This window comes from Schistocerca nitens, chromosome 3 (genome assembly GCF_023898315.1).
Source record: "Schistocerca nitens isolate TAMUIC-IGC-003100 chromosome 3, iqSchNite1.1, whole genome shotgun sequence".
Classification (NCBI taxonomy): Eukaryota; Metazoa; Arthropoda; class Insecta; order Orthoptera; family Acrididae; genus Schistocerca; species Schistocerca nitens.
The window spans coordinates 668,500,374-668,788,731 of NC_064616.1; positions in this window are offsets into that span (position 1 = coordinate 668,500,374).

Here is a 288,358-nt window from a genome sequence, read left to right on the forward strand (position 1 = left end):
TGATAAGGATGAAAACGCTAAGCCTGGAGCGTCAGAGCTGTTTGGACATTTTCTAAAAAATAGTTCAAATGGCTCTGAGCACTATGGGACTTAACATCTGTGGTCATCAGTCCCCTAGAACTTAGAACTACTTAAACCTAACCAACCTAAGGACATCACACACATCCATGCCCGAGGCAGGATTCGAACCTGCGACCGTAGCGGTCACGCGGTTCCAAACTGAAGCGCCTAGAACCGCACGGCCACAGACATTTTCTACTCAACGAATATCTGCCGTCACGTTTTTTTAAAGAGAGGAGCGATTTCGCTAGCGGGTATGATTTTTCAGACACTCCTTGGCTGCCTCGGTAAGGGGCAGACGTGTATTTCAGAGCCGTGCTATCTGGTCTTGGGAGAAACATGTGAGATTGCGTTAATTTTGTAATTTATCTAATTCGGTTCGTTTTAATTTAGTGTAAATATAACAAGAAATTATCTGATGTTGTTTATACCTTTTTACGATATTCTGACGTGCTTACGAAGTTGTAATGAATAGAAATTTGATCTCCACCGTAGTCAGTAATGAGTGGGTAACTCACTTACAGTTGATAATTGTTCTGCTAAAATTGAGCAGCCTAGCTTGTTAAAAGGCTTAGATTTATTTCCTTTCAGTGGATTTGTTGTTTTTCGTGTAACGAGTTCATGTGTTGGTGACAGAAAGCGGTGTATGTTGCCGATTCCCATGCTACTAGTTATTGTCAGGATGCAGTACATGAAACTGTGGATATGAAAGAGAACGAGTACGCACATGCTGGGAGGACTTCGCTCAGTGGTTTTCATAAGTTTTAAGAGGTAGCCAGGGGTTTTAAAAGCGCTACTTCCGGGGCGGGGAGATGCGCCGGTCCAGATTAACGACGAAAGTCGATGTGCCAGCCGCCGTGTATGTGGTTCTTAGGTGCTTTCTCACATGCAGCTACGTGAAAACTGGGTTGGTACCCAAGTCCTGCCTCAATTACATGACTCGCAAACATTTAGAAAATTTTCGCCAAATTTCACATGAACAACACTACACATAGACAATTGGGGTACACAATTTCCGTTCGTGTGAGATTATGGAGTAGCGACAGGAATGGCATCAGGTCATCCCCTAAATTATCCTTGCCAAATCCGATAACAACAATGTCGACCCTACGAAAGTGCGGGATAAGTGCATAAAGAAAAGGAAAAAATGGTCCGAATGTTTTATGCGCTGTGTTAGGTCACCTTCCACCACCTACGTCCGTTTTTCCTTTGTGCGAAATTAGATTAACGTTTGTTGGGCTGCGTTTAGTTGTGAGGTCATCCTAATAACTAATGCAACAAGCAATGAAAGTGGCGTGAGGGAGAAAAGCAAGAGTTGTTGAGTAATGGACGGAAAAGCTTTCAAAGTGCTGTTTCGGGCGAAGAGAAAAACACAAACGAACACAACTGAGGTTTCCGGTCCAGAAATCGACTACAGTTGTATGATTTACAGCGTAGAGTACCCGAAAATATTCGTAGATTGACCTCGAATGGTTCTTTCGGATCATTTCCAGTTACTGCAAATGGAATGAGAATAATCGATTCTTCATTATATCCTTACTGATAGCAGTGAGACGTAGAACAATGACGAAAATGGAATGTGCTACAACATGAAGCACCATCGTTTTATTTATCAATTTTTTAGATTATGTTCACCAGGTAACGGATATTAAACGATTGAAACTCCGTTTCATTTGGAATTGATGTCCAACATGAACATAACTATGACGTGTGACCGCTAAGGGCTCGAATACACTCTTGTATCTGTAGTGGTATGGAAACGAACTAATGCCATCTTGAGGCAATTCTTGCCATAGCTGAAAGACACGCAGCGTCAGTTCAACATGACTGCTAGCAAATGACTGAGAAGAAAGTGTCTGTCTTCCCAAGGTATCCTAGACATGCTCGATGGGTGTCAAATCAGGGGACTGTGCTAACCAGTGGAGGATCGGCTGATTCTCAAAGTGTTCGTGTTGTGAACTGAAACGTCGAAGCTTGCATTATCCTGCTGCCAGGTGCCATTAGGTACCCTGGTCATGAAGGGTACGACAACAGGGTTAGCCAATCTTGCCACACACTGGCGAGCCTTCAGTATACCGTCAACAATTACAAAATCGCCGGCATGAGTGGCCGTGCGGTTCTGGGCGCTACAGTCTGGAGCCGAGCGACCGCTACGGTCGCAGGTTCGAATCCTGCCTCGGGCATGGATGTGTGTGATGTCCTTAGGTTAGTTAGGTTTAATTAGTTCTAAGTTCTAGGCGACTCATGACCTCAGAAGTTAAGTCGCATAGTGATCAGAGCCATTGGAACCAATTACAAAATCAGTCCTGTTGTCATACCCCACAGCTGTCCATGCCAGGTTTCCAGCAATGGAGGTATGGATCTCGACAAGCTCTGCTTTCTGTGACCTTTCACCAGGTCGTCTACGGTCACGTTGGCGTCGATCCTACCGCCACAAATAGAAGCGAGAATCATCACTGAACACCACAGCATGCTTTCCAATGTCCCAATTGACTCTGACTTTACACCATACAAAACTCTGTTGCCTGTCGTAAGGTGTCAGCTGTAAGGTAAGCATGGAAACATTACATCTCAACCCAGCTTCCCGTAATGTCTTCGCAGCGGTTCATGGCGACACTATGACTGTGTAACCTCTGGCCGGATTTTATTTGTTGTCACCTGTTTATACATCAGAGCTTCTCGAAAATTTCTGTAATCTTCTCGTGGTACCGTCATTTTGAAGAACCCGTGCCTACGCGCATGGGCAGAATTTTGTCCTGAGTCCATCTCGACACTACTCGTTCTGCAGTCATTTCACTACTGTAAACTGTCTGTGCGTTCCGTCCCTCGTGCCAATGATTTGATCTCTCTCAGTGTCCGAAGGACGACGAGTTGCAACTGTACGTCCTCCGGGCATGAAATGTTGCGATATGCACCTGACAATTTTGAGTAACGTTAGAAACAGATATTAGACGTAATACACTAAAACCGTTCTTTATTTATAGGAGTGGCTATTTTATATACTGAAAATAAGCTTGCATAAGGATGAAATTTTAATCAACATATCCTGCAAATATGGAAACACTGGTCTGTTAGTTTGGTAGTCTTTGGTCGAAGTGCTCATAGTGTAACACTTTCAAATGGCTCTGAGCACTATGGGACTTAACATCTGAGGTCATCAGTCCCCTAGAACTTAGAACTAAGTAAACCTAGCTAACCTAAGGACATCACACGCATCCATGCCCGAGGCAGGATTCGAACCTGCGACCGTAGCGGTCGCGCGGTTCCAGACTGATGCGCCTAGAACCGCTCGGCCACCTCGGCCGGCTGTAACACTTTCATTTCCGTTAATGCATAATGTTGGCAGATATTGCAGAGCAGCTTGTCAGTTTAGGTTAATAAGTTGTACAGGGTAGACAGAAACGGTGCGAAAGGAAGAGTGTTGTAGCGTAGGCCGTGTTGAGAAATAACTGCTAAGAAAAAATGTCATACTTTACGCCGTTTCCGCCTTAATTAGCATTGAAGGTAGTCAATCATGCTGTTGTGTGTGCAAATTCAAGCGCCCCCCTCCCTCCCCCCGCCCCTCTCAGAGAAGATGTTGGCAAATATTTTGTTCGTTTTGTTCCCTAAAGCCGGACAAGACAGATATTCTAAAATTGAGTTGGGACGGCAGTAAGGATCGAATCCGAGCCAATGGCTGAGCAACCTCGTGCGCTACCACCTACACTATGAGAACAAGTGACATTAATTGCATCTGGCGGGCCGCTAGAATTTGCGCGGCTAACGGCCTAATTGGCTAACTTCAATGATAAAAAACTCGGAAATAGCGCAACATATAGAAATTTTTTCATTATAATTATTTCTCATCATAACCTACCGTGCAACTATATTACAAGCTTTTGAGACTCTTTCTGACCATCCTGTATAAAAAGGAAGTTATACATCCGACGGGTCATCCATTTGGCTTGTCCATTCTACGATGGTTTTGCACACATTGAGATAAAACGTGCCGATCTAATACAATGCTCTTCTCAGGCATTTTTGAGAAATCTGTGTTAAAAGTTTTCTTAGCCTCTGAAAAATCATTCGAAAGTGGTAGCAGTTGAGGCGGCAAACTAGAAACCTTCTCATACTGCGTCGTTTTTCTAATCTTCCATAAAAAACTTGGATCGTTACAACGAAATGGATTTCCTCGAAAAGGAATAGTAGTAATAATACTTATAACTAATATGGGTGAGACAGTCGTGGCGAAATGGTTTAATGTCTTCAAATGTTACAGTGTCATCATACACTGAGATGACAAAGGTCATGGTGTAGCTCCCAATATCGTGTATGACCTCGTTTTGCCTGACGCAGTGCAGCATCATGATGTGACGTGGACATTACTCGTCTTTGGAAGTCCCCTGTATAAATATTGAACCATGCTGCCTCTATTACCAACCGAAATCGGAAGTCATCTGTCTTGGCTACCGTTCTCCAGTCGTCTCGGATCTAACTGATATAGTCATAAGTTGAGGAGATGCGCGGTTGGCGCTGTTGTGCTTTTAACAAAGGCACTCGCGTCGGTTGTCTGCTGCCATAGCCCATTTACGATGAATTTCCACCCACTGGCCTAACAGATACGTTAGTTGTACGTCTCACATTGATTTCCGCTGTTGTCCCCATGGTATCATTACTATTTCTAATACCAGAAACGGCTGACTCAGATGAACCACACGCTGCACTATTTTCGCTAATGGTCACCACATTATTACACTCTGACGTTTCTAGACTCGAGCTCCGGCCGGAACTAGCAGGCCGTATTTGATTTTTAAATATCACACTTATTTTCGCACTCTTCCTCACAATTTCATTTTCATTTATTGCCTTATCTTTACAGTTTCAGATAAAACCGAAATGTCAGCCAAGCGGCCGGCTGTAGGAATAACTGGCGGTATTTGAAGTTTGAGCATTGTTGAGTGTCGCTACTGGCTATTCTCCTGACAGTGTTGGCAGCATCTCCCACCACAAAGTTTAATTGCGAGCAACAAGATTTGCCTTCCTAAAGCATACCACACGAGAAAGCACAACACTATATAAAGTGAATAATGGTGACATTATCACGACGTGAGTAAAAAAAAAAAATCTTTCCTTTTGCCATTGCCTGACCAGATTATTTCATAAATCTGAGGAGATTGTTGCCAATGTTACTCATATCCATTTTCTTGTGAGTTAATTTCACGTTCGTTTTTCAAGAGTTGTGAATGCAATGTTTTAAAAAGCAGTAAAAGCTCATACGCCACTACTAAAAATCTGCCACTCTAAAATCCGCCGCCCTTGGCAGCTGCGCTTGGTAGTATGGAATCAGCGCAGAAAGATGGGGAGTCGTGACAGAACAGCAGAAAGGAGCTAACCTGCTTTTAAGTTGCAGTCACCACATCGTGATTGAACTTACCTGTTGTATCAACGTGGAGTGTCAAAGGTGTCTAAAGGAATGATGAACCACTCGCAACCATATTAACACGGCATAAGAACAATGTTACTGATAAGACGAGAGCCGACAGGGAACGAAGTCAAGTGTCACATCTTGTCAATGACAATAGGTTTCCAACCCTACGGAAATTGCTGCTGACAGTGAATGCAGGTCCAAGTCACCGAGCGAACATTGTACGGTGGACATTTGTAGTCCGATATCTCGTAAAAGGCCATCGCTTTCCAGCGGTACATAAAACTGCACGCGTTCAATGTGCCAAACAACACACAAAAACTGGACGGTAGGTGAAGAGAGGCGTGTAGTGTGGTCCGAAGAGTCGTGAACTGGCCTCTCTTCAAGTGCTACTATGCACTCAGTGCTCCACCGGCCTTATGACGTATTTAACTCGTAGTGCGAATAGACTGTAGCTCAGGCCAGATGTTGTTCTGTGGTACTTTGAGGGCGATTTTCATACGATAACTTGCACTCGATTTACTTTTAGTTTTGAAGAACATTTAGAAACTCTATCGTACTTCGACTTGCCCGATAAATCAGCTAATCTCGATACAACAGAAAATGTCTGAGGCTGCAACAATCATCAGTACCGGACCGGGACTCGAACCCGGATTTTTCGCTTTCTTGGTTGCTTTAACCGCTTTGTCAATCCGTTAGCGACTCACTGCCAGACCCAACCTCCACATGTCGTCGTTCCTGCGTCGCAATCTGTACTCGTACACACATTGTGTAATTCAAGTAAAAGGGAGGACATTTTAATTGAATGACACTGACTCATGTCGGCAGATAAAGAAGATACCGAAGTGCTCGTGTTGTTAACAAGAACGATGCAATGTTTCTTCGGAGAAGCTTGGATGTGTACGGGTATTACATAATGCGTACAGGAGTACAGGTTGTGACGCAGGAACAACGACGTATGGAAGTTTGGGTCTGATCGTGAGTCGTGTATTTCATAACGCCTGTCTTCACCTTCTGCATCTCCGAAGGATCACTGCTCCGTTCCTCTTAATAACACCGGCACTGACGATCGTATCGATGATGATGATGATGTGTGGTTTTGTGGTGCGCTCAACTGCGCGGTTATCAGCGCCCGTACAAATTCCCAACCTTTGCTCAGTCCAAACTCGCCCCATTCATGAATGATGATGAAATGATGAGGACAAGACAACACCCAGTCATCTCGAGGCAGGTGAAAATCCCTGACCCCGCCGGGAATCGAACACGGGGCCCGTGTTCTGGAAGCGAGAACGCGACAGCGAGACCACGACCTGCAGATGATCGTATCGAGTCGTATTGCATGTAGCGTACTTGAAGAAGCTTGTGGACTCAATTCCTCGCTGAATTATGGCCATTGTCAAGGCTACTACTGGTGTGCCTATGATAGAGAATTGGGAAACAGATTATTTCCCACCTCTGTTTACATAGGAGGTGGAATTTATTAGAACTGGTCAATCCATAGAAATAGATCCTAAGTTCCTGAGCCTGCATCACCTGTTAACACAAGTCTTATTCTGTAGGACGGTATCTATACTATTATGTCTGACTGTATCTTGTTCTTTTTTCTACCTTTTCGTTGTAGAAGTATGGCCGAAGCGGAATTCCCCTGCTTCACTGCGCCATTTTTTGTGTGTGGAGACTTTCTACGTATTCACCAATACCACGTTTGAATGAACTTGCAGTTTCGTGTCCTGGTCGGGAATGAAACCAAGAGCGGTTGCTGCTCCTGCTTATGGTAATAACAAGGATACTCTGCCAGAATCCGAGGTGGGAAAGTGTAGACACCACTAGTTCCTGCAATCTTCGACGACAACAGCGAAGGCACCGAGCAGCTACCGGGCGCAAACATGTAGCTAGTTCTGGCTGTCCACGACTACAGTAGTGACACAAGGCGTTTGCCTGCTTGTAGACGATATTTTCTAGTTATAAGTTGTTCCTTTTCAATCGATGAACTGTTTTTGCAACAAATCTCAATTATATTCTCGACAAGGACTTGGCTCTGTGACACATTATGCCACCGTAACGGCAGTAGTTCCCTACGACCAGTTCCTTTCTCTCTCAATGGAAGTTATTAAGCCCACGCTATATCGCCTGGAAAAACAGTGCATTCTGGAGCAAGTGAGAGAAAGCGGACGGCGCACGCTAATAGTGATTATAGTTAAATCTAACGGATCTCTTTCGTCTCTGGCGCGATACTAAAGAGATAATTAATGACGAAGAGTGATAGATATCTATCTAGTTCTGCACCCGGAAGAAATGGTAGCCAAATTTTCCGTCAGTGAACGCTTTCCAAAATTGATTTTTTGGTACTTACATGAAATTCCGTCGTAAGGAGAATCACAGGAAGTAGCGACGATTATCAGTCCTTTCGGCCTCTGTCGCTACAGCCGCTTAACGTTCGGTATTTTCGCACTCCCGCGGTATTTCGATGTTAAACAACTGAAAATACTGTTTTGCAGGAGAAGTAATAGTTGTTATAAAAGATACTGTGGAAGATTACCACCCGAACGAATGGGTCTCATTGTGTTTTAACAATTAAACTAGCAAATGGGGTGGTGAGGCAGTATTCATGGAATAGGGACGTTGCAGCTACCTGCACGAATGTTTGGAGTAACTGAACACTCAACGAGCCGTGTTCGATTTCTTGTATGAACGCTGGTATGGTCAGTTCAGCGCCCTACCTTTAGAACCCAACTTAAACTGCAATATTAAATTAAATACTAAGTCACCTGTCTACACCTTTTAAAATGATAAGAATAAGTGGTATCCAATAGCTACTATCTGTCAAAGACAATAGTGTAGTAACTATCAGATTGTGGGTCATCGTTACACAAATGATGAACTTTTGCTTTCAATCATCTAATTCACTAATCCTTAAGGACCAAACTGACTTTCACTACAACAGTAGGTACCAAATTCCGAAAACCATGCTTCACTGAAGAGCTTTAAATTCTTGGTGCATGTGAATTATGAAGTTTCTGAACGATGGTTACTATTTGCCTCATAAAATAATCAGTTGTCACTTATCAGCAGCTGTACAAGTCCCTTATACTATAATGACACCAGTTTAATGAATACCTTCTAACACCGGAGAGATAAACAACCGTAAGCTTCCTAGACAAGATATACAATATACTCTGTAATATTCTATATAGCATGATCACATTGACAGTGATAATTTGTTAACGATTCCAAACACATAATTTACAAATTGTGAAAACTGGGCGACGAGCGCTTCAGTGCAACGGACAGTTGCTGTCATTGGCATCCCGATAATACGTAAATACATCCCATGAATAAAGAAGTGAAGCACTCAGGAGACGTTGTAACATCGAACATGTAAACACATCGGCGGGTGTGCAAATTGTTAGAACTGACAGACACAACGGCCGGCAGAGGGCATCGGTGTTGTTGGTGTTTAGTGCTGTTATCAGGCCTGAATGGATTTATAACGTGTAGGAAAAGCACCAGATGTTAAATGACCAATGCGAAGGACACTGAGATGCCGAATACTCTGTGAGATAACGATGGCAGCATCTGACAGAGTTGGAAGGCGGACTCATTGTGGGTCTCCATTTGGACAGCTGGTCGAATCGTTCAGTATTAAGATTGATGGAGCAGTCGTCCGTTGTAGGACTGAGAACGTGTGAGCGGATATACTCGTCCTCAAGGTTCCAATCATCTGCGTCTGAGAATCACAAGGGAGGATCCCCGTATTTTGCAGAAAGCACGTTTTAACCCCTTCATATCTAAGCTTGCCATCCGAGAACAAGTAATGGTCTCAATGCAACAGTGTTTCTCATCCTGCACCATTGCTCGGAGACTAGCAGGAGACACAGTAATGTTACTCCAGGCTTTCTGTTTTCACGAGCCATCCGGTATACCTTCAGGCAAGGGCTGGTAGCGACAGAAGGCACTCTGATGGTACAGCGGTATGTTACGCACATTCTGACTCATGTGCTACCGCTCTTAAGCGACAGTATCGTGGTGTAATTTTTCAGCAGATCGTTCACACACGGCATCTCTCTATGAACTGCCTGCGTGACGTTGAGGTACACCTCGGCCAGCTAGATCTCCAGATCTGTCCTCGGTTGAATATGAGTGGGACGTCACCTCCGTCCCCGTGCCAGAATCCAGGATATCAACACCACTTACTAAAGTTTTGGGCCATCTTGTTCCAGGAGAGGACACAACGGCTTTATGACACATTTTCGCCGGCCAGAGTGGCCGTGCGGTTCTAGGCGCTGCAGTCTGGAACTGAGCGACCGCTACGGTCGCAGGTTCGAATCCTGCTTCGGGCATGGATGTGTGTGATGTCCTTAGGTTAGTTAGGTTTAATTAGTTCTAAGTTCTAGACGACTGATGACCTCAGAAGTTAAGTCGCATAGTGCTCAGAGCCATTTGAACCATTTGACACATTTTCCAACCGAATCAGTGCATACGTCGGACCTAGAGGGGTTCAATGTCATAACGATGAGTGGGTTTATACCGCCCAGTTCTTTCTAACGGTTTTGTAATCACTGAAATAATATCACATACCCGTAAAGTCCCATTTCCTTTCCCCTTCTGGGCGCTTCACTATTTTTTTTTTCAGGAAGTGTTGTTATGGAAAACATAAAAAAATGTCATAGGTTTCTTTGAAAAAGAGTGTCACGTAGTGACAACTGATTCCGTTTGTAGAACTTAGCAGAAACGGTAAACATTTTTTACTGTCCACATTTGTTTTTCCAGACTTTATCTGTTTCAATGATGAAGAGTGAACCATGTTATTTAATACCATAGACAGCACAAAATAAATTGACTTATAAACAGTCACGTCGGTTTACTGAAAACATGCACCAGTACCACTGTCAATGGTGTAGATTGTGACCATCTATGAAAAAGCTTTATTCTTAATGTTTCAACGGTGACTATGATTCTTCGTGTAATCTCTATTCCACCGTTACCTGTACGCTTGCAGGTATTTAATTTCTACCACGTAATTCGTCTTTTCAAATTCATAGGCAACAGATTTACTTTCTTATTTTCTGCACGGAAGTTCTAGACTTGATATGCCGTTTATCAAAGTTTGTGGCAGGAGCTGGTTGTTACAACTGGGTGGTTGATAATGTAAAGAGTTGGTGCTGAGCGACGCTAAGGAGAAGAGGCATATTTTTACCCTGCCGCGCAAGCGTAGAGGATGGTTTATGAGGGATCTCAGCATTTAACGTAACAAGAAGCCTTGAGAAAGAGTCTGTGCTTGTCGGTGTGAACTACACCCAGGAGATGATGGATGAATTTCCCACGATGAATCGAGAGTATGCCTACCTCGCATGCTTTAAAGAGTATCTTAGCATTTATCCTGACAAGCAAGGCTCCGGGGAGTGCCTATGCTCGTCGGCGCGCACTACAAGCCAGAGACGAGAGATGAATTTACTGTGATGAAGGCAGAGCGTACCGGCGGGGCTTGCTTCGTGGCATATCTCCGCTTTTGCCCTGACAACCAAGCCTCTGGAGAATGACGGTGCTTGTCAGTGTAAACTACATGCAGCAGAGGAGGGATGAACTTCCCGTGACGAATCGCGAGCGTATCCGTCAGGCAAGAAGGAAACAGATGTGTTCTTTTAAGCGAAGGTTGGAAAAATTCATGACCCTGAGCGCCAGCGCATCAGAGTCTGGAAAGGGTGTAAACCACCCGTCCGCTATATTTTAATTTGCAGTTCACAGAGAAGGAGCTACGCTGCTAAAAGGTGACCGTACTGCCTTATGTGAGAACGTGTCTCATTACTTCGCGAATATTAAACGCGGAATATTGGAACTGACGCGGCTTGGAAACCGAGAAGATTTTATCCAGTCATGCCACCGCGAAAGACTCTGAGGACGAATATTAAAGTTCCTTAAATTTAGCTGTAAAAATATTGCTCTGATATCAGTACAGAAACGACCTTAAAATGAGAGGGCTGGCAGCGTGGGTCATAACAAGTATATTTTACGTATGAACCCACGTCTGTACCCCTTAGCGTACGGCACTAGGGAACAGTGTCCCGCGCCGCCAATAAGGTAGGCATAAAACATGCTATCCGAGCCGCCATTAGGTTTGCAGGGCAACGATTGCAATGTATTTGTGACATCAAGGTAAAAACAGACCTCGGGTTGAAGTTTAACGACCTTTATTTTCAAACGCAGTAGTCGATACACACTCATGCTCATAAATTAAGGATAATTGCAGAATGTGGTGCCATACAACGTGGCACTACACAAAACTAGCGCTAATACCATAGGCACATAGGGAACACACACGACACAGATCTGCAAGTCCACGGTATTGGTTATAAGTTGAGAAAACCGTCCCAAAACACATGTGCTACAAAACGCCACTGTTTCCTGTGCATGTACCGCGACATCGATATGGGATATGATCACCATGAACACGTACACGGGCCGCACATGGGGTTGGCATACTCTGTATCAGGTGGTCGAGCAGCTGCTGGAGTATAGCCTCCCATTCTTGCACCAGTGTCTGTCGGAGCTCCTGAAGTGTCATAGAGGTCTGAAGACGTCAGCGATACGTCGACCGAGAGCATCCCAGACGTGCTCGATGGGGTTTAGGTCTGGAGAACAGGCAGGCCACTCCATTCGCCTGATATCTTCTGTTTCAAGGTACTCCTCTATGATGGCAGCTCGGTGAGGCCGTGTGTTATCATCTGTCAGTAGGAAGATGGAACCCGCTGCACTCCTGAACAGGCGGACATACTGGTGCAAAATGACGTCCAGATACACCTGACGTGTTACAGTTCCCCTGTAAAGACATGCAGGGGTGTACGTGCACCAATCATAATCCCACCCCACACCATCAAACCACGACCTCCATACAAGACCCTTTCAAGGACGTTAAGGGGTTGGTATCTGGTTCTTGGTTCACGCCAGATGAAAACCCGGCGAGAATCACTGTTCAGACTATACCTGAACTCGTCCGTGAACATAACCTGGGACCACTGTTCCAATGACCGTGTACTGTGTTCTTGACTCCAGGCTTTACGAGCTCTCCTGTGACCAGGGGTCAGTGGAATGCACCTTATAGGTCTCCGGGCGAATAAACCATGTTTTTTCAGTCGTCTGTAGACTGTGTGTCTGGAGACAACTGTTCCAGTGGCTGCGGTAAGATCCCGAGCGAGCTTACCTGCAGTACTCTGTGGCACTGATGGTGAGGTATCGGTCTTCTTGTGGTGTTTTACACTGTGGACGTCCCGTACTGTAGCGCCTGGACACGCTTCCTGTCTGCTGGAATCGTTGCCATAATCTTGAGATCACACTTTGTGGTACACGGAGTGCCCGTGCTACGACCTGCTGCGTTTGACCAGCCTCCAGTCTCCCTAGTATTCTACCCCTCATAACGTCATCAATGTGTTCATTGAGCCATTTTCAACACTCAGTCATCATTAGTACGTCTGAAAACGTCTGCACACTTACTCACTGCACCGTACTGTTACACGCACAAAAACACCTCTGTGTAAATGGACTGCTGCCAGCGCCACCGTGTGCCGGCCGCAGGTCAAATGCACCGCATGGTCATACCCCGAGGTAATTTACACCCTAAAACCGTCCACCAGAGCGTTGTTTCACCATGTATCAGCATTATCCTTAATTTATGAGCATGAGTGTAGTTATGGATATTCCAGGCGGGACAACTCTATAGGTTTTCCACCTCTTACTGGGTCGTGAAAGTGCTGCCTTTGGCTGTGCAAATGCCAGATTGATAGGTGTTGCATATAGGGCAGCATCTGTCTGTTCACCCCGCGTTAGTTTGTCATCAAAATGATGCACTCTTGTGTTTGTTATTGTGTGTAGCGGACGGGAAATGGAGCGCTATTCATGGGAGGAAAGGGCAGATATGCACTCTGCTTACGGGGCGGGGGATGGAAACGCTCACGCTGCTCAACATTTGTACGTTCAGTGGTTTCCGAATCTTCAAGTGCCAGGTCCACGGACATTTAGTGTCACCTACAGGGTCCTATGAGAAACGGGTTCACTTGAGGTATGTTTTCCACTGACATGTTTTTGTAGTAGTACATGTGCATTTAAAGCCTACTTCGAAAGCCGGTGAATTCATTTTGCGTTACAGGTGCTAAATCCTGAAGTGCGCGGTCGTCAACGCACAGTGCGCACACCAGGGCTTGGAGAGGAGGCGTTAGCACTGCTGGAAAACACACCCTCGACAAGCTCGCGGCGTGTGGCTTCGGGGTGTAGGCCATTCCACAATTTGGCGTGTGTCGCACGAACATTATATGTATAGTTAATCCCTTAACCCAGATGGTTTCCCACGTCGTACTGAATTCAGTCAGTGGTTTTTGCAAAGGTGTCCCATTCAACCTGACTTTCTGAACTGTGTACTTTTTACGCTGATGCATCCTTCACACAAGAGAGTAACAACAGCCTCAATCAACACGTGTGGACCCGGGAAAATACACACGCTACCTTTGTTCGTGGTCACCAAGATAGCATTGCTGTCAACATTCGGGCCGGCTTCGTAGGCGATAATCTAGTCGATCAGTACGTGTTCCCCCGGCTACTGAATGCTAACAAATACTCAATCTTTTTACGAGAAACTCTGCTAGAGTTCTTGTAACATGTTGTACACAACGTGCGACAGCAAATGTGGTACAAACACGTTGGTACATCTGCGCACTTCCCACATGCAATGGGAATGCGGGAATGCATTTGGATGAAACCTTTGGTGGCATGGCCTGGACGTTCCCCCGACTGGACGCCCATTCGTTTATTTTTTTTATTTTTTATTTATATGCCCACCTGAATTCTGTTGTGTATGAAACACACTGTGCCGGGTTCCCGGGTTCAATTCCCGGCGGGGTCAGGGATTTTTTCTGCCGCGTGATGGCTGGGTGTTGTGTGATGTCCTTAGGTTAGTTAGGTTTAAGTAGTTCTAAGTTCTAGGGGACTGATGACCATAGATGTTAAGTCCCATAGTGCTCAGAGCTAAACACACTGTGAGAGTGATGAACAACTGACAGTGTGCATTATGACAGCCTTCGATGCAATTTACACTTTGCTATGAGTGTGTTTGAAAGAGTGCGACAATTACTCCAGCGTTGTTGCACGGGGTGCATTTAAGCATGAAGGCGTTATTTCGAGCACTTTTTGTAACCGTTTTTAAATATAGGTTATAAAGCTTCACCCCGACTTCTCATTTAACTTGATGCCGCAAATACATTGAAAACGATGTCCTGCAGTCCTGGTACCATCACGGCTCGGGTGGCATATTTTGGGCCTAACCTCTTGGCGGCACGCGACGCTGTTCAACGGCACCTAGCAACACTTCCTAACAATGTCTCAATTCAACCGTGCTCTGATTAACACTTAAATGTATTCCACTTTTCTAACAAAGTTTGCCATTGCTGTACTAGTTTTCTGAATTAATCTTTCAGATCATAACGGTTCACGGTACCATTTCTGGCTCTCTAAGCACTATGGGACTTAGTGCTACTTGAACCTAACTTACACTAAGGACAGCACATACATCCATGCCCGAGGCAGGATTCGAACCTGTGACCGAAGCAGCAGCGCGGTTCCGGATTGAAGCGCCTAGAACCGCTCGGCCACAGCGGCCAGCTACCATTTCTGCCAACTACAGCCATCGTCTAACGATGATACTGTTTCATCCACTTCTTACATGTATAGTTAATTACGCGCACCTTTAGCGAGCATCATGGCTCACCATAATCCTACCAATCGATGTCACACTTCCAAACTCATAATTAATCACTTTAGAAAGCTATTCAAATAATTTTGTTGCGAGATATGGACGCGCGACCGTTCCGCGCGCCACACCAACACAACTATCTATTCGCATACTGGCGTGTGACCGATGGTGCTTGCGCATTATTCAACGTAATATTAAGATAATGCACCTCCTGGGAAAAGCTGTGCCGAGCTCTGAAAGTTCCAGAGAACTGGTGAGGCATAAGGTCACGATTTACTAAGTCAGACTACTATAGTAGTACGCATTACAAGGAATAGGAGTACGAACTCTGACTATAACGAGCATAAGATGTTAACGTTAATAGAATTTTGCTGGACGAAAGATTTAGACAAATATGATTAACATATTTTAGTGGCAGGCATGAGAAGTCGCCTGGCACAGTGTTACGCAACAACGAACGTTAAATAGGTGGAACCAAAGATGCAAGCTGATGTGCTATAACGAGATCAATATGACGTCTCCTGGAAAGCTGTTGAAAGTACAGAAACTCATACACGATATGGACTTCAAGGCTTCCAGGAGCGAAATTTTGGACGTCAGAAGCTTCAAGTCCCTTTCACTTAACCAACGTCTGCCGCACACCCGTGTCCTGGAGCCTACACCCATCGCCACTCCTGCTTATCAAATGCTAATCATACTGCTAGGAACAGGAATTGCCTTGCAATGTTCTTAAAGTGTGCTGCAAAACAAAGCCCATTCTAAGTACATAATGTAGCATTATTGTTTGCTTTCGTTACGCTGCTATGCGTTTTTATGACACGATGAAACCAAAAGTTCAGGATAAGTTATAGATGAAATGGCTAGAAGGTTTACTGAATGCACTACCTAACAGCCGAAGTATACCTCTATAATACTTAGTCCCAAACATATACGCCTAAACCGTTAAATACTAATTAACAGGTGGCAACTGCCTGTGAGAGAGTTTCATCTTATTAATTCCGTGTACTGAAGAGTATTTTAGGAGAAAAATATGAACTATTTAGAACTGTTGTAGTCGATACTAATGGAGGTGGCGCACTAGTTAAGATATTGGAGTCGTGTAGCCCGCTTTATGTTATTAGTACCTTTTTCGTTCCTTTCCTATCTCGTTTCAGTTGAGCTATTACTGCGTCTCTATTATTATCTAGACACGGACTACATTATACACTCTTACCTTTCTTCCATCATTTTTTCACTACAACTAATTCCCCTTATGTTCCATTCAGGGCCTTACTGAGAGAAATTGTCTAAAACCACGAGCATTAAACAAATTCTTAAAATTTAAATCTTCTGCTCACAGGGGAAAATTAATTGACGTCCATTATCAGATCTGATTATTTTCCTCGGGACGCACGCATTCCTAAAATCTAAATCTCCCGCTCCCCGGGAAACATTATGACTCGCAGGCAAAAGTGTGTCACGTAGTGTTGTTTATTCTCGATGCTATTAGCAAATGCAAGGAACAGTTCGATATAGTGATGTTAATTAGTTCTTTTTCGTTCATGCATGTTTACCAGCGCGGTTGTTCAGCTTTGTTAATAAGGTCTTAACAAAAGATACTCATGTGCATCTTTTCTTCTTCAGAAACAAAGCAACATATTTTTGAAACTTTCTAGGCGTATTTTATTATCGGAATTCGTTTTTCTTCGAACTGAATGATGAATTAAAGTACCAGGTTTTTGGTTCAAATGGCTCTGAGCACTATGGGACTTAACTTCTGAGGTCATCAGTCCCCTAGAACTTAGAACTACTTAAACCTAACTAACCTAAGAACATCACACACATCCATGCCCGAGGCAGGATTCGAACCTGCGTCCGTATCAGCAGCGCGGTTCCGGAGTGAAGCGCCTAGAAGCGCCCGGCCACAGCGGCCGGCAACAGGTTTTTGATAACTGTTTTACATCACACATGCGCCGACAGTAGCAGAGAGTTGCAGATGCACTCTGTGTGATTTTCATGCGGATGACTGAACTAAGTTTGCTTTACTTTGTTAAATGAAATGGCAAGAGCCTCCAAATATTATTACTCCTCTGTCGTTAATGGATGCGGTTTAGAGATAGTTTGATATTCACTAAAGAGAGTGCCAGGAAGATGGTGACTAACTGGGGTTCGGAAAGAAAGTAAACAGGTTAGAAGAAGAATTGAAGAATGTTCAGCACATTGACGTTTTTATAAAATCTACGAAAAATTCAGGTACAGAGGAAAAACTTTTCCCAAGTGAAATTGTAGAAGATAGATGAAGACAAAAACACTTCCACGAAATGAATGCGAAAACGGATCACCCATCGCTGTTGAGGACCTTTAATTGTGTAGTCTATTTGAATGTTAAACTTCCTGGCAGATTAAAACAGTGTGCCGGACCGAGACTCGAACTCGGAACCTTTGCCTATTTGAATGTTGACATTTCCAAAGCTACGTCTCTGACGTATGGAACGAAACTGATTCATTCTCTCTTCAGAAATGTGCAAGATAATAAATGGTAGCAGCTCAAAGAATATTTACCGATATCTTCAAATGTTATTGAGCGCTCCTGCTTCCAATTGCTCAGCAGAAAGGTCATTTTCTTACACAAGATGCATGCATAATTATTTTGTAACTATTTGAAACATAACAAAAAAAACGTCGTCTTGGTCACCTTGGTGTCCTTGCTATTGAAACAGACTCGACAGTGAAATGGGACTATGAAGGAATCATAACCTTGTTTTCAAATAAAGGAGCAAGAAAAAAGCTCTTTGTTATTTAATTTATCAGTGTTTTGTCTCGTGGTATCTTTCTTAATGTAATGTAATTTGTTGTATTGTTTCTTTTTAATGTTAATAAAAGCACAATTATAGCGTTTGTATTTACAGTTATTATTCGTAAGGTTTACATTGTAGTTTATTAATACTTATTGTGTGACACATTCTTAGTTTTTTATACTTTTAATCTTTATAGAAGCTCGGTTTAAAATTATCAAATAATTATCAATTAATATTTAAACATTACACAGACAAAAAAACCACATGTTAGGCAAACTTTAATAAATATCAGCATTTCAAGTCTAGAGACGTGGCAACAGAGATTTTTTGTCGGTTGCGTCACGAGTCCAAAATTCGGGCGTGTTTCTAGTTGACTTCAAGTGCTTTACATTTTATCTGTCACGCTAAGAGTATCTAAATATGAAATTCAGTTGGTATTTTTCCGACATACAATTATCGTACAGAGATATTGGAAATATATGTTGTAAATATGTGTTGTTTTTTATTCGTCATTTGTTTAATTTGGGATTGTGCAAGAATCAGTACTTGCAACATGCCTGACACTTAATTTGTAAGGGGATAGGTCAGGAGGCTGTAATTTCATGTTAGATTCTCGTATACTGAGAAGACTTTTGTGGGGGATGGTGGGACGAACAGGAGTGACAGAATTTTTAGGTTGGGTAATATGAGAAATACAGTGGGCTGGCCACACGTGGGTGCTTGAATTCGCGCAAAATATGCGCTCTTCACAGATGCAGTATGTCCTCTGCGAATGAGTAAAATTTAGAAACCTGTGTAGGATACGTATGAGAGAGTTTTTCACTAGTATAAGTTAATGAAGGACAATTGAAAAATATTTCAGGGAACGGCTTATGGGTGTAGGTACATTACATGGAAGAGTTCCATCAGTGAAACTCATGTTAGTTTTCGGCAACTGAAATGAACAAATTGAGGTGTCTTCAACAAACATTACGTAGCACTAGATATGATACTATTACTTGCTGAATTAATGGTACCCATCATCATAGCTTTCGTTTCTGTAAACAGATATCTGTATTGCACTTTGCAGACGCTCTGAGATACCGCCCTTAGAATCATAATGACCCACGTACCCACAGGCCGTGCTTACGTCGCCGTGACTTTTATCCGGCGGACAAGCACGGCAGGGTTGTTATCATGGGAAGCACGCATCCGTGCGTGTAGCCAGTGAGTTGAAATTAAGTGGGCGCCACTGTTCACCACGATAACATCCTCCCATGTTGTCCCTGCAGATTCATGTACTAATCGGTGTTCAACAGAGAGTTAGCAGTGAATTATGAAGTGGGTTTCACTGCCACAGCAAAGTCCGTTTCACCTCACGGAAAACTTAGTAGTTACTAACAAATAATCTCTAGTCCGTAGTACTATACAGAAATCACATTTCTGACGTTAAAATTAACACTGACTCTTCTAAAATTTAACATGGCGATGTAGCATGTACTCGATTTTAGAGCCGCCTGACTACTCGACAAACGGAAAATATTGAGCTTACAACAGCACGTGCTAAGAAGGCTTTAACGGGCATTTGGTTATGAGATAGCGTATATGGCTACTCTTTCATAAATCATAAGTCTACGGCAATCGCAATATACCATAATGTTAGCAATTTGACATTAAGTTTTCCCTTACGTGCTCGTGGTCGAATGCTATCGCTTTTTCTCAGTCTTACATTACAACACTCATATAACATGGGGCAAAAAATGTGAACTATTTGTTTTTACGTCTGCAGCTGCTGATAAATGAGTGCTACGTATCTATTGATGTGTTTGTCGTACATATAAACATTTTTGGTTTGATGAAAAACCAGTTTGAAGTGAATTTATAGAATAATTAATTCTTGTTGAGATAGTTAGTGGTTAAACGTTTCAGTTACGTCCCTCAGATTTATCGATTTGCGTGACTAAGCTAAATAGGTAAAGGGAAATTCCAGGATAGGTCTTTTGAAATGGACACTTCCGATTGCCTACCGTATCCTAGCCCATTTGAGTTCTTCTTCCATCGATTTGTCACTGTCAAGGTATTAAAAGTGCGCTATCCTCTTTTCTTTATTGGCTCTGAGCAGTATGGGACTTAACACATTCTTTATTATTCTGCTACTTACGCAGTTTTGAAATTTTCCCCCACCTTCTTGACATAGGGCAATGGGTTTCTTAATATTTATCGCCTATTTAACCTAAAATCATTGACGCATCTTTACTGCATTTCCCGCTAACGTTTGAATTCTCCTCTTCTTTCCCCCTAAGAGAACTTGCTCATTACATCTTCTGATATATTTTCGTCATTTCAGCTTCGCATAAATCCTCTGTTTCTGCCATATTAGGGCGTTTTCAGCCATTTTTTGTTTGCGCAAGTCAGCTATATCCATTATCTAATATTCTTTCCCGCCAATATTAATAAGCACAAGCAGGTTGTTTCAAATATTTTGGACTTTTACAACTATAAATCTATCATCATAATATGGGAAGGCCGGCCCTTTGGGCCGAGCGGTTCTAGGCGCTTCAGTCGCAGGTTCGAATGCTGCCTCGGGTATGGATGTGTGTGATGTCCTTATGTTAGGCTTAAGTAGTTCTAATAGGGGACTGATTACCTCAGATGTTAAGTCCCATAGTGCTCAGAGCCATTTGATATGGGAAGATGGGAGTGTAAACTTGGTAAAAAAAATACAGATTGAGTGCTCAGTCACACTATCTCAATACTAATTAAAATCTTCATTCTGGTTTTGCTTTTCTGGCGAGTTTGTAAGTTTGAAGATGACAGTATATGAGAAATAGGAAGTCACATCCGATTTACAAGGTTATTCGTTGTGGGATGGGCAACATCCTGTGACAACAGCATGAAATCTGCTGGATAGCCTATTCCATTTGAAATGGTAGGTCAGTTGGAGGAGTCGAGGGTTTCATGCTTTGTTGACGCCTACCAGGACTCAAACGAGAACTGTGCATGTATAATACCTCTCTTGCGAGCGCTAATCCGATGCGCGAAGGGAACACGGTAGGAGAAAGTCACACCTCACGATCTGGTTGATGTAGCACTAGGAATGGGCAGTTACTTCAAGATTACAAAGGACAGTGGTTGGTTTGATCGCTTTTGGCAACTACATCTGCAGCCTCGCTATCCTACTACTAATACCTGTTAACTAACTCAGTGAAGCTGACAGGTTAGAAGACACTTGTTCATCTGTTGATATAAGACTCTCCAATGATGTCGTAAGCCTGCTGGCATTGTAAAATGTAAGAACTAAAATGTTACAGAAACGTTTGCAGTGGATAATGAGAGGTGCTGAAGAACAACCCACAGATAATATTAAGATGCAACATTCATACTGAGAAGAACAATAAAACAGTGGTTGGTTGGTTGGTTGTTTGGGGAAGGAGACCAGACAGCGTGGTCATCGGTCTCATCGGATTAGGGATGGGGAAGGACGTCGGCCGTGCCCTTTCAGAGGAACCATCCCGGCATTTGCCTGGAGTGATTTAGGGAAATCACGGAAAACCCAAATCAGGATGGCCGGACGCGGGATAATAAAACGGTGATAGATTCTTAGCAAGTAAAACAAAGACTAGTAATGGTCACCATGCTAGAAACCATTGAATATAGAACGGAGAAATCAGTGATCTTCTGTAATAAATAAAGTATTTTCATATCTCAAGTTATATAATTTAATTAATTAATTAATTAATGTCATTTGACTCCAAGCTTAGTACAAGCTATTGGACTTCGAAATTTAATAACAGTGTGTAAGTCTCACACACCTTTATTATTGTACCATGATTATTCATACCACGCTTGTGTTTTACAAAATCTACAAACAAGTAAAAAATTTGAAGCTCTTAAAAACAATCCTTAAAAATGAAACTAGCAATCAGAATTTTGCACCCGTCGTTTGAGTGGGACGAATGAATTGTTTACTAAATCAAAGCTCTTAGTCGCTGCTATGCAGACGTTACAGAATGGCACGTGTACAGTTCATTGTGACATCTCTGATTACATCGCCCGTAGAAAGATGAGTTTTGCTACGGTTATGCTACTATTACCATACAGACAGAGGGGCCCAACCACAAAGAACCATTTCTTGTAAGAAAGGATGATGTAATTAGTTAGCATGAGAAATGTGGCCAGTTATGATATGTCTTGCGCCAGTCGAGCTGCAGTGAGAACACGCCCAGATAAACAATGTAGAACAGTTTCATTTTAAATGCAACAACCAAAAGCTTCTCTTGGGAGAGAAGTTAATCACTGCTACAGGTAAAGAAATTCATGATTAGTCCGAACTTAGGCTGAATACCGTAATGATGAAACAATCAAGTCCGATATATACTTGGTCACAAAACAAGATACAGTTTCAGCTTCACTTGAAAGTCTCTGTTATGATGGCGACAGGAACTTGTGGCTCCGTTAGTAGGCGGTTTCTGGTGAAGGGCAAGGAATTGTATGTACCGAAGATTCTGAAAGAGACTCTGATTAAAGGACTACGGCTGCTGGCCCAGAGCTCGATGGGAGACTAACTTGGAGCTGCATTCCGCCGCCGTCAATACCCAGACCATGTAGAGATCTAGAGGAATTATTTGTGATCAAATGAGCCCTGGAAGCAAACTTGTCCGCCACGCCAATGTCCTGTAGGACCTGCTGGCCTAGTCAGCGTGCATGGTTGAAGTTCTGTCGTCTGCCGATGTCCTCCAGATTCGACAGTTCGAATACCACAGGTGTGAAAGTGGCTGTATGTCTGCAAGAGGGTGGTCCATTCACAACATCACTCCTCCCCCATGAAAGACATTAGTACCGGGGCTGGGAGCGGTGTATCGTAGGTCTCTAGAAGAGCGTAGCGTTCCAAAGGATTGGAAAAGGACACAGGTCATCCCCGTTTTCAAGAAGGGACGTCGAACAGATGTGCAGAACTATAGACCTATATCTCTAACATAGATCAGTTGTAGAATTTTTGAACACTTATTATGTTCGAGTATAATGACTTTTCTGGAGACTAAAAATCTACTCTGTAGGAATCAGCATGGGTTTCGAAAAAGACGATCGTGTGAAACCCAGCTCGCGCTTTTCGTCCACGACACTCAGAGGACCACAGACACGGGTTCCGAGGTAGATGCCGTGTTTCTTGACTTCCGCAAGGCGTTCGATACAGTTCCCCACAGTCGTTTAATGAACAAAGTAAGAGCAAATGGACTATCAGACCAATTGTGTGATTGGATTGAAGAGTTCCTAGATAACAGAAAGCAGCATGTCATTCTCAATGGAGAGAAGTCTTCCCAAGTAAGAGTGATTTCAGGTGTGCCATAGGGGAGTGTCATAGGACCGTTGCTATTCACAATATAAATAAATGACCTTGTGGATGACATCGGAAGTTCATTGAGGCTTTTTTGCGGATGATGCTGTAGTACATCGAGAGGTTGTAACAATGGAAAATTATTCTGAATTGCAGGAGGATCTGCAACGGATTGACGCATGGTGTAGGGAATGGCAATTGAATCTCAATGTAGACAAGTGTAATGTGGTGCGAATACATAGAAAGAAAGATCCTTTATCATTTAGCTACAATATAGCAGGTCAGCAACTGGGAGCAGTTAATTCCATAAATTATCTGGGAGTAGGCGTTAGGAGTGATTTAAAATGGAATGATCATATAAAGTTGATCGTTGGTAAAGCAGATGCCAGACTGAGATCCATTGGAAGAATCCTAAGGAAATGCAATCCGAAAACAAAGGAAGTAGGTTACAGTACGCTTGTTCGCCCACTGCTTGAATATTGCTCACCAGTGTGGGCTCCGTACCAGATAGGGTTGATAGAAGACATAGAGAAGATCCAACGGAGAGCAGCGCGCTTCGTTACAGGATCGATCATCTAGCAATCGCGAAAGCGTTACGGAGATGATAGATAAACTCCAGTGGAAGACTCTGCAGGAGAGACGCTCAGTAGCTCGGTGCGGGCTTTTGTTGAGGTTCCGAGAACATGCCTTCACCGAGGAGTCAAGCAGTATATTGCTCCCTCCTACGTATATCTCGCGAAGAGACCATGAGGATAAAATTAGAGAGATTAGAGCGCAAACAGAGGTATACCGACAATCTTTCTTTCCAAGAACAATACGAGACTGAAATAGAAGGGAGAACCGATAGAGGTACTGAAAGTAGTGGTGGTGGTGGTGGTTAGTGTTTAACGTCCCGTCGACAACGAGGTCATTAGAGACGGAGCGCAAGCTCGGGTTAGGGAAGGATTGGGAAGGAAATCGGCCGTGCCCTTGCAAAGGAACCATCCCGGCATTTGCCTGAAACGATTTAGGGAAATCACGGAAAACCTAAATCAGGATGGCCGGAGACGGGATTGAACCGTCGTCCTCCCGAATGCGAGTCCAGTGTGCTAACCACTGCGCCACCACTGAAAGTACCCTCCGCCACACACCGTCAGGTGGCTTGCGGAGTATGGATGTAGATGTAGATGGCCTGACAACCCTGAAAGCTAGGGGCCGCAATCCTTCTGAGGCGGTATCTTGTTAGCATTGTCCCTAGCATCAGGAGGAAGTAAGTCCGAGTCTGAAAGAAAAGTTCATTAAAACCCTCTGGTAAGAAGGGATCGCTGTTTGCCTGGGATACACTTGGTGGGTCTCGTTGGAGGCACGTGGATCTGGTAAGCAGTGTCACTTTTATCATGGCCAGATCCAATACCAGGGTGACTACAGCTGGCGTCCAGCTTCAGCAATGTCGGGAAACCGAGGCATCCGTGATGTCCACCCACCATTGCCCTAGGCTAGGGTCCTGGTCCCCATCTTGAGACTGGCGTAGGCGGAACTCTGCGTGGCTGGGAAGACTGACAGCAATGGAGGAGCAAGCGATCTGGAGCGAGTCTATAGGGAGACCAAACATAGGAATAAACATATGGGAAGTACGTGGCTGAATGTAGTGCAGAAGCACTCTGAAAAGAATTTGGAAAAATTGTACCCAGACCGTGGATGTGAGTGTGGGAGCGCTAGGAAAGGAACGTTGCAGAGCTCGAAGGGTATAAGTGAGTGCAGCGCACGTGCAAAGTAAATCTTTTGGGCCTGGGGGGCATAAGTAAGTGTGGAACCAAGGGCAGCTGAAATTGTGATATTGGGAGGATAGAAGAAGGGACAATAGCACTTGGAATGTAAGCTCTTTAAGCCTGGAGGACAGAAGAGTGTGACAGGAGGGCAGAGATGGATGTGGAAGCACTGGAAATTGAAGTGTGTAGGGAACATATGTCGGTGCTGGAACCCTTAGGAGAGAAAACGATTGTGCCTGGAGAGCATAGTTGGCTATCAAAGCACTGGAAAAATAGAACGAGTGCAGTGATTGTGTCTGGAAAGGAAAATCAAAAAAGGTGCGCTAAGGTTAGGCAGAGAATCAGATATTTTGGTCGTGGATGACGCGTAGGATGGGCCAGGTGGGAGGAAATGGGCGCAGCTATGGGGTACGCTGGTAATAGATGGTATGAGGACGATGTGTGAGAGCAGATGCAAATTCAGGATCATGTGATGTAAAAGGAAGTGTTTTTTAACCCGAAGGACGTCAGGGATGGCAGCAGGGGTCGTTTGGAGATGTGACGATACTGGAAAATGTTTCTGGTTCGCCAGCCAACTGTTTCATAAGGGATCTCTAAATATGCCGTGTGTGCTGTATGTTGAAGAGCAAAGACAGGGTCTGACGCATGTTTTCGATGTTAGGACGAACAACTGGGGACTAGAGGTGTTGGTGGAAAATCACTACCCAAGTTGTAGCGATGTGGTAGTTACAGGCACACACACTATGGTTCAAATGGCTCTGAGCCTTATGGGACTTAACATCCTAGGTCATCAGTCCCCTAGAACTTAGAACTACTTAAACCTAACTAACCTAAGGACATATCACACGTCCATGCCCTAGGCAGGATTCGAACCTGCGACCGTATCCGTCGCGTGGTTCCGGACTGAAGCGCCTAGAAGCGCTCGGTCACAGTGGCCGACTAACACACTATGTACGTGGGGTGAAGAATATGCGTGAAAGGTTACGTTCGTAGAAAAATAACTCGTCTCCACTTGTTGTGGGACGAAACTTGTCACTGGAGTCAATGGAGACATTGGAGGCTGAAAAATACTCGTCTTCAACTGATATTGGTCATAACTTGGAGGTGGCACTGGAGCCAATGGAGGTGCAGGGGCGCAAAAAAATCCTCGTCATCAAGTCATTTCTTGTCCCGGTTGAGTTATAATGAGAACACCGCCCAGGAAAACAATGTACAACAGGTTAATTAATAAATGAATCAATAAAAATCACCTGTTGGGATAAAATTTAATCATTTCAGTAGTTTGTGAATGCCCGTGATTAGCACTGAATTTACAAATGTCCAAATTTAGAGTGAAGGCCGTAAAGATGAAACAGTCACGTCCGATATTCCGTTGACCGCAAAACAAAATATATTCTAAAGTTGACTTCGTAGAAAAGCGACGTATGAAGTTAATGTCGACAGTTGATATTCAAGTCCTCGTTATTTCAAATCCAGTGGCCAAGTCCTGGTGATGGTGATGACAGACATGCCGACTCCTTTAATTCAGCAGTGGCAGACCAAAGGCAATGCGTCGTAAGTAGTGAAGATTCCAAACGAGATTCAAGTTGAAAAACTGAAGGTGCAATCAGCGCCTAGCCCAGAGTTCGATGGAAGAATGGCTTGGAGCGACGTAGCCCCGCCCTAAACACCCAGGCTGCTAGAAACACTAGAAGATCTATTTGCGATCACGTGGCACGTGGAAGCAGACTGATCTGTGTGGCCGGCTACCTCTAGTGACAGTCGTGCTGCTTCTCGCTGTCCTAGTCATCGAGTGTGATTGAAGTTCTGTCCTCTGCCGATGTAACTCCTTCCGTGCCAGGCCGCTTGCAAATCAGAGGAGTGAGAGAGGTTGCAGGTCTCCCGAGAGAGCGGCTCGTACACCACAAGTTTCCAGGAATATAATACAGGATGTTACAGTTCTGCATTAACACGCCAGGTTAGCCGAGAGCGCTAATGCGCTGCTTCCTGGACTCGGGTGGGAGCACCGGCCCCAGTTCGAATCCGCCCGGCGGATTACCGACGTTGGTCGGTGTGGCGGCCAGTCTGGATATGGTTTTTAGGCGGTTTTCCACATCCCGATAGGTGAATACCGGGCTGGTCCCCACGTTCCGCCTCAGTTACACGACTCTCAGACCTCTGAACGCATTCGCACTATTCCATGAATTACACTAGTCGCAGACAGTAGGTGTACACTAATTCCGTCCCGGGGGGGTACGGGGTGGCGGCAGGAAGGACATCCAGCCACCCCCTTTCCACTAACCTTGCCAAATCCGTTCCTAATAATGCCGACCCTGCGTCAGCGCGGGACATGGCACCAGTGAAAGAAAGAAAGAAAGAAAGTTATAGTTCTGTATTCCCACGTTAGAAATATGTTACACAGGTGGTAAATGTAGGACATAAGTGATACAATATGCAGGAGTTTCTGTTTAGCCATGACATGAATCTATATATAAAGTGGGCACTGCACACAATTCAGCCCGCCACGGCAGTTTGTACAAACTAAAGATCACAGTAGAAAAAAAAAAAAATGAGGACGGTGCCTTCGCATATCCCTCTGAAACGTAGGCTGTCTACATAAGGCTGGATGCTTAGGTCTCTCCAGAATCAGTCAGGCAGGGTGGACCAAATGCACCAAAGATGCTGCTAAAAAGTAATGGTAGCGTATTTCTGCGGGAATGCGTTTGGTGGATGAACAAAGTTGGCATCAGGAAAAACTAATTGAAAGTAACATCTTTGTAACATCACCCTCCACTTTCTGGGCAAAGTACAACGTACAAGAGCAAGGACAAAATAAAACTATGCCACACAAGATTGTTGTGTTGAACTCCTGGGTGAATCAAGATTTCCGACTCTCTGCTGCTGATTTGAAGTAATAGTCTGGCCAATACTGCCCACTACTGCCTTGTCCAGCCATCTCAGATGGCTGAGGGCTCTAGGTTCCATCGTCGCTATTGCTGAGCTTCACCTGGTCTTATAAGAATGTGCTGCTACAACCTCTGCACAGCCACGAACTGGTACAGCCCTTCCTTTTTATACACCAGAACTTGTAGCCTTATATAATCAGTATCTCTTACGTTTCATACTGTAGAAGAATTTTTCTCTCGCCGAAAAGGAAGAAACGGCTCTTAACATCACGTAGACATCGAGATCACTAGCGACAGAGAACAAGTCATGAATGTTTCAAGGAAGGAGAAGGAAATCTGCCGTGCCTTTTCAAATGAACCATCCCGGAATTTTCCTGGAGTGATTTACGGAAATCTCAGAAAACCTAAATTTGGATAGCCGAAAGCGGATTTGAACTATAACCTTCTCGAATGGGAGTCCTGTGTGCTAAGCACTGCGCCACCTCGCTCATGAATTTTGCTCTCTTAGCAGGCGGTCAACATTTACCTGTGCTTAGTCAGTCACTCATCCCATATTTCTGAATCAGTTTTGTGATATTTTGTCAGTAAGAATTGAAGGCGTTTCCATCACTCCTTCTTCTGCAAGAGACTACGCATCGATCAGGTAGTAAGCACGACGGTTGTTATTTTCTTCAAGGCTGAAATTGCTCACACTATCGCGTTGTCGTGCATCATGGCAGTCTAATGTATGATAAATGCTTCAGGTAGACACGTTCCTTAACTCCCTATCTCCCTCCCTTCCTTTCTCCCTCACCTCTCTCTCTCTCTCTCTCCCTCTCTCTCTCTCCCCTTCTTTCTCTCGCTCTCCTTCTTTCTCTCTCTCTCCTTTCCATCTCTCTCTCTCTCTCTCTCTCTCTCTTTCTCTCTCTCTCATTCAGATATTGAAACGTCCCCTTTGAACAATAATACAAGACTGTGCTTTAAACTGACACACAATATTTTTAGCGCAACGCAATCTGACTTTCAATAATCCCTACAAAAGAATGGCCCTGACTAACATTAACCTATACCTTTCACAAATCACTTACCTCACAAAAAACTTCGTTACTCGAACTACTGCAATACAGCGAGCGCCGCTACTGCCAGCTAAATAAAAGATTCAAACTACGGAAGACACTAACTACTGATAGGCATAGTTAGCAAATGAAAGATTTTAATAGAGAACAAACAATGTATTTACCCTAATAGTGTTGAAAAATCATTATATACGTACATAGCAGTTCATGACATCCAGTCTTACAAATTTCAAAACTCCGCCATCTCTCTCCCCACATCCACCACTGCTGGCGGCTCACCTCCAACTGTGCAACGCTATGCGCTGTTCACATCCAGCTGCCCAACACTACAATGGCCAACAACAATGCAAACCAGCCACAGACTGCACACAGCACAGCCAGTGATTTTCATACAGAGCGCTACGTGGCGTTGCCAATAAGAAAACATAAACAGCCTACTTACAATATAATACAATGTTTCCCATTTATCTTGACCACCTCAGATACCTTCTTGATGTATCAAGCTTATGTTCTTTAGTAACCAGGGTGACAGATATATATACCAAGGGAGTGGCAATGCAGCAGCACATAACAAATTAACACAAACAGCAATGACAAAAAAATGGAAATTGGCAAAGCAACTGCAATATTACAACTAATATATGGCAATGTGCAGCAAACAAGAAAAATAAATCAGTAGTAAAACTGGCTTAACCGAGTAATACAAAGTGAAATTCAGTAGCACTATTCCTGGCAAACAGCAGCAGTAAATGCATTAACTTATATCTAAACATGACAAAGCTCAAGCAGAAAAATATTACAGTAAAGACAACAATGCAGGTAAGGGAAATGCCTATTCACATCTTAATATCTATGTCATTAAAGTGGTGCACCACAAAAACTTATTCTATGAAATAAATTACCAAATACTTGAAAAGAAAATTATGTATGCGGTTCCTGTGAAGGGAAATGTCTTTTTCTGCTCCCTCATTTTTTTTGGAAGTATCACAAAATTATTATTTACTGGATCTGTAGACAGAAAATATCTATATTAGTACATCTATAAAATTTTATTTTAACCAATGCTGCAGTGCAGCTAGAAATTAGATATTAAACAAAATGAGCAAATATGTACAAAGGAAGGCATGAAACATCATTCATTAGCCATAGGGCATTTCATAAGGTAGTAAAAAATCTCTCAACTAGAAAGACAGTAGTCATAATCAGGTGTATAGACATAAAATCTTTCTCGTCATTTCATTAGGCATTTCAGTAAATATCATAAATTAAGAGCCCCACAGTGTTATTATATGTTTTCAAGTTTGAGCGTGTCGTATTTGCGATGCTTTCTACAAAGGAATGTCAATAGCGAGGATAATGGCCCCTTTTTTTCTCCACCTGTGCCTCTGAAAGGCACACAGTAATGGCTTTTTCCAGGAGTCTGTCGCGCAGCTGGGTGCCCGCGACGCATTACATGAAGGTGGTAACTTAACTTTCTTACCGAAATATTTACGGCACCGGTTTGCACTACAGTGACAGTATCATAAAAAAAATTTCACAGGTCGAGAATTTGCGTTGCAAATGTGTAGAAACAAAATCCTATCAATATAACAGTGTCCAAAACCTTTTCGCCGGCATTGTGATACATTCACGCATGGACACACAAATCATAACTCTTAAAGTACGATTCTTGGTTTCCAACATCCTTTTTCACAAACCAGAGTCCCTAACTTCTATTCATTATTCATATACATATAAACACGTAATCACATTCCTCATATAGCATCAGTTTATTGATCATAAACATACCTCAACAGCATAATACACATTGTCATCGTAATAATAACATCATAAAAACTCAGTCAAATCGTAAAATCGTCGTAGCTTTCTGCAATAATTTCAAACCATAAAAAATATTCTCTGTTCATTTCAATAGTGTCATCTACCTCAAACGTACTTTAAAAATCATGATCTCATACCAAATACATCATTCAAAGCCCTCATAGTATCACAATGGTTCTGAAAAAATATGAACAGTTCACAAAGTACAGACAAAATACAATTTCATAAGTGTGAAATTATCCAACTGTGTTATTGCGTAAACATGTGTCACTGACATAGTAAAAAAATTTTTGTTTCTCTGTTAAATAATCAGATAGCTGTGTAATTCAGTGTTTGAGAAATATGGTACCGATGTGTAAAGTTGTATAAGCAAATACCATATTAGCTAGGGGTCCTTGTGCTTGCCAAATACATGGTACACAAAGTAGGCGTGTACCCCCCTGAGGATTAATGTAATTATACCCTCAGGTGTTACAGATTACAGCAATGGAATGAAATGTATCACGGAAAACTTTCTTTGTAATTCTAAAATCTTGAAAAATAAATGGTTCAAGTACAAAATTAATCACTCAAATGCGTGTCCTGTAGCGCTAAATGTGTGTCTTGCTGTAGGATAATCTCTGTTGAACTGTCGTAGTTATCGTCCTCTGTAAGCAAAGTTCTGCTGAAGTCAATGTACTTACCTCATCATAAACGAAAGTGAAATGCTTTGCGTATATATATCGTAGTTATTACATACCTTACCATGATCAAGAAAGTACTATAATGTGACGTATTGTTGTGCTACGAAAAAGGCTGTCTCATTGTAGCTATACCACAAAAGTTACTACTAAAACGTGTTTTACTTTCCAGAATAATACAGAAAAACAGTTCAGATATAAAACAGATACACCGCAATAGCAACAATGTAAATTGTGTCACATATTAATAGCGTTGTGATATAATCGTGTAGCTATCAAAGAAACCAAATGCTAAGTCATCTTTAATCTCACCGAATGTACTTCAAATAAAAAGTATCTTTTCAAGTAAACCAAAATGTTACATTAAAATCTCATTAGCAGTATTGGTAAATGTTCTAAGTATGTGAGCCTTATAGTCGTTACGTAATCGTGCAACTAACAAGCAGGAATGTACACACACAATAACACTATGACGTCTGTTCACTATAACAATGCATTCGTAATTTCTGTTTAAATAAGTTCTCTTGGTTCTTGATTGGATATTTAACTTCAAACATTGTTGCATGGTAACAGTTTCTAAGTCTGACAAGCATACTAGAAATGTGAAGTGAAAAGTTTTATGGCAAAGACAAAGTTAAAAAGCAGATTATCTTTCAATAAACGGTTTTACATGTGAAATGTGGTGTAAACCTTTACTCTTCCCAGTACGCAGAGCTCCAGCTTCAACGAAATTATCATGTGGTATATGGTACATCGGTAAAGAATGCTCAAATTTTTCTGAAGGTTAGCGTCTATGTTATTTTTCTCTGAGCCAGCCGGCGTACGCGGCTGCCCGCGGTGCGAGTCATTGTCTGTCTCTTTGTTGGCGCGCGTCGTTATTGGGATTAGGAGACCTAACTTCTACAAATTCACCTTGCCGAGATGCCCCTGCCCTGTTTGAGCCACACCAAGTTTGGTTAAATTCTGGTCTGTTGTTAAGATTATATCGTCTGTCGTCATGTCGGTAGATTCCACAGTTCCTTTCTTGTCGGTCACGTGGTGGAGAATTTCTCCCTGAATCGTAACTGCGCGCTGAACTGTTGCGTCTGAAATTATTCTGTCTCCCTTGATAATAATAGTTCTGGTTACCATATTGTCTGTTTCTATGATTATCTCTGTCATATACATTACTACGGAAATGCGAACTTTCTCTGTAACTATTACTCTGCCAGTGGTTGTCATACGGGTGGTGTCTGTCTTGGTCACGATGTGTGTTGTGAGAATAGCCTCGTCGTGTCCAGTTATTATTTCTTTCATCGCGGAATTGCGACGGATGTGACCTGTAATTGTTGTGTTCCTGTTTTCGCGTTCCGTGATTGTCAGTGTCAATTTCTAATTCTTGTAAGAGTCCATGAAAAGCTTCAATGTCGTATTTGCAACGTCCTGCCAAAATAATATGTCGTAAATGTTCAGGTAATTTGATTAAGCAAATGTGGATGTGTTCTGAGGGGCTGTATGGGTTTCACAGGTATTGATTGTTGTGCAACATGTCTTCAAAATATTTCACAAGACTGGAGAATTCAGATTGTTCGAAATGTTTCATCATTATGATGCTATGTTTTACTCGGTCTTGTGTAGCTTGAGACCAATATGCTGAGAGGAAGGCATGATAAAATTCTCCTTCACTGTGACAATCGTGAGTGACCTATCGCATTCTTACAGCTGGTTCATTCTCTAAATGGCCACCCATAAATTCTAATCTGTGCTCTAATGACCAGTTGGGAGGAAAACAATAAGAGAATTGATGGAGCCACGCTTGTGGATGAATGTCGTTGCCAGAATTCTTAAATGTTTTAAATTTAAGTGTAGTAATGAACAGCTTATATTCAAAATCATCATGTCGGCGAGTCGCATATCTGTCATTGTTACGTCGTTTCGGCGGTTCCATTTCAAAATTCGGTGCACCTTGCCAATTTCTTTCATAATTTCCGAAATGCGTTGAGTTATTATTTTGTGGCTGTTCCGTATTTCTATGTCCCTCTTCCCGTATTGGGGTGCGAGTGTCCTCTGAAATACGTAATTCTTGAATTACCTGTGTCAGCTGATCTTGTACTTCCCGGATTTCTCTTTGGTGTTGCGTATTAATTTGATTCTGATTTTGTTTGAATTTCCTAATTTGTTCGCACTCCTCTGTGTCATTGAAGACTACCGGTTTTGTGTCATTCAGATTATCATCTACCTTCGTAGATAAATTATTTAGCTGATCCGAAAGTTCAACTACTTTCTCTGATAATGAACTAATTTCCTCCATGTGTGTTTCTGAACAAATTTTCAGAGTATCTACTGTGTCCTTTAAGTTTTCCTGAGTTTTTGCAAGTTGCGTAACCGAATCGGTAGATGCAACAGAGTCAATTTTAGATTGCAAGGTCTCATGATTTTCTTGAACAATAGTTTGCAGTTCTTTTATAGCTGCTTCGTGATTCTGTAATGCATTTTCATGCCGCGAAAAAATAGGTTGGAAATGCTCGCAAATTTGTGTTTTTACGTCATTACAGAATTTTTGACATTTCGATTCGATTTTACGTAACTCAGTAGTTAAGTCTTCACGTGTTTGTTCAAGCGTATGTTCCACTGAGTCTAACTTTTGAAGCTTTTGTTCCATTGCGTCTAACTGTTGCTGCGTTTGTCTCTGGTGTTGTTCCATTGTGTCTAACTTTTGAAGCTTTTGCTGTGTTTGTCTCTGATTTTGTTCCACTGTGTCTAACTTTCGAAGATTTTGTTCCATTGTGTCTAACTTTCGAAGCTTTTGCTGTGTTTGTCCCATTTGTTGTATTAATTGTAATAACAATGCACTGGTGTCTGAAACATGTTCCTCAGTGCTTTTCGGCAGTGAATTTGCACCGGCAACATTCACATTTTGACAAGCAGAAAATGTGTCTTGACTTATTTGAGAAAACGGTGAGGACCCAAAACCTGAATCTACAGTATTTGCGAGATTGTGTCCTGTCATTTCGGATTCCTGAGGCGAGCTGTTCACTAATTGTTTCACTGTCTACACCATTATTTGCAGCCCGCTCCATTTCCCTATGCACAATTACCAAATTACTACTTTGAACATTAGTTAATTCATTACATGGTGGCGCTAACACACTGCTTTCGTTTTCGCTGTCATTTCTCAGTTTACTTTGGAGCCTAGTATTACTTTTTTCACACGCCATTATTGTCACAATATTTCACACGACAACACAGAAAAGCACAATTTGAAGAGCAAAATGGGAAAACACATTAATATAGCACTGAAAATAATATCTAGTTAATCGCAAGCGCAGCTGCGAAATACTTGGTGCAAATCTACATACATGCCACAACTGTTTTACTGTACAGGAATGAAAAACTACAACTACAAATGTAATTCTCTCTACAATTACGCGCTAGCAATAAACAAAAGCTACAATAATTACACAAATTACAAGAAAAAATCAGAAGATTCCAGTGAGGTATCCTCGGCTAAGCGTCGACATATGAAACGTCCCCTTTGAACAATAATACAAGACTGTGCTTTAAACTGACACACAATATTTTTAGCGCAACGCAATCTGACTTTCAATAATCCCTACAAAAGAATGGCCCTGACTAACATTAACCTATACCTTTCACAAATCACTTACCTCACAAAAAACTTCGTTACTCGAACTACTGCAATACAGCGAGCGCCGCTACTGCCAGCTAAATAAAAGATTCAAACTACGGAAGGCACTAACTACTGATAGGCATAGTCAGCAAATGAAAGATTTTAATAGAGAACAAACAATGTATTTACCTTAATAGTGTTGAAAAATCATTATATACATAGCAGTTCATGACATCCAGTCTTACAAATTTCAAAACTCCGCCATCTCTCTCCCTACATCCACCACTGCTGGCGGCTCACCTCCAACTGCGCAACGCAATGCGCTGTTCACATCCAGCTGCCCAACACTACAATGGCCAACAACAATGCAAACCAGCCACAGACTGCACACAGCACAGCCAGTGATTTTCATACAGAGCGCTACGTGGCGTTACCAATAAGAAAACATAAACAGCCTACTTACAATATAATACAATGTTCCCAATTATCTTGACCACCTCAGATACCTTCTTGATGTATCAAGCTTATGTTCTTTAGTAACCAGGGTGACATTAACCAGCAGCGTTATCTTTCTTCTAACTTCGTTCATTACGAAGATATAAATGGCAGTACTGTTTTTGTAATATCACTGTACATTTTTTTATTCAATGTTCCACCTCGACTCCTCAAGAAATGTTCAACAACCTTTCCCCTGTGCCATTCACATAAATATGGCATTATTGAACATGTAACAAGTTGGCTTTCATTCTCCTCCGCTAGTGGACACTGCGGATACCTGAGGTACCGTAAACCGTCTGTTTAGATGAATTAACAGTAAACAATTGGGAAGCTAGGGAATTGCACAAACATATAAAGTAGGCATGAGTATCGCCATTTACATTCTGTATACAGGATGTCTCAGGAGGAATTGTCAGTTTTCAGGGATCTGACAGGACCGACCATTCAAGCAGAAAAAAAGGCTGGTAAACACAGGATCTAAAATGCATGTCTTAAGAATTATGAGTACTTCTTCATCTTCGACAGTGCGAAACAGATCTCTCGTACTACAACCTCTTTGCTTATCATACTTTGAGAGATGGTAGTATGGACCAGAACAATAACAATATGTCCAGTAGATGTGGGCTCGTTTTTGCTTCTGTGAAACACGCTTAAGAGCTCACAACTCTTACGGTATGACTTTTAGAGCCCATGTTTACCAGGTAATTATTTCTTGTTGTGGTCCCCACTACATCCTCGAAAAATGTTGAAATAAAAAAAAAAACTTGCAGCAGAAGAGATTTGTTTCACAGTAACGAAGACGAAGAAGTTCTCATTGCTCTTGAGGTATGCAAATTGGATCCCATGTTTACTAGACTCTTTGGCTTCCAATGATCGTTCCTGTCATATCTCTGGATCCTGATTATTCCTCCTGCGATAGCCTGCATGAGAAAGATTGTGTAGCGGCCTTCTCATTCAGAATTTGCATTTCATTGTTGTATGTTTGTGTTAGATGGAGAAATGTCTCTCAGCACGTGTCGTAATGCGACGAAGGCAGGGCCGTGGCCTATCGAAACCGTGGTTCATCGTTCCACAATATTGCTGCTAGCGCTGGTCGTGGTCCAGTAACTGTCCTGCGAATATCCAACGGATGGTTTCGTGACAGGGCCATACTCAGTGTTAAGATGGATCTCAAGAGCCCGACGCCACTAGGCCCTGAGATGACGAATATATTCTTTACACGGCCCTGTACGATTGTACAGCCACGAGACGTACGTTGAGTCACGAAACAGGCTTCTTTCTAGCACAACTGTCCACACTGAGATTGTGACGGACTGTAAGCATGCCGACTATTGTAGTGGTTTCCCTACCTGTGCTATCAGAGATCCGTGCGCCTACAATGGCCTTGCTACAAGACAACACTAGACACAGGACTACACCACGTCGTCTAGTCAGACGAGACCCAATCTGCGTACAGTACTGCAATGGACGTACCCATTCGTGCAGACTGAAAAGAGCAGGAACGTTGCCAGATTGCATTCGACTTCGTCATACGTTCTCAGAGCGTTTTATGCTACTAGAGGGTGTTAATATGGGATGCCACTGGGTACACAACACAATCATCTTTGCGTCTTATTGACGGTAATTTCTACAGTAGCCTTTATGTCTCTTGAATGTTAAGACCTGTGGCTGCGCCATATCTTTGAGATCTCCTTAGTGTTATCTTTCAACAAGATAACGCAAGACCGCATGTTGCCCGTGCACTCCTGATCCACCTCGATACAGAGGCAATTTGACTCTTACCATGGACAATATGTTCTTCAAAACTCTCACCCGTTTACAACATTTGGTCATGGGTTGCTGAGATACTAGCACGCCACGGCTTAATCAGCCACTACAATTGATGAACTTTGGCACAGAGTTGAAGCAGTATGTTACGACGTACTCGTGTCTGTGATCGTAACTCGTTTCGACTTAGTGCTCATCCAGGTTAGACTCCCATTGCTGTCAGTGGTAGCTGCCCTTTCCACTAAACTCGACACCCTGAACACACCCAAACCACCTTTCTGTTGTACTGCATACACAATATAAATAAAGCCTCCTAGAAGAGAGAAGAGAAGCCAATAGAATTTTTAAGAGGAAGAGGAAGCTGTTCATTATGAATGAGTTACATCAAATCAATGAAGGTTTCAAAAGGCATAAGAGGAGAAATTATTATCAATTGTTTAAGAAACAACTAACCAAATTTATACCGCCAACGTTATGTCTAGTGAGCCCTAAAACTAACCAAATTTCCATTCTAAGCAGGATAACTGTGACGTAATGGCAAAATATTTTGAAGATTCACACAATTATTATAAACTTGAGACCAAATTCACATTTAGAGAAAATTATAATCAAAATGGCAATTCAACAAGAACTTACAGAAATCATATGCGCCTTGATAAACAATAAGGCAGCAAGTGAAGATGGGATTAAAGCGGAGTATGGAAGGCTATAGATAATGACATTCTTAAACTTAACAATAAAAGAGATGAAATCTGGGAGAAAGAAGAACTCCCGGAGGACTTAAAAACTGCCATCATACACAATCTGCACAAGGAAAACCCTAAAATAGATACAAATAATTATAGGGGTATCGCTTCTGCCAGTAACATACGAAATCATGTCAAAAGTACTACTCAATCGTGCGGAACATCAACTAGACCCACAAATAGGGGAATACCAGGTGAATTTCGGAAAAATAATGCAATGAATACATCTGGAATCCAGAAAACATCCTTGAAATGAGAAAACTGAGAAACATAGGCACAACCGTTACCTTTGTAGATTTCATGAGAGCATATGATTCCATTGGTCGATAGTCTCTTCTCAGTGTTATAAAAGGATTTGGCTTCGACCCAAAAACCACAAACATTATCAAAGACACATTGACAAACCCCTCATCTAAAGTCACGTTGTGGACAATTCTCTAAAAGCTTTGAAATAAAAACAGGAATCATGCAGGCAGTCGAGGTTTCGCCTATACTTTTTAATTGTGCTCTGGGAAAGGTTATTAGAGAGTGGAGAAAATCCGATACGAAATTTATCAAATTAGGAAACCGAAATGATAGTAACTATACAGACTGCTTGGCATTCGCGGATGGCGTTGCCCTGATTACAGCCACACCGGAAGATGCGAAAATCCAAATAGAAAGCCTAATTGAGCAAGGAAGAAAAGTTGGTTTACGAATTTCTTTCATGAAGACAGAGTTTATAACAAATGTAAAAAATTACCCAGAGAAACTATTCACAAATCAAAACAGAATCAAGAAAGTCAGTTCATTCAACTATTTAGGTGGTTGGCTTACTATAGACAATAATGAGAAAGAAAATCTAGAAATAAGAGAAAAAAGATGAAGATCGCATTCCAGGCCACCAGAAACATACACAAGAAAAATGCATTAACATGGGACACTAAAATTAAACACTACAATAAAGTGGTGAGGACAGAGGCTCTGTATGGTGCCGAAACACTAAACCTAGTACAAAAAGGTGGGATAAATAAAGTAATGAAAATAGAGACTTGTTAGAAGCATACTCTGCTCAAAGACAACAGGAACAGAATACAGCAGACCACGACCCAAAAAAGAGACCTACGAACATGTAGAGAACATAATACATATTGTAAGACGTGTATATTTCTATTGTCTATTGTCAAATCACAATTTATGAAAGATGTTTATATTTTATTAATAGGATTAAGTAGGAATAATTAATATTTGTCATGTTGGAAATAATTGTGGTAGCAGGGAATATCTGCACCAAAGTATTGTTGATATAATTTAAAAAAGGGCGGGAGAGACCGTGTATGGATATATTTTAAGAAAAGAGCGGCAAAGACCGCGCATTGATACATTTTGTAATGGTAGCAGGGATTGTCTGCACCAGAAAGCATTTTTGGCAGGAGAGACCGCACTTTAGCGTTCGTAGGAAGTCGGTAGTAAGCGAGAAGTGAAGCGAGTCGGTAGCAGGTCTGAAGCGAGAGGTTGGAGGAGCGGTGTGCCTGCCAGCCACTAGCTATGATTTACAAGAGATTATAAACGGATGTACAGAGACATCAACTAACTATGATCATAAGAGGAACTAATATTATTGAATTATTTTCTTTGCGTAACTCAAGACTACTGAAGGTATGTTTGCGCAATGCTAGTTGTAAGATTACTGTAAAAAGTAAGTCCCATTTGAACGTTTGTAAAATCAGTTCATTACCAACAGTAAATATTTGAAGCGTTTTCAGAATATAATTAATTTTTGCCAGCAATGTTGCATTACTGATTATAATCCATCCCAAAAACCATCAACATAAAACTTTGCAAAAATTTTATTGTTGTCAAGAAAAAGTGTAACTATGAATTACGTAACTTCAGTCAAATTAATTAAAGAATAACGTCAGCTTTGCTAATAAAGAATAACGTCAGCTTTGGTAATGAATACAGCCACTTATTATGACAGCCCACCAGCAGTTAATAGTACCATTCGAATAAAAAGTAAATAAATAAAATTTCATGATTTTTCCATCCTTCCTATTGTTTAAGTTGTAATGTTCGGCCGTGTGTCTATTGATTCACTTACACACATTCTACTTTCACCGGGTTTTGTGGAAACACAATTATCTACGGTGCTCAAACGGAAATCCTGTCACTCAACTAGTCACAATTACTACCTAGTTCTGTGACACAAACATTGGAACAAACCTAATCACACAGTGTGAATTACCCATTTCTATCATGATAGTAAATTAGTGTCAATACACAAAACTTCTTTCATGATGCAAATGACGGTTTTCGCATCTTGAATTTGTGCGTATGATGTAAATAGGCAACTTTATTTATCTCATACTGCCATTTCCCTGAGAATATAAAAAGTTATCATGAATACAACAATGAATACGATATATTAATAAACAGATGTAATTCTACAAACAACTGCCAGCAACTCAACCATTGTGTGGAATGTTTTTGGGAAGATTGGTCTGAGAAGTGAAAGGTGACTAATTTGCACTACATTGCATCCCAGAGTCCATATCGTGACGATTCTGAGCGGCGATGTGTCTCGAATTTTTTCCATGGCCACTCGTCATAAAACCGTGTAATATCAACGCTCGCTATCGCGCTTGTAAGCTTCATTTAGAGGTGCCAAAAGAAGGGGTGAAATGTGGGTATGAGGAGCAGTGACGACCGTCCCATAGTGTGACAGGTCCACAATGGCGTTGGGTAGAATTATGGTGAAATCTTACGCCGATATGACATCATTAACCCACCCTATATGTCACATGAATTTCTGAGCTGTGGCCTTTCTTCGCATGTGTCGATATCTTTCTATCTGAAACATGTCGAGCCAGAGAGTGACGTCGCAGGGTGCCAAGTTTTTGCAGCGTTACAGAGGAAGCTTGCACGCACCTTGCAGGGATTACGGGGTTTCCAAAAAGTGTATCTTTAATTGTGTTGCTCAGAATAGTTTCATACTGTGCATTAGGTTGGTATTGGATCCAATGACCTCTTCTGCAATGAGTTTTCCTAAATTCTTGACAGCAACTTTATGCCACAATAATGATGAAAACCATATAGTTAAATCGGTCAGTCTGCTACAGCTTATGTATCCTCGGTGCCTCTTCACTCTCTTGTTCCCTGTATCGTCAGTATCGTTCGCTCACGACTGGACGAAAGCATTGTGTCTCTCCCGCAATAATTTCAAGTGGTACGGCACTGTTGACTGGGACACATCGAAGGGCAGATTCAGCCTTCTAATGGGAAAGGTTTTTCTATTCTTCGCACAAAATGGCTCTTTTCTCTCGTGAAGTGTGAGGGTTGCGTGTTTAAGTGTAGCTGACCAGTGTAACTGACCACCAAGGGAGCCGATGAAATTAACATCCCTATCTGACGGAGGAATTACTATCAACAATGTTGCATGCACTGGCTTAATATGACACTGTGGAGAGATTTGGAATTTAATCCAGGATACAAGCGCCAAGTCTGGTAATCAGCAACATTACGTTAGCGCCCTATTCAACTTTGCCGCAAAGGGAAGGGTAAGGAGCCAACAGAGCGTTGTGTACCCAGATAGTTTACCACCCTAGTACTGGACACGCCTGACGTGTACCTTCAGTGATCTGACGGAAACCAATGTATTCAAAGAGGCAAGGCCGTTGGCTTCTCTGCCAGTTGTAAGTACTCTTATGAAATTCTTGTAACCCCGTTCTTCCTTCTACACTTCTGGAAATGGAAAAAAGAACACATTGACACCGGTGTGTCAGACCCACCATACTTGCTCCGGACACTGCGAGAGGGCTGTACAAGCAATGATCACACGCACGGCACAGCGGACACACTAGGAACCGCGGTGTTGGCCGTCGAATGGCGCTAGCTGCGCAGCATTTGTGCACCGCCGCCGTCAGTGTCAGCCAGTTTGCCGTGGCATACGGAGCTCCATCGCAGTCTTTAACACTGGTAGCATGCCGAGACAGCGTGGACGTGAACCGTATGTGCAGTTGACGGACTTTGAGCGAGGGCGTATAGTGGGCATGCGGGAGGCCGGGTGGACGTACCGCCGAATTGCTCAACACGTGGGACGTGAGGTCTCCACAGTACATCGATGTTGTCGCCAGTGGTCGGCGGAAGGTGCACGTGCCCGTCGACCTGGGACCGGACCGCAGCGACGCACGGATGCACGCCAAGACCGTAGGATCCTACGCAGTGCCGTAGGGGACCGCACCGCCACTTCCCAGCAAATTAGGGACACTGTTGCTCCTGGGGTATCGGCGAGGACCATTCGCAACCGTCTCCATGAAGCTGGGCTACGGTCCCGCACACCGTTAGGCCGTCTTCCGCTCACGCCCCAACATCGTGCAGCCCGCCTCCAGTGGTGTCGCGACAGGCGTGAATGGAGGGACGAATGGAGACGTGTCGTCTTCAGCGATGAGAGTCGCTTCTGCCTTGGTGCAAATGATGGTCGTATGCGTGTTTGGCGCCGTGCAGGTGAGCGCCACAATCAGGACTGCATACGACCGAGGCACACAGGGCCAACACCTGGCATCATGGTGTGGGGAGCGATCTCCTACACTGGCCGTACACCACTGGTGATCGTCGAGGGGACACTGAATAGTGCACGGTACATCCAAACCGTCATCGAACCCATCGTTCTACCATTCCTAGACCGGCAAGGGAACTTGCTGTTCCAACAGGACAATGCACGTCCGCATGTATCCCGTGCCACCCAACGTGCTCTAGAAGGTGTAAGTCAACTACCCTGGCCAGCAAGATCTCCGGATCTGTCCCCCATTGAGCATGTTTGGGACTGGATGAAGCGTCGTCTCACGCGGTCTGCACGTCCAGCACGAACGCTGGTCCAACTGAGGCGCCAGGTGGAAATGGCATGGCAAGCCGTTCCACAGGACTACATCCAGCATCTCTACGATCGTCTCCATGGGAGAATAGCAGCCTGCATTGCTGCGAAAGGTGGATATACCCTGTACTAGTGCCGACATTGTGCATGCTCTGTTGCCTGTGTCTATGTGCCTGTGGTTCTGTCAGTGTGATCATGTGATGTATCTGACCCCAGGAATGTGTCAATAAAGTTTCCCCTTCCTGGGACAATGAATTCATGGTGTTCTTATTTCAATTTCCAGGAGTGTATATTTATCGGAGTTCTCTTACCGTTCTCCCTGATGCCAATCTGTGTAAAACGTTTGTATTTAACCTTACACAGGCGTGGTTGGTTATACCTCCAGTGACTTCAATCAGCTGTTTCAGTAAGCCGCTTCCTCGTGCACTTTTATAATAGATTGTTTTGAAGATTTAGAGCGCCACTGTATTTGTTTTCGTGCAGTAGCAAACACCATTTGCCGAGACGGAATCATAGAGTTGTTTAGAATGAAGACTACAGTATTCTCTCACGCATGAGCCTCGGTTTGGCAATGGCAGGATGCCAATGTATGTCTTCCTGTCAGCGATTGACGTATTTAGCCATTGAGCAACGTATCTTTCTTCATGGCCTGGGGAACGATAGTCATAGACTGAGGTAATTCTCACAAGTTTCAGCAGTCTCAGAGGGTTTTCTCATTACTAGCATTGATATAAACAGCTCATAAAGTTTAGCACTGCTGTCACGAGTCGAATAGTTTACGTGTGTTTGATCCGAAACCTCTCTCTCGGTACTCTTTTGACTACAGAAAATCGCTACGTACTGCCACCTGCATTTCAGTACAGCGCGGTGTATCTCCTACCACGAACGAAATAATGATGCTTTTGTACACTCTTCACTGTTTCAAGATGCGTCGAATTATCACTTCCAACTTATACCGTGCGCACATTGTCACTTTATGGCAAGATGGGTTATCAGAACCGGATATTTTCTACCGACTAGGCATACAGCACAACAATGATATTCGAACAGTAAACCACTATCCTCAGACTCAAGGCATCGAAGACTCGCTTCCTAGGTGCCATTACCGTCACTTTCACCAGCCGTTGGCAGGTACCTACAAGTTTGGAGTCGTTCGTGCCCCGGGGAGAAACAACAGTACAGCGAGCCGCCTTTTTGAAGGCAGCTGTGAGGTGCGTGTCGAATCAGACAGTTCATGACATGATCAGCTCGACCTCTAGGTATCCATTACGAACAACTATACAACACCCATAACACCATGCTGTGCGAAGAAGGTGGTCACAGGAACACCTGGATCTGTAAAATCAGATTCTCTTCTTGACGACTGCTTGATTCGTCCGACACCCGATGATAGTCGCAGAAAAGATGTAGCCAGGTACCAACGCACGTCTTGGGCATGAAGTCTACAGGTTCTGCAGGAAGGAGAATCAGTTACGTTCTGGGCTGATATCATCTACTGAGATAGGATTCCTGACTAATTTGAGCGACCGCTACGGTCGCAGGTTCGAATCCTGCCTCGGGCATGGGTGTTTGTGATGTCCTTAGGTTAGTTAGGTTTAACTAGTTCTAAGTTCTAGGGGACTAATGACCTTAGCAGTTGAGTCCCATAGTGCTCAGAGCCATTTGAACCAACTAATTTGAGCGCTGTGTAGTATCGACACAGAATCCTCCAACCGTCTAGCCCCACTCAGTCTGTTATAATGTTTATAGACTGCCTTATTTCAGTATTTTCCACAGTAAAGTTTCGTAAGGATTATTCGTTCGTTCGCTGATTCGCTGCTTCCATTGAATCTTAACCCGCACACGAACGCAGCATGGAATCTTAGCCTGCACATGTAAACGGATGTGTAGATAGTGCCAGACCTTTTTTGAGCAATTTATATAGCCTCATATTTACAATGATAATTTAATATTAATAAAATTTCTTCATTCTCTTTGTGAAGAAAAATTTGGAGCAGAATTAAATATTTCGGCTAAAGATTATTGATACCTATTGCTGTCCCTATGTCATCCTCAAATATGTTGTGTGTGGGCGTCCTCTGCTGGAGGATGATGGGTAGGGGTAGGTCAAAAGCCGCTTGACGGCAATATACTGCCTTTATTATTATCCAACAGTTCTTAGTAGCTGAAGCCCACGTCTGCCAGGTGCCGAAAGGTGGATATCCACCAATATATCTTGGCGGCGAAACGTAATCATGAATATGCCGGCAGCTGCTATGCCCCGTGCAGCGCAGGCGGAACACGACTCTGCATGCTAAACATTCTTGGCTGGTGGCCAAGCCACGTCAGGAGCTGATGCGGTTCACTGGCATGGCTGAGCCGAAGGCAGGGCAGTCTGGCACATGCCCCAGCCGAGGTGGGTGATCGGAGCATAGAAGTTCAGCCCTTAACTCGACACTCAGCTCTGAAATGGCAGCAGCCTTACGTCAGATGACCTGCCTAGCCGGATGGCCAATATTTATGAGGGCCAAAGTGGGTCCTTGCGGTGTTGCTGCCACAAATGCCACGTGCCGCAGTGTCCCTGGTGTCGGTAACCAGCTGGACATTAAGCGCTTTAGCCTAGGGTCGTGCGGTATAATATGTCCATACAATGCCGATGGTTGTTGAAAGATTCGCATATTGCCGTCCACAAAACCAAATGCCTAAGATTCCAGTCTGAGTTAAATAACATAAATATGGACCTAATAGCAGAGTCAGGCAATGGCAGCAGTTTGGACCCAGCAAAGAACGGATACTCAAGTGATTTCATGCTTTGCGAAACGTCGCATAAAAATGTAGGTAGAAATCAAAGACGACAAAAATCATGACTGGAGGCAAAATAGGCAATTCTCTTAAGGTTTCAGTAAACTCTGGCTTCATTGGAAGTAACGATATAATCTCTCAGCAGTAACAGAAACATCTCACTTCCTGCGACGATCACATTGCATTACCTGGTCATCATATTGCTTTGAAATCTGTTCATTCTGAATACATACGGAACTCCATTGCTTACTCTTATAGTTTATGCACTTGGAATTCCCTGCTACTAACTCGGAAAGAGGAAGGAAGATTAGAGTTTATCGTACTGTCGACAAAGAAGTCATTAGACACAGGACACAAGCATGGATTACGGAAGGATGCAGAAGGAAATCGGCCGTGTCCTTTTCAAAGGAACTTTTCCGATATTAGGCTGGAGTAATTTAAGGAAACCGCGGAAAAGCGAAATCTCTATGGACGGACGCGAATTTGAACCGGCGTCCTTCCGAACACGAGGCCATTGCTAACCACTGTGCCACCTCACTCGGTAGGTAACTCGGACTGTGTCTCATGTAGCTTATGACAGCTGGAGGTGTAACGGATTTTGAAGCTGATGCTGTGTATTCACATCCTGTACCAATCTTCTCTACATTCTAGTAAGCACTTACGTCAACTAGAAATCTGAAGGCGTAAAAAAAAAGATATTATCCAAAGTACGTGTTTCAAACACCATTAACTAGGAAAACGTTGTTTGTCCAACAACAGACTCGTTGTGAAGTTATTCTAGGAGCGCTCGCAACACACAACCTTGAGCACTTGGTTAGAAAACCAACGCGAGGTGGGAACATATTAGATATCTTGGCGACAAACACACCTGATCTTTTTGAGGAAGTTAATCTAGAAGAAGATGTTAGCGACCATAATTTCGTTGTGGCTTCTATGTCGGTGGAAGTTGCAAGAAAACAAAGAAACAGCGTAGCGTTTTCTTGTTTGGGAAATCAAATAAAACTGTCATTAATGAATATCTTCATAGTCAGCTCCAAGCATTTACCGAGGGACACGAAGATATTGAGCATCTTTGGTTGGAATTTAAAGGTATTGATGTGAATCTTATTGTCCACCACGTGCTAGAGAATTATGTGCCTAGCAAAAATATAGGGGAGGGAAAGGATCCATCTTGGTATAACAAACTTATTACGAAATTGTTGGGAAAGCAGAGAATTTTGCACAGTCGTCTTAAACGTAATCACTTCCCCGCTGACAAACAGAAATTATGCGGAATGGAAGCAGCTGTCAAAAGGTCAATGAGATTTTTTTAACGAATTTGAAAGCAATAATTTGTCTGCATATTCTAAAAATAACCCCATAAAATTTTGGTTGTACGTCAAATGTATGAACGCTACAAATAATTCAATACCTGCTCTTGCTGACAGTACGGGTAACGTAACTGATGATGATAAATAGAAGGCCGAAATTCTAAACCTAGCTTTCAAAATCACGTTTACGGTAGAGGACTGTAGCACCATTCCCCCTTTCAATTATCGAACAAACGCAAGGATGGCTGACATAGTGTTTAGTGTATCTGGGATTGTAAAACAGTTAAGATCCTTAGACGCCAGGAAGGCATCTGGCCCAGACGGTATCCCCGTAAGATTACATGTTGACTATGCTACAAATATAGCACCATTCTTATCAGTCATCAATCAGAGATCACTGGAACAGCGGAAAGTTCCACAGGACTGGGAGAAGGCCCAGGTCATAGCAATCTATAAAAAGGGCAAAACATCAGATGCACATAATTACCGATCAATTTCACTGATATTGGTTTGTTGTAGACTCGTGGAACATATTTTGTAGTCAGACATAATGACCTTTCTAGACTCTGAGAAGCTCATCTTCAGAAACCAGCACGGTTTAAGAAACAGCGGTCATGCAAGACACAGCTGGCCCTGTTCGTGCATGATAGAAAACAAGCTCTTGATACCGGCTCCCAGGTTGATGCCATATTTCTCAACTTTCGAAAGGCGTTCGACTCAGTTCCGCACTGTCGCTTGCTCCAAAAAGTGCGCGCTTACGATCTATCCGATGAGATATGCGGTTGGATAGAAAGTTTTCTAACAGACAGAGAGCAGTATGTCGTCCTGAATTGGGTGACTTCAACAGAAACAGATGTGCTCCAGGGCAGCGTAATAGGTCCGCTGCTTTTTACGAGTTACATAAACGATCTGGTTGATGGTATTGATAGCAGCATTAGATTGCTTGCCGATAATGCTGTAGTCTACAGGAAAGTAGTATCACACGAAAGTTGTGAACAAATCAATGAGGATTTGCAGAAAATAAATGCGTGGTGTAATGACTGGTAGTTATGTCTCAATATTAGTAAGTGTAACCAACTGCGTATAACAAGGCGAAAATCCCCATTAATGTAAGAGTACAAAATAAACGCCCAGTCTTTGAAAGCGGTAACATCGATCAATTATCTGGTTGTGACTATTCGAAATGATCTCAAATGGAATGATCAGATTACACAATTAACGGGCAAGGCGAACTCTAGATTGCGGTTTTTTGGTAGAATCCTGAAACGATGCAGTCCTTCAACAAAGGAAATTGCTTACAATACGTTAGTTCGTCCAGTCGTAGGGTACACTTTGTCTGTATGGGACCATTACCAGTTCGGTCTCATTTAAGAGATTGGAAAGATCCAAAGATGAGTGGCACAATTAGCCATCGCGAGAGCGTTATAAATCTCATAGAAAGTTTGAAGTGGGATGCAATTGCAGATAGACGACGCGTTAAACGGAAGGCGCTGCTCACTAAATTCTGAAATCCGATCTTCGCCGAGAATGTAGAGCATATATTATTACCGCCAACTTTCAAATCGCGCAATGATCACCATTTAAAGATGAGGGAAATTAGAGCTCGTACTGAGGCGTTCAGACAGTCGTTTTTCCCTTGTGCAATGCGCGAGTGGTACAGTGGGAGGGGGGGGGGGGGGGGGAATATGACTTTGGCGCTAATTGTGCCCTCCGCTACACACCGCTTGGTGGCTAGCGGAGTATATATGTAGATGTAGAACACTTTCAACAATAACTGTATCACATGGGAAAAAACATATGGAAAAAATGGAACAATAACGACATAAAAGTTACTTGAAGCAAGAACAAATTGAGTTATTCGTCCCAACAGCTCGAGCAGCCAGCGCAACGGCAGAGGCGATACAGCTGGCACTGCTGCTGCCGTTATAACCTTTCTATGACACAAAAAGAGGCCTGGAATGAGTATCTCAGTCGCCTGTGCCAACGCTCCAAGCATTCCAAACTTAAGACAACAACTTTCAGGAAGCTTTATTTTTGTCTTGGGCTACGCGGAACTGTTCCAAACAACTTAAGGGAACGCATCTGTTGTCCAACACGTCGCCTGACTGTAGTTCGATAAATTGTTTGAATACTTCTTGCTTCACGAGAAAATCAAGTTTCATGAACTATTTAAGTTGCTTAAGCTACGGCCGGCCGCGATGGTCTAGCGGTTCTAGGCGCGCAGTCCGGAACCGCGCGACTGCTACGGTCGCAGGTTCGAATCCTGCCTCGGGCATGGATGTGTGTGATGTCCTTAGGTTAGTTAGGTTTAAGTAGTTCTAAGTTCTAGGGGACTGATGACCACAGCAGTTGAGTCCCATAGTGCTCAGAGCCAGTTGAACCAGTTGAACCAGCTTAAGCTACCACAATACAAGACCCTCTCACTTTATCGTTTGAGGAATTAAGATTTTAATGTTTTGCAATCCAACTACATTAGAAAATAGCTATGTAGTTTCGGCTCTTTAGAAAATTCATAAATACCAGAAGCTACCGGATCAGTCAGTATTGGTAGTGGTTGCTTATATGTACAGGCTTAGATGAAAATGTGAAGCCACTTGCAGAAACCGAACTTGCAGTTTATCACATGACTGTTCACACATTCGGATTGCAGAGATTTATTTATTTATTTTTTTTTTCAAATGACCAGGTCTGTTGTGAAGTTTTGGAGGAATTGTTGCGTCTCACAGCCGTTCGAAATATTGTATGCTGCAAGCCTTTACATTACTGTTCTACAGAAGTAGCTCAGGTCATTGGCGTTGTTCTGTGCATCCTTTTGTGTCGTCTTACTCAACAGATGACGCGCGCGGCTCCCCCCGTCGGAGGTCCGAGTCCTCCGTCGGGAATGGGTGCGTGTGTTGTCCTTGGCGTAAGTTAAAGTTAGATTAAGTAATGTGTAAGCCTACTGGCCAATGACCTCAGCAGTTTGGTCCCATAGGAACTTACCACAAATTTCACTTTTCAATCAGAAAAAATAATCAAATGTGTGTGAGTTCTTAAGGGACCAAACTGCAGAGGTCATCGGTCCCTAGACTTACACACTACTTAAACTAACTTAAACTAAGGTATGTTAAGAACAACACACACACTCATGGTCGAGGGAGGACTCGAACCTCCGGCGGGAGGGGCCGCGCAGTCAGTGGCATGGCGCCTCTAACCACGCGGCCACTCCGCGCGACCTTTCAAACAGATGACACGGTGGCTGAACCTCGTAGTTGTTTCCTTAATGCAAGGCCAGTTGTAAATGACGACTGTGATTCAAATGTCACCATCGCCAAAACACTTATGCAGAGAGCAGACGACATGGACATCGTGTCGTAATTTGTCAAATTTCTCTTTCCCGCTCTCGTCCATGAACCGAAAGTCACACGTACACTTTGAGTTATTTTAAGCATTTCATGTGGTGCTGTTATGGGTCCATGAGTTTTGTGGCTCTGATTAATCTACTTTCGTGTGTTATAACTGACGTATCCAATATGGACAAGGGAGAAAATTACAGCCAGAATTCAACACATTAGATTTTTCTTTATTATTATTATTATTATTATTATTATTAGGATGGAGCCATCTAGTACCACGTTAAGGCTTGTTACATTCGCCAGTGAACTTTGCGTTACTTGAAACCCAGATTTCTTTTATTCTTTGTGAGTGGACTTGCTTACGCTCTTCCGTACAAGGGGCATCGCATCTTCTTTTTGCTTCGTCATCTCGGTGTAGCCCATTCGTCACTTCTTCTTAGGGAAGAGATCCCTGTCAGAATCATCTCCAGATTTGATTTTTGGGACTAAGAGGTCTTCTTTGGCATTTATTAATCAGGGCATTGTGGTTTCGGGGTTTGAAGAAAAACCTAGAAGATATTCTTGGTAAAACTGCTCCCTTCCATTCGCTTAAGGTGACTGTAAAATCTTAAATATCTTTTGCATACTATGTCTATAATTTTTTTCTGTTTTACAATACAATTATTTGTTGAATCTGTTTTGGTGCATGCCATTCTTGTTACTGGATCCCATTTTGTCCGTAATAATTATGCTCTCTTTTCTTTCCAGTTCTACGAGGACGCCTTTATTTACTTTTAGGAATAGCGTTTCGGCAGCATGCTTAGCTACTGTCTCGAGAGGTAATATCCCATGTTTCAGAAGTACACTGGCTTCGGAAATGACACATCGTAGAGTTTTATTTCAGGTACTTTCTCGTCCATTAGTGTCTATACACTGATTTTTGAGCCACTAACATAGGAAAAGTTAGAATAAATGTTCTTGGCGTTTTGACGCAAGTACTGTGATAATATTTTGATACAGTGTTGACTAAATATTTCACGCTGGTAGCCGAGCGCGTTTCAATTAATGTCAACCTCTCTGCGGATTTATGGTTTGTTTTGTATCTGTTGTGCAGATTCCACTATCTGAACTTGAACGATGCCATGTGACATGTGCACAGAATCAATGATGAAAACATGAGAAAGAAACAGATCCAAACAAAAAAGAATGCTCAACTCCGCTGCGTGGAGATCCTGGGGTTACGGGTCGGAGATTTAAATCACTCAGGGACTATGTTAGTGTTTTTCCTATCTTCATCGACGCGCAAGTCGCCGAAGTGGCATCAAATACAAAGACTGGTACCAGGCGACCGAACTACCCTAGGCGAGGTCTCGTGACCAATAATGCCATATAATTATTTCGTTTTTATTAAAACCTTTACCAGCAGTAAGATGAGTAAAGGAATTATGTTCATTATATAAGCGTGTCTTTGCAATTGCCTTAGAGCTACTGTTAGTTCAAAATATCGCCACTGGGGGACAATGAACCATAATAGCGTTGGCAAAGGATATCTGTGTAATTTTAACGTCATTTCTTAAAACTTCTGATGAAAGCATTCGAGAGGGTACTCAATGCTAAAATTAGCAAGGATAACGCAAAAATATGTTGTATACAACCAACCAGTACGCAATGACAGACGAAGCTCCATAAAAACTCTTTTTAAAACAAAGGAAATGAAGTAGAGAACATGTCTGCGAAAGATACATTGAGGTCTTCATGATCATACGAACAGGAACCTGCGCCAGATGACACGTGTTCAATTAACAGGTTCTTATTGGCTCTTAACGTAATACTTCGGTCACATTTTCCGTATGGAGACTAATCTTTATTAGTCATGATTATCCATGCATAAATGTTTCTGAAGCATCTTAATATTTTTAAAGAAGGACAGAGAATTATAAAACGATAGCGGTCCGTGTCTAACATACTTCAGTGTAAAGTGGAAGGCCTTGTTAATGAAAAGCCGGCCGGAGTGGCCGAGCGGTTCTAGGCGCTACAGTCTGGAACCGCGAGACCGCTACGGTTGCAGGTTCGAATCCTGCCTCGGGCATGGATGTGTGTGATGTCCTTAGGTTAGTTAGGTTTAATTAGTTCTAAGTTCTAGGGGACTGATGACCTCAGAAGTTAAGTCCCATAGTGCTCAGAGCCATTTTTCACCATTTTTGTTAATGAAAAGAACATTAGATACAAAATGGAATACTACTTCAAAATTCTGATATTATCATCTCAATGTAACTTGAAATTATGGACGCTCTGTCAAATAGCAGTTCATTTACATAAGAAATAAAATGATACGAGGAAAAGTAACTACCGTCGCTATTATGTAAATCTCGCTTAAGCAAAATTAGAAATGGATACAAACATGAAAACACATGGAAAATATACTAATGCTTGTAACTAGCTTCAGAGAATTCGTCTATGCGGCAGGAGAGAATGATCTTCTCGCCACGTCGTGCACAGATGACAAACGGCGGCAAAGTAAGTCTTGTTAGGAGGAAGATGAGAATAATAGACAGAGGTTATTCAAGATACGTTACGATGCAGTTTGTCCTCAAGATCTATTATAAATATTTTACTGCGGTTAAAAATAAATATCCGTACATAACCAAACTTGGTATGTTACGTTATAAAAAACAAAATGAACATAAACACAAACTAGTTCGTGATACAAATATTTAGACCACTTACAGAGTTTACTCGCAGTTTACCGATGTCAGGAGCTACGTACAAGGGTGACAAAACACAAGAGGGATAAGGTACGTCTTGTCGGCACTGCTTCGCTGGCAGCAGTGTGTTTTAACATTCATCGACTGAAAGTTGCTGTCCTTTGTTTCTAGACAAATACGTTTGCAAACACAGTGACCAGGAAACTGTACATCGACGATGTAGGGTATTGTTTCGTGTTGTATGCGCTGGAGCAGAAAGATACGCAACAAAAAAGAGAAATAATTTGTCTCTCTCACCTGGAGTCGAATGAGGGATTCTGTCGACGGCAGAGCCACATTTTCACGATAACTATTACAGGTGTATGCCATTTTCAGTAAAGATACCACATTTCCTAGCAAGGAGGATAAAAAGCGGGCATGGTGATTTCTGGATAACATTTAAGGGGCTCCGGAAAGGCTCAAAATCATGAAAAGTTCAATTTTTACTTTTTTGCGTTTTCTGAATCTGCAGACTATTACCTTTTAATAGATATATAATTTATTCAATTCCGAAGACTACAACTATTTTTAAATTTTTTTTGAAATGTGTTCTACATGGGCGTGACCCACTGTGGCGCTGTTAAACTGCTGTCAAATGGTGTTATTATTAACGTCCGTGTTCATCAGGTACATTTTAGTGATGTGAGATAAAGTATGTGTTGTGGCTAACCTGTGATGGTTCAATATATATCGCTGGTGTGATTGTCGATTGTTTCATGTTTATTTACTCTGTCGTTATCTCGAAAATATTCGTAATTAATTCTGTTTCTTGAGTCTCTGTTTTGTTGAAGTATAATAATGAGTAAAAGTAAAGTTATTAGAAATCCTCTGAAGGCTTTTAAGAAAAGGAGAAATGTTGGAAAGCCAAAGGTATGTGTTATTACTGTAAACAATAAAGACGATGAAAATCCCCAACATAGCTTGTGTCCCAAAGAAGAAGACAGTTGGTGTAAATATAGCAAAGGATTGCTAACTCGTGAAGTGTACACTCATAAGCATAGTCTGCCTCATGCAATAATGGAGGTGATAAAACCTATTTTCAGAGACTTAGCAGCACCTGAACTGTTGAAAAAGTGTATTCACGGAAAAACTCAAAACCCCAATGAAAGTGTAAATAGTGTTATATGGTCGAGAATCCCCAAGACTGTATTTGTTGGAATAGAAACACTTCACTTTGGTGTGTATGATGCTGTTTCGACTTTCAATGATGGCAACATTGTAAGGTGCAAGGTATTTAGAAATATGGGAATGAAGATAGGTTCTAACATGGTACGAGCGATGCTTGCTTTAGACAAGGAACGCCTTCGGGCTGCAGACAGGGCTGTAAAGAGTCTAGAAATACAAGCAAGAGTAAACAGGAGGAACAAGAGGAAGCTGGAGGAGGAGTTTGCAGAGGATGAAGATAATCCATCCTATGGACCTGGAATGCACTAAAAAGTTAATCCAATCTTTGTCGCTCGATTCCCAAAACTTTTATTTTCTCATACTAATTACATGTTTTCTAAGGATCTTCCAAACATATTTGTTTCAAACTTTCAGTAAATGTTACACAGTACCTTCTGCATAATTTAACACAGCCTTTTTCCAAAAAACTGTATATTTTTGAATATATAAATAAAAAATTGCAAAAAAATGTTGTGAATTTTCATTACAATTGAAAAAAAATCATCTTTAATAACTGAACTAAAATTTTGTAAAATCCCTGTGTTAAGTTATAGCCCATATTCCAATAAATAATCTGTAAAAAGTTCAACTTCCTACCTCAAATACTTTGTGAGGAAAGATGTAATTTATAAGCGTTATTTTAACATTGCAAGTATAGGGCGTTCCGGAGCCCCTTAAACTGTATTATCTTTTCTCAGTGTTCCTACTGTGAGATACAAAAAAGAGGTAATTTTCAGTTAATCTGCAACAATACAGTACTAGATTACACTAGTTGCTTTCACCCGAACAGTTATTGTGGTAATAAGTGTTCACAGCAAAACAAAACATCAAATATCTAATGCTACAGTAACACTTCTAAGATGTTTCTGTTCTGTAGTCTCCAGTGTTTCAAATTAATTTTCATGTTTTAAAACATTTTTTTAAAGCCACATATTCTGGCGACGCCTATTACATAGCGGTGGATCGGAAAATGGCTTGCATAAAATGCTCTAGAAACACCAAAAATTTTTATTTATATTCCACTACGTGAAATTATTATTTCTAAATGCACTGTAACAACCAGTCGACGGGTTTTCAGCCGTCAGCAATTTCAAGGTTCCTCTAGCCGAGAGGCGGAGAATGGCTCTCAGAGCAGGAGCATCTGTGTGGCGTAGCACTTGGCAGGCTCCACACGTCTGCTGCAGATCAATTCTATACGCATTGCTGCGCACCACTTGAATGCCGCAGCCGTGCCCACATAATTACTGAGGCGTTTCGCTGCACTGCCACGTCTACATTGCGACCCAAAGTAATTGATAGACCACTGTTCGCGAGGCGTGGATACCTGCTGCTAAGTAACATAGCTAAATAACAAACACAGCTTTTTTATAAGGCATTTCATTCAAAATATATTTTTATTGTTTGTATACGACTGCATCTGACATTTTTATCTTTATCGTATTCAATATCAAGTTGAGCATTGTAAGTTAGTGCCGTGACGCTAGATCCAGAGATAATGTTAGTGCCGTGACGCTAGATCCAGAGATAACTGGATTAATTCGTGGTAGTGGAAGAATTTTTCCTAATAGCATTAGACTTTAAAGGTAAGCGTACATTCGAAGATCAGCAGAGTTTATGCCGTTCATGATATTCACAACAGACTGACGGCTCACCACAAGCAATGGCACATTCCCTGATTCCGGGAAACACTGGGGAGGGCTGTGGAACAGTGGAGCAAAGTTCTTTACAGTACATGTTCAGAGAATCAACTCTACTTGACGGCTCATTACTCAAACTGACAGCCAAACAAGTAACTTCATGTGGTAACATTTGATTTTCAATGTGAATCATATGTACGGAAAATGTATTCGCAGTTGCGAATACGAGAAACCTCCAACTGCAGCATGAAATGACGACATTGAAAATGTGTTACAGTCCAGGTCTCGAACTCGGATTTCCCGCTTGTCGCGAGCGGCTGCCTTAACCATTTTATTTTATTTTTATTTTGTGTGTGTGTGAGAAGAGTAACTTTATAAGAGATGAACATCAACGTACAATCAGCATAAATATCAACGAAACAGAAAAGGAACTAAGAACCCCCTCCAGGTGAAAGAAACAAAATTAGCATCTGCACGCCCCCAACACGTCGATAAATGCATTCAGAATCTGAAGTCCAACTGACGTGTTCCGGGCTCGTCTTCTCGAAATATATTCCATTTTGCCGGTACTCTGGTCAAATTCCTGGTACTACATCCTCATATTGAGGTCATCGCCTCATACCTGGGACATGGGGTGGGGGTGGGGAGGGGGGACGGAGGAGGGCAAGAGACTGGCTAGTATTGATGGTTCCACGAATTTACGTTGCATGGGTAAAAAGATCTTCCAGGAACGTAAAAAAAATCAAGAACGCTCTGGTCTCCATCAGGAAATAAATAAGAGATCGATAGGCCTTGTATCTAACTCACTGTGTTGGTCTTCGTACTTGGGAATAGGTCTCATCACAGAACAGAAGTGACTGCAGTACAGTGGCATGGGGAGCCATACATAGACGAAAGACAAGCATTTTTCGAATCAGTTGCCACACCTCTGTAGGATATCGACACTTCTCTCGATATTCACCCGTGTCAAGCATGTGATTGTGGCGGCAAAGGGGCGAATCGGTCATGTTAATTACATGTAGGTGAAGCTGTGTCATGTATTTTCCGTTAACAGCCAGATATCAGGTCGCACGATCATTCGTGTTGAGGAGGAAATGGTGCACAGAACGTCAAATCACGGGCCATGCGACCATAGGATACCAGCTTTCCACCACATCCTGGGCACGATATCTCGTCATTACACGATAAACATCACATGCCATAGGGTTCCTGGTACGAGGCAAGTCTCCATGGACGTAACTGCGTTCGATGAAGAAGTTTCTGACGTGTGAGAGGGAGGTAGAATTATGTGCTACTACAACAGGAGGCACTCAGGAGGGAGTAGCTAGTTCATCAATTAGGGTTCCCGTTAGTCTGATTTGGTGGTGGGTCCACGATTTGATCATTGTACTTACGTAAAGGGCAGATAGCCTTGCATAGAAATTGACAAGACCAAAGCCGACATCTGGAGGAGGAAGAGTTAGCGTGTCATAGCACACTTCGACGATAACTCCCACGTTCGCAAAGTAGCCAGACGCTAACACGATCTGTGCGGCATTGCGTTTGGCATCGGTAAAATCTATGCCAAATGAGGTAGTCGCAAGGTCAGATAAGTGGTGACAAAATCAAACCGTTGCATCATGCCCGTAAGAGCTGCCACAAACGTTCGTGTGGAGCACGTGAAACAGGCGCTTATAGTTAGTTGATGGCATTCACGTCATGTGTGAAGGTGATACCCAAACGTTTGAGCTTGTCCAGTAATGGCAGTGCGGCCATACTCCTTGCCTTAAGATCTCTACCACCAATCATACCACAAGACTTTTTCAGATGCACACGGCTGCCTACAACAGTCCCATATTGCGTCGTCCATTCCAGAACCAGCGTAGTTCATCCCCCTTTCGAACCACGAACACCAAGTCAGCTGTGTATGCACGACAGATGAAAGCATGCCGCCTCATTGTGATCCCAGTCAGCTGGTTCTGTAAATCATGTTACAGTGACTCAAGGCCGATGGCATGGACCTACCGCCTGGTGGTAACAGGGCCCGCCACATGGCCATTGACCAGTACCTGCGATGTAGCACCTTGGAGTAGCAAGACTACGTGTATAAATAAGCAGGTGAAGGCCATCCGTTGTAGCACTTTCTAAAGAAAGTAGAGCCATTCTATCAAAAGTTTTCACCGCCACTAAGGCTCCGCGAATGCGGCAGGCTGCTACCACGATTATGATATTACGAAAATTACTGAGCGCCGTCTTAAAGTTATCGCCACCACCAAAGCACGTTTGATAGAATAACTTGAGGGAGGATGCACCGAAGGTGGGTGGCAAGAATCCAGGTAAAAATAACAAATTAGTATGATCAGAGGCAGATAATATTCGGCTCCTCGACCCCTAGATGGCCTGGAGACTGGGATGAACTGACCTTGTGCGCATTCAGATGGGAGGGGAAGGTCAGGGGACATCTATTCTTGAAACATTCCAGTCCATCAGGAAGTCATGATGTCATGGAATGCATGTTAAAACTTCAGCAGAAAGCTGTGTCTGGGCCCGTGGCTTCCCGTCAATGACTGAAAGACATCACGCACTGCTATGGTGTTCTGCTTCACTGCTGTATGAAACTCTTTGTAGTGGTCGACAAAGGCGCCTGCAATATCATTCTAGGACGTCAATCGGCGACTATCTGGCATATCAAGGGCATGGATCAGCGCCCTCTTACAGCGCTTGATTCTCTCGGATATTATGATGCATGGATGGGGGATCTCTTGTACCATTATTCTCTCAAAGCAGACATGCGTATGCTAAATTACCTTGCCCCTAATCTATTGAATTTCAGCCTGTCTTTGAACAGAGGGGCATGATGTGAGAGCTCGGGGAGTGCTGTGAAATAGTAATACGTGGAATCTCGATGCCACAGCACTTTATCATGACCATAAATTATCGTTGTCAACATAAATTAGGATTGGTGGAGTCGAGCCGCCACCAAAGTGTCTAGGGATATCCTGGAATTGTCTCTCCTTCCATGGCGTCTCTATGAGCCGGCTGCATTTTGAATCCTTGAGGTAGACGAATTTCAGCTTCCATGAGCCTCAACCACGCCACAGTCGTTGCCACTAGAGGGGAAACTGTGTAGACGCAGGCAATATGGTGGGACGAAGGTGTGGGACATAACTAAATGTTAAGTGCAGCAATGGTGAGTCCCTGGGAAACATAGACTTGGTCAAGACTACTCACTGAATGGCTGTGACATACAAATAGCCGCGTTGATCACCATGCCCGTCGTCCCAAGTATCGGCAAGGTTCTGTTCATGCATCGGCATCTTGAGTCCGTGAGAAGTAGTAAAATAGGGATGTTGGTCTTCTGCGATAGCGCAAGATTCAAGTCGCCACTAAAAATATGGTAGTGATGGCCCCCAGCCAGTAAATGTGTGATCCTGCGTTGCATACAGCTGGAGTGGATAGCACAGCACCCGCCGATGTGTAAGTAGGATGGCACATGTTTGGTCAGCTCAACTGGGACCTGCTGCACTCTGTTGAGAATTGGGTCTGTGGGAAACTGAGATCAATTTTTAACTGTATGGAACGTCACCTTCCCATGTGGGCAGACTACAGGTACCACCATATCCAAAGGGACCTCAAAAGGGAGTTCAAATACACAGAAATCCATGGTCAAAGTCCCACATGTTCCACAGTTACGTCACTGGTGTGTCTGGCTGAATGATGTAATTTGCGACCACTTCTAGTTGCATGTAAAATTCTACCACATACTTGGTCAATAACCAGTTTCACATACACCACACTACTCACTATAACTAGGTGAATGCCAACAACGTCGCTATAATCAATCTTTACTTCATCTCCGATACTCTGTTCGGTTTCATGTGTCTTCAGTGATCGATATTCGCTCGAAAATCTGGTATTGATTATCGATTTGTGGTGGGAATAAATCATTCTCTTTCTACATCTACATCCATACTCCGCAAGCCACCTGACGGTGTATGGCGGAGGGTACCTTGAGTACCTCTATCGGTTCTCCCTTCTATTCCAGTCTCGTATCGTTCGTGGAAAGAAGGATTGTCGGTATGCTTCTGTGTGGGCTCTAATCTCTCTGATTTTATCCTCATGGTCTCTTCGCGAGATATACGTAGGAGGGAGCAATATAAAAAAAAATGGTTCAAATGGCTCTGAGCACTGTGGGACTTAACATATATGGTCATCAGTCCCATAGAACTTAGAACTACTTAAACCTAACTATCCTAAGGACATCACACAACGCCCAGTCATCACGAGGCAGAGAAAATCCCTGACCCCGCCGGGAATCGAACCCGGGAACCCGGGCACGGGAAGCGAAAACGCTACCGCGCGACCACGAGCTGCGGACGGAGCAATATACTGCTTGACTCTTCGGTGAAGGTATGTTCTCGAAACTTCAACAAAAGCCCGTACCGAGCTACTGAGCGTCTCTCCTGCAGAGTCTTCCACTGGAGTTTATCTATCATCTCCGTAACGCTTTCGCGATTGCTAGATGATCGATCCTGTAACGAAGCACGCTGCTCTCCGTTGGATCTTCTCTATGTCTTCTATCAACCCTATCTGGTACGGAGCCCACTCTGGTGAGCAATATTCAAGCAGTGGGCGAACAAGTGTACTGTAACCCACTTCCTTTGTTTTCGGATTGCATTTTCTTAGGATTCTTCCAATGAATCTCAGTCTGGCATCTGCTTCACCAATGATCAACTTTATATGATCATTCCATTTTAAATCACTCTTAATGCGTACTCCCAGATAATGTATGGAATTAACTGCTTCCAGTTCCTGACCTGCTATTTTGTAGCTAAATGATAAGGGATCTATCTTTCTATGTATTCGCAGCACATTACACTTGTCTACATTGAGATTCAATTGCCATTCCCTGCACCATGCGTCAATTCGCTGCAGATCCTCCTGCATTTCAGTACAATTTTCCATTGTTACAACCTCTCGATATACCACAGCATCATCCGCAAAAAGCCTCAGTGAATTTCCGATGTCATCCACAAGGTCATTTATGTATATTGTGAATAGCAACGGTCCTACGACACTCCCCTGCGGCACACCTGAAATCACTCTTACTTCGGAAGACTTCTCTCCATTGAGAATGGCATGCTGCGTTCTGTTATCTAGGAACTCTTCAATCCAATCACACAATTAGTCTGATAGTACATATGCTCTTACTTTGTTCATTAAACGACTGTGGGGAACTGTATCGAACGGCTTGCGGAAGTCAAGGAACACGGCATCTACCTGTGAACCCGTGTCTATGGCCCTCTGAGTGTCGTGGACAAATAGCGCGAGCTGGGTTTCACACGACCGTCTTTTTCGAAATACATGCTGATTCCTACAGAGTAGATTTCTAGTCTCCAGAAAAGTCATTATACTCGAACATAATACGTGTCCCAAAATACTACAACTGATCGACGTTAGAGGTATAGGTCAATAGTTCTGCATATCTGTTCGACGTCCCTTCTTGAAAACGGGGATGACCTGTGTCCTTCTCCAATCCTTTGGAACGCTACGCTCTTCTAGAGACCTACGGTACATCGCTGCAAGAAGGGGGGCAAGTTCCTTCGCGTACTCTGTGTAAAATCGAACTGGTATCCCATCAGGTCCAGCGGCCTTTCCTCTTTTGAGCGATTTTAATTGTTTCTCTATCCCTCTGTCGTCTATTTCGATATCTACCATTTTGTCATCTGTGCGATAATCTAGAGAAGGAACTACAGTGCAGTCTTCCTCTGTGAAACAGCTTTGGAAAAAGACATTTAGTATTTTGGCGTTTAGTCTGTCATCCTCTGTTTCAGTACCATTTTGGTCACAGAGTGTCTGGACATTTTGTTTTGATCCACCTACCGCTTTTACGTAAGACCAAAATTTCTTAGGATTTTCTGCCAAGAGTACATAGAACTTTACTTTCGAATTCATTGAACGCCTCTCGCATAGCCCTCCTCACGCTACATTTCGCTTCGTGTAAATTTTGTTTGTCTGCAAGGCTTTGGCTATGTTTATGTTTGCTGTGAAGTTCCCTTTGCTTCCGCAGCAGTTTTCTAACTCTGTTGTTGTACCACGGTGGCTCTTTTCCATCTCTTACGATCTTGCTTGGCACATACTCATCTAACGCATATTGTAAGATGGTTTTGAACTTTGTCCACTGATCCTCAACACTATATGTACTTGAGACAAAACTTTTGTGTTCAGCCGTCAGGTAACCTGTAATCTGCTTTTTGTCACTTTTGCTAAACAGAAAAATCTTCCTACCTTTTTTAATATTTCTATTTACGGCTGAAATGATCGATGCAGTAACCGCTTTATGATCGCTGATTCCCTGTTCTGCGTTAACTGTTTCAAATAGTTCGGGTCTGTTTGTTACCAGAAGGTCTAATATGTTATCGCCACGAGTCGGTTCTCTGTTTAACTGCTCAAGGTAGTTTTCAGATAAAGCACTTAAAAAATTTTCACTGGATTCTTTGTACCTGCCACCCGTTGTGAACGTTTGAGTCTCCCAGTCTACATCCGGCAAATTAAAATCTCCACCCAGAACTATAACATGGTGGGGAAATCTACTCGAAATATTTTCCAAATTATCCTTCAGGTGCTCAGCCACAACAGCTGCTGAGCCAGGGGGCCTATAGAGACATCCAATTACCATGTCTGAGCCATTTTATAAGAAAATGTTGAATGCTAAGACGGCTGACTCACACAAACAACTCCAAGAGCAGGCTCTGTGGCGAGAACATAAACAGACATCCATACCTCTACACTGCTAAAGGCAGACTGTCATTTTGGTTACCTGTACAAGCTTCTCAGCCAGATCAAAACTTTCAAATGTAGTCACCTCTGTGTCATTAACCTGCATTCCTACATCTACAGTAATTCCTGCACAGGGGAGACATTTAATCGTTAGCCAGTAGCCCAGTATTGGTGGATAAATATGATACTGCAACGCGTTTTTCGTAAGACGCACCGTGTAATATTTCTTCAAACATACATGCATGTACAAAGGAACATTGCATCATACTTCTTACAAACACAGACACTCCATTACCGTCCTTAGCAATCGATGCCAGGCTAGCGACTTTCGATTAAATGTCTCCCCTTGTATGAGAATAATAGTAAGTGCACAAATGCAAATTAATGACACATGGACGACAACATATTGAGGTATGGTTCTGGGGTGAAGCATGCATGGATAGCCGAAACTATTAAGGCGATCGTTTGTGACAAGAGGTAAATCTGAGTCTGAGTTCCAGACCAGTGCAAATTTTCAGCGTCGTCTTTTCTTTCTACACTAGGAGGTTGCCCATATTCGCAGTTGTAAGTACATTTCCTGAACTTCGTAATGGCTGTAGTCACTAGAGTTCCTGTTCCACCTGACATGCATGCACTTCTTACGAACAAATGCACTGCAGTATCTTATTTATTCACAAAAACCAGATTACTACTTTCGATTAAATATCTCCCTGTACGTGAATTACAGTAAGTGTATGAGTGCAAGTTAATGAGACATGGACGATGACATACAGAAGTTTCTTGTTTGACTGTGGTGGATGCATAGATAGCCAAAATAATTCAGGTGGCAGCTTGCGACAAGCAGGAAATCTCTGTTCGACTCCTGATATGGCACTAATTTTTAGTGTCGTCATTCCATTCTGTAGCTGGAGGCTGGCCGCATTCGCAACTGTGAATACATTTCCTGTATTTCATCAAGGCTGTAGTTGCCGCAACACCTGCTCCATCAGACATGCATACGTGTCCGAAGGAAAATTGTATCGTACTTCCTACAAACGCTGACACTACAACATCGTAAAACACATACGTCCAAAGGGAAACCATATTGCCCAATTGACCTTATTTGGCTTAAGGTATTTACATGACAATTTCTAATTTTGCGATGTCCATCTCAAATGGCCAGCTGGCCAGCTGGTGATACATTCACTTGTTTAACAAGGCGATGGTTGGAATTATGTCATAAGTTGTTTGCTACTCTACCCGTATTGACATATAGTTCATTGACTAATCTTCCAAGCAAAGCATAACTTGATTGAAGATCCAGTCATACTCTTACATACTATTTTAACCATTTATATGTATTAATCATTTCAAATAATGTAACTGTTTTATGTTACAAGAACAAAAACTTAATATTGTTTTCCCCTTGAAACACTCAAAGAAATAAATAAAACTGCCACATATGTGAGAAAAGTGAAATTAAGCAAAAATAATCAAGATAAAATATGCAATGTGAAATACACAAATCAGTGATAGAGCAATGAATTAAAAATATATGACATCAATATTATTTATTTGTACAAATATATAATGGCCCATTATAGCTACCTATGTTTCCATATGCGAGCTGTAGATACTGGAGCATGATAAAAGGAGCAACACAAACTAGATAATTTAATAAACGGTGTGGTCTGCGAAAACATGGTGCCTGTGTGGATTTAGCTACCACAAAAGGCATTCATCACTTGACCACCTGCTGACATTACTAGCACACAACATGTGTTACTATTAGAATTCTTCAACATACAATATTATTCTTACACGAAGAGCAATATGAATTAGCTGCTTCCATTAAAGAACAAGACAAACATGCAAAGTATGTGTCTGCTGAAAGAAATGTAGAAAAGCAACACTAAATACGAACCTGAACTGAGGTAGCACATGCAACATTGTCACACAAGGACTGTGAGGTGTTCAGTGTGTCACACAAGACGTGGGTGTTGAATTTGTTACGTGAGAGGGTGTTTTCATGCAGTCACTAACGCCCTGGATACTGGTACGGGTCAACATTGAGGGCTCGTGGGTGGTTGTGGCTGGTGGGCTGTGTTTGACGTAACGGGCAGGCTCAGCATGAGCCAGATACAGAAGACGGGTCGTCTCCCCTTCCGCCAGGCATCTTCTGCAACCGAGTGATAGTGCGGTTGTCATTGGAGTGGCAAGACGTTCTCGAATGACGACATGACACAGGCATCTTGTCTTCTCAGTAGTGGTGTGGAGGTAGTTTGTGGTAATGGATATAGAGATTATTTGCAATTTCTCAGCCAAACAAGGCAAATTACTGATGGGTATTGGTCATTCTGTGTATGTTAGCTCTACTGTACAAAGTCAGTGAGGTGATAGTGGCTCCATCGAGAGTTGAATAGGTACTGTTGTGGAGTGGCGTGAATAGATATGTCATTGCTGTCTATAGATCAGGAGTGGAGTTCATATGCCGATCAGAGCCATTTGCTATGGATAATGGCATATGGATGTTCTCTGTAGGAGAATGTATATGGTAAAGAAGTAGTGGCCAGGTAGCACAGTACCATCAATACAGAAGGTTCCAAATGTAAACATCCACACCTGTGTCATCCCGAGTTGCGGAACTGCAGGGTTTTGACTGGGAGCCACCAATCCATTTATCTTCTCCTCATACTCCAGCCCCAGAGGACTAATCCACCACGTGAGACTCTCTGCATCTGTTTCTCCTTCCATCAGTGAAATCAAATGTCCTGTTCCAGCCGGTATCCATTTGATGCTGTGCCGCCTGATGAGCAGCAACACTGACACATGGTACTGGCACCTGGGTCTGTCTCTCCACAAGTGTTGTCCAAGTCTCTGTCTCGACCCTGTTCAACACTCGTGATTCTGCCCAATACTCATAACAGATCCTTGACAATAATGTGCTAATCTATTGATTATCAGATCATTTATAAAATTCCAAGTTTGCTTTAATATTTTTGTGCATCCTATCGCAATTTACAAACAATTACATTATCCAATTCCTCTTTTCCATAGTGCAAAATCGGCTCCTTAAAGCATGAATATAAGCTCCACCAAGCAGTGCTAATATTCCTCTGAGTTAACAAATAGATTAAACATATATTTGATCATTTGCAATAATCCACAGCAAAAGTATTATATTGCAATGCAGGCTTTGAAACTGTTAAATTTCGCCTCGATGGCGCAAAATTTTTTTTATATTTACACTGGCTGTCCATAACAGATATACATTTACGATTATTCCTAGGTTAATGTGTTATTGTTAGTAGGTTATTAGTAAAGCTTTTCCTTCTAGTCAAGCTATGTTACAGGATCACTGTAACATAAATTATCTGGAAGGAGAGACAGCATTGGTAGTATTTTTTTTTGTTTTATTAACCGCAAAATCGATAAACTGAGTTTAAGTGATCGCTCAAAGCTTGTTGACACCAGTGCCTACCAATTTAAATTGTATATTACAGCACTGAGGATGGTCACTAAGTGACCGAAAATCGATTTTGCGGTTAATAAAACAAAAAAATACGACCAATGCTGTCTCTCCTTCCAAGTATTTCCATTATCTGATCGTGGTGCACAGGACACTCCATGGAGTCGCCAATCAATAAATTATCTGCATGCATGCTGTGTCCCAGTTATTTATCCTCCACCAAACGTTTAAATAAATATGGTTAAGTAAAATAAAAAGATCTTCGCTAGTGATTTTTATAATCAGAGTATGGTTCTTTCCTTAAGCCTGATTTTGACTATTCTATCCTTTCTCTTCCGTTTGTGTACCCCATGATTCGCAATTTATGCGTTATTGTTTTCGCCACCCTGGTTAATCGTAGTCTTCTCCTGTGAAACTTCTCAAAACACAATACAAACATGCTACTAAAATTTACTGATTGGATGAACGAACTGCAGTCAGGTTACTCACTAGTTCTCACAGTTTTCAGGTAATTCATAGTATCTACACACCGTTCTGTTAGTGTTATCACATATTTCTTTATGATCTTCATTTTATTCATATTAACCTTATGTCCATTCCTTTGGTATCTGCAGTCAATTTTTGTCTCACGATATCACTTGCTTCATTCATATCCAATCGGCAGAATTCCAAACAACACATAGACAAAACATTATTATGCAACATTCTTCTTCTCACACTAACATTACATAGCGGTCAGTCAGACTGCTGTGGCTCATCAAAATTTGTATTCTTTTGGAAACATGTAACTCATTGCATTCCGCGTAAGACATAAAATCCTTGCTTATCATCTAGGAACTCACGCATTTCGTGCTCTTATAACAAAAATATAAAAAAATGTCCTTGTAGAACTATCATCACGGTCAAACGTACCCTACAATTGCACTTCTCAAACTACTCACTTCCTAATAAATCGTTTTCAGCTGCAACGTTGGCAAGGACCACAATACAGCATCTATATAACCTGTCATCTCAAAAACGCCTCTTTTGTGCGGACGAAAACAAACCAAATTACCTACCAACTAAGGACAAAAATAGCAACTCATCAAATACCAATGCAACATTACCGCATTATGATATTCATTCATTCGTGATATCTTGGTTTCATCTATGCATCTCGCCAATGTCGATGCATCCTAGTTCTCACATAGTTTGTTTACTACCATATTTCAATCTTCATTTAATAAAACATCAGCATTCTTAGAGATGGCTTCTTTCTTATTCTGGCTGATTGATTCTAATCCAAGACAACGTACGACTCCTTATGAACAGAGGACCTAGTGTAACAGTAAACCTCTGAATGATGCTATGCACTGTAACTTGTTCACTTTCTCTCATTGCACACTCCATTTCCGTCTGAATGAGTTGTTTGTTTGCTTACACTGCCCTTCCTATGTCATTATCTTTTAACTTATTCCAAGTAGGATTTGATTGGATGTGACTAATGTGGTGCACACCAACCAATTTCTTTGACTTAATAGTCACCAGCTAGAATGCATTTCCATCAGCAATCCTCCTCATCCTCAACGGTACAAAATGGCTCAAATGGCTCTGAGCACTACGGGACTTAACATCTGTGGTCATCAGTCCCCTAGAACTTATAACTACTTAAACCTAACTAACCTAAGGACATCACACACATCCACGCCCGAGGCAGGATTCGAACCTGCGACCGTAGCAGTCGCGCGGTTCCGGACTGAGCGCCTAGAACCGCTAGACCACCGTGGCCGGCCTCAACGGTACATTGCACAGAAAACAGGTTTGTGCAGTATCGGTTATCACAAAAATTTGGCTGCCACTATGAAGTATTCATTTCAGCTGTACATCTCCTGTATTGACCTTAATTACTGGATGCAGGTAACGCCTCATGACTGCTTCCTTTTCCTGCAGTAGCAAAGCTCATATTTAACAGTACTTGAACAAATGTGCTTGGCGGGTTCCGAACTGTTCCGCAGGTGTCTCGGCAGCCTCCCCCACTCTTAAGCCTAGTCGCTGTTGTGATGAGCTATTATGAGACTAGCCACTCCTCATGTTTGGCAACATGACTGCTATGGTCCCTGCCCCTTCTCTTTCTCATTGTATAGTGGGTCAGTTCTGCATGAAACACTGGGCATTGTTATGACTCTGATATCTATTTGAGCCTCCTTTCTATGGTGGGTGATTACGGAAATGATCTCCCCCTTCTGAGGGTACATGGAAATGTTTTCCTCCTGTAGGTGCTAGATTCCTGTTATTGTTCCAGTTGTTGTTATACTGTTGTGGATATCAGTTGAAAGTATCTTCGTGCTCTCTTCTTTATTCCATAGCACTCTTTTGTCAAAAGCAAATTCGAGTTCAGACTCAGTTCTTAAGTGCTTTTATATTTGTATTGAATCATTCTGCTAGTGGTTTCTGGTAATTAGTCGGCAGTTTCATGTAGTGCTAGCGAATGATCTTTCCTGGGCTACAGGGAATGTCGAAGAATTGATTCTTTCTAACCATAGCTTCAAAGAACTTCACTGGACTCTTGCATACTGATGCTTTTAAATCCTTATTCAATATCATCTCATGCTAAATACTTTCTTGCATTTCTCAAGATCAGTAATTTGTGAGGAGAGCATCTATAAATTCACGGTATGAGATGCAAGTGGTAGCTATGTGTCTCATCTTCTCCGCATTTGCTCCTTGGGAGTATGTTCAAACAAACTCTACTTTGTACGCCCAAGGCGAAGAAGGTTGTAAGGACAGACCAAATTCTGAAATCCTAGTTTCAGGGTGAAGTACGTTCCCATTATATTTAGAGTTTATAACTTCCGGACTGATATAAAGTGTTTGAAATCTAATGTTTCATCATCTCTTACACACGACCTAACAACTGTTTCTGATGTTCTCCACATTTCTTCTCGCCAGCACTCTGTATGAAAGTTCCCACTGTTTCTGTGACCTGAGTTACATTGACCTCCACTCACAGCGTGGCTTCTGTTCAGTGGTATACAATAACGTGTTTCATTACTTTCTGTTTCCATTCCTAATACTAGCGAACCCAGCTCTCTTGATTTGCTGCGAATTTTACCTGACTACTAGTCTCTTTTCTCCTGCCATTGGCTTATCCTTTCTTGTTTGTTCGGGAACTCAGGAAGCGACCTTGTCTCCTGGTATTCTGCTACAGATACAAGGTTAATAACATCTGAGCCTGCACCAGCTTGTCGTACTTCCTCTTCCATTATCTGATAGTTTTGAACTTGTTATTGACTTGTTGCTTCTTCTAATTGCCTTTTGTTCTGTCTTTCGATCCTTTCAACCCACTATTCTGTTTTGTCTAATCACTTCTCCACCTTTTCTTTCTGCTCATGCAATATGGGTTGATCTTGTTGCAAACAAAATTTCTTCATCTCTTATTGTTATTCCTTCATTTGTCGTCTAGTTTCAATTACGACTTCTTACGCTACTTTCTTGGCTTCTTGAGCTTCCGTCAATGCAAGGCGAGCCTTTAACCTAGTGTTTTCTGCTTCATCTTTGGCTTCTGTCCCAGCTTCCTGCATTTCCTTCAGTATTTCACCCTTCCATCTTTGCATTTCATATGCCCATTTCTGCGTTTCTTCTATGTCCTTCGCTATCTTCTCCATCCTTTTCGTGTATTGAACATCTCACATCACCAGCATTTCCAGCCTATCAGCATCTTCTACCTCCTAATTTCGAATGATCACTGTTTCTTCGATGTGCTATGAAGCAACCCCGTCTTACTTAACGTTATCCTACCCATCACCTGTCAGCATGTGGTCTATATTCATTACTTTCTCATAGCTGACTTTCAGACTTTACTGTTCCCTGGGAAAAACCAACTGTTCTCTCCTAAATCACCATCTACCGTATCTTGACTGTGCTCCACCATACTAATCGTTTTATTCTTCCCTTCTTCTTATGTATTTGCATCTCGCTCTGTGTTTTCATATAAATATGTACTGCACACTATAGTTAACATGAAAAAGAACCTCATTACTGCTAGTATCTCAACTTCAATCATCACTCAGCTAACCCCGTTGTACCGTAGCAAATTATTACAAGTGATCGCCTTGCATTGAAAGCGTGGCTTGCCGTGGAGCCGTGAGGAGAGCAGATGTTGGTTCTCACGCAGGCACAGCTGACACTGACTACTGGGCCGAGCGAGCTGTGTACTTGCCTAATGGTGCGTGCAATACGTTACACATACACATATGAAGCTGAAGTAGTCCTATTAAATATTGATCGATCGCTTTCATACTTAGCATACCAAATTCTATGGGTAACACAACCATACTGCTAAAATTTAAAATCAATAACATCACTAATTTCGGAGATATGGATTTTTACCTAAAACACATAATAATAGTGCTGGCATTGCGAAACCGAGTTAGGTACTGCAATGGATTTAATTATTGTATCAATGGAAACTACAGCCAAACCGATAGGTTCACATAATCTAATTTTCTGAAATTTTCTTTAGTTTCATTACATAGATTTCAGACATAATTAAAAGTAGTTTCAAAAGTTATTATTTCATTGTGTTATGGTTGTGTGAGTGTTTTGGAGAGAGTGAATGGAGGACTTACGTAAAGTGAGAATGTCATATTTTATTAAAACTATGTCAATGTAAGCGTGAGAAAGCAATAGGGAAATTTGTGACGCATATATGATTGAGCTTGATTCTGTTAAAGGCAGACAGAAGGGCATTGAGTATTAAATTTATTAGTGACTTATTTTGTACATGGAATCGAATTTTGCTTTCGAAATTAGTAAATTTCTGCTCTAAATTACTTGTGGTAATGTGATTGGATGATATTAGAAATACCGCGAGTATAGAAGTCCTCGAGATGATCTGAATGGCTGCTTACCATACTAGCCAATAGGTATTCAGCATTTCCCGAGCTTTTGAGTTGTGCCATCTGCCTCAGATCTATGAGTCGACATAGTCGCTCGGCAGCCGTCTTCTGCTTCACACCTATATTAAATCGCGCAGATCAAATTTGCACCAAAATGAAGAAATCCACGCGTTTAATTGGTTGTCGTGTAGTTGATGAAAAGCGACTACAGTGTTGAGTATTTTGTGTAAGTTTGAGCTTGTGACTGGTTTATTTTATGTGATATTTGCGTGTGAGCATTTCATGTCATATATAAACTCAGCGTGGCGTGTTTCGTGCAGATTACGAAACATGGCGAACACTACTGTACAAGAAGCCTATTGAACGACTGAATGTGTTAACTCGCGATTAGTCGTGGGTCAGTGACTGTTTAGGATGTTTAATATATCTGGTTGGACTAAATATCTTCTGGCTGCTTTTGGGTGTGGACTTGTTACAGAGACAGTCAGTAACACTTCATGTTGAATACGGACTTAATAGCCAATTTCCTTGTTTTAAAGACAATAATACAACTAAACGGAAATGTTTGACATTTTTTCAAACTACTCATGGAAGAATCTCGAACGCTCGATAGTTTAATTAACTTTCAGCTACCACCCATGGACTAGAGTTGTGTGTCCTTCGCGTGGTAGGTATTTAGTCGAATTTTCATCAACGCTATTTATGTCGGCTAAACCAGTATCCACCATCGCATTGTGAAGGGGCAGACAACCTGAAGGGTATTCATGCAGGTTGAGAGATAGTTTAAATGACAGTGAGAGATCAACCTGTCCCGCTGCGCCGGCCAGCGTGACCGAGCTGTTCTAGGCGCTTCAGTCTGTAGCCGCGCGACCGCTACGGTCGCAGGTTAGAATCCTGCCTCGGGCATGGATGTGTGTGATGTCCTTAGGTTAATTAGGTTTAAGTAGTTCTAAGTTGTAGGGGACTGATTACCTCAGATGTTAAGTCCCATAGTGCTCAGAGCAATTTTTTTTGTCCCACTGCACCGTGTACATGAATCAACATCAACCACAGTGCAAAATTTTGCGACGCTGATATTATAACGCTGATGATCACTGTCATGAAACAGAATACAGAAAACGTAGGCAGAAAGCTGAAAATAAAATATATGTATTAGTTATTCCCAGCAGCAAAACTGTTCTATAGACTATCTCAGTTTTAAATGTTCCCCATTAATGAATCATCATAACAAAAGACATTTCCTATCTGACTGCATCCTACAATAGCCAGTTTTAATCCAATACTGGAAGGGTACGCCAGTGTATGCAAAACACTTGTGTGTGAGTGTGAAAATTTAATGATTCTAATTTAATCATAAATCATGCGCAACCTTGGGGCTCAGTGCTGAATTTAATTTGTGCAACGTATTTAATAATGGTTTAATCTATGTAGGCACTAGAGGTGAATGTGAAGGTGGTGGAATTGACATATTTATCACTGAAAGCTAATAAATGTCACAATAAACTCAAGATTTAAGTGTACGCTGTGATTTATTATACAAGACTGTTGGAATTATAAAGTATTAAAAAACAACCATGTGAACATTACCAGTACCGCAGTAAAATTCAGCAAAAGAGAGAAGCTTATCTTCCTAGATCAATTTCTTCCATTTCCCAACAAGATCCCACCGGCATCCCTGTGGTGGCTATACTGCTTCATTCCTTATGTATATCAAAACATCAACAATATGCAGTAGCCTGTCATATTCTGGACAATAGATTCACATTATAATCCTTTCAAATTTATAGCTCACAGAAAACATTTGAATAGTAATGCAATCTAAATGAGAAATAGGGGTGCTTCACTCTTATTTAACCATCTGCGCTCACCTTAGTCCCTACAAACACGACAGTAGACTGGAAGGCTCTTAGTACCAGCAAGAAAAACTTCAATGCAGAGCATGGATCCGTTTCTTATGGGCACCAGTAAATAATCACTTCTTCAATTAATATATATATCCAAACAGTCCTGTACCTTTCAGTTACTTGCAAACATCAAACACCAACTTTCTAGAACATTCCCAGGCAAAATAATCTTTTGGACTACTACTCATTTCTAATCAAACATAAAAATATACATCTTGTAACGATCTTCATCTATGGGGACAGCAGTGATCCTCACTGCACTTCCCACTGTTCCTCAAGACAACACAAAACCACTTAAATTGCACTTTCCACGTAATACATTAGCGAAAATTTATCATTCCACCAATTTAACTCAGATAATATCATAAATAGCACTCCATACAGCCACAAAGAAAATGACAACAATAACTTCAAGATATCCATTTATACAACTTTGAAACATCACCATATTATGGAGAAACCATGGTTCAGTACAATAAAAAATCCCTGGATAAGAATGCGTACGAGATGTAACTCAGAACTATTCCTTTCCCTCACTCAACTTATCATAGCTCACACAACCTGGGTTAATCAATTCCATTCTCATGTCATGTGGAAGAACATATGCTTCCTCAGATGAAAACTTTTTTAAAAGAACTCTCACAAGAAGCACACTGATAGGAGATCCATTCTGACATAGACATAGAACCATACTAAAATAGAGAGCAGCACAGAAAATTGAAAAGAATGTTATTACAGATAACAACTATGGGCGTTTGGGACTCCATATCCATGGTATGGATAGACAATATATCCCCCAGCGGGTGTAGGTATTAACCTCACTTCAAATCATATTTACATTCGTCCTCACTGTTTATTCACAATGATTGATTAATGATTGAACAGTAGAAACATCTTTCACATCACATGCACGTGTTACACAAGACACATCTAGTTGTACAATCGAAATTCACTTGTCAGTACACAAGGACAGAACATCACTTCATCTAAATAACTTTAACAACCACACACTCAGATTAGGAAAACTGGAAATGTAAACCCTCATAACATGTAAACCAGTGTTTACACAACATTCACACCAAGCATTAAGCCACAATGGATAAATAAAATAATTAGTTATGATTAATTCATTCTGTATCACTTTACTATATCGTACAGCATTCACAGACATCCAGCACCAATACATCACACTACTCATCAAATTTATGTGGCGAAGCAAGTGCAACAACTCAACACTATTTATTCATCAAACCAGAAACAATACAAAATATAAGCTTATGTAATATGTAAAAACAAGAATACTTCATCAACGAAGAAAATTTAATGTAATTTTGTAATACACATGGAAGAAGCTGCCTCAAATGAGTACTAGTTTACTACTGCAAGAGCGTCGTATAAGCTAATGAGAGCACATGTTGCCTGCTTGCCACAGAGACACACTGTAGTTCCCTACACATATAAAGTAACTTAATATGTAAATAGAAATACAAAATTTACATTGCAGGAGTATTCAACAACCATAGAACCTTCACATCTTCTGGTACTGCACCCTGCACTGTGCACAGTACAAATCTTAAAATTTAACAGGCCCCACCTCACTTTTCGCCATTTGGATTACACATTACTTACTTGTGGTACCATATGACTTGAAATATGTAACAGTACTTGTTAAAAACCTCTCACAGCAAATTCACAAATTCCCAGACGTATTAGAATGCCACTTCTCCTGATATGACCACAATAATTTCATTCAGACTATGCGTCACACCCATCTGGCCATAGATGTATACGTAGATTTTTCTGTGATAAACAGGTCATATTTGGAAACCTTACTCCTTACTTACACAACATTCACATAACTACAAACACTGTCAACACAAGGAACCACAGCAGTTGTGAGCTCACTTCCCATCGAATCTTCAATTACTATCCCTCCCAATTATGGTTTAACATGTAGCTACTGTATAATCAGCAGGATTTGTCATAGGATCCTCGTAACCAGCTGTGACCTCAACTAAATCACTAACAGTGATTGCCAGAGTGCCATCTGAGCTCTTCTAGGCACTACCAGTCAGCTGGTCTACAGCAATAATAAGCTCAAGCTTGTAACAGACTTCTCTTCTCTTCACGTTTTCTGAAACAGCAGCTTCTATAGGCTCAGTGCCAACTGAACCCGGTTCTGAACTATCAACGTTAGCAGTATCTACCTCATCCAGTTTTTCAACGTTTTTTGCACTTACCCTCTGTTTTCTGTGAAATGCTATTCTGTTCTGACTTCTAAATCCTCAAAACCCTTTGCATGACCTTTTAACAGTGCAGAATGATCAGACGTTTGTTCCTGTACCTTACCAACAACTTTCTGACTGGGGAAAGTTCAATTTTTTTTGCAGGTTCTTTCTTTAAAATCTGCAAAAACAGTATTGCTTATGCTGTTCATCTACAATTTCCTGTAACTTAACTTGCATCTATTCTAGAGTAAGAATGCTATTATCCACTGTATAGACCCCTCTACAACATTCAGAATGCGATTCTCCTCTTAATTGATAGGTAAGCAAATCAAACCACCTGAGATATTTTCCAAAATTGATTCAAATTTCTGTTATAAATACCAAACTTTTATTGCACTAATGTTAGCTCGCTGTTCTGCAGTTCCTTCTCTAAATCCTCGCACAAACGAAAAAATGGCTGACATCGAAATAAGTGTCAAAGGAATAGAAAAGCAACTGGAATCACTCAACAGAGGAAAGTCCACTGGACCTGACGGGATACCAATTCGATTCTACAGAGAGTACGCGAAAGAACTTGCCCCCCTTCTAACAGCCGTGTACCGCAAGTCTCTAGAGGAACGGAAGGTTCCAAATGATTGGAAAAAATGGTTCAAATGGCTCTGAGCACTATGGGACTTAACTGCTGAGGTCATCAGTCCCCTAGAACTTAGAACTACTTAAACCTAACTAACCTAAGGACATCACACACATTCATGCCCCAGGCAGGATTCGAACCTGCGACCGTAGCGGTCACGCGGTTCCAGACTCTAGCGCCTAGAACCGCTCGGCCACTCTGGCCGGCAATGATTGGAAAAGAGCACAGGTAGTCCCAGTCTTCAAGAAGGGTCGTCGAGCAGATGCGCAAAACTATAGGCCTATATCTCTGACGTCGATCTGTTGTAGAATTTTAGAACATGTTTTTTGCTCGAGTATCATGTCGTTTTTGGAAACCCAGAATCTACTATGTAGGAATCAACATGGATTCCGGAAACAGCGATCGTGTGAGACCCAACTCGCTTTATTTGTTCATGAGACCAAGAAAATATTAGATACAAGATCCCAGGTAGATGCTATTTTCCTTGACTTCCGGAAGGCGTTCGATACAGTTCCGCACTGTCGCCTGATAAACAAAGTAAGAGCCTACGGAATATCAGACCAGCTGTGTGGCTGGATTGAAGAGTTTTTAGCAAACAGAACACAGCATGTTGTTATCAATGGAGAGACGTCTACAGACGTTAAAGTAACCTCTGGCGTGCCACAGGGGAATGTTATGGGACCATTGCTTTTCACAATATATATAAATGACCTAGTAGATAGTGTCGGAAGTTCCATGCGGCCTTTCGCGGATGATGCTGTAGTATACAGAGAAGTTGCAGCATTAGAAAATTGCAGCGAAATGCAGGAAGATCTGCAACGGATAGGCACTTGGTGCAGGGAGTGGCAACTGACCCTTAACATAGACAAATGTAATGTATTGCGAATACATAGAAAGAAGGATCCTTTATTGTATGGTTATATGATAGCGGAACAAACACTGGTAGCAGTTACTTCTGTAAGATATCTGGGAGTATGCGTGCGGAACGATTTGAAGTGGAATGATCATATAAAATTAATTGTTGGTAAGGCGGGTGCCAGGTTGAGATTCATTGGGAGAGTCCTTAGAAAATGTAGTCCATCAACAAGGGAGGTGGCTTACAAAACACTCGTTCGACCTGTACTTGAGTATTGCTCATTAGTGTGGATCCGTACCAGATCGGGTTGACGGAGGAGATGGAGAAGATCCAAAGAAGGGCGGCGCGTTTCGTCACAGGGTTATTTGGTAACCGTGATAGCGTTACAGAGATGTTTAGGAAACTCAAGTGGCAGACTCTGCAAGAGAGGCGCTCTGCATCGCGGTGTAGCTTGCTCGCCAGGTTTCGAGAGGGTGCGTTTCTGGATGAGGTATCGAATATATTGCTTCCCCCTACTTATACCTCCCGAGGAGATCACGAATGTAAAATTAGAGAGATTCGAGCGCGCACAGAGGCTTTCAGACAGTCGTTCTTCCCGCGAACCATACGCGACTGGAACAGAAAAGGGAGGTAATGATAGTGGCACGAGAAGTGCCCTCCGCCATACACCGTTGGGTGGCTTGCGGAGTATCATTGTAGATGTAGATAGAGATGTTCTCCAGAATTAGCCTCTATTTGTTACCTTAATTTGTCAGTACTGTCCCTTTATCCACTTGCCCTTACTTCATTTCTCTCGTCTAATTTCTCAATTTGTTCTCTGGCATTAGCAACGAGCTTCTCAGTTTGCTCTTTGCAGCTTCCAACGTAGTCTCGATATTCTGCACCAGTTCATTAACAAAATCCTAATCTAAATTATTCTTTGGCACTGAGCCATCATTTTGCTCCTTATTCTGAGCAGGACACATTGTAGAGGGTGTAGCCTTGCCTGATAAAACATCACGACCACTGCTGATTTGTAATGGGAAAATAACACCAGAATCAACTGCATCTTCACTCACCACATCATTCACCTCTTGAGTTGCAATATCAGTATCACGAACCTTAATATTTTTTTTTCTTTCACTAGTCAGAACACTATTTGAATTATCAAAAAGTATGTGATGATTACTTTGAGTACCCCAGTAGGCAGACCATCACTAGAACGAGACTACCCCATCATATTAAACTTCTTACCCCTATCTAGATTCCTTCGAAAACTGTTACTTTTTGTTTCTATAGGCTACCCTATATCGTAATGTATAACAAAGAAACCAAAGAATGATTAGCTTCCTTACCTTAATAAATCACACCACAGAACAGCAAAAATAAATATCACAAATCAACACATGATAAGACACATCATGTCCTCTGCCAAAACCGCCATGTTTCTTACATAACAGAAACATATCACTAACGCAAGACCGATATGTTCAGTGTTCCTAAGCAAGACGCAGCAGTATCTACATAATACAAGATCCAATCTAACGTAGCATTTAAGGTAAAATATTCAAAATCGTCTAGAACAACCAGACAAAAGTTAAATAACAAGTCCATAAAGATTAAGCATTCATCAAAATATTAGTTCAGTTATATCAGAAGCATGTGGGGACTCCATTTGCAGCACATCAGAACTATTTCAAGTCAGCTGCAGATACAGAGTTTTTCTAGGTTAGGAAACCTACGAACCATAATTACGTAAATTATGTAAAACATAAAAACTGCACATACCAATGTATTCAGCATCTTATAAACATGTGAAAACATACGAGAACATCTGAAAACGACTCCACTCAAGACCTTCTCTTAGCCTCAATCTTTCACTATGAAGATTAGGTTCCAAACATTTAATTGTCAAGCAAAATCACTCCACACCCCATACTACAGTGAAATAATTTGCTATGATAGGCCATTATAGCTCCTCAGATGCCTTTCATTTAAAATATTTGAGTCACTGTTTGGTTAGAGGTATGTTACAAATCCATGGCTGTACTCAACAAAACAGACTCAGCCCTAGTGAACAAGTATTAATACTTTAATGCAACTTCCCAGATAGTTATATACATGAAAATGCAACGGGAATATTACTATCATATGTAGAATGAGATTTACATGAAACACTAGTATGAAAACTTCAGTATGTTTCTCAACAAAACTGTCCCAAAATCAACCCTAAATGAAATGGAAAGACAATAATGCTACTTCAGACATATAATAAACTGATGTTAATCTTCCTCTGTCTGAAAGCATGCCACAACCATGTGTAAGCTCATAGGAAGTTTTCAGTATTACAAAATATTCCAGCACAAACCCTACTCATCTACCAGTTCCATAACACCTCAATAATTCACCAACACTGTACAGCTTCTATAAGTAATATCATATCACAACATAACCATGAAAGCTTCACTGTACTTCCAGCTGTATAAATATATTGATCGTAAATCCTACCCACCGTGAAATACAAGAAAAACTTCATTTCCAACACAAGAAACAGAAATAAATGTTCTTCTCAAGCAGCACTCATTCTAGTAACTCACTGAGAGTGAAAGCACACTCATCTTAAGGACCAGAGGGCTAAATGTTACAATAAACTACACATGCTGCAATGAAATAATTTACTGGATTAACTTCTGCAGACATTTCAACTTATTAACAATAAATTTTCTTCAGTAGGAGAGTGAGTCATTACACAACTGAAGAAACATGTGTTGTGTAACAGGTGTATACTGCAGCGTGAAAGAATGGTTCTACTTTCAATAAAGGAATGAGACACCATGGATGCTCATAACTATGACCACAGTTTCATCCAGGTGTAGCTTCCAAATGTAAAAATAATTTTCAAATAGCACAAGACTTCCAACAAGAACTTAATTCCAGTATTAATATAACAGCATGCAGCATCATTTCAATACAGCTTCCAAAACCTGATGACTGTTCATACATGTGCCAAGATTCTTCACTTTGCATTGCTCTAGTTTCAATAAAAGTAATTCTTTCTTATTAACTTCAGAAGTATGTACAAAAAAATGAAAAAGTACTGTTAAGTCGTCGCTCATATTAAGCAGTTCCCAATTATTTACAAATGAATCCAATAGAATCTGAATTTTCTTAATTAGCAGCTCAAGCACCTTACTTTTCAAAACCCCATAGCTCTGGTACCAAAAGGAAATAATTTTTTCTATACACACTGGACAGAAACAAAAAAATATATAATATGATACATAATCATTGTGCTTTATACAGTAACAACTGTGCATACACATATGAGAATTTTGTCACACTGGCATAATAAAAAACTCATCCCCAACAAGCCATGGAGGCTCAATGGTACCGACCGGCCGCCGTGTCATCCTCAGCATGGAGGCGTCATTGGATGCGGATATGGAGGGGCATGTGGTCAGCACACCGCTCTCCCCACCGTATGTCAGTTTACGAGACCGGAGCCGCTACTTCTCAATCAAGTAGCTTCTCAGTTTTCCTCACAAGGGCTGAGTGCACCCCGCTTGCCAACAGCGCTCGGCAGACTGGATGGTCACCCATCCACGTGCCATCCCAGCCCGACAGCGCTTAACTTCGGTGATCTGACAGGAACCCGTGTTACCACTGCGGCAAGGCCGTTGGCACACTCACATAATGACAGGAGAAAATAACCTGCAAGTCACACAAAGTATTCCCTCCTACAGAAAAATAGATTAATAAAAATTTTGAAAGAAAACAGCATAACAGGTCAAGATATTTACTAAAAGAGAATTTTAGGCAAGGTAATTGTAACTGTAAGAAGTAAAACAATCAGAAGTGCCACAGTCCGAAATCTGGGAAGAGTCAGCCAAAACATAAGCAGTCTGTTCCTTTAAGGAAGTGATTTTACTACTGCCAAATAAACATAAGTGATGCTGATAAGAAGAAATTGTGCCCTGTAACAGTCCTGTAATGACGCATGTAATTAACTAATCAACGCAATCTGGCTAACAAACTAATTGAAAGTTAAATGAACAGCACACACTGGGGCCCCTGGCGCATCTCGTGGTCGTGCGGTAGCGTTCTCGCTTCCCACGCCCGGGTTCCAGGGTTCGATTCCCGGCGGGGTCAGGGATTTTCTCTGCCTCGTGATGGCTGGGTGTTGTGTGATGTCCTTAGGTTAGTTAGGTTTAAGTAGTTCTAAGTTCTAGGGGACTGATGACCATAGATGTTAAGTCCCATAGTGCTCAGAGCCATTTTTTTTTTTGGGCCCCTGGGTTTTCATGTCGGCAGGACCAAAACATTTTCACCGTAGATGTGTTATAGATACCTTGACGACTCTGTTAACTGCTATCAGTTCCTCCCATTGGGCTCTACAGTGCACTTTTAGTTCTTGGTCAATATTGTAAACATAAAGAAGCCAAAAGTATAATTATAGTTAAACTTGTTTTTACAGTCCTAGATTTTAAATTTTCTTACCATTTATTTTATTTTCTGTTGGCTTTGTCCTAATCCTTATTCTCGCAATTAATTGTTTCCCCGCCATTCAGATTTTCGTATGGGTAATTTTTGCACTTTTGAATTGCTACGACAACATAATATTTCAAACCGATTAATGTGCAGACAACACAATGTTTACGCTCGCGCACAACCTGTAGGATAATGGATAACATAAAACTACACAGTTTGTGTCAGAGACTAAATGATTTTGGTTGCTATGAGGTATAAAGCTGGCAATTTTAGGGGCACTTACAAAACATTTTTGCAGCGTTTCGTCACGTGACTGTAGTCTAAACAGCAATAAATCTTCAAAAACAACGGTTGAATTTGTTTTTCCTCTTAAAAGCAACTCGTACCTGTATGACACACAAAATAATACGAAAGAAACAACTGATTCTAATTTAGTGTGATTACTTTGCACTAAATTCCCAAGATTCTCGTTGACGACTTCTTCTAGACTTTTAATTTTGTGTATCATAAGATTAGTAAAATTACTTCGCTTTTAAAGCGCAACTTAATGGCATTCGAAACTCACATGTGTTTTTTTAGATTCGCGAAACGTTTCGCAGTTGGTGAATGGACGTCTTATCAATGCACCCTGACGGCTGTCATGCGTTATACACACACAACCTACAAAGCACACCTCTGACAGGTTAAGAGTACACCAATGACGGACGCAGTTACAGCCAGTTCAATTTAAATGTTCTCCTTATGTCACATACATAAGTCTTGAGATTGTAATTTTGCTCGGATTGCAATGGATTCAATAAAATCTTATGCTTCAGGAAATCGCCAGTCCCGTTTCTCTTCTTTTTTTTTTCAAAGTAATTATCGACTTCAGGAGCACTGGCGAGGAGGCTACTGTCCTTTCCAGCCAAGCACTTGATTCTAGCAAGGGTTCTGGTATGTCTACATTTTCCTCATCAGTACAGTTACTGGGAATTTTAAAAGAGATATTTTATTTTGACTCTCGTGATGTTTCATTGCGAGTAGTATATTTTTCGATTCCCTCAATTTCATTTTCGGTTTTATCCGTTCATGATGTACAAAAAACTTATGAATATAGGTATTTATTGCCATATACACCATGCTTTGAACCTCACAATGCACAGGATTAAAATTAAATCTCAGTCACACATCACTGCTCACGTACAACTCATTGTTGACTATGGAACAATTGAGAGACATATTCAGTCACTGCCGACAACAGCCTCACGCCGTGCCGATCAGCGGAGTTTCGTGACAGCGCAGTATAGTAGTGTTCATGCTAAAATGAGGTGCTTATTTGCAGTAGTGATCACGAAATTAGTTAAACTAAAGCTGCTGTACATCAACAAGTGTCAGCGTGCGAAGCATTCAACGAAACATAATCGATATGGGCTTTCGGAGCCGAAGCCACACTCGTGTACCCTTGATGACTACATGACACAAAGCTTTACGCCACACCTCGGCTCATCGACACCGACATTGGACTCTTGATGACTGGAAACATTGTGGGGCGCCGGATTAGTAATAATAATAATAATAAGTAATAGGAATTACTAGAATATTGTTCTCCGTCTTTTACGAGAGCCTGAAAACTATTTTTGTAGTCAGCCAGAAAGCGATGGAGAACATACAGACTACAGTTTCCAGACTGCAAGTCCACATTCTTGTCCAGTCCACTGAAAGAAATGTTTCTATTCTCTATTTACTTAGCGGGATCAGGAACCATCATTATAAATGAATATTTTGAGTTCTAATTGATAGATACATTTGATCACCTTTCACGCGCACAACTTCGTAATATTCTTGATGTTAATACTAATAAAAAGTCTCTCTAATCTAAACAGCACTATGAGCAGTTCAGAGGCGACCTCTACGGTACGTTCCCATTAAATGGTCTTCCGGCCTGACGTCTGATAATAAAAATAATTGCTCGCCAAAAAAGTAGAAAATAATTGTCACCACTTGCCACACGGATTTTTTAACATTACTAGCGACACACTAACAGTTGCTTCGGCAAAATGTAAACGATACAGGACGGTGTATAGTCCTCAAGGGTTCGCTTTCTATTTGAACCGAAAACATTAGTTTAGTTACAGTCTGTCTGTGATGACATCCGAGGCAGCGCATACTCCGCCGTTTGACTGACGCTGATCATACGGTAGCTGGGTGCGAAGTGAAGTGCAGTCACTGCCTCTCTGGCCGTAGTTATATACGGGCGCAGCGGACGACCAAGGGAACACCCCCGGTAGTGGCTCTAACTGGCCGCTTTCTCGGACACATAATGCTTTATAACGCTGTTGTGTTTTGATTTTGAACATTTGAAATTTTTGTATGAATGAAGTTAAGTTGGTTAAAATCACAGAAAAAAATTTAGCTGGGCTGCATTTAAGCTTTGCCGTCTAGAATTTTTAGAATGGAACTGACAGTAGAACTGAACTACAACTTGAAGAGTCCTTTTATGTGTTATTATTTACATCCAGGCCTTTAAATTTGTTATATATCCATTATTTAATAGGTTTCATCATGTGCCATAACCAGAACTTTCTAACATTAATATAACAGATACTTAATCTACTGCAAATAAGGGACTGATGACCTCAGACGTTAAGTCCCATAGTGCTCAGAGCCACTGCAAATAAGGACTTTTTGTTCCAAAATTAGTTTTCAGTAAATTACTCGAAAACTATTATAAGTAGCTCAATGGGGTCACGTAGTTACTATTTTTATGTTGAACTGAAGCTTCATAAAAATTTTCATATTTCCAAGTCTAATATTTAGCGCATTCAATTTTTCTTAAAAATGCGTTTTCTGGTCAAAATATTGCTTTAATCACGTTGAGATATCTACCAGTTAATTTTGGCATAAATATGCACCTTATGACCAAATTTTGGCTTCCTAGCTTTGTTATCTAGCGTCACTTTTTTTTCTTAAAAACATATATTTAGGGAATGATATTCATTCGATCACTCTGATATTTGACAGTTTAAACATTAATATACTAAAGCACAAGCTGACAAAGTTTAGAAAAGCAACTTTAACTTTTAATTTCATTCTTAAATTATGATGCAATACTTGTGTGCTACGCACAGATGCGTTATGGTGACGTGGCGCTACTAACAGTGAACTGGGGTAAGTCCCGGCACACTCGCTCACCTCTGTATCTCTCAAATATACAGCGCTTGTTTCGCCACTACATATTGCCTGGTCGGACGAGTCTCGTTTCAGATTGTATCGAGCGGATGGGAGTGTACAAGTATGGAGAGAACCTCATGAATCCGTGGACCCTGCATGTCATCAGGGGACTGTTCAAGCTGGTGGAGGCTCTGCAATGGTGTGGGGCTCGTGCAGTTGGAGTAATATGGGACCCCTGATACGTCTAGGTACTTCTCTGACAGGTGACACATACATAAGCATCCTGTCTGATCATCTGGATCCATTCACGTCTATTTTGCATTCCGACGGACTTGGGCAGTTTCAGAAGGACAGTGCGACATCCCTCGCATCCAAAATTGCTACAGAATGCCTCCAGAAACACTCTTTTGAGTTTAAACACTTCCACTGGCCATCAAACTCCCAAGACATGAATATTATTGGGCATATTTGGGATGCCTTGCAACGTGCTGTTCAGACGAGATCTCGTACACTTACAGATTTATGGACCCCCTGCAGGATTTATGGTGTCAGTCCCCTCCAACACTACTTCAGACATTAATCGAGTCCATGCCATGTCGTGTTGCGGCCTTTATGAGTGCTCGCGGGGCACTACACGATATTATGCAGGTGTACCAGTTTATTTGGCTCTTCAGTGTAGTGAGCCTGTGGAACGAAGCCCATCACTGTACGGTTGACGAGATTGCTCCACAATACGCCGTACTCGTTGCCGGTCACCGTATAGATATACCAGCTGTCTGCCTAGCTGTCGAATTCAGGAAACTAAGCGAGGCGAACATCTATAAAGGTGAGTACGCCACAGATGAAAATCCTCCGCCGACGACAGTGACCAAGACTCCAGTAGATCTTGCTGACGTCAGCTACTACGGCCAACCTGTCCCAGCGCTACTTAACTCAGGGGCTTCCTTTTTCTGTAATTTCAGATGCTCTTCATCGACATCTGAAGAAGACTAAGTTCCGTGATGTGAAAGCGACTGTGCTGACAGTAGAAAGTGGAAAATACGTCCAGACGATAGGAATACGTATTGCAAGAATAAGAATCGAAAATATAAAACTCAGGCATTTGATTCTGTTGTTTTAACAGAATGTAGTCTGAATTTCATGTAGAGTTCACAGTCAGTCACTGACTGCAGAAGATCACAGCTCCACACTGACGAAACGACGAAGCTATTCCAACAAGCATATAACAAAGACAGCTCTAGAAGGTTGGTTGCGTTGAATACTTTGTTACCCCGCCGTTTCAGGGGAGAGGAATTCCCGTCGTCAGTCGAGATGCTCAACTAAATTGTGAATTTTTTTGTCGATTTTAAAAAGGTCCTCAGGCTTAGGAAAAATATCTATGTGCTAGCGATGGTTATAAGTGTTGCGGTTAGTCAAGCAGAAATTTGGATCACTGATTGTCACGAGCAGCCACAACTCATCCTTGAAAGTACTGTATAGTTCAGCCGAACCATTCCAGCATGGAAAGATTAGTGTCGTCGACCAAGAATCGTCTTCCACTATCACTACACGCAACACAGGATAGGAAGCTACTATCGAACTCTCAGTTTTATCTGGCATGACCGAGGAACAGTGTCGGCGACTGACAGCCACAGTGCATCAATTTTCGGATGCTTTCAAACCAGGTGTGGAGAGAAGACGTAACAAACGGCCCGTGGTATAACACCGTATCAACACTGGGGATCATTCACTAAGTGAGCAGCACTCATATAGCGAATCACAGACTGAACAACGGATAATCTGGGAATAAGTGGGGAAAATACTGCAAGATGACATCACCGAAACATCAGAAGTCCTAGGTTCTCTCCTAGGGTCCTTGTAAAGACTAAAGACAGCACACATCGTTTCTGCGTCAACTACTGACTGAACAAAATCACGAAAAAAATGCTGTACACTGCCGAGCATTGACAACAACTTGAAAGCAGAAAAGCGTTTCTCGACTATGGGCATGTAGTCGGCCTACTGGCAAAACGAGGTTATTGAGGCTGACCGGGAAAATACTGTCTTAATAAGTCCTGACGGCCTCTACGATTTTAAAGTTAAGGCATTTGGACTGTGTAATGCTCCATCCACGTGTGATGGAGAGTTTGCTTCGATACCATGAATGGACGATGTATCTTTGCTATCTGGATGACACTGTCGACTTTTTAAGACATTTGAGGAACATAGTCAGACGGAGGCCCTCCGCCTAAATCCGAAAACTGCCGATTCGCAGGAAAAAAAGGGTCATTTATTGAATAACGATGGAGTTCGTCCCAATACAAAGCAATTAGAAGCATCACTGATTTTTCCAGCTCTTTGGTCATTCGTGATATGAGAAGTTTTCTCAGAACGGATCTTCTCTGGACATTTTAATGTCTGTCCTTGAAATATTACAGCATTTTTTGTAGTGTGGAATTAATGTCAGATCTTGAAATTTTCCTCTTCCTCTTACATGAGATTTTAATTCCTTCAGTTGTCCACGGCCTAATGGCTGTTTTTATTGAATTTTCTGGATAGCTTTTAGGTAAGCTACTTTCAAATTTTGACACAAACAGTTGCTATGGAATACAGTGATTTTGACTTTGGCATCTCCTTATAAATCTACCTCATCCTATAGCACTTCTTTTAAGTTACTCTTCAGACACTGTATGTCATTCTCATCAATAAGCCTCACTGCTTTCTATGATCCCTGCAGGTGTGCAAGGTATATTGTTTATTTGCATTACTTGATCATCATCATTAGACAGTCTGTTCATTGCTGGGTACACATTAATTGTTTCAATTGGAGCACTGTCTATAGAAATATTTTCAATCGGGGCGCTACTATCTTGCTGCAAACGAGTTCAAATATTAACCACTGAAATTAGATTGAAACACCTGTAAGACGTGTATATTTCTATTGTTTATTGTCAAATCATAATTTATGAAATATGTTTATATTTTATTAATAGGATTAAGTAGAAATAATCAATATTTGTCATGTTGGAAATAATTGTGGTAGCAGGGAATGTCTGCACCAAAGTACTGTTGACAAGAGAGACCGCAAATTGATATAATTTTAAAAAGGGCGGGAGAGACCGCCTATGGATACATTTTAAGAAAAGAGCGGGAAAGACCGCGCATTGATACATTTTGTAATGGTAGCAGGGATTGTCTGCACCAGAAAGCATTGTTGGCAGGAGAGACCGTACTTTAGCGTTCGTAGGAAGTCAGTAGTAAGCGAGAAGTGAAGCGAGTCGGTAGAAGGTCTGAAGCGAGAGGTTGAGAAGAGTGGTGTGCCTGCCAGCCACTAGCTATGATTTACAAGAGATTATAAACGGATGTACAGAGACATCAGCTAATTATTATAATAAGAGGAACTAATATTATTGAATTAAGTTTTTTGAGAAACTCAAAACTACTGAAGGTATGTTTGCGCATTGCTAGTTGTAAGATTACTGTAAAAAAGTAAGTCCCATTTGAACTTTGGAAAATCATTTAATTCAGAATATAATTAACTTTTGCCAGCAATATTGCATTTCTAATTATAATCCATCAAAAAACCATCAACGTAAAACTTTGCAAAATTTTATTGTTGTCAAGAAAAAGTTCAACTATGAATTACGTAACTTCAGTCAAATTAATTAAAGAATAACGTCGGCTTTGCTAGTAAAGAATAACGTCAGCTTTGGTAATAAATACAGCCACTTATTATGAAAGCCCACCAGCAGCTAATAGAGTATAGTAAAACAGAGTAAGTATATTCAGGTCGCAGTTCGATGTAGCAGTCAGATGGCGATACATTAACAATAAAAAAAGGTAAGGAACAGTTTTGGGTTATTGCAGATAACGACTGAGGGCCACGACGACGACACATTCTATGTTTCGTCGAAATAATCCGAAAATCACTTTTAAAAACCAGCAATTAAATTTGTATGCGAAAATTGAAAAAGAGAATAAATTTCAAAGGGAAGTTTTCATTTGTTATTATTAAGCAAGAGATAGAAATCCTAAGGGAAGGTTACATAGGTTATTGTAAAAGGAATGGTTATCAATAACAAAAGAGGTATAGGGGAGACGGGAAGGTTTCAAAAATGGTTCAACTGGCTCTGAGCACTATGGGACTTAACAGCTGTGGTCATCAGTCCCCTAGAACTTAGAACTACTTAAACCTAACTAACCTAAGGACATCACACACATCCATGCCCGAGGCAGGATTCGAACCTGCGACCGTAGCAGTCGCGCGGTTCCGGACTGAGCGCCTAGAACCGCTTTTTTTTTGTTTTGTTTTAATCTCTTTTTGTTCGGTTTCGTTCGTTACATCTGCTCAGGGCGGACGTCGTAAGACATCCGTTTAAGTTCGTTGTTGATCGATTAACTCAGTTTTTTTATTACAGAGGGCAAGCTAACCCTCTGACCGAACACGCTGAGCTACCGTGCCGGCGAGAACCGCTCGGCCACCGCGGCCGGCTCGGGAAGGTTTCACCCCAAATAATGATTCTAGTTCACTTTTCCTGTCCCCATCTTTCAAGAATCTATATTGAAATCTCCACAAACTACTAATATTTCTTTCTTAATCGGAGAGGTAGCTTAATAATTCACCTACATTTCTCATAAATAGGTGAAAGTTTCCTAAAGGGGATCTGCAGACTGTTACAATACATGAGAAGTATTCTGGAGTAACAACTCACAAGCACATGTTTCTAGATTATGATTTTCACAAACTCTGCTTCCATCAAAATTTTTGACTGTGGATCCAACTCATTTGCTGCAACTCCTTTTCTATGCTCACTCTAAAGCAAAATTACACTAGTTTACTATGTATTATATTGAAGTTTTCTATCGCTGTGGTTATATGGTGTTAAGAGAAGCACAAGTCAGCTTTCACATCAGTATTTTTTGCATCTTCTAGACATAGAAGACGCTCATCTACCATGTATTTCAGCCTCTCATGCTCTGATCAAACAAACTAATTTTACTATTCTCGAAACTGTTGCACATATTATGGTACTGCTACATTCTAACTTCTTTCAAGCAGCTGAGAATGCTATGACTCCAGGCATGTGCCAGTGAGATACAGCTCGGGAGACCTGGTATGTATCATTACCATTGTGCGAATGTGGGGCTATTGGAAAAGTAGTTACTGAAGTGTTACTTCGGGCGGTATCGTATCTTTCGTCGCTTACGGGACGTCACATACGAAGACGAGGATTATGACCCTTCATCAAAAAGACAAAACCCCAGAGGCGTCTTCCACGTCCTCTTTATGAAGCTCGACTACAGTCTAGAGGCGCATATCGACGATGGTATGTCCAAGGAATCTGAAGACCCACACGACGATCGCAAAGCTTCGACGGGAATGTCCACCTGCGATGTTCAGTATAGCGAAGAAAATGTAACAACACTTCAAAACCGCTCCGTAAAGAGGACCAATGGCAAGATCTAGGTTCAGGTTGCTGTAGTCGGCTCCCTTGACATTTTGTGTAGCAGCAAGTCGCTATTTCTTCAGAAGAGGCAGTAGTGCAGTGCGGTCTGGGGCATGCAGTATGTTGCCACTTCAAAGCAGTCCACCATTAATTATATGCCAAGTAGAAATTACCCTTTCTGGAAGGGCCTTGCAATATTACAAGTTTGCAATAGTTCTATACTAGCTGCAGTGCTCGGCGTTGCCCGAGACATTTAATATCTGCCACACAAAGTGATTGGCCCCGAGCCCTGTCGATACTCATAGCTTTAAATCGAAGGACATATTTAAATCATCGAAAAGAAAAGAATGAATACGTCTTCACTTGCGGCATGCCCCATGCTGATGGTGGCTTCTATTAAGTTAGACAGTAGGTTTTCACTACCAGCCTTGTTCCGTTGCATATTTAACAACGAAAAGTAATGAAGAAATAGGAGTTTTCAATCATGGTTCTGCCAGATTCTCGAGCTTTCGCTTACCGGCCATGTAGTGACGTCTCCACGACGGGTAATGCCGCTGTAATTTATTCTCGCGACGGGAATTACAGTCAATTCACCACGATATATTTCGTTTCTTAGGCGCTTAATTTTTCGTTAGTTTTCTTCATTGTTTCATCTGAATGTAGAAATTAGAAGTAAATCGGCCAAGAACCTTGAAGTACATCCGTAAAGTACTTTGCGAGATGTTTGTTAACAACGTTTCTCCTTCATATATTTTATTAATATATATTGTGTGTATTAAAAAATTTACAACGGCTGATATGCCTAAGCCACCCCCAACTGTTCAGCTTCTCCAGTATGCTGATGACACCGCCTTCCTGGCTCTCTATCCTACCCTTCAACAGTCCCAACGCACCCTCCAAACCCACCTTGTCCTGTTCACCACTTGGTGTAACCAGTGGTTCCTTCGTCTCAACCCCTCCAAAACCCAGGCAATCATCACAGGCCGCACCACCCACTCCTTCCGTCTCCATGATTTCTACCTCACCCTTTATAGTCGTCCCATCCAGCTCACCCCCACCCTGAGATACCTTGGTATCACCCTCGACTGCCACCTCACCTGGACCCCTCACCCCCTGACCACCCAGAAGAAAGCCCATTCCTGCCTACGCCTCCTGAAACTCCTGTCTTGCCGGACATGGGGATTACATACTTCCACCATCCTCCACACCTACAAATCCCTCATCCATCCTATCCTCTGTTATGCCAGCGTTGCCTGGATCTCTACACCCACCCGCTTTTACAAGGCCCTCCAAATCCTCGAACGCCATGCGCTCCACCTTGCCTTCCGTATCCACCTTCCTTCCCCCACACGCCTACTGTATGAACTCGTCCCCCTCCCCCACTTAGCCGACCGCGGTGGCCGTGGGGTTCTAGGCGCTACAGTCCGGAACCGCGGGACTGCTACAGTCGAAGGTTCGAATCCTGCCTCGGGCATGGATGTGTGTGATGTCGTTAAGTTAGTTAGGTTTAAGTAGTTCTAAGTTCTAGGGGACTGATGACCTAAGATGTTAAGTCCCATAGTGCTCAGAGCCATTTGTACCATTTCCCTCACTTCCTCCTTTTCCTCCAACATATCCGCACCCTTTACACTGTCTGCAGGCTTAATCCCCCCCCCCCCCACCCCTGGTTTCCTCCTTCCTCTCCACCCCCCGCCCGCTGTCGAGCCTCTATCGCTGTATCCCTACCTCTCTCCAACTCCACACCCTCCATCTTCTTCAGCAGGGCAATTTACAGTGCCTGGATGACGAACTTCACAGTGACATATACCCTTCCTTCCAGCAGCGCGGGATTAGCCGAGCAGTCTGAGGTGCTGCAGTCATGGACTGTGCGGCTGATCCCGGCGGAGGTTCGAGTCCTCCCTCGGGCATGGGTGTGTGTGTTTGTCCTTCAGATAATTTAGGTTAAGTAGTGTGTAAGCTTAGGGACTGATGACCTAAGCAGTTAAGTCCCATAAGATTTCACACACATTTGAACATTTGAACATTTGAACATTTTGAACCATCCTTCCAACTATAACCTGGTCTTGTTCCTCCCCCCTCACCAGGGCCCCCTTTTTCCTCACCCCTCCTTCTCCCAGAACGGATTTTCCTCCTTCCCTCCCTGAGTCCCTGCACCCCCTCCTCGGCTGTTTTCCTTTCCAATCCCTTCCCTTCCCAGCCCTCCTTCAGCGCGCCCCCCACCTCGACCCCCTTTCTCTCCCCTCCTTCTCGCCTCCTTCACCTTCTTCCCATTTCCCTTGTTCCCCCCTCCCAAGCAGATCCTCCCAGGTTTTTATTCGGCATCAGTGTGCTACGTTAGTGTTGTGTTTCAGTGCCGTTCTACAATGTCATCTAGTGATGTGGGTTTTAATTGTGTGCTCGACCTATTTATTGTCCATGACAGTTCCTTGCTACACCATCCGTCGTGTGGCCGTTTTACTCGTTATACAGACTTTTATGCTCTGGCCGTACTTTTCCTGGTGCCTTTTAATGTAGTATGTGTGCGTTTTTTTTTTGTAACATACTTTTTTAGATTTTTATCTCCGTTTTACAGTCACCGCTTTGTACGTCTTATTTGCTTCTGTTCCGCTTTTTTTTGTTTCTATATTCCGCTATGTTATCTCCTTTATATTGTTTTTAAATGTCTTCCTGTCTATTTATGTCTCTTGGCTGAAGAGCAGCGCTTATGCTGCTGCCAGCCCGCCCCTGATGGGGAATGGAAATGAAAATAAAGGAAAAAAATATGTACAAGCAATGTCTGCCAAAGTGTTCATTAGGGGATCGTGCAGAAATTTGAAATCAAATGGTCAAGAACTTCTAGAGATTTTTATTAACAACCTTTCCCTTTATATATTACGCACGTTATGTTTCAAGTCTGATTACAAAACCGAGCGAGGTGGCGCAGTGGCTAGCACATTGGACACGCATTCGGAAGGACGACGGTTCAATCCCGCTACCGGCCATTCTGAATTAGGGTTTCCGTGATTTCCCTAAATCGCTCCAGGAAAATGACGGGATGGTTCCTTTGAAAGGGCACGGCCGACTTCTTTCCCCATCCTTCCTTATCCGAAGAGACCGATGACTTCGCTGCCTGGTCTCCTCCCCCAAGCAACGCAACCCATATTACGAAACCTTATGTAGATAGTGGTCTTCCTCTTAACTTGAATGTAAAGTGTACAAAATTTCATCAGTCTCGGAATAAAACCGTAGATTTATGTGAATTACAAACAAACAATATTTTCTGAAATATTCGATGTCTGTATATATAGCTGAACTCTCCGCCTAGGCGTTCAGTTTTGTTCTGTCTGTACATTGGTGTCTGTAATAAACGCACTTTCCGTGCAACGTGTCTTGTTTCATATGACACCTTGTGATTTCGTTGTGCCAATTTTTCAGTTACAGTTCTGTTATTTCTTTCAGTCAATAGTCCTTCTACTAAGGCAAGGCAACCCATTACTCATATAATGTCTCCAGTTCTTGTATAAAGAGCTGCTTCTTGTCTCTGGGAGCCACAAGTTCCCCTTAACTAGGAGTAGGAGTACTATAAAATACGACAACCGTAAATCAGTTGTTTTTCAATTCTGATCACCCATCGACCTAATTCAAATAGAATACCGTGATTTATTAGGAGCAAACAGATCGATGCGAAGGCCGTAAATCTTACAATTAATGATTATTTTCGTAATCCGTTACATGATACGAAAAAATGTACCCCACCAGAATTAGCACATTATTTTACTCTGCGTAAACTCGCTTTGTGTGTGGTTTTAAGAAACTGCACCAATCGATTTAATCTAAATTTGCCCCGACTGAAAACATAACTCTTCACGCTCTGTATTGGATCTTCGTGGCATTTTACGTCTGTATACTGGTTGGAGACACGACACTATCAGAACATTTGGGCAGAACACTAGTGTTGGAAAATGAGTAATTAGAGAATATTATTGTTATGAGGATTACAACACAGGGTTGGTTCAAATGGCTCTGAGCACTATGGGACTCAACTTCGGAGGTCATTAGTCCCCTAGAACTTAGAACTACTTAAACCTAACTAACCTAAGGACATCACAAACATCCATGCCCGAGGCAGGATTCGAACCTGCGACCGTAGCGGTCTTGCGGTTCCAGACTGCAGCGCCTTTAACCGCACGGCCACTTCGGCCGGCTACAACACAGGAAGTGCAAATGTAACGTCATACACACGTGGTACGAGACCACATGAAAATTTTGAAATTGCAGGCAAGCCAGAGCATTAAATACAGCAAAACAAAACAAAATTGAGAAGTATTGCCTGAAATGCATACACGAATTAATGTAGTTTTGTGCATTGCAGTTGTCAAATGGTTTAAGCGATTTTCATTGGTATCGTGTATGCCTCTGAAGATGTGTCATTACCGTGTCCGACTGCCATGTGAAGATTCTTTTTCTTTTTTTTTTTTTTTTTTCTTGGTTGTTGGACTGGAGTGGGTTCCACTCTGTCTCATTCTACGGGCAGAGCAACATGCTGCCCCACGCTCCACCATACGGCATCTAAATGATGCCACTGGCTCGGGATGACACGGTAGTCGGTCTGTCATGATTAGCCCTTCTGTATTCAGAAAGCGTACTGAAATCGTGTAAGATTACAATCGCAATTACATCGCCATTTTAACTATAGTTTTCCTCATTTTCTGATCTTTTTTAAGTTGTGAGACACAAATAATGTGGACTACGCTATGTACGAAATCCTTTTGTTTTAAATTGTGAGTATAACCATTAATCTTTCGCTGTAAAAGAAGCCATGACATTAGACGTTTCAGCTCAAGATTTTTCATTCCATATCACCATTTCTTCTTTCATGTGAAGTCATTGTACAGTATATGTTGCTGCCATGTTTTTTTACATTTGACGATCCTACTCCGTTAGCTGTATAGATTTTGTAGCTTACTTTGGCGCTCTTACTATTCATTTGCTGATATTCTCGCTCTGTTGCTCACGTTTGTTTAATAACAGCTGAGGGGGTGAAGTAGGGGAAGAACCTGTGACTATGTATAGCTTTCATTGTTCGTAATAGAAACTTTTTTCAGACTGTCATGTTGGATTTATTAGTCATTTTCGCACATTTGGATAGTACTGTAGGTAGTATTTACGAAGTGTCAGTGGTAGATGTGAGAAACCTCTTTACCGTCGTCACGACCATTTGAGTCTGAATTAAGTGTCGCATCTTGTTTGCTGTGATTAGTGGAAAAGTACTGTCGAACGTAAGGTTTTTTTAACCGCCCTTAGGTCACAGCTTCCGTATTTGTCTTACCTATTATCCATAATTTGTACATATCCTTGTTTCTTATGTTGAGTACCGACACGTGAATGGGTCGTCGATGATCAGTGATATGTTATACCATACTCATTTGGCAATTTATACGCCGTCCCGACTATTCTTCGTGACTTGGAGTGGAGTTTGGATCTCTTTACAGTCTGAAAATACATAGATGTCTGGTCGATTTCAAGTTCAGTACTCTGTTTTAATCTGCGGATATCAGTTAAACGCACGTCTATGTTGTAAATCTTTTTTTTTTCCTGGACCGGTGTTACGAACGGCAGCGGATCAGTGGCGTTTAATATTTAAATAGATGAATCGGCTGCGCACGCAGCTGCTGAGTCCTTCATTTTATTCCATTTATTGTCATATGCAACGTCGCTATTGAAATCCTGTTAAGCTTTTTATCGGCTGCGCAGGCCCTGGCACCTGCTAGCTGGAAATTGCAATATCACCTGTAATTTTTCATCATACTGTGTCCTGCCATCGCACAGATGGTGATTTATTTTTACAGCATGGTATAACAAGCTCGTGCCTATGGGACATAATATTGTAGGACACATCCATATTAATGACTACGGAGCGCGAACGAGAGCGCAGAGAGCATATTTCATATCAATAACACCGTTTCCCTATGCCTGGTCAGCCACGTGTCCTCCACCAGGCACGATGCCCATTGTTAATTTCTCAGCCAAAAAGTATCATCTTTACGGTTGTCTACAGATAGAAATAACCACAAGTATATGGAGTAAAATATCCAGGCACTGTAAAAAGGTACAGTAGTTTTGTCAAATTATGTGCAATTTCCTTCAAATCACAGAAGATGGTGTTTAACGTTCCATAAAAGAGTTTCTTAGATACCGCTGTAGTGTAATACAACACCCATAAACAAAATACACGTAGCTGCAGGAAAAGCTAACCTGTACTCCTCTGGTAAAGATAAATGAGACAATTATTTGTGTACGACCTCTCGACAGATGTATTGGGCTCAGCACAAACGAACAAGGCCGTTTCCGTCTGATAGTAATGCAGCTTGCGTGAGGGACATGAGGGCAATGCATAACCATTTCTGGTACCATAGTCCACAATTTCTTCTTATCATGAGGCAACAACTTAACGTGTACTTCACAAACCATAAACACATTAACAAAGAGAATAGAGCCGAAAAAGGTAGAAGACCTCAACTCTAAATTAATTTGTGTAGATACAAACATTTACGAAATCCCGGCAAGCAGTCATATCGGGTACGGTCACACAGCGAACTGTCTGTACGCCAATAGGGGGTGTTATGAACATAAAGGTGGGAAAACACATTTGGAAATCTGAGCTCGGGATAATGGATGTGGGAAGAGATGTAACGCCGGGGAAGCGAAAACGGAACAGAAGGGGAGATATGTCGGCATTATCTCATTATTGTGGGTGATCGACGTCAAAGTAGTTGTATAGGCAATCAAACAAAACGAAAGAAAGAACCATAAACGGGGATAAAATAAGGAAGCAGCAGAAGAAGAAAGAATAATAGCTACAAAATTTACCAAGAACGACGAGAATGCCGAGGAAGGAGGAGAAGGGAGTAGATGTTTTAAATATTTTATGGAGAAGAAAATAAAGAGAGGGGGGGGGGGTGGAAGGAAAACAGACAGAGGAAAACTTAGAGCAGTACCCAACGAGAGCAGAAAGAGGCTGATGGAGATAGATACAATCAAAAGGAGACTGGAGAGAGAGAGAGAGAGAGAGAGAGAGAGAGAGAATGAGAATAGAAAAGAGGAAGGAAGGCAGACAGATGATTAGGGATGAGTTAATGGAACAGCTATATGTAGGAGAACAGACATTTAAAAGAGTCTTACCAAGGCTGAGAGACAATACAGAGATAATTTATAGAAACCATGGAAGCTACAGACAGATAACGCCAAAAGAGAATCCAGTAGCGAGGAAAATGGTTATAAATCAGACGAATAGCGCGCGCTGGTGGACAGATGTGCATTCCGGATGGTGTTGAAAAGTGTTAGAACACGTAAAAGATTGCGTTACCGAAACGATTGGTGCTAACGAGAAGATTTCATAGAAGCTATTTTGGTCAGTCTGTTATCAGCAACTCGCTTTGATAGCCCCGACAGTGAAATGAGCACTGTCCTTTTAGAGAACAGAAATGCGACAGAAAGATCCATTTATCGTAAGGTCGGAACCAAGTACTGTTTTGAATTGCTAGAACAGCATAGGGTGGTGTTCGGAGGGAGGGGGTTGTAACGGGGCTGAGTAGAAAACCGAGGAAGATATGTGAAAAATCAAAGGGAGGTCAGGCCGAGAGGATTTAACCATCTATGCGCTGCAATCAAATATGATCATCCTTTGGACGTCCTTTCTAGAGATACCAGTGAAGAGACTTCTGGAAGAAATAGAAATGATCGAGACGACAAACGCAAGCTGCTGTCCCCAAATCTTGATTATATTAGAAGAGAGAATGCCTACCAAATAATTCCAACGAAGATTCGAGACTCGATGATGTGTAGTGTGTGCTTACAGCGGAGGAAAGGAACGAAATAGACTGAAATCAAAAACACGGTTAATGAATGCGCTATCATAAAATGCCTAACAATTGTGTTGCCTAGAAGAACATTTGGGCAACATTAATACAAGTGCACGGTGAATGGAAAGGAACCAGTAGCAGTAATTCACATATTCTGAACGTTCATGTGTAACTAATTAGGCGTTTAGTTTCAGCGAAATAATTGAAGAGCAACCGATTTCTGAGAGCAACAAGAGGGCGACACCAAGCTCTCCCAGATTAATAGTAAAATCAGATACATGTGATCGACCGAAAAAACTACTCGTTATCATAATGAACTCGGTGGAGTAATTTTTCTTAAGCTATAAGCTGATCTACTGCAAAGGAAGATTTTCGTTTTTCAGAAGATTGTAACATAGTTTGCCTGAGCACCCCGTAAGGAGTGCAAACATTTTAGAAACAGGAGATGTTGAGAAAATCTCACTCCAAGTAAAGTATTGTACATAAGTTATTTACAAAGAAAACCACAAAATATTAGATTATCATTACGATGAGCAATTTGTGTGCAGAAATGGCAGAAATCTTTCATTATTGTCGATCACTGCTGCAAGAGTGAGCATCATTACTATTTACATAGGACATTGGTTCGAGCGCTTACGAACTGTGTAAGTGGATAACATTGTGGACAGAAATCATTAGTGTCTAGCTTCGAGATTACACATTCCATACTATCTGACAATAGACATTAGTTCGTGAGTTTAATTTTGAAGAAGTAATGGAAGAAAACAGGAAAAAGGAAACAATTCGTCTCTTTATTCGCCTAAATTCATTCCATAAGAGCGGAATTTAACTGAGATGAGGAAGCCTCTTTGCGCAGCCTTTCAGATAAATCAACTGGATGACTCAAAAATGACAGAATAAATGGGGAAGTTATGGTGACCGTAGGAACTCTCTACTTCCATTATTAATGGAACAAACAAATCTATTGTAATTTCGTTTCCGTTACCGGAACCTACGTCTGTATTAAATGTTGCATATCACATTTATGGCACTTACGGGAATGGATTATTATGTGGAATTAAACACATAAATAAATGAAGTGCATGTATGGAAAAGAAAAGACACCTTTTCACACCACAAGAGAAAACTTGATGTGACCATTTAGATAGCACTGAAATATACGACAAATTCGGCAGTTCAAAAAAATGGTTCAAATGGCTCTGAGCACTATGGGACTCAACATCTGACGTCATCAGTCCCCTAGAACTTAGAACTAATCAAACCTAACTAACCTAAGAACATCACACACATCCATGCCCGAGGTAGGATTCGAACCTGCGACCGTAGCGGTCGCGCGGTTCCAGACTGAAGCGCCTAGAACCGCTCGGCAACACTGGCCGGCTCGGCAGTTCAGGTTAGACGTCTGTCTCAGTGACTTTTGTCTAGGTTTGAAACACGGAATGTCACATAAAACGGGTGATAGAAAGCTGTTCAATGCAGCTACTAACTCGTGACATCGTCAGCTAACAGTCTACGGCGGGCAGTCAGGTAGGCGGCTTGTTGGAAAGCCTTTGTTCCGCACGCCACCAGTGGCACGGTTCATTGCGGCAGGTATTTCTCATCTCTCACGCTTGCTTTCGGACGTCTCACTCACGGGCCGTAATTTTAGTTTGTCCATTATATCTCACGTATTCTCCTCCAGAGCAAAAGGTGTTACGCTCATTTGTAAGTTAGTGATAGATGGCATTGGAGAACTTGCTATTATCTGGCGATGGACTTCTGAGGAATGTGTGTCCGTGAAAAATATGCGGTTTTCTCCCAACATATACTCAGAATTAGCCTGAAAACTGTGAACCTGAATGCTCGGTACTGAAACATCGTGACAATAGGTTAGAAGAACCATACCAAAGAGGAAATTCATGTAGACGTTCTTGGAAAAAATGTGATGTATACTGATGAAATCATAAGAAGAACAATACGCCTGGTTTTAAAAATAAACAAAAACTGTACTGGGAAAACATTCAAACGTATGAGTTACAGTAGTTTCTAAACGACATTGAATCACAGTACAAGGTGATAATGGTAAATTTTAATAATAACGTAAGACTAAAGCTATTACATTGTTCTTCATTGTGATACTCCGGTTCTGATGCTTGAAATAACAGAGGTCCTTCGTTAGTTGAAACTGCCAAGAAGAAAAACATGTTTGCGTTTCACATTCTTACAGAAGAAAACACATAGAAAACAAACGTGGGTTGTGCCAACTGGTAATAAACATGATTTTGACAATATTTCAGGAACTGACGATCATTAACACTTCGAAATTTCAAATAATTATAGGCTTGTAACACACATACAGGAGGTTAAAAGTCGAAAATACGTAAAAGTAAAAAAATTAAACAGTTAAATATATGATCATTTTAGAAAATGAAATTTATTCAGACTTAGACGAAAGCTATAGTTATGAACCAAGGAAAAGAAAAGAAAAACTCAAGTATAACAAGGTGTCTATTAGAATGAAGGTTAAAATTCGCAGCCGCGCGGGATTAGCCGAGCGGCCTTAGGCGCAGCAGTCATGGACTGTGCAGCTGGTCCCGGAGGAGTTTCGAGTCCTCCCTCGGACATGGGTGTGTGTGTTTGTCCTTAGGATAGTTTAGGTTAAGTAGTGTGTAAGCTTAGGGACTGATGACCTTAGCAGTTAAGTCCCATAAGATTTTACACACATTTCAACATTTGAACATTTGTTAAAATTCGCAGCAAATTATAAGAGGAACGTGATAGAATATACTTAATAAAACAATACCTGTTCATTAATTTCTATGTGAAGATGTCAGAAGGTACAGTGAAAACTTGGTGAAGGAAACAATTGCAAAAAATAGCGATTTGACGAAAACGAAACAAAGACTTGTTTGGTAGACACATTTCATCAGTTAGGATGGTGGATGACACAACAGCAGCAAACTGGAGGAAATCATCCAACAATCGAAGACTTCTGTAACAGTTTGTGTTGTACAAGAAATTAAACAAGGATACATATAATTAATAAAGAAAATAATGACGTTGCAGAAGTAATAGTGGACAGGGTATATATTGCCTTTCGAGGTATGGATGAAAGGTGCTGCAGTAGAAATATTTATGACTAAAGAAAAAGTTATAGAAAATAAAATTCTGAAATGGTTTACGAAAAGTTTGAGAAAGAGGACGATCTACATCAAATCATGAAGGCTCTAAAGATGAAAGTCAACACACATACATTTAAAAGTAGTACACACACAACCCAAGAGCCCCTCGCCTTTCGAAGATAACTCAGTTTTATCACTGCTGGAAGTCCCATTTTTAGCTGATATTAAATACAGATCACAAATTTGAGAATAATCCGTCTAAACCTTTAATTGCGTGATAGTATCATCCTCACAATCATCTCTCCTCTTATATACCAGGAAATCTAAATATATATATAAGAAAGTAGTTTCATCTTTATTCTCAACCATTGGTCCAAAAAGTGGTCCAATATTTAGGAACACTCATTTTCAATAAATTTTCAGCAACCATTAAAAACTTGGTTTCAGATAAAGCACGGTTTAAACAAAGTTTGAAAGACTTTTTGATAGGCAACTCCTTCTACTCTATAGATGAATATCTTAACAGACACTGTTGAGCCAGCTTAAGTAAAAATGTCTGTTAGGTTACAGTTTTGACAGCACTTGGTCATAATAGTCAAGATTAGGTATTTCGTGTATGGTAAATCTATTAATAGTGCATAACAATGTTTCATTCTGACAGCGTGTTAATTCTGTAAATATTAGGTGTTCCAGTTTACCGCATTGTATTCACCTATTTCGACAATCTCCTGACAAATGATAAGTATAGTAAGTATTATATTCAAATGTTTGTTTTTATGTTATACATTCTGACATGTTCCACACTCACGAGAATCATCTAACTTGTTGGGTCTATGGAACGCAAACTGAATCCAATCTAATCTAATCGTTATCTTATGCCCCTAAATGTTATAAAGTGGGCCATAAATATGGAACCTTTTCTGCACTTGTAAATAATTTCACAATTCACGGACGTGTAGTTCAATCTCATAATGCTATTGCAGAGAATTTTGTAACTTAGAGAGACTGTTGTACATTCAAATGCAGTTTAATCAGTAACTACAGGTTTTAGGTGCATAATTTAAAAATTGGCATTGTATTTCCACTACAACACATTTCATTGACATACGTATTCTGATCCATCTATTTGCTGTAAACCTGATGTGTCAATTCCTTAGCCTTAAAACATTTGGCGAAAAATGTGGATTTCCTGCTATACGATGACAACATAGAGTGATTGAGGTACCGTAAGTAACACACGAGATTTTTCGCGTCATAACACAGCAGATATACTCTTCCTCTTCTCACACTGCAAGAAGCTTTACCGAATGAGGTGGCGCCATCGATTGCAGTCTGAGCTCTCATTTTGGACGACGAATGTTCAAAGTTGCGACTGCCCATATAGATTTAGGTTCTTCGTGATTTCTCGAAATCACACCAGGCTAATGCTAGAAAGGTTCCTTAGAAATGGCAAAGCCTATTTCCTTCCCCATCCTTGAAACATCCCTAAGTCATGCTCCGTAACCGAGCGAGGTGGTGCAGTGGTTAGCACACTGGACTCGCATTCGGGAGGACAACGGTTCAATCCCGCGCCCGGCCATCCTGATTTAGGTTTTCCGTGATTTCCCTAAATCGCTCCAGGCAAATGCCGGGATGGTTCCTGTGAAAGGGCACGGCCGACTTCCTTTCCCGTCCTTCCCTAATCCGATGAGACCGATGACCTCGCTGTTTGGTCTCTTCCCCCAAACAATCCAATCCAATCCAATCCAATCATGCTCTGTCTCTAACGACCGCGTTGTAGACAGGAGGTTAGCCCCTAATCTTCCTTCCTCTGTAAGTACCTATCATGTCTATAAACTATTTGTTACGTTACATCCAATGATCCCGTCGCTAATTCAGTTAATTATTAACAGCTCAAGTCGTAACGTAACTTCATGGTAACCTCACGTGCTGCTACAAGAATACGCCGATCTAACATTATCGATATAAAATATGCCTCCCCGATGATAATTATGTAGATTTAGCTGTCAAAATGGGTAATAAATGTGGGTAATAAATGGAGTAAAGACTTCGTAACTGACGCAAAACTATATTTTCCTTCATTCTAGCACATCTATACTGGGTGAGCATTAATAAAACCGACAAACTACAGGGACAGATTACTGACTGGAAATGGAGGAAAAAAATACTATGAACATACGTCCGGAAATGCATCGTTGCCACAGTAGATGGCACTGGTGAATGAAAGTTCCTTTGTCTACCTTCCGTGTGTTCCTTGCGTGTTGCAGGCCGTGTGATTGGCGCTGCGTACTGTAAGCAGCAGAATGGTCCGGTATTCATATCGGGAACAAGCCGAGATGGTGCTTTTGTACGGCCAAGTAAAAGGGCAACGTGAAGAGGGAGCGTGGCTATAGCAGAGCAAGATCCCTCACAGACACCAACGACATAATACAACATTCCAACCCCTTTTTGGGCTTTTGTGCGATCATGGGCCCTTTCAGACAGACGAACGTGCAGGGAGGTGGCGGACCGTCGATAAAGTAGATTTGGAGGACCGGGTTCTGTCTCTCCACCGTTTCCATGTGCTTGGCTGTATAGAAACACCATCTCAGGCTCTGACGCTAGGTGGCCGAAATCGACCACCCCGTTATGGCCTGGATGCCTCCGTTTGTGGCATGTGCTGGGACGCTTCCAACACCGCTCCAGCCACGTTCCGTGGTCTACGCGCCTCGTGGTGTGTGCGAGATACTATAACGTGTGGATATATTCGACGACGCCACCGAGTCGGTGGCTGTAGACAACTGTTAAGTAATAGTAACAGAACATTCGGTAGTGTGTGTGTGTGTGTGTGTGTGTGTGCGCGCGCGCGCGCGCGTGTGTGTGTGTGTGTGTGTGTGTTTGTGTGTGTGTTTTACAGTCAGTTTATAGAGATATCAAATTTTTAAGAATTTTATTTCCAGATGAAGATGCATGGCCAACGTATGTATGTCCTTGCCGGTTTTGGGAGAAACGTGTACGAAAAATACTCTACATAAAATAAACAAATTAATATTCACAAATGTGACAAGTATTAGTACTTTAAAACCGTGATTCATTCTCGTTGGACATGACGAAGCGTCGACGTTCTTATAAATGTCATCGGTCGAGTTAACTCAGAAAACAGCCGTTTAATAGGATTCTCTACGTCACATGTGTTGAATCAGTTAGGATCAGATCATGTGAGCATACTACGCGATAAGCAACGGCACATAATAAGTGTCGATTTTTGAGAGTAGTACACTAATAGTCGTAAAACGAGCTGCACCAAGAAGGAACCGACCGGTCCACTGAAAACTGGGTGGGTATGTTACGCACCACCAAATATGCCAATGAATACTTTTTCACCGTTAGCAGCGCACTCAGGCAGTGTAGGTGAAGCCAAGACAAGGTGCCCATTGGTTGATATAAGAGGGCTCCAAACCAGCCATGCTGGCCATTACGACAGCGGGTAATGTCACTAAAGCATTACCTGAACCTACATTATGCCCAAGTGACAGGTTCGACAATAGATTTCCCAGCTAGACTAGATCGAGAGGGGCCGCGGGGTGGGGCTGCGGGAGCAGGGTGGTCCTATTGTCATATTGCGCGCCACACCGGTCGTACGGACATCGCTATTGCCCGTTGTTGCTGGAAATGGATACAGGAAAGCATTCATGCATGACATATGGGATTTGGACATCCCACATGCATCACAAGGAGGGAGGACTGAGAGATTGTGCGTCACTCACGAGAAGGTCCTACGACAATGATAGGGATCATTCATCTGGTTGTCCCGTCTTCTACGTAAAATCCTGTAAGAGCTAGGACCACTGGCAGGCGGTTGCATGACGCGGGGCTGCCCGAACACCGACGGTTACGACACCTGCTACTCACACCCCACACTGCGTTGAAGCGTTGAACACAACTCACTTAATGTTGGCAATGACGGGTATGGGGTCTTGCAAACTGGCAGTGGATTATCTTTAGTGACGAGTTCCACTTCTGCCTTGGAGACGACGACCACAGGGTTCTGTGACTGGTGGCAAAGTGGAGAGCACCACGAATAGCGTTTTGTGGGCTCACATCATCATCATCCTGCCAGCATGGTGTGTTGGTGTGTGTAGCGATATCCTACGGCGCCCGTTCACCGTTAGCGTTCCTAAGAGCCTCCGTGGCAGCCGCACGGAACGTGGAGGGGCTGCTGCGACTGGTGGCTCTGCCGTTCTGGAACGCTCACGCTGATTTCCTGTTTCAACAGAACAACGCTCGTCCTCGTATCGATGCCACCTCCCGATCATGCCTTGCAGCTGTGTGTACTCTGCTATGGCCAGCCGCATCCCCCGATCTCTCCGTGATCGGGGAGACTCCACGTCCACCAAACAGTCTGCGAGAATAGCACGTTCAGGTGCAAGCGGCATGGAATGAACTATCACTGTGCTACATCCGACGCCTCTGCAAATTCATGCCGCAATGTCTGGACGCTTGTTTCACAACCATGAGGGCCCAAAGCGATACTAACAAATATATTTTTTAGCGGTGCAGGGCAATATGTTGGTCATTCAAAGTTGTAAGTCTAATCATTTCTTATGTGTGGTATCACACACCTGCCTGCCAACAAATAATAGCAATCCTCCTTGTCCTTTTAGGTGCAACTCTTTTTATGATGATCAGTGTGTGTTGACAGTAGGGTCACCTTCACAGCCTAACACAGGAATAAGTTGATATTCTAATTCTACACATATTGCAAAGTCAATGTACTTGTGTATCGTAAGACCTAAGGTCAGAGGCCACTTGACAGCAGTCATCTAATTACTAAATTTCGTGGTTCCACATATTCTGAATGGAATCTATTTTACAGGCTCCCGTCGCACATGCCTATCTTTTCAATAACCATTTCAGAAAAGAAATGAATAGTTTCTTCTCCTAAAGCGAAAGATTAAATATTTAGTTCTCAAATAAGGTCTGCCAACGTATCATGACAATAATACAATTATTTGAGCGCATGACATCGAAGTCTTTAGCACCCATACTAAAGTCTGTAGAGAAAGTAAGGTGTGAAATACTGTAGAATAAAAGACTGAACATTTTCTAAGACATCTGTTACCAAATACAAACACAAAAACAAATACACTGTAAACGCTGCCATGTGTCAGTTTTCAAAAGATAGATAAAGGGAAAGGGAGAGCTCAAGAAAACCGTATTAACACACTACGAAAGATACTTGTGGCTACAAACAAGAATCCTTGCCCTGAATTAAACACATTACACCCACTTCCCAAGAAAGAAGTGGTAAAATAGAAAGCCTCTGCTGGTTAAGGTCTAAATAATTAAAAATTAGCGCTGCAGACTTCTTTTTTTATCTCAGTTCAAATCACAAAATATGATCATAATTGACTGATTGTTCAACTCATAATCTCTGATTGTGTTTAAAATAAAAAGAAGTATATAATATGCTAATCGCTCTTCTCCACACATGCCTTCTTTTAAGCTGCAGTTGCAATGGTGATGCGTTATTAATAGGAGGAGAGGATGTTATTATTAGTAGTTTTTGCACACATTGCTTCATGTTCATTGTCATGGAAAACCTTTACAAAATCATTATATTCAGGATTCATCGTTAATTTCCTTGCCAATTTGACCTTAATACGTTTGTTGAAAAGAAAAATTGTAAATTTTACGGTCATCTTAACCTGCAGAGTACAGGAACATGTTGAAACTCTCAGAGAAAGGAAGGGGAACAGAAAGAAAATGAAGTGTGGGGAATAAAAGGTTGAAACATACTGGAGCAAAGAACTTACCTTGGAGGTTTATTGAAATTTGTGTAATATGTGATGGGACTAGAACATGTTAAGATATATTGATATATAATGAAGGAGCACAACTGCTGGGCCAGCCCTGGGTTAATATTGAATTTCCTATCAACCTTTTTTTTTTCGTAGGGAAAATAACCTACTTTTGCCATCTTTTGGTTTATCAAACATAACATCATAACAGAAGTTGACTGTTTTAGACCATTTTGGATCATTCATAAGACTATAGACGGAAGTTACGTAATGGAGGAGGTTGACTGTAAACAAGAAAGTGTCATCATCAATGCTAAAGAAGCAAATACGAACGGGTAGCCCTAACACAAACTATGTACCACTTCACTGAAATACGCGTTCGAAGTCAGATACAGTTTTCTCCTCTTACGAATACATTTACTCAAACAGCTGGTTGACAACAAATCACTAAATAACGTGCACTCTTCAACAGCTCTTCCCATCCATGAAATAGATTTCTTCGCCTTGGAAGCGCAGAATTCTCTATTCATTTGTGTTCTCCTTCATTTTTCACCGAATTTTCGATATTGCGTGTAGGTTTCCTTAAAACTACAAGCACTGTTAGCAAGCAAGCGATGTTCGAGGTGGCAGAAATTATCAGGTACCCTCTGCCGTTTATTGTCCTCGTCGTCATCTTTTGTGTGAGTAAAACTTAAGCGTATCCGACTACTGGTTTCTCCCATATTGAAGAATGCGTTCACCACATAAATCAGTTTATGAAACTCGCGAACGTTATTCTTTGAGCTGCAGAACTTTGTACACAAAGCATTCATCCACAGTAACAATTCTGTCCATGTGTATGTAACAACGAATTATCATCACACTCGGCCAAATTCGTCTTGTTTATTGCAACCAGTACTGCCTTATTGACCTTTACAGTGAATACAGCGTATCTAGCGACAGCACTATAACCCATGCATAACGTAATGCTCGCAATGAATATGTACATCCTGGACACAAATCTATTGCAGCCGCCTTGATGCAGTGCAGGTAGCCACATGCGCTTGTAAAGCGTGTGCCGGAACACCTGAATGTGATCATCGCGCACACAACCGGAGGCCATTAGTACCTCTCATGCCGAATAATGAGTTAACGTTCAACTTTTGTCGCAAATAATTGACTGCAAATAGCGACTAACTAACTGAAGCCACTGAAAGTCCAATCAGCTCGGACAAATAGCACCGATAATGTTCGGTGACGCGTGTGGAGAGAGCAGCAGCCCAGCAGAACCTACGTTGTATGCTATCAGTGAGGTTGTAATTGAACTATGATTACATTGAACAATGCGTTAATAGAGGTCAGAGAGACTCAAAAAGCGATTTCATGTCAAATTATAGTGAAGTAAATAAGAACAGGGTGATGACGTGTGAATTTGACAAAAATGCACGCTTAGATAAACCGCCGACAAGAGGAGAAAATGCAATAAACAATAAGAAAAAAATTCAATTGTACGACAGATGTACCACCTTGTGAGACAGTTTACCCAGTTCAGCGTCGGCAGGCGGTCTCGTAGTGGAGTGAGCTAGTTTGATAAAAAGAACTTGGGAAGTATGACGGGTGCCAAGGGAATAAGTGCAGATATTTTTATATGCGGCAGTTGGCTGTTTATTCTCTGCGTCGAACTGTCTTCCCCCAAACACGTCACAAACTTTACGACTGGTTTTTTTCTGCTCGGTCATACTGGACCACTAAGCGGTCTCCAGCTGCCAGTATAGCTAATCATTTTGGGTCCACATTTTCACACTTGAATACCTACCTGCTGTCAAGAGGAAAATAAGCATTAATGGCTTGCTCTTCCCACATTTACTTGGAGGTACTAACCAGCCTAAATACATACTACTCGTAATAGCTATAATAATTAGACTGCCAATGAAGTAAATACTGTTGTAATGTTGTCCAGTACACTGTCATCAGACACCAATAAAAATATCTGCCTCCGCTACACCCTGTATTATAGACTACATTGAGACATTCAGCAAAAACAGTATATCATATTATTATTGAAAAGTGATTCAGATGAAACTCTGCGATAATAGAAGTAAAAATATCTAGTAAACTTGGATCAATAAACGATCCATTTTCGAAATAACTCCTAATTCGTGATTATGAGGCAGCACTGAATTCAGTACTAAATAATATACTAGTTGGAACAAATGATTTAAAATGTAAACATTTCGATTAATTTCCCACCGAACTGGGTTTACATTTTACCCACATCCACGTGTTCATCAGGAACTCCTCATTGAACATATATGTGAACGTCTCATTCAGCCACACATTCTTCTAAGAAAACTTGATGGACGAGGATACCTTCTGTTTTAACGGCGAAATATTGCAGGATTGCTTAAGGATTCCATAATCCTATGCGTGCTGGAGCATCGTTATATACTGCTCCTCGTGTAAGTTAGTTATTCAGTTTGTCATTTATCAAGTTACGTAGTCGTATATCTCCCATAGCTCATTTGAACGTTTTTTTACTGACCTGATGATGAACGAGTCAGTTTAGAAGATACGTGTCAATGATTAATGTTAACATCAGTGAATACAGAACTGTTTTTAGTCCTTCTCATGCACAATTTTCTATTACTGGCTATCACTTTTTAAGTACAAAACTCGTCAGTCTAATAGAAAGCATGATCCCAAGAAATGATTCTAAATTAGATTTAAAACATGCTTCGCTACTTGTCACAGACATTTTATATTAATGAGCAAATGATCAAAAACTTTTGTTATTGCATATTGAACTTCTTTCTGAGCCACTGACAGCTTTCACAATGGGTAATAAAGGTCATTCTTCCTTCTAACGTTGTAGGTCTGTACATCACTGTTCTACTCAAATCGTGATGGATTATTTATGACGAATTTCATTAGCGAATATACACACATCAAAAAAAGGTTTGCATCACCTCGGTTCCGAGAGTTCCGGAACCTGTACAGAAAACTGGATAAGAGATCAACATAAACATCATTTCTGCCCTTTATATTGCTCATGAAGATCACACATTGCATGCTGTGCCAAAGTACAGCGAGACCTTCAGTGGTAGTGGTCCAGATTGCTGTACACACCGGTACCTCTAATACCCAATAACACGTCCTCTTGCATTGATGCATGCCTGTATTCGTCGTGGCATACTATCCACAAGTTCATCAAGACACTGTTGGTCCAGATTGTCCCACTCCTCAAGGGCGATTCGGCGTAGATCCCTCATAGTGGTTGCTGGGTCACGTCGTTCATAAGCAGCCCGTTTCAATCTACCCAGGCATGTTCGATAAGGTTCATGTGTGGAGAACATGCTGGTCACTCTAGTCGAGCGATGTCGTTATCCTGAAGGAAGTCATTCACAAGATGTGCACTATGGGGGTGCGAATTATCTCTCGTCCATGAAGACGAGTGCCTCGCCAATATGCAGCCAATATGGACGCACTATCGGTCGGAGGATAGCATTCACGTATTGTACAGCCGTTACAGCAGCTTCCATGACCACCAGCGGCGTACGTCGGCATCATATAATGCCACCCGAAAACAGCAGGGAACCTCCACCTTGCTGCACTCACTGGACCGTGTGTCTAAGGCGTTCAACCTGACCGCATTGCCTCCAAACACGTAGCCGACGATTGTCTGGTTGAAGGCATATGCGACACTCATCGGTGAAGAGAACGTGATGCCAATCCAGAGCGAACCATTCAGCATGTTGTTGGGCCCATCTGTACTGCGCTGCATGGTGTCGTGGTTGCAAAGATGGACCTTGCCATGGGCGTCGGGAGTGAAGTTGTGCATCATGCTGCCTACTGCGCACAGTTTGAGTCGTAACACGACGTCCTGTGGCCGCACTAAAAGCATTATTCAACATGGTGGCGTTGCTGTCAGGGTTCCTCCGAGCCATAATCCGTAGGTAGCGGTCATCCACTGCAGTAGTAGCCCTTGCGAGGCCTGAGCGAGGCATGTCATCGACATTTCCTGTCTCTCTGTATCTCTTCATGTCCAAACAACATTGCTTTGATTCACTCCGAGACGCCTGGACACTTCCCTTTTTGGACGCCATCGAACCGTGGTATTCACCGTCTAGGCATGGTTGAACTACAGACAACACAAGCCGTGTACCTCCTTCCTGGTCTTACTGCTACCTTTTATGCAATCAATACTTTCTTTTGAAGTGATGAGTTACCCCAGAAAATAATTCCATAAGACATTATTGAGTGGAATTATGCAAAATATATCAGGAGGTTGCCACAATTATCAATTACACAAAGAGCAAATGCAGCTGCACTTATTTGTTTGAGACGTTCAGTATTATACATCTTCCAGTTGAAACTTTCATGAATATGTACACCAAAAAGTTTGGACCATCCAACCGTATTTACTGAGTTCTGCTCACGTGCTAGTGTTGATATGGCTCTATTTCTTGTACAGAACTGAACGTAGTGCATGTTTCTCCTTTTCTAAAAAATTTTGAGAGAGTACACTTACAAGCTTCCTACTTCCTTGTGTAATCAAGACCTAAACAAAAATGGCACAGGGAGAAGTTGTGAACTTAATAACAATAGATTTATTCATTCTTAACATCACAAGACAAATAAAATGTGTAAAGAGACGTCACACATACATTGTTATTTGGCATACGTTTTCAGTAATATGGGGTCAGGGATTCCAGTTTACAGGTGGACCCGTTTGCTGGTGTGCGAAACCAATTTGACTCCATCCCCTGACTGTGCATGACGGAATGTGTCCAATGTTTAGATGGCCGACTCAAGACAAATAAGTACACCCACGCATCACTCATTGTGTGCGTGAATATGGAAACTGGAAATTTTTGGTAAGGTCTTATGGGACCAAACTGCTGAGGTCATCGGTCCCTAAGCTTACACACTACTTAATCAAACTTAAACTAACTTACGCTATGGACAACATACACACTCATGCCCGAGGGAGGACTCGAACCTCCAACGGAGGCAGGCGGTGTGCGCGATGCTAGAAGCAGTACCTCTGACGGTTCAGAATGTGACTGGCACAGGCTCTAAGTGGCACACTAGCAAAGGACACGATTTAGGTAGAGACCTGCAGTTTTTTACTTCCCAAGTGCCAGTACAAGAGTGTCCTCATCTCTCTCTCTCTCTGCTTTTTACGCCAGCTTGGTAGCAAAGCACATTTACATATTAGACTACTCCCACTTTAACACAAGCCAATCACGGGCTGACTGGGTGTTGTGTGCTGTCCTTAGGTTAGTTAGGTTTAAGTAGTTCTAAGTTCTAGGGGACTGATGACCATAGATGTTAAGTCCCATAGTGCTCAGAGAAATTTGAACCATTTGAACCAGTCACGAGCTGGAGTGTCACATTCGAAGATAGGAAACTGCCTCTTGCTCTGCATACACAGATTTGACCAGAATTTAAAGTTAATTGGGAGAAAATGAAAAAAGATTCAGCTTCACGGCCCCTTTCCCACCTGTTTATGACGCGTCTTTTGCTGACAACATGCTCTGGATGTAACCACAGCCCTCCATAAAAATATCGTTATCTCCCCTGTTCAGTCCATTTCGTACTTTTCAAAGAACGGCCATAAATTCGCTGAAAGCCTCATGCCTCCACAAATATGTTTTGTAACAGAGTCTGGACGTCTGGGCACCATTAACCTGTCCCACGAAAATTTGCAGAAAGCTCACAGTCGTCTCATCGGTTTCCTGCCTAACGAGGGTCCATCCTCTGCTTTACTGCCGGTCTTCAACGTGCTGCCCATTGCAGCGGCGACTTCTGAGCGCTAGTCAGCCTACATGGGCTCGACTGCCGACCGACTGACGCCATCCAACGTGTCTGCACAATGAGACCGGGGAACTCGCAGTCTGCAAATGTTTTCACCCAGGTTCTGCAGAAAAAACGTTCCCCTCGGCCCTCAGCCGCCGTACGCTTTTACTACAGTCGTTTATATCGGCACCCTATTCCTTTGAACGCAGGTGAAGCTTACTGCTGTTCCTTTACTAGAGCACACAAGTAAGAGCGTTAACTACTGCCCACCATTTCATCATGATGTATGACGTCAGATCGTACCCAGGTATAGCAACCAAGTAATAAAGATCATCTTCACTAAGAACATTAAGCGGTATAACATCAAGAGTGCCCTGCAATCCCTCACACTTTCGGAAAACCACTTAATAATTATTTGGGAAATATCACTTAGCAATTCCTCTGTTGCTTTTTGTCTAACTAAATTTATTATAACATTAATATTGTGTGCAAAAAGTACCAATTTTGTTTGTTGAATTTTAAGTGGAATGTCAATCAAATGTATAACGAATAAGAGGAGACCAAAAACTGAACCCCGAGAGATACCCTTTATGGTTTTTCCCAGTCACTAAAATTTTCTACCTTTAAGACACTGTCTTAATTATTCAGCACAGCCTTTTGTATTCTGCTTGCTTAGTATGATTCAAGCAAGGTGTGCTTAAAGCAATCAATTCCATAAAACATGATTTTTTCTAAAAGAGTAAGATGACATCAAAAGCCTCAATTGACCAGGGATGAATGGGCCGAAAGGACCTGTAACATGGCTTCAAAGATAGACTGGTCTCAATAGTCTGGATTTTTCTGTCTGGGATTATTCCAAAACTGCCGTGTACATGACTTCCTGTGATACGGAAGAAGAACTGCTGTAACTAATTATACAGTCTGCTCAAGCTTTGCAAGACGATCTTCCCGGTGTTTGAAAACTTCGTAAGTCACTACAAAGACGAGTGCAGTGTTGCATTCAAAATGCAAAGGCGACACATGGAACATCTCCTTCAAGAAACGCGAGAGAAGTGTTAATTACAATAGGAAACTAGCTGAAGTAATATCGTATTTCCTGTCAATGTAGCCCATGTGTGAAATTTTACGTCTTTTAAATGAGAATTGAATAGAAAAGCCACATTTCAAGTATATTTATGCTAACATTCTTTGTAGGTGACTTGCAACAGCAGTAACGTAATTTTTAAAATGCGAGACACAAACTAGTATGAACCTTTTCGTTACAACCAGTTCCGGTATTGTACCACGTTGTCAGTTTGAAAATATTAACATTTACTCACATGTCACACAAACTGCCTATATAGAAAGCCATGTACTACATACAAAATCTTCACAGTTACGTACATGCGGGAAAAAACTGGTTTAAGACAGAAAGGGTGTGACCCATTACAACAGCTTCTGTTCAGGTAAGATGAGATATAAAGCGCCACTATGATCCGTGATTGACATGACACGTGAGTAATATTAACCTTTTCATACAGAAAAGATAGTATAATACTGAAAGAAGTTGTAACTAAAGATTATTAACATGGGCGTGAATTCTGTACTTCAAAAAATGCGGCAGTATTTGGCAGTGAAATCAGTAGCGTCTTGTAATCAAATATCTCAGCTGCTAGTATCCCCCAAACGGCTTGTTCGTGGAGCAATGTTTACTAAAATGATTTCTACTATTACTGTGTACTTTCAATCGTGTCAGTTTTAGCAGTTAATTATGATATACAGGGTGACTTTTCCACCGTGTACAGATTCTAGGGATTGATCGATGAGAGAATACGGAACAAAAAACGTCTAACGAACATATGTCCGGAAATGCATAGTTTCCATGCTAGAAACATTTATTGAATCAAACATTGTTACAGAGACTGCGGTCTTATACGTGCTGTACCATGCAGCCACAGTTACATCATGTGCTGAAAATGATTTCCATATCCCTCAATGCATGCGTGTACGCTCCGTCTCACACGTTCGCATCGGCCAGGCTGCATCCGAACAGTGTCAAAGGCAGCATGAATACGTTGCTCCAGTGTCTCCACATTTGGAATGGGCTCTGCATACACCATAATTTTGAGACATCCCTATAAGCAGAAATCGCATGGGTTGAGTGCGATCCGGTGAACGAGCAGGCCATGCAACTGGACCATTTCGTCCGGCCCATCGATCAAGGGAGACACGATTGAGACGCGTTCAGACGTTAACGGCTCTGAGCACTATGGGACTTAACATCTGAGGTCATCAGTCCCCTAGAACTTAGAACTACTTATACCTAACTAACCTAAGGACGTCACACACATCCATGCCCGAGGCATGATTCGAACCTGCGACCGTAGCGGTCGCGCGGTTCAAGACTGAAGCGCCTAGAACCGCTCGGCCACAATGGCCGGCGACGTTAACGGTGAAGTTGGCTGGAGCACCACCATGTAGCAGCCAAATAACCATTCGAATCACAAATGGTTCTTCTCCGAGCAGGGGAGGCAAAGTCACCCGCAAGAAACGCTGAAAATTCCGGCTTGTTATGCGAGGTGGGAGCAAGACTGGTCCCAAAATACGGTCGCCAGTTATCCCGGCCCACACATCCCAGCTGCACGGATGTTGATGATTCGCTGTCGCCATAAAATGAGTGTTCTGCATACTATCCCACAGATGACTGTTATGAATGTTGAAGATACCACTCCGCGTAAAGGCGGCCTCATCTGTGAATAGGATGGATGACACCAATCCCAGAATCGTGGTTGCTTGATAAAGAAACCAGTGACAAAACTGCTCCCAGTGTGGAAGTCTGTCGCAAGTAAGCCCTGCACACTCTTTAAGTCACGGGGAATGTTTAACACAGTCGTCTAGCTTACACTGTACTGGTGGGCTAACTGTCTGGTACTGCACGACGGTCGCCTTCCACAGTATTAATTACATTTTCCTCCAAGTGTGACGTCCGAACATTTCGGGTACGCCTTTCATGATTTCTTGCTTCCTGGAACCACCATGTCTCAGACAAATGATGAAACATTCTTGCTAATGTTGAATACTGTAGGTGTTGTCGGAGGGGATAGGTCACCTGATACAACTTTGCTGTCGCTGCGCATTGTCATTTGCTTCTCTGCAAGTAAACACCATGTTGGAAAGCTCTCGATTCGAATACGGAACCATTACGTTCAACGCTGTGTCACATCCACTACAAGGTGAGTCAGCAAAACATTACCAATTACTATGGCAGGAGAGAGCGCTAAGGCATGCTGTATGAGGAACAGTACCGTCCTCAAGGAGGAAACCATGCATACCGTAACTGTGGCTGTGTGGTACTGTACAACTCTTAGGTTGTTCGCAGATGATGTTGTAATTTACCGTCTAGTAAGGTCATCCGAAGACCAGTATCAGTTGCAAAGCGATTTAGAAAAGATTGCTGTATGGTGTGGCTGGTGGCAGTTGACACTAAATAACGAAAAGTGTGAGATGATCCACATGAGTTCCAATAGAAATCCGTTGGAATTCGATTACTCGATAAATAGTACAGTTCTCAAGGCTGTCAATTCAACTAAGTACATGGGTGTTAAAATTACGAACAACTTCAGTTGGAAAGACCACATAGATAATGTTGTGGGGAAGGCGAGCCACAGGTTGCGTTTCATTGGCAGGACAATTAGAAGATGCAATAAGTCCACTAAAGAGACAGCTTACACTACGCTCGTTCGTCCTCTGTTAGAATATTGCTGCGCGGTGTGGGATCCTTACCAGGTGGGATTGACGGAGGACATCGAAAGGGTGCAAAAAAGGGCAGCTCGTTTTGTATTATCACGTAATAGGGGAGAAAGTGTGGCAGATATGATACGCGAGTTGGGATGGAAGTCATTAAAGAAAAGACGTTTTTCGTCGCGGCGAGATCTATTTACGAAATTTCAGTCACCAACTTTCTCTTCCGAATGCGAAAATATTTTGTTGAGCCCAACCTACATAGGTATGAATGATCATCAAAATAAAATAAGAGAAATCAGAGCTCGAACAGAAAGGTTTAGGTGTTCGTTTTTCCCGCGCGCTGTTCGGGAGTGGAACGGTAGGGAGATAGTATGATTGTGGTTCGATGAACCCTCTGCCAAGCACTTAAATTTGAATTGCAGGGTAATCATGTAGATGTAGATGTAGATGGTACAGCGCGTATTAGACCGCAGTCACTGCAAAAAAGCATGATTGAATAAATAGCCTGTAGCACGCAAACCGCGCATTTCCGGATATAAGTTCATTAAAGCTTTTTTGTTCCGTATCTTCTCATCGATCAATCCCTAGAGTTTTTATGCGGTGGAAGAAATTACTCTGTACATAACGCTCACATTGATATCGATTCAGACGGCATGAAACGTAGGATTTAGTTTACATTAAGGATTTGAGAAGTAAGAAGCCGCACTAAATTGTTGTTCAAAGGTAGTACCATAACTGAAATCATGTCATTGAGTTGCATTCTCTCTTTTGTTGCGATGACTTTACCACACTAGATTAATTTGTACCATGCGTGGTATGAGGTCTGTCGGTAAATATGTGACTTGAGGACTGGTTTGAAGTGGCCACGCCGGCCGCTGTGGCCGAGCGGGTCTAGGCACTTCAGTCCGGTTCAGAATGGTTCAAACGGCTCTGAGCACTATGGGACTTAACTTCTGAGGTCAGTCCCCTAGAACTTAGAACTACTTAAACCTAACTAACCTAACGACATCACACATATCCATGGCCGAGGCACGATTCGAACCTGCGACTGTAGCGATCGCGCGGTTCCAGACTGAAGCGCCTAGAACCGCTCAGCCACTCCGGCCAGCCTTCAGTCCAGAACCGCGCTGCTGCTACGGTCGCAGGTTCGAATCCTGCCTCGGGCATGGATGTGCTTGTTTAAGTAGTTCTAAGTCCAGGGGACTGATTAGCTCAGATGGTTAGTCCCATACTGCTCAGAACCATTTTAACTGGCCACTCTGTCACCACAAAAGCAAACCATGCAGGATTCAACTGCAGTGTGACACGTACAAGGACGTTCAATAAGTAACACAAACGCATTTTCTTTCTCGGTCAGTTTCAGTTGAAAAAATGCAGAATTTGCTGTTGGACGTCTTGGTATATTGTTACTTCAGCTCCTATAGTTTCAGGAAGGTCTGATAGGTGGCAGCGCTATACGTAGCATTCAAAATTGCGTCTGTAATGAAGATGCTTTCCAAGCAGAGACCTCAGCTCCTATAGTTTCAGGAAGGTCTGATAGGTGGCAGCGCTATACGTAGCATTCAAAATTGCGTCTGTAATGAAGATGCTTTCCAAGCAGAGACCTGTTACTGAATTTCTTTTGGCAGAAAGCCAGACCATCGCAGACGCCAAGCCGAGCAGACGCACTAGTAGCGGTAGCAGGCACAGCAGCAGTTGTCCGATACACAGTTAGTTTAGTGTTTTTTTTTTTCGCGTTCTTCTCCAAAGAACTGAACTATACCTGGATATTTTACTGCGTGGACTAGTGGTTAGCAAATTACCGAAGTTTTTGTTTTTGCCTAAATCTTGGTGCATATCCTTGTGTTAGGAGGCTTCCTAATGTAATTTTCCCACTGTCAGGTCGGCACGTCACCCCACTGAGTTTAAATCTCGTGCTGGCACGCTGCATATACACTCCTGGAAATGGAAAAAAGAACACATTGACACCGGTGTGTAAGACCCACCATACTTGCTCCGGACACTGCGAGAGGGCTGTACAAGCAATGATCACACGCACGGCACAGCGGACACACCAGGAACCGCGGTGTTGGCCGTCGAATGGCGCTAGCTGCGCAGCATTTGTGCACCGCCGCCGTCAGTGTCAGCCAGTTTGCCGTGGCATACGGAGCTCCATCGTAGTCTTTAACACTGGTAGCATGCCGCGACAGCGTGGACGTGAACCGGATGTGCAGTTGACGGACTTTGAGCGAGGGCGTATAGTGGGCATGCGGGAGGCCGGGTGGACGTACCGCCGAATTGCTCAACACGTGGGGCGTGAGGTCTCCACAGTACATCGATGTTGTCGCCAGTGGTCGGCGGAAGGTGCACGTGCCCGTCGACCTGGGACCGGACCGCAGCGACGCACGGATGCACGCCAAGACCGTAGGATCCTACGCAGTGCCGTAGGGGACCGCACCGCCACTTCCCAGCAAATTAGCGACACTGTTGCTCCTGGGGTATCGGCGAGGACCATTCGCAACCGTCTCCATGAAGCTGGGCTACGGTCCCGCACACCGTTAGGCCGTCTTCCGCTCACGCCCCAACATCGTGCAGCCCGCCTCCAGTGGTGTCGCGACAGGCGTGAATGGAGGGACGAATGGAGACGTGTCGTCTTCAGCGATGAGAGTCGCTTCTGCCTTGGTGCCAATGATGGTCGTATGCGTGTTTGGCGCCGTGCAGGTGAGCGCCACAATCAGGACTGCATACGACCGAGGCACACAGGGCCAACACCCGGCATCATGGTGTGGGGAGCGATCTCCTACACTGGCCGTACACCACTGGTGATCGTCGAGGGGACACTGAATAGTGCACGGTACATCCAAACCGTCATCGAACCCATCGTTCTACCATTCCTAGACCGGCAAGGGAACTTGCTGTTCCAACAGGACAATGCACGTCCGCATGTATCCCGTGCCACCCAACGTGCTCTAGAAGGTGTAAGTCAACTACCCTGGCCAGCAAGATCTCCGGATCTGTCCCCCATTGAGCATGTTTGGGACTGGATGAAGCGTCGTCTCACGCGGTCTGCACGTCCGGCACGAACGCTGGTCCAACTGAGGCGCCAGGTGGAAATGGCATGGCAAGCCGTTCCACAGGACTACATCCAGCATCTCTACGATCGTCTCCATGGGAGAATAGCAGCCTGCATTGCTGCGAAAGGTGGATATACACTGTACTAGTGCCGACATTGTGCATGCTCTGTTGCCTGTGTCTATGTGCCTGTGGTTCTGTCAGTGTGATCATGTGATGTATCTGACCCCAGGAATGTGTCAATAAAGTTTCCCCTTCCTGGGACAATGAATTCACGGTGTTTTTATTTCAATTTCCAGGAGTGTAGTTTAGATCAGTGCATTCTGGGTTGCATACTTATCTCGTGCAGTAGCTTGCGGGTAAGCACAGTTTCTTATAACAGGTAACTGTAGATATATTCACTTCAGTAGAGAAATTTGTTTCTGTTTAAGAGCTTTCCGTCTCAGGCCATTGTGAGAAATCTGCACAGCAGTTTTTAGTGTTTCTTTATTCTTCTCGTTATATTTTGCGTTCATTCCAAATTCTGTAGGGTCCTTTGAGACCTTATATCTATCTGTACAAATTACGATATGGCTAGGGACTGTGCTTGTTGTGAACGGACACAAGGAAAATTGACGGCCGGCCGTAAACAGCTGGAAGCAGCGTTGGCTACCGTCGACATGCTTCTGGTTAATGCTCAAAGTTGCGGCGACAGCAGGGCGCTAGGGACGAGACCTGCGACAGCTTTGGTTCCGTTGGAATCCCCTGGTGAGCCGGGTGTCGCTGCATCTTCTGATATACAACATCTAACCTGTCCGTCCTCACTCGAAAGTTGGTGGCACACTGTGGTTCGCGTGTCACTGGGCGGACGGCGAAAGAGGGAGCAGGTTGCGCGGCTGGCTTCCTACGCCTTAGTAACAGGTACGAGGTGCTACCCAGTGCTGATGATAGCTCTGAGTCAGCAAGGGATGCCTCTCCTGTTGGGCCAGCGGCCGATTTTCCGGCCCAGTCTGGACAAGTGCAGAGGATGGGTATGCTTGTCATTGGGAGCTCCAGCATTAGGCAGGTGATGGAGCTCCTCAGGGAAAGAGCAGGCAAGGCGGGAAAGAATGACAGTGTGCACTCGGCGGCTATCGAGCGCATTGGGTGCAACCCGCTGCATGTCAGCACGAGTGACGCCTCCCGCTTGGGATCAGAAGACATCATCGGCTCTTTTCGGCGGATGGCTGATTTGGTGAAGGCAACTAGCATCGCACGCGGGGTGGAGGCTAAGCTGACTATTTAAAGCATCATACCCAGGGTTGATTGCGGTCCTCTGGTTTGGAAGGTCTAAACCAGAGGTTCAGACGACTCCGCGACGGTATCGGATGCGAATTTCTCCACTTCCGCGATCGGGTACGAAATGTAGGCTTCCCCTTAAAAGGTCAGGCGTGCACTACACGCCGGAATCAGCTAGTAGAGTAGCGGAGTATGTGTGGTGTGCACATGCGGCTCTCTTTGGGGTTTAGAAACTCTCCCTTGGGATCAAAGACGATTTGCCTGATAAATTAGCCACAATGTCTTCACAGAACGTTCGTCGTCTTGCGTGAGAAATAGAAAAGATTAATATGATTTTTGTTAACTGCAGGAGCAAACAAAGAAAAATCCCGTAATTAGCATCGCTAGCTGAAGATTATAATGTACAGATAGTATTAGGAACAGAAAGTTCGTTGAAACCAGACGTTAATGACAACAAAATCCTAAGTTCAGATTCGAGTATTTATCGTGAGGGAAGGTTAGTCGCCAATGGTGGCGGCGTTTTTGTTGGAGTAAAAAATTCATTAAAATGTACCGAGGTTATCACGGATTCCGATTGTGAATTAATCTGAGTGAAGTTAAGTATCAAATATCGGATAAAAAATTGTAATCGGATGCTTTTATAGACCGCGTGGGTCAAAAGTTCTAATGGTAGAACCCACCGGACAGAACTTTCAGAATATCGTTAGTAATTTTCCTGAGCATGCCGTTGTAAGAGGAGGTGACTGCAACTGGGAGTGTCATGCTATCAAAACTGATGACAGCGACAGGGATTCGTGTGATACTGTTCTGGATGTCTTGTTCGAAAATTACTTTGCGCAGATAGTTAAACAACCATCTCGTCTTAGACCTCCTGACAACAAACCGACATGAACTTGTCGAACTGTTTAACGTAGAGGAAGGTATCAGAGATCATACGGCTGTGATAACATCTATGACAACGGGTCTGAGAAAGAATATTAAGAAGGGTAGGAAGATATTTTAGATTAGCAAGAGCAACCGGATACAAATTTCAGAGTATTTGCGCATCCAGCATCAAGTATTGAGGACGAAGATATGGAAAACAAATGGAAAATATTCAAAGTAATCGTGAAATATGCCCTAGAGAAGTATGTACCGAGAAAAGTATTCAAGAGAAGTAAAAACCTAGCTGACAAACAAAGCCTGGACGAAGCGAAAATGAGAGTAAGGATAGCAATGAGACAAGTGTTCAATGACTTGGACAGTAAAACATTAACAACCGATCTTAGTAAAAATCCTCGGAGGTTTCGGTCTTATGTGTGTCAGAATCAACCATTAATTCACTCAGTGACCGTACTGGCACAGAAACGGAAGATAACAGAGAAAAGGCCGAAATACTGAATTCGGTCTTCCGACATTGTTTCACCGCGAAAGATCGTATCACGGTCCCTCCTTTCCATCGTCGTACGAACGTCTAAATAGCAGATACTGAGATAACCGATCGCGGAATACAAAAACAACAACAATCGCTTAGTTGTGGAAAGATGCTATGACCAGGTGAGATACCGATAAAATCGTAAAACGATTATGCAGAAGAACTTCCTCCACTTCTAGCAATAATTTATCGTCGATCGCTTGAGCAACGAAGGGCACCTAGCAACTGGAAGAAAACGCACGTCATTCTCGTTTTTAAGGACAGTAGGACAGATACATACAGTTTTAGACCTACTGTATATCGTTGACGTCAATGTGTTGTAGAATTGTGGAACATGTTTTACGGTCAAGAATTGAGACGGTTTTGGTGAATGAAAACCTCATCTATAAAAATCAACATAGATTCCTCAGAGATCCTGCGAAGCCCAGCTCGCTCTGTTCCTCCATGAGGTCCACAGCGCCGTAGACAACGGTGCTCAGATTGACATAGTGTTTCTTGACTTCAGGAAGGCCTTTGACAACTTTCCCCACTACATCTTAATGAAATATAGATTCAATACGTTCTTCCAGACGGAACTCAACTCGTCGCTCTAGACGGAACAAAATCGACAGATGTAAAGGTAATTCCCGGAGTATCCCAAGGAAGTGTGATAGGACCATTACTGCTTACGATTTATGTAAATGATCTAGTAGAAAGCGTCGGATTCTGTCTAAGACTGTTCGCAGTTGATGCGGTTGTCTGTAACAACGTAGCAACGCCAGAAGATAGTAACTATTTGCAGAATGACCTCCAGAGAATTGACGAATTGTGTAGACCTTGGCAGTTGGCCCAGGAATTGCAAAAATGTAATATATTGAACATACATAGGAAAAGAAATCCAGTACTGTACAGTTACACTACTGATGACAAACCGCTGGATACAGCATCTGACGTAAAATATCAAGGCGTAACTATCCAGAACGACCTTAAGTTGAGTGACCACATAAAGCAAATAGTGGAAAAAGCAGATGCCACACTGAGATTCATAAACAGAATCTTAAGGAAATGTAACTGATCCATGAAGGAATTAGCTTATAAGGCGCTTGTTCGACCGATTCTTGAGTATTGTTCATCCTTCTGGAACCCCTATCAGGCAGGACTTATAGAAGAGATAGAGAAGATTCAACGAAGAGATGCACGCTTCGTCACGAGATCGCTTGGCTGGTGGGAGAGCGTTACGGAGAAGCTGAACAAACTCTGTTGCCAGACGTTACAAAAGAGGCGTTATGCATTACGAAGAGATTTACTATTGAAATTTCTAAAGAGCTTTTTCCGGGAAGATTCGGACAACATATTACTTCCCCACACATGCGTCTCACGTAGTGCTCATGATGAGAAAATTCGAGAAATTTGAGCCAATACAGAGGCTATTCGCGAGTAGAACAGGGTTGGAGGGCTCAGTTAGTGGTAGAAATGTACCCCCAACCACACACCATTAGGTGGCTTGCGGAGTATGATGTAGATATTCTTAGGCGCTTGCAGAATGTCAAAGGACATCCGGCAGTGGACAAAAGCATGATGAGTCGTTGGGCGAGGTGTCTGTCACAGCTGCGACTCCTGCAATGTTGGAACGTGTGGACACTCTCATTAGAGGTGGTCGACGGATCACAATAAAACACTTCGCTGCACATCTGGATGACTCCGTTGGTAGTGCTGACACACTCTTCACCAGTAGGGGCACTGAAACATGTATGCCCGCTGAGGCTTCAGACTTCCATCTGTTTGGCTCAGCATGGGTGCACTCCGCAGGAAGCAGTAGGTGGATGATAGTGAGGTTATTGATGCAACAAGACATTGGCTCCGGCGTCCATCAGTAGAGTCGTACCATGAGGGAATACAAGACCTCCCAGTAAGGTGCATTGAACGGAGAATATGATGAAAAATAGGATTTTGTAGCTAAAAGGATGTGGAATAATATGGAGTATTGGAATCCTGAATAGAAGCACTGGTTAGAAAGAAGGCAACTTGTGAAATACAGGATGCTTAATAATCTACTAATATAAGAAATACAATATGTAGAAATGCACTGAATCAGCGTACTGGCGAAGGACTGGCGAGACGTGAGAATTCTCACCTATACGAAATGCAGCTACTGACTTTGCACCAGAGACTGAATTTCTACAAATGACGACATAGCTAAGGTATGAGTACAGTAACTCTAAACTGGAAACATATAAACATCGAAGGCAAAAAAAAAAAAAAATCATTGTGACCTGGTCCCCTACATCTAACGAGTGCCAGTTGTGTATTAACCTACAGCAGCCAACAATTAGTGGGGCACGTTTCCAGTGAGATGGCGTAGGCAAATAACGCTAGAACTGGATGGAGAAAGTAAAGAGACCGAGTAGATAGATCATACTCGATATCGCAATGTAGTTGAAACTAAATGCTGAAAAAATCAACCCATTCAATTCCATGAAAACATCTCTAATGTAATTCACCGTCGTAGCATAAAGTCCGTAAAAAGTAATAGATATTTTCTGTGAATTCATAAAGTATTCCTGTTTGAGTTAACAATGAAACGTAGAAAACTATTGAAAATATGTTTCTGTTCTCACTATTCGAGGTGTTAAGAGCAGAGCTAGAGGTTGAATACGTTGAGATGACAAGTTTTGTTTAGAAAAATATTCGACGTACGGTAATTCAGTTTCGTCTTCAAATGTATCATACGCTAAGCGACAGTGAAAGGAAACAGTGGATCTAAGTTTAAGATCTGACCACTACACCGAACTCCCTGTTCGGAACTCCCAAACGACAGGCTACTCCTCACAGAAATTTAGAAAAAAAGTGTAACACTTTATCAGACTGAAAAAGAGAACCATCACTTCTACGTGACAGTACCGCAACAAGCGTTGTCACTCCCCACCAGTCATTCTCAGAAATTGATTTGTCTTTCGTCTCCTCAAGTTTAGCTTATTGCGTCGATTAGCTATCAGAAATAGACACACTGGCACTCCAAGTTAAAAATCTTAATTAATTTTCACTTTTTGTATGGTGTGCTGAATCATCAGTTTGAAATGTACTTCTTTGCTGGTTCAGGATCCGAACCCAGATCTGATCCCTTTGTGGAGACCTAGAGGAGTTGAAATCCTTGGGAAACAATGAAATGATGGAACTGCTTTGTCACAAATGGATCAAATCCTGCGAAAATGGAGATATGAGCTCGAATCACAGTCCAGCACCAATAGCTCCAACATCTCGTGTACAAATACAATAAGAAATTAATATCCTGTAACCTAACATCACGATAGGTTTGTCAATAAAATAACTAAGAAAACCGGTGACAGAGTTTCTGCTTGCTGTGACTTCCGCTTCTGTCATGGCCTTATCTACAACATCAGTCCAGTCCATAGCCAAGCGACATCACGTGTCATAGATTTACACTGAAGAGGCAAAGAAACTGGTACACCAGCCTAATAACGTCTGGGGCCCCCACGAGCAGAAGTGCCGCAACAGGACGTGGCATGGACTCGAATAATGTCTGAAGTAGTGCTGTTGGGAATTGAGACCATTACTACTGCAGGGCTGTCCATATTTCCTAAAGAGTACTAGGGGGTAGAGATCTCTTCTGGACAGCAACTAGGAAGGAATCCCAGATATGCTCAGTAATGTTCATGTCTGGCGAGTTTGGTGGCCAGCGGAAGTGTTTAAACACAGAAGAGTGTCCCTGCAGCAACTCTGTAGCAATTCTGGACGTGTGATGTGTCGCATTGCTCTGCTGGAATTGCCCAAGGCAGTCGGAAAGCACAGTGGACATAAATGGTAGCAGGCGATGAGACAGGATGCTTACATACTTGCTATCTGTCAGAGTCGTATCTAGACGTATCAGGGGTCCCATGTCGCTCCAACTGCACACGCCTCACACTATTATAGAGCCTCCACCATCTTGAATAGTCCCCTTCTGACATTTAGGGTCCATGGATTCATGAAGTTGTCTCCATAACCGTACACGTCCATCCGCTTGATACAATTTGAAACGAGACTCGTCCGACCAGCAACATGTTTGCAGTCATCAAGAGTCCAGTGTCGGTGCTGACGGACCAAGGAGATGCGTAAAGCTTTGTGGCGTGCAGTCATAAAGGGTACACGAGTGAGTCTTCGGCTCCGAAAGCCCATATGCATGATGTTTCGTTGAATGGTTCGCACGCTGACACTTGTTGATGGCCCAGGATTCAAATCTGCAGCAATCTGTGGAAGGGTAGTACTTCTGTCACGTGTTACGTTGAACGATTCTCTTCAGTCGTCGTTGGTCCCGTTCTTGCAGGATCTTTTTCCGGCCACAGCGATGTCGGATATTTGATGTTTCACTGGATTCCTGATATTCACAGTACACTCGCGAAGTGGTCTTACTGGAAAATTCCATTTCATTGCTACCTCGGAGGTTTTGTGTCCCAACACTCGTGCGCCGACTGTAACACCAAGCTCAAACACACTTAAATCTTGATAACTTGCCATTGTAGCAGCAGCAACCGATCTAACAACTGCGCCAGACACTTGTTGTCCTGCATAGGCGTTGCAGACCGCAGCGCCGCATTCTGCCTCCTTACGTCTCTCTGTATTTGAAAACGCATGCCCATACCAGTTTATTTGGCGCTTCAGTGTATTTCTGCTTAATGCACAGGTCAGGTGTCAGAAAAGCTGATCGGTCAGCTGTAGTAGACACGCATCAAAGAAAGTGTCGCATCACATTGGTTCCAAAGCTCTCCTGAACACTGATATTCAGTGTGTATAATGTATCAATAACACAGCCCCTTAGAGTGTTGGTATATGTCACTCAACCCGCACAAAAATGTAAACAACCATGCACGCAGTGGCTATGCGACGGAGGGAATAAGACAGACGATCAGTTAGAGTCACAACAACATGAAGGAAGTAAGCTACTTATGTTTTCTGTAGTTCGGCCAAGTCTGTAAGTTCAGTTCCGACGTTTGATCGTATCTACATTGTCCGTCGTGTCAGGGAGGTCTCTTATAAAGGAAAGTTTCAGACGTTTCAGAGTGAATCAAAGCGATGTTGTTCGGACGTGGAGGAGGTACAGATATATAGGAACTGTCGATGGTATGCCTCTCTCAGGCCGGCCGCGGTGGTCTAGCGGTTCTGGCGCTACAGTCTGGAACCGCGCGACCGCTACGGCCGCAGGTTCGAATCCTGCCTCGGGCATGGATGTGTGTTAGTTAGGTTTAAGTAGTTCTAAGTTCTAGGGGACTTATGACCTCAGCAGTTGAGTCCCATAGTGCTCAGAGCCATTTGAACCATTTTTGAACCTCTCTCAGGTCGCCCAAAGGCTACTACTGCAGCTGATGACCGCTACTTATGGATTTCAGCTTGGACGAAACATGAGAAGGACGCCTCCATGCTATATAATGATTTTCGTGCAGCCACAGGATCTCGTGTTTCGACTCAAACTCTACAATGCCTGGAGACGAATACTACCGAAATGGCGGCAGTGGGCGCGGTCGGCATAGCGAACACATGGGACAGCCGACGCTTCAGTATGGGACCGGAAAAAAACAAAGCGACGAATCTCAGGAAACATCTTATGAAGACGCCGAGCTACGACATCGAAACATCGTGTTTGGAAGACATCGTCCACTGCCAGTACACCCGAAACTATGAGCTAACATGGGACTAGATTTCCGGTAATTTTGGTAATACAAAAAACGCTCATAACAATTGCTGTAGGAAAGTAGTAGGGAAAGAGCGCCATGGGTGCACATTTTAAATCAAATTGATATGAAAATTAATTGAATTGATCAGTTAGTTAGCCCAATCCACCACCCCACTCCCACCCCCAGATGAGGTCATGTGTTTCTCCCTAGACAGCACGTGGATACCAGCCCCACTTCGTCTCCACCACTACCCCTCCCTCACCAACCACATTGGTAGGAATTTCGAATTTTGACAGGAAATCCAAAAAAGGTGGGAATTTCAAAAATGGTGGAAAGTTTTTTGTCCCAAGGCTGTAATGATGTCCCACCCCACCCAAGGATTGGAAATGGTCGCATTGTTCCCGAGACTCGAACCACTGTCCTTCAAGACGGAAAGCCCAAGTGCACCCCCCCCCCCCTCCCCTCCACACACACACATGGAAACTGCACAGATGCAAGAGAGGATGGTGAGGTTAGTGTACTTCTTTTGCCGGCTGCAGTGGCCGAGCGGTTCTAGGCGTTTCAGTCCGTAACCGCGCTGCTCGTACGGTCGCAGGTTCGAATCCTGTGTCGGGCATGGATGTGTGTGATGTCCTTAGGTTAGTTAGGTTTAAGTAGTTCTACGTTCTAGGGGACTGATGACCTCAGATGTTAAGTCCCATAGTGGTCAGAGCCAATTTTTTTTTTTTTTTTTACTTCTTTTATTTTGGTTAGGAAACTGAAGTAAATATTGCTCCTAACTATGTAATTAATCATAAAGATTGGTCCTAATTTCACATGTATATGCATAATGCTATACATGGAGCACCTAAATTTGCAATACAGCTCAGAAATTGACGATGCCAAACAACTTTCACAATACCATTCAAATCTAGTAGCAGAAGTACTCAAATTCTACAAAGGATGATTCCTTCACCTACAAGCTATTGGAGAAAGGCTGGAGTGCAAAGTACTATCACTGTGTTCAGTGGGAATTGTTTTCAGCTGACAAGATGGTGGTGCTGGACAGAGGAGTTTAATAAGTGTATTATCTGTAAGCACACAGCTGAGGACAGTGCCTATCGCTGCTTGACCTCAGAGTTCGCTACAGACGTCTCCCACTACTTTGCTTCACATTCATCCTGTAGCCAAAGCAATTAGATGACGAAACAGCAGAGGTCAGTGCTGTACATCTGACAGATGTTTTAACTTATCCCACAGCTCATATACACGCCTTCTCTACGCAAAATCTAAAAAAAACTCCACTATTTTGCTGTGGAAACTACCAATCACTAAAGAATGTCCACGTTACTTAGAAATGTTCATTGGAGTAAAGAAAAAGCGATAATTTAAACTCCAAAGAATAAAAATCTATGTTAAGCGATTTCTTTCAGCTTGATGGACAAAATTACGTCGCTTGAGAGCATCCCCCGTGTTCAAGTCAGTGTCTATAAATAAATTGTCTCGCATATGTGTATTACAAACATTTCAGACACGTCAAATAATGTTACAAAAAACAGCCTTTCATGCCATTTGCTCATATATCGGAAGAAACACAATGATTTTACTTTCGACAACAACAAGCTATAATACAAGAGGGTGTAGTTGTTTTGTACACTATGACAGGTCCCGTTTTACCATTGCATTGCTGTGTTGCCTGGCATTTACGAAACGTAAGAAACATATCATAATCGCATGCCTTGTAATAGAACCTCCTAACATCACCTAGTAGAGAACCCTATAAGGTTCCACCAATAAATTGACAACAAATACCGTATGTGTGCTAACATTTTTACTCAGTAACATGCCTCTAGTGATCTGTACGTAAAGTTTTTGTCATCCAGTAGACAATCATTCGCAATAGGATCAGATTCCCGTCTTGTACTTTTTTAAGCAATTTGGTCATCACAGAAAAGCGTCTTTCATGCAATCTACTCATATGTCAGGAAAAAACCGTCATTTCTAGGTTCTGCAATGAGCTATGATTCAAGTCATGTCTATAATTAGAGGTTACGAAGTATGAAATAACACAGGACTTGCGGTAACACAAATTTTTAAACATGCAGTCACGACGATAATAATAAAAACAAATATGATTCCACAAGAAAAGATATTGTCGATTTATGTTAGTTTTATGAGAAAAATCGGTGTAGTTTAATAGCATTCCAAATGATAAAATTACAACTTTTATACACGAGGGCGTTACATTCATCTCAGATGTAAGAAATACAGACAGAACAGCATCTATACAGTCATTTATTATGTTAGAGAGCACTCCTCATAGTTATTTTGTAACATCCAGAGTAGGTAAAAAACTACAAACTGCCTGCACCTAGACTTTAACCAGTGATACCACACCTTGTAACAGCAGCTCCTTTAAGATTTTACCACGTCTCTCTTTTCTCATATACCACAAAACAAATACCATCTTCTTGTTGATATCGAGCATATTACATATAAACGTATCACTCCATTGGAGCTGGAGGCCAATGGTCAAAGTCGCTTGCACAGGTCTGCGCAATGTTTTGTCGACTGTACTGGAGGAAGACCGTAACCCACAGACTACCAGTCACAAGAGAGGGTTTTTGTGTTGTTCTTTCATAACCAGTTTGAGACACTGTTTTTCAGCTGTAATCCATTCAAGGAGTGTATAACTACAGCTTTGTACACCTTGTGCACCGCCATACACTTTGTTTTCCTACCATGACACCGTTGTCTCTATCAGGTGCTAAACAGACATTAACACATTTCAGTACATTGGCTCTCACAGCAAACTGGACATCGGATCGTGTAAACTATGCTCCTTCCACAACACCCAGATTAGTAGAAGTAAAACACAGAGGGGATGTTTCTTACTGACAAAAATGTCTAAGAGATCACAATATACGGAAGCTGGAAGAGTTTACGACATTATGGAGAGTTTCCAAACAACTGTCCCAAGGTAATGACCTAGACAGTTAATCTAATCTTCCATAGTGATGAGATGGCAGATGTTTCATTGTCCCGTTTCAAAGAGCATTGTTTCCTCATTTTGCAGTCTCATACAAGATCACTCTTCCAATGTTGACTATTGGTGGAAGGTGCTGTACATAATAAAAGCAGGGTAGTGTAAATAAAAAGAGGTACTATTGTCTTATCGGTGAAAAAAATGTGGAGGACAACTCAGCACATGAAAATAGACGAGTCTTCTGCATTGAGATACGTCTCCAAACAACTGTCTGAAGATGATGGCCTGTACATTTAATCCCATGATCCACAGTGACAAGTAGTAGATGTCCAGTGTTCCAACAACGTTCTCTCCATTTCAAACAGTTGGTGTCATTTAATCATTATGTGGTAATCAACAGTGTACCAGTGGACAGATGGGATGGGAAAGACACAGTCGATATGGGACGATATTCTATAATAAGCGCTGCAGTTGTTAGCATGATCAACTTTATCAGTTTTAGCAATTGTTCTGTAATTTTGACACTAGCCAATGACACAGCAATATGCTTCTCAGTTTCTTTACGATTGTTGAACCACCCCTCCACTACTCTGCGAGTACCATTTGCTAGGCTGTGAATGCAGGTAGGTGACTGTTCAGTACGTCAGTTCGGTCATATACACCAAAGTATACCAGGCAGCATCGTATTCTGATGCAGGTAGGTTATCTACATATTCCTAGCACATCACAAATGTATATTGTACACACGCAGTTATTTGCTCTATTTTCTGTATGTCTATCTCTGTGCGTGTTTTGTGGATGGCTCCCATTAACCTGACACAGTCCTCCCTCTGGTGGATCCACCCTCTAATCTTATCCCAGATGTCGCACATTCCCGATTATTCTTTTGACACTGTTCCAGATATAGTATGTGGTGAATCTACCTTTGAAGACTGTCCCGAACATAGCGCACAGTGGATCCACTTCTAGACACCATTCCGGATATAATGCAGGTTAGATTTACATTTGAACATTAACTCTAGCATAGCCTGTGTCATGGGATCCATCTGCAACACACGCATCGACACAGACATTCTGTAGAATGGATGCATTCGAGTACAGTGCTTTACTATACTGTATGTCTAATGTGCTGTTCTGTCTTGTACACAAAGATTAATACTCATGAAGGACTGTGTCCCTCCATTCAACGGACATCTAGCACACAAAACAGCGGAATTGGGATGATTATGTGCCGTCATCGTGGACCTTTAAGAGTATAAATGAGGTGTGATAGGAGCAGCAGGATGCCTTGGTTCCTTGTTATTAATGGTGAATCTACACAATATTTTTACGAAATATTGGTGGTGTAACTTGCTTCGAAGATGTTATACTCTTTAGCAAGAGAAATTCAAATGTGCTTACACTCCCTACAGGATCGTTTTGCGAAGAATTTTTCGCTATTTGCTGTTCTGAAGCTCTGTCGAAATTAACGTACAAGTGATTGAAATGGTGACTTTGCGATTGCTGCTATGCATACTTAGTTTCTATATGTATGTGTGTAGAACTGTCAGCAGCGGGCGTTTGCGGTTCGAATGCATGACTTGCTAACTGTACATCTATAAATTACCCTCCTGGAAAGATGCATTCTGTAGGTGGTGAGGAGGGAAACTCTTATGGTACAGGATGCTAAGTGCAGTCGACACACCCTCAACTAAGGAATAACTTATTACTACGATAAGAAATCCCCGAAATTGTAGACATCCTGACAGGGGTGTCTGAACATATCGGAGTTGGAAGACATAAACAAGAGTAGTGAAGCCCATCTGGCGAAGCAACAAGGGCATATATTTACGGGGAAAATATCAAAGCAGCACCAGAAATCAATTCTGTACAATGTTAACTCCTTGTTGCAGATGTCCGCACTGTAGAGTGGAAGTCAAATGAACATGTAGAACTATGCCAAACTTTCAGTTTCCGTCAAGTGCATCGCTAAACGAGTCTGCAGGCAAACTGTCTGATATATCATAGCAGTAAATTGAATTGCTTCCAGACTTGGAGTTTCCAGTCTGCATCACTCGTTGAGTCTCTTATGTACGAAGCGAGTGTTACTCTACTTTTCACGATCGTGCTACCCAAAATGCATGCATGTAGACCATTGGGAAGAGGGGAATTCTTTGAATATTTTAGTAGACTGGTGTATAAGATATGCTAGTATTCTCATATAAAATCAAACAACGTATTGGGCGGCCAACAATATGACCATATTGTACGAAAAACTACCGAAAAAATGTAAAAATGACATAAAATCGGTAAGAATCGAGTAAAACCAGGTATAATACGACAAATTGATGTAAAATAAGTAAAATTGAGGGAAATACGATGAAATGTGTAAAATCTCGATGACCTTGCAAAATTACATAAATTGTCAGAGAATCCATAAAATTAGAGAAAAAGTACCATGGAATGTGGGGAATTGAAGTTTTTGGGGATACGTGGACACTTAAGACCGAGAAAATCTTAAAAATTGTACTCTGTCTGCGTCCAGCTTTAACTGTCCCCTCCCCCTGTAAACTATGTTGGTTTTCGGAACACAGACGATATAAGTATTTCACAGAAGCGGTATATTAAAGCTGGTGAAACATTTGTATCCCAATCCAGGACTGTGTTCTCACACATGCAGTCGAATATAAATATTACCGAATTATGGTTGGTTTTCATAAGGAATGGTATTCCATAAGTATTAACGAGAAGAATCAATGTGTATATCATACTTACGCAATTCCCGTACATGTTCTGTAGAAGCGTAGACTGATGCCAGATATACATCCCTAAACGTTTGAGGAGGATGTACTCTAGAGATGTGGTGTTAGGAGGAAATTACTGTATTATCCTTCACATGAGCAAAACTACCTAAAATCAGACCATGACTTATGTATGCAAGAGGAATGCCACCAGGGCCGTGGTGATGCTATGATAAACTCCAATAAAACTGTTACATCACCTTTGGCTACTGATCGTGGTGCTTACTCCTTTGTAAAAGTCGCTGTTTCTTCGTGTGCATTTTCGTGCAGCAGGGCGTGGGTGGTGACTTAATATATCAGTTATAGAAAATATTTGTGTCTTTTTTCCTCACTCTATTTCCTAGGGAGGTGTAGCCACATTCATCAAAAGCGTTACTACAGTTAATAAGCACAACTGACACGGGAAAAGTGATTGAGGTCACGTACGTTTCCGACTTAAAAAGACGTATAAGATCCATCAATTTCCTAAGAGACAGAATAGCAGATGCCCGACTTCATTCTCGTTTGTTTATAAGCAACTAGAGAGACGGATATACACCGACGATCCCTTCGTAGTGAGGAACAACTCAGTCACTTCCTAGGACACCAGCATAGTGTAGAAGGAAATAGTTTTAGCATTTTAAAGTTCGTCGCCGTAGTGATTGGGGCAGAGAACTTGTAGGGTGGTTGTATGTCTGGCGTTGGTCATATATGTCCTGCATCAGAGTATTAAGAGCGTTTGATTTCGCACGACTGATACTTCAGAGACCATATTGGTTTAACAATATAGCGTTTCTAGGTGCAGAACCATGTAGTAAAAGCAGTATGTGTCACTGCTCAACGATCCTTTCTCTCGTACCAGTACCTTCTTGGTACTGACTCCAGACACTGAAATAATACCCCAGAATTGATAGCACAGTATGTTACATATAATTTCTCAAACTCCATTCGCCTGAAAAAAAAATGGTTCAGATGGCTCTGAGCACTATTGCAGTTATCATCTGAGATCATAAGTCCCCTAAACTTAGAACTACTTAAACCTAACTAACCTAAGGACATCACACACATCCATGTCCGAGGCAGGATTCGAACCTGCGACCGTAGCAGTCGCGCGGTTATGGACTGAAGGGCCTAGAACCGCTCGGTCAGAGCGGCCGGCCATTCGTCTGAAGTTCCATCGTGTATAAGCCACACGTTTTTTTCTTAACCGTCTGTTACACCACCACAAGACTGTTATGTCTACTATACACCGATAAGGGGTGCTAACATTCTCGATGTTCACGTATCTGAAGAGATCTTGTACACTTGGATGCGTGCTGAGAGTAAGATAGGTGCAGAGCAGTTGTCACTGAACAGCAGTTACGGAAACAGCTCGCTCTGTTCCTTCACTGGAGTTCGAATGAGCATGTATAGCAACCTTCTACTTCTGATCAGTTGCAGATTAATTCAGTGACCGTGCTGCAGGGAGGGTTAGATAAGGACTCCCATCCACACGAGGAAAGGCAGCCTGTCGTAATCGTAAATAATGCACTATGATCGATGTGCTTGAAATATGAGATAACCTAACTGCATCGGTTTAGGATGATGTCTGGTGTGCTTTGGCGTATATGACCGAATGGACGTACTGCACAGTCATCTATCTGCATTCGCAGCCTAGTAAATGGTATTAGCACAGTAGTGGATGGGTTGTTTAGCGATGATACAGAAATTTTGACGCATTATGCTGTATCATGGCTGGCGTCGAAATTATAGAACAGCTGATAAAACTACTAAAATTGGTTGCGCTATCAACTGCTTTGCTTATTACAGTACATTGTTCCATATCGATGGTGTCATTTCCATTCCATCCATACACTGTTACATTTGATTACCACATAGTGATTGACTGATATCACATGTCTGAGATGGAGAGAGCCTTGTCAGACCCTGGACATCTGCTGTTTGTCACTGTGGAACATGGACTAAAATAGAGAGGTCATCACCTTCAGACAGTTGTTTAGAGACGTTCCTCAGTGCTGCAGGCCTTTCTATTTCCATATGCTGTGACGCCCACTACATTTTTTTCTCACCAATAACATAAGATTACCTCTTTTTATTTCTACCACGCCACACGTATTGTAAACAGCACCTTCCGCTGATGGTCAATACCAGAATTGTGATCATGTATGTGATTGCAAAATGAGGAAACAATGCTCTTCGGAACCGGGCACCGAGATATCTGCTACTCCTTCACTGTGGAAGATTAGATTAACTAGCTAGGTCATTACTTTCGGACTGATCTTTTGGAAACTCTCCACAATGCCGTAAACTCTTCCTGTTTCCATATGTTGCGATATCTTAGACATTTTTGTCAATAAGAAACATCGCCTTTGTGTTTCATTTCTACCAATCTGTGTGTTGTATGAGCAGCATTGTTTACACATGTGATGGTCAGCTTTCTGTAACAGTGCCAATGGATAGAAATGTGTTAATGTCAGTTTAGCACTGGCACAGACCTCGAAGTTGAGGTAGAAAAACAAAATGTCTGGTGGTGTACAAAACTGTAATCATTCACTGCTGGATTGTGTTAGAACTGAAAAACAATGCATTAAACTGGTAATGAAAGAACAACACAGGGACCCTCTCTTGTGGTTAATAGTCTGTTGGATATGGTTGAAATGGTTCAAATGGCTCTAAGCGCTATGGGACTTAACATCTCAGGTCATCAGTCCCCTAGACTTAGAACTGCGTAAACCTAACTAACCTAAGGACATCACATACATCCATGCCCGAGGCAGGATTCGAACCTGCGACCGTAGCAGCAGCGCGGTTACGGACTTAAGCGCCTAGGACCGCTCGGCCACCGCGGCCGGCTTGTATATGGTCTTCCTTCAGTACAGCCGACAAAACTTTGCACAGACCTGTGCAAGCGACTTTGACCACTGGCCTCAAGCTCCAATGGAGTGATACATTTATATGTAGTATGCTCGATGTCAACATGCAGAGCCGGCCGGGATGGCCGAGCGGTTCTAGGCGGTACAGTCTGGAACCGTGAGACCGTTACGGTCGCAGGTTCGAATCATGCGTCGGGCATGGATGTGTGTGATGACGTTAGGTTAGTTAGGTTTAAGTAGTTCTAAGTTCTAGGAGACTGATGACCTCAGAAGTTAAATCCCATAGAGCTCAGAGCCATTTAAACCATTTCAACATGCAGATGGTATCTGTTTTTCGGTATATCAGAAGAGAGAGAGGTGCTAAAATCTAATAATAGGTTCTATTACAAAGAGCGGTATGACTGTTAAACTCTGGATGCAGATAGTTTGTACTTTCTTACGTATTCTGGATGTTATAAAATAACAGTGAGGAGCGCTCTCGAACATAATACTCGTAAATGACTGTATAGATGCTGATCTGTATCGGTAAATCCATATGTCTGAAATGAATGTAATGCCCTTGTGCATGAAAATTTATAAACTGAACATGTGGAATGCTCTCAAACCACACCGATTTTGCTCATATAACTAATAGATTTCCACAGTACCTATTTTCATGGAATCACTCTGTTTTTATTATTATTGTCGCGACTGCGTGTTTAAAAATATGTGTTACTACAAGTCCCGTGTTATTTAATACTACATAACCTCTAACTAAAAAGTAGACAGAACTTGGAATACAGGTCATTATGGAACCTAGAAATGATAGTGTTTTTCCTGGCATGTGAGTAGACTACGTGAAACAGACTTTTCTGTGAAGACCAAATTGTTTACAAAACTATATGACAAGAATCTGCTCCTATTGCGAATGATTGTATGCTGGATGACAGATATTTTAAACACAGGACGCCAGCGGCTAGTTATGGAGCAAAGAATGTCAGATGTTAGCACGCATAGGGTATTTGTTTTCGGTATATCAGTGGACTCTTATAGTGTTCTCTACTAGGTAATGTTAGGAGGTTATGTTACAATTTGTTTTTTACTTTTTGTAATCGCCAGTGCGATATAGCAATGGAATGGTAAAATGGGACGAGCCGTAGTGTACAAAACAACAACGTTCTCTTTTATTATGGCTTGTTGTTTTCAAATATAAAAGATTGTGTTTTTTTTGCGACATGTGAGCAAATGGCATGAAAGGCTGTCTTCTGTACCATTATTTAATATTTCTGAAATGTTTGTAATACACATGTGCATCACAGTTTATTTATAGACGTTGATTTGAACGCAAGGGACCATCTCAGCCTATATAATTTTGTCTATCACGCTGACAGAAATCACTTAACACAGATGTTTTATCTACAAAGTTTAAATTATCTCTGTTTCTTACCTTCAATGAGACTCCCGAGGTTATGTGGTCATTCTGTAGTAATTGGCAGTAATCGCAGCAAAATACTGGACGTTTATTTCGGTTTTACCTAATGTGGACATGTATTGAAGATGTGGGGTATGTTATTACATCTATGACATATATAGCATCGACATCTGCAGTTTTCTCATCTGTTATCGGCGCCAGTGATGTAGTTTGTAGTTATCGGAACGCGGGGAGAGAGAGAGAGAGAGATGCGAATTGTATCCTGCAGTCGAATATAAGAGAATGGCTGTTTTCATTCGGTTCTATACTGGTAATTCAACCGTCTGAAAAGAATGTTATGTTGAGCATGATTTTTGAACATGATGAATGTTCTCAAATTATAGCCATGTCGCTCATAGAATTAAAACAAAATGGACAGCGCATATTTTCGTGGCAACAGGACATTTATTATCATCGTGGTTGACTTTTGTTTTTTTAAGAGATGTTCGCTTCTAAGAGGCATGTTGACGTTAAATAAAACTGTTACAGTAAAGTGCTTTCACTCTCAAAACGGCGGGGACGGTATGCTGGAGGTGTGGGGCATGTTCCATAGGAGGTCATAGCTGACAAACAGCTTGCAGTTCAGATAGCTGTCATTGATCTTGCTTTGTTCTATAACCTGCCGGTGTCGCGCCCTATTGTGGATGTCGACATCGTTAGTGCTGACCAGCCACCCAGCCAAGTGGTGACACATTGGATCGAATTCTCTACTCCCAGATATGCCAGGCGGTTGCGGTCAGCATATACAACATGCAGTGGGAGCTGTGCATTTGAAAAAGCGATCTGGAAATTTCTCCTGAATTTCGTTGTTGTTACAGACTTTCTGAGTATATTTAACAGATTGCAGGAAACGTTCATCTGTGAGTGAGTCATAACCATACATTGATGAGAACACTCATACAGCTGTCGCCCCTCTCTCCTGATGCAATCTTTTGGGTTTGGTTTTAGCAATAGTTGTGTTATTGCGAAGACTTTTCCCAATCCCCGGTACATGTGTTGCATCATGACCCCTTGACTATGAGTGCTGTTTTTTTTTCATGATAATTTCGACATGTAATTAGAACATTGAACATTTTCCATCAGTTGTAGTAGTATGTATTGTTATTCCTGAATTTAGATTATCTGGGCAGCACGGTGATTAGTCTTCAGCTGTATGCTTACAGGTAATACACTTACTAAACTCGTCTCTGTCCAACACTAGCATCTCGTCAGTTGAACACGATTCCTGCCAATCATGAAGATAGTACTTTACGCTCCAGCCTTTTTCTGGCCAGCTTGTAGGTGAAGGAATCATCCTATACATAGTTTGAGCAGGTATTCCACTAGATTCTAGTGGTACTGTGAAATTTTTCCTAGCAGGATAACGCCACATGTATGACATCGTCAATTTTTGAGCTGTATTGCGAATTTAGGTGCTCCTTGTGTAGCTCTATGCATATAGTTGTGTAATTAGGATCGATCTTTACGATTAAATACATAAATAGGACCAAGTTTCACTTGTGTTTCCCAACCAAAATAAATGAAATATACTAACGTAACCTTCCTCTTTTTCCATGTTTTGGGGGTGCACTTGAACTTTCCATCCAGAAATACTGATGTCTGAGTCCCAGGGGGGCACAGCTTTGGGACAAATTCCTGCTATTTTTGAATTTACCGCCAAAATTCGACTTTCCGCCAATAGAGTAGGTGGGGAAGGGGAAGGGGGAGAGATGGGGCCCACTTGCTGGTTGGGGAAAACACATGCCTTTATCTGGGGGTGGAGTGGGAGGATGGGGTAATTAATTGATCGCCGCGTGGGGTAGCCGAGTGGTCAGGGGGCGTCTTGTCACGGTCTGCGGGGCTTCCCCCGTCGGAGGTTCGAGTCCTCCCCCGGGCATGGGTGTGTGTGTCGTCCTTAGTGTAAGTTAGTTTAAGTTAGTAGTGTGTAAACTTAGGGACCGATGACCACAGCAGTTTGGCCCGTAAGACATTACCACAAATTTCCAAATTTCCCAATTAATTGATGACTTCAATTAATTTGCATATCAATTTGACATCAAAAGTGCATCCACGCCGCCCTAAACCTACTTCTTAGGAATTCATCTGCAATAACCATTACCTTATAGTAGAAATTCTTGGTACCCATGTCTGTAAATAAAATTAAGCAGGGCGTATTATTTCAACAAGAAATTGTAGAATTTATTGATCTATTGCAGTTTATTACTACAGATAATTATATCTCTTGTAACAGTAAATTTTACATGCAAAATGACGAACTTACTGTGAACTCCAGTATATCCGGAACTATAACAGATATCTTTATTAATTATCATGAATAGAAAATATTCGGTAAGCTGCAGTGTCCTGTCGATAAAATCCTTTGCGATAAGCGTTACATAGATGATACGGTGGGGGTGGAGGGGTGCGTGTGAGGGGAGGGGTGAAAGAGGCTACCGAAATTGTACCTAAATTCACTGATTTACATGATAAAACTGAATTCACAGTTGAACAAGAAAAATATAGTGAACGGCAATTCCTTGATCTAAATATTATGCAGCAAATAGGTAAACATGCCTTCAGAGAGTAGAAGAAGTTGACAACAACACATTATCTTAATCGTAATAACTCTTGTCATCCAAATGTCGAAAAACTTTCTGCCCTAAGTGTCTATTAGTTAAAGGGCATAAAGTTCCGATGAGTAAACAAGATAGAATGACTGCGTTGAGTATCAGAGGAAGTGTAACCAGAGCAAACGGACACCATGGAATAAGTAAGAAACAGCTTATAAAAGTAAATAGGATAGACATACAGAATGTTAAGAGAGCCACGATTCCGTATTTTGTAAGTCATCTCAGAAATTATCTATCTATTTCAAGCCATTGAAACCGAAGCCGCATTTAAAGCTCGCAACACGCTACGATATTAGTTAAGAAAGAAATTAGAACAAGAGTTAAAGAGGGCGACAAAACTGGAATATACAAATTCAATATAGCATTTGTTATGAGAACTATATCTGTCAGACAGGTAGGTCACTCAGGTTCAGGCAGAAGTAAAATAGGGACGCTTAATAATTTAGATACGTCGGACGTAGCAGCGCATATTCATGAAAGGAGCCACTCTTAGTTGTGAATTGTAGAAGAACACGCAGTTTTACAAACACTACATACGGGTAGAAAACATTTGGATATTACAGCCATAAAAGATAAAATGTAAATACAGCAGAACAAAACCCGGCATGTCTGGGGATCTGTCAATGCTGTATTATCAAACGTGCCAAATTACCAGTTTTAATAACAGTGTCAAAAATACGAAAATTGTGAGTAGGAATTACGCACCGAGGGTTCCGTACAAACATAAGTATATACGTAGATAGTTCATCTAACCTGAGAACTGAGATTTTCGACGATTTTTGCCTGTTATCGACATAGATTCTGGCAATATATCGAAATTTGTGACAAATGTATTGAATGTATTGGCGTAGAAGCTTAAATTTCTTATGCTGGCAAGGGACCGTAGACTTTAGTAGGTGATATAAATTTCAACTTGATACGTTTACCCGTTCCTGAGAAAAAGGATTTTTAACAGTCGGACAGACAGACAGAAGGACAACAAAGTGATTCTGCAAGTGTTCCGTTTCTGCCGATTGAGGGATACAAGCGGCACCTACAGTTTAAACGTACAAAGGCAAGTAACTTTCTTATAAAACACATAAAGAAAGATTACAGCGTAAAAAAATTAAAATTATGTATTACTTTTCTAGAAAAACAACCTGAAATAAAATTCAAATACTGCACTGTTCTATTAAATCTGGTTTAAGCCTGAAGGTTTTAGGAAAGTTCAGTTAATATAAATAATTTTGTGTAGGCCAGTTATAAAATAAAATAAGCGCCATTGATTTCAAAACATCAAGAACAAGCTAATTAATAAAAAGTGTTATCAAAAATATAGGCAGTCCAATTGGAATCACTATCTTTAGGAATAGCACGGATATCTGACGGTCTGGAGAGCGTGAAATATGTTGAACTGGTATCTACCACTAACGGTTTAACTGAAATCATTTTCTGAGTCCTCTGGAATATTGCAGAAATACTAACTTGTTTCTTGGACTGAGCTCTTTTTTGACGAAAATTATTCTGTTTTATACGCAGATTCATAATTTCAGAAGTGGTGTATTTTTGGCCATTGTCAACGAATGTCACAAAAATGTATTTAAGGCTCCTGAAGCCTCAGACCAAGAGATGTGAGTTGCAACCGTTTCTTCTTCGTCATTCTAAGTTTCTGGTGGGTCCCGTTCGTTGAAAACACTTTGTAATATCTTGTCGTGAGTCAGCTGTTCTTCGATAGCTGAATTCCTGTCATGGCTATCGATTTGTCAACTTCTTCTACTGAAAACGCAGTCAATCAATTAGTGGATCACTCGTACACTTTCAGACCGATCAGCTGTCGGTTCATCATTATTTACATCGCTTTCCATCTCGGCTTCTGATGCGTGCCTGACTGTCTAGTCTGCCAGAGTGTCGAGTAGGAGATTATCGCGGGTTTATTGTACATGACGTGAACAGGTTACAGGAGACGCAAACAAATTAATAAAAAATTGTAGATCTGCTGCAACATCAGTTTGTGGTTAGTTACTTCAATTACAGTAATACTGCTGACATTCACTGCTTAACGAGATTCGAATTCGCAGGCATCTCCGTAGGCGAGTGCACTATATTTGAAAATTGGTGACCGCCTTTGATTTCTTGATTGTGTTCACGAAGTGCTCAGTCAAGCTGCTAGCACAGTCTTATGAAATGTTTCCGGACACCCCTATGTAATGCGGGAGTTATCACGGGAGGCGAACTCGACACTATAAAAGGAGACGGGGAGTATTGTGTCGTCAGTAGAGAAGCACTAACAGCAGAATAAATTGGTCAGGTGTGCTCACTGAATTCGACCGTCGACTAGTCACTGAACATCACCTAAGTAGTGAATCCACGAGAGATCCTTGAACCTTTCTAAAGCTGCCTACCTCAACTGTTGGTATTGTGAACTGTTAAGTGTAAACGTGAAGGAACTATCACAGATAAACCAAGACCAGGCAGACCTCGTGTACGGACGTACAGAAAACGTAGAGCTTTGCGGTTGGTGGCTGTTAAAAACAAATGCCGGCCGGAGTGGCCGTGCGGTTCTAGGCGCTGCAGTCTGGAACCGAGCGACTGCTACGGTCGCAGGTTCGAATCCTGCCTCGGGCATGGATGTGTGTGATGTCCTTAGGTTAGTTAGGTTTAATTATTTCTACGTTCTAGGCGACTGATGACCTCAGAAGTTAAGTCACGTAGTGCTCAGAGCCATTTGAACCATTTTTAAAACAAATACATGAAATCAGCAACACAATGACCATGCACAGGACGTTAAAGAGAATGGGGTACAATGGTCGAGCAGCTCCTCAGATGCCACGTATTTATATAATCATTGCTAAGCGACGCTTGAGGTGGCTTAATGATCGGCGCCAGTGGACACTGAATTACTCTAAACGAGTCTGCCTTTGACAATATGGTAGGGTTTGGGTTTGCTAAATGCCTGGAGAACGTTACCTACAATCTTTTTTTTTTTTTTTTTTTTTTTTTTTTTTTTTTTTTTGCGGTTAGAGTGTGGTCCCTATACTGTGCTTATGGAAACGCTAAACTGGGAAGGATATGAACGTGTTATAACTAGGAATAATACAATAAATCTATCACCGTTCTACGTTTTATTGACACAACACTGATACAAATAATTCTGTTACCAAGAGCCAAGTTGTAAAGTAATACTTTATGGAAAAGTATATATATATTGGTGGTGGTTATTACAATCTCCAGAAAGTGAAGTAAAATGCAGAATACCGGCGGAAATCACAAGTCCGTTGACACACTAAGCCTACTGAACGTTGAAGTCCCAGTATAGCATTCAGATTAAAGTCCAGAGCGCAGCCGAATCAACATCGAACAGCAGGTCCACCGCAGCCTAGCACTTCCGACTTGTGGATTAGAGTCATACCACGATAAGAAATGGCTCGTAGACGTCAGGGGCGAAGTTAAATAAGGCTCAATAGTTAATGGAGCCGGCGGTTAGGGTCGCTGTATACTCTGGGCGTCCAGTCGCTTGGTGTTATGGGTGGCCGATTGCTTTGTTTTGAAGCGCGCGAAGGTGGCCTTCGATGTCAGCAGCGGGCTGTGCACGGAGAAGTGCGATCACTGATGCATTTCTCGGCCGCGCATAATGGAGCGTGCCGCTGCACTGTACGGTGATTTAATAGTGTTGGAAAGCACACCCCTTTTTCCTTGGAGAATCGGGGAACATCTGCAGTGAATGAACGCCACATCCATGGGATCCTGCTCTGAGCCCTCGGCGGCATTGGTGACTCAGGACACAGGAGCATACTGATGAAAACGCCCCGGACGGGGGCGAAGGTTGTATGGTGTGGCAGCGGATCCGGTGGAGCAGGAGGAGACAGCGGTATGTCGTCATCTTGTTGGTGACCTGGCAACATCTCGTAGTCTGAGAGTGGCATCTTCTGGGGCTGGGCGACATCTGGGGTAAGTCCCTCTTGATGGGGTCTGCTGTTGCTCAGCTGGCTGTGGGGTAAAGGCATGTATAAATCTGATGTCACTCAAGTGGGGTGGCTTGGGGTGTATAGAGGGAGAAGGAAAGAACTGCTGGGTAATTAGTTGGGGACGAAGTTGATTGGCATGTCGCAGAACGTCCCGGCCCAGAAGCTGCACCCTGAAGACCTTCCAACCCCAGTGTTGGTCGATTTTTCCCCGAATCCAGGGTGGTTGACAGTCAAATCCTTTCGCCTACACCAGGGTCCCAGAGCAGAACTTGGAAACAGGCAGTGGTGGTGCTGACGATGGCGTCAGCATGAGGAGGCTCAAGAGGGTCCAGGGCTGCTATCCGAGTAGAAGTTCTGCAGGACTTTTGTCTCCGATGGGTGTGGACCTGTAATTACGCAAAAAAATAAGTCAGTGATGCATCGGTGGAGTGATCCTGGACGTATTTCTTCATGTGATTTCTGATGGTGCATACCATCCTCTTGGCTTCTCCATTCGATAGTCGGTACAAGGGAGACGTTGGAATGTGGCGAATGCAATGTTGGGCACAGAAACCACGAAAATCATCGTTGCAGAATTGTTGACCGTTGTCAGTTACGAGCACTTCCGGCAAAACTTCAATCACAATTTTTTTTTTCTAAGGCTGTGATGGTGTTGATGGTTGACGTGGCATTGGATCTCACATTGTACGGAAATCGGGAGTAAACATTTAACACTATTAATAACATGGCGTTAAACACCGGCCCAGTAGCATCAATGTGCACCCGCTCGCATGGGCGAGTGCATGGTGGCCAAGAAGCAAATGAATGTCTTGCGGCTGTCTGCTGGCTTTGGCAGCATGAACATGTTGGGTGTGTCGTTCAATCTTCTGGTTGATGCCCAGCCAGTAAGTGAACCTGCGAGCCCCCCCCCCCCCCTTCCAAGTGACCTTGGTGCAATAGTTGCAAATGGTTCAAATGGCTCTGAGCACTATGGGACTCAACTGCAGTGGTCATAAGTCCCCTAGAACTTAGAACTACTTAAACCTAATTAACCGAAGGACAGCACACAACACCCAGCCATCACGAGGCAGAGAAAATCCCTGACCCGCCGGGAATCGAACCCGGGAACCCGGGCGTGGGAAGCGAGAACGCTACCGCACGACCACGAGATGCGGGCGCAATAGTTGCAGGACGTGCATAAGTAAAGAATAAGAAACGACTGTCCCTGAATGTCCTTCGTCGGAAACGAGTAGAACTACTGCATCGATCAACATGAGCTGATGGCGGCCATTAAAGAACTGGCGGAATGCCGCGGAAGCCTTAGGAAGCTGTTGTTCGGGCCATCCACGAAGTATGTGATTCTGGATTTGCTGGAGAACATCGTCGCTACCCGCTGCGTCTGCGACCCGGGAGATGGTAATGGGAAAAGAATCTACAGCGGCTTCTGCTTCTTCATCGTTGTGAAAACACATAATTGTTTCTTTTTCGACCTCTGGATCGTGTCCCTATGGAAGGCGGGAGAGGGCATCAGCTTTGGCATGCTCAGCCGTGTTGCGAAAGTGATCTCATACTGGTAGCGCGCCAAAAAGAAGGCCCAGCGCTGGAGGCGGTGAACAGTCCTGTCTGACATCTTAGTAGCTGGATTGAATAAGGAGATCAGCGGTTTATGTTCTGTAACGAGGTGAAACTTTGTGCCATAAACAAAAATGTGGAATTTCTTTAGTGCCAAGATGATAGCCAGCGATTATTTTTCTATTTGGGAGTACCTGCGTTTGGTGTCAGTCGAAGTTTTCGATGCAGAGGTCACAGGGTGCACAGAGCCATCCGCCTCCATGTGTGCCAGGACCACTCGGACGCCTGTATCAGATGCCCCATTGCAACAAATAGCTACTTTATTGGATCAAAACGTGCGAGGCACAGGCCGTCAACAACTGAAATTTCAGCCCGCGGAAGACGCGCCCGCAAGCTGGTGTCCACTGGAAAGGCAACCCTTTTTTGCGTAACTGAGGCAAGGGGGCGGTTTGTGTTCCTGCTTCGGGTAAGAACTTTCGGTAATACGATATCTTCCCTAGAATGGAACGGAGTTGCTTAAGCGTTGTTGGTCTGGGAAGTTTGATTATGGCATCGACATGTTTATGCAAAGGCCGGTTGCCCGAGCTGGAAATGATGTGGCCGAGGTACTCAATCTCAGGCTGGAAAAAAAACATTTTCTTTTCTGCATTTTAGGCCAGACTCCCTTAAGACGCTGAATAAAGATTTCAGATGGTGAAGGTGTTCCACCATGGTTCTCCCTGTTACAATGATGTTGTCTAAGTAGTTAATTCATCCATCCACCTTGAGCACTAATTGTTCCAAAAACCGTTGGAAAATAGCGGGCGCACTTGCTATAAAAACATTAGGCGCTTCGAAAGATAAAGCCCGTGCGGCGTGTTAAGTGTAAGAAACTGTTGAGATTCTGCAAGGGAAGTTGGAGCTATGCAGCCAGTAGGTCTATTTTAGAGAAGTTTCCATCTTTTAATTTTGACAGTAATTCTTCCGGCTTCGGAATAGGATACGTCTCAGTCTCTGATAGCCGGCCGAAGTGGCCGTGCGGTTAAAGGCGCTGCAGTCTGGAACCGCAAGACCGCTACGGTCGCAGGTTCGAATCCTGCCTCGGGCATGGATGTTTGTGATGTCCTTAGGTTAGTTAGGTTTAACTAGTTCTAAGTTCTAGGGGACTAATGACCTCAGCAGTTGAGTCCCATAGTGCTCAGAGCCAGCCAGTCTCTGATTGGTCGTTGACAGTTACTTCAAAATCGCAGCACAGGTGGATCTTCCCCGATGGCTTTCGCCCTATGGCTAATGGGGTAGCCCATTGACTAGAAGGAATAGGTTCTAGAACTCCTACTGCAGTTAGGCGATCTAATTATTTCTTTACTTGGTCTCTGAGAGCTAACGAAACCGTGCGGCGTCGAAAGTACCGAGAAATGTCTACTGAAAATCCAAATTTCTGAAAAGAGTCAAGTCCAAACAATTTCTCAGAGGAATCACTTTTAACGACTAACAAGGTAATGTGGCTGGTGACATTATGATACGTCTTTGACAGTTCGACTTGACCACGCACTGGGATGGTATTTTTATTATATGCCATTAGACGTCTCTTTGTTTCTTGCGAGGGAGAGCTCCAAGTTTCAAACTGGTACCGTAATTCAGAATGCTCGCGGCTACGACGGTGTCTACTTGTAATTGAACTGGTTTCTTTGCAATTGTCACTGATACTAAAAACTTACTGGAGGTCCTTTGATGGCCTGTAGTGGTTACCAGGCGCTTCAGTCTGGAATAGCGCGACCGCTACGGTCGCAGGTTCGAATCCTGCCTCGGGAATGGATGTGTGTGATGTCCTTAGGTTAGTTAGCTTTAAAGTAGTTCCAAGTTCTAGGGGACTGATGACCTCAGATGTTAAGTCTCATAGTGCTCAGAGCCATTAGTGGTTACCAGCTTAACGACCATATGTTCGGCAGGAGGCTGTCTTGCCTGACGGGACGTACGACATACAGAAGCTAAATGGTCGTTGACAGAACAGTTTTCACAATAGGCCCATCTGTCATGACAGTCTTCACGTTGATGTTTTTTAAAACAATCCGGACATGACGCCAGTCGTTTCGGTACCCAAGACCGGTTTGGTCGGCTCAAGTGGGGTGGAGGACGTTGTTGGTTAATGGTCCTGCGTTCCGCCTGTACACTTGCTACGTCAAAATCACCACTAATGTGGCCATTGGCTGCTGGCTCGGATGTGTTTACATTAATGGCTCCTATCTCTATCCACGACTTCAGTTTCTTGCCTACTGCTCGGGTCACTTCGAATCTTCGCACATTCGGGTCTTCGAGTTGAAGTGCTCGTGCTGCAAATCCCTCTCTGGAGTACTCCGTATGATCATGTCCCTGATCATTTGTTCTGTATATGACTCCTTACTTTTAGGGTAACAAAATGACTTTTCCACCCTAAATCTTGCAACTCTGCAAGCTCATTATCTATGAGTCTGGTTTGGCTGTTACTTGTATTGGTAAAATGCTACCCGGGAGGAAATAACGTGGGTATGCCGCTGGTAATAATTAATCAGCAACGAGCGAATATTTGTAAAGGTGAGGTCTGAAAGCTCACATAAGGTACATAAGGGGGCCAATTTGCACAGTAGCTGGTAAAAACAAAGATTTCATGAGGCTGGCATCAGTTACCTTGAATGCGTGGGAATGCTCCAATAATCTTGATTCGTCGGCTTCCCAATCCTCTACAGCCTCATCAAAGCAAGGAAAAGTCTGCGTTTGCTGTGTTGCTTGCGTCTGCAGTAAGCTTTGAAGAAGTGGTTGGGTGGTGTTCATAGCAGCTTCTCGTTCTCGTTCTGCTGATGAAAATGTTGCGTGAGTACAGATTCCAACATAGATGGTTGCAGGCTCGTCACCATTTTTATTGTGTTCTAATACAATAAATATATCACTGTCCCACGGTATATTGACACAACACTGTTACAAATAATTCTGCTACTTTGTGGACGATAGAACTTTAAAACTGCAGTGGTCTGTCCGGTGTCCCGACCTGAAACCAATGGAATGCTTTTTAAATAAACATGCACCGATCGGATCACAATGTTTTATTTACCGGCATCCGCTTTCAGTCTGTGTTGCCGATCGTCTTGAGGTCTAGGATGGAAAAAAAGGTAATAAGAATAATGATTTTACAGAGATGCAATGTTACAAACCCTTCTTTCATGGGTTGTAGAAACAATAACAAAATACTGTGAACTCACATATACCTGGTGCTGTGAAGTGTAGTATGTCAATAGTTGTGTAAAACTGACGTAAACAAAAAGTATGTGATGATGGGGAATAAATTCTTATAGTTATTTGGCATGTGCGTAAGTCTTAAATGAGTGCATTAAAACGGTCTAAAATTATTTGTACATATATACTGAAATAAAAGTTAATGAACACTCCCAAAATTTTAAGAATTTGTCCTCCTTCAGGGAATAAGAATAGAAATACACTGAGGGTTCTTAGTGTAAGTTAAAAAAGAGGAGATCCCTGCCGCCGGAAGTTCGAGTCCTCCCTCGGGCATGGGTGTGTGTGTTGCCTTACCATAAGTTAGTTTACATTAGTTTAAACAGTGTCTAAGTCTAGGGTCGATTACCTCAGCAGTTTGTTAGGAATTCACACACACTTAAAAAAGGGGAGAAAGGAGACTAGTTATGAAATAACCATAGAACAACGAAGGAAACAGGATTATTGTTACAAAGTAACCGTAGCTACCTTTTAGCAAACAGCTAAAACTAATTAACGAAGGTGTTAGGTGATAATAGTTTCAGAAGAGAGTGGCCGTTACAGCGCGTCATTCAGCAAAGCAGTCCGAGTGACTTGTGATGCGGTGGTATGTTTACACATGTCACAGGCTGCAGTCCGCGCCGACCGCTTTCCATCACGGCCAACTAACCTGATGAACAAATTCATTTTCGAGGAACGAGGAAGAACATCAGGCATTATACATCTGCTAGATGACCTGATCATAAATATTAAAGCAAGCGTTACTGGAAAATTCATTCTGTTCGTTAATATTGTTGTGAGTTTTCTTTCATTTGGCAGCATAAATTTTAGGTTCTTGAGGCCACGTCAAGCTACTGCCCTTGTTTGCTCAGGGAAAAATCTCCGTGCTATTGCCATTACTATAGGTTAATTGACTGTGTGTTGATAAATGAGTACCTAGTGCAGTTTTACTTTTTAGTAAGCATACGTTAATTGAAGCGGATTCTACACGTTCGACCCGCCTGTCCAGTATAGTTCTTTTGGCAGTCGTCACATGTTATCTCCTAAACACAACAACGCAAATACTTATTCTTCTCTTGTCAGATGTTACGATGATCCGTTTACCCCAACGTAAATTGGTTTCTAAAGGCAACCTGTAAGTTAAATTTACATAGGGACCTTTCAATTTTGCCGGCCGGTGTGGCAGAGCGGTTCTAGTTGCTTCAGTCTGGAACCGCGCGGCCGCTACGGTCGCAGATTCGAATCCTGCCTCGGGCATGGATGTGTGTGATGTCCGTAGGTTACTTAGGATTAAGTAGTTCTAATTTCTAGGGGACTGATGACCTCAGATGTTAAGTCCCATAGTGCTCAGGGCCATTTGAACCTTCCAGTTTTATTAGATGTCATCATACAAACAAAATTACACCCCTTCCTTATTTTACGAGGGTTGCAAACATGCAGATGCGGAGATGTAAAATGTTAGTAAAGTTTGTTTTATTTAAAAAGTTTCAAGAGTTTGCACAAAAAAATCGGAGGCATTACGTTTCAGCCCACGCTCCTACGTTCGTATTGTCTATACTGTAATCTCTTGTATATGCGTTTCATAGTAGAGCTACTGTACCCATTTGCTTCTGCAGTCTGCTTCTAAATCTCAGTTTCCTTTTCGATCTTGTCCTATACAACATTGGCCGAAAATAGGTTTCCGTATACCGTTTAAGATGGCAGGATCTCTCATGGATAATAGTATCGGTGCAAGTTGTTTTTCTAAAGATGCGGAACTTGTGTTTATCATTAGCTTCTGAAATGGTCAATTCAAGGTAATTAACGGTATATCCTCCTCTGTTTCTTAAGTAAATTGAATTTTAGAATTCTTGGTACATATTTGCATAGCTACCTCCTTGATGTCTTTTCATTCCCATGAACTAAAATTATTGCATCGTCGGCATACCTCTAATAGTTCAAATGGTTCAAATGGCTCTGAGCACTATGGGACTTAACATCTATGGTCATCAGTCCCCTAGAACTTAGAACTACTTAAACCTAACTAACCTAAGGACATCACACAACGCCCAGTCATCACGAGGCAGAGAAAATCCCTGACCCCGCCGGGAATCGAACCGGGGAACCCGGGCGTGGGAAGCGAGAACGCTACTGGACGACCACGAGCTGCGGACATAACTCTAATAGTAATGCAATCGGTTCTCAACTAACGGATGTTTTCGGAAAAAGTCGATTTCCAAGTCACTGAGAAACACGTCTGCAAAAGTTCCAGACAAACTGTTAACCATAGCCAGACCCTGAAACTTATGATATTTTTTCTCATTAAACATGAAAATATTAAGTGAAAGTGTAAACTACAGGAACTCTAGAAGTTCTGTAGTTTAACCTAACTAGCTTTTTTTGTGTTTTAATAGATTATTTGTAATCACCACAACAGCTTCTTTAATTGGTTCATTTCTATATAAATTTTTAACAACAACTGCAGCTAGTACTACTTCATGGGGTACATCAAGGACCCTTATTTGATCATCTAGTTTGAAGCTTTTCTTAATTAAAAATCTTTCATGAAAGTATAGAAAAACACTTAGTTTCTTGTTAAGCTGTTTGATGAGGAAGTAACTGGAACAGCTAATACTATTGACAGCAGGGCGAATCCTCTTATCCTCTTAATGTACGTAACTGGAGATCGTAACTTCGGGGAAAGAGGATCCATAGCCTTTAAGTGTTTCTTTCATAAATCTGAGAAGAGAAACACAGTGGTGTGTTTTCTTTCTTATTTCAGTATGAAATTTTATTGTTGGTTCCTTAGTTACCTCGTTAACACCAACTTCTGCAAAGAACTTCCCTGTTTTTTCTCTGTAATACCTAAAATGAATCAGGACAGCTGTGTTTCCCTTATCAGCTTTGTTACCAATAATGTTTTTTTTACAAGTTAGTCATTTAAGTTTTTTCGAAATTACTTACTTCTTTTGGTCTAAACTTGGAGATGATCTTTGAAGTTCTAACAAGGGAACCTCCCCATCGCACCCCCATCAGATTTGGATATAAGTTGGCACACTGGATAGGCCTTGAAAAACTGAACACAGATCAATCGAGAAAACAGGAAGAAGTTATGTGGAACTATGAAAAAATAAGCAAAATATACAAACTGAGTAGTCCATGGGTAAGATATGCAACTTCAAGGCTAACGTAAAATCAGGAGCGCCGTGGTCCCGTGGTTAGCGTGAGCAGCTGCGGTCCGAAAGATCCTCGGTTCAATTCTTACCTCCATTAAAAATTTTAATTTCTTTATTTTCGCAAAGTTATGATCTGTCCGTTCATTAACGTCTCTGTTCACTGTAATAAGTTTAGTGTCTGTGTTTTGCGACAGCACCGGTAAACCGTGCGATTAGTAGACGAAAGGACGTGCCTCTCCAATGGGAACCGAAAACATTTGATCACAAGGTCATAGGTCAACCGATTCCTCCACAGGAAAACGCGTCTGATATATTCTATACGACACTGGTGACGGCATGTGCGTCACATGACAGGAATATGTTGTCGACCCACCTAACTTGTACACTTGGTGAATGGGTAAAAAGATTCTTCTACCTTACCCGATTTCGGTTTTCTTGTGGATGTGATAATCACTCCCAAAAAAGCGATGAAAACATAAGAGTTTGTCACATAAACTGAAAAAAAATGAAACTTTTCATTGGAGGGAAGACTCGAACCCAGGACCTCTCGCTCCGCAGCTGCTCACACTAACCACGGGGCCACGGCGCTCGTCAGCTAATATCAGCCGTGATGTTACATATCTTGCACATGGACTACTCAGTTTGTATATTTTGCTTATTTTTTCGTAGTTCCACACAACTTCTTCCTGTTTTCTCGATTGATCTGTGTTCAGTTTTTCAAGGCCTATCCACTGTGCCAACGTATAACTAAATCTGAGGGGGGTGCGATGGGGAGGTTCCCTTGTAAGAAAATTTTGATTTTTACAGCAACACTGAATTGTTCAATCCTGCTTAGTTCAGCACTGCCACATGAAACATTTACATGAACGATTGTTTCTTCAACCTGCTAACTGTGTAACATAGATTTTAAATTGTAGCTTAACCCCTTATCCAAAGACGATTCCTTTTCCTTTCTTAAATTCACAATGAAGAGGTTCACTGGTTTTTGAAAAAAGTAAATTTTGTCTTTATTAAAATAACACTTATTGTGGTTCAACTGACAGGTAATACTTAACATTCTCACCACGCGGGATTTGCCGAGCGGTCTAAGGCGCTGCAGTCATGGACTGTGCGGCTGGTCCCGGCGCAGGTTTAAGTCCTCCCTGGGGCATGGGTGTGTGTGTTTGTCCTTAGGATAATTTTGGTTAAGGTGTGTGTAAGCTTAGGGACTGATGACCTTAGCAGTTAAGATGCATAAGATTTCACACACATTTGAACATTTTGAACTAAACATTCTCAATTTATTCTCAATGTCTGTTTAAAATATTACATCCTACTTTTTATTCAATAATATTACAAAAATGCTCTATTTGTAAGATGACAATAGATTACTTATACGTAAATGATACTGTATTAATTCCTTACTAAGAAAATGTTTACATTTGTAAGATTCCCTTATCTTCCCCCTTTTCAAGTGGTCCTCAGTTTATTTCCATCCTCATTAATTAAAATGAAGGCAAATTCTTATTCATGGCGATCGAGGTGATCCCATAGGTTTCTGATTGGTTTTAAAACAGTGGAGTTTGGTGGCCAGGGGAGAACAGTGAACTCATCCTGGTGTTCTTCCAACAACACACGTACACTTCGAGCTGGGTAACACGTTGCATTGTCCAGATGGTAGATGCCAGTGTCCCGATGAAAAACAAACTGCGTGTAGGCGTGAACTTGGTCCCTAAGGATAGATGCATGCTTGTGTTGATCCATTGTGCCTCCCAGAACAACTAGATCACCCAGGAAATGCCACGTAAACATTCCCCCGATCATAATGCTTCCATGTCTGGCCTGGATCCTTCTGACGATCCAACGGCAATATGTCCGATGGAGTGTAAAAAGTGTATCATTTGAAAAGACCACCAGTCCCCACTCAGTGGCCGTTCATTTGCGGTACTGTAGTGCAAATTCCAGCCTTCGTCGCTGATGAACAGCAGTGAGCATGAGCGTACGGACCAGACCAGGCGCATGCAGCTGAGGCCCATGCGCAGCAACGTTCGCTGAACGTTCGATGAAGAGACACTGTTGGTAGCCCCTTGGTTCATCTCGGCGGTTAGTTGCTCAACAGTTGCGCTCGTACACATCTCCGCAGCCGTCGTTCACCCCTGTCATCCATGGCCGGTGGTGCTCCACGGTTGCCTCAGCGCCAGTTTTGGATAGCACCTTTTTTCAGTGAGTGGTACTCTTTAACCATAGCAGCACGCAAACAACTTACAAACTTTGTTTTTTTTTTTCAAAATGATTCCACCTTGGCCTTCAAGACAATAATCATGCTCATCTGGTTGCCAGACAAATCGCTCCGTTTCCGCGTTACGACTACGAAAATGGTTCAAATGGCTCTGAGCACTATGGGACTTAACATCTGTGGTCATCAGTAATCTAGAACTTAGAACTACTTAAACCTAACCAACCCAAGGACATCACACACATCCATGCCCGAGGCAGGATTCGAACCTGCGACCGTAGGTTACGACTACGGCTACAGTGTTTTTCGCGTCTCCTCGACAAGCTTTATGTAGCCTCTCCTGCTGAAGCTGCCACATGTCGTCTATTACTGCTTGCTGCACATTGACACCGGACGTAGATGGTGGTAACATTAATGTAAATGGGTTCTGTAGTTTCTGTATTTTCTGTACGAGAGTATCTGTTGCTGCAGCACTGCCTGTATTCACAGACTGCTGATTCCGATTCATCTCAGATTATTTTAGCGACTGAAGTAATGATGTTGAAGCACATTTTGGGAAGATACAATTAAAAGGGAAGTGATCACGATTTTATAATATTTTTTTAATACTTTTAACTTCATCTCTCTTATAATATTCTTGTAGAATAATTTCTGATGATAAAGGCGTACTCTTTCGAAACGCAGCAATTTTAGGGATTCTGTAGTGAAAAATGTGGTTGAACCGACATTTTAACATTTGTTTTAACAATATCGACCTTGTATTCATCTATATTACTACATAAAAAGAAGATTTTATATATGCTTGTTACCAAAAGTCTCGAAAAGTTCTTGACCGACATACTTCAAATTGTTACACGACACTCTAATAAACATTAAGACGAACATAGGATACCGTACATGTTGCCGAGATTGTTGACGTCTATTGGGATATCTTGCTGCATACATCATAGAAGGACGAACTGCTTTCTTCCTACACTCTCCATGCACCATGAGCATGTCAGCCTTTTCTGCATTGGCAAATCCCACCGTCCACTCACGACCTACTGCTTGAACTGTCATATACTGACTAGCAATGCAATCGCAATGCAGTCAAGGGACACACAAGCATACTTTAAGCAAACGTAGCAACATCGTACCTAACAAATACGCAGTTTGAATATCACAAATAAGTGTCGGTCTGGAAACTTTTCAAAATACGATATCTCGTAAACGACTAGCACTAGAATCCTCCAACAAATGCCACTGACAGTCTAACTTATCCTAATTGTAATTTGTTGATGTCAACAGGCATAGCTTCATTTAAAAAAGTGTAAGTTTGCACAAAATATGTATTTTCTAAGAATTATTGCCTTCCAATCATTTGTTAAAAATACGAGCACTTTATTACCAATCCATTCTGTGAAAAATGCACATCAATAGCACTTTCCATTTCCGCAATATTTCTGTGCATATTTTGGGCGGTTCACCCAGCGTACTAAATTGTATCACTGAGCGAGGTGGTGCAGTGGTTGCTGGACTAGATTTCAAATCCACGGCAAGTTTTCCACTTTTAGGTTTTCTTAACATCCCTTAATCGATCAAGGCGACTGCCGCGATTTATTTCCCTATTCTTATCCTATACGAGCGGGACTCTGCCTGTAATATCCTCCTCATCAACTGGACGTTGAATTGTGATCTTACTACCCGGTTAAAAAGCATATTTCGTCGAAAGTCAATATTGTTTGGACTAACTTCATTAATATTTGTGTGTTTTTGGATCTACACAAGATAAGAAAAAATATTTCTGCGAATCTAAATTATTCACCCTACGAACATCTACGTTCGGTCGTAGTTGTCTCGCATAAGAGTACCAGTCTTTGCATGCCTTTTGAAGTACAGAAAATGTGGGAGAGTCAGTGAGGCTGACTGCTGGCAGTTGTGGGAGGACTGGAGCACTAAGAAGCTGCACAGCAGTTTTACAAAGTAAATCGTTTCTGATTCTCCCAGCATTTTCTGAAAAGTAATTCATGTTTCTGACTATCTATTCTCGAACTCTTGCAGCATTTCCGACTATACTGTTTTTGCTGAATAATTAGTATTACCTTAATCTCTACAGTTGTTAACACTCGCGAGAAAATCAAGGAACCCGATTCAGCTGTGCCATGAGACGGTATTTATTTAAGGAGTCATGGTTCACAGCAAAGAGTTGAAGTTGAAATTGCCTAGAGAAACCAGAGTATGACAGAGGAAACCATAAGCGGCAAAATATCTGTGGCCCAGTACTGTTTTGTAAATGGAGAGAAACAGAACGAATTGGATGGAATCAGATAGTACAGACACGCTTACACGGCACTCTAAGTCACAACTATAACCGGGTTTTCGGTGGAACTGCAACGTATGGTAATGATATAGCTCAACCACGGCGTGGCAAAAAATATGTGAAAGTCAACAACAAGTGAATGGAGAATTAAGATTCAAGAATGATCCAAACTAACAGATCTGTTTTGGCATGTACTGCCTATGTGGCTGGAAAAGCTTTCACTACTTAATATAGTAAGGTTTCAGTTGGATGAATTACCCAGAGTGCGATACAAAGTTCTAGGTGACTTATGTACTGAATTCGAAAGATTATTCATAAAACGGCACGTTCTTGAGTTTAATTCAGAGTATCCTCAAGAACAAATGGTTCAAATGGCTCTGAGCACTATGGGCCACTCTGGCCGGCGGTTGTTTAAAAATGTAGATGATGGTGGAAGGTAGAAAATTTAGAAAATTCAGTATGTTGTGAAGGGGAAAATTTTTCACTAAAATGAACCAGCCAATGAGAGAACAGTATATTTTGACAGACAGTATGTATAGGCCACCAAGTGTAAAATTAGTTCCACAAGCTTCTTAACTCAAATACTTTAGCTCTGTCAGTAAATTTCATTTCTTTTATGCTTTACTCTTTCAGCGAGAACCTTTAATTATGTATGTGCTATCGTTTCATACCGACTGACTCAAGTGTTTCAGAATGATCACAACTATATGTGTCTTATTAATAGCCAGCCTCCTGTAAAATTGAGGTAGTTTATTCTTTTTATTTTTCGCACAATAAATTGGATGCAAATTGAATTTAGTATTGTTTACACTTTCACACATTCATAAAAGCACAGTTTACTTTTTTCTACAATACAATACACATTTAAATTTTCATACATACACAGTAAAATCAGTCATTATCATAACTTTTTCACGTGGTATTGAGTTCACGATAAAGTATTCACTTTATGTGGAATTATAAAACGTTAATTATCTTTTACTGATATACCTAGCTTGTACTGTTTAACTGTAGAAATTACTTAGTGATGGGATTAACTAACATGCTGCACAGTTATTTTACCTGAAGATTCGAAACACACTGCCAGTAAACAACTATGTTTAACCCTTTTATCTGTGTATTACGTATCCTTACCCAGTTTCAAGAGCATAATTTTAACTCGTAGACCAACAAATTTGGTAATAGGTTCACCATTTCACTCGTCTTTTATTAATCCATTCTTATTTTATTTACAAGTGGAATGCCATACGTGTTAGAGAAACAGTGTATGAAATTCTATTTGTGTAACAAATCATTACAGCCATGGTTTTTCATTTACATAGTCATCGAATGGTTGCTGCAGCTGTGCATTGGTAACGGAATTTATGTGCACAAACAGCATTGTATTTCATTCTATGTGCATTGCAGTTACAGTAACGAATATCCAGACTTCCCGATGTGCCTGGGGGCAGACTGCATGGGACGATTTAGCAAACAGCTGCATCTGACTACAGAATGCGTAGAAAACTGCTTGTTGCAAAACACGCAAATGATTATTAGTCCTGAAGAGGAATAGATGTCAGAGACATGTCAAATGTGCGAGGAACACTTCAAGCAGACCACTGCGTAACACAGCAATCAATTCCATTTTACAAGCAGATTTTGTGGAGCTGTGGATGATGTATGTTGGTTGGTTTGGGGAAGGAGACCAGACAACGTGGTCATCGGTCTCATCGGATTAGGAAAGGATTGGGAAGGAAGTCGGCCGTGCCCTTTCAGAGGAACCATCCCGGCATTTGCCTGGAGTGATTTAGGGAAATCACGGAAAACCTAAATCAGGATGGCCGGACGCGGGATTGAACCGTCGTCCTCCCGAATGCGAGTCCAGTGTCTAACCACTGAGCCACCACGCTCGGTGATGATGTATGTAATTTAAGTTACAGAACTAATTTTACATTACCTCTAATGTATCACAATCTAATCAGTTGTGATGCACATTTTATAACTATTAATCTTTCCAAACAAGAGGAAGAAACTACTAAATTGAATCCAGACCGGTTCCTGTGATGGAGAAACATAAAACATTCACTAACTCTATTGCAGTGAGCTTTCATAGGGACATAAAATTTCAGTTTATAGATCCCTTCAACTTTCTGGAATGCTCTATAGATAATCTTTTCTCATATTAATAACAAGACAGTATTCCCTTGACAGTAAGGTAAAACCGATGTCTTGCTTTTGGCTAATGTGTCTTCGAAAATTTCTGCACAGACTGCCTTGAAACATACAAACTAGATCAATCTCATTAAATTAGGAAACAAGTGGTAAGATCCTACGGGACCAAACTGCTGAGGTCATCGGTCTCTAGGCTTATACACTACTTAATCTAAATTAAACTAACTTAGGCTAAGGACGACACACACACACATGCCCGAGGGAGGACTCGAACCTCCGACTGGGTTAACCCTGCGAACCGTGACAAGGCGCCTCACACCGCGCGGCTACCCCGCGCGGTGATCCATCCCATAATCTGATGTTACCCGACTTGGCATGGATGCAGTGTTGGAAACTGCTTACGTAAAATCGCATCTTGTTATGGCGTAGAACAAATAAAATTTGTTGAGCGTGCTGTCAGAAATGATAATGTGAAAAACGTACCGGATGAGTCTGACATAGGCTACATTTTAGAAGTACCGGGTGATCAAAAAGTCGGTATAAATTTGAAAACTGAATAAATCACGGAATAACGTAGATAGAGAGGTACAAATTGACACACATGCTTGGAATGACATGGGGTTTTATTAGAACAAAAAAAAAAAATACAAAAGTTCAAAAAATGTCCAACAGATGGCGCTTCATCTGATCAGAATAGCAATAATTAGCATAACAAAGTAAGACAAAGCAAAGATGATGTTCTTTACAGGAAATGCTCAATATGTCCACCATCATTCCTCAACAATAGCTGTAGTCGAGGAATAATGTTGTGAACAGAACTGTAAAGCATGTCCGGAGTTATGTTGAGGCATTGGCGTCGGATGTTGTCTTTCAGCATCTCTAGAGATGTCGGTCGATCACGATACACTTGCGACTTCAGGTAACACCAAAGCCAATAATCGCACGGACTGAGGTCTGGGGACCTGGGAGGCCAAGCATGACGAAAGCGGCGGCTGAGCACACGATCCTCACCAATCGACGCTCGCAAGAGATCTTTCAGGCGTCTTGCAATATGGGGTGGAGTTTCATCCTTCATAAACATCGTACGTTCCAGCAGGTGTTTATCAGCCAGGCTGGGGATGATGCGATTCTGTAACATATCGACGTACCTCTCACCCGTCACGGTAGCAGTTAGAAAACCAGAATCACGCATTCCCTCGAAGAAAAAAGGGCCCGATAACGGTAGATGTGATAAATCCAACCCATACCGTGACTTTCTCGTCGTGCAATGGAGTTTCCACGACAGTTCTAGGATTTTCGGTAACCCAAATTCTGCAGTTGTGGGCGTTGACAGACCCTCGGAGCGTGAAATAAGCTTCGTCGGTCCACAACACGTTACTCAACCAATCGTCATCTTCCGCCATCTTTTGAAACGCCCACACCGCAAATGCCCTCCGCTCACTAAATCGCCAGGTAACTGTTCATGATGCCGATGGATTTTATACGGACAGCATCGGAGGGTACGCCTCAGTGCCAACCAAACAGTAGTGTATGGAGTGCCGGTGCGATGTGCGACTTCACGAGCGCTGATTTCCCCGTGCATAGACGAACCCGCTACAGTCTCCATTTCTTCCTGAACTGTCTCAGCAGCATTACGCCTTGTGCTCGGTCGGCCACTACGGGGTCTATCGTCTAAACAACCCGTGGCTTCGAACTTCGAAACCACTCTCGCCACAGCTGCATTTGTCAACGGACCTTTACCCATTCGAATCCCCTTCCTAAGGCGATAGGATCGTAACGCTGAACTAGCACATTCCCCATTCTGATAATACAGCTTCACTAAAAGCGCCTTTTCAGGTAACGTCAACATGCTGTGACTGCTGGCGCATCTGATTCTCTCTCTCTCATTACAGCTCCTTCTATACACGATTGTCACGCTCAGTCACTGACGTTTTGCTGTCCAGCGCCATCTGTCGGACATTTTGTGAACTTTTTTTGTCCTAATAAAACCCCATGTCATTCCAAGCATATGTGTCAATTTTTACCTCTCTATATACATTATTCCGTGGTTTATTAAGTTTTCAAATTTATACTGACTTTTTGATTTCCCGGTATATGAAGATATCCATGTTGTTCAGCCTATTGTGAATTGTCCTAAAACTCATATTTGTCTTTTGTCTTTCAACTGATACAGATAGATGACAACCGGTGCTTTGATTTTCGTCATGTATGTTTTAGAGACGGATGCACTGCGTACTTTTCATGCTCCAGCTGTTTCAGATTCTGTAACATTGCATAAGAGAAAAGCGTCCCGGAGTTACAGCAGTTAATGAGTAGATGAAATATGTAAGATTGTCAATAGTAATACAGGTCACACTAACATTTTTTGGAGAGTTGCATGCGTGTCTGAAAGAAAAGGCGTTGCATGACTGCTAAGATAGCTCTACATCAATAATTTGCTACGAATCGCTGCCGCACTTTATTACCTACCTTACCACTTAGTCAGTGAGTCAATAGTGTATGTATGTATGTATGCTTTCTCACACTTGTCAGAACAAGCAAAACAGTCAGTGAGTTCATGCATGCCAGCTCAAAAACGGCTCTGAGCACTGTGGCACTTAACTTCTGAGGTCATCAGTCCCCTAGAACTTAGAACTACTTAAACCTAACTAACCGAAAGACATCACATACATCGATGCCCACGGCAGGATTCGAACCTGCGACCGTAGCGATGGCGCAGTTCCAGACTGTAGCGTCTAGAACCACTCGGCCACCCCGGCCGGCTGAGAGATTTCGTCTGATTTCATGCAGCCCATACAACGTAACTGTCATGCATTTCCTTCTTCATGACAATCCTCGACTGCACACTGCAGGGGCACTGAGGTGGCTCCTGCAGCGTTTTCGACGGGAAGTGTTACGTCAGCCACCACACAGCACGGACTTGGCTTGTTGAGAGTTCCCTCTGTGCTCACATGAACCGCTTGGTATGAAGACAACATTTTGGAACATACAACAAGCTGCAGATCAACATAGAGAATTGGTAGCAAGCATAGGCGGTTGCCTTCTGTGATGAAAATATTGGAAAGTTGGTTCAAATGGTTCAAATGGCTCTGAGCACTATGGGACTTAACTGCTGAGGTCATCAGTCCCTTGAACTTAGAACTACTTAAACCTAACTAACCTAAGGACATCACACACATCCATGCCAGAAGCAGGATTCGAACCTGCGACCGTAGCGGTCGCTCGGTTCCAGACTGTAGCGCCTAGAACCGCTCGGCCACTCCGGCCGGCGGAAAGTTGGTACAATGCTACGACAAATGCCTCAGTCAGAGCGGCGACTGTGTAAAAAAGCAGTTGGAAGGTGTAGCTAACTCATACAAATAAAAAATTTTTGATTTTCTCTATGATTTCCATTTCGCGACCAATCGGACCTTACTTTCCGAACAACCCCGTATTCTTACAACTATTTAAAGAGAAATCCAGAAACAAACGTCTCAGCGAAAATAATTTCAAACATCTTTAACTTCTGTTGTTACTGATTTCAGAGTTATGTCGCATGCTAAATAGGTCGATCGTCTTCGCGAATTCCAAGAGAGGGAAGAGCCTATAAATTTCACGGTGAAGACCTGTAAATTAATGAAAAAAGTAAAATATTTTACAACAGTATTGCAAATCTACCGATCGTGCAAAAGCCTTCGTCAGCCCCTTTGATGTGGTAGAACTGAAATGTAAAGAGCATTATAAAAGTATTAGGGCTATTAAACAATTTGCTTTGAATTCAGTTACTTACACGTTAAAGTAAGGACTTTTTTCTTTTTAAGGCGGGGATTCACAAATATCAGATTGTTGTGAACGAAGGTCACAGGTCAGAAAAGTTTAGGAACCACTGCTCTTTGATATATGCAAAAAAATATCTACACGACATCATAGTCGTACGATACAGCCACTAAATTATGTGCTGGCTGCAAATATATTTCTTAAAATTGAAAGCAAAATAATGACGGAACAGAAACTGCAGACCATAAAGCCATATGAAGGTTAATGAAAACTTTCTTGTTTCAAGTAAATAAAGAAATATTCTTCATCTCGTAATGCGACAGAGACCTTCCAGATAAATTTATTCCTGAAACAAGCAATTAATATCTTAGAGAATAATTATAACTGAAACTGGATGTTATGTAAATGTATCTGATATTTACATGGTATTGCAGTGCACCATAAGCACTGCTATTGACGTTTTTCGTAGATATTCCATTAAATTTGCGCATATTGACAAGCGCAGCTGTACTAAATATCCCTCGATTAGAGACACTAGACGCAGGTGTGCGTAGAACTTTTCGCGTCATTTGCGACAGTGTGGGACAGTCTTGACTTTCACCACTCCAGAACAAACTGACCCTCATCTAATTTCCCCATCAACAGATACATGGCAATTGCATCGATAATTTCCTCCTCTTCCGCTCACGATGCAAAGACACTCTTTGCACGTTTTGAAGGAGTCGGTGCGAGGCTTCGCCTTCTGTATGACATTCTGAAAATTATGCAACATGCCTGCATGGAGGAAAAATATGCTAAATGGCGCAGCTGCTAATTAATTTAGTGCACTGTTCACATGAATTTACATCTTTTCACTATCATACGATCAGACTCTGAGGACGTCAGTGCTAATAAGGGATTTACTTAGCAAACCTACCAAACATCGCATTTACCTTAAAGTGGCGCACATATGGAATGTGATGCGACGTAAACTTCCCCTCTCTCGGCAATCATGAGTTGCTTTAGATGACTCGCCTGTGGTTCTAGAAATAATGTAAGCAAATGTACAGTGGCTGTATTTCCATTTTTTAGCTTAAGAAAGTTCTAGCGCGTGCTTTGAGTAGTGCTGTTTACCGCAAATGTGTTACAATATGGAGTCACACCGTCGTCTTGAAATATATCTCTTATACATTTCTTAATTTTTAAGATATTCAACCAAAAGTTTTTTTTCTTTTTTTTTGTAAATGCGTCGTTTTACGTATGTAGGTGTGCTTACCTCACTGCCCACCGCATTCTGAGCACAATGTTCGTGTAGTTGGTACAGCAACGTCACAAGCAACAGCAAGGTCGGACCAGCTTCAGCTTCTACAGCCTTGGTAGCCTCTGAAAATACACTCAGAAACTGAATTAATTTGCAACTACCTGGTAATCCCAGTTTTCAAACAAGCGTATTTTCCAGAATTCAAATAAAACTTCAGCAATTATTTCATTCTGCATAAACACAGATTTTAGCATCACACACAAAATACTCCAGCGAGTTTCAGTGTGCTGCTTTATGATAAACTGCAACCCTGAATCTTTTTTGCGGCCCTCATTCTTAAGTAAGTAGCGGCATTTTTCGTCGATTCCAACGAGTTGTAAGCGTTAGGACAATATTCTTGCAACCATTAATTCTCAAACGTGTGATGTAGAACCGTGCAGGTGGAACCGTGAAGAGGGAGTGATTGTTGTACGGAAGGGACAAACTTCTCAAGTGCGTGTTTCACGTTGGCCCCCTGATCCGTTACGAACGTAACCATCAACAGATGGCTTGTAGATATACCCAACTTTCTCATACTGGTTTCAGTTTTCACTCATATATCTGTACCACTTTTCTTCATATCAACGGGAACTCTGCAAGAAACAGGACCCGATTTTTCCACTATAACTCTCACGAGTCTGAATTCATAGCAAGAGACAAATAAAGCGCTTTCGTGTACACGTCTCTCCACACGTCAGTCGTACATGCGCACGCACCATCCTTTGTATCATGTAACATTTGGGGGACCATAGCCACACTGCATTCGTCAGTTATTTCGTTTTCATTGCGAGAAATTGTTGATAGTTGGGGAATAACTCCTCTTGCTCTTTCAGTGGGGTACTGTGCTCCTATTACTGGCAGTGTCTGTTCAAGATATGGAAAGCCTTCTACTGCACCTTTGCTGAACGGTTGCAGATCTCTTGCACACATTGTTACATACTTCTCCAGCACAATGGCTTTTCCTGACACCGGAAGGTTGGCACTACTATTGGTCTGACTGTTAGGGAAAAAAAATGGTTCAAACGGTTCTGAGCACTATGGGACTTAACATCTGAGGTCATAAGTCCCCTAGACTTAGAACTACTTAAACCTAACTAACCTAAGGACATCACACACATCCATGCCCGAGGCAGGATTCGAACCTGCGACCGTAGCAGCAGCGCGGTTCCGGACTGAAGCGCCTAGAAGCGCCCGGCCACAGCGGCCGGCGACTGTTAGGAGAAGCTTCGCAGGTATTCAAGTGTCGCAACAGGGGACTGGTACTGCCATCACGAAAAAATGACCTACTAGATAGTGTCGGAAGTTCCATGCGGCTTTTCGCGGATGATGCTGTAGTATACAGAGAAGTTGCAGCATTAGAAAATTGCAGCGAAATGCAGGAAGATCTGCAGCGGATAGGCACTTGGTGCAGGGAGTGGCAACTGACCCTTAACATAGTCAAATGTAATGTATTGCGAATACATAGAAAGAAGGATCCATTATTGTATGATTATATGATAGCGGAACAAACACTGGTAGCAGTTACTTCTGTAAAATACCTGGGAGTATGCGTACGGAACGATTTGAAGTGGAATGATCATATAAAATTAATTGTTGGTAAGGAGTGTGCCAGGTTGAGATTCATTGGGAGAGTCCTTAGAAAATGTAGTCCATCAACAAAGGAGGTGGCTTACAAAACACTCGTTCGACCTATACTTGAGTACTCCTCATCAGTGTGGGATCCGTACCAGGTCGGGTTGACAGAGGAGATAGAGAAGATCCAAAGAAGAGCGGCGCGTTTCGTCACAGGCTTATTTGGTAAGCGTGATAGCGTTACGGAGATGTTTAGGAAACTCAAGTGGCCGACTCTGCAAGAGAGGCGCTCTGCATCGCGGTGTAGATTGCTGTCCAGGTTTCGAGAGGGTGCGTTTCTGGATGAGGTATCGAATATATTGCTTCCCCCTACTTACACCTCCCGAGGAGATCACGAATGTAAAATTAGAGAGATTCGAGCGCGCACGGAGGCATTCCGTCAGTCGTTCTTCCCGCGAACCATTAGCGACTGGAACGGGAAAGGGAGGCAATGACAGTGACACGTAAAGTGCCCTCCGCCACCCACCGTTGGGTGGCTTGCGGAGTATAGATGTAGATGTAGATGATAGCTACAATTTATGACAGCCATTACACTCTGCAGAACCTATTTATGATTACCTACAACCCCTATAAAATTGTATCATACCAAGATACCTCCTGATTTCTTCAGACGAGTGTAGGTTCTCTTCTCCAGCTTTAAGGAAAATTTTTCTCTTCTACACATTTTGTAATCCTTAGACGTTGGAAGGACTTTTACTGTTTGATATGTGTTTCTGACATCATAATGTACGATAGCCCAAAACCGCTCTCATGAAAACTGAAACAGTTGAGAGCTGGTTACACTCGGGCTACTTCAGAGTCTTGTGCTAAGCTTTCTGCATTAGGCTGTATTATCTGACTCCACACGAGCGGATGTTAGAGACTGGCCACGGATATTTTCGACGGATTATGGAATACCTGAATACTGTGCCTATGCATTAATGGAGACACGACCTTCGGCCCGTCAGCTGTGGTTTTCGGAACAGCCAGTCCGGTCTCATTAAATGGACACATGCACCGGGCTAGTCCATGTTCACAATATCCATGAGTTTTTCTGCAGTTTTCACGTGGAAACAAATTCCAGTTGCTTTCAGTATGACGAAGCAGTGGACCACTGAAAACATCGGAAAACTTAAAAATTGTACCAAAACAGACTTTTTTTTTGGAAAATGACCCAGTAACATTACACAAACAAGAATATAAAAGGTAGGGTACGCGAAGAGATTTTTGAAACTTTTGTAGACGACATTCCAACTATGGCCCAAAGCTTGGTAAAAACTTAGCTACAAAATTTGAGATGAAGTTTCACAAAGAGTTCAGAAAGGTGGAGGCTTTAGAACGGGAATAGAAAACGGAAAAAGGAGAGGACGAATTTAAAAATCAATAAAATGTTGCTTGTACTATGCCTATTAGTGCATTACGTATTACTTTGTTGCATACATTATTTTACGTTAAGAATCTTTTTTTCTTTACAAAGGATCAGATTCAGAAAACAATTCCACTCGTGTCTGGTCAGTCATTTCCGTCTTCCCAGCGCTATCTGTTTCCCTGTTGACAGCCGGGCTCGGCCGGGTACCCGAACATGACGCGGGCCTTGACGGCGCATCGAGGCTCGCGTACTCCATTGCCGGTACAGTTTAGCTCGACTACACGCGGTGCTGGCAAGAGAACAGGGCAGTTGGTCGCAGCCGGGTAAATGTGGCGCGATGCACTGCTCTGTTCGTAGGTATGTTCATTAATCGGTGCACTAGTGGAGCCAGCTGAAAAAATAATAGTTCCTCACTTCTACTAATTTTCGCGTGTGCAGTCGGATTCCGTCAATATTCTGCACCAATATTTGGGCACAGAGACTCTCGGCCAGCTTCAGGTGAGTAGAAAACTACTGAGGGGCCCAGGTGCATTCACGGCTTTTTATGCAGAATTTCGCGTATGCGAAATGTGCTGGCGTCTTTCGGCGAAAGCGTCAGGTGATGACATGTGCAGGACAGTCGAGTTGTGTATGCTGCCCTCGCTGTTGGATATAAGAGATGATCTAAACATTGAGTATCGAATGATCCCATCGATTCCACTGCGACTGCATAATTTCAGTTATAGGAAACCAATTTTTATCCAGCTGAAGGCCGTTGTCGCGATTTATAAGATTAGCGACAAGACGTATTTCCATCGATTCTTTTATTACTGAATCCAAAAAACTGTAACTGGAGCTAATAAGAAAGGCCATGCACAGCTATAATTACAAGAAGCAACGCAGCAAGGACACTGATGACGACTGTAAACCAACTGCCTTCCTTCCATATCTCGGGAATGTGTCATCTAAAACAGGCAGGTTTCTTAGGAAAAATAAAATCAACGTTATCTTCCGCCCACTAGCGAAGACTTTAGGCCTATTTGGATCCGTTGAAGGCGACTTGCCACTGATAGAAAGCGGACATCTAAAAAGCGAGTGTGGTGTTGCATACATAATCCAGACGGCACGAGCTGTCCAGGAGCGTTATACAAAACACGAAAGATACACCCGTCTTCGGCAACCTTAAAATCAGCAGTAGCAGAACACCGTATTTCCATGGGACACTGAATGGAATACAATAGAACAAAAATTTCAGCTCCAGTTTCCAGTTTTTGGGATGAGTAATCAAAGAAACGGTGGAAATACGTCTTGCCGATTACCTTATTAATCGTGACAACGGTCTTCAGCTGTGTAAGAATTGGAATACTATAATTAAAACTATCCAGTCACTTCGAAATCTGCAGGGATATTCGATATTCAGTTATTAGAACGTCTCCCACTTCCATCAGCAAGGCAACACACACAACTCGTCTGTCCCGCGCATGTTATCACTTAACACATGCGCCGAAAGACGCCAGCACATTTTGCATGCTCGAGATTCGGCATAAATACGGTGAACGCACCTGGGCTCATCAATAGTAGTCTACTCACCTGAAGATAATGGCCGGACGTCCCTGGGCTCAAATATCGTGGCAGAATGTTGACGGGATCCGGTTGCACACCCGAAAATTAGTAGAAGAAGAAATACAAAGGGAAAATTTCAGAAGTTACAATAGTTCTACTTTCTGTCACCAGGCGAAAATTGGCACTGTAAGCAATCAGAACGTGAAATGTTTCCTGTTTTGATGTCAGTATGCTGTTTGTTGCTTGGCTTGTGAAGTGACTGTTGGTGTAACAGTTCAAGATGGTTGAGTTTTTACGTACGAAACGTAATGGTTATTGAGCAGAAATGCCGTGCACTGCTGGCAAATAGCAACAGCAGCGCTGCATCGCGGGATAGTGACCAACAGAAATAGCTGCGAAGAATATGACCAAGAAATTTGAAGAAACAGGTGAATTAAGTGGTGCCGTAGCGACAGGGAGACGGCCCATTCATGTGGCAGTTGATGATGAAGTTTCTGTAGCTATAGCTGGCCGTGCACCACATACCTCAAATACTGCAGCTAGTCCTCGAGCTGTGTCACGGAAATTGTCTGTTCAAAACATTTTGCGGTGCATTTCACACCGATAATTCCTACAATTCCAAATGAAGTCCCAAGATAGGCTACAACGACTTAACTCTGCCCTTCGTTTTTTGGCACGCATGTAAATATTTGACATGTCACTGGGTAATATTCATAGGACGGATGAGGCACATTGTACTCTTCACGGTGCCGTAAATACATAGAACTGTCGCATTTGGGATACTACTCAGTACATGTTGCGCAGGAACATACAGTGCATTTACTTTATGTGCCTGTGAGGTGTGATTTCGCAAGCTTCTTCATTCTCGGTCCGTTTTTCTTCGATAAGATGACACCTTGTGGGCCTGTTAGGTGTACATTGACGTCTGCACGTTACAAGGACCTGTTGGTTCAACAAGTGGTTCCAACTATGCTACAAGGCAATTGTGTCCATACTACTATTTTCATGCAAGGTGGGACGACACATGTCGCATGCCAAGTAAAAGGTTTCATTCGGGAAACCGTCGGTAACGATCGCGTCATCTCTACACAGTTTCAAGATGAGTGGCCTTCCAGATTCTCCAACCTAAATCCTTTTACCTGTGGCGTGATAGTATCTGTAAAACCGTGTTTATCAAGGATGTATCCAGACTTTTCCTGGCGTTGAAGGAAAGCATACGATGACATGTTACTCTAGTAACACTGTATGTTCTGCAAGGAACTGTCGAAGTTGACATATCACGGATGCATCATGTTGCTGAGACGGGAGACCATTTTGAACACATGCTGTAACTGTGGCTATATCCTAATAAACGTGCTAGAACCACCGTTATCATGTGTTTGATCGTTCCTCCCCTTTTTCTGCACCCACATCAAATTTTGACTGCTTTGAGCGCCATATTTTCATGTGGTGAAAGAAAGTGGAACTATTTTATTTTTGACAAACTGCCTGTTGGCTTCTGTCTCGGGTTCTTCGGCTGACATTTGTTGGATGATTTTTCAGAAGTTTCGCCAGCACGAGTGGTTGGCATTATCAAAGCTTCACCCTCCATTGTTGGTGAAGGACTGAAATCGAGCTCGTGGTCGCGGATTATATATACCTGGCGCTTCAACGTCCAGGGGCTTTTCTGTGACCATTTCCATTGCACTTCTCTTCTTACTACCTGCAACTGTCGTTCGCTGCAGCACGATAATACATGATTCCATGATCTTGCGAGATATATAGTCTGCATTGTTTGTTTATAAAAACCTGGTAGTATGATAAATAATGCAGCATTATTAGAACATCCAACAAACCACTTGCATACTTTTAAACATATCGCCAGTTTACGCAAAACTAAGATGCTTTTGGAGATAACATGCTGCGTTACTGCTCGACGATCGCTCGTGACAGTGTAGCGGCAATCAACTGCATCTCGCAGTGTCACTCACGTTACCTGAGCTGTGTTTCTCTGTCAGGTTCAAAATGGTTCAATTGGCTCTGAGCACTATGGGACTTAACTCCTGAGTTCATCAGTCCCCTAGAACTTAGAATTACTTAAACCTAATTAACCTAAGGACATCACACACATACATGCCCGAGGCAGGAATCGAACCTCCGACTGTAGCGACCGCGCGGTTCCAGACTGTAGCGCCTAGAACCTCTCGGCCACACAGACCGGCCTGTCAGTCAGGCTTCCGTCTGAAAATAGCTGTCGCTGGCTCATGTGTACTCGTGCAGTCTTAAGTCGGTGTCGGCTCTTAACCATGCATTCTCAGTCATTTCGCAAACAGCTTGTTTTACGGACTTACGTTACTAGTATTGTTTTTCACTATTAATTATCATCCTCCAGTTTAAGAAACATTCTTACCAACATACAACAATGTAGAACTAAAATTGATGCCTTTGACCATGATATCAAGATTGCATACCTCAGCTGAGGTCGGTTAATCTTGTGATTGTCACTGCAAATAAACAGATAAATAGAAAAAACTTTCTTCATATTTTGTAACTATTATCAATAAAATGGTAGCAACGCAAGAAGACTGTACCGAAAAACAGTTGACCCCGAACGTAAATAAATGTTACGTTTTTTTTTTTTTTTTTTTATTTTGTAGGGTAAGAAAATCGAGTTTTAGGTGTTGCGCTGCACGTTATCGTGCTGCTGAACCTCCATGTCAATAAATTTTGATTTGGCGACACTGAAAAATGTCTTCTTAATATGTCAATGTGGAATAATCCTCGCAGATTAATTCGACGTGCATCAGATATGCGATTTATTACCCATTGAAATATTTTTCAGGAATTGTATCCTTTCCTTTTTCTTTACTTTCTGTTACAACGTTTATAATCCTCATTCAGTTATCATTCAGTATGTCATAGGTACTAGTGATAGAGTTATCTACCGTAACTAGTTTCCGATAAGTACCGTGGTCTGTAGATCTGTATGGGTCTGAGTTTATGGCCCACATTGTCATAGGTAATAATTAACTGCAGTTGGGAATTGCTCGAAATGTGTACACATTCAACTCCCAAATTTACGAAGACAGCATTTGTTTTACAAATATATGGCCATGTACTGACATACGATATCAATACAGTATTAACCGTTTGTCTCGATATTCGGCAACAATTAAAGCTCTTCTTACTAGTTTGATAAGAATTATTAAATCCTTGTGATACTTCAGTATGGAAATAGCTCTTTCTTCGTTAATATAGTTCGATTTTCATCATTGCTTTTACCAACAGTAAACGTGTCAAAATAAATGCATTTCATTTTACAGTTTAGCTCTTAGCATCAAACGTAAACAGCATCATACAAATATCACGTAACAGTCCTAGCTCATTGTTGGCAACATGCGCAGTATATTTCGCTATGTCGTTAGATATTCCTAGCGCACACTACTACATACATCAAAAAAAGTTTTGCATCACCTCGGTTCCGAGAGTTCCGAAACCTGTACAGAAAATTGGAATAGAGATCAACATAAACTTAATTTCCGCCCATTTTATTGCTCATGAAAACCACACATTGCATGTTGTACCACCATACAGCGAGACATTCAGATGTTGTGGTCCAGATTGTTGTAAACACCGGTACTCTAATACCCAGTAGCACGTCCTCTTGCATTAATACATACCTGTAATCGTTGTGGCATACTATCCACAAGCCCATCAAGGCACTGTTGGTCCAGACTGTCCCACACCTCAAGGGCGATTCGGCGTAGATCCCTCATAGTGGTTGCTGGGTCACGTCGTCCATAAGCAGCCCGTTTCAATCTACCCCAGGCATGTTCAATAGGGTTCATGCCTGGAGAATATGCTGGCCACTCTAGTTGAGCGATGTCGTTATCCTGAAGGAAGTCATTCACAAGATGTGCACGATAGGGGCCCGAATTGTCGACCATGAAGACGAATGCCTCGCCAATATGCTGCCGGTATGGTTGCACTATCGGTCGGAGGATGGCATTTACGTATAGTACAGCCGTTACGGTACCTTCCATGACCACCAGCAGCGTACGTCGGCCCCACATAATGCCACCCCAAAACAGCAGGGAACCTCCACCTTGTTGCACTCACTGGGCAGTGCGTCTAAGACGTTCAGCCAGAGTGGGTTGCCTCCAAACACGTCTCCGACGATTATTTGGTTGAAGGCACATGCGACACTCATCACTGAAGAGAACTTGATGCCAATCCTGAGCTGTCCATTCGGCATGTTGTTGGGCCCATCTGTACCACGCTGCATGGGGTCGTAGCTGCAAAGATGGACCTCGCCATGGACGTCAGGAGTGAAGCAGCGCATCATGCAGCCTTTTGCACACAGTCTGAGTCGTAACATGACGTCCTGTGGCTGCACGAAAAGCATTATTCAACATGGTGTCGTTGCTGTCTGGGTTCCTCCAAGCCATAATCCGTAGGTAGTGGTCATCCAGTGCAATAGTTTCACTCCGAGACGCCTGGACACTTCCCTTGCTCAGAGAAGAAAAAAAAAAAAAAAAAAAATGGTTCAAATAATTCTGAGCACTATGGGACTTAACTTCGGAGGTCATCAGTCCCCTATAACTGAGAACTAGTTAAACCTAACTAACCTAAGGACATCACACACATCCATGCCCGAGGCAGGATTCGAACCTGCGACCGTAGCGGTCGCGCGGTTCCAGACTGTAGCGCCTAGAGACGCTCGGCCACTCCATCCGGCTGTTCAGAATCCTTCCTAGCACAAAGTAACAATGCGGCCGTCATCGAACCGAACCGAGGTATTAACCGTCTAGGCATGGTTGTACTAGAGACAACACGAGCCGTGTACCTCCTTCCTGGTCTAATGACTGATCGGGTTTCGGGCCCCGTCTGTCCAATAGGCGCTGCTCATGCATGGTTGTTTACATCTTTGGGCGGGTTTAGTGACATCTCTGAGCAGTCAGAGGGACTGTGTCTGTGATACAATATCCACAGTCAACGTCTATCTTCAGGAGTTCTGGGAACCGGGGTGATGGATAACTATTTTTTTGATATGTGTACATCTGTAAGATCTGGATAATTTCGTTGCTTCTCTTTTTATGGCTTAAAACACTCTTTGTCGCCCGACAGTACATTATCAGCTTTTCAGTCATACAGAGTGTTTTTAAAGAAAAAATGATAGGAACGGAATGGAACGGAGCCATCAGTAGCTGTTACGCTAGTGGCGGACCACTTCTACAATGGATTTCATTGACACAAAGTGTTAAAAAGATATATCGGAACGAATCAGAGCACAATGGAATTAATGTGGAACAGGTGTACTGTACTGTAGGTGTAGGCGATGGGTTCTTAGTTTGGGGTTGGCTGAGGAGCGGGTAATGGATGCATCCAATCAACTGTCAGAACACTTTATCGACAGACACTAACAGACATGGTTCAGGGCATATGAAACAGACGGCAGACGATGAGAGGTGAAGTCCAGTCCTCGGCACGCTGGTACGATCGCTCTGACGCACGCGTTTCCCGTGGAAAGAAACGGTGGTCCGACTACCGCAGCATGATGGCAAATTGCTGCCGTCTTCTACTGGATGGTGCTGTTGCAGCGTGCTGATGTTCGTGTGCCCGGGTTGGACACTCACGCAGCGGTCGTTGATTCGCGGCCCAATGGAGGCAGTGTCACAAATGTGGCGACGACTGACACAGGCTGTGCGTCATCGGACGGGCCAGCTCTGAAGACAACATGACGGTCTGGTCCTGGTGATTTAAGTTCCCGATTCCATGTGCTGGCTGCTTTGGAAGGCCCACATATCGAGGCCGCGATGAAAAATGTTGAGCGATGTCGATTGCCAGGTGTTGTGAATCCAGTACGTCCGTCGTTCATGCGGCAGGTGCCCATTTGACGTCCCTCTGGCAAACTCAAGGATGAGCCGACCGCAGAAGATATGACTGCAGGCGTTGCTGAGCTGGTGGGCAATTGCCGGTGGACTACGGCCTGGTTTCGTTGCTGGGCTGCTTCCCCGGTTGCCGTATTCCAAGCTAGTGCATTTTCTTCCTCCTTAGATTAATCCGGTCTTCGGTATTTCCATTTTCTTGGTCTGATAGTAACAGAGACGCTTACAAATCTATTAATGTTTCTTTATTGCCAGTTTTCTTGTCTGAACTTGGAACAGAACTTTGGCGTATCCGCTTTTTCGTTTTTATATTACACTAGCTGCAGGATCTCACTGTTCCATGCTTTAACACTGAGTTTTTGTGGCCCTCCCGTTTCTTTTCTGTTTTCCCACTTTTTACACAACATAATATTACTCATTGTGGTTGAGTTACTTCCTCACTGGTGCTGACATGACTGTGGTGGGCCTGCAGATTGAAGGAAGGTAAGGGCGGGATTTGAGCAACTCACGTGAGTGATGCAAGTACACAGTACTTATTATTATCAGTATTCCTCAAACGGCTGATGTGCTGGTCCCTATATTTATGAACTGGTAGTGTCATTAGGTGCGATGGTTTCTTGCGTGGTCTAACAGATATTCCATTGTCACGCGACCATAGACGTTACTATCATCCGGTCAATGGTAGCCAGAAGAGTTGGGCCTACGTGGCGTTTAGGAAAGTCAGGTTTTCCTTGGACAAGTTTTCGAAAGATAGGTCCAGTAGCTAAATTAACGAGTAGCTGCTGTTAACACTTGCGGTTGCGGTAATGGTGACAGGTAGCCGTAGAGTAGGACTTGGAATGTCGCATCGTGTACCATTTATCAGCAATCCCGGATCCTGTAGCTCTATGCGTTTTGCGTCACCGAAATGTTCTTGTCGTAGGAGGTGGCGATGACCGCTATCAATTTATGTACTGAGTACAGTCAGTGTGACCCTCTCTTCTGGAAAAAATTCTGTTTCACCTTAAGTGACCTACCCGGAGCATTTGGTCGCAGGTTTCATGGAGTGAAACACAGTACACTCACAAGACTCAGGTATAGTGTGTATTCACTTTGTTCGGCAAACAGTGATTTGCCGCCGTCTGGTTTGTAGTAGTTCTGCGGAGATGAGTAGAGCATGGGACCGGCCCCTGTGGCCGAGCGGTTCTAGGCGCTTCAGTCTGGAACCGCGAGACCGCTACGGTCGCAGGTTCGAATCCTTCCTCGGGCATGGATGTGCGCGATGTCCTTAGGTTAGTTAGGTTTAAGTAGTTCTACGTTCTAGGGGACTGATGACCTCATATGTTAAGTCCCATAGTGCTCAGAGCCATTTAGTAGAGCAGGGCCGCACAAACACGGAAAACCGCACGCGTGCAAAGCGAGGTGCAGCGAGTGCCTGCACAGTGCATCGGTTCAACTCGGCATACTTCGCCTCAACTCGGCTTACTAGGTGAGGCCGACGCTGTGTGTTGCCGAATGCGCTGCCAGACGGCTTAGTCAACATTGGAATACGTAAGCGCAAGACAATTACCGGAATAATGGAACCATCTGCTCCTAAAAAAGGGAAAATTGCCGAAAGTCAATTTAAACCGGAATGGGAACTCTCCTACTTTTTTGTGCGTTGTGACGATAAACCCAAATGTCTAATCTGCGGTACACTAATTATTTGTGTCTGGAAAATCGTCTATTGAAAGGCACTACAGCAAATTGCATTCAGAAAAGTATAGTGATATATCAGGGGATGCCAGAGAGGAAGAATTACGGAAGTTGCAAACTCTTGCAGAAGAGAATTCTGTATCTACAAACAAGGTTTGTTGCAAGTACTTTAGCATGTATATTTTGGTTAAAGGTCATGCGAAAAGAAATAACATTTGTTTAGATTCCTTAGTTTTCGTTTTCGCATAAATGATATCTAACATCTTTTTTTCTCTACTTTAGGGCGAAGAAGATAAGGGGTTTGCGAAAGGACTCTCAGAGCTAGTTACAAAGTTGCTCTACGTTTAGCAAGAGCTGGGAGGCCATTATGGACGGGCCATTAATAAAAAACATTATGTTGGACGTAATAGAGACAATGAATCTCACATTAGCTCCCGCGTATAGCAGAATACCACTTTCCAGGAAGACAATACATCGGAGAATCAACGACATTACTAAGAATTTGCATGAACAACTGGCAGCCAAAATTGAAAACTTCCTAGCGTACTCCATCGCACTTGATGAGTCCACGGATATTAACGACACGGCTCAGTTAGCAATATTTTTGCGTGGCGTGGACGACGACCTACATGTAACGGAAGAGCTCCTAGATATGATTTCGTTGAAGGACACTGTTACAGGGGCGGATATTTTAGCAGCTGTTGAAATGGCAGCTGAAGGAATAGGACTCCCTTGGGAAAAGCTGTTTTCCGTAACCACAGACGGGGCACCAGCAATGTGCGGTAAAGCAAAAGGGTTTATTGGCCTACTGCGGAAAAAACTTAACATACCGAATTTACCTTCCGTTCATTGTTTTGCACACCAAGAGACATTTTGTGCGAAAGTTATCGGTCTTCAAGATGTGATGAAGGTAGTGGCGCCTATCGTAAACTACATTCGTTCTCATGGACTCACTCATCGTCAATTCAAAGAATTTTTGATTTCCTTTGAAGAGAAGTATCCAGATATTACCTACCACGCTGAGGTGCGCTGGCTGAGCAAAGGGAAAGTTATTTCCCGAATTTTTCGACTACGCCACACTGTGGCTCAGTTTTTGGAGAGAAAAGGACGTCCGGAGCCACTTTTTCATGACCCTGAATGCGTAGCTGATTTATGATTTTTAGCAGACATTATGGCTCTCCTAAATATTTAAGTCTGAAACTTCAAAAAGAAAACAATCTCATCAACGATGTGATCAGAAAAATAAACGCTTTCGAGTATAAACTGAAGCTCCTCAAAAACAACCTTTCAGAGAAAAATACGCAACACTTCCCTGAACTAGGTAAGCGAGATATAAATTGTACCTTTATTAAAACAGCCTGATTTATATAACCGCTATAATCAAAACGGTACTATGTTTTTGTTTGACAGCATCTGTGCAGGAAGGAGCGCGCTTTGAAAAATACGTCGACGTGCTATAATCCCTTGAAAATGCGTTTAACTACCGATTCCAGGTAATGTGCCTGTATATGACATACAGCTAAATAAAGGAGATTGCGTTACATATGCAAGTGTAACATTACATTAAAACCAATAGTACACATTACATGTTTATTAAAACCTATCGCATTTTAGTACTTCGAAACAACGGCTTACATTACTTTCATTTATTAACATTGGCTTTGTTATTGTTTCAGGAAATTACCTACCTGCAGCCAATATTTCTGTGGAACCTTTTTCGATGCACTCTGCACTGTGCGATGCACCGGTGCATGCACCTTGTGCGGCCCTGTAGTAGAGTATGGGACTTCCTGTTGGGTGATATCAACAGTATTTCGTGTACCCGTAAATACACAAATTTCCACATGGTTTCCCAGGCTACTAGGCAGGCACGGATGTCGAAGCACTCGAAGTGACAATCTTTGCAGGTTAACGGTATTTGTACATGTACCTTCAACCTCGCTCCTACTCGCTTACTGGGTACACTGGCCGTATGGCCGTAGAATGATAAGGGTTCGTCCTGCACGGTTGCTAATAGTTCCAATGGGGCTGGTAACTTACCTCGAATTCTGTGGAGACCTTCCAGAAATAGTCCCGGTGGCTAAAGTATTAGCGTCAGGTGACCACGGATCGTGTAGATGAGTGCTTCCTGCAGTTCAATGGCCTCGACGCGTGTGTCGGGTATACTTTCGGCAAAAATGAGTAAAAGCCTCCTGATGGTTAGTTGTTTGTTGATGATTTCCAAGTGGTCCTGGAAAACACCTAAGCCGTGATTTACCATGTCTTCTGAGTCTCGGATGTGTGCCATGAGGCAATGGCGAGTAAATGCCGGGCTTTGTTCACCACGTCCTGTTCGAGACTGCCCAGTAGCGTGGTGTGCATTTCAAGGGTCTTCTGGATCTTATCCACGTCTGCCTGTACCCGTTTCAACCCTGCGTTTATCCTCTCAACATCTATCGTCACTATGTTTAGGCTCTTACCACCTACATCTAACCAGCCTCTTTTCTTATTGAACTTGCAGGATGAATTTTATGGTTTGGCGCAGCAGTTACTGCCTCCGTACGAAAGCTGATAGTAACGATTGATATTCGCTCTGAGTATTACTTAGTTTTGCCCTGCCTTGCATCAGGAATGGTAATATCCCGAAAGTATCCTCGTGCTGTTGAACTTCATTTTCTACAGACCATACATCAAAATGCAGGCTTAGTGTTCACCGGTGTTATGAGATCATCAGCTCTGGCTGGTGCATAAGAAAACACCACACCTCTCAAGGGTCGGGTATTGATAGCTTCTCCCATTTTGTATCTGACCCACAGGCTCAGGAGCATCACAACCAGGAAGCCTCTGCCTGTCATGTTTCCTTGGTTTTGAGTTCGGCGACCAGAAGTGGGGCAGCTATCCTCTACTATTCGAAAATTCGTACCAGCTTATGTCTGGTCGACACCCTATTGGAAAAGGAAATTCCCTGTCAGTTTTTTTGTTCAACTCACATTCGAAAAGAGTCCTCAAATTCACCTTCGTAACGGAATAAATTGCCATATAAAACATCCTGTATAAATTATCTTCTACCCTTAAGAGAAATGCCAAAGTAAGTCACAAATACACTCATTTATTCCGATTTACTACCAACTTACTACCTGTCTGCTTATCTACTGTGGTGTCAACGTTAGACGACACGTTAGAGGTTGCGATAATCGATATCAGTCCAGCTCTTGCAACCTCTCTGGACTCGCTGGCACTTGTAGCGCCACGGTATGGCACGGACAGAGACTTGTAGATCGCACCGGCCGAGTCAGCGACAGGTCGTGAGCGAAGTCAGGTAATAACAGCCTTCAGCTCGCTAGGTTTGCAGCCTCTAGTTCACGCATGTATTACACACGTAATACCAGAATTGTGTTATCTTGCTTGTTGTATAATCCACTGGAGACTTATGACCTAAGATGTTGAGTCCCATAGTGCTCAGAGCCATTTGAACCATTTTTGTATAATCCAGTTAACGTTTGTGTGGTGTCACCGCCAGACACCACACTTGCTAGGTGGTAGCTTAAATCGGCCGCGGTCCATTAGTACATGTCGGACCCGCGTGTCGCCACTGTCAGGATCGCAGACCGAGCGCCACCACACGGCAGGTCTCGAGAGACTGACTAGCACTCGCCCCAGTTGTACGACGACGTTGCTAACGACTACACTGACGAAGCCTTTCTCTCATTTGCCGAGAGACAGTTAGAATAGCCTTCAGCTAAGTCCATGGCTACGACCTAGCAAGGCGCCATTAGTTACTTCATGAATCTAAAGAGTCTCACTTGTATCATCAAGAATGCTGTATACCAAAGGACGATATAAAAGTTAAGTGTTCTAGTAGCTACGTTCTTTTCTTTATCACATTCATCACGTATCCTGTTCCAGACTTAACGCCAGACGGCGTGAGTTGACGCGTGCCCTTTCGGCTACTTCACTGTGGACTGGCTGCCTTAACAGTCCACTACAGTTTGTTAATGAGCTGTTTGTATTCAAGGAAGATAGTTGTTATTAGATATGTTCCTGGAGTGCAGTAACAAAACAAAGTTAACTAAAAGTTATTTACTAAAGTATTCCCGTACTAATTATTACAGAATACTCCAGATTCTTACAACCACCCCACTCGTGCTAGCCTTTATCATCCCACTGCAAATCCCAGAGGTACAGATCGAAAAGCATCCTGCATTTGTGTGAGGTCATGACATGCTGCCATCGACCTTCACATCATCAGCGACGAGGATGGGATTGCCGGCAGAAGTGGCCGTGCGGTTATAGGCGCTACAGTCTGCAACCGCGTGACCGCTACGGTCGCAGGTTCGAATCCTGCTTCGGGCATGGATGTTTGTGATGTCCTTAGGTTAGTTAGGTTTAAGTAGTTCTAAGTTCTAGGGGACTGATGGCCACAGATGTTAAGTCCCATAGTGCTCAGAGCCATTTGAACCATTTTTTTGAGGATGGGATTGAGAAGACGCTTCAGTTCAGTGGGAAATGTTATGTAAAATGTGGAACATTCTTTGTGATTTACATGAATTTTGTTTTTTTGGGGGCTGCAGTGTATTTCTATGTTGGTGTATGTTCCCCAGCGCGGCGCCTCCTTTCCCTTGCCTGGTGTGAATGACTGACTGCATGTACATTTTCCTTTGCTTCCTCATTTATTGTGAAAATGGCTTCGCTAAACGACGAGCAGACTACGTTAGCAGATCTTGTTCATGAACAGACGCAGTTCCTTTCTAAATCATCCGCTAAAACTTCTAAGTGAGTGATCAGTGTTTCTTTTGACAGCCTCACCTCCTATAAACCAAAATTATGTGTACTGACGAACACTACTCGGCTGCCGCCTCCGCCGCCACAGCAGCCAGTGCCGCAATTTCGAGCGTTCGACGCCCCCGCTGACTCGTGGAGGGAATACAAGGCTCAACTGCAGCACTACCTCCACGCATTCAACATAACAGGTAAGCGTCGTCTCCACTATTTCTTATCTGGAGTGGGAGTACCCATCTACAGAGTGTTGTGTAACATATATCCACGAACCTCTCTAGTCGACCTAACGTTCGAAGAAGTTTTGGCAAAACTGGACAAATACTTCGCAGACACTATCAATGTGGTCGGCACAGAGATTTAAATTTTTCCGAACCTCCCGTACTCAGTTTCAATCGAACAGGGAGAGGGTAGTGGAACTGCATGGACTGTCCCTGACTGCAATTATTCTTGCTCGTGTGGAATTTCCTGTGCAGACAGCATGGTTAGAGATGCCATAGCTCAGAACATTGCGGGTTCCAGAATCAGGGAACAACTTTTGAAATTGTCAAATCCCTCCCTGGGACAAGTGATAGACATTCTTGAAAGGCAGGACACATAAGATTTTGCGGCAAAATCCTTTGAATCGCCGCCCGGAGTCTGGGGCATTAATTCGCTGGCTGCTCGCCGTGCTCCCAGACCTACACGTGGCCAAGTTTCTGCGCATGCTGCTCGCGCATCGGCCCCAGACCTCCAGCGTAAACAACTTTCGTCCTCTGTGCGGTCATGTCCTAACTGCCACCGCGAGCATTCGTGTCATTCCTGCCCTTCCAGGAACGTTACTTGCTGTTTTTGCAATCAAAAAGAACACGTCCAGTCTGTATAATTGAAACGTGAACGTTCAAATCAACCTTCCGTTTCCCGGAACAGTAACTTTCGGAACGGCTCTCAGGTGAAAACCAAACTTAAAGAGGCTGTACCTATGGACGTTAATGTCGTTTCTGCTCCACAAGTGAACTTTGCCGTACCGAATTGTGACTCCCCCGGATTCGACTCTGAACTTAGTTGCGCACGCAACGCACGCCGCGCACGCGACGCAAGCCTCGGTCGCGACGTGCTCGTTTTGATCATCAGGATGCTCAAGTGCATCTAGCCAAGACCTCTGACATTGTTTAACGCCATCAGAACAAACTTTTTATTGATTTGCTTATACACGTTTGCCAAATTCCTTTCCAATTAGATACTGGAGCTACCGTTTCTATTATTAACAAGGAAACGTATCATTTGTTAGGAAGCCCTCCCTTCCTTGAAGTGAATGTGTCGCTTGCAACATACAGTGGTCATGACATCCCGTTATTAAGACTGTGTAGTTTGCCAGCGACATACCGTGGATAAACACAAGTGCTAACTGTGCATGTGCTTCATACCCGCAATTGTGTCAATATCTTCAACTTGGACGTTTTCGATCTGTTTTCGTAAACAGATCGTAATAAAGTACTGTCCATCACCTCAAGTGTTCCAACGACCAGCATCGAAGCCTTGTGTAACGAATTTGCAGAATTATTCTCGCCAGGTTTAGGCTGCGCGAAGAATTTTCAAGCTCATGTCGAGTTAAAAGAAGATGCACGGCCGAAATTTTGCCCAGAGCGCCAAGTCCCACACGCGCTGCGTGACAGTGTTGCACAAACCTTGCGTGATCTGGAAAAACAAGATGTAATAGAACATATTTCAGCATCACAATGGGCTTCGCCACTTGTTATCTTAACAAAACCTTCCGGAAAGTTGAGACTGTGTGTGGATTACAAGGCCACAGTCAACCCACAAACTGTTATAGCAACATTTCCATTGCCACGCCCGGAAAGCTTGTTTGATCGGCTGGGACCCGGAATTTTTTTTTTCCAGGGTAGATTTGCAGGATGCCTATCTTCAATTGCCGCGTGATGAAGAAAACCAAAAGTTCTTGGCAGTCAATACTCAGTTCGGGTTGTTAAAATGCAAACGCCGTCCTTTCGGATGTGCTTCTACCCCAGAAATATTTCAACGTTATCTACAAACCCTTTGTGCATCGGTACCCTCTTGCCTTAACTATTTAGATGACATTTTCGTGTCTGGAGTAACACCGACGGACAATTTGAAAAATTTGCGTCATCTGTTCCATGTGCTTCGGGACAATGGACTGAAAATAAACAGAGACAAGCGCACCTTCTTCGCCAGTGAACTAACTGACCTAGGACATGTAATCAATTCTCAGGGCATTCACCCATCGCCGGAGCATTTGCGGACCATCGCCGATTTGCCAGCTCCAAATACGGTAAAGGAACTGCAAGCGACGTTAGGCAAGATCAATTACTACCACCGCTTTATACACCATGCCTCTTCCCTTGCAGCTCCTCTTCACCGTCTTTGATGGAAAAACGTTCCGTTTGTTTGGTCACCAGAATGTGACAAGGCTTTCCAGAAGCTGAAAGCAGCGTTGTTGTCTAGTACTTGTCTAACGCTCTTTGATCCGCAGAAATCGTTAGTTATCGTGGCTGATGCTTCTCAATTTGGGATCGGGGCGGTTCTTGCCCATAAAACCGGTTCTCGCGACCGTCCAATTGCTTTTGCATCTAAATTGCTCTCATCTGCCCAGAAAAGTTATTCGCAGATCGAGAAGGAAGCTTTAACCGTCATTTTTGGTGTGAGAAAATTCCATGATTTCTTGTATGGTCGCAAGGTTATTCTCATGACCGACCATAAACCATTGAATTCGTTGTTTCACCCATCAAAGTCCGTACCTCCACGTACGGCGCAAAAATCGATTCGCCGGTCTTCGTTTCTTATGCAGTACCGTTACGACATACTTTATCGGTCTTCTACTCAGCACGGTAACGCTGACGCATTATCTTGTCTTCTCATTTCTAAAGACACAACTTTTGATGAAACTGAAGAGGCTTGTATGTTTATTGATTAACAAAACGATGATGTGGTCTAAGGTTTTCCGCTGGACTATCGTCGCGTAGCAGCTGCCACTGCTGCCGATTCTTCTCTTAGACTTGTTTTGCAATACATAGCTATGCAATGGCCTTCTGCTAGTTCACAGATTTCAGATCCTGTTGCTCGCCGTTTCTTTGCACACCGACAGTGGTTATTTGTGAAACGTGGTGTTCTTTTGCTCCGCACGGAGAATGATCAGTCCTGTGTTGTCGTTCCACGTTCTTTGCAATCCGCTGTGTTGCGCTTGCTACATCGAGGTCATTGGGGTCTTGTACGGACGAAACAGTTTGATCGCCGTCATTTTACCCGGTCTGGTATCGATTCTGATATTACCAAGCTTTGTTCTTCTTGCACGGCGTGCTGCCAATCAATCTGCACCGCCACAGACATTTTTCTCTTCGCCCCGTACCCCTGCACCTTGGCAACGCCTTCATTTGGATTTTGCTGGTCCATTTTGGAACGCACGATGGGTGGTTGTCATCGATTCGTATAGCAATCTTCCCTTCGTTGTGCAGATGCCATCAACGACTTCATCAGCTACAATTCGTGCCTTGACTTCAATTTTTTGCATTTAAGGTTTGCCTCAAGTTATCGTTACCGACAATGGACCCCAGTTTGTCTCTTACGAGTACTAGAATTTTTGTGACTCGCAAGGTGTTTAGCATATCACTTCTGCTCCGTTCCCGCCTCAGTCGAATGGTGCTGCTGAACGTTTTGTTCGCACATTCAAGACACAAATATCTAAGTTGCGTGAGTCTCATTCTCGGGTAGCCGCACTACCACTGTTTTTGCCCTCTTATCGGTCATAGCCGCGCTCCGACTCGTCACCGGCGGAACTGCTACACGGTCGTCCGCATCGGACATTTATGCATTTGCTACATCCACCGAACCGTTTCTCTGCACCACGGCCTATTCCCAAGTTTTTGCCCGATGACATATCTTTTCGCGCCTATATAGGCACTCGCCTCTGGTTATAAGGTTGGGTTCTTCGCCGCCTTGTACGTCGTTTCTGGCCCATCTGGAGAGGTGCGGCAGCATCAGAACCAGATGCGCCTTGTACGCCGAGGAGTCTCTGGCGCTCGTCGTATGATTTCAAGCCCGGTGCCGCGAGTCGACGATCCGGAGCCGTCCGTATTTGAGTCATCGCTACGGCGGCCGGGTGATTCCTTGGGCCCATCGCGGATGACAGTGGGTGTGCCACCAGATAGTGATCCATTGGTGGCCTCCACTCCGACTGTACGACCTAGCCCTATGGATTGTGATCACTATTTGTGCCCGTCGGATGCCCCGGCCCGATGGAGGTCGACTCGGCGGACCCTCCTATCGCAGTAGACACGCACACACCCCATGTGCATCCTGGAGGCGGTTTCCTGGCGTTTCCGTGCTCCCTACGGTCCGAATGGTGGGGAGCGGGTAGGCGAGGATCGCCTGAAATTCGGATCTCCACCCCCTCATCCACGTCAGAATGGGGTCCTCCCCCCGGTAGGCGTAAGCCCTACTCCACGTCTGTTCATAAATTTGTGGGCGAAGAAAGTGGTGTCAACCTTAGACATCACGCTAGAGGTTGCAATAATCCATAGCGGTCCAGCACTGGCAACATCTCTGGACACGCTGGCGCTTGCAGCGCCGCCGTATGGCACGGACATAGACTTGCAGATCGCACCGGCCGAGCCAGTGACAGGTCGTGAGCGAAGTCAGATTAGAATAGCCTTCAGCTCGCTAGGTTCGCAGCCTCTAGTTCGCGCATGTACTACGCACGTAATAGCAGAATTGTGTTATCTTGCTTGTTGCATAATCCAGTTCATGTTTGTTAATGAGCTGTTTGTATTCAAGAAAGATAGTTGTTAATTATTATGCTCCTGGAGTGCAGTAGCAGGAAAAAGTTAAGAAAACGTTATTCACTAAAATGTTCCAGTACTAATTATTATAGAATACTCTAGATTCCTACAACCACCTCACTCGTGCTAGCCTCTATCATCCCACTGCAAATCCCAGGGGTACCGATTGAAAAGCATCCTGAATTTGTGTGAGGTCATGACATGCTGCCATCGACCTTCACATCATCAGCGACGAGGATGGGATTGAGAAGACGCTTCAGTTCAGTGGGAAATGTTATATAAAATGTGGAACATTCTTTGTGATTTACATGAATTTTGTCTTTTTGGGGGCTGCAGTGTATTTCTATGTTGGTGTATGTTCCCCCTTGGCGGTGCCTCCTTTCCCTTGCCTGGTGTGAATGACTGACTGCATGTACATTTTCTTTTGCTTCGTCATTTATTGTGAAAATTGCTTCGCCAAACGACGAGCAGATTACGCTAGCAGATCTTGTTCATGTACAGACGCAGTCCCTTTCTAATTCATCCACTAAAACTTCTAGGTAAGCTATCAGTGTGTCTTTCGACAGGCTCACCTCCTATGAACCAAAATTATTTATACTGACGAATACTACTCGGCTGCCGTCTAGTTCCTGCATGGATGACGAACTACGTCGTGTGAAACATTGCGCCCGAACCATTACCTCGTTTTTTGGCACGGGGTCTACCACACATACGATAGTAATAGGCAGGAGAGTTCCTACGTTCATCCTGTGCGTTTCAGCTTCATATCCCTCGAGTCGAGTGTAACAGACCGTGTACTCACTTTCATTGGCTTATCCAGCCTCTCGTGTATTCCTTGCGACATTTCGCCTCTTCTATCCATAAAACCGAGACTGAACGATGTTCGATCCAGTGATACCATACACTGCTGCAGATCTACTTTGGCGTGATGTTTAATGAGGAAGTCCAGACCCTGAATGACGTTGCAGCTACAACTCACAGTATTAAGAACTTCCACACATACTCGGTAGTCTCTCCCTCCCACTCGGAAACACAACAATGTGAAACCGAGAGAATTCTCACTCCTACCACACACCACTTAAACTACAGCGTGGTAGACTCCAATTCACGGTTTTCCATATACTATGGATAGCCACGGATACCTGTGATCCTGTATATAACAACAACTTTAACGACATTTCCCTTAGACAGGTGAATAGACTGATTATTCACTGGGGTATACATCAGTCGAATTTACTTGAAGTGTTGCCCAGTGGCCACACTGCCTCCTGTTCCGTTTAACGCAGGGGCAGGAATTTTACGTTGATCCCATCGGCTATGCGCCTGCGGACATTTTTGAACAGAGTGCCGTATTAGCTTGCATATTAGACATTGTGACTTCTTACAGAAACGTTGGATGTGGCCTGGAGAACCACACCTATAACATACACTCTCTGCATTAAACACCCTCTTCTCCGTAGGTCCAATCACTGAATCAGTTGCAGTCAAAGCTACTGCCGTTGCCACAGTTTCCCACAAGGCTCTCGGAAACTCCATGCATACTTTCCGAGACATTTCGGAGGGCAGGGCCCGATAAAATGCATCAAGCTCACGTCGTTCTGTCCTCTGCAAAATGACGTTTTGGCATGACCATCATTCGTTAATCCATACATACTGATATTGATTCTTCTGATGCGGTCCACAAAACCCATTATTGATTCTTCTCGCTTCTGCTCAACACCAGTAAGTTCTTGACGATAATGTCGAAAGATATTTTTCTTCTTGTAACAATCCAATAATCTTCCCTGAAAGTCGGCGAAGAACTAACATCCCACAATTTTTCATTACACATGACATGTTCTAACGTCCTCTGCCAATTTTAAACGAGCTACACTTAACAACTGTTCATCACTCTGTTTTCCTAATTCCACGGCTGTATTCAATCTATCCATGAAGAGAAAAATATCTTCCTCGAATTTAACTGGAAACGGTGTCACCTATGACGCCATACCAGCCTTAAGGATAGGTGCAGGCATGCGCAAAGATGGCCCTTCCCATCTTTCACCTCTTTAATCAAAGTTCGTTTGTCAGCTCTAACATTAACTACCTCATTTAGTAGATTCTGAAATCGCTCCTGTGTCGTTGCTTTTTCACTAACAGATATTTTACTTAGTACTACAAGGCTTAGTACTATTTAAACGAATAGTATACTCAACCCCCTATGAACCATGGACCTTGCCGTTGGTGGGGAGGCTTGCGTGCCTCAGCGACACAGATAGCCGTACCGTAGGTGCAACCACAACGGAGGGGTATCTGTTGAGAGGACAGACAAACGTGTGTTTCCTAAAGAGGGCAGCAGCCTTTTCAGTACTGACAGGGCCAACAGTCTGACGATTGACTGATCTGTCCTTGTAACATTTACCAAAACGGCCTTGCTGTGCTGGTACTGCGAACGGCTGAAAGCAAGGCGAAACTACAGTCGTAATTTTTCCCGAGGGCATGCAGCATTAGTGTATGGTTAAATGATGATGGCGTCCTCTTGGGTAAAATATTCCAGAGGTAAAATAGTCCCCCATTCGCATCTCCGGGCCGGGACCTCTCAGGAGAACGTCGTTATCAGGAGAAAGAAAATTGGCGTTCGACGAATCGGAGCGTTGAATGTCAGATCCCTTAATTGTGCAGGTAGATTAGAAAATTTATAAAGGAAAATGGATAGGTTAAAGTTAGATATAGCGGGAATTAGTGAAGTTCGGTGGCAGGAGGAATAAGACTACTGATCTCGTGAATGTAGGGCTATAATACAAAATCAAATAGGGGTAACGCAGGAGTAGGTTTAATAATGAATAAAAAAAATAGGAGAGCGAGTAAGCTACTACAAACAGCATAGCGAACGCATTATTGTGACCAAGATAGACACGAAGCCCACGCCTACCACAGTAGTATAAGTTTATATTCCAACAGGCTCTGCAGATGACGAAGCGATTGATGAAATGTATGATGAGATAAAAGAAATTATTCAGATAGTGAAGGGAGACGAAAATTTAATAGTCGTGGGTGACTGGAATTGAACAGTAGGAAAAGGAAGAGAAGGAAACGTAGTAGGTGAATATGGGATGGGGGTAAGAAATAAAAGAAGAAGCCGCCTGGTAGAATTTTGCACAGAGCATAACATAATCATAGATAACACTAGGTTCAAGAATCATGAAAGAAGGTTTTATGCATGGAAGAGGCCTGTAGATGCTAGAAGGTTTCAGATAGATTATATAATGGTAAGACAAAGATTTAGGAACCAGGATTTAAACTGAAAGATATTTCCAGGGGCAGATGTGGGCTGTGACCACAATGTATTGGTTATGAACTGTAGAATACAACTGAAGAAACTGCAAAAAGGTGGAAATTTAAGGAGATGGGACCTGGAAAATCTTAATGAACCAGAGGTTCAAATGGTTCAAATGGCTCTGAGCACTATGGGACTTAACATCTATGGTCATCAGTCCCCTAGAACTTAGAACTACTTAAACCTAACTAACCTAAGGACATCACACAACACCCAGTCATCACGAGGCTGATCTAGAGGCTGTAGAGATTTTCAGGGAGAGCATTAGGGAACGATTGAAAGGAATGGGGGAAATAAATACAGTACAAGATGAATGGGTAGCTCTGAGGGATGAAATAGTGAAGGCAGAAGAGGATCAAGCAGGTAAAACGACAAGGGCTAGTAGAAATCCTTGGGTAACATAAATATATATTCAATTTCATTGATGAAAGGAGAAAATATAAAATTGCAGTAAATGACGCAGGCAAAAACGAATACAAACGTTTCAAAAATGAGAACTACAAGAAGTGCAAAATTGCTAAGCAGGGATAGCTAGAGGACAAACGTACGGTTGTAGAGGCATATCTCCTGAGGGGTAAGGTAGATACTGCCTACAGGAAAATTAGAGAGACCTTTGGAGAAAAGAAAACCACTTGTATGAGTATCAAGAGCTCAGATGGAAACCCAGTTCTAAGCAAAGAAGGGAAAGCAGAAATGTGGAAGGAGTATCTAGAGGATCTATACAAGGGCGATGAACTTAAGGACAATATTATGGAAATGGAACCAGATGTAGATGTAGATGAAATGGGAGATATGATACTGCGTGAAGAGTTTGACAGAGCACTGAAAGATCTATGTCGAAACAAGGCCCCGGGAGTAGACTATATTCTATTAGAACTACTGACAGCCTTGGGAGGCTACCATCTGGTGAGCAAGATGTATGAGACAGGCTAAATACCCTCAGGCTTCAACTAGAATATAATACTTCCAATTCCTAAGATAACAGGTGTTGACAGATGTGAAAATTACCGAACTATCAGCTTAATATGTCACGGCTGCAAAAATACTAACAAGAAATATTTACAGACGAGTGGAAACCTGGTAGAAGCCGGCCTCGGGGAAGATCATTTCGGATGCCGTAGAAATGATGGAACACGTGAGGCACTACTGACCCTACGATTTGTCCTAGACAATAGATTAAGGAAAGGCAAACCTACGTTTCTAGCATTTGTAGACTCAGAAAAAGCTTTTGACAATGTTGACTGGAATACTCCCTGTTGTGTACATAGTTCCGCGTAGTCAGCGCGTACACAACTTTCCCACTAGAGCGCGCCCCGCTACGCACAACAGCGCAGGCGCAGCGCTCGTCCGTCTCCGCACTACGAGATGGCGCTGTCTTAGAGACGGACGAAATTCTGCTTCCGCCAATCCGCGTATTAATATGTAATGTAGCCAATGAGATTGCTGCTAACGTAGAACCTTTTCTCCTCGCTGATCACACTCACGCAGTGATATCTGAATGCGCGAGGTATTATAACGAGTGTACAGATCTCCGATTACTCAGTCTGCGTTAGTCTGCGTTAGTCTGCATTAGTCTATAGTCAAGTTTCAGTTTGCGCCTAATAAGATTATCATATTCCTGTACATAGCCATGAAGAGAAATGTATAGACACTTTGTCAAGTATCAGAGATATGTGAGAATAAGAGTAATGTACCAAGACCAAAGGAAGTTCAGATTGTCAGTTGTAACCAGCATCCAGAATCAAGTTACGTAATGTCTATGATTTTTATTATTTTAATAAATGTGTGTGAAAATTAATCAAGTTCTGTTTAAAGTTGGTCACCGTTAATCTGCTATTCTAAGCGTGCAAGCGGCATTTCTATCGTCTGACCTAACGGCAGAAGATAAACACGCCACGATAAGACCACGAGACATATTGCTGAGACTCGCCTACTTCGTTAGAGCGACGAGTCAAAGAATCTGATGGTGTGTGTACCGAAGGTCTTACAGTACGCACACTACAGTCCCTTTCAAATTCTGAAGGTGGCAGGGGTAAAATACAGGGAGCGAAAAGCTATTTAAAATTTGTACAGAAACTAGATGGAAGTTATAAGAGTCGAGGGGCATGAAAGGGAAGCCGTGGTTTGGTAGGGAGTGAGACAGAGCTGTAGCGTATCCCGATGTTATTCAATCTGCACATTGAGCAAGCAGTAAAGGGAACAAAAGAAAAATTCGGAGTAGCAATTGAAATCCATGGAGAAGAAATAAAAACTTTGAGGTTCGCCGATGACATTGTAATTCTGTCAGAGACAGCAATGGATCTGGAAGAGCAGTTGAACGGAATGGACAGTGTCTTGAAAGGAGGTTCAAATGGCTCTGAGCACTATGGGACTTAACTTCTGAGGCCATCAGTCACCTAGAACTTAGAACTAGGTAAACCTAAGTAACCTAAGGACATCACACACATCCATGCCCGAGGCAGGATGCGAAACTCGAATTAAGACGGGTGATGCTGAGTAGTTTAGGTAATGAGACACTTAAAGTAGAAAAATGAGTTTTGCTATTTTGGGAGCAAAATAACTGATGATGGTCGAAGCAGAAAGGATATAAAATGTAGACTGGCAATGGCAAGCAAATCGTTTCTGAAGGAGAAAAATTTGGTAACATTGAGTATAGATTTAAGTGTCAGGAAGTATTTGTATGGAGTGTAGGCATGTATGGAAGTGAAACATGGACGATAAATAGTTTGGAAAAGAAGAGAATAGAAGATTTCGAAATGTGGTGCAATAAAAAAAACTGAATAATAGATGGGTAGATCACATAACTAATGAGGAGGTATTGAATAGAATTGGGGAGAAGAGGAGTTTGTGGCACAACTAGACTAGAAGAAGGGATCGGTTGGTACGACATTTTATGAGGCATCAAGGGATCACCGATTTAGTATTGTAGGGCAGCGTGGAGGGTAAAAATTCTAGAGGGAGACCAAGAGATGAATACACTAAGCAGATGCAGAAGGATGTAGGTTGCAGTAGGTACTGGAGATGAAGAAGCTTGCACAGGATAGAGAAGCATGGAGAGCTGCATCCAACCAGTCTCTGGACTGAAGACCACCACAACAACATCAACAGTATACCCAAACAGATAGCAAAGGACAAACACAACCACTTAGGCCCAAAAAGAACACGTGTCTCCAGCACTTACGTGCGAACTCAGTATGAACGAAACGTCAGTGCTGTAGCACCTTCTTCTGCATCTGCATCAACATCATACACTGCAAGCCACCTAATGGTGTGTGGCGGAGAGTATTTGCGGTACCACTATCTGATCCGTCCAACCGTGTTCCACTCACAGATAGTGCGTGGGAAGAATGATTGGCGGTGAGCCTCTGTATTGGCTCTAATTTCTCGAACTTTATCCTCGTGGTCAATACGTGAGATGTATGTGGGTGGAAGTAATATGTTGTCCGAATCCTCCTGAAAAGAGCTGTCCCGAAAATTCAATAGTAAATCTCTCCGTGATGCACAATACCTCTGTTGTTACGTCTGCCAGTGGAGTTTGTTGAGCAGCTCCCTAACGCTCTCTCGCCAGATAAACGATCTTGTGAAGAAGCGCGCCGCTCTTTGTTGGATCTTCTCTATCTTCTCCACCAGTCCCACCTGATAGGGATCCCAGATAGATGAACAATACTCAAGAATCGGGCGAGCAAGTGCCTTGTAAGCCGCTCCTGTCGTGGATGATTTACATTTCCTTAAGATTCTTCCGATGAATCTGAGTCTGGTGTCTGCTTTTCCCACAATCTGTGTTATGTTGTCATTCCACTTACGGTCGCTCTGAATAGTTACACGTAGATATTTTCCGGCAGACGCGGTCTACAGCTGTTTGTAATCAGCATTGTAGCTGAAGAGTAGTGGATATTTTTTCCTGTGTATACACAATATGTTACGTTTATTTACGTCCAGGGTCAACTGCCAGAGCCTGTAACATTCATCAGTTCTCTGTAGGTCGTTCTGCAAATTCTTACTATCTTCTGCCGTTGCTACTTTTCTATAGGTAACTGCATGCGTGTAGCCTTAAAGAGCATCCGACGATTTCTACTATCCTATCACACTTTCTTGTGGTATTCCGGATATTACCTTTACATCTGTCGAGTTTGTTCAGTTAAGAGCGACGTGTTGATTTCTGTCTGCAAGGAAGTCTTGAACACAATCGCAAGTCTGCTCCGACACTCAGTAAGCTCGTATTTTTTTCATTAAACGGCAATGCGGGAATGTGTCATATGCCTTACTGAAATCGAGGAATACGGTATCAACCTAGCACCGATGTCCACTGCGCTGTGGATCCCATGGAGGAACAGAGCCACCTGAGTTTCGCAGGATCTCTGTTTGCGGAATCCATGTTGATTTTTATAGAGGAGCTGTTCATTTTCCAAAAAGTCATTATTCTTGAGCATAAAACATGTTCCATAATTATACAACAGATTGACGTCAACGATTAGGTCTATAACTGTGTGGATCTGTCTTACGGCCTTTCATAAAAACCGGAATCACCTGAGCTGTTTCCAGTCGTTAGGTACCTTTCGTTGCTCAAGCGATCTACGATAAGTTACTGCTAGAAGGGGAGCAAGTTCTTTCGCATAATCTTTGTAGAATCTTATAGGAATCTCATCTGGTCCTGACGCCTTTCAACTACTAAGCAGGTTTAGTGGCTTTTCAGTTCCGCGGTCGGTTATCTCAGTATCTGTTATTTCGACGTTCTTACGACGATTGATAAGAGGAACAGCGTTACGATCTTCCGCGGTGAAACAACTTCGGAAGACCGAATTCAGTAATTCGGCCTTCTCTCTGTTATCTTCTGTTTCGGTGCCGGTGTGGTCGCTGAGAGAATCAATAGATGATTATGACCCACTTATTGATTTTACATCGGACCAAAATCACTTAGGGTGATTATTTCAAAATCATTGAACGCTTCTCTCAATACTCTCCTTACGCACATTTCCTCTTCGTCCAGCTTTTGTTTATCAGCTAGGTTTTTACTTCTCTTGAATCTGAGGTGAACTGCTCTTTCTTTACGTAGCGCTTTTCTAACACGCCTGTTAAATCATGGTGGATCTTTTCCATCCCTTAAAACCTTACTCGGAACATACTTGCCTAGGGCACATTCGAAGATGCCTTTGGATCTTTTCCATTTGCTCTCCACATCTTCGTCCTCATCACCAAATATTTGATGCTGACTGCAGATAAATTCTGAAATTTGTATCCTTCACCCTTGCTGAGCAAATATATCTTCCCACCTTGCTTAACATTCCTTGTAGGACCCGTCGTCACTGATCTTGTCACAGCCTTATGATCTCCTCAAGGCTCTTTTGGACGACTATTTCCAGCTCCAGCTGGTATTCTGATACGAATACTGTAACAAGTGTATTGTAGAGGAGGTGTGAGCGAGTGGTTCTCTGTTTGAGGTTGGAGAAGGATCGGGCAATGAATGCAGCCAGTCAAATAGTTAGTATTCCTTATTGACGGACACGAAACGACATGGTTCAGTGCATCTAAAACAAACAGACCGCAGACGACAGGAGGTGAACCCCGGTCCGCCGCTAGCCATTACGGACGCACTGACGTAGGCTTTCCCCGTGCTGGGAACGGCGGTCCAACTACCCAACATGATGGTGGATGGCGGCCTATTTCTGCTGATAGCGGCGCGGCAGCGGGGCGATGTCCGTGGGCTCGGGTTGAACATTCAGGCAGCCGTCGTTGGTTCGACGCCTGGTAGAGACAGTGTCATAGATGCGGCGACGACTGATACAGACTATGCATTATCGGACGCCCCAGCTTTCACGACGCCATGACAGGCTGGTCCTGGTTGTTTGAATCACCGATTTCATGTGCTGAAAGGCGTTGGACGCCCATGTATGCAGGCTGTGACGAAATGTCGGAAAAGGGGTCGGTTGCCAAGGGTGGCGTAACCCATATGAGGGTCACTCACGCATCAGGGGGCGGGGTGATGTCCCTCTGATTCACTCGCAGAAGGGCCAACCGCAGAAGTGGTGGCTCTGCTGACGTTGCTGAGCTGGCAGGGGATGATGTCGGGTTTCGTTGCTGGGCTGTTTTCACACTTGCCAGATTCTGCACAGGTACAGATGGTTCGCATTTGAATGGGTCGGAATGCAAGCGGTCGGATGAGATTGGATTGAAACGGTTGGGAATGCAATGATTAAGAACAGAATGAGGTAGAATGTAATGCTGTCTGTGTGTTCCAACTTTTTCCGTTTTCTTAAATAATACAGTTGTTCGAATGTGTTCCATTTTATTAAATGGTCTGTGTGTACCGACATATCCAATTTGTTTTACACAGTCTGTGTCTGAACCTATTCCATTTTTTAAACGGTCTGTCTGCTCGTACCTGTTCCGGTTTTATAAACCGCATGTATGAAAGAAATTTCAACCTATTCACTTTTTTAAACGATTTGTATATAGCACAGAATTAGAATTTGGATAACTATATTTGTATTTGTCTTGGTCCGCTGCACGCGAGAAGCAGTAGAAAATGAAGCGTTTGCTTATATCTTCAGATGTTCATTGAGCATTGCAGTTGCCAACATGGTTCTTCATTCCGGTGGACGACCGTGAGAGGCGGCGCAGTGGGTAGCATACTGGACTCGCATTCGGGAGGACGACGATTCAGTCCCGAGTCCGGCCGCCGTGATTTAGGTTTTCCGTGATTTCCCTAAATCGCTTCAGGCAAGTGCCGGGATGATTCCTTTGAAAGGGCACAGCTTTCCCATCCTACCCTAATCCGATGAGGCCAATGACCTCGCTGTTTGGTCTTTACCACCAAATCAGTGGACGAGAGATTAGACTTGAAAGTCGACTATTTAAATCCCAGGGAAGTATTGGCAAGAAACTGGCGTACCTGCAGGAAAGGCTAGCTGAAGCTGACCCTGCTCAGTAATATGTATTTAATCCAGTTACTCAACCGCTACAGAAATTGGGATAGTTATTCCTAAAGAAAACAGACCAAGACAAAGAAGATGAATCCAAAGAAAGCAATGGATTTATGAAAGCATAAACTGAAGATAGTGGAAGAGGAGAAAGAGAAGTCTATGGAGAAGAAGAAGAAGAAGAAGAAGAAGAAGAAGAAGAAGAAGAAGAAGAAGAAGAATGTGAATGTGAATGCAGTATGGAAGCAGATAATAATGATGATGATGATGACGTAGAGTCACGGAAGAAAATTATAGCAGAGACATGGGTAAAATGGTACTACTATTTTTTGCTGAACCAAGAGACAAAACGCACGATAAGGGATCAAATTTGAGCTGAAATAGTAAGTGTAGATGACTGGTGATTCACCAGTACATTTCGAACATTATTTTTTACACAGCAGAAATGTTTTGTGGACAAATTAAAATTTTTTCAAAGTTCTCTCTTGCCAGCAACAAACCAAGATAAGCCAGGCCAACGAGCCATGTCGCAATCAAAACGACAAACAGACGGAATGCCGACACTGCGGAAAGCAGAACAAACTAGGAAGATATTGTCTCACTTCACATGAGTGACAAGTCAGAACCGTAAACTCAGCAACGTGACCTCAACAAGGAGAAGACATTACGTCATACTAACAGCACAGCTTGATTTCGCAAGAGAGAGTAGAAGATCCACAAGAGCACCTATCAGCCTGCTGATATGGAGGAAAGGTAACAAGCTGAAGCCCTGAAACCCATTCTTCCGAAATAGAGGGGTGATGAAGACCGCTGGTGAGCCGAGAAAAGTAGGCCACATTCGGTCATCGCTGACCGGACATACTGTCATTGCCTCAGACAAGCAGTAATAAATACTGAATCTTCAGAACCTTCAAATTTTTTCGTTGCTGTGCACCAGCTACGAGGCCGAAATTGTGATACGCTGCTACCATTCGCCGGCCGGAGTGGCCGAGCGGTTCTAGGCGCTACAGTCTGGAACCGCGCGACCGCTACGGTCGCAGGTTCGAATCCTGCCTCGGGCATGGATGTGTGTGATGTCCTTAAGTTAGTTAGGTTTAAGTAGTTCTAAGTTCTAGGGGACTGATGACCACAGCAGTTAAGTCCCATAGTGCTCAGAGCCATTTGAACAATTTTTTTGCTACCATTCGCCTAGTCTCCAGGACTGTTTCCTGTCTGATGTGATGTACTTGGTCGCTGTCAGCAGTGGACCTTGCGGCTACTGATGTTAAGACTTGGAGACTTCTACATCCGGCTTTCCAAACGGATGGTGTTTGATGCACCATCCAACAGTTACAGTCTTCTGGAGTTTTGCTAATTGCTGCCGCACCCGAATAGTACACTATGTGATCAAAAGTATCTGGTGACTTAGCTGAAAATGACCACAAGTTCGTGGCGCCCTCCATCGGTAATGCTGGAATTCAATATGGTGTTGGCCCACCCTTAACCTTGATGACAGCTTCCACTCTCGCAGGAATACATTCAATCAGGTGCTGGAAAGTTTCTAGGGGAATGGCAGCCTATTCTTCACGGGGTGCTGCACTGAGGAGATGTATCGATGTTGGTCGATGAGGACTGGCCCGAAGTCGGCGTTCCAAAACATCCTAAAGGTGTTCTATAGGGTTCAGGTCAGGACTCTGTGCAGGCCAGTCCATTACAAGGATGTTATTGTCGTGTAACCACTCCGCCACAGTCCATGCATTATGAACAGGTGCTCGATCGTGTTGAAAGATGCAATCGCCATTCCCAAATTTCTCTTCAACAGTGGAAAGCAATAACGTGGTTAAAACATCAATGTAGGCCTGATGCCGTGATATATCCATGCTAAACAACAACAGATACAATCTCCCTCCATGAAAAACACGACCACACCATAACACTATCGCCTCCGAATTTTACGGTTGGCACTACACACGCTGGCAGACGTTCGCCGGGCATTCGCCATATCCACACCTTGTCATCGGATCGCCACGTTGTGTACCGTGAGTCGTCACTCCACACAACGTGTTTCACTGTTCAATCGTCCAGTGTTTACGCTCCTTACACCAAGCGATGCGTCGTTTGGAATTTACCGGCGTGATGTGTAGTCTTCTTTAATAACACTATAAACGCCGTAATAAACATTTAACCTAACTGGCAGAACATGATTTTAATGAAACACGGTCTTCGTAAATCTAGAGACCGTGTTCGCGCACCAACTCCTTATCAGCTACTTGATTTTCGCGCACCGGAAGCGATAAGAGCGCGTTCTCCCGTAAGAATAACACAGGCGGAAGTTGCGCAATCTTGATTATAGTGAAACACGGTCTAAGTAAAGTATATATAGCGGTGCCGGAGGCGCACAGCGCGTAAAACATTCTAAGTCGCAGCGGCTCGACCATGAAATCCAAGTTTTCTCACCTCCCGCCTAATGGTCATAGTACTTCCAGTGAAAGCTGATGATGTTTGGAATTCCTATGTGATGACCTGCCTAGATGTCTTCCTATTACACATTACGACCCTCTTCAACTCTCGGTATGTTTAGAAGTGAGGAAGTCACGCGTACAAACGTATGACGCAAGTGACATCCAATCACTTGACTACGTTCGAAGTCCGTGAGTTCAGCGGAGCGCCCCATTCTACTCTATCACGATGTCTAATGATTACTGAGGTCGCTGATATGGAGTACCTGGCAGTAGGTGGCAGTACAATGCACATAATACGAAAAACGTATGTTTTTTCTGGTTTCCGGATACTTTTGATCGCATAGTGTATCGGTAAGAAGTCATCGACATCCCCCGCCTTCTTTGGGGGAAGGGTAATGCTATTTTTCACTTCTACAGCGTTTAGATCTGCTGAGAGATTACCCACGCACTACCCTTAAGTGTCTGTGAGAGTGCTCTGGTAATACCCAGTCGTTGTCTTCGGCAGCAACGCCTGTTGTATAGACTACGCTGGCCACGAGTGAGGCATACCATCTGCCCTCTACGGCGTTTACATGAGCTGTACACTGCCGGACGATGTCCCCCAGACTGCTAAGATAGTGTCAGCACTTTACCAAGCTAAGCGTTACACTGCGGCTGTCCTGGACACGAACACAAAACAGAATTCATAATCGTAAGCTTTATTACATTAAAGTTTTGTTCCACTAATGTCGTATCACTATCGTCCAGAATGCTGACCGGCCTGCCCAACCGCATTTCATGCTGTGTCATCCCAACAAAACTAGGGGTCTTAACCCAGGGCCCTACAGATTTAATAATTCACACAACAAGATATCTGAGATTTATGCGATTACATAATATATTGTTTAAAAGTAAACCACCTAATTAGTGCTACGTATCATGAGACCAAAATTATGTTAAAATTCTCAGGGTTTTAAATACTATTAAAAAAATTTAGCGCTCCTACAGAAAAACAAATTCCAACAGAGACTGTCAATATATGCAATATAAGCTTGCGTTAGAAAAAAATGATGGGTAATTGTTAAGAGTGATGTATACATATCAGCACGGGAGTAAATTCAACTTCAGACCTAAATGCGGCTGTGCCAAGTGGTGGATGCACAAAATCTCATTACTTCAGAAGAGAAGATGTGTTTCTAGAAACATGCACTTCAATTTCTCATCAGACTTATTTCTTAGAGACTGATTGAAGAAATATAGCTATTCCACAAGAAGAAGACAGACCAAGCCACACAAGATTAAGATGTTAAAATCAAACAAAACAATTTACTTATGAAAGCAGAAGATGAAGATACTAAAGGAGAAGAAGAGGAGAATGACTGACAATTGAAAGGAGGTCTCCAACATATCACCAGCAGATGTCGATTACGTACGTTGGAATAACCCAAATGAATTGGTAGAGTGATTATTCTTTCTTTGCTTTCAAAGCAGTAGGCAATAATCGACACAAAAATAAAATAAAACCTATTGAAGAGGAATTTGAAGAAGTGTCAACTTTTGTTTGAAATTTACAGTACCTGTCAAATAATTAGGTGAAACGCTCAGTTACATAATGACAATCTGTATATGAGAAAAATCCGTTGGTGGAAAGACATCCACAAAAGGGCGCATTTTGCAAATTCTAAATATTTTAAAAGAGTTCGTGCAATATTATTGCGTGAGGTTTCGTATGTCAAACAGCATGCACTGCAATTTGGTAACAGATAGCAAGAGATCATATTCTATTTCAAAGGAGAATTCAACATATGAGCAGAATTATAGTTCCAATATTACATGCTGGACATTAGACACTGAAAAGGTTTAAAAATACTACGTGTGAAAGAATTGTACTGTTTAAAATCTGACTAACCCTCATAATAGCTAGAGTGAATATAATAGGCCATACTGAATGATGTATGTAAATATGCTTGATCGGGGTTGGCTTATACTGTGTGCAGTGTATCTAACTTTCTTTCAGACGGAGCTTTTACTGAACATGATGTGCCATAGAGGTCACAACGACTAAGAACCCAAACATGAATATGAGAGAAAGCTTGAATTTGTAGTTACATATAAAGTGTGTGATACAGGACATCAACTTGTGAAAAGATAGCTGCAACTGCAATAAGAGACACATCGCATGAACAGAGATAATTTCCACTGCGTACTACAGTTGATATTTGTTCAGAGATGTAGTACAAGCATCTTTATCTTCTATAATAAAGGGTTGTTTGATATAAATGAATGCAATACACATCACTATTTGCTCGATCAGACTGTTAGTTTCAAAAAGAGTAGGTTGCATTTAAGGATGATGGCGTAAGGCAAACTTCCAATCTGATATATTGAATTATGGTAGTAAATTTACTCTAAACTTAGAAGTTAAAAATGAGTAGATTTCTGACTGGATAATGATCTACAACAGCACAGGTGCTGTTCAATAGTGTCACAGGCAGCAAGAATTTTTGCCTAAAGATCATCTTTAATTTAAAGGGATGAGTGGTGCACAAGACATTTCACATGGTACATAATAAATTATGTACAGTCAGATCAAGCGAACGAAGCTGCTCTGCCTATATACTATTCTGTCTAACAAAGGTTTTAGCAAGTAATATGCGCGCAGTGAGTTTGGGCTCCACTGTGTTGAAACCAATTCCGTTAACAACGTCTTCGAAGTAAAAGTAGTGCACATTGGTGTAGTTGCTTAGAAATGGACGAATAACAGCCACCCCACAATTAATTATTGCAAATAGTGGTATTCAGCTTTTGTGAAACATAGGGAGTTACACTCGGATTTAACATTCCGTCGACATCGAAGTCATTAGAAACGGAACACAAGCTCGGATTGTTTAAGGGTGCTGCTCTTTCAGAGGAACCATGGTTACCTGCATTGTGTTAATGGAGTTCTGTATCCTCACCTCTCATGATGCATGCGTGTACGTTGATTGGGGTTACCTATCCTTCAGTGATAGCAACTGCGTACAGCCTTAGATATAAAACCTGGCTGCTGCCAGCCAGCTGTCACACGGTTGCTCACTTAAGGTAGTAAAACCTGCTACCCCTCAGAATTCTAACTCTGGACATACGCACGATTTGGCATGGGATATTTCACTTCGGAAATCCTTAGGGAATTCAATATACCGAGACCCACAATGTCAAGAGTGTGCCAGGAATACAAAATTTCAGGCATGGATGCCGTAGTGTCTGGAGAAAGCGTTATGTTCTTCTCGAGCTCTTATACTGCTGTAAAACTCGCGGCCCAGAGATAAACCTAGCGCGATGTAAATAAAAAGTCACATGTTCCAGTCTACACTGAAACCTATTTTCTAAACCCATTTCACTGTCTGCTAAATTTATCAGTCTGATGGAACCTCAAAGATAACTCGCTTTAGTTTCTAACAAACCAGTAATGGCAAAAACTCCCAGAAATAATACCCCAGAACAAATCGTGGTTGGGTCAAGATCACAACAGTTTACGCTCGAGAGTTCCTTCGCAAAATGCGGCCCCTGGCAACCGGCCACACACTATTCACGCCTCACGTCAAGCGCGGACCGAACGGGTCAGCGTGGCGCGGCACTAAGAATGTATTTAATAACCGTCATTTTCTAGTCTGAATTTCTAGAATTTATCTTGCAGTTACGTATTGCATTTTGCACACTTGAAAGTAATGAGTGTAGCTTCAGCGTTGTTAAACACATTGAGGAAAAAAAGGTCAGGGGATAGCGACATGCCGGCCGCGGTGGTCTCGCGGTTCTAGGCGCGCAGTCCGGAACCGTGGGACTACTACGGTCGCAGGTTCGAATCCTGCCTCGGGCATGGATGTGTGTGATGTCCTTAGGTTAGTTAGGTTTAAGTAGTTCTAAGTTCTAGGGGACTGATAACCACAGCAGTTGAGTCCCATAGTGCTCAGAGCCATTTGAACCATTTGATAGCGACATGAACGGACACAGATATTGGTAGTATCGCGTACCCAGGGTATAAAAGGACGGTGTACTGGAGGAGCTGACAATTTTACTCAGGTTTCTCATGTGAAAAGTTTCCGACGTGATTATGGCCTCACGACGGGAATTAACAGACTCTGAACGTGGAATGGTAGCTGGAGCGTGACACATGAGACTTTTCATTTCGGAAATCGTTGTTGTTGTTGTTGTTGCTGTGGTCTTCAGTCCAGAGACTGGAAGCTCTCCATGCTGCTCTATCCTGTGCAAGTTTTGTAAGTAGGCTGTTTAGGTTTTTATGCTGGTAACGCCACGGAGCGCTCAATATGAAAATCACTGGCTCTGCTGTGTGCAGTCTGTGGCTGGTTTGCATTGTTGTTGGCTATTGTAGCGTTGGGCAGTTGGCTGTTAACAGCGCGTAGCGTTGCGCAGTTGGAGGTGAGCCGCCAGAAGTGGTGGATGTGGGGAAGTGAGATGGCGTATTTTTGAGAGCGGATGATCTGGACGTGTGTCCATCAGAAACAGTACATTTGTCAGAATGGATGTCATGAACTGCTATATATATTATGACTTTTGAACACTATTAAGCTGGTAGTAGTGGCGCTCGCTGTATTGCAGTAGTTCGAGTAACGAAGATTTTTGTGAAGTAAGTGATTTGTGAAACGTATAGGTTAATGTTAGTCAGGGCCATCCTTCAGTAGGGATTTTTGAGAGTCAGATTGCGTTGCGCTAAAAATATTGTGTCAGTCTAGGCACAGTCATGTATAATTGTTCAAAGGGAACGTTTCATATGTCGACCCTTAGCCGTAATTGTAGAGAGAATCTCCTTTGTAGTTGCAGTCTTTCATTGTTGTACAGTAAAACAGTTGTGGCATGCATCAAGATTTGCACCAAGTATTTCGCAGCTGCGCTTGCGATTAACTAGACATTATTTTCAGTACTATGTTAATGTGTTTTCTTATTTTTGCTCTTCAAATTGTGCTTTTCTGTGTTATCGTGTGAAATATTGTGACATTAATGGCGTGTGAAAAACGTAATACTAGGCTCCAAAGTAAACTGAGAAATGACAGAGAAGACGAAAGCAGTGTTAGCGCCACCGTGTAATGAATTAACTAATGTTCAACATAGTAATTTGGTAATTGTGCATAGAGAAATGGAGCGGGCGGCAAATAATGGCGTAGACAGTGAAACAATTAATGAACAGGGAAGCATTATCGATCGATCGGTCGGCAACAGCTCGCCTCATGAATACGAAATGACAGTACACAATCTCACAAATACTGTAGATTCAGGTTTTGGGTCCTCACCGTTTTCTCAAATAAGTCAAGACACAGTTTGTGCTTGTCAAAATGTGAATGTTGCCGGTGCAACTTCACTGCCGAAAAGCACTGAGCAACATGTTTCAGACACCAGTGCATTGTTATTACAGTTAATGCAACAAATGGGACAAAGGCTACAAAAGTTAGACACAATGGAACAAAATCTTCAAAAGTTAGACACAATGGAACAAAATCTTCAATCGTTACACACAATGGAACAACACCAGAGACAAACACAGCAACAGTTAGACGCAATGGAACAAAAGCTTCAAAGGTTAGACTCAGTGGAACATACGTTTGAACAAACACGTGAAGATTTAACTACTGAGTTACATAAAATCGAATCGAAATGTCAAAAAGTCTGTAATGACGTAAAAACACAAATTTGTGAGCATTTCGAACCTATTTTTTCGCGGCATGAAAATACATTACAGAATCACGAAGCAGCCATAAAAGAACTACAAACTATTGTTCATGAAAATCATGAGACCTAGCAATCTAAAATTGACTCAGTTGCATCTACCGATTCGGTTACGCAACTTGCAAAAACTCAGGAAAACTTTAAGGACACAGTAGATACGATTTCAACACAAATGGACACTCTGAAACTTGGTTCAGAAAAACACACTGAGGAAATAAGTACACTATCGGAGAAAGTAGCCGAACTTTCGGATCATTTCACTAACTTATCTGCAAAGGAAGATGATGATCTGAATGACACAAGACCTGTAGCCATCACTGACACAGAAGAGTATGAACAAATTAATAAATTCAAACAGAATCATAATCAAATTAATTCGCAACACAAAAGAGAAATCCGGGAAGTACAAGATCAGTTGGCACAAGTAATACAAAAATTACATATTTCAGAGGACACTCGCGCTCCAACACAGGAAGAGGGACTTAGAAATACGGAAAAGCCACATGACATTTCGGAAATTATGAAAGAAATTGGCAAGGTGCACCGAATTTTGAGATGGAACCGCCGACACGACGTAACAATGACCGATATGCTACTCGCCGACACGATGATTTTGACTATAAGCTGTTCATTACTACACGTAAATTCAAAACATTTAAGAATTCTGGCAACGACATTCATCCACAAGCGTGACACCATCAATTCTCTCTTTGTTTTCCTCCCAACTGGTCATTAGAGCACAGATTAGAATTTATGTGTGGCTATTTAGAAAATGAACCAGCTGTAAGAATGCGATCGGTCATTCACGATTGTCACAGTGAAGGAGAATTTTAACATGCCTTCCTCTCAGCATATTGGTCTCAAGCTACACAAGACCGAGTAAAACATAGCATCATAATGATGAAACATTTCGAACAATCGGAATTTTCTAGTCTTGTCAAATATTTTGAAGACATGTTGCACAAGAATCATTACCTGTTAAACCCATACAGCCCCTCAGAACTCATCCGCATTTGCTTAATCAAATTGCCTCAACATTTACGACATATTATTTTGTCAGGACGTTGCAAAGACGACATTGAAGCTTTTCAGGGACTCTTACAAGAACTGGAAATCGACACTGACAATCGCGGGACACGAAAACAGGAACACAACAGTTACAGGTCACATCCGTCACAATTCTGCGATGACAGAAATAATAAATGGACGTGACAAGGCTATTCTTACAACGCAAATCGTGACCAAAACAGACACCACCCGTATGACAGCCGTTGGCAGAATAATGGTTACAGAGAACGATCGCATTTCCGTAGCAATGAACATGACAGAGATAATTATAGAAGCAGACAATATGGGAACAAAAACAATTATTATCAAGGGAGACAGAATAACTTCAGACGCAACAGTTCAGCGCGCACTTATGATTCAGGGAGAAATTCTCCACCATGGGACCGACAAGAAAGAAATTATGGAATCTACCGGCATGACGACAGACGATATAATCGTAACGACAGACCCGAATTGCATCAGAACTGGTGGGATTCAAACAGGGCAGGGCCCTCTCGACAAGGTGAATTTGTAGAAGTTAGGTCTTCTAACCCCAATAACGGCGAGCGCCAACAAAGAGACAGACAATGACTCGCACCGCAGGCAGCCACGTGCGCCGGCTGACTCAGAGAAAAATAACGTAGACGCTCACCTTGAGAAAAATTTTAGCATTCGTTACCGACGTATACAACATGATAATTGCTTTGAAGTTGAAACTCTGTGCACTAGAAAGGGTAAAAGATTGCACCACATTTCACATGTAAAACCGTTTATTGAAAGATAATCTGCTTTTTAACTTAGTCTTTGCCATAAAATTTTTCACTTCACACTACTAGTACAATTTGTCACACTGAGAAACTATTAACATGCAACAATGTTTTGAAGTTAACTATCCAGTCTAGAACCTAGGGAACATATTTAGACAGGATTTACGAGTGCATTGTTATAGTGAACAGACGGCACAGTGTTATTGTGTGTTTACATTCTTGCTTGTTAGTTGCATGATTACGTAACGACTATAAGGCTTACATACTTAGAACATATACTGCTAATGAGATTTTAATGCAACATATTGGTTTACTTGAAAAGACATTACTTATTTGAAGTAGTTTTTGTGAGATTAAAGATGACTTAGTATTTGGTTTCTTTGACTGCTACACGATTATATCACGATGCTACTAATGTGTGACACAATTTACATTATTGCTTTTGTGCTGTATCTGCTTTATATCTGCTCAGTTTTTCTGAATTCATCTGGAAAGTAAAAGATGTTTTAGTAGTAACATTTGTGGTATAGCTACAATGAGACAGCTTTTTTTGTAGCACAACAATACGTTACAGTGTAGTACTTTCTTGATCACGGTAATGTACGTAATAACTACGATATCTATACGCATAGCATTTCACTTTTGTTTATGATGAGGTAAGTACATTGACTTCTGCAGAACTTAGATTTCGGAGGACGATAACTACGGCACTTCCACAGAATTATCTTACAGCAAGACGCACATTTAGCGCTAAAGGACGCGTATTTGAGTGATTAATTTTGTACTTAAAACATTTATTTTTAAACATTTTTGAATTACAATGATACAAAGGTTTTCCCTGATACATTTCATTCCATTGGTGTAATCTGTAACACCTGAGGGTATAATTACATTAATCCTCAGGGGGGTACACGCTTACTTTGTGTACCATGTGTTTGGCAAACACAAGGAGCCCTAGCTAATATGGTATTTGCTTATACAACTTTACACATCGGTACCATATTTCTCTAACACATAATTACACAGCTATCTGATCATTTAACTGAGAGAGACAAACATTTTTTTTACTACATCAGTGACACATGTTTATGCAATTACACAGTTGGTAACTTCACACTTGTGAAATTGTATTTTGTCTGTAATGTGTGAACTGTTCACATTTTTTTCGGAACCATTGTGATATCATGAGAGCTTTGAATGATATGTGGTATGGGATCATGATTTTTAAAGTACGTTTGAGGTAGATGACACTACTGAAATGAGCAGAGAACTTTCTTTAGGTTTTGAAATTATTTCAGAAAGCTACGACGTTTTTGAGATTTGACTGAGGTGTTATGATGTTATTTTTATGACGACAATGTGTATTATGCTGTTGAGGTATGTTTATGATAAATAAGCTGATGCTATATGAGGAATTTGATTATGCTACATATTTATAATGATGAAATATTGAAGAATGTCGACGAATATGTATATGTATAATAAAATAAGAAATAATGAGTAGTGGTTAGGGACTCTGACTTGTGAAAAAGAATGTTGGAAACCAAGAATCGTACTTTAAGAGTTATGAAATGTGTGTAAATGCGTGAATGTATCATAATGCCAGCGAAAATTTTTTGGACACTGTTATATTTATAGGATTTTGTTTCTACAGATTTGTAACGCAAATATTTCAACCTGTGAAATTTTATTTGTATCAAACTGTCACTGTAGCGGAAACTGATTTCGTGAATATTTCGGTAATGAAGGTAGGTCACCTTGACGTAATGCACTGTAAGCACCCAGATGTGCAACAGTCGCATGGAAAAAAACCATTAGTGTGTGCCTTTCAGAGGCACAGGTGGAGAAAAAAGGAGCCCATTATCCTCGGTATTGACATTTCTTTGTAGAAAGCATCGCAGATACGACACGCTGAAACTTGAAAACATATGATGATGCTGTGGAGCTCATAATTTATGATATTTACTAAAATGCCTAATGAAATGATGAGAAACATTTTACATTTATTGTCTTTCTAGTTGAGAGTTTGCTCATTTTGTTTAATATCTAGTTTCTAGTTGCACTGCAGCATTGGTTAAAATAAAATTTTATGGATGTACTAATACAGATTATTTTATGCCTACAGATCCAGTAAATAATAACTTTATGATCTACTTCAAAAAAAAAAAAAAAACGAAGGAGCACAAAAAGACATTTCCCTTCACAGGACCTGCATACATAATTTTCTTTTCAATTACTTGGTAATATTTCTCGTAGAATAAGTTGTGGTGCACCACTTTAATTACATAGACATTAAGATGTGAATAGACATTTCCCTGATCTGAATTGTTGTCTTTAGTGTAATATTTTTCTGCTTGAGCTTTGCCATGTTTAGGCATAAGTTATAGCATTTGCTGCTGCTGTTTGCCATGCATAGTGCTACTGAAAGTCACTTTGTATTACTCTGTTAAGCCAGTTTTACTACTGATTTATTTTTCCTGTTGCTGCACATTGGCTCATATTAGTTGTGATGTTGCATTTGCTCTGCTAATTTAGATTTGCTGCTGCTTGCTTTGACAATTTCCACTTTTTTTCATAGCTGTTTGTATTAATTGTTTTGTGCTGCTGCATTGCCTCGTCCCTTAGTTTAGCATCAGAGCTCAGTAGAATTAAGTTAGCTTAAGAGGGGGGTAGACTATATAAGAGAATGAGTTGCAATGAATTGGAAGAAATGCATTGAGAAGTTATACGAAAAAAGTACAGAAAGCAGGTATAAGTAGGATTTTCTTGGAAATAAATGATGAGGTAAGATAATGGAAAATAAATAATGAGGTAAGAAATATGTGAACATATAAATACAGAAAGCATGCTTGGATAGGATTTTTTTGGTGGAAACAAATGTTGAAATAAGACGAAAGATCTATGGAGTGAAGTTTTGGGTTGGACTACAGTACCAAATGTTACACTGAAAACAAATCCTGTCCTTTCCTCCTGTGTTATTCTGCTATGTGTTTGTGTACTCTTGTGTATTTGTGTTTTTTCTGTCTTTATGTGTTTAGCTACTAAGAGCTATGTTGTAGAATTTTTCTAGTAGTAAGCTACATTCACTATGATGAGGAACACTGTTATCCTCAAATATAATTTGCATTAATATTGTGTTATTTACTTTGTAAAGATGTTTCAACATTATTAATTCTGTTCTGTTTCAATGCTCATATCTGAAATTAAAGTTTCGAAAACTATTCTCATTATTTTATATATTTACTTATGATTTTTGAGAGTCAGATTGCGTTGCGCTAAAAATATTGTGTGTCAGTCTAAGCACAGTCATGTATAGTTGTTCAAAGGGGACGTTTCAGTTTCTTCATCTCCAAGTAACTACTGCAACCTACATCCTTCTGAATCTGCTAAGTGTATTCATCTCTCGGTCTTCCCCTACGATTTTTATCCTCCATGCTGCCCTCCAGTACTAAACGTAATCCCTTGGTGCCTCAGAACATGTCCTACCAACCAATACCTTCTTCTAGTCAAGTTGTGCCACAAATTCCCCTTCTCCCCAATTCTGTTCAGTACCTCCTCATTAGTTATGTGATCTACCCATCTCATCTTCAGCATTATTCTGTAGCACCACGTTTCGAAATGTTCTATTCTCTTCTTGTCCAAACTATTTTTCGTCCATGTTTCACTTCCATACATGGCTATATTCCATACAAATACTTTCAGAAAATACTTCCTGACACTTAAATCAATCCTCGATGTTAACAAAGTTCTCTTCTTTAGAAACGCTTTCCTTGCCATTGCTAGTCTACATTTTATATCCTCTCTACCTCGACCATCATCAATTATTTTGCTCTCCAAATAGCAAAACTCATCTACTACTGTAAGTGTCTTATTTGCTAATCTAATTCTCTTAGCATCACCTGATTTAATTCGACTACATTCCATTATCCTAGTTTTCGTTTTGTTGATGTTCATCTTTTATCATCCTTGCAAGACACTGTCCATTCCGTTCAACAGCTCTTCCAGGTCTTTTTCTGTCTCTGACAGAATTACGATGTCATCGGCAAACCACAAGTTTTTATTTCTTCTCCATGGATTTTAGTTCCTACTAAAAATTTTTCTTTTGTTTCCTTTACTACTTGCTCAATATACAAATTGAATAACTTTGGGGATAGGCTGCAACCCTGTCTCACTCCCTTCCCAACCGTCGGTTCCCTTTCATGCCCTCTGTCCGCAGTCAACATGGAAAAAGCCTTCTCTAAGTCTATAAATGCTAGAAACGTAGGTTTGCTTTTCTTAATCTATCGTCTAGGATAAGTCGTAGGATCAGTATTTCCTCACGTGTTCCAACATTTCTACGGCATCCGAAATGATCTTCCCCGAGGCCAGCTTCTACCAGTTTTTCCAATAGTCTGTACATAATTCGTGTTAGTATTTTGCAGCCGTGACTTATTAAATTGATAGTTCGGTAATTTTCACATGTGTCAAAACCTGCTTTATTATGGATTGGTACTATTATATTCTTCTTAAGGTCTTAGAGTATTTCGCCTGTCTCATGCATCTTGCTCACCAGATGGTAGAGTTTTGTCAGGGCTGGCTCTCCCAAGGCTATCAGTGCTTCTAATGGAATGTTGTCTACTCCAGGGGCCTTGATTCGACTTAGGTCTTTCAGTGCTCTGTCAAACTCTTCACGCAGTATCATATCTCCCATTTCATTTTATTCTATGTACTCTTCCATTTCCATAATTTTGCCGTTAAGTACATCGACCTTGTGCAGAGTCTCTATATACTCCTTCCACCTTTCTGCTTTCCTTTCTTTGCTTCGAACTAGTTTTCCGTGTGAGCTTTTGATATTCATACAAGTGGATCTCTTTTCATCAAAGGTCTCTTTAATTTTCCTGTAGGCAGTATCTATCTTACCCCTAGTGATATATGCCTCTACATCCCTACATTTGTCCTCTTGCCATCCATGCTTGGTCATTTTGCACTTCCTGTCGATCTCATTTTTGAGACGTGTGTATTACTTTTTGCCTGCTTCATTTACTGCATTTTTATATTTTCTCCTTTCATCAATTAAATTCAATATCTCTTCTGTTACCCAACGGTTTCTACTAGCCCTCGTCTTTTTACCTACCGGGTGATCAAAAAGTCAGTATAAATTTGAAATTTAGTAAACCACGGAATAATGTAGACAGATAAATACTGACACACATGCTTGGAATGACGTGGGGTTTTATTAGAACCACCCCACATTGCTAGACGCGTGAAAGATCTCTTTCGCGCGTCGTTTGGTGATGATCGCGTGCTCAGCCGCCACTTTTGTCGTGCTTGGCCTCCAAGGTCCCCAGACCTTAGTCCGTGCGATTATTGGTTTTGGGGTTGCCTGAAGTCGCAAGTGTATCGTGATCGACCGACATCTCTAGGGATGCTGAAAGACAACATCCGACGCTAATGCCTCACCATAACTCCGGACATGCTTTACAGTGCTGTTCACTACATTATTCCTCAACTACAGCTATTGTTCAGGAATGATGGTGGACATATTGAGCATTTCCTGTAAAGAACATCATCTTTGCTTTGTCTTACTTTGTTTTGCTGATTATTGCTATTCTGATCAGATGAAGCGCCATCTGTTGGACATTTTTTTGAAATTTTGTATATTTTTGGTTCTAATGAAACCCCATGACATTCCAAGCATGTGTGTCAATTTCTACCTCTCTATCTACATTATTCCGTGATTTATTCAGTTTTCAAATTTATACTGACTTTTTGATCACCCGGTACTTGATCCTCTGCTGCCTTCACGATTTCATCTCTCAAAGCTACCCATTATTCTTCTACTGCATACCTTTCCCCACTTCTTATCAATTGTTCCCTAATGCTCTCACTGAAACTCTTTACAACCTCTGATTCTTTCAGTTTATCCAGGTCCCATCTCCTTAAATTCCCACCTTTTTGCAGTTTCTTCAGTTTTAATCTGCAGTTCATAACCAACAAATTGTGGTCAGAGTCTACATCTGCCCCTGGCAATGTCTTACAATTTAAAACCTGGTTCCTAAATTTCTGTCTTACCATATATAAGGTATCTGGAACCTTCCAGTGTCTCCTGGCGTCTTCCACGTATACAACCTTCTTTCATTATTTTTAAACCAGGTGTTAGCTACGATTAACTTATGCTCTGTGCAAAATTCTACCCAGCCGGCTTCCTCTTTCATTCCTTAACCCCCATTCCATACATATTCACCTACTACTTTTCCTTCTCTTCCTTATGTTCAAATGTGTGAAATCTTATGAGACTTAACTGCTAAGGTCATCAGTCCAGCTTACACAGTACTTAACCTAAATTATCCAAAGGAAAAAAACACATACACCTATGCCCGAGGGAGGACTCGAACCTCCGCAGGGACCTGCCGCACAGTCTATGACTGCAGCGCCGTAGACCGCTCGGCTAATCCCGCGCGGCTCTCTTTCTTTTACTACTGTCGAATTCCAGTCACCCATGACTATTAAATTTTCATCTCGCTACACTATTTAAATAATTTCTATTATCTCACGATACATTTCTTCAATTTCTTCGTCATCCTCGGAACTAGTTGGCATATAAACTTGTACTACTGTCGTAGGTGTGAACTTCGAGTCTATCTTAGCTACAATAATGCGTTCAATATTCTGTTTGTAGTAGCTTATCCACGCTCGTATTTTTGTATTCATTAGTAAACCTACTCCTGCATTACCCCTTTTTGATTTTGTATTTATAGCCCTGTATTCATGTGACCAGAAGTCTTCTTCCTCCTGCCACCAAACTTCACTAATTATACCTAATTTTAACCTATCCATTTCCTTTTTCAAATCTGTTAACCTACCTGCCCGATTAAGGGATCTGATATTCCACGCTCCGATCCGTAGAACGCCAGATTTCTTTCTCTTGATAACGACGTCCTTCTGAGGAGGCCCCGCCCGGAGATCGGAGTGGGGGACTATTTTACCTCCGAAATACTTTACCCAAGAGGACGCAATCCTCATTTAACCATACAGTAAAGCTGCATGCCCTCGGGAAAAATTACGGCTGTGGTTTCTCCTTGCTTTCAGCAGTTCGCAGTACGAGTACAGCAAGGCTCTTTTCGTTAATGTTACAAGGCCAGATCAGTGAATCATCCAGACTGTTGCTCCTGCAACTACAGGAAAGGGTGCTGCCCTCTTCAGGGCTCACAAGTTTGTCTGGCCTCTCAACAGATACCCCTCCGTTGTGGTTGCACCTACTGTACGGATACCTATATCGCTGAGGCACGCAGGCCTCCCTACCAACGGCAAGGACCATGGTTCATGATGAGGCGGGGGGATCGTTAGGGAATTCAATAATCCGAGATCCACAGAGTCAAGAGTGTGCTGAGCCTACCAAATTTCAGGAATTGCTTCTCATCACGGACAACGTAGTGGTTGAAGGCATTCATTTAACGATCGAGAGCAGCAGCGTTTGCATTGACTTGTGTGTGCGAACAGACACGCAACACTGCGCAAAATAACCGCAGAAATCAATGTGTGACGTATGACGAACGGATCCGCTAGGAATGTGCGGTGAAATTTGGCGTTAATGGGCTATGGCTGCAGACGACCGACTTGAGTGCTTTTGCTAACAGCACAACATCGGCTGCAGCGCCCTCCTAGGCTAATAACCATATCGGTTGGACCCTAGATGACTGGAAAACCGTGGCCTGTCACAACAAGTCCCAATTTTTGTTCGTAAGAGCTGCTGGTAGGGTTCAAGTGTGGCGTAGACCCTACGAAGCCATGGACCCGAGGTGTTAACAAGGCACTGCGCAAGTTGGTGATCGCCCCTTAACAGTGTGGGAAGTGTCTGCATGGAATGGACTGGGTCGTCCAACTGAACAGATCATTGACTTTAAATGATTATGTTCGGATACTTGGAGACCATTTGCTGCCATTCAGCGATGGATTCTTTTATGGATGAAAGTGCGTCATGTCATAGGGCCACAGTTATTCGTGACTGGTTAGGAGAACATTCTGGGCAGTCCGTGCGAATGATCTGGCTACACGGATCGCCCAATACGAATTCCATCCAATATTTATAGAATATAATCGAGAAGTTAGTTCGTGAACGACAACACTTCCGCAGTTATGGACGGCTATAGAGACATTATGGCTCAATATTTCTGTAAGGGTCTTCCAGCGACTTATTGAGTCCATGCCATGTCGAGCTGCTGCACTACGACTGGGTTAAGGAGGTCCAACACGATATTAATAGGTATCCCATAACTTTCGTCAACTCACTGTATGTCATTTCTTGACATCGATGTTGCTCAGATGATTCACTCATAAATCGTCAACACAGGTAGCAGCCCTAGGTAGGTGGAGCCAGGATCCATCTGAGCACTGAGTTCCGGAGAAAACGTATGACGGGAAGAAAGGTCTGACCTACGATAACTGAACTGAAGAGAAAAAAGTTAATTCAACAAGTTCTTAGAAAGGCTACCACCAACAGAAATGTTAAGAGTAATGGATCTAGACGAACTCTCGACAGAAAAAAAAATTGCTAGGAGTATGCGAACAGCAGTACAGAAAGCAGTGCACTATAAAAATAGAAAAATCAGTTTTAGCCTCCACATGGAAAAGATTATCGAAGAAAGGTGGTTCACTAACAGAGATGCAACCAAATACAAAGACCACAACAAAAACTTAAAGATGATCAGAAGAGACCAGTGAACCAAAAACATTATCTGACTATAAGAATCATTGTGAACCTAAGAGACTTCGTTCCAGTCAATCGAAAGGCAAGCTTATAATCCACAGAAATCGGAATGGCAGAGGAGAAGTTGTTACTGAAAGAGACTACGCTATAAAATTGTTGCGGATTTTCATCGGAAGTTCTACAGTCAGTCACTAACAACCCGAAACTCGGATCATGAATCATGAAGACATTTTTGTGGGTATGGGATCGGAAGAACAGGGACCTGAGTCAAATATTTGACTTTTGTGAACCAGTCGAACAGCCGTCATTCAGAAAAAGATACAGCACTACTGGCTACATTCAAGCAACGTGCACACTTTTAGAGAAATATACATAATATAATGTCTCACGTGACATTGTCTTCTTAGACTACCAGAAGGCGCTCGACTCGATCGAGATCTTGGCAGTATTGAGAAATATGAATAGATTTATTTATTTATTGCTATTTCATCCCTCATCGTCTCATATGGCATGGGGGTAGTCGGTTGTCACTGCTACAGTCAAACCACCCTTTAGCGTATTGGCATGAGAAGCTACATGAGATGAAAGAATAATAAACACGAAAGCGAGATGTTTACAATGAATTAAAAAATAAATTTGATGCTGAAAATAAGATTGAAGTTTTCGTATACAAGAGACATGATGTTTTTCTCTTTTAACTGAAAATAGTTGTAATGAAAGTTAAAAAGCAGAAACCCAATAAGATTACATTTAAAGACATTGTAAAAAGCCTTGAGGCAGAACACTGATGTTAAAAAAAACCTATCGCTGGCACTAAAGCTGGAAGGACTTGTCCTAGGCTAGGTAGTCTATTGTTAAAGGAAAAAGATTCGTCGCTAAGGAGGATATAAGAAAGGTGGCATATGGATGGAGGACTGGTGCGGATATATCGATGTGGTAGGAGTGACTGTTAGGATACAAGAGGGGCGGGAGTAGAGAGGGTGTTAATGAAGTTAAAAATTTAATCGGGAAAAGAGTCTAGAGAAATAAGGGTGAGAGTGGAGAAAAGGGGTAGGAAAAATACCGAGAAGGGAGGGAGATGGAGCCGTGACGAGGTGGCATGAGGGGGTAGAGTTCATGATCTGGGGAGGGGAAGACAGTTGAAGTTTCTTTTGTAGAGTGTGTGGAGGGGAGGGTGTGTAGGTTTCAGGTTGGTGAGATGTGCTGGTAGAGACGTGGTAGCGCACTGGGGTTGAAAAGTAGAGGGGAAACTATAGGATTGTTGGAGTCGAGTTTGCGGATAGGGTAGGTTGTTCAGAGGCTTTCATTGTGAGGTGAGATATGTTGAAGGATCAATGTGGAGGAATGCAGTCGGATGCGGAAGACGAAGCAGAGAGCACGGTGTTCAAGGATCTGGAGGGACCTTACAGAACTTAACGGGGAGGGCGGGGGAGGCCTCATATCCATGCAACATTTGCATAGCAAGGGATAGATCCTATCAATGTTTTGTAGGTGTGAAGGATAGTGGAAGGACGCATTCCCCATGTTCGGCCACTTAATAGTGTAAGTAGTTTTAGTCTATTGTGTGCTTTCTGTTGGATGGTTAGTAGGTGAGGTTTCCACATTTGCTGCCAGTCGATGGTTGGTTCAAGACGTTTTAGTGCGTTAGTTAATTGAATAGCACAGTTATAAAAGGTAAGATAAAAGTTATGGGGACTGAAGTTGCGGATAGTGTGTCCAAAAATTATTGCCTGAGTTTTGGAAGGATCGATCTTCAAGAGCCATTGGTTACACCAGGTGATAAATTGACTAAGGTGGGTTTGGAGAGACAGATGGTATTTCTGGAGAGTAAGACGAAGGGCGAGGAAAGCGGTGCCATCAGTACAGCATACTGTAGAAGGTGGACTCGAGGAGGTGGTATGGATATATCAGCAGTGTAAATGAGGTAAAGAAGGAGAGAGAGAATGGTACCTTGAGTCACACCTGTAGTGGGATGGAAGGTACAGGAATTGTTGTTGTGAATGGGGACAAAGAATGGGTGATTAGAGAGAAAGAATGCAGTAAGGCGGACGTAATTAATTGGAACTGCGTAGGTCGGGAATTTAAAGAGGACACTGGTATGCAATACACTGTCATATGCTTTCTCCAGGTCGAGGGAGATGAAGATAGCGGAATTTTGGGCGTTGAGCTGGTGGGGTCAGGGGTGAAGCGCAGTCATCGAAGGAGAATTTGAGACGGAAGCCAAAACATATTGTTGTGCGTTCCTGAATGGTAGGGAAGAGGGAGTAATCACAGTGAGATACGTCATGATTTGAGAAGATGACAGAGGGATAAGATGCAAAGTTATCAGCTTTCCTCTGGTTCTCAGATAAGGAATGATTGTTATGAAGGAGCATATTACTGGTTCAGTTGTTGATGGATATGTAAGGAGAGGCTGGATCTGAAGAACTTGGTGAATACAGGGGTGAGGCGGATGGGGTGGTAGGAGGGGCTTCGTGTGGTTTGAGGGAAAGTAGGATTGTGGAGATTTTCCACAATGGTATAATGATATGAAAGGTTACAAGGTTCGCTAGAAAAGAGAGGGGGCATTCTTTGAGGTGTCGATAGGTGATGCAGTCGTGACCAGGGGATGTGGTGCGCTTTATGTGGAGTATTTGTTTTACTTCATGTTCTGCTATTAGAATGTTTAATCTGGTTGTGGTATCTTGTCCAAATACAGCAAGTTATTTGTCAGCGAAGGAACAGTAGTATTTGTGCGTTCCTGAATGGTAGGGAAGAGGGAGTAATCAGAGTGAGGGACGTCAGGAATTGAGAAGATGACAGAGGGATAGTATGCAAAGTGGTCAACTTTGCTCTGGTTCCCAGATAAGGAATGGTTGTTATAGACGAGCATGCAGTGAGGGATAAAATGGTTGCCTTTGTATTTGCGGTGGCGTGGGAGTGTATTCTTGCCACGAGTTCTTAGGAAAGTGCGGTATAAGCGACAGGAATCTCGAAGGAGCTGAACATAGCCAGCGTTGACTGTAGAGATACCAAATTAATGATCTGCATTACGAGAATGCCACTCTACTTGTGCGACTACGGATATACCAAATTAATGCGTTACATTAACGAGAATGTCACTCTACTTGTGAAAATAAAGGAAGTCCGGGAACACTGGAGAAGTTTCTGTAGAAGAAGTGTCAGACAAGGAGACATAAACTCACCTATGTTTTTCATCTTAGCTCGGGACGATGCGTTAAAGTGTCTAACCTGGGCTGGGGACAGAAATATATCAATAGTTGATCACTGCATGGAACCCCATCATCTCCACGATTTGTTCTAATCGAAGACAACAGTGCGCCAACGGCCGCGTAGAGCGGCGATGCAGACGAAAGCTTAGTTCCGCGCTTTCACCAGGGAGGGCGTCGCCGCCGGCAAGCCTGGTCCGTCTGTCGACTTGATTGTAATGCACGCAACGCGCTATACATTGTGGAAAGGAGCAAGTCTTCGTCATTCCTCTATGGGTCACCTGAAGATGACTGGCAGGCTTCTAGTTGAAATATCGTGGGATGCATTAAATGATGACAGGATATAAGCCCGAAATTTGTTTGAACATGAAAAACATCTCAACTATTTTTGCTTTGTATATGATATCATTCTATTTAGCAGTGACACAAACGATCTGTCAAAAATGATCTGTTAACTCAAAAATCAATTCAATGTGGTAGGGCTCAAAATTAACCCTCAAAAGATTAAAGTCTTGAGTCCTGTCAATAATACGGCATCCTTTAAAAATCTGTGCTCTAGAAGTAGTAAATCAATACATTTATCTGGATCATAAAACCGAATTTCGAGAAACATATCCAGATGGCAAAGACCATACGGGGAATTGGCATCACCTGGATGGCACTCAGGAAACATGGAGAGGCAGGATCAAGAACGAGGACATAAAGACAAGAACAGGGGTATATGAAAATTGTCGAGGGGATAGCGAGACTGATGTAGTGTTATGCAGGACACAATGTCGGCAACAAACTCAGATGGGCCACAACACTGAGGCAGGGGTGTAACAGGAATTCATTTGGTATATCTATAGCCAATGCAGACTACGTTCAACGACGTCACTACTGGCCAGGTCCCGATCGTGTCGAACGCCTTCTGATAGTTTATGAATGCCGTGTCACTTTGGACATCATAAACCGTACCTTGCTCTATGAGTGTGCATACTGCTTGGATATGGTTAGTAGTATTGGATCTTTTTCTGTATGTCGCCCGTTCGGCTGGCTGGTATAAGTAAAATTTCTGACTCAGATGGTTCAGTAATGCTTTCCGTTTGCAGCTTGTAAAATGTAAATAACAGACTAATGGGCCTCTAATTTTCGATGTGCGTCTCCCTTTTGAAGAGGAAAATGACTTCAGCATTTTTCCATGACTGAGGAATCTTCGCTTCTTCCAGACATTTATTTAATAGAGTCAGGAGTGCTTCTTCGTCTCCTCTCCAGTTTTAAGCATCTCGAAAGTTGTCTGATCTCGTGGCGCTTTAGAGTTCGTGAGTTGCTTCAGAAAAGACTCCATTCCATTTTTACCGTTAGGTTCCATTGCTTCCAGACCCATATTCATAACAAATCCTTGTGATTCATCATACAGCCTTCGACTGGACAGTGATTGACTCCAGAGATTCCGATGAAGGTCCGCAACAGTTTTATAATATACTCTCTTTGAGTAACAATTTCTCCTCGACGATTCCGAATTTTGTGGATGATAAACGTGCCTTTTGATTGACTGGAACGAAGTAGTTTCACGTTCTCACTGACTTTGAGTGTCTACTCGATCAGTCCAGGGTTCTGAATTTGCTTGCGTCCTCTGATTACCTTCTTTATATTTTTGTTGAGGTCTCTGTATTTTGGTGCCTTTGTCCGTGTTTCGCCTTTCTCCTGTAAGCTGTTCTGTTTCGTGGCTGAATTCCGTATTTTTCTGTTTTTGGAATGTATTGCCTTTCTGTGCTGTTGCTCGAATACTGCTGATTGTTTCCGTAGGGAGTTCGTTGTTATCCATTCCTCTCGACGTCTCTGTTGGTAGTTTCCCGTCCATGCATTTATTGAACTAACTTCCTTTCTCTTCAGCTTATTTAATGTAGATTGGATCTTCCTTTTCATCACACGTTTTCTCTCGATTTGACTGTTGTTACGGATGTCGGCTGTAACTAGGTTATGTTGAAGCGATTTATGCCTGATTCATATGAACAGCTCCGATTGTTCGATGGCAGGATGCAACATATTTCATTCTTAACCGTGACGTTAGAGCTTCAGCAGGTCCACTTTGCTTTCGGATTTTTCTTGTAAAACGTGTTCATGCAGTATAAACGTTCTCTGTTAAGAAAATTCATCATCATTTGCCCTCTCTGGATCTGCGACTGAAGTACAAAATTTGCATTTAAGGGATAGTTTCGGTGGACCTCACACTTATGTTTTCATTACTAACGCCAATTAGTAATGAAAGTGTGGTGGTTTCTGAAACTTTTACTACTGCAATTTTTTCATGGAATTGTTCCAGGTCTTCTTCGGTTGAGGTGGAAGTAGGTGGGTTGGCACCAATGACTTGAAGGCTAACCTTAGCATTCAACTCAAGGATCACGTAGATCACCCTGTCTGAAATGGAAGCAGTCTTGGTGATAATGTGTTCCCTCCTGTTGTGAATTAGCAGAGATACTCCACCAGTATGCCAATTTGCGTCCGAGGTATTCTTAAAAAGGAGGTGTCCAGACTTGAAGAAAGTAGTCACTTTGCTTTAGAGCCTCATTTCCCTGATGTTGAATATGACGTATTTGACGTCATGCTCCAAACAGCCGAGATGTTCTTCAAGTTTCATGTTGCGTATATTATACAGTGCAGCGTACCAAATTTTTTTAATGTTGTTTCCTATTTCCTTTGAGTTTATTTTGTTGTCGAATTTGGTTAGTCGATATTTTACCCCTCTCTCCCTCCCCTACACTACAATCCATGGGGTAGGCTGCTATATCACTGTGAGATTCTTGGATTTTGCTTGTTTTATAGTTTGACATTTTCTTTCAGGGAAGGTTTGGACCATATCCCCACATGCTGGTCCTATGTGGATTGAGAAGAGGATGTGGTGGTATTGGAAATAATTGAGATTTATATGGATAAATGTTTAATGGTATGTTCACTTCAGTATATGCAGGCGATGCTGATCCAATATGGATTGAGAAGAGGATGTGGTGGTATAGGAATTAATTGAGATTCATATGGATAAATGTTTAATGGTATGTTCACTTCAAGATACAAAGGCGAGGAAGAACAAGTGTTCATAGAGGACAGAGCAGCCACTCCCTGCGATGATCCCACTCCCACTGGGATCGTAAGAGGGAGCCACCTAATGCCAAAGCTGTCGCATCCCACCTCGATTCATATGCATAATGCGGTAGTCTATAGGCGTCGGTCTTATATATTCACCAGGAACTAAAGTAATAACACTATGAGCCCATATATAGTGCATTTTCTGTTCTGAATTTGGCAGGTTTATGCAGAATTCTAAATCTAAATGTTATATGACCAAAATAATATCCTATAATCATTCTTGCCCAAGGTAACCGATAATAGTATCTACCTTTAGTGTCGCATACAGTTCTTGAACTTTTTGGAAAAGGTCTCATTAAATATTCAGTTAGAAGAAATACTGCATCGCCTAGGAAAACATGAGCCTGGCAAAAATTTTTCTTTATATGGTTTAATCTTCCCATTTCTATTGCGTGCACGAAGTGGCATTTATTAAATACCCTGCATCGTTTACTGTGACGTACGAGCCCACGTTAAAAAAAAAAAAAAAAAAAAAAACCAGTCTGCATCAGTGAAAACTAAAACTACAACGCAAAACATTTTTTACTAAGAATACATGGAACCAGGTTTGCTGTTATTTATGCGAATGTGTTTCCCACAAATATTTCCGTTGTTAATGTGCTGAACTAACTTCGCAGGAATGTGAGCGTTGGAATAACTAACAAAAAAATGGTTCAAATGGCTCTGAGCACTATGGGACTTAACTTCTGAGGTCATCAGTCCCTAGAACTTAGAACTACTTAAACCTAACTAACCTAAGGACATCACACACATCCATGCCCGAGGCATGAATCGAACCTGCGACCGTGGCGGTCGCACGGTTCCAGACTGTAGCGCCCAGAATCGCTCGGCCACTTCGGCCGGCTTTGATTTAAGTAATCCTGTGTAAAAATATGAAAACGTGAAAGACAGTTGTGCTTGGAAGGAGACAAGTTGTGATATGAAGCTATAATCTTGTCTAAATTTAAGTCTAAAGTACAAGGGGCAACTAAATGGCTCAAATGGCTCTGAGCACTATGGGACTCAACTGCTGTGGTCATAAGTCCCCTAGAACTTAGAACTACTTAAACCTAACTAACCTAAGGACAGCACACAACACCCAGCCATCACGAGGCAGAGAAAATCCCCGACCCCGCCGGGAATCGAACCCGGGAACCCGGGCGTGGGAAGCGAGAACGCTACCGCACGACCACGAGATGCGTAGGGGGGGGGGGCAACTAAAACAAACAGAAATATTTACATGTTTAATGTTACTAAATAGGAAACTTCACAGACCAAGATTAACCAATAGTAGTACACAATGTACTTTTAGTATACTTCTCGACCCATAGGAGATTTCACTACATCAAAATATATGTATAACCATGTTATAATTTTCATTGAATAACATACTATAATGTCATGAAGAGTAATAATCAGACATCAACTGATAATAACTCATTGGAAACTTGTTAAATGATAAAATTGTTTCTTTATTATGTGAGCAAGATTTTATCAGTAGTCTTCAATACAAGTTGGAACAGAGTACTTTGTGTAAAATAATGAAGATTCAGGACTGTAGTTACCATTATTGCATGCAAGTAAAATATTAATTTATTTTAAAAGAAAACTTTCATATTGTAACTTTTATTGTTAAACTAATCATACTATAAAACTAAAATTTGGAAGATTTTGTATTTTATGAAAATGTCTGTGTCAAAAAAATTTATATTTTTTGCTATGTGTACTGTCAGACACAAATAATTTTGGACAAGCATTTTTTCTCATTTTAAAATTATGTGACAAATTAATCATAATAATACTGTAAGTGCCATGACTTCCCACTTTTGTATATAAGGACTAGTGTCAAGCCAAAGTAGATTGTTAGCAGTTAGTTCAAATTAGTTGATAGAGCGGCTGTTATTGAGTTGTTAGTGTGAGTCAGTAATCAATGTGACTCAGTTGCAGTTAAATGGAATGAATAAATCAACAAAATCATCATCATATTTATGTTGGATTTTTTCTTTCTAAAAGTTAACATACAAGAAATGCTAAATAATTAAGTATACTTAAAAAAAGCAACAAAACCATGAGATCCAAACAAACATGAATAACAGTATTATGGAAAGGATAGTTGCTACTGACCATATAGTGGAGACTCTGAGTCACAGGTAGCCCAGGGTTTCAACTATCTGTCATCCTGCCCTGAAATGAGAAATGTCCTACCTACTATCCTTCCCACCCCTCCCATAATGGTATTATGCCACCCACTGGACCTACACAATATCCTTGTAGATCCCTACACAGGCCCTGCTCCCAACTCCTTGCCTCATGGCTCATATCCGTGTAATAAACTTAGATGCAAGATCTGTCCCATAAATCCTCCCACCACCACCTACTCCAGTCTGGTTAGAAACATCACCTCTCACATCAAAGACACTGCTACCTGTGAAACCAGTTATGTGATCTACAAGCTGGGCTGCAATCACTGTGCTCCATTGTACATAGCCATGACAAGCAACAAGCCATCTGCCCACATGAATGGCCACTGACAAACTGCTGCCAAGAAACAGCTGGACCACTTTGTTCCAGTGACTGCTTCGCAGTCTGTGCCACCTGGATCCTTCCTACCAACACCACCTTTTCTGAGTAGCACATATGGGAACTCTCCCTGCAATATATCCTATGTTCCCGTAACCGTCCTGGCCTCAAACTTCGTTAGTCATTGTCCTTACCCATCTAGTCACTTTCCTGTTGCCATTCCAGCACTACACAGCCCTCTAATCCAGCAGTGCACCCACAATCTTTTTATTTCTCTCCGTTTTGCTATCTCCCCTTCCCCTCCACCATCCATCTAACCTCCTGACTGCATCTGGATACCATCCCCTTTCACCACCTCGTCTCTGTATGCTCCCACAAACAGCACTTTACCATCCCTACACCTATACTGCTATCCCTCTCCTTTCTTGCTTCAGCCTCCACCTTAACCCCAGCACTTGGTTGCCTCTCCCATCGAGCATTGCTGCTCACAGTCTGGCTTCAGCTGCCAGAGTCTGTGGTCACGTATGCATGAGTTGCGTTTACGTGAGTGTGTTTGTGTACGGTGTCTAATTTCAGTGAAGGCTTTTTTGACTGAAAGCTCCGTTTTTTCATAATCGTATGACAAGTATTATATAGCGCAGAAAACGTACGAAACCGAAAGAAGTGTTTATTTTTTAATTTTTTAAAGGAAAAGGAGAATCTCTACCGAGAAACTAACTGCAAGAGTTGATGCAGGTTTGCTTCGCTAACATACAGTACATTTTACAGCCAGAAAATCGGAAACCTCGTTTTCCTGATGTGTTGACCTCACCGGACACACGGCTGCGCTGAGCACGTAGGACAGAGCAGGCACATCGCACTGCTCCGTGCTGAATCGCTTGCCTACATGCGCGGACCCGGGCCGCGCCGCTTTCGCATTAGGCCAGGTCGCCATTAGCGGCTACCTCGCATCAAAAGCCTGCGGCAGCAGCAAGTTACCATGGAAACGCCCTCAGCTGCGCAGCGTAGCAGGCTCAGCGTCGCAGTTTGTAGCTGTCGAACCGCTGCGGTAGACGCGCACCACGCTGTATGTAGGCCCGATCCGTCAATCACAGAACGCACAGAGCGTGACGCCAGCTATAAAGCTACCGTCTCGTTTAAAAAAATAATAAATAAATAAATAAAAATAAAAAAGACATACGCACAACGAAGAAAGGGAAAAGAAATTGGAAATATCTTTATAATCAAACAAACCATTAGAATTTAACAAGTATTGGATGATTTATTCAAGAGACGGAGTTTCACAAACAGAATATCAATATTGCGTTGGTGCAAGTCTGACCCTTGTGCCAGCCGTTATTCGGCTTGGTACTGGCTGACAGAGTTGTTGGATGTCCACCGGAGGACCATGGCGCCAGATTTTGTCCAATTGGCCTGTTAGATCGACAAAATCCCAAGCTGGTTGGAGAGCCCTCCAAACGTTAACAATTTGGGGAGAGATTTAATAACCTTGGTGGCTAGAGTAAGATTTGGCAAACACGAAAACAACCGAGGGAGGTGGCGCAGTCATTAGCCCACTGGAATCGCACTCAGGAGGGCGACGGTTCAAGCACGCATCGGCCATCCTGGTTTAGGTTCTACGTGATTTCCCTAAATCACTTCAGACAAATTCCGGGTTGGTTCCTGTGAAAGGAGATTTCCGACTTCCTTCCCCAATCTTCCCTAATTCAACGGGACCGGTGACCTCGCTCTTTACTCTCCTCCCGCAAATCAACACAAACTAAACGCGAAAACAAGCAGTAGAAACTCTCGCCATGCTGGGAGCGGGCATTATCTTGCTGAAAGGTAAGTCCAGGATGGCTTACAATGAAAGACAACAAAACGGATTATAGAATATCTTCGACCTATTGCTGTACTGTAAGGTGTCACAGATGGTAACGAAAGGGGCCCTGATATGAAAAGAAATGGCACGACAAACCATCCCTCCCATTTGCCTGGCCATAAATTGGTCGACAGTCAGGTTGGTATCGCAGCACTGTCGGGTACATCTCCATTTACGTCTTAAGCTGGGAATCTCATTGACTGGAACAGAGCTGTCTTCAGTGATGAGTCCCACCTCATATGGGCCCTGATGACGAGCGAAGACGTGTTTGGAGAAGGTCAGGCACTGGTGAGATATCAGCCTGACTGTTGGCCGCCACACTGAGTGACTAGCAGGCGTGACAGTCTGGGGTGCCATTTCTTTTCAGTTCAGGGCATGTTTGGTTGTTATATGCGGCACCCTTACAGCACTGCATTACGTCGACGACATTGTTCAAATGTGTGTGAAATCTTGTGGGACTTAACTGCTAAGGTCATCAGTCCCTAAGCTTACACACCACTTAACCTAAATTATCCTAAGGACAAACACACACATCCACGCCCGAGGGAGGACTCGAACCTCCGCCGGGACCAGCCTCACTCGACGACATTCTACGGTCCGTTTTGTTGTCCTTCAAGGCAAGCCATCCCGGACTTACATATCATCCAGATGTCTGCCCACATACGGCGGAAGTTTCTACTGCTTGTCTTCGTGCTTGCCAAAATCTACCTTAGCCAGCAAAGTCGCTGAATCTCTTCCCAATCGAGAGCGTTTGGAGCACTATCGGTAGAGTCCTCCAACCAGCTCGGGATTTTGACGATCTAACGCGCCAGTTGGACAGAAGGACATCCAACAACTTTCTTCAAGCTGAATAGCTGCCTTCATAGAGGCCAGAGATGCATCCTATAGCCTAATACAGGGGCGGGCAGGAATTCTGCACGTGTGCGGTGCACATGCACGTGTGGAGTTAACAGGTGTTCTGCGTGCACACAGGGGCAAGCTAGCCAGCCGCTTCTCTCCCCTCCCCATCATACCGTCTCTCCGCTTCTTCCTCTGTAATGCGTTTTGTTTCCTGGCCTGCTTTATTGAATGATGGAATAAGGTTAGTAGGAGTGCTTGAAAGTAATCATCGTTTGAAAGAGTACCTATTACCTACGATACGTTTTATTTATCACAGGTGGAGTTTACAATACGTTTAATGTCTGGAACAAAATTTCTACATACAGACAAATGCAAACAGTTAGGCAAATTTTCATTACTGATGTTTGCTCTTAACCGGGACTTATTAATTTTCATAACAGAAAAAAATCTCTCACAAACGTATGTCGACCCAAACGTTGACATTATCTTCGCGGCTTCACGATGGAGACGAGGAAACTTGCTGTGGAAAGTCGTGATAAAAATCTATCACACGTCTTGCCAAAAGGAACCTGTATCTCAGACGAGAATTACGCTGTAGACCTATTAATTCCATTTGCAAACTGGGATGAATATCATCTACAGAAACAGCAGATTGTCTCGAGAACTATTCAAAACCTTGGGATAAGTAAGATATATCCCCAAATCGCTTAAGAAATTCCTCTTTTATTGCACTAAGAACGGCAACACACTGAAATTTATTATAATGGCGTTCATTATTAAACTTCCGTAGACCAGCGAGAATACTGTCACATATTATACATTTCCAATTTTCACGTTTTTGCACAGAGAAAAAATGATTCTCCCATTCCTTTTTAAAAGATAGCAAATCTCCAATTCTCCGTTCATTGATTCACTCTGCATTATCCGGTTATTGAAATTCACTACGTAGTGGTCGCTTCGCTTCAAAGTCCGCAGCTTACGCTGGAACTACACTGCGGCAGCCTGCCAGCTGTCGCCACTGCTCCGTTCGACGATTGCACGCGAGCAGCACACGTGCAGCGCTGTGTGCTCATGAGCCGCGTGCAATGTTTGCCCGCCCCTGGCCTAATATCTTCGCTCGATAAAGAACAGACTTTTTTCATTATTCGTCATAGTTACAAGCTATATCGCTTTTAAGTAAACCACAACATTATATTTCATTGAATTTAAGGAGCTAAAACGTATTTTGTAAAATTTTGGGTATGGTTCAATTTAACTCATAAATTATTGCTTGTGAAATGCAGGCAAAGTATCGAAACTGTATTAAACCTTGGGAGCAAACACTAGCTATCACCGTTGTCGAGATATTTGATCATACTGTATGTTGGAGGACGGGCCGTGGGCGGGTCGTGCGATATGCGACCGGTTCGTTCCCTGCTCGTCGACAATCATATTGACGTAACAGTCGCGAAACTTCGTAAAAGGCTCGAGATATCGAATTGTGGATTTTTGCAAATGATAGCTCGCAGGGAGTAACGTATTTTGTCGCATGATAAACACGTATACCTTTTTTTTTATCTGTAGAGTTATGGAAGTAACTACCGTTTTCACAATGGATCGACGTACCTTTTTAAACGGCATTTAACAGCACGTAAAACGAGAAACACAGTGATATGGAACACGTTAATGTTCCATGTACGCCTACAGAGCATAAACCGAAACCAATTTTCTGGTGCGTCGTAAGTTGATTTGCTAAGAATCTACAAATATCAATGTTATTTTATGGTACCTTATTTAATTTTGTTCATTTAAAGCGTTCAGAATGCTTTATAACTCAATGTAATTAAACTGTCATGCCAATAATTGTTTCCAGCCCCACTAAAATAGTCTTTACAGGCAGGATATGTAGCAACTGATTTGTCAGTTACTTTTACCGGAAAACTGTACAGTCCTGATCGAATCTTTGTACCAAACACCTTGGCATAAAGTACCAAATATAATATTCTGTACATCGTCTTCAATATCCATAAGCTCTGGAGGGCCATATACCATACTAGATAAGCATTCTCACTGAGCACAGTCTTGCAAGTAGTTATGAAAGACCAGTCGTAATATAAATAATTAGCTTTGTAGTTACCACTTTAGCTGTTATGATACAGTGGTCGATTCAGTATTTGGTTGCCACAGTACCGTATTTATTTTTTTATTAACGTACTTCCCCAGCACAAACAGTAATAAAAAATAGTTTCATATTACGTTAGTGCATCGCATAAGCTTGCGAGTTGTGACATGATATTTAAAGTCAGCGGAGAAACCTTCCGTGCACAAAAAACGTACGGAAGTATATGAAGATCTGCATTACGATATATTTGCCATTGTCTACAAAGTTTGATAACTGCCAGTGCATTCGAAAGTCATGTACACTGCTGGCCACCGTAAATGCAACACCAAGAAAGACAAGAGGTAGCACAAGATTTATTTTGTAGATAACATGTTGACCAAGTATCAAATGATTACGTTTACAGATGTCTGTGACATGTGGTTCCTGCCAGAATCAGTAGCCAGAGTAGCCGACATTGTTGGAGATCACCGCTGCCACACGTCTCGGCATTGAGTCAAAGAGACGTTGGATGTGTTCCTGGGGTACAGCAGCCCAAGCAGCTTCCACACGTTGCCAAAGATCATCTGGTGTGGCAGTTGGGGATGTAATCTGGGTCACTCGTTGAGCAACCATGGACCACATGTTTTCTATCGGCGAAAGATCCGGAGAGCGAGCCGGCCAGGGAAGCAGTTCAATCTGGTTATTGACGAAGAACCTTTGGACAATGCGTGCCACGTGTGGTCGCGCATTATCCTGTTGAAATATGGCTGTGGCCGAGCCGTAAAGGTAAGGAAGGACAACTGGCTCCAGCACCTCGGATATGTAGCGTCGGCTAAGTACCGGCAATGCGTACTAGAGGCGTGCGAGAGTAATATCCAATGCCGCCCCATACCATAATACCCGGTGAAAGACCAGTGTTGCGGTGCATAATGCAGCTGTCCAACATCCTCTCTCCACGGTGTCTCCACACTCGAATCCGACCATCGTGGTGCTGCAGACAGAAGCGTGCCTCGTCAGTAAAGACAACGTCATTCCATTCTGCCGTCCACATCCGTCTGTCATCACACCATTGGCGACGGAGACGTCTGTGGTTCTGCGTCAATGGTAGACGAAGCAATGGACGTCTTGCGGACAGACCACTCTGCTGTAAACGGCATCGAATGGTACGCACAGACACTGGAGGATGCTTTACAGACGCAATGTGCTGTGCTATGGTTCGGGATGTCACTGAGCGATCCGCCACTGCCATGCGCACAATTTGCCTATCAGCACGTGCAGTGGTGCACCGAGGTGAATGCGATCGACCACGTCGGTCCGTCGTACCCTCCTGCATCCAACGGTCACATATCCGCATTACAGTTGTTTGGTTTCGTCCGACACGACTAGCGATTTCTCTGTATGATAATCCACGATCTCGGTAAGCCACTATCCTTCCTCTGTCGAACTCGGATACTTGATCAAAAGATGTTCGCTGTTGTCTACGAGGCATAACTGATCGTCTTGCGAAACAACCACAAGGTAAACACACGTGCCAAACGTACACTCGTCGAAATCGCCAAGCCTTAAATGGCGCTATGAGGTGGCGCCACAGGCGCGCATGATGTGCGTCTGCGCTGAAATTCTAATCAGTTGCATATCTCATCGCTGCAAACCCATGGTGTAAATTTCACTTGATTCGGATGCTTCCTTCAGGGTGTTGCATTTACGGTGGCCAGCAGTGTATAATACGTGACTAGACGTTGGTTGTTGGCTCATGAAGGAATTCATATCTTACGGAAAATGCAAAAAATTGATGACTGGCCAAAACGATAATTGAAACTTATCATTTGCTGGTAGCCGTCATAAGAAAACAGCATGCAAATTGCAAATTGTTCTTAATATGAGGCTATTTGCAATGAATAAAAATGGTTCAAATGGCTCTGAGCACTATGGGACTTAACATCTAAGGTAGCTCCGTGAGGCTATTTGCAGATGACACGGTTGTCTACAAGAAAGTAGCAACATCAGAAGACTCGTACGTACTCCAGGAAGACCTGCAGAGGATTAATGAATGGTGCGACAGCTGGCAGCTTTCCCTAAACGTAGATAAATGTAATATAATGCGCATACATAGGGGCAGAAATCCATTCCAGTACGATTATGCCATAGGTGGTAAATCATTGGAAGCGGTAACGACCGTAAAATACTTAGGAGTTACTATCCGGAGCGATCTGAAGTGGAATGATCACATAAAACAAATAGTGGGAAAAGCAGGCGCCAGGTTGAGATTCATAGGAAGAATTCTAAGAAAATGTGACTCATCGACGAAAGAAGTAGCTTACAAAACGCTTGTTCGTCCGATTCTTGAGTATTGCTCATCAGTATGGGACCCTTACCAGGTTGGATTAATAGAAGAGATAGACATGATCCAGCGAAAAGCAGCGCGATTCGTCATGGGGACATTTAGTCAGCGCGAGAGCGTTACGGATAGGCTAAACAAGCTCCAGTGGCGGACACTTCAAGAAAGGCGTTACGCAATACGGAGAGGTTTATTATCGAAATTACGAGAGAGCACGTTCCGGGAAGAGATGGGCAACATATTACTACCGCCCACATATATCTCGCGTAATGATCACAACGAAAAGATCCGAGAAATTAGAGCAAATACGGAGACTTACAAGCAGTCGTTCTTCCCACGCACAATTCGTGAATGGAACAGGGAAGGGGGGATCAGATAGTGGTACAATAAGTACCCTCCGCCACACACCGTAAGGTGGCTCGCGGAGTATAGATGTAGATGTAGATGTAAGGTCATCAGTCCCCTAGAACGTAGAACTACTTAAACCTAACTAACCTAACGACATCACACACATCCATGCCCGAGGCAGGATTCGAACCTGCGACCGTAGCAGCAGCGCGGTTCCGGACTGAAGCGCCTAGAACCGCACGACCACAACGGCCGGCTGCAATGAATAGTAGAGATGTCTACACAAATACGTAAGTGATATGTACTAGAGGCTATATTAAATAAATAATCTGGCAATAAATATGCAACTCATCTATGTAACCAGAGGTGTTGCTATTTGATGCTGGACTGAGATAACAAGAAATACAGTTCGTCTCACTATTTGTTCGTTGCCGTCTTCAGACTGAAGACTGTATTGATACAGCACTCCACACTAGTCTATCCTCAGTAAGCCTCTTAATTTCTACATAGCTACTGAATTTACATCAGTCTGCTCACCGTTGTTAACCCTTGGTCTACCTCTACAATTTTTCTTCCATTTAAGTCCGGCCCCGGTAGCTCAGTGGTCAGCGTGACGGATTGTCACTTCTAAGGTCCCGGGTTCGATTCCCGGCTGCGTCGGAGATTTTCTCCGCTCAGGGACTAGGTGTTGTGTTGTCCTAATCATCATCATTTCATCCCCATCGACGAGCAGGTCGCCTAAGTGGCGTCAACTCGAAAGACCTGCACCAGGCGAACGGTCTACCCGACGGGAGGCCCTAGCCATACGATATTTCATTTCATTTCTTCCATTTAAGACTCACAATTCCTTGACGCCTCAGAATATGACCCGCCAAACAAACCCTTCCTTTAGGGAAGCTGCGCAATGCTTTCTCTTGTCTCCTGAGTTTGGTTCAGTACCTCTTCAAAAGTTATACGATCTACATATGTTATTCTCGGCATTCTTCTTCAGCTCCACATTTCGAAAGCATCCATTGTCTTCTTCACAGAACTGTTTATCATCCATGTTTCACTTACATACCGGCTACTCTGCAATACCTTCATAATACAGTTCCCAAAATTTAAATTTAAATTCGATGTCAACATTTTTTTTTCTTTTTCAGATACGTTTTTCTTGTTATTGCCAGTCTGCGTATTTTACCCTCCCTACTTCTGCCTTCTCAGCTACTGTTTCCCTTTAAAAGTCCTTGAAGTCTTACAACTGCAGTCAGGTTTCTGTGCAAGTTGTAGATAATCATGTGTCCATGTGTTTTATCCGTCATTCCTCCAGAGCTTCGAAAAGTGTATTTCATTCAAAAAATATCTCTAAATTTACAAATGCTATAAACACACGTTGCCATTCTTCAGTTTATCTACTAATATTAGTGGTAGGATCAGTATTGGCTCGTGTGTTCAGACATTTCACAAGAATCTAACATTGTGCTCAAGTTCGTTTGTACAGCCTTACCCCCCACCCCCAACCACTCCACATATTCCTTTCGTCTTCCAGCCTTTTCTTCTTTGCCTGATTCTGGCTTGCCATCTGAGCTCCTGATATTCGTACAATTACTTTCGTTTGCTCCAAAGTTTTTTTTATTTTTTTTTTATTTTCCTATATGCGCCATCTACCTTTTCCAACTGCAAAATCACAAAGCAAGAATAGGTAGGAGGTAAATTAAAATCTGTTGCAACAGCTTCGAACTTTCCTCCCAACCATTCTTGATTTTTGATTTTGGACTTCCTGTCAATGTTATTTTTAGACATTTGTATTCCCTATTGTTTACTTGATTAGCTGAATTTTTTTCCTGATGTCAATTAAATTCAATATATCGTGTGTTATCCAAGGATTTCTATTTCACCTCTTTCCCATTTTTATCATCCCTTGCCTTCACTATTTCTCTCAAAGGTACCATTCGTCTTGCCGTAGATTCCTTCTTCTGTTTTAATCAAAAATGGTTCAAATGGCTCTGAGCACTATGGGACTTAACATCTGTGGTCATCAGTCCCCTAGAACTTAGAACTACTTAAACCTAACTAACCTAAGGACATCACACACATCCATGCCCGAGGCAGGATTCGAACCTGCGACCGTAGCAGTCCCGCGGTTCCGGACTGAGCGCCTTAACCGCTAGACCACCGCGGCCGGCCTCTGTTTTAATCACTCGTTGCCTAATGACACCTTTAAAATTATCGACATCCTCTTTGTCATAACTTATTCACGTTCCATCTTCTTAATTTGCTACCTTTTGCTGTGTTTTTTTTTTTTTTTCATTGAAAGCTGCAGTGCATAACCTATAATTATCGTCAGTCTGCATCTGCACCTGGAAATGTCTTACTGTTTAGAACCTGATTTAGAAAACTCTGCTGCACATATGAAGGGTCAGGGGAAAGAACCAGGTAAGTCTATTTTTATAAAACTCGAGAAAAATCCACTTTAAGGTGTTAACTGTGATTATATCAATATGTAAAAACTTACAACACTTTCTATTTCATAAACATCTTGGGTGGATAGAACGTGGAACTAGCGTTATTGGCATCTGAAGCGTTCCCAGTAAACGTCACTTCGTAGCGGGAACGAAACAGGTAAGTCAAGCGAAATAGGCACAATAATTCCATGACAGTCACGAATAAACGAGTTTTGGTTTTTGATTATACAGTGGTAGTACTCGTATTAAGTACACTTAGCCATGGGGCAGCTGACTGAAGAACAACACCAGGGCGGAGAAACTTAATCAGACTTTCCAATTTTTTGTATTTCCGCCTTGAAATTGGAAGGAGATCTAGAATAAAAACAGAATTCTTCAAGTCAATATGTAGCGCACAGAAGATAGCTGAAAAGCTACTGTGCGCTGCAGAAGCTGGGAATTCTGATGTTAAACATACCATGATAAACAGATACGGGCAGTCAAAACAGCCCATCCACTGGCTGACATTGTCATGGGGTCCTTGTGATACCAGTTAGTATTCCTCCGCCATATGTCGTTTTCCAGCACCGTTGCGTTCCAAATTCCAACATTTTATCACAATGTAATAGCGAACTGCTACTCACACGGACTGTAACTTTTATTTTCTTAACGCCGCTAATTTGGTTGAGAGTTACATAATGAATAAAGGAGAAGACGGCGAAGATTTCTTATCGCCAGCAGAGTCACAAAATGTACATGATGTACGTGGAGGAGTGGTCAATATTCAGAGATATCACAGGGACGATCAATCGAAGCAAAAATTTCTAGTACACAGAGGCTCTAAAACGCATACCTTAAAAGCTATAGGAACTTCATCTTCCAAACTGTGAAACAAAGTTCTTCTACTGTAAGCTACTCTTCAGTGTCTTCATCCAAGGCATGAGCGATAAAGTGAAAAAAGAATGACTTCACTTCATTTGCGCCCTTTTTTACAACTCATTCAAAATTTACATAAAAAAGAACGATTAGTGTGTTGCAAGCACATAGATATTTAATCAAATTATCGAAAGTTTCCGCTGAAAGTAAACGTCATTTGTTTCTATATTTGGCATGTACACATTTTTGCATTGTGGGTAGTCACCTTCTTTTTGTTTTTCTTGCGTCGAATTTACTGGGGGGAGCGACTGTTGTATCAGAATTCTGTTTGCTCTGCCCTCTCGGGGCCAGAGGAATCTCCGTCTGACTAGCCTGTTTTCTTCAACTGAAAAATTGGTTTGACTGATCCTTTTCCATTACAGCAAAACTGTTAGCCGACCATTGTGGCCGAGCGGTTCTAGGCGCTTCAGTCCGGAACCGCGCTGCTGCTACGGTCGTAGGTTCGAATCCTGCCTCGGGCATGGATGCGTGTGATGTCCTTAGGTTAGTTAGGTTTAAGTAATTCTAAGTCTAGGGGACTGATGGCAGATCTTAAGTCCCATAGTGCCTAGAGCCAGTTTGAAAACTGTTAATGAGAGTATCTCTGGAATCGCTTGTTATTTTTTGTTTTTCAGTTTTAGGCTTTCAGCAAATGCCTATGATCTGTCAGAATCGAGCTGTGACAGTAAATCAATTTTGAAAAGAAAATAACTTAAATGGTTTTTCCCATTTTCCCCTGACCGTTCATATGCATACTTCTCTCATTATTCTTAAGCAAAGTGTCTGCGATGATTAAATTATGCTCTGTGCAAAATTCTGTCAGATGGCTTCCCCTTTCGTTCATCCCCTAAGCCCATGTTGTTCTACTATTTTTTCTTTGTATCCCTGCTACCGAATTCTACTCTCTCAACACACTTTACATTTTTGTCTCTCTTAACTGTATGAAGGATGTACGATCAGGTAAAAGAAATTATGCAATCTGTTCATTACCTGTTGTGTTAGTAGGCATGTTGACTTGTACCACTGTGGTGTGTGTGTGTGTGTGTGTGTGTGTGTGTGTGTGTGTGTGTGTGTGTGTTGGCTTTATGTACATCTTGGTTATGATGATGTTAATGGAAGTTTGCAGATGGAGTTTAGTACTGTGATACTACTTTACTGATTGTTTCAATAACTGACAGAGAGTGTTTAAAATCTACGTCTGCATCTACATCTGCATTTATACTCCGCAAGCCATCGTACGGTGTGTAGAGGAGGGCACCCTGTACTACTACTAGTATTTTACTTTCCTGTTCAACTCGCAGATAGAGCGAAGGAAAAACGACTGTCTACGTGCCTCAGTATGAGCTCTAACTTATCGTATCTTATATTCGTGGTCTGTACGCACAACCTCCGAAGTCAGCTTCAAATACCGGTTCTCTAAATTTTCTCAATAATGTTTCTCGAAAGAGCGTCGCCTCCTTGAAGGATTACCATTTGAATTCCAGAAGGATCTCCGTAACACTTACTTGCTGTTCTAACCTATCGATGGTTCTAGGCGCGCAGTCCGGAACCGTGCGACTGCTACGGTCGCAGGTTCTAATCCTGCCTCGGGCATGGATGTGTGTGATGTCCTTAGGTTAGTTACGTTTATGTAGTTCTCAGTTCTAGGGGACTGATGACCACAGCAGTTGAGTCCCATAGTGCTCAGAGCCATTTGAACCATATCCTATCGATAGCAAACCTGGCAGTCCGCCTCTGAATTGCTTTGATGTCTTCCTTCAGTCCGACTTGGAATGGATCACAAACACTCGAGAAGTACTTAAAAATAGGTCGCACCGGCGTCATATATGCGGTCTCCTTTACATGTGAACCACACTTTCCCATAATTCTCCCCATGAACTGAAGTCGACTATTCGCCTTCCCTACCAGAGTTCTCACATGCTCGTTCCATCTCATATCGCTTTGCAACGTTACGCCCACATATTTAAACGACTTGACTGTTTCCGAACATCACAGGTTTGATCTTCCGACTCATCCGCATTAACTTTCATTTTTCCACATTTAGGGCTAGCTGCCATTCCTCGTACCAACTGGAAATTTTGTCTACGTTGTCTTGTATCTTCCTACAGTCACTAAATTTCGACACCTTACCGTACACCACGCCATCGTCAACGAACAACCGCAGATTACAGGCCACCCTGTCCGGCAAATTATTTATGTATGTAGAGAACATCAGCGATCCCATCACCCTTCCCTGGGGCACTCCTGACGATACCCTTGTCTCTGATGAACACTCGCCGTCGAGGACAACATACTGGGTTCTATTATTTAGGAAGTCTTCGATTCACTCATATACCTAGAAACTAATTCCATGTGCTCGTAACTTCTGTAACAGCCTGCAATGGGGCACCGTGTCAAATAGTTTCCGGAAATCTAGAGATTATGGAATCTGCCTCTTGTCCATAGTTCGCAGTGTATCATGTGAGAAAATAACCAGCTGAGTTTCGCACGATCGATGCTTTCTAAAACCATGCTGATTCTTGGACATAAGCTTCTGAGTCTCGAAGAAACTTTATGATATTCGAACTGAGGTTATGCTAGGGATATTGGTCTGTAATTTTGCGGGTCCTCGCTTGGGACATTTTGCTGGGAGAGAGATTCACGATAAACACAAGCTACACTCCTGGAAATGGAAAAAAGAACACATTGACACCTTTGTGTCAGACCCACCATACTTGCTCCGGACACTGCGAGAAGGCTGTACAAGCAATGATCACACGCACGGCACAGCGGACACACCAGGAACCGCGGTGTTGGCCGTCGAATGGCGCTAGCTGCGCAGCATTTGTGCACCGCCGCCGTCAGTGTCAGCCAGTTTGCCGTGGCATACGGAGCTCCATCGCAGTCTTTAACACTGGTAGCATGCCGCGACAGCGTGGACGTGAACCGTATGTGCAGTTGACGGACTTTGAGCGAGGGCGTATAGTGGGCATGCGGGAGGCCGGGTGGACGTACCGCCGAATTGCTCAACACGTGGGGCGTGAGGTCTCCACAGTACATCGATGTTGTCGCCAGTGGTCGGCGGAAGGTGCACGTGCCCGTCGACCTGGGACCGGACCGCAGCGACGCACGGATGCACGCCAAGACCGTAGGATCCTACGCAGTGCCGTAGGGGACCGCACCGCCACTTCCCAGCAAATTAGGGACACTGTTGCTCCTGGGGTATCGGCGAGGACCATTCGCAACCGTCTCCATGAAGCTGGGCTACGGTCCCGCACACCGTTAGGCCGTCTTCCGCTCACGCCCCAACATCGTGCAGCCCGCCTCCAGTGGTGTCGCGACAGGCGTGAATGGAGGGACGAATGGAGACGTGTCGTCTTCAGCGATGAGAGTCGCTTCTGCCTTGGTGCCAGTGATGGTCGTATGCGTGTTTGGCGCCGTGCAGGTGAGCGCCACAATCAGGACTGCATACGACCGAGGCACACAGGGCCAACACCCGGCATCATGGTGTGGGGAGCGATCTCCTACACTGGCCGTACACCACTGGTGATCGTCGAAGGGACACTGAATAGTGCACGGTACATCCAAACCGTCATCGAACCCATCGTTCTACCATTCCTAGACCGGCAAGGGAACTTGCTGTTCCAACAGGACAATGCACGTCCGCATGTATCCCGTGCCACCCAACGTGCTCTAGAAGGTGTAAGTCAACTACCCTGGCCAGCAAGATCTCCGGATCTGTCCCCCATTGAGCATGTTTGGGACTGGATGAGGCGTCGTCTCACGCGGTCTGCACGTCCAGCACGAACGCTGGTCCAACTGAGGCGCCAGGTGGAAATGGCATTGCAAGCCGTTCCACAGGACTACATCCAGCATCTCTACGATCGTCTCCAGGGAGAATAGCAGCCTGCATTGCTGCGAAAGGTGGATATACACTGTACTAGTGCCGACATTGTGCATGCTCTGTTGCCTGTGTCTATGTGCCTGTGATTCTGTCAGTGTGATCATGTGATGTATCTGACCCCAGGAATGTGTCAATAAAGTTTCCCCTTCCTGGGACAATGAATTCACGGTGTTCTTATTTCAATTTCCAGGAGTGTAGATAAGAGGCGAATGCTGTAGAATACTTTTTCTAAAATCGAACTGGGATTCCATCCGGACATGGTGAATTATTTGCTTTCATATCTTTCAGTTGTTTCTCTATGCCACGGTTGTTTATTACTATGTCATCCATACGGGGGTCTGTCCGATGGTCAAATGGCGGTATATTTATTTGTACGATTCTCCTGTGTGAACGATTTCTTGAACGTGAACTGTAAAACTTAGTCTTTGGTTTTTCTATCTTCAACTGCCATACCATACTGGTCAAGTAGGGTCTGAATGGAAGCCGTAGACGCGCTTAGCGATTTTACATAAGACCAAAATTTTCTCGGATCCTCTGCCAGATCTTTTTCTGGCGCACGAATCTCTACTAGCCTTATCTTGTGGTCATTTGTCGGTTCCGTTTTGAACTAAGAGTGCAGCAGCGTGTTATTCCTCAGCATCCTCCACATTTTGATACTAAACTATGGTGGGTCTTTTCCATCCTTTATCCGCTTATTATGCACATAACACATAACTCTCCAGACTACGATTTACAATCTACTTAAACTTATTCCATAATTCCTCTACATCCATCTGACTTGAATTAAGTGATGCCAATTCACTGTCTAAGTGAGATGCTAATAACTTCTTATCTGCTCTGTCTAGCAGAAACACTTTCCTAGCCTTCTTGACTGATTTATTAACTTTCGTACTCATAGTTACTATGATGACTTCATGATCACTAGTCCCCGTTTCTATACTGACACTGCCGATAAAGTCCAGCCTATTTGTATCTTCGAGGTGCAAGATATTTCCATTGTGTGTGGACTGCCGAGCTAGAAAACGTGCTCAGAAGTATTTGGCATGACTGTCTGTCTGTAGCTCCCGCAATGTACCCATAGACATCCCAGTCTATATTCGGTTGGCTAAAGTCGCCTCCAACTAGTATTGCATCGTCTTGGTATTTACGCTATTGACCGTAGACTTTCTTTGAATGACTCTAGAACTGTCACAGCAGACTCGGGTGGCCGGTAGAAATATCCAACAATTAACTCGGTTTCATCTACACCTGCTATACGCGATCAGATAACTTCACTGTCACACTCACTTCGACCTCAATATTTTAAATTGCAGTCAACATTCCTCCTACTAAGGGATCTAATCGTTCTTTCCGAAATATGTTCCACGACTCGCTAAGTATCTCAGAGCTTTCCACTTCGGGTTTTAGCCAGCTCTCGGTCCCAACAATAATTTCAGCACGAGTAAATACTGAGGATCAATTGTCGGACTGGCCAGCCGGGGTGGTCGAGCGGTTCTAGGCGCTACAGACTGGAACCGCACGACCACTACGGTCGCAAGTTCCAATCCTGCCTCAGGCATTGATGAATGTGCTGACCTTAGGTTAGTTAGGTTTAAGTAGTTCTAAGTTCTAGGGGACTGATGACCTCAGAAGTTAAGTCCCATAGTGCTCAGAGCCAACTGTCTGACTTTATAAGTTACAAGTAAATGCCTACCATATAAAAGTAAATGTATTATAATTATAGTCAACTGAATTTAGGTACTGCAAATTGCAATACTAAAAGTTGCTAGAAGAGTCCCAGCAAGTGTCTGTTCTGGGGCGATCGATTTTCAAAACATTTTCGATTATACACTGAAGTCGGGAACAATCATGAGCGGCAATTCATCAGATCTGAAATAAGAAATCATGAATAATGAAATATATGAAACAATATTTCCTAAATAAAATAAAGTACCAGTATATCTTCACCCAAATTCGTCTTTGTTTCGCCGTCTGGTGTGGCCGAGCGGTTCTAGAGGCTTCAGTCTAGAACCGCGCGACCGCTACTGTCGCAGGTACGAATCCTGCCTCGGGCATGGGTGTTGTGTGATGTCCTTAGGTTAGTTAGGTTTAAGTAGTTCTAAGTTCTAGGGGACTGATGATCTCAGATGTTAAGTCCCATAGTGCTCAGATCCATTCGTCTTTGTTTCTTTTATATTCATGGTGCAGTTAATCAAATGCACCGCGCCGGCCGCGGTGGTCTAGCGGTTCTGGCGCTGCAGTCCGGAACCGCGGGACTGCTACGGTCGCAGGTTCGAATCCTGCCTCGGGCGTGGGTGTGTGTGATGTCCTTAGGTTAGTTAGGTTTAAGTAGTTCTAAGTTCTAGGGGACTTATGACCTAAGATGTTGAGTCCCATAGTGCTCAGAGCCATTTTGCACCGCGGGTTTTTGTGGGTCTCCATCCATACCTTAGTGCCGGTCCGTCACTGGCTACTGTTGACATCTGCCGCTTTCAGGTGGGAACGCCAATTCCGCGTTTCGCTGTGTCACCGTGTCACCGCGGAAAACGCTTGCCGCTGCCTTTCTGCCGCCTGTTTAGTTTGCCGGCACGGTAGCTCAGCGTGTTCGGTCAGAGGGCCGGTTATCCGCTGTAATAAAAAACTGAGTGGAAGGATCAACAAACGAAGTTGAACGGATGTCATTGTGACGTCCGCAACGACCAAACACAACGATCAGCAACGAACAAAATGGAAAAAAAGTGAGAACACCCGTTTACACCGCTCACATAGGACGAGGTGATAGCGCCACGTGACGGCCAGCTGATCGGTCGGCGCTTATCGCAAGGATACAGTTGGTGTATAGCCGGTAGCCGGTGGCCATATTAGGCGAGGAAACTCTAAACTGTTCTGATATTGACGCAGCCCGCGAACCCTTCCACGAAATTGTTTCTTTAAGTTTTTGCTATTTTTGGTGGGTTAGAAAGTAAAGAGAATTATGTTTTAGGTGTCATCAGACTGATATCCGTACCTGACAGCCGAAAAGGGGTTTAAAAAATAGGGAATAGTGTGGACTCGAACTCGCGACTTTTTGCTTACGTTCCACCACATTTGTTATTGGACCACGGTGTACTGTTACAGTTATAAGCATAGTTCATAAAAAGCCAGAAGGAGATTCAAAATTCTGTGACGAAAAGAGAGACAACTTTGAAATACAGAAACCGAGGTTGAACAGTGAAAGTACTTTAAAAAGTAATTACAAAAAATGGCTCTGAGCATTATGGGACTTAACATCTGAAGTCATCAGTCCCCTAGAACTTAGAACTACTTAATCCTAACTAACCTAACAACATCACACACACACATGCCCGAGGCAGGATTCGAACCTGCGACCGTTGTGGTCACGCGGTTCCAGACTGTAGCGCCTAGAACCACTCGGCCACCCAGGACGGCAAGAAATTACAACGTTCGTATATTCTGTAATTATACTCGTATTTCATGTATAAACGTTAGTCATAGTTTCGAAAATAAAATATATATCAGTGGTGGTTGTATATTTGAATATGGAATAGTTGAATTACATCCAGTTTTTTTAATAAAAGAATGTTTGAAAAGACTGATCGAGAGGGCTTAGCACATTTAGGAAGCCTTTCAGCATTTAACAGTACTCCTGCTCTTACAGTTCGGCGTCATTCACTATAAACAAAAACCATATCTACTTTTTCGACTGTCTTAAAAACTGTGAAAGTTTTAGTAGTTTTGTGAGCAAATTGGCTGATCTCTACAATAGCAAAGCGCAGATTGATGGGTTCCGAGCGCAAACTGAATCTGAGGTGCGTCTTTGTTTAAGTTTGGTAGAGTTGGAGAGGCAACGTCACAACGGTTTTCTCATCTATTATCATGTTAGTATTTGATCAAGTTACACTCATATTATGTCACCGAGGTCCCCTCCGACGACGTTTTCCAGTGCCACAGAAAGTGGACATAGTGCCTTAAAACAAATAGGTCTCATAATTCGGCAGTTATAAATGTTGTAAATTACTTGCGCTAAACAGGAATTTCTCCGCATTTTCCGCTGAAGCTTGTGGATAAGAAACCTCAACATTTTTCCTCATTCTGGATGTACATTCACGCTCAAAAGTATCCGAACGCCCAGAATTGCATTTCGCCTTATTCGCATGCAACCTGCATAACGCAGCTATCTAGCAGCTCCTCTAATCGCTTCTCGGTATAGTCGTTTGACTATTGAAAATGGTTTCACCAAATCATCACTAGAAAACACTGCTCTGTATCGCAATAACTCAAGATGTAAAGTAATATCACAATACTACAAATATCAGGGAACACCTTATCACAGATAAGACTGTTACCACTCTCATTATCACGTCAAATAGGTAATGCACGTAGTAAGTGCGCCGTATTCATGATTTCCTCTTCAAAGTAACATACCGTAGTTATTATTTAACAGAAAATGGCATTGAAAATTTAATTTATTCACGAGCAGCTAGTTGAGAATATGTACGAACTTCAAATGACACGACGAACCGTTTCGTTCTGCATATGGATTCAAACCCAGGTCATGCAGACTAAGCAAAGATTTCGTGACTAACGGAAACTAGCAGTCATTCCTGATTAGGTATACAGAGAGTGATACACCTCGATTTTAGACAGTATCAGTTAGCAAATATCAACTTTAAATTACATAACGTAAACATTTTTCACGGACGCGAAACCTACCCAGCATCTATTCTCCCTGTTAACGAACTACGAGAGATATTAAATATTGCTTCTGCACAAGTAAATTACTTGAAATGCCGTGAGGTAAGGCTTTGTGTTGAACAGGGATTCGAACCCAGAACCTAATCGGATTGTTATCGAAGCACAATCAACTGTGACATATCGGATTTTCTCGGCAGTAGCAGGGTGTTTTAACTCAAATGACGAGATGAAACATTATTTTTGTCCTTCCTAGGACCCCAACCAGGCACCTATCGCTGTTACATTCTAGAGAAAACGAACGTTAAATATGGGTTTGTTACACCAGCAGCGACATGTGAGCATGTTTTAACTAGAAATAATATGACGAAGAGTTCAATGCTGACTGGTAATCGAAACCTACACATATCGTTGTTGACTACACACAAAGAGACGTCAGCTACCGAATTTTTCTCCACGAGCAGCTCGCAATAACATCCTTGAACTTAGAGTGTCTCACTGGGAATCAAAAACGTCAGATATCGTTAGTGTTGACAACGAATGAAAATACATTCAAAATCAAAATTATTATCCAAAAGCAGATAGGTGTTCTCATGCTAGAGCTTGATAATACACAATGAAAACTGTAGTGCCGGGCCAGGATTCGAACCCAATCACGCACAATATGTGGAGATGTTGAGAAATCTGCAGTTTTGAACCAACAACAAATTGTAGTCGAGCTGCATTGTCACGAAGGGATCAAATTCCGCGTTAAGGGCGGTCTGTGTTGCATTCCAAGTTCAGAACCAATTTTATCGACATACAGAAGCTCAAATAAAAGATGGAATAAGTGTCCTGTGACCCTACATAGCGTTTGTTTCGCCACTAGAAATAAATAACTGGTATAAGAAAGGTTACTGGTGATATAGTTTCTACATGTCGCCACTCCTGACTTTATTTTGGTTCAACCTAACGTGTACTTGGTAGAGAAGGAATATTATGTTTAATGTGAATTTCAGACCACAATTCCATTATACCTCCTTCACTTGCTAGCCAGAAGAGAATAGAATCTGTCTCTCCCTATCAAAAATCATTGACCGAAGTTGGAATCGAACCCAGACCATAAGTATATGAACTTATCATGAATCCAACAGACCACCAACTCCTCTTCTTCGTTACTCATTTTCTATCATAACGCCGTTGCGCCACACTGGATGAGCATTCTGACACACAGGCTCCCTGTAGTGGTTTGCAGCATGTTCAGTACATTCATTTACTTGGTTGACCGATCGCTATGAACTAGCTGCCTCGGCTACCCAGTGCGTACATTCCACTCTATTTTGTAATCACCGAAATAAAATCACTTAACTACCACCTACACAGAACTGCCACCATTTCCTAGACCTAGAAGAATTAAAAAACGAAATTAGTTTACGAGAGCAACGTTAACTATAGCGTTCAAAGTATTCATAGTTTTGTATAAGTGTGTGGAAACGCCTTCCAATGCCCACAAGGATATACAGTCTAACTGCAGTATTATAAATATGCCTCAGTTTGTGGATGAACTTAGACTTAGGTTGATAATCATTTTGAATATTTAGCAGTACTGTAACCATTGGTGTTCAACTCGTTTTCAACCAATGATTCCCACAGCTTCAGAAACACTACTTGTGATACCTCTTAGACAAAATACTTATGCAGTGCTATCATACGAAGAGATCAACCTGACACAAACTGTGGAAAGTTTGGTTTACAACCTTCGTACCTGGATAAAGAGCTTTTCCTATTTGAGATATCTGTGAACGTTGCTTCATAAGACGATTTAAGAAGAAACTAAAGTCCTTCAGCTACGACAATGTTTAAAGAAATCGTCTTAACGGCACTAAATCGTGGTTTGTGAATCGTTTACCGGCCGTACTCTGCTGCATTTCACTGGCTGGAATTCAAAAATCTTACTGACAAATTTCACAGAAGGAGAAGTGGGACGAAATGTTAGGTCATGTTGTTTTATTTAAATGATTACAAAATCAGGTAAAACGAACAGTGAGGTTGTCAGTATAAGCACATTACTGTTGTTAGTATGATGTTCACTGTCCAGGGCCTGTAATGATAAAGGGTCCGTATAGGTCAGGCATTTTGAATACAGAAGTGGAAAAGAGAGCACCACTAAATTCTACAATCCGTATGCATTGCAAACACACATAAATTACTGTTACAGTGTACTTATGGAGCCCAAGGAGTGAATTGCGTATTTTCCAGTGAGAAAGAGTACTGGCAGATAGTCTTCGCTACATTAGGTAACTTACACTGGTGTCACTCTGAGCTAGAATTTATGGTCAGTGACTAAGTGTAAGGACAATGAGTCGGATGCGGGTTTTGCAACTTTGAAATACTTTCCTACATTACAGAAGGGAATATTAAAATTGAACTAATATTGCGACGATTTTGAGCTTGGATAGCTTAGAATGAAAATCTTTCTGTTTATTGCAAGGGCAAACAATTGATTTTCTAAAACATTCTCTTTCATACACAACTTGAAACAGGTCACGTCGACCAAATAATATGGAAGAACTGACAGTGACGTATATCGGAAGGCAGTAAGATCCCTTGGCTTTTGGTGTGGCAGTATTTGACAGCCATTTCTAGGCGCAAGTAAATGAAGAAAGGCAGCACGTTTTTGTTATCAACTAACGTCTTCATCAGTTACTTTAATTTTAACATAATCTTTGAGTAATTGCTGATGTTTGATATTAAAAAGAAAAGGATTCAGTAGACAGGGGAAGAACCGGTTCTTGGGCAACTGCTTCTATAATGACCAAAAGGCATTAAATGATCTTCAAGCACATGTGTTCCAGCAGCGCCATGAAGAAAATCATAGTAATAATGACGGTAATAATCGAAGTATCTGGTAACTTCACACTTCGCAGTGGATTTTTTCGAACTAAGGAATTTGCTGAATTAGTGAAAATTTCAAAATGGCTTCACATCGAGGCTATGATGCCTAGAAGAGTCTTTACATCCTGCTGACATGAGAATAGCATAATCTCCACGTCAGAAGCTTGCTTATACTTAACAGTTTAATAGACTCGCATTTTTTCCACCGTGACAGATTGTGTAAGCTAAGCACATCATCCGTTACAGCACACTCCCGGGGCTGGGAAATGTGACCACAATGGTGTGGTGGAACGAACTATTACAGGTGCAATGCGTGGGTTCAGGCATTTACTTTTAAGAGGGACAAACAGATTTACTTTACCTCTGGTAAACTCAAGAGAAAGACGTTATACTCCAGAATCCACATTAAACATAACGTTCCTTCATTACCAACTGGGCGGAGCCGGTTTACGTTGGGAAATGAAATAGGTAGGAGTCATGGTAAACAGAAATACTGTCGCCAGTAAACATACTTACATTAGAAAATTTTATTTCATTTGATGAACCGACAGCGATTTAAAAGAACAGGGCTCTTGGTGCTGGAGTCTGATTCGAATTTGTATCTCCTCTTTCGAGGCTCTGAATCTCTGGGAACAGTATAGTTCAATCATTTCGTTCATTTTCGCAAGACTGCAGTGTTCTCTAGGTCTCTTCCAAAGGTAAGTATGTGAGTACGAATCCTGATCCAGAACAAAAATATTCATAATTTCATTTCAAGCCCTATCACGTGCACACCGGCCTGCTAGTGAAAATTAGCGTGCATTTTTAACGTCTGTTCATGTGTTGCCAACAATCGTAATAGGTGTCGTTATTTCTGGTCAAACACGCACACATCTTACTGTTGGTAAGTAAGCAATTGATACTTAAGCTATTTTTGTGGATGATAAAGAAGGACGGTATGTGCGCGGTTCGATTGTCGCTCAGGCACAAAAATTTGTATCCTTATTTTAGATTCAAACACCTAGCAGCTGGTAAGAAAAACCGATACGTAACATTTGATTTTACTTAGTTAACAATCCGATTACACGTTGGGTTCGTATCTCCGTCACAGAACTTCACATCATTCGCTTCATGTTTAAATGCATGCACACTTTGTTACAAACGATTGGGGGTATATCAGACATCTTTCGTGGTTAGTTAACAGAGACGAAAGGATCTTGATAGGAGTCCCGGTTAATTACAAAAGCTGTCGTCTTTTATTTTCAAGTTTAGATGTGGTTACGGATATTGGCGAAAATTTCGGTAATTCATGACTCTTCATGGCTAGTCAGCAATATGATTCGATTATATTAGATTAATACTTGTTCCATAGATCATGAATACGACATTTCGTAATAATGTGGAGTGTGTCATTTTAATGAAAGATTTCCTTACATACCATGATTCCATTTCTTTACAACAATTTTTTACTGCCTCTCTCATTCTTTTTTATATTTATCTCTCTCTCTCTCTCTCTCTCTCTCTCTCTCTCTGTTTCTCTCTTCACACACACACACACACACACACACACACACACACACACACACACACACACATTCTTTTTTTATTTTTATTTGTTTGTTGTGCTCGACTATCGGCAAGGCAAGAAAACATGCGTGAATGAGTTTCTTAGTTTTGAGTACACTTATGAAAGAAATATAAAAACAACTGTGAGAGTTACTGATTTATGATGCTTAGTTTGCAGTCAGTTCTGAGTATTATTAGTAACTACACTCCAGTCCCTAAACCTAGTTACAGAAATGCGAATCAGACGCATTACGTATTCCAGGCCGTGGCAGCCGCGTCTTAGAGCCGCCAGCTATGGTCACTTCCCATCCCGCTGTAGGAACACATCAGGTCGTCTTCTTCCTGCTGGTATTGCAACTGAGAATTGGCAACCAGGCAAGGTGTGTTTGGCAACTCTGTGATCGACGAGTTACTTCCTGGTGTGCACAGAATTAAACCTCAAAGTTCAATTGATTTTTCCTGTCATTTCCATTGAATAATCTGAGTTATTATCGCTTGAGGTGTAACAAAAGGTTGTAAATTTACGGTTTTCAGCCCAGGAAAGTCGTTGCACGTGGATATCGCAACTGATCTCGTCCTTTAAACAGCGGTTTACGAGTTATAGCCACTATTGACCTCGTAAGGGGAAGCTAAGACACATACCTCTTCGCTAGCCCTGTGGTAACGTCCTGAACTGAGACTGTTATCGTTCCAGTCTCGGTGGCTGTAACGTTTTTATCCCTTCTGTGAAAGAGCTAGAAGCAGTCAGATCAAACATCGATAAGGAAATTGCAAGAAAATATTTTCGGCTCATAGTGCAATGGTGAAAAATCCACAATGCTGCACAACAGGTAAAGCCTCTTTACGCTGCTGACAAGCAAATGTTTGGTTTCTAGGAACACATAAATTTATTTATGAAATGCCACATTTTCATACCTCTTGAGTATGACACAGCATAGCAATTAAACACAGACCCAATCGAAATCTCAGTGGGTAGTATTTTACTAATTCGTGCCGATAGAGGCACGTTTGAGTACAGATACTCAGTTTTATTAAAGCAGACTTTCGTCGTAAGGTTATCGTGGGTAGTTTTATTTCATTTCTTATAATACAGTGCACAATTTTCGTAAGGTTTCTTTTAGTGTTGTTAAAACAATAGTAAATATGAGAGAGAAATTAATCATCAACGATATATGCGAATTCTCTGATGTTATCTATAACAGTGTGACAATGCACATGCAGTTTATTGATTATATGCATGTAGAAAACTAGTTCTCAGTTAAAGCTGACAAACAAAGTTTGAAGAAGAATAAAATGCCACTACCACGTGACAGCTAATGTAGACAATACTTTTCTGACGCATTTTGGCGCGATGCGCCCTCCCCATACATAATACAAAAGTTTCGAAATGCATCAGCTGACTGGCCGTCTATTAAACCTGAAAAGAACTAAACGTCGTAGAAGTTAGCCCTTCTCCACATGCGACTGATTTGGGTTGAGAAGTGAAGGGAATTACGTTCAAAGTTCCAGTAGATTGATAATTTCAGCAGACAGCAGAATTGCGTTTTAAAAAATGTAGCAGTGAATGTACTCGAATTCGTGACATCTTAACCACGGACCACAATGCTACCGTTACACTACTAGCTAACACATAGCTACAGTACCTCCAGAAGTCAACAACAATTCCTCCAGAACTTCCGTATTCCACAGTGCTGTGAGATAATGCATATGGCTGGATCTAGACTTCTGAGAGACAGATCGTTACAGCTTTTCTTATGCACTGCACGACGCTTTCAACGAACAGATATCGAAATAGAGTCGCTCAAGTGGAAAGAAACACCTCCTATTTAAATTTCTGTATCCTACAATGTTGACAGTTCTGTGTAGATGGCAGTTACGTGATTTTATTTCGGTGATTACAAAATAGAGTTCGAATGTATGCACTGGGTAGCCGAGGCAGCTACTCCATAGCAATTTGGTCAACTGAGTAAATGAATGAACTGAACATGCTGCAAACCACTACAGGGTGCCTGAATGTCAGAATGCTCATCCAGTGTGGCGCAACGGCGTTATGATAGAAAAATGAGTAACAGAGAAGAGGAGTTGGTGGTCTGTTGGATTCATTATAGGCTCCTATACTTATGGTCTGGGTTCGATTCCAACTTCTGTCGCCGGCCGGAGTGGCCGTGTGGTTCTAGGCGCTACAGTCTGGAACCGCGAGACCGCTACAGTCGCAGGTTTGAATCCTGCTTCGGGCATGGATGTGCGTGATGTCCTTAGGTTAGGTAGGTTTAAGTAGTTCTAAGTTCTAGGGGACTGATGACGTCAGAAGTTGAGTCCCATAGTGCTCAGAGCCATTTGAACCAAGCCAACGTCTGTCGATGATTTTTGATAGGGAGAGACAGATTCTATTCTCTACTGGTTACGCCAAGTGAAGGAGGTATAATGGCATTGTGGTCTGAAATTCACATTAAACATGATATTCCTTCTCTACCACGTACACGTTAGGTTGAACCTAAATAAAGTCAGGAGTGGCGACATGTAGAAACTCTATCACCAGTAACCTTTCTTATACCAGTTATTTATTTCTAGTGGCGAAACAAACGCTATGTAGGGTCACAGGACACTTATTCCATCTTTTATTTGAGCTTCTGTATGTCGATAAAATTGGTTCTGAACTGGGAATGCAACTCAGACCGCCCTTAACGCGGAATTTGATCTCTTCGTGACAATACAGCTCGACTACAATTTGTTGTTTGTTCAAAACTGCAGATTACTCAACATCTCCACATATTGTGCGTGAATTGCTTCGAATCCTGGCCCGGCACTAAAGTTTTCATTATGTATTATCAAGCTCTAGCATTAGAACACTTGTCTGCTGGTCGATAATAATTTGCATTTTGAATGTATTTCCATTCGTTGTCAACACTAACGATATCTGACGTTTCTGACTTCCAGTGAGCCACAGAACTATTTGCGAGATCCCAAGGATGTTATTCCGAGCTGCTGGTGGAGAAAAATTCGGTAGCTGGCGTCTCTTTGTGTGTAGTCAACAACGATATGTGTGGGGTTCGATTACCAGTCAGCATTGAACGCTTCGTCATATTATTTCTAGTTCCAACATGCTCACATGTCGCTGCTGGTGTAACAAACCCATATTTAACGTTCGTTTTCTCTAGAATATAACAGCGATAGGTGCCGTGTTGGAGTCTTGGGAAGGAAAAAAATTCATGTTCGTCTCGTTATTTCAGTTAAAACATCTTGCTACTGCCGAGAAAATCTGATATTTCACAGTTGATTGTGCTTCGATAACAATCCGATTAGGTTCTGGGTTCGAATCCCTGTCCAACACAAAGCCTTACCTCACGGCATTTCAAGTAAGTTACTTCTGCAGAAGCACTATTTAAAATCTCTCGTAGTTCGTTGACAGGGGCAATAGATGCTGGGTAGGAATTCGCGTGCGTTAAAAATGTTTACGTTATGTAATTTAAAGTTGATATTTGCCAACTAACACTGTCTAAAATCGAGTTGTATCACTCTCTGTATGCCTAATCAGGAATGACTGTTGGTCACGAAATCTTTTCTTAGTCTGCATGACCTGGGTTTGATTCCATATGCAGAACGAGACGGTTAGTCGTGTCATTTGAAGTTCATACATATTCTCAACTAGCTGCGCGTGAATAACTTAAATTTTTAATGTCATTTTCTGTTAAATAATAAGTACGGTATGTTACTTTGAAGAGGAAATCATGAATACGACGAACTTACCACGTGCATTACCTATCTGACGTAATAATGAGCGTGGTAACATTTCAGGTATGTCATTTATTGTAATAAATGTGAGCTTTCAAGCCTTAAGGACAGTCTTATCTGTGATAAGGTGTTCCCTGATATTTCTAGTATCGTGGTTTTACTTTACATCTTGAGTTATTGCAATAGAGAGCAGTGTTTTCTAGTGGTGACTTGTTGGAACCATTTTCAATAGGAAAACGACTGTACCGAGAAGCGATTAGAGGACTTGCTAGACAGCTGCTCTATGCGGGTTGCATGCGAATAAGGCGAAATGCAATTCAGGTCGTTCGGATACTTTTGAGCACGACTGTACATTGCCTGGCAAAAAAAGTTAAGTATCCAGAAGGTGACGAGAACACAGAATGAAGCTTCACGGGTTAAGTGGGTGTGTGACGTTATTTCAGTGATTACAAATTCACATCACATATACGAACAACTTGCCAATATAAACCCACTTTGCAGCATGACTTTAAGATAAAGGATTTTGAAATTCAATCGCCACAGTATGAATTAATCGTCAGCTGAAGATCCACGCTGATTCAAAGAAATGGATAAAATCATCGTTCTTGGATTATCAACATTGGGTGGTAGTTTTTGAAGACGCCTAACATTGGTCCCAGTTTTATTGATGGGGATCTAAATATTCAAGTATCTCAATTTCCGAAGATATGGCGCTGCTGCAGTTATTGGAAGACATACCACTGTACACAAGGCAGTCGGTGTGGTACCAATATAACCAATGTTCCTCCTATTTCGCACAAGTAATGGCAGACATCTGGATAGCACCGGAAGGGTCGTTCAGGAAACGCCAAGTGGTCTGCACACGCATGAGACTTAATACTTAAATACTTTCATCTGTGATCTGTGGCGAAAATTAAAGCGCGAAGTCTATTAGGAAACATCGACGACTGGTTCAAATGGATGTGAGCACTATGGGACTTAACTTATAAGGTCATAAGTCCCCTAGAACTTAGAACTACTTATACCTAACTAACCTAAGGACTTCACACACATCCATGCCCGAGGCAGGATTCGAACCTGCGACCGTAGCGGTCGCGCGGTTCCAGACTCTAACACCTAGAACCGCTCGGCCACCCCGGCCGGCATCGGCGACTCCCGAAGGTATTAAATGCCTTAAAACACGAACTCCTGCTGCCGTTAACTCCAGATGAAGTTCAACGTGCAGTATCATCTCTCTAGAATCACTTTTTATAGCGTGTAGCAACGCTCAAGGTCAACACTTTTAGCACTTGGTATAACAGCCGTAATAATCAACACTCGACCCATTCCTGAGTTACGTGTTTGCTTACATTTCGTATAACAAGGAAGACGTTTGTAGAACCTCTTTTCCTGACGGCGAGACAGTAGTTTGCGGCGCCGTTATCTTGATACTATTCCGTAAATCCCATGTATGTTATGTTGCTGACTTACTTTAGAAGCTTGCTTCAAATGCAACAGAAAAAAAGTGCGAATTTCCTCTCTCTCTCTCTCTCTCTCTCTCTCTCTCTCACTCACACACACACACACACACACACACAAACAAACTAACAAAGACGGTGTTCCAATTCAACGACTACAAACAGCGGAAATGACTTGCATACGTCAGGACATTCGCCGTATTTTCCGCAAAAACTTGGCGGAGCAATACCTCGAGATACGCATTCACTCTGGATATATTTGGGGTGCCTGATCTTAGCTGGATCACCCCGTAATAATAACACAGAACACTATCCTGATGCCTCAGACGGCCGTTTAGTCTGTCAGAGTGAACTGCAACTCTTCATCATTTACATCCCCGCTGATGGGGTGTACGTGTACGAATTTTCACTGACATTCGACCGTGTCTTCCATGTGCTTCACTTTTTATGTCAGGCAGTGTATTTCGTGTGGCCTTTCTTAGTTGTCTCACCTTTTATATAACATGGACAGCAACTGTTTTGTTACATCTCTCCGTGCCATGTGGGAAATAACTTCCGTATTTGTGGAGGAATATCCCATTCTGGCGTAGAAACACTGTAGGTCATATCTCAGTCTTCGTAACGTAAATTCAGAGTTTGAGTCGTGTGGACGAGGGTTAATAAGATGCAGAGCGCTGGTTCCGATGTTTACTTTCCCGAACGGAGCAGAGTGCCGGAGTGCGGGCCGCTCCGCTACCGCGGCCGCGTATTGAGCGCGCTGGCGTGCTTTGCATTCTGGGGCAGCGCCACCGCCAGAGCCCCACGTGCGCCTCGCCGCCCGCAGCACGCCTTGTCTTCTTTAGCGCTGCGACCCGAGCGTCTTCACATTTACCTCCCTCCAGTTCCACGGAATTCCGCGCCCTCATCTCATCAATTCCGGAGGCTCGTTATACTCTTCAAATCGATGAGTTAGGGAAATATTCTACGAGAGGCAAGAGACACGTAAAGAATGAAGAGGTTATAATTCTTGATAAAGTTGTGGCTTACGGGCCAAGGAAGATTACGCCGCACACACATACACGCACTGTCAGCGTCGCTAACAGCAGCTTGTGTCAATAACGTTAGTTGATGTTACTGTACTTTTCTTGGTGGGAAGTTTATTTTACTTAAACTCTGTGGCCATAAAGATCGTGTTGTAAGAAACCGCTAAACGCAAATTCAGAAGCTGGAGTAGATGCTTCGCGGTCATAGAATGTAGGATATGGTTTGTAGGTTTGTCTTTTGTAGGTGTAAAACATATAGGAGAGGAAACTATCCATGTTCAGCCTGTCAATGGTTTCGGTGCGATGGGCGTTCAGTAACTAAAGTAATACTTTTTTCTCTGAAAGTACGTTGATTTTATTCAGGATTCCAATACATCATATTATTCCCCACTCTTTTGGATACAAAACCATATTTACGAATTTCCAGCATGCTGGAATAATTGTAGGTCAGAAACTTCTGTTAATCAGTACGACATAAACCCAGCCAGAGTAGCATATTTCGCTTTTTTTTTTATTATTCACTATATGACTAGTTTCGGGCCGGCACCCATCTTCAATGGATCTGTATACGCTGTATCTGTTCCTTTGCACATTTTTGACATGTTTTTTGCATTTTCTGAAGTACTGTTTTGACTATCTGTGACGATGATTTGAAATTGGATCCCGGCCCGAAACTAGTCATCCAGTGAATATACAAAAAATCTGGAATTTGCAGCTTAGCTGGTTTTTCGTTGTACTGAAGACCCTGTTTTGCAACATAATTTCCGTTCAATGCGACAGCCTTGCGCCACCTTAGTATGCTCGCATGGTATCTCTCTATTGGTTGACGTCGAAGCCAACGTCTTGCTGCATCATAATCTGCCCATCATTCACGTACTACTTCCCGTGGAGTGAATCCTTAACTGGACCAAGCAGATGGAAGTCGGAAGGTACCAGATCCGGGATGTAGGATGGATGAGAAAGAAGAGACCAATGACATTCTGTGAGCTCGTGTCAAGTGTGCAGACTTGTGTGCGGCCTTGAGTTGTCATGGAGAAGGAAAAGTTCATTAGTATATCTGTAGCGACGGACTTCCTAAAGTCCTTTCTTCAATTTCTTGAGGGTAGTAACTGCTTCAGAGTTAATCGTTGCACCATAAGGGCGAACATCAAACAGAATAATCTCTTGACAGTCCCAGAAGACCGACACCTAAACTTTACCGGTTGAGGATGCGACTTTGAATTTTTTTTTTTTTTTTTTTTTTTTTTTTTTTTTTTTTTTTTTTTTTGGAGAGGTTGTGGGGCGTCACTCTATGGACTACTGTCTTGTTTAAGGTTCGAAATGATGAACCCATGTTTCATCGGCTGTGACGATGTTCGACACAATTAGCCTCGCAAGCAATTCCGCACAGATATTCCTTCGTTGCTCTTCATGGTCTTCTGTTAGACGCCGAGGAACCCAGCGAGCCCACACCTTCCTCAAATGGTGGACGAGTGTTGCAGCACTCCCAACAGAGACGTCCAGTTGCGCAGCAAGGTGTCTGTGATCGGCCGATCACCTCAAGTGAGAGAGTCCACACGTTCCATCATTGCAGGAGTCGCAGCTGTTACAGACGCCTCCACCAACGACTCACCGTGCTTTTCTTCATTGCTAACTCTCCTTAGACATTCTGCAAGCGCCTATGACTATCTGCGATGCTCTGGTTTTCCGCCATCAGAAACTCATTGACAGCTCTCTGCTTGAAACGCATCTCCGTTACAGACGCCATTTTCAAGGCTGTATAAAGCGCCGCCCGCTATCGGAACTTCATGAAATTATAGGAGCTGAAGCGGGAATATTTGACGATGTACCACAACGAATTCTGCATTATTTCAACCGAAATTGGCTGATAAAAAAATGTGTTGCATTAGTTATTTAACACCCTTCATAATTTTAGCCTAGTGTGGAACTCGTCTTAAATAGTTTGTAGATGCGATTGCTATTTTAGTTGCCAATTGAACTTTAGCTTGGGATAAGACAGAGTGTTATTAAAGAAAACAAGATGGTCGTACGAGGACAGGTAAAAGTTATTGTCTCGGTAGTTGAGGTGAGCAATAAAGACAGGCATCTGCGAAAAGGTAAGAAATTCGTAATTTTATTTAAATGTGAAAACCTAATAATTGAGATGTACATAACTTTCAAGTGCTGTGGGTCCTTTGTGGTCCTGAGTTATATACAGTAACAGCAACATTTTTGACAGAAAGAAATAGTCTTGGATGCTGACACAGTCCAGTAAGTCACAGACACGTATAAGGCTTGGTAGCATCATGCTACGTCGATATAATTTCTCCTCACTGCAGGCTTCTCTGCTAAGGTCGTTACGTCTGTGGATTCATTAAGTTTGGGCGAAGCTCTGAGTGTGGCTGCTCAAATAGACGCATCGGCCAATCAGAGTCGCAGACCGTGAGGTCATGTTAACTGAGCATCCCCTTATGGTGTGTATGTGTGGAGTCTCCTCCCCGACCCCTCTTCCCCGTCAAAGTCAGTGAGCGATGGAAAAGCGAGCTCGCCGCCCGGCGACATCCTGGCGAGAGGTCTTAAAGTGGCGTAAGTGCCTTCTCCTGCACAGCTATCTGTAGCGCGCAGCGCACCGGGAATGTGGACAAAGATACCGTCGACACCGCAGAAGGCCATGTATTCAGAAACAGTTGGTGGTTTCTCCTGTAAGTATTGCCTGAGATGGGGAAGGTTTGAACTTGAGGAGGAACTGTTTGCACTTGAAGGTGAACAAGTTGGGGTGCAGGTGCAGCAGTCATTGACTTCGAGCATGATAGGGTACAAGGCCTGAAAAGGCCTATAGGCTGACTACGATGCGTGGAACAAGCTTTTCTTATTAGAGACAAGCCATAACCTCCGAATTACTTGTCTGCCAGGAATAATTCTATAAACACGTAAATAAGCATTTCAGGCTATATCAATTTCTAAACAAGTTGTTTGATACAACATGCTGAAAAAAATAGGTATCGCATGAATTTAGATGGTTTTATACGTCACTAGCGAACCAAGCAATACTTCAGAATTGCTAATCTTTATGGAAATTGTGTATATATCCTAATCTCCTCCTGCATTCGCTCTCTGTCCATTTGTTCCTCACCTTGTCTTTGTCCATCTCGTCCTGCTCTCCCTCCCGCTGCCTATCACCTCCTCCGCCGCCTCCCTATCTATCTCCTCCAGCCCCGAACCCTCTCTCTCTATCTCCTCCTTCCACCTCTCTTTGCCAACCTCCTCCTTCCCCATCTCTATGTACATTTACTCCCCACACTCTGTCACTCTTCCCTCTTCTGTCAGATCTTGAGCCTCGCCTATTATTTTTGCAAATTCGGAACCTGTAGTATTAATCGAATCATAAGCCGATAAGCCACATACATAACGTTTCTGTTTTCTGTGAAAGCTGATGGGGGAAGAAAACAAAATTACACCTAGTTGTGTATAGAGTTCATCAAAAATATATGTAATGATAAACAATATATATGGGAGGAACCATTTGTCTGACTGAGAAAGAAAACAAAACCGCACAATTTCACAGCGAAGCACAGCGCAGAATTTTATTTCTCAGAGTCGATTTTAACAGAAAACCTGCGCATTGTTGTTCAGAAAATTGTATCCTATGTCAGTCCGGATGTCTATTAGAGTAACTTGTAAAAAAAAATTTAAAAAAACATGGGCCAAGAACTTTTCAAGAATTCTGGCAACAACGTTTCCCCTTTATATATTTCATAAATATTCATATATTTGTAAAATATATCGCCTGTATCTTTTTTTTTCTTTATTGTAATTTTAAACACCTCATACAAGGCGGGCTGGCAGCAGCTTAATACGCTGCTCTTCAGCCTTATGGGGTACAATAATATGATATAGGTGACACAGACAATACAAAAAATGGCGGGCAAAGAAAGTAGTTACAAAAAACAAAAAACAAGAAGCCGTTCACGTTGGACGATAAAAACACTAACACTTGTTGACACGGCGCACAAAACACGGAGAACGGCGATGGCACATGTGAACAGTTGAGTTGTAACTGCACGAAACACAAAACGAAGCACACACACTAGACACTGATGGCAGTGATCTCCGGCGCGCGAATGTTCACTATGCGTGTGCGAGTCCGGGGACCTGCCAAGAGAGGAGGAGGAGGAAGGGGAGTGGGAGAGGGAGAGGGGAGAGCAGAGATGCCACGGGCAGGGGAGAAATGGGGGAGGGAGGAAGGGGGAGGGGAAGCCCGGGGGGAAGAGGGGTGGAGGGAGGGGACGGGGGAAAAGGAAAGAGAAGGGAAGAGAAGGGAGGGAGGGAGGGTGCCTAAAGGAAAGGACACCGGAAGTGGGGGGTGGGGCAGGGTCAAAGTTGATAGGAGGGATAGATGGAGGGGAGGAGGACATCATCAGGGAGGGGGAGCTGGCGGAAGCCACCTTGGGAGAGGGTAAGGAGGGTGGAGAGATGGAGACCAGGTGGGACGTGGGCATACAGGCGCGGCAGCGGGCGGGGGTGGGAGAGGATTGGGGAGACGAGCGGGTGAGGAGGATCGAGTTTGCGGGAGGTGTACAGGATCCGTATCCTTTCAAGGAAAAGGAGGAGGTGGGGGAAGGGGATGAGATCGTACAGGATCCGCGTAGGGGAGGGGAGACGGATGCGATAGGCGAGGCGGAGAGCATGGCGTTCAAGGATTTGGAGGGATTTATAAAAGAAAGGGGGGGCGGAGATCCAAGCCGGATGGGCATAACAAAGGATAGGGCGGATGAGGGATTTATAGTTGTGGAGTATGGTGGAGGGGTCCAGACCCCACGTGCGGCCGGAGAGGAGCTTGAGGAGACTGAGTCGGGAGCGTGCCTTGGCTTGGATTGTCCGGAGGTGGGGAGTCCAGGAGAGGCGACGGTCGAGGGTGACGCCAAGGTACTTAAGGGTGGGAGTGAGGGCGATAGGACGGCCATAGATGGTGATGTAGAAATCAAGGAGGTGGAAGGAAGGGGTGGTTTTGCCTACAATGATCGCCTGGGTTTTGGAGGAATTGACCTTGAGCAACCACTGGTTGCACCAAGCGGTGAACCGGTCAAGATGGGATTGGAGAAGGTGTTGGGAGCGCTGGAGGGTGGAGGCAAGGGCAAGGAAGGCGGTGTCATCGGCAAACTGGAGAAGGTGGATGGGGGCTGACGGCGGCGGCATGTCCGCCATGTACAAAAGGTACAGAAGGGGGGAGAGGACGGAGCCTTGGGGCACACCGGCAGAGGGGAAAAAGGTGTAGGAATCTGTGTTATGGACAGTGACATAGGAAGGACGGCGGGAGAGAAAGGAGCCGATCAGACGGACGTAGTTAACGGGAAGGGCGAAGGTTTGGAGCTTGAAGAGGAGACCGGAATGCCATACGCGGTCATAGGCACGTTCGAGGTCCAGGGAGAGGAAGATTGCGGAGCGACGGGAATTAAGCTGTTCGGAAAGGAGATGAGTGAGGTGAAGGAGAAGGTCATCGGAAGAGAAGGACGGCCGAAAGCCACACTGGGTAACGGGAAGGAGGCGGTGCTGGAGGAGATGCTGGTGGATGCGGCGGGTGAGGATAGATTCCAGGACCTTGCTGAAGACCGAGGTAAGGCTGATGGGACTGTAGGAGGAGACGGCGGACGGCGGACGGCGGTTTGCCAGGTTTAAGGAACATGAGGATACGGGAGGTTTTCCACAGGTCGGGGTAGTAACCGGTGGACAGGACTACATTGTAGAGCCTGGTCAGGGTGGAGAGGAAAGAGACAGGAGCTTCACGAAGGTGACGGTAGGTGACACGATCGTGACCAGGAGCGGTGTTGCGTTTCGTGCGGAGTGTAGCAATGAGATCCTGTGTAGTGATAGGGGTATTGAGTTCCGTGTGTGTAATGTTGTCCAAGTACTGGAAACCAGGAGCGAGGGGAGGGACAGAGGTGTCAGTTCGATCGCGGATATCCGGGAAGAGGGAGTAATCGAACTGGGGATCATCGGGGATGGAAAATACATCGGAGAGGTAGGAGGCAAAGTGGATGGCCTTAGTAAGGGTGTCAGGGAAGGGGTGATCATCATGGAGGAGAGGATAGTAGGGGGTGGGTTTAGTTCCGGTAAGGCGACGGAAGGCTGACCAGAACTTGGACGAGTTGATTGGTAGGGTAGCATTTAAACGGGTGCATGTCTGTCGCCAGTCCCGGCGTTTCTTAGCCGCGAGCAAATTGCGAATGTGTCGTTGGAGTTGCCGGTGGCGTCATAGTGTGTCCGGTTCATGCGTGTGGAGGAAGGCACGGTAGAGACGGCAGGATTCACGGAGGAGGAGGACGGCCTGTAGGGGTAAGGTAGGACGGTGGGGGTGGATGGCGACAGTAGGGACGTGGGCCTCCATGGCCTCAGACAAGGTCTGCTGGAGAAAGGAGGCAGCATGGGTGACATCATCGGGGTGGTGGTAGGTGAAAGGGTGGCTATCGTCCTGGGTGGAGAGGGTATCCCGGCAGTCATTCCAGTCGGCACGGGAATAGTTGTGGACATACTTAGGGGGAGGGTCAGTACGAGGGTCGGGGCGAGGGCGACGACCGTCTGAAACGGTGAGGAGGACAGGGAGATGGTCGCTACCAATAGGCTCCAGGACATCCACCGTGATGCGGCCAAGGAGGTTGGGGGAGGAGAGGATAACATCAGGAGTGGAGTTGGATTCGGGACGGGTATGCTGGGGGATGGGGATGAGGTCGCCTTGAAGGGTGGAGAGGAACCAATGCCACCGCCGTAACAGGGCGGCGGAACGACTATGGATGTTGAGGTCGGCGGCGATCACATAGGAGGAGAAGGTACGGTCAATGTGGGAGAGGAAGTCGAAGGGAATAGGGGCGTTAGGGCGGACATAGATGATGGCGCAGGTAACGGTAAGGCCGGGGAAGAAGAGACTAAGGATCAGGTGTTCGGTGGGGTTGGGAAGGAGAGGTTGGAGCCGAACGGGGATCTGGCGGTGGTGACCAATGGCAACTCCGCCACGCGCAATTGGGAGGGGGTTATTGGAGCGGTGGAGGAGATAGGGTGAGGTGTGGATGGAGTGGTGGGGTTGGAGGAAGGTTTCATTGAGGAGGAAGGCATCCACGCGGTTGGTGGCAAGGGTGTGCAGGAAGAGGTTCTTGTTGGCGGAGAGGGAGCGGATATTGTTGAAAAGGATACGTTGCTGTCGCGCCATGACAGGGATTTAGACGAGGGTGTCAAGACGGGAGAAGGTGAAATGGGCCTGGTTGTTGGAGTAGGTGGCGTACATCTTGAGTTGGAAGATGGAACGGGCAGCAAGGGAGATCTGCTGGAGGGTGTGGGGGCGCTGAAAGGGATGAACATTTTGAAGGACGATTGTGATGAACCTGATGATGTCCTCAGCGGTGGGGGTGGGACGAAGGGAATTGCCAGGAGGGGTGGGGGCGTCCAGGGGACGGACAGGGACGGTGAGTTCAGGAGCAGTCGGAGGGGGTTGGGCCTTACACTTCTGGGAGTAGGTGGGATGAGGGAGGTTACAGGTATTACAGGAGGCGGGGGAACTGGAGATTGGGGCACTGCCGTAAAAAGTGGGCTTGCCTACAGTGCGGGCAGGTGGGGGCCTCACGGCACTCAGATGTTGGGTGCGCATTATACCGCAAGCACCTTTGGCAGCGGAGGGATTGAGGAGGGGAATGGGAGGGGTCAACCTTATAACGCTGGTTAAAAAGGAGGGCACTCTCCTTCAGGAGACGGTCTATGGAGGGGGCATGCTCAGAAAAAACCCGCAGAAGGTGGGTGGGGCCGGCAGCGTTATGGATCCGGCGAACCACACGCACTTCCAGATGGGGATGGGCCTGAAGCTCCGCCAACACCTCCTCCTCTGTGATCACTGGACTGAGCCGAGTGATCACGGCGGTGAGGGTCGGCAGGCGACGCGAAGGTTGGGGTTGGCGGGAGGGAGGTGGCGAGGGAGCAGGGGTGAGAGAGGCATGAGGGCCAAAGCGGGTGACAGGGATGCGAGAAAGGAGGTCTGTGTGGAGGGTAGGGCTGGGGGAGGAGATGAGTACCGAATCACGGCGAGGAGTGAGGAGGGAGATGGGAGCACCAGGACAAATCTGGCGAAGGAAGAGGGTGAGGTTCCGGGCTTCAAGGAGGGAGGGATCCGGACAGGAGAGGAGGTAGCGGTAGGAGGAGGGGGTAGAGGAGGAGGAGGAGGGGGCAAGGACGGGCGGGGAGACATCCATGGCATCAGGGGTTGGGGAAGGGGGACGAGGCGGAGCCTTTTTTGGAGCAGACGAGGCAGGGGTGCCACTGGGGCGCTTGACGGCGGCGGAGGAGGTGTGGGGGATGGGAACAACTGGAATGTGGCGGGGAGTGGCAGGTCCCGGGGCTGGAGTCGGCGCCGGAGATGGTGTCGGTGACGGTGAAGGCGACGGCGACGATGACGATGACGGTGGCAGTGGCGGCGGTGATGGCGAAGGTGACGGGGAGTGCTGGGCGTGGACAGTGGCCCGACGGGCCACCACCCGAGCCGGAGCTGCAGTGACAGGCTGGGGGAGTGGGGGGAAAGGATCAGAACGAGAGGAGCGGGAGGAAGAAGCGGGAGAGGGGGCGACAAAGAGCGAGGGTGAAGGGATAGTGAGGAGAGGTGGGATGGAAGGAGTGGGGTGTGACTGGGCACACCAAGTTATAGTGGAGGAGGCGGCGGAAGGGGATGTATAGACGATGGCGGTGGTGGTAGTAGTGACGGTGGTGGTGGGGGCGGACATGACGACAGGAAGAAAAAACGCACAGCACGAAAAAGAAAGGACACAATACTGGGAACAGGCGAAGACGCAGACGGACGACGACCAGGACGGACGGCGGCGGCGGCGGCGGCGGCGGCGGCGGCGAACAGACGGACGGACGGACGGACGGACGGACAGCAGGCGGCGGCGAACAGACGGACGGACGGACAGCAGGCAGCAGCGGAGACGGACAACGAGCAGGCAGGCAGACGGACGGACGGACGGACGAACGAACGAACAGCTAGAGCAGTAAACGACAGACAGACACAATCTTCGAAAGCGGAGATTCCAACCTGAGAGTAGCCCAGGCTTTGCAATCAGGCGCCTTCGAATGAGGGGATCCAACCCTCTGATCGCCTGTATCAGTCCAAATGTTCATTAAAGTAAAAATATGAAGTAAATCGGTCGAGAACGTTTCAAGATTTCTTAGTAACAACGTTTCTCCCTCATACAGAGTGTTTCAAAAATGACCGGTATATTTGAAACGGCAATAAAACCTAAACGAGCAGCGATAGAAATACACCGTTTGTTGCAATATGCTTGGGACAACAGTACATTTTCAGGCGGACAAACTTTCGAAATTACAGTAGTTACAATTTTCAACAACAGATGGCGCTGCAAGTGATGTGAAAGATATAGAAGACAACGCAGTCTGTGGGTGCGCCATTCTGTTCGTCGTCTTTCTGCTGTAAACGTGTGCTGTTCACAACGTGCAAGTGTGCTGTAGACAACATGGTTTATTCCTTAGAACAGAGAATTTTTCTGGTGTTGGAATTCCACCGCCTAGAACACAGTGTTGTTGCAACAAGACGAAGTTTTCAACGGAGGTTTAATGTAACCAAAGGACCGAATAGCGATACAATAAAGGATCTGTTTGAAAAATTTCAACGGACTGGGAACGTGACGGATGAACGTGCTGGAAAGGTAGGGCGACCGCGTACGGCAACCACAGAGGGCAACGCGCAGCTAGTGCAGCAGGTTATCCAACAGCGGCCTCGGGTTTCCGTTCGCCGTGTTGCAGCTGCGGTCCAAATGACGCCAACGTATCGTCTCATGCGCCAGAGTTTACACATCTATCCATACAAAATTCAAACGCGGCAACCCCTCAGCGCCGCTACCATTGCTGCACGAGAGACATTCGCTAACGATATAGTGCACAGGATTGATGACGGCGATATGCATGTGGGCAGCATTTGGTTTACTGACGAAGCTTATTTTTACCTGGACGGCTTCGTCAATAAACAGAACTGGCGCATATGGGGAACCGAAAAGCCCCATGTTGCAGTCCCATCGTCCCTGCATCCTCAAAAAGTACTGGTCTGGGCCGCCATGTCTTCCATAGGAATCATTGGCCCATTTTTCAGGTCCGAAACGATTACTGCATCACGCTATCTGGACATTCTTCGTGAATTTGTGGCGGTACAAACTGCCTTAGACGACACTGCGAACACCTCGTGGTTTATGCAAGATGGTGCCCGGCCACATCGCACGGCCGACGTCTTTAATTTCCTGAATGAATATTTCGATGATCGTGTGATTGCTTTGGGCTATCCGAAACATACAGGAGGCGGCGTGGATTGGCCTCCCTATTCGCCAGACATGAACCCCTGTGACTTCTTTCTGTGGGGACACTTGAAAGACCAGGTGTACCGCCAGAATCCAGAAACAATTGAACAGCTGAAGCAGTACATCTCATCTGCATGTGAAGCCATTCCGCCAGACACGTTGTCAAAGGTTTCGGGTAATTTCATTCAGAGACTACGCCATATTATTGCTACGCATGGTGGATATGTGGAAAATATCGTACTATAGAGTTTCCCAGACCGCAGCGCCATCTGTTGTTGAAAATTGTAACTACTGTAATTTCGAAAGTTTGTCTGCCTGAAAATGTACTGTTGTCCCAAGCATATTGCAACAAACGGTGTATTTCTATCGCTGCTCGTTTAGTTTTTATTGCCGTTTCAAATATACCGGTCATTTTTGAAACACCCTGTATATTACATATACATGTATATATTAAAAATACATAGCCTACGTCAGTCAAAATGTTCATTAGAGTATCCTGTAAAAATATGGGTAAATCGGACATGAACTTTTCTATAACCTTACCAATTTTTATATTACATAAATATTTGTATATTATGTACATTAAAAATAATATTCTATGTGGTCCAATTGTGTATTAGAGTATCGTGTTTAAAATCTGAAGTAAATCGGCCAAAAAGTTTTAGAGATTGTTCGTAATGTTTCACTTTCATATATTTATATATAGTTATATACTAAAAATATATACAGCCCATGTCCATCAAAAATTCAGTAGAGTAGTATGTAAAACTTGAATGTAATTGGTGAAGAACTTCTCAAGATTTTTTCTAACATTATATAATAAGAAATGAGTAGCCTATGTGCCCCGAAAGTTTGAGTGTCGTGTAAAAATCTTAAAGAAATCGGTCAAGAACTTTTCTAGATTTTTGGTAACAACGTTAAACTACGACTTGTCATTATATACATTGAAGAAAAACAAATCGCAGCACCAAAAAAATAATTAATGTAGAGTGATGGCATTTCATAAATACATTTGTCTAGCTAACATATTGCAAGTAGTGTAAACGGGGATGTCATCGGAAAATGGGAAATGGTAGTATACTGTCGCAGAAGACGCTCAGTACCGCACTCGCCGTAGTGTAGTGGTTACGGTACTAGATTGTTTCATGCAGGGTCGTGAGTTCAAAAATCACCTGAACTGAAACATTTTAATTTCTATATTCGGTTCGAGTACATTCTAGAAGTATCCACAAATGGCAAGAATCATTGTACGGGAATGTTCTGTAGCTGTAGATATACCGTCTGTTTTCTGGCCGGAGGCAGTCCGCTCCGCGCTCTCGTATGTGCAAGTGCTGAATAAACCTTCGTTAAGTGAAGTTAGTGTTCGTCATTCATCTACTTACACCTTCCTCTACGTGACATTATTCTGGTGGCGGAGCTGGGTATTCGAACTTGTGATACCGCACATTATCGACGACACAGAGGTTCCCATCAGGCCACGACAGAGCCGCCGTTTACGTGGCGAGAAACCCGTGTTCGAGACGTATTCAACAGATCGCAATCTATCGGAGACAGAAGAAGAAGAGAACGTCACGAAACAGCAACTGTGTGCCACCACATGACACATCCTTCCAAGTACTGTATTAACGATGGCTAAGATCCAAACAAGTGGCTGAAGGTATATGAGCGTATAGCCAAATTCAACAAATGGGATGACACCGTGTGTTTGGCTAACGTATTTTTCTAATTGGAGGGCAATGCCAAGCAGTGGCATGAAAACACCGAGGAGAAGCTCACAAGCTGAGAACTATTCCAGGAGGAACTGCGCAGGTATTTCGGCGACACACGACAGAGGCGCAAGGCTGAAGATAAAGTGCAGGGCACAGCGTCCAGGAGAAACGACAGCATCCTGCATTTAAGACGCCTTGGAGCTGTGTAAAAGAGTGGATCCTCGAATGAAGGAGGAAGATAAGGTTGCACATCTCATGAAGGGCGTTGCTGAGGACATGTATCAAGCCTTACTCCTGAAGGAGGTTTCGACAGCAGACGGCTTCATACAATGGTGTCAGTATATCGAGACAATGCATCAAAAAAGAATTGCACGCAAGAAGTTTGAACGGCTTCCAAACGTCGTATCGATGTCTGTGATGGAGGAAGAAACTGATTTAACAAATGTTCTTCGTCAGATAGCGAGAGAGGAAGTTCAGAAGGCGTGTGGATTTCACGGCGAGCAAAAAACCGAGACGCTTCATGAGGTCATAAGGGAGGAAGTAGAAAAGACATTGAACCCAATCTCTCGTTCTTCATTTCCATTTAAAACAGCAAAAAAGTCCAGACCCAGGCGAAGTTACATTCCTACAATGCCGCATGAGGAACCTGTTTGGGCACCAAGGAAGACTGTTGTCTGGAGGACCCAGGATAACCAACCAGTATGTTTCCACTGCGGATGACCGGGACTTGTGGTGCGCTATTGTCGAGAAAGGCGGCGGATATTTGATGACGCCCGCCCCAGAAGATAGTAACGCCAACTCCGGGACGACGAAGATGAACAGGAAGATGTGGGTGTAGGACGATGTAGGCCACCATCGCCGCAAGCTAGCCGCTGGAGAGGACGCTCCCCAACACGCCGATCAAGGTCTCCATCGCCTTTTAGAAGCTCCAACCGATCACCTAGCTGCCGCAACCTAGAAAACTAAAGGGTGCGACCTTCCTTGGAGTTGAGGCCGCCAAAGTTAGTGTTCGTCATTCATCTACTTACCCCTTCCTATACATGACAATATTAATAACCGGCGTAACCGCTAGAATGCTTAACGCAAGCATGCCAACGTGCGTGCATTGTGTTGCACAGGTGCTGGATGTCAGTTTGTGGCAACGAGTTCCATTCCTCTTGCACTTGGTCAGTCAGTATGGGAACAGTTAGTGCTGGTTGTGGATGACGCTGGAATTTTCAAGCCATGATGTCCCGTAAGTGCTAGATTCGAAACAGATCTGGTGACTGAGCAGGCCAAGGCAATATGTCGCCGGCCGCGGTGGTCTAGCGGTTCAGGCGCTCAGTCCGGAACCGCGCGACTGCTACAGTCGCAGGTTCGAATCCTGCCTCGGGCATGGATGTGTGTGATGTCCTTAGGTTAGTTAGGTTTAAGTAGTTCTAAGTTCTAGGGGACTGATGACCACAGATGTGAAGTCCCATAGTGCTCCGAGCCATTTGAACCATTTGAACCAATATGTCGACACTCTGTAGAGCATTTTGGGGTACAAAGAGGATCTGTGGGTGAGCGTTATCCTCTTGGAAAACTTCCCCTAGGGTACTGTTAGTGAATGACAGCACAACAGGTCGAACCACCAGACGGACATAGAAAATTGCAGGTATCGTGCGTGGGATATCCACGAAAGTGCTCCTGCTGTCATACGAAATCATACCCCAGACCATAACTCCAGGTATAGGTCCAGTGTGTCTACCACTCAGACGGTATTTTCCATGGTATATGTTTAGGGTGTTTCGGAAGACAAAAAAGTCATTCATTCATATACAAATGATTATTATTACTCAGAATATACATCCGTTCCAAGAGTGGGAGATGATACATTTATATTGCACAGTTCTTTAAGGTACTCAGCAGTGTAAACTCAGTACTGTAGTGTCTTGAAAATTGATCATGATGGCGACATGATTCAGTGCCTGCACCTCAAAATTAATATCAAGTATTGTACATATCTCGACTGCAAGAGGACGAATGTAGCCTTGCATAATCAAAAAAGAAAAGCTTTTTAGATCAACCTATCACTCACAGGCTGCAATAATCACTTTCTGTACTCACTAACGTGGATTGGCATGAGCTCACACAGAAAGAACAGGCTAACAATTGATAATGGACACTTTATTGGCAATAACATGAACTGGGACAATTTTTACTAACCACAAAGGTTACAGTTAAATCAGTTACATAAGACAAGTCCTAATTGTGCTTTGACATTAAACACTCTCACTATAAGTCCGCCAGATAAACCTCTATGTCCCGACGAACCGCAGTTTTGATGTGTGTTTGAAATGCACAATCACAGAAAAAGTATAACACTACTGGATACCTCATCTTCGTGCTGGAGTACGTGCAGACCAACGACTCAGAGCATTACTCGTGGAGAACTGCGGGTGGCCTGTAGAGGAATCCAAAGGTACTGGGATCCTGGGGGTTAGTAAGCTCCAGTTGGCTCCTGTTTCGGCGCTCAACGTTGGCTGTGTGGACGCTTCAGAGAGATGATCCTGGGTCGGTTCAGGGAACTGAACTCCTGTCGTAGGGTCGATCTGGCGCCCTAAATACTTGCCCTAAACACAGATATCCACTCACTGTTCGTAGTGCACATGCCTCGCGGCGAAAAATTAGTGCTCGCAATCGCAGCGCCGTTGAGGGCAATACTCGCGACACTGGTGGTGAGGCTGACGCCTCTCGTTGGAAGACCATTCGTTTCTGTGGCAGAAGATGGTGCGCTGCGGTTCTAGGCGCTTCAGTCCGGAACCACGCGGCTGCTACGGTCGCAGGTTCGAATCCTGCCTCGGGCATGGATGTGGGTAATGTCCTTAGGTTACTGACGTTTAAGTAGTTCTTAGTGTAGGGGACTGATGACCTCAGATGTTAAGTTCCATAGTGCTTAGAGCCATGGTGCGCGCGCCAGCCAGTATTTGGATATTGGGCGCATGTGCTGCTTCCGGTTGGAGACGCTTTCGCTGCTGCAGTACAACCAACCGCTCGTCATGGGTGTGTGCTAGGTAGCTGTAGTAACAGGTGATTAGCTAGAATATAGCATCTACATCGAGCAACAGCATCTGTATTGGTGATCTGATGGATTACGATTAATTTTTGAGGCTTCAGTTCGAGATTATGCACAGCTCAGAGCGGTTGGATTGTTTGGGGGAGGAGACCAGACAGCAAGGTCATCGGTCTCATCGGATTAGGGAAGGACGGGGAAGGAAGTCTGCCGTGCCCTTTCAAAGGAACTATCCTTATCTCTGCCTGAAGCGATTTAGGGAAATCACGCAAAACCTAGATTAGGATGGCCGGACGCGGGATTGAACCGTCGTCCTCCCGAATGTGCTAGCCACTGCGCCACCTCGCTCGGTACAGCTCTGAGAGCATATTTCACTGACACATAAGGCCAAAGTGCTATCTGGCGCAACGATTTTGTAGCAATTCAAGACCGCTACTAACTAATCCAGTTCGGCTAAAACAGGTAGGCCACTCGCCAAAAAGGAACTGGCCACAGTTGGTGACTGGAGCTGGTACTGGTGCAAGCTTCAAAAAATGGTTCAAATGGCTCTGAGCACTATGGGACTTAACATCTGAGATCATCAGTCCCCTAGAACTTAGAACTACTCAAACCTAAATAACCTAAGGACATCACACACATCCATGCCCGAGGCAGGATTCGACCCTGCGACCGTCGCGGTCGCGCGGTTCCAGACTGAGGCGCCTCGAACCGCTCGGCCACACCGGCCGGCGGTGCAAGCTTCCTAATTTCTTTTGTAATCAGGACTTCAATCAAAGTGGCAAAGGTAACGTTAATCAGAACACAGAGAGGAATTGTAAAGTAAATGTCAATTGATTTATTCATTCTTAACATCACAAGACAAAAATATGGCTAAAGAAACGTCACACAAACATTTTTATTTGACAAATGCTTTCACTAATATGGGGTCTGTGGTGGACAAAGTGATCAGCTGCGGATCGACACGCAGCACTAATCAGAACACTAATCGCTTTATCTGACATCATACACATGAATCCGGGTTATGGCACAAACTACGCCATAGTAAACTATCTATACTCTACTATTCCAAAAAGAAAAATATGGTTGGAAAGAACAGGGTGCTGAGAAACATATACTGGGACCCTACGCCGTAGCAGCGAGTGATTTACCCTTTTCCTAGCCAGAGCGGCACACCACGATGCGTTCGGCGACTGAAGTCATGGACGGCAGTAATCTGTTATTAATGACGCGCGCCTAAAAAATTCAAGTACACGGTCTCCCATTCGGCTAATTTGGAATGCAGGTACTTCCCTATGAGCCTCTGAAACCCAGGTGGATTCCAGTGTGTAGGTGGACCCTTTTGCAGTCCCAGGACTATGCATGACGGAATATGTCACATGTTTAGACGGCCGACTACAGACAAATAAGTACAACCATGCATCACTTCTTGTGTGTGTGATGCTAGATGCAGTACCTTTGATTTTTCAGAAGTTGACTGGCACAGGCTCTAAGTGGCACACTAGCAAAGGACACAAGTCTTACCAATTAGGTAAAGACCTGCCGTTCTTCACTAGCAAAGCGCTAGTACAAGAGTGACCACTTCTCTTTCACTATGCTTTCCTCGCCAGCTCAGTAGCAAAGCACATTTACATCTTAGACTAGTCCCATTTTAGCACAAGCCAATCACGAGCTGGAGCACCGCATTCGAAAATGGGAGACTGCCCATTGCTCTGCATGCAGATTTGAGCAATCAGAGACTTTAAAGTTAATTGGGAGAAAAGGAAAAAAGATTCAGCTGCACGACCTCTTTCCCATGCGCTTACGCCATGTCTTTTGCTAACGACATGAACAGGATGGAACCACAGCCCTCCATGAAAAGATCATTTCTTCCCTGCTCCGTCCATTTCGAACCTTCCAAAGAACAGCCATAAACTCGCTAAAAGCCTCGTGCCTTCACAGATATGTTTTGTAACAGAGTCTGGACGTCTAGGTGCCGGTGACCTGTCCCACGGAAATTCGCAGACAGCTCACAGTTGTCTCGTCAGCCTCCTGCATAACAAGGTCCCATCCTCTGCTTTTTTGCTAGTCTCCAATGCACTTCCCATTGTAGTGGCGACTCCTCGGCGCTATTCAGTCTACCTGGACGCAGCCACTGATCAACCGTCAGCATCCAATATGTCTGCACAATGAGACTACAGAACTCGGCAGTCCACAAATGTTGTCATCCAGGTTCCATAGAAAAAACGCTCCCCTCAGCCCTCAGTCCCTGTACGCTTTTATTGCAGTCGTTTAAATCGGCACCCTATTCCTTTGAATGCAGGTAAGTTCTCCACGTATGCGTACACCACCATTACTCTACCCCGCAAACATAGAGGTTGCACTCGTCTGGTGTGAAACGTTCCCTGGAAGGGGGGGGGGGGTATCCACAGGGGGCTGAACCACACAATAACCCTGAAAAAGTGGTTCGGTGTGGGGTGGCAGAGGGGTGAACTGGACTGCAGTTGTCGTCGTGGGGTTGTGGACTACTGTAGCTGCAGCAGGGACGGAGCCTCTGCGTCGTTTCTCGGTCCCCGGTTAACATACAATACAATACAATAAAATACACACCTTCCTATCAACGTGGCTGAGGAGGGGGGGGGGGAGAACTTGTTTGTGCAGCAATCGCCGATATAGTATAGCAGAGGCGGAATAAGGAGAACCATCCCGCATTCGCCAAGGCAGATAGAAAACCGCCTAAAAACGATCCACAGACAGGCCGGCTCACCAGACCTCGACACAAGTCCGCCGGCAGATTCGTGCCGGAGACCTGGCGCTCCTTCCCACTCCGGAAAGTAGGGCATTGGACTGCACGGCTAATCGAAGGTATGTTTTACTCCCAAATAGTATGTGTAGCAACTTTGGTTGATTTCGATGCAATGATGCAATGGTAGCTCATGATACATAAACAGTCAATATTTGAGAATGAGGGCATTTAGTGTCTTGCAACCAACTTCAAACAATATTTTAAACTTTTACAAGACTTCCTCTTGCTGCCCCTCCCTCCTCCCTCACACACGAGATTATGAAAGGAAAAATGTTTCTCGCTTACTGCATTTCCGCTGTTCATGCAGTAAAACTGCCACATCAGGCATGACCTTCTAATCCATTTCTCCTTTACAACACATTTTCTAGACAGTATGCACACATACCACTGAATGTACTTTATAAGTATATCCATGCACGACACTATCTCTTACATATCGACAAAAAACGGAACTACAGGGTGAAAGTCGATATAGACACAGGTGAAATATGTGTACAAATATGCGTGAAGCATGTTAAATACATGGGAAATATATGTGACATGCACATGTTGGCAATGCCATGCAAAAAAAAAAGCTCGTACTAAACCCTTGGATCGATTCCAGACGAACATGGTACATCTTGTTAGCATACAGTCGCGTGATTCAATCTTGGAGTTGTCGAAATTAGGCCCAGTATCAGGCATACATTAATTAACCACCCTCCAAAATAATGAATTAGGAATTCATTGATTAATAAATAAAACTAGAAACAAAATCAACTCAGTTTATTCGGTTAAAGAAAACATTTGTCACGTAATGATAATATTGATGTAGTAATACCTTCACACATCAAAGAAAAGGGCTCTGGGCAAGATTCACGTAAATGAAATAAATGCAGTCGCGAAGTTGTACCATGATTCTTTTGATTTTGTAGCATGGTCAGATGGTACTAATGAATGGAATGCGTTAAACCCGTAGTTGGAGTTTAAAGCAAGCTGATCAATGATTCTGAATGTAATTCTTCAAAATGAAGCTTGGAATTACGAAAGTCTGTAAAATGGCTTTAATGTCCCTACACATCGTCTCACCGGTGTAGCTCACCATTGTGATGGCTGAAATTGTTGCAGAATCAGTCATTAGCGATACACCAAAACCCCGCAGATTCAATGACTAATTGCGAATCAATCTGAAATATCTTGTTACGCCTGCTCTGATGCCCGGCGGACTTGTATCAACGTCCGGTGAGCCGGCCAGTCTGTGGACGGTTTCTAGGCGGTTTCTCATCCGCTTCAGCGGATGCGGGCTGGTTCCCCTTATTCCGCCTCAGCTACACTATGTACGCGATTGCTACGCAAACAAGTTCTCCATTACTATATCCCGCAGAGAAGGCTTAAGAACAAGTAACTTTATATCGAGCGCATTCACATTTTCGCACTTTACTCTATTCGGACTGGCTGCGCTGCAGATCTTCCGAGTGCTGACAGGTAAAAATGTTCCTTGACAATGTTGATCCTCTTCCCTGGGCTATTCTCTACGTCAGGAGTAGTCAGACATTTTTACCTATAGCCAACTTTTATATCTCTGTTATGATGATTTGTAAGGTAGGCAAGTTCTTGTTGTTGTTGTGGTCTTCAGTCCTGAGACTGGTTTGATGCAGCTCTCCATGCTACTCTATCCTGTGCAAGCTTCTTCATCTCTCAGTACCTACTGCAACCTACATCCTTTTGAATCTGCTTAATGTATTCATCTCTTTGTCTCCCTCTACGATTTTTACCCTCTACGCTGCCCTCCAATACTAAATTGGTGATCCCTTGATGCCTCAGAACATGTCAACGAACCGATCCCTTCTTCTAGTCAAGTTGTGCCACAAACTTCGCTTCTCCCCAATCCTATTCAATACCTCCTCATTAGTTATGTGATCTACCCATCTAATCTTCAGCATTCTTCTGTAGCACCACATTTCGAAAGCTTCTATTCTCTTGTCCAAACTATTTATCGTCCATGTTTCACTTCCATACATGGCCACACTCCAGACAAATTCTTTCAGAAATGACTTCCTGACACTTAAATCTATATTCGATGTTAACAAATTTCTCTTCTTCAGAAACGCTTTCCTTGCCATTGCCAATCAACATTTTATATCCTCTCTACCTCGACCATCATCTGTTATTTTGCTCCCCAAATAGCAAAACCCCTTTACTACTTTAAGTGTCTCATTTCCTAATCTACACTCCTGGAAATGGAAAAAAGAACACATTGACACCGGTGTGTCAGACCCACCATACTTGCTCCGGACACTGCGAGAGGGCTGTACAAGCAATGATCACACGCACGGCACAGCGGACACACCAGGAACCGCGGTGTTGGCCGTCGAATGGCGCTAGCTGCGCAGCATTTGTGCACCGCCGCCGTCAGTGTCAGCCAGTTTGCCGTGCCATACGGAGCTCCATCGCAGTCTTTAACACTGGTAGCATGCCGCGATAACGTGGACGTGAACCGTATGTGCAGTTGACGGACTTTGAGCGAGGGTGTATAGTGGGCATGCGGGAGGCCGGGTGGACGTACCGCCGAATTGCTCAACACGTGGGGCGTGAGGTCTCCACAGTACATCGATGTTGTCGCCAGTGGTCGGCGGAAGGTGCACGTGCCCGTCGACCTGGGACCGGACCGCAGCGACGCACGGATGCACGCCAAGACCGTAGGATCCTACGCAGTGCCGTAGGGGACCGCACCGCCACTTCCCAGCAAATTAGGGACACTGTTGCTCCTGGGGTATCGGCGAGGACCATTCGCAACCGTCTCCATGAAGCTGGGCTACGGTCCCGCACACCGTTAGGCCGTCTTCCGCTCACGCCCCAACATCGTGCAGCCCGCCTCCAGTGGTGTCGCGACAGGCGTGAATGGAGGGACGAATGGAGACGTGTCGTCTTCAGCGATGAGAGTCGCTTCTGCCTTGGTGCCAATGATGGTCGTATGCGTGTTTGGCGCCGTGCAGGTGAGCGCTACAATCAGGACTGCATACGACCGAGGCACACAGGGCCAACACCCGGCACAACACCCGGCATCATGGTGTGGGGAGCGATCTCCTACACTGGCCGTACACCACTGGTGATCGTCGAGGGGACACTGAATAGTGCACGGTACATCCAAACCGTCATCGAACCCATCGTTCTACCATTCCTAGACCGGCAAGGGAACTTGCTGTTCCAACAGGACAATGCACGTCCGCATGTATCCCGTGCCACCCAACGTGCTCTAGAAGGTGTAAGTCAACTACCCTGGCCAGCAAGATCTCCGGATCTGTCCCCCATTGAGCATGTTTGGGACTGGATGAAGCGTCGTCTCACGCGGTCTGCACGTCCAGCACGAACGCTGGTCCAACTGAGGCGCCAGGTAGAAATGGCATGGCAAGCCGTTCCACAGGACTACATCCAGCATCTCTACGATCGTCTCCATGGGAGAATAGCAGCCTGCATTGCTGCGAAAGGTGGATAAACACTGTACTAGTGCCGACATTGTGCATGCTCTGTTGCCTGTGTCTATGTGCCTGTGGTTCTGTCAGTGTGATCATGTGATGTATCTGACCCCAGGAATGTGTCAATAAAGTTTCCCCTTCCTGGGACAATGAATTCACGGTGTTCTTATTTCAATTTCCAGGAGTGTAATTCCCTCAGCATCATCCGAATTAATTCGACTACATTCCATTATCCTCATTTGGCTTCTGTTGATGTTCATCTGATATCCTCCTTTCAAGACACTATCCATTCCGTTCAACTGCTCTTCCAAGTCCTTTGCTGTCTCTGACAGAATTACAATGTCATCGGCAAACCTCAAAGTTTTTATTACTTCTCCATGGATTTTAATACCTACTCCGAATTTTTCTTTTGTTTCCTTCACTGCTTGCTCAATATAAAAATTGAATAACATCTGGGATAGGCTACAACCCTGTCTCACTCCCTTCCCAACCACTGCTTCTCTTTCATGTCCCTCGACTCTTATAACTGCCATCTGGTTCCTGTACAAATTGTAAATAGCCTTTCGCTCCCTGTATTTTACCCCTGCCACCTTCAGAATTTCAGAAAGAGAGTAATCCAGTCAACATTGTCAAAAGCTTTCTCTAAGTCTACAAATGCTAGAAACGTAGGTTTGCCTTTCCTTAATCTAGCTTCTAAGATACGTCGTAGGGTCAGTTTTTCCTCACGTGTTCCAACATTTCTACGGAATCCAAACTGATCTTCTCCGAGGTCGGCTTCTACTAGTTTTTCCATTCGTCTGTAAAGAATTCGAATTAGTATTTTGCAGCTGTGGCTTATTAAACTGATTGTTCAGTAATTTTCACATCTGTGAACACCTGCTTTCTTTGGGATTGGAATTACTATATTCTTCTTGAAGTCTGAGGGTATTTCGCCAGTCTCATACATCTTGCTCACCAGATGGTAGAGTTTCGTCAGGACTGGCTCTCCCCAGGCCGTCAGTAGTTCTAATGGAATGTTGTCTACTCCCGGGGCCTTGTTTCGACTCAGATCTTTCAGTGCTCTGTCAAACTCTTCACACAGTATCATATCTCCCATATCATCTTCATCTACATCCTCTTCCATTTCCATAATATTGCCCTCAAGTACATCGCCCTTGTATAGCCCCTCTATATACTCCTTCCACCTTCCTGCTTTCCCTTCTTTGCTTAGAACTAGGTTTCCATCTGAGCTCTTGATATTCATACAAGTGGTTCTCTTTTCTCCAAAGGTCTCTTTAATTTTCCTGTAGGCAGTATCTATCTTACCCCTAGTGAGATAAGCCTCTACATCCTTACATTTGACCTCTAGCCATCCGTACTTAGCCATTTTGCACTTCCTGTCAATCTCATTTTTGTGACGTTTGTATTCCTTTCTGCCTGCTTCATTAACTGCATTTTTATATTTTCTCCTTTCATCAATTAAATTCAATATTTCTTCTGTTATCCAAGGTGTTCTACTTGCCCTTGTCTTTTTACCTACTTGATCCACTGCTCCCTTCTCTACTTCATCCCTCAAAGCTACCCATTCTTCTTCTACTGTATTTCTTTACCCCATTCCTGTCAATTGTTCCGTAATGCTCTCCCTGAAACTCTGTATAACCTCTAGTTTAGTCAGTTTATCCAGGTCTCATCTCCTTAAATTCCCATCTTTTTGCAGGCAAGTAACTTTACTTTATGAAACTTACAAAGCAGATTTACAGCAAATTCATACGTCTAATAATACTTACGAAAAACTTTATGCGAAAATTTTATGAAAGCTTAATGAAAATATTTTCAAAACCGCTATCGCTTACCAACCACCATGGAAGCTGGAACGCCTATTAGCGGGTGGCAGAGACCAGGTTGCCATTTCAGCAGTAATACACGTCCTATCGTTTAACACTGGAAAAACAGTCTTTCCATCCCCCACTGTGGCCAGTGACGTGGGGCCTCGTCGGAACAGCCGAGAATCCCTGTCTAACATATTATTTATTAATATTAGCTAATCCTGACAGTTCTTATATTGTGAAAAAATTTGTTTTTCGTGAAGTCAGAGTCCAGTGGCGTCTCACAGTTTCAAAGCACTCCAAAACAGTGGGTTCATACCCCATTTTAGAGAAGTGTCTATAGCATCCTGCACCTTCCAAAGAAAACACAATTACGTATGTTTTGTGCACAGTAGTGTCTTCTTGGACTTCACAAAAACAATGTTTCTTCTCATTCCACTTCAGCATTGTAAAGGCAGTCACAGGCGCCTTGGGTCACAGCAGATCTTTTCTGTGTTTGGCTGTGACGCTTCGGTTGCCCAAAAGCGGCTGTACAAAAGACTATCCGGTGGTCTGCAAGCCATTGGCCAGTGTGCATTCCAGCATTCTCTTCTTAGAACTGCTCGACGGGTGGTGGGCTACATGACTCCACGTGTCTGCGCCTCGATCAAGTCTACTTTCAATGCCCTCTTATTTATATAAGGCACGCACATTTTAATAAAGAGCAAATAAAGAGTAAATTACTTTAGTAACCTACTGACAATCACTACTACAGTTATGTATCACATTTCTCTTTGTCGATTAACTAGTCCGACTGAACGCGTCTTGCTTTCTGGTTTTATTTATGTTATGGGACTTTTTCCGAAAAACGGTCGTGTAACATAATCATTACCTTCTGGATTTTATCATCTGTTTGTTCAGTTTTAAATTATACTCTGGTGGAGTTTAACATTTCCACAAGTAAGTTCTCTTTATTACACAAGACAAAAATATAACTGTTCACAATCCATCAATAATATTCATTTATAAGTCCAACACGTCAGTCTCTCTTCAAGAAAAATGATAAAAATACACAAATTAAAGATCGTTGTCCCTAAAAAATCATTACAAGAAACTGATGTCTGGTTAAGGCAGAATGAGTTGGTCACAGTCTGGGTACAGGAGGAGCAGGGTTAATGTTAGTTATGGCAGGTCGTGGAAGTTCGTTTATTGCGTAGCAATATTCCAGCAGAGGACCGAGAAGTGAAATGTAGACTGTCTCTTTAGTCGGTTTGTCGCATCTTCTAAGTGTTCTGCCAACATAGCGCAGTCTTTGTTTTGCCTTCCCCACAATATTATCTATGAGGTCTTCCCAATTTAAGTTGCTCGTAATTGTAATTCCTTGGTATTTAGTCGAATTGACAGCCCTTAGATTTGTGCGATTTATCGTATACCCAAAATTTATCGGATTCCTTTTAGTACCCATGTGGATGACCTCGCAGTTTTCTTTGTTTAGTGCTAATTGCCACTTTTCGCACCATACAGAAATTCTCTCTAGTTCATTTTGTAATTGGAATTGATCGTCTGATGATTTTACTAGACGCTAAATTAAAGCATCATCTGCAGGCAATGTAAGGGGGCTGCTCAGATTATCACCTGGATCATTTATGTAAATCAGGAACAGGAGAGGGCCTATGACACTACCTTGCGGAACACCAGATATCACTTCTGTTCTACTCGACGATTTACCGTCTATCACTACGAACTGTGACCTCTGTGAGAGGAAATCACGAATCCAGTCACACAACTGAGACGATACTCCGTATGCACGTAATTTGAAGAATAGTCGCTTGTGAGGAGTGGTATCAAAAGCCTTCTGGAAATCTAGGAATATGGAATCGATCTGAGATCCCTTGTCGGCAGCACTCATTACTTCATAGGAATAAAGAGCTAGCTGTGTTCTCAAGAATGATATTTTTTTAATCCGTGTTGGTTATGTATCAATAAGTCATCTTCTTCAAGCTGATTCATAATGTTCGAGTACAGTATGTGCTCCAAAATCCTACTGCAAATTGAGGTCAGTGATATGGGTCTGTAAACCAATGGGTTACTCCTATTTCCTTTCTTGAATATTGCTGTGACCCATGCTACTTTCCAGACTTTAGGAACAGACATTTCGTCAAATGAGCGGTTCTATATGATTGCTAAGAAAGGCGCTATTGTGTCTGCATACACTGAAAGGAACCTGATTGGTATACCATCTGGACCGGAAGACTTCCTTTTCTTAAGTGATTTGAGTTGTTTCGCAACACCTAAGGTATCTACTTCTATGTCACTCATACTAACAGCTGTTCTGGTTTCGAATTATGGACTATTTACTTCGTCTTCTTTCGTGAAGGAATTACGGAAAACTGTATTTAGTAACTCCGCTTTAGTGGCACCATCATCAGTAACATTTCCATCAATGTCGCGCAGTGACGGTATTGACTGTTTCTTGCCACTGGTGTACTTTACATACGACCAGAATCTCTTTGGGTTTTCTATCATATTTTGAGACAATGTTTCATTGTGGTAACTATTAAAATCATCTCGCATTGACATTCGCACTAAATTTCGAGCTTCCGTGAGACTTGACCAGTCTTGGGGATTTTGCGTTCTTCTGAATTTGGCATGCTTTTTTCGTTGCTTTTGCAACAGTGTTCTGACGTGTTTTTTGTACCATGGTGGATCAAAAAATGGTTGAAATGGCTCTGAGCACTATGGGACTCAACTGCTGAGGTCATTAGTCCCCTAGAACTTAGAACTAGTTAAACCTAACTAACCTAAGGACATCACAAACATCCATGCCCGAGGCAGGATTCGAACCTGCGACCGTAGCGGTCTTGCGGTTCCAGACTGCAGCGCCTTTAACCGCACGGCCACTTCGGCCGGCATGGTGGATCAGTCCCGTCTCTTATTAACTTATAAATATGAATCTATCCATTGCTGTCGATACTGCATCTTTGCATTTGACCCATATCTGGCCTACAGTTACATAATTAGCTTGGAAGGAATGGAGACCCTCTATTAGGAAGGCATCAAGCGAATTTTTATCAGCTGTTTTAAACAGATATATTTTGCGTTTATTTTTAGTGGTTTTGGTTGATATGATTTTGAGCCTCGCTACAATGACCTTGTGTTCACTGATTCCTGTATCGGTCATGACGCTCTCTAATAGATCAGGATTATTTGTGGCTAAGAGGTCAAGTGCGTTTTCGCAACCATTCACAATTCGTGTGGGCTCATGAACGAATTGGTCAAAGCAATTCTCAGAGAAAGCATTTAGCACAATTTCGGAAGATGTTTTCTGTCTACCACCGGCTTTGAACATGTATTTTCGCCTACAAATCGAGGGTACATTGAAGTCTCCACCAATTATAACTGTATGAGTGGGGTACTTATTTGTAATGAGATTCAAGTTTTCTTTGAACCGTTCAGCTATTATATCATCCGATTTGGGGGGGGGGGGGGGGGGTTGGTAGAAGGAGCCAATTATTATTTTGATGCGGCTGTTGAGCTGTCGAATTTTAGCCGGTACCGTAAAAACATTATCGATTTTATGCTTCTTTAGAAGCCAGCTAGTCTTTCCTGTTACTGAGCCACAGAACGGCAAGAACACAAACTTATTCGTGCCCACCTTGGAGGACTTCTGCTTATGCTTCTTCGGCAAGATAGCTTGCTAAATCTGGCGGTTGTTGTTGCGGTTTCCTTTGAAGACTTTCCGTAAGTGGCTGAGTTCAAGTACCAATCTCCTCAGAACAGATCTTTTCTGACATCACCGTGTTTTCTGTATGATGGAGATTATTTTATCCAGACGGACGGCGTCGCGGTGGGAAGCTCATTAGCCCCAGTTATAGCCAACCTCTTCATGGAGTACTTTGAGAACATCGCCCTGGACACTGTTCCTGCAAAGCCTAGTTGCTTTTATCGTTACGTCGCAACTCATTCGTTGTCTGGCCTCATTGGCGTGAAAAGCTGGGAGAATTTTTCAACCACATCAACAGCATCCATGATAACATCAGATTCACGATGAAAGTAGAGACGGATGCTGTCTTTCCTTTTCTAGACGTCCTTGCCGCTGGAAAGTAAATGGGTGTCTCAGCAACAGTGTTTACCGGAAACCCACCCACACGGACCGACATATGTATGCTACCAGCTATCACCAACCTTTGCAGAAAAGTTCTGTTCTGAGGACATTGGTGCATCGAGCGGAAGCCGTTACAGACGCTGAAAGCCGTCCGAAGGAACTGAGCCACTTACGGAACGTCTTCAAAGGAAACGGCTACAACAACCGCCAGATTTCGCAAGTTATCTTGCCGAAGAAACATAAGCAGAAGACCTCCGAGGAGGACACGCAGAAGCTTGTGTTCTTGCCGTTCCGTGGCTCAGTAACAGGAAAGATTAGCCGGCTTCTAAATAAGCATAAAATCGATACGGTTTTTAGGGCACCGGCTAAAATTCGACACCTAATGAGGCCTTTGAAAGATAATGTTGAACTCAGAACGCCAGGAGTATATAAAATACCGTGTGCGTGTGGACAGTTCTATATCGGACAGACTGTACGTACTATTGAACAGTGCCGTGTGGAACACGAGAGATTTTTCCGCTTACGGTATCCTGAGAAATAAGCGGTAGCGGAACATGCTTTAGGAAACGGACACCGTATTATATTTACCGAGGCATCTGTTATTAGGCGGACTACTAGTTTTTGGTACAGTGCTATAAAAGAAGCTATCGAGTTAAAAATTTCTGACAACACTCTAAAGAAAGACGGCGGCCTGCAGCTAAGCACATTTGGAACTCCACCATCAGAAAATTGAAGCGGGTGAGGCAAGCGCGCAATGAAAATATCACAATATATGACGTCAATGAAGACAGCGCGGCTATATGACGGCAGCAGCAATTGTTCAATAGACACCACTTGGCAATGGCTGAGGAGAACTCGGCCGAAAGGTCGTGGATTTTAAACCGTCGGACGCGGCTGGAAGCCCGAGAAAAAATTTTACCTTACTTTTTTCATGATTCAATTTGGCGGATCCACGTGCGTTTTGCTTTCAGTTTTCGAGGAGTGGCAGCGTTTCATTAATAACCTGCGTGCTCTTGTTTGGTATACTACATGCGAGTTTAAACGTTATAATAAAGTGTTTGTTCATTAGCATTTAATTACATGATTATCAAAGGATCCAGAGGTCTTTTCGAAATAAAATGCGCAGGGAAATACAAATGAAAACCAGTGTAATAAATGATGAGCGTCAGATATGGCAGGGGGGTAACGATGAGCCTATCCTCACTCAGAAAATACTGTTCGATTGCCGGTGGAAACCGAATATGTGACTAAACACACAAGTCGCGATGTGGCTAGTCAGGCGGAGAAGGATCACGAAAAAGAAGATAGAAAAGACACAGTCCTCATCGTTAGCAAATTAGTAAAGGAACTCGAATTTGGAAAATTAACGGAAGTAAAAGAGATCGTTGTACATACAACGGCAGACGAATTCGTTGACGAGGAGATGAGGTGGCTGATGTAATTAGTCGGACAACAGAGGGAGAGAAATTACGTTAGTCGGAAATGTCAAATGATCCAAACAAAAATGATTTTACAGAGGATATCGAGACACGATCGCAGAATTTAGAAAATACGTACGAGCCAGAAGATACAGAATCTATAGAAACACAAGTGTTATGCCGAAGTGGATTCGTCAGTTCACAATGTAGAGAACGTGAAATTATTGAGATGGGATGTTGTTACATATTGATAATGACATATTGACTTGTACGACGTTACGCTGAAGGTTGTTGGGAGCCATCAGGGGCACTGAAAGATAGGAAATCAGAGGCACAATGCAGAGAGCATGCAAAAGTGGTAGCGTTTAGGTCACGGGAGATAAATAATGACACTAGAGCCCTGCAAATTGTAGACGTTCTTAGCAGCTGTCCCAGTGCAGATGTTTCACTTCAGAGAATCAACTGGTAACTCCATCCACCGCCTAGATGTTGTTGTAAGGCGTCACTGTAGAAGATGGTCACGAAAAGGCACGTCTTAGCAAAGGCAGTAACCTTGATACTAGCTTCCGAGAACTGCAACGTCAGTGATTTCACAACTGTTAGAGTGCTACTACAGCAGCCCCCACTCACAGCACAAACTCTGTTGTAGCTGTCAATAATGGGAGTGGTCGTGACTTTTAGCTTTCAGCTGAACGCTGCTGATACCAAAGTTGGAATTTGTTAATATAAAATCCAGAAACACGGTGGGCCAGGGGCACCCTGGAGGTGCAGAGCGACTCTCCAGACTGAATGAAGATTGTTCAGTGCCGGTGGATTGCTGAGTCGACTATAGCAAGAGAGAAATGGTGCACCGCCACGATTCTTTAAAAACCCACGTTTTTGTATTCAGAGGGAATTCTCAGTCATATCGCTGGGGCGCCGATTCCGTGTCACTCGTGGTCAGGCTCGGTAAGCTCCGACATATCTATTTTTCTCACTTAGGGTGCTGCTCTCAAGTTTGTACTTAACGTGCTGCTAGCGTTCACTGCTTCTGTTAGCAATCGCCCCCGTGGCTTCAGACACTGACTATTGTTGTGCCACCGACTACCTCGTTTGCATTTTCTAACGTTTATAATTAACCTTCATTGTAGTAGTTTGTCTGATCGCAAATAAGTAGGGTTAATCAGACCCCTGAATTCAATGAGTGTGCTGCTGCAAGCATCCTGCCGAGTTCCAGAATACGGACCTCTCCTATGCGCCCTGTGACAGTGTTTGGCGCTGATCCAAGTCATCAGCCTGCCTTCATTGAGAATCTGTCTTTCCGCATTTGCTCCTTACCGCTCGGAAATTGCAGACTGATCTCAAACCTCCTGTCTTCCCTCTACCTTGTGTCAGGACACGTCAATATTGAGGCTAATGCCCGGTTACCGAAACTCTTACAGGAAGAAGCAGACGTGGTACGCGAATAGATGACTTATCTTCAAAATGAGAAGTAGACTCAACAAGAAATAATTGAAAAATTTATCTAACAGTTGAGATAGAAGGAAAAAGATCATACGCAGCAATTAAAGTTTATCCAGTAACGCAGTACGAAAACAGAGAATGAGAAAACAACATAAAAGGGTGTGGTTTTTAGAACGATCGTCCAGAGTGTGAAAACGAACGAACATGTTGATGAGCAATTCGAACGATTCCGGAAACTATAACAGAAATAGTAAAGACCACAGAAGTAAGAAACGAACGCGTCGTTAAGCGATTCGACCACGTCAACGAAATTACAAAATAAATCTAAAATAAAGAAAAAGAAATCATCCAAGACATAAGAGAAAACGTAAAAAGCATAAGGTAAGGTGCCGAAGTCATGACACAACAGGAAAATAATTCGCAAGAAATAGTGACATCGACAAGGTCGATAGCATCGATACAAGAGAACCTGACTGAGCACATATGGGTAAGTCAGAAGGAATTTTCCATACTAATTGAGGAGCAAAGTAACTGTATTCAGACGAAAATAGAAACAGAAACCATCACGTCAATTCGAGACGAGATTGAAAAAGTGAACAAAATGGTTGAAAGCAGCTTGGCAGAACTTGAGGCTGAGGAGGATAAGAGATTGTTCAATGCGAGGTAGGACTTAACTACACATATCGAAAGAGTTTCAGAAGATTTAGCGGCAAAGGTAGATGAACTCGCCTTTCTCAGAATAGGAGTAAGTGGTACTGACAGAAAAGTTAGGATTAGCGGAGAGTAAATTAGCGCCATTAAAATGAGAAGAGATATAGTTCAAGAAGAAATGAGTTACAGGCATTCATCAAAATCTAATTTTATAAAGGTGAACCTAAACTGAGAAAATAGCCGATACAATTCCAGAGTCTGGCCCCAGATGCAGTGCAATAGTCAGGTGCAATCAGGTATCTCAGGCTATTACCAAGGCTACGGAAATAACTGGGCAGAAGGAAGGAGCTGGAGGGAAAAAGAAAAAGGAGGTCCGTCCCTGAAATAGAGATGAAGCGATGAGAAGAATAGAACGTAGCTTTAAAATACATAATTCCAGGTTATACATAGTAACACTGGAAGTATAGCAGCTAAAAATAAGCAGACAATATCAGTATGAGATGCATAAGACAAGGGATTAGCAAAGATGAAAGATTTAGATCTAAAAATGAACAAGAGCAAATGAAATACGAATCAGAATAAGAATAATTAAGAGAATAATGTTGAAATTTAGATGGGAAAAAATGAAAAAAATCGTAATAGATGCAAAACAAGAAAAAAACTGTATATTTCAAGTGTCACAATAGGCTTAGGAAAAGAATATAAATGAAAAATAAAAGTGTTACATAATTTTGTACTAGATGTAAAAAGGAAAAATGAAGAATAATTCACAGTGTCCCGTGCAATTTGTAGCATTTATATCGATTAGGAGTATGTTTATTTTATGTAACTGTGTATCTGCAAGTTATGAAGTGTGTATTCTGTGTTGTTTACACTCCTTGATGTATGGTAAGAAAATTAGAGTTTTGTAATGTATATATGAAAATAGCAAAAGAATATGTTGAAATTTTAAATTACTATAATGTGAATATGTGTATGAAAAAGAGTATGTTTGTTAAAAGCTGGTTCATGGTTAGGGCACGTGTATTTGTAACATGTAAACGCTATAGCGAAGTCCCTCCGCAACGAAAGTGGCATGGCGCGATGTAAAAGGGGGTTCAGCGGTCGAACTGAGCGGCTCCTTTGTGTGAACGATAGGCAGTATGTGGCTAGCCTTAGCACTGTACATCTCGACGGTGCTAAGAGAGGCAATTGGAAGCTGCATTAGAAAGGATTTGCCTCGGATGCGGATCTGGATATTATTTGGAGTTAATTAAGCCCAGTAGAGGTGCGTAAACAATGTATTTATGATGTTACTGATCTTTATTTGTGTTTTTCATATCAGTCAAGATAGAAGCCCCTCATGTCCAAAATTAGTTCTGCACTTCATGCAGTGTCGTTTCAGTGTTTGGTTAAGTAATGCTCTTTAGTGTGGCTGTTATTAGTATGAGCTCGGTGCAAATTTGCTCCCCATAATTTACTGGCGTGTGTGTTCTTGGTAACTGGTGCTACACACAGTACAGGGTACACTGTGTCAGTTTGCATCCTGTTTGCTCTTCGAAGAGAAATCTCAACAAAAGTAACTTCAAAAACTAATATTCAATTTTCTCAAATATATATTTCCGAATGTGCCTAATTGGGCTGGCGACCGATCATTTGTTATTCATTTATGATTTTACCACTTCCGTTAACTTCCAATGTTAAAGCCCGTATGATTTTCCACCAAACTCGTAATTATAGTCCGACACCCTTGTCCATTAGACACACTCTCGATCGAACTTCGAAATCCTCTCAGAGGTTAATATTAGCATTTTTCACAGCACGTTATTATTATAAATTGTGTTAAAGAATGATAGTTGTATGCGTGTTCAGTTCGACACATGTTGAACCGCAGTTGCCTACATGAAAAGAATTGAGGAATATAGTGACATAGTAGTGCTTTGGGTTAAAAGGGCAGGACCGTCAGCTCCATAGGATAAACAAATTGTGTGAAAGATTATGACTAAGTCGTAAAAGTCAGAACTAAGCTGCTGTACGGTAGAAAAAAAGATGTAAGTGACGTCACTGTAATGGTAAACTATTTCGATCCTCGGTGTAGCCGGCCGCGGTGGCCGAGCAGTTCTAAAAAATGTTCAAATGTGTGTGAAATCTTATGGGACTTAACTGCTAAGGTCATCAGCCCCTAAGCTAACACACTACTTAACCTAAATTATCCTAAGGACAAACACACACACCCATGCCCGAGGGAGGACTCGAACCTCCGCCGGGACCGGCCGCACAGTCACTGCAGCGCCTAGACCGCTCGGCTAATCCCCCGCCGAGCAGTTCTAGGCGCTTCATTCCGGAACCACGCGGCTGCTGCGGTAGCAGGTTCGAATCCTGCCTCGGACATGGATGTGTGTGATGTCCTTCGGTTAGTTAGGTAGTTATAAGTCTAGGGGACTGATGGCCTCAGATGTAAAGTCCCATAGTGCTTAGAGCCATTTGCTCAGTTTATGGTTAGTTACACTTGATCGGAATAAGTATCTGTATTAAGATGTCTTCGTGGCCATGTAGGTTAGATAATGTGTTTACCAACACTCTTTTTCCGCTGTCCCTTAGATATAAGATAGCGTTAGGTGTAGGTGGTTTATGTGGAGTATCGTGGAAAAAAGAGCGTGAACAGAAGTATGTTTAGAAATATTACATATTACATATTAATTAGTTCTAAGTCCAGGGGACTGATGACCTCAGAAGTTAAGTCCCATAGTGCTCAGAGCCATTTGAACCATTTTGATTGCGATGGTTCTGACTGTGATCGCATATCCCTAATGAAAAATTAAAGTGAGAAAGGAAAATAACACCGCATAGTTGGAGGAAACTGTACAACAGACTCTTCTGCAGGAAGAATATATTTTAAACGTAAGGTAAATACCGACAATAATTTTGAAATGGGTGGAATGTAGTGCAATCGCTCACGAATGGCACAGGGGGGAATAGGGTACCACGTAATATTTACGACAAAAATCACAGATAAGACAAAGAAAACACTGATTACCTAAAAAGGGGATAATTAAACGGTTGCCAACCCACTGGGGCAATGAATCTCCAGAGTCTTAAGAAAGGTAATGACAAAGAAATTTAAGCAAATAACGAAGGGCGTGGCAACAGTAGGTTGTCACGCTTTTCCACAGCACAACAGTTCACGAAACAACAATGAATCAGAAAGCACTGAGTTTGCAGTTACTTACTCTCAAATACAAAATTTTTAAAGTAAAATTAAATGGAGTTACTTATTAAGTGAGTGAAAGGCTTAACAGAAACTTCGTTATGTGAAGAAATGAATTTCAGTAACGTCAGTGAAACGTTATGCAAAATTTAGAAAAGAGGCAAGCAATTTACTTTTGGTTATCGAAATATTGAATTGAATTTTCTTTGAGAGAACAGAAATTGATTTTACTTTTAAAATAGTAACAATAAAATACGTACCAAGCCAGCAGAAGTCATTCACTAAGCTGAATACGGAATAAATGAAATTGTGTACATTCAAGTTTTGCTTTATCTTTATTTATTGGCTTTGCCAGTGAAATTTTACTTTACTTTAAGTAGCCTCTGTTATTCAATAAAAGAATGAACCGTGACTGGGGCAGAAAATTTAGTCTGAAACTGGTCACAAAACTGACAGTAAGTAGTTAATCAATTTGTAATAATGTCTGAGGAGAATGACAACACAGGTGCCCTAGTAGTGTTAACTATTGCAGTTTATTATTCAGGTTAGCCGTTCTTTGTGAAACAAATGTCGCTGGGTAATGCCTACGTAAGTTTATAATTTTTCACTTAATGGCCTTACGATGTTGTAGCTGTGCGGACGACGAAGAATGTAGCCGACGAAAATACTGATCAGCCGTTGCTGCTGCTGCTGCTGCTGTTCGATGAGGACCCCGAGTTGTCTCCAGAACCAAGCATAATTAGAACTGCAGCTTCCTCCGCCTGTCGACTCCTACCGTGCTCTCAATACTTGCAGGTTAATGAGTCAGGCGCGGCTATACTCGTGCGAGCATAGCTGCACGCCGCGTCGGCGGGAGCGCTCAACAAACAATTCCGTTCCCTTTCGTAACTCAGGCTGCCTGCTCTCTGCTCGCAACGCGACAGAGACCTTCCATGCGCAGAGAAACAACGCCAGAGCTACTACAATTTCGTTGTTGCTATCGATAAATTTCAGTAAAGTTCCCTTGGCTATAACCCAGAAATTTACAATATTTTCATTGTAATTACAATCAGTTATATACAGTCAGAAATAAATACACTATTACATCGATAACGTATTAAATCCACTTCAAAAAATGGTTCAAATGGCTCCAAGCACTATGGGACTTAAGTCCCCTAGACTTAGAACTACTTAAACCTAACTAACCTAAGGACTTCACTCACATCCGAGGCAGGATTCGAACCTGCGACCGTAGCAGCAGCGTGGTTCCGGACAGAAGCGCCTAGAACCGCTCGACCACAGGGTGCGGCTATTAAATATACTTTCTGTAATAAAGCTTACAGCTTCAGAATCATAAGTACAGCGCAAGCTATGAACGGATATTAAACGGCGAAAATTTTGAATGGTGTAGAAGGTATTTTATCTGCATTTTCGGTGTTACACATTCTACCTGACCAGCTAATTGCTTACCTACAAGAAGAACTTGTCATTGCCACAATGAGACGGCTAATACCCTTTGCGGCACGTGTCAGGCAACAAGATAACATCAGGGAAAGGTTGGTTGGTTGGTTTAAAGGAGGGGTGAAGGGACCAAACTTCGAGGTCATCGGTCCCTTATTCCGAAGGAAACTACGGCACAATGGTGAGAATAAGACAATGAGACAACACAAAACGGAATGAAAGGATAAACCACAACAACGACTGAAGGGCAACA